The sequence below is a fragment of the Ambystoma mexicanum genome, chromosome 11 (genome assembly GCF_040938575.1).
Source record: "Ambystoma mexicanum isolate Mex_15411 chromosome 11, UKY_AmexF1_1, whole genome shotgun sequence".
In the NCBI taxonomy this organism is placed as follows: domain Eukaryota; kingdom Metazoa; phylum Chordata; class Amphibia; order Caudata; family Ambystomatidae; genus Ambystoma; species Ambystoma mexicanum.
In genome coordinates this window covers 1,402,038,289-1,402,326,646 of record NC_090934.1, presented here as the reverse complement: position 1 = coordinate 1,402,326,646, position 288,358 = coordinate 1,402,038,289, and the positions used below count along the sequence as shown (strand labels likewise).

The 288,358-nt window shown below is 46.5% G+C and overlaps 1 protein-coding gene across 2 annotated transcripts; it reads left to right on the top strand.

The window, feature by feature from the left end:
• The first annotated feature begins 76,921 nt into the window (after positions 1–76,921).
• ALDH1A3 (aldehyde dehydrogenase 1 family member A3) lies at positions 76,922–282,041 on the top strand. 2 transcript variants are annotated; one of them, XM_069625027.1, is made up of 13 exons: positions 76,923–77,918; positions 143,044–143,148; positions 146,310–146,450; positions 150,572–150,701; positions 153,754–153,815; positions 179,322–179,450; positions 194,949–195,062; positions 205,087–205,189; positions 207,531–207,715; positions 210,136–210,300; positions 221,167–221,324; positions 261,689–261,763; positions 280,401–282,041. In XM_069625027.1, exons 1-13 carry the CDS (start codon positions 77,820–77,822, stop codon positions 280,459–280,461), a joined length of 1,527 nt encoding a protein of 508 aa, XP_069481128.1. In that variant the 5' UTR covers positions 76,923–77,819; the 3' UTR covers positions 280,462–282,041. The 2 variants fall into 2 exon arrangements, with proteins under 2 accessions (XP_069481129.1, XP_069481128.1); XM_069625028.1 differs by lacking the exon at positions 146,310–146,450 and having other exon boundaries at positions 76,922–77,918.
• Positions 282,042–288,358: the final 6,317 nt, after the last annotated feature.

Here is a 288,358-nt window from a genome sequence, read left to right as displayed (position 1 = left end):
TGCATTATCCGAGGTGCGTGCAGGATGCAGGGAATCTAGCGCGAAACATTGGGGGCACACAAAGGTAAAAGCAATGGTGTGCACGTTGCATAGCAAAGGGCTGAGAGGCAGCAGTGCTACAAGCCTTCCAACGCAGGAGACGAGAGTGGCCCGACACACCAGTGAGTGCGTAGTACGGCTCCCGAGACTCACCAAGGCCAGAACGCTAGAGATCAGCAGCGACCCCGAGGAGCGAACAGAAGGCTGGTAGGAGCCCCAGAGACGGTGCAGGTATGCCGGAGAGCGGGATATTACACGCTGCACGAAAGTCAACTAGGGCGCAGATAGGAGGCCAGGCAATGGGAGAGTATTAAAAGGCACCAGTCAGTGACACTAACTGAAGTGGAGGGAAGATACTGTTGTTATGACTGGAGGGAGCAATTGCAGCGGCCCAAAGACATGGACAGGTGCGCTCTACCATACTCACACTTAACACCACAAGCTTGCCAAATACCTCTGTACTGTATGCTGGAATTACTAGAGGCTTCCTCGCCCTCCATGTGTAATACCACCTGGGACAACACGTGAAGACTAGGCCACCAAACAGCGCAGAGCCTATGACTGAGAGGAGGAGGTGAAACCTGAGGACACAAAGAGCTAAAGGGGCAGCGTTAATACCACTTTCCGGGGATGTCTCAAAGCAAGCTCATCAACGAGTGACTTAAGCTACCTGGCATCGGTCAGGAACCAAAAAGTGCTCTTTGGACTGATGTCGGAGCGGGGGTGGGGGGGAGAGAAGGGCTCAGCACATCCAAGACAGACTAAGATGGAGGCGTATGCCATAAAGGGGGAGCTTAAGCAGATGCCCAAAGACACAGATGAGCAGCTGGCAGAAGGTACCCAGGGGACGCAGGGTCCTCCATCTGATTGCACCAATGACAAAATACTTGAGGCAATAGCAGCCCTGAGAACGTCCATGGAGACTCGCAAAGGTGAAATAAAAAGTGATGTTGGACTCTTGCAGCAAGATTTGCGTAACCTAGCCCGCAGAGGGAGTGAAAACGAAAGAAAGGTGGATGACACTGCAGAAGACAGTCCAGGAGCTGGAAGTAAAGGTGAGGTTGCTGCAGGACCGCGCAGAAGATGCAGAAGGTAGGGCAAGAAGAAGTAACATCCGAATTCTGTGGCTGCCGGAGGGAGAGGAAGGGAGTGACCCCACCATGTACATAGAAAATCTGCTCCTTCAGAAGACTGACCCAGCGCATTGTCGCAGGCGTTTACAGTGGAAAGGGCTCACAGGGCACTGATGAGAACCCCCCTGCCCCCCAGGAGCCCCACCTCGACCTTTCATCGCAAACATTCTGAACTTCCAAGACAAAGAAAAGATTTTGGCATTTTGCAGAACAGATGGGGAAATTCGCAGAGGATCGGCCCTATTGGCGATTTACTGGGACTATACTATCCTGGTTCAAAGCCGGAGAGGTCTGTTCATCCCCATGAAAGAAAGACTACGACGACAGGGTATAAAATACATGCTCCTGTACCCTGCGAAACTGAAAGTGATCTATAAAGGCAAGAGTCTCTTCTTTGATACCCCTATAGAGGTGAATACATGGCTGGACGCCAATCAGATGGTGCAGATTCCGGAAACGAATGAAGATACCTGAAGAGCCAACAGTCGGAGATCCGGCGGGAAGTATGAGTGAGGCTTTGGATGCACGGACCTTTCATAGATACAATGGTTTAGGTGCGGCCGGGGGAATGATTAACCGACTGGAATTTCCCTACCTATCACGACCCGCAGGCTGAACCCCCTTGTTGGTTATCTGTTTTATCATTTCCTTTTTCCAGGAAAGATTAGGGTACCAAGGGGTACCTGACCACCAGGACCCGCAAAAGTAGGGGGAACAAATGGTGGTTGCGCCTCTACAGGACCTTTCTGATTGTGCAGTTCGTTTTTGTTTATGTTAGAGGTGATTGGATTCAGTTACAACATGGCTTTGATCAAGGGAGGTCAGAACAATGGGTACTGGCCCAGAAGTATACAAAGATAGCAAAGGTGCCATTTGAGCATAACAATGCAGCGAATAAAGAGGGGAGAGGCGGAAACAGAACGAATGGCTGAAGTGTTGAGAATTTCCTCCTGGAATGTGAGAGGCTTAAACGACTATGTACAAAGGATATGAGTGGCTATGTATTGACTCCGTAAAGGGGTTAAAATAGCATTGCTCCAGTAAACACACTTTACAGCTGAAAAACAAGCGCAGGTGATACAGAAGTGGGGAGGGAAGGGATTTGGATCAGTGTATTCTAATTATGCAAGTGGAGTGCTTATTTGGATGGCCACAGCAGTGTCCTTTCGAAAGGTGGGAGCTTACATGGATAGTGAGGGGAGGAAGGTGTTAGTACATGGGTACTTAGATAAAAAAGGAGGTCTGTTTAATAAATACACATGCACCCAATCACAATGTTGCTACCTTTTTTCGCTACCTATACACGAAACTTGCCGCTTTCAGGGGAATGACCTGGATTTGGGTTGGGGACCTTCACAGTACGATTGGCCGGAGGGTAGACAGTTCGGACGGCAAAAATATGTCGCTGTCCCCCACCCCATCCCAGAAAACGTCCTGTTGGAGCTTATGAGTGATCTAGAACTACAAGAGATCTGGATATGGCTGGACAAAATTTTGATTTTATTCGGGGGTACATAAAGTCCATACGCGAATAGATTACTTCTTCATGGGAGTCAACCAGCTGAGGGAATTAGTGGAGGCTTCGTATGATTGGAGGACCCTTTCTGATGACTCACCTCGCCCGATATCCCCATGGAAACTTTGAGACGAGACCCTGTGAGATGGACCAGTTAGGGGTGAAATGGAACAGCAAATAAGGGAATACTTTGAATTCAGTGAGGGCGGTGTAGAAGGGGGACAAACCCTTTGGGACGCCTTCAAGCTGGTGATACGGGGAGTGGCCATAGCCAAAGCAGGGGGGATTTGGAAGTAATAGGAGCGGAAGCTAACATGTATAGAAGTGAACATTAAGCAGTTAGAGGGTACGGAAGGAGGAAGCAAGCTACTCGGATTCACATATTGGGATAGATTGGGAAAGCACAGTTTTGCACAATACACTGAAAAGGTACACAAGCAAGGGGACAATATAGGGAAATGACTGGCATGGTTGTGTAGAGAAACGGATAACCAGGAGGGTATTTTAGGAATAGAGGGCGAATGTGGGGAAGTATGGAGGTCACAGAAAGAAATCAATGAGATCTTTCGGACATTCTATCGACACCTGTAAGAGGATGCAGGAGACACCAAGATGCAGGGGATTGAGGAGGCACTGACCGGGGTAGGCCTACCCACCCTAAGTGAGGAACAGAATCAAATGGAAGCAACGCTTTCGCTAGAAGAGGTGCAGGCTGTTATAGCCATGTTGCAGACGGGCTAAACTCCGGGAGGCGATGGCCTTCTGGCAGTTTTACAAGGGATTTATAGAAAGCGTGACACCAGAACTACTATGAACCTCTGAAGAGGCATATGAGACAGGGAGACTGCCCCCAAAATATGGGGCATTATAATTCTGATTCTGAAGCCTGGGAAGGGAGGGAAGCACTTGGAATCTTACCGTCCGACATCGTTAAAGAACCGAGATACCAAGATCCTCACAGCAGTCCTAGCAGAGAGGTTGAAAAGGGTAATTGTGTCATTAATACACCCAGGCCAGATGGGATATGTCCCGGGAGGGCAACATCATCAACAGGACAAGAGACGCCAGAGGGACAAGGTGCAGATTCATGGGGTGGAGGGGGGGGCTGGACCCAGGCATCCACCATGACAGGGCTTAAGCTGGTTGAGTGTTCAGTTTAAAAATGGGCCTTGATGGGTGGCATTGCTGATGGTAATCGGCGCATCTCAGGCGGGGGGCTGTGAAGCTCTGTCGTGCTTTGAAACATCTGTGTAGGAGCGTGATAGACATAACATATCAAAATCAATCTTGCCAGAATGAGGGAAGGGACAGGGGGTGTGCAGGTTGTGGGGTGAGCCGGTCGGGATATTATACTCTGGTGAGGGAGGTGGAATGCCTGCGGATGAATTCTTTATTTATTTATTTATGAGGATAAACTCACCGTGAAGGGTTTGAGGGTATGTACATTTTAATTGCACTCGGGTGGACTGGCCTATAGGTTATGCTCTTGCATCCTGCTATTGGGGCAGGGAAGTGGAGAGGACACGGCAGTTACCCCCAGCCCTACTGGCATTGCCAGCTTTAGTGCCACCCCATTGGACCCTCCCCCGAACCTCCTTGACACGCCAGCTCTGGGATACTTTCAAGGGCTCCTCCGAGCTGGCGCGGTGGGTGAAGGTGGGGCGGACGCAGTATTGTATGGCAATGCCCCCGCTCTCCGGCTTGCGCTGGGCAGGCCAGCAGGAGAGCGGGGTGCTCTCCTGCGCCTTCACCCACCGCGCCATCTCGGGGGTGCCCTTACATTGTGTTGACTCGCCCCAGACGCTGCCAAAGCTAAAGCTGGCCCTGCCTGCTGGCCAGGCACCACCCTGCAAGGCATCGCCTGATTTCCCCCTAAGCCCAGTCCACCAAAACCCCACGTACAATGTGCAATAACATGACAATCACACTTGTAAGACGAGCATAGTGTGTTCTCAGCAGAATTTCCTCCGAACAGGCCACAGAGGAATTAAGGGGCGGAAGATAAAGCTGCTGACGTGTACAATTTCGGCCAGCGAATAACAAACAAAAAAAACACTCATCTTCCAGGAATGTAAAGTTCTACCTATCGGTGAGCAGCAGAGATTTCTCCCAGGCTGAGTCAGACATGGCACTGTCGCCCAGCTTTCATGTGCACTCGCTGCTTCAAGTGCTCTTTTAGAGCAATGCTCGGCGAGGTGCTGCTGTGCTGTTTCCTACCAGATGGCTTGAGGTGCTGCTGTGCTGTTTCCTATCAGATGGCTTCAGGTGCTGCTGTGCTGTTTCCTATCAGATGGCATGGGGGTGCTGCTGTGCTATTTCCTATCAGATGGCTTGAGGTGCTGCTGTGCTGTTTCCTACCAGATGGCTTGAGGTGCTGCTGTGCTGTTTCCTATCAGATGGCATGGGGTGCTGCTGCGCTGTTTCCTACAAGGTGGCATGGGGTGCTGCTGTGCTGTTTCCTATGAGATGGCTTCAGGTGCTGCTGTGCTGTTTACTACACGATGGCTTGAGGTGCTGCTGTGCTGTTTCCTATCAGATGGCTTGAGATGCTGCGTGCTGTTTCCTATCAGATGGCTTCAGGTGCTGCTGTGCTTTTTCCTACCAGATGGCTTGTATTGTCAAAGCATGCCCATCTGAAAAAGCCGTGCCTGGGAATTCCCAAGGGGTTGGACCTGCGTCTCAGGGATTTGCTCCACATCTCACCGTCTCAGAGGCTCCCGAGGGCCACCCACGAGTTCTCCAAAAACATCAGAACCGCGCAGGCATCAGAGTTGGGAAATCTGTAGGCAGAAACCAAACCTGCTATACCTTCTTTGTATAGCAACTGCATGTATGAATCGTTCATAAAGACTGTAATTAGCTGTGTATTCTGTGCTGTAAATTACTCATATTTAAGAGTGATATATTCCCTTGATAAAGCTGTCCATTGCCGAGGATCTGACTCATTGCGGTTAACACGCCGTTTCTTGAGAAAAATACACTATTAGTACCCCGGTGAAACATGCCCGGGGCCATAATAGCAATACTACCCTTCCAGGGGGCATAAACGGCCAGGTAATGCCCCAGGGCTCACGTTAAAGCATGTGCGATGTTCTGGGGCATTACATGACAGTATTGGCCCTCTGCTCGAGTTATATTGCTTAAGTAGCGGAGAATACAACATACCTTGTGGTGCGCCGCAGCCAGTGCTTTGAAGTGCCGACTTCAATATTACTAAGATTCACTTTCGTTGACAATTTGAGAAGGACTCCATCCAGTGCAGTTCATTAATGCTTACGCAAGTCTCGTACAAGCGGCAGACTAAGGGCCTCGAATGTGGTACTGTTATATCACCACTCCGAACCCACCGTCATGAATCGTCCATTTGTAACCGTCCAACATAAATCTGATCATAGAGTCAGTGCTGTGCATCGGGCTTGGGCAAAATCTTCCCTGAACAAGATCCAGTTGGTTGGTTACCACAATGGCCTTCTCTTGTATCGAAGACATTGTGGAGTGACCCACGTGTCTCCTTGAGTGGCGCTCGCTCATTAAGCATGACACCAGCAACATTTTAACTTCAACTCAATGTTTATTTGCTATTTTTTATTTCCATAGTCGTCATGCTTCGTTGTGACTTATAAATGTCATTATTTACATCTAGCTTTCTATGTTCATGCAATCTTTAAAGACAAACAGTGTCTTACTGAGTCTCACGACATTGGTGTGCAGGGCAAGCCTGTATCCACTTTGCCACTCCACGTTCGCTGCACGTACCCTAGTCTTTGCAGCTCTTTGCCTTCCTCTGTGGACCCGTTGAATGCCCCGAACAGGGATCAGTTCAATGCAGTGGGTGGATGAAATGTGTCCCTTTTCACTTTCTAACTTCCTTTTGAGTCTGTCCTCAAAAGGAGATCATGGATTTTATGTGAGTCTTTCTTCTAGCTCTTAATTTCAAACACAAGGGTGTTACTGTTAACTTGTCTAGCTCTTTTATTCTTCAGAAATAGCGTGATAAATCATGAATATCATTTAAACCCGACAGGATTGAAGAATACCCAGAAACCTTGGTGTATTACAACATGTGTTTATTATGGTATCCAGTCATTGCATCGAATAGAAAGCATTGAATGCCAAAAGCATCGAAGAAAATGCATCGCAAAATAAACATTGGATGCATTTTTTCAAAGGTAAAGGTTTTATTTCAATTATAATGGGTTTTAAGGGGTAAAAAAATGGGGGTGGGGGACCCCCCCATTAATAAAAAAACCCACCCCATTAATAAAAAATGGGAATGAAATGCATTTGATGCTTTTTTTCGTTGTTTTTCTTTAGATGCTAAGGCATTCAATGCTTTGGCATTCAATGCAATCACTATAAACCGTTTATTATGCTTTCTGTGAAGATACAACAAGTGGATAGGCTAGCAGGGTATACTGTTTCATCGATTTTACGACTGCCTTTTTTATGTGGACACTATTACGAAAAAGTAATCGAAATTTTGGGGGGGTGGGAAAGGACCGATTATGGATTGGGGGGTCGGGAATAGCTAAAAATAGGTGGGGGGGGGGTTTCAGGGATTCCCCCACAAAAAACGAGGAGATTTTTCATACAAATGTCCACGTAAAAAAGGCAGTTGTAAAGATGCCTGTTGGTGAAATGACATAGAACCGCTAGAAGTGGGCAATCGTGAGCAGGAGATGCTGAAGTTTACTGCTTATGACCACAGTAGACTGTTGGGGTGTCATCATGCTTGTCTTACCCACTACAGTACTGCAGTGCTTCATGTTGGAAAACATGTCCAAAAATGGACAGGTCCTGAGGACTATGGGATCGGAACACGGGTTGAGAATTAGGCAGATTTAGCCGGGGATGGGGGCGTTCTAGATTTGGTGAATTATGACCCTGAATGGGTACATTTAATGATGCCAGTTGACTGAGAGGTAGAGGTGGGATGGCAGAAGAGGTAGGATGGCAGAAGAGGTAGGATGGCAGAAGAGGTTGCTTGATTTTTGTCTATCAGAGCGAGAAACAAGAAATTGACCAGTTATGGTTATGCTGCTGCTTTAAATTAGTAAGATGCAAATTGTTTGGTGGACGGGTGTGATTGTGAAATGAAAAACAAACGCCGTCCAAATGTCACTGGTTGGAGCTGGCAAGGACTCAGGCAACATCATCACGAAAAAATCGTTGGCCGACCTGTGTGACTGGCAGCTTGGAAGCACCCATGACCACACAGCTACATTTGTCATCAACACAGACGCGTCCACTCCCACATTCCACCCTGTTGTTTTTCGACAAACACCATCAATTCCCAACAATAATCCTAAAAAGGGAAAACCACAAAAATGTCTAGAGTCAGAGAAGTATAGGTTCTTTGCGATTACTCAGTCCTCAGCACGGGGAAGATGAAGATCATCGACTACCGGTAAATGCAACTTGAAATTAGCGGATTAGCGGAACTCAGACACGGCGTATGAAGAACAGCGTCCAACCCTACCTAGACATGCTGTCAGTGAAGGCGACTGGCAAAAGTAGGCCATCTTTCCAACAAAGCAGATCCAAAGACCACCTACAATGAGAGAGGGACACAGTGTGCAGCACGGCACAGACTTCCGCAACACTACACAGCCACAGGCAACCACACCACTATCCAACACAATGTAAAAGAAAATGAACGTACACATCTGCCACAACACCACAGCAGGGGAAAATACCTGGGCATCATGGACAAGTAGTGTCACCCCAGAGAATGGGAGGCAGAATTCATAGACCCCCACCTATCCCACACCAACAAAAGATGAAAACATAACACACATTGTACAGGACAGGAAAAGCAGCAACAGTCCTCCGGGGGGGTTCCACACACACAGTACCTGCCTGGAGATAGTGTCACTTGGTTAAAGGTTTACCCGCATAAGCAGAGGCATGGAAGTGAATTCCAACCTGCCTTGGTGGCTTTATAACATATCAGGAAAAATGGAGGGAGACATGTGTACCTAGACCAGGTGTTGGGGCAATTGAAGTTGGCACTGTTTTCTGGGTTGTTTGTTTCCTGAGTGTGCCTGTACCTCAATTGGTAAATACTGGGACTAGGAAGAGTAGGACTACATTTAATGAAGATTACCGGTCTGTAATCCTGGGCTTTTCATGAGGATGAAGATGGTGACTTTCATCAGACGTATTTTTGCTTTATTGCGGTTGCCAATTGTGTTACTCCATGTTCTTGTCTCTTTGTGGCATTCTGCGTTTGTGTTGGGACGGCAGCCCCCCCCTGGGTGTCCCTTCACGCCGCAGTCAAGGCACTCTGTGCTGCAGCCTCAACAATGTAACTTCCAAGGAGTCATGTCTGTTGTGTAAATCTTTGCTTTGAGTGTTTGTCAGCTTTTTTATTATGCATAACTTTACATTTTGCTTCCAATGCCAGAAACCTTTAGAAGATGCAATGGAAGTGCGCAGGTGCATTCCTGGGACTATCTGTAGACCATGCATCAGTGTTTTTAGGTGAGATGACTCATTTCTTATTTCGTGCTGGAACGTGGTGTGTTTGGAAGGATTTGTTATTAATAGTTTACTTCTCTTGACTGTAACTATTATTTTCCCTAGTGTGGTTTAATTGGCCAATCAGACTCTTCCCTCCTCCATACGGGATGTCTCCCCCTTTCAGATATGATATGATGGGTTATTTATAACGCACTTAATACCCAGAGGTTTCTAAGCGCTGACCCGGGAATCGAACCTGTGGTGCTGCGTGTCGTCTTGCTTCCAAGGCGAGCACGTTGCCATTGAGCTATCCTTCCAAGACCCCTTTCAGATATGCCTGTGTATTTCCTTGTTCTCCCTTTTGTTCAAACCCACTATGGGGGACACTCATGTCCACTCTAACGTCCCTACTTACTTGACCAGAATATTTTCATCAGCTCCACCGTTTGCTTCAAACATCTACACTTTTATGATCTTTGATTTCTTGACCTTATGCTCAGACATTCTCTGGAACTGGTCCTCGAGCAGGTTCTTTCATTTTTGGAGAGGAGCGCCTGCTACCTTTTTTTAAAAATATTTTCAAGGAACTTGGGGTTGGTCACTCTAAGTTACCTGGGGGCAACCAGACGTGGACTCCCTGCTCACTGTGCTCAGAGAGGCACAACTTCACCTCACTGATGAGGCCCAACAAGGCTGAAACACGTGTATGGGGTTGCTCGTGGTACTCTTGTTCGGAGAGGAATTGCCATAGCATTTCGGTGCTGGACTGCCCATGTGGGCAGGACAAAGACTGATATGCAAATGGATATTTCCCATCTGTGAAAGGTACAGTGAGCAAAAAGCATGTCCTGCAAACTCTCACCTCAGAACAGGTTATCATGCCTTGTTCTTTCTGGAGAGGAGCGCCTGCTACCTTTTTTTGAATTCTTTCATTTACTGCCTGCCCTTTGGGTAGCTCCATTTTTAATCCATGACTTTCTTTTCACCTTTTTTGAGTTACACGCTCTTACACCATTACCACTCAGTCTGTCTTCTTTTTTTGGCAAGTGTAACCTGTTTTATTACAGTTCAGGATGAGTATTTCATTTACTCCTATGGCTCTAAATTCTGGGATCTCAGTGATTATTTAATGTGTGCCCACTACTGACCCTGGCAAAGCATTTGTGCATTTAACACATTAATATAGCTTTCACGCACAGCTGGGTCCGGACATTGGGTTTAACTGCCGCCAGCCCGAGCTTTCATAGGACTAAGCGAAGCCTGGGCGTGAAAGCTATTTGCACCCTGGAATTTACTGGGGTGAAGATAGTTTTCTTTTTTTTTCTCCATCCAATGGAAGATGAGCTCAGCGTGAGCCCATTTCCCGTCAGAGGAAAAGTAGAAGAATGGTCACAGCCATTAAAATGGAAAAGGGATTAGGTCCCTTTTCGGATGACGGCGGCCATGGAAAATATGTTCCAAAATGGCCGCTGTCATCCGAAAAGGGTCCGAGTCCCTTTTCTATTTGAATGGAGGCGGGCATTTTTTTCCCTGCGATGGGAAGATGGGCTCGCGCTGAGCTCATCTCCCGTCAGACGAAAAAAAAAAAGAAAACTAGCTGCACCCCGGTAAATGGGTGGTGAACGCACAATCGCACCCAGGAAAGGCAGATTGTGATTGGTCAATCTGTCTTTCCCGGGCGCGCATTTAATGATAAATCCCCACTTCTGAACCTGTGGCTAATGCTTCCAACCTTCTTTCATTTAAATCAGAAATGACACAACACTGCGACATTTACTCAGACCATCAAGACAGGCACTCCACTCACTGTGAAAGGCACTCATATAATTAGGGCAGTGGCTCAGATAATCAAAATGAACACATCAAACACACATATAGGGCCATGCCTCATTCCACACAATTAAGCTACGTGACCTTCTAGCCAGGGTCCTAGCCCTGAAGACGGACTCGATCCGAAATGCATTGGCATACAATAACAGTGACACTCGATGTCTGGATGCACTTTTGCCTTTTCATGCAATAAAAAAACTGATAATATCTAAACATTCTTGATTCAATAATTGAAGTTCTAGAGTCGAACTAATGTGAACTTCAATAGCAGCATTCTATGAAAGCACGGCGTGAGCATACCTCGGACTAGATTATCTTCTAGTTTCATTTCTTCTATGATAGGAAGGGAGTTCCAGAGTTTACCGGCAATGATGGAAAAGGTACGACCTCCAATGCGCGCATACTTGGAGCGAGGAATTACAACTAGGCAAGCCTGGGCTGAGCGGCAAGGCTCGGGAAGGGATGTAGTGACAGAACGTCTGTTGCAGGTATTCTGCACCCCTGCAATAGTCGGTCCGGTGAACCTGGCAGATAATGTGGTCTGCTGCCAAAGGTACCAAATTTGGGTCCAGAAAACCAGGGATTGAATCCCAGCTACCCCCAGGTGACCATATTATGTGATACTGGCAAATTACTTTACCTTGCTGTGTCTTATTTTCCTTAATTGGGATTACTTAGCAACACATGTGTGTGAAAGGATTTGACTCATGTATGGTTTAACATGATATAGCGTGGCCCAAGATATAGCTCCAAGAATCCACTTGTGATATGTGCTGCACTTCACAAATGAGTCAAGCTGTTCATAAAAATAATAGCGTGCATTTATAAAGTGCACACAGCAAGCTGAATTGTCTTTGGGCTCACTTGTGAGCCAAGGGTCCATTCTCACAGTACATGATTGCCCCCTTTTTAGAGCTTGTAGGTGTTGTTTGGTTATTTACCCACCCATTGAGTGCCCACAGCCATGTTAATCCCTATGACCATTGCCACCCTCTTCCTGACCAGAACTATCCCCCTGGGACCTCTTTGAGCTACTATTATCTAGACTTGCCATTAACCTTTGTGCTTGAAGTGCCTGCCAGTGTTTTTTTCAAAGCCGTCTTCTGAGAGTTAAATACTTAATTGTATCTGCAAACCCGGTACTGGTGTAATAACACCCAATCTCTAACACTCCCTTCCTGGGCAAGCTCCTGGAGAAACTGGCCATCTCCCAGCTGAATCTCCATACTGAATCTGTTCGTTGTATTCATCACCATCAGTCTGGCTTCAGAGCTGCCAGAAGCACGGAACCTGCTCTCCAACCTTGATTCTAACACCCCTTGCGTCCTCATCCTGCTTGATCTCTCTTCTGCCTTTGATACTGTCAACCATGCCATCCTGCTCAACCATCTCCATGATAACCTGGGTATCACTGGTCAGGCTCTGGCATGGCTGACCTCTTTCCTATCTGACCGACCCTCCCAGGTCCAACTTGGGTCCTTCCTCTCCTCTGTCTTCTACTCTACCTGTGGTGTCCCCCAGGGGTCTAACCTATCTCCCTGGCTTTTCAACCAATACCTGGCACTCCTTGCCCACCGCATCGCCACTCTCTGCAACGAACCTCCAGTGCTATGCGGATGACACACAGCTCATTTTCAGGCTACCCTTTACCTCCTCCTCCCCCCTCATCTCTGACTGTCTGTCTGCTATCAAGGAGTGGTGTGCCACCAATGACCTCTGCCTTAACGCCAGCAAGACTGAGATTCTCCTTATCGGCACACCGGCTCCCTCCTTCCCTGTAGCTCTCTGGCCAGCCTCTCTTGGCCCTCCTCCTGCTCCCACCTTTGAGGCTAAAAACCTCAGGGTCATCTTCAACTCCACACTCTCCTTCTCTCCTCACATCTCTGACGTCTCTAAGAAGTCACACTACCAGCTGCACCTCCTCAGAGGTATTCTTCCTTTCCTCTCCTTCCCCCAGAAGCTCACTGTCTCCAGAGCCCTGGTTCTCTCTAGGATGGACTATTGTAACAGCCTCTATCTAAATCTGCCTGGCTCTACTCTCCTCCCTCTGCAACTTATCCAGAACAGGACTGAGAAACTTGTCCTTGGCCTCAAGCCCAGGGATCGTATCTCTCCAGGACTGAAATCTCTGCACTGGCTCCCAGTGGCTGCGAGGATTAAATTCAAAACCCTCTGCATTGTCCACAAGGCCTTCAGGGGCCTGGGGCCGCAACACCTTCAACTCTCTCTTCCTAAATACCTTCCTTCCCGAGCCCTTCGCTCATCTGCCTTCAACTCCCCCAGGGTCAGTCGCTTCTCCAAGCAACGAGTTGGTGGTAGATCTCTCTCTTCAGCAGGGACCTCCCTCTGGAACAGCCTTCCTACCTCCCTGAAACTTGAGGAGAACCATCTCCGGTTCCGGAAGCACCTCAAAACCTTCCTCTTTGCTACAGCTTTCTCTGCCCCTCTCCCCTGCTGAATTCCTGGCCGAAACTGCACTGGTTACCTGGCCACCCTGCCTGATCTCGGGCCCAGGCACCGACAGCTGCATATCTGCACTGCCTTCCTGGCAACCCCTGCACCTGGGGACTGTTTTCTGCATCCCTTCAGTCCCCGTATCAGCACTTATGTCTGCACTTACCTTGCACTTGCCACCTCCGCTGTTATTATCTTATTTTTTCTACTACCCCTTGTACTGCACTTTCCCCTCTCCCTTCCCCCTCGCACTTTACCCTCTCCCCTTCCCATGCACTTGCGTGATCTGAATGACACCTGGCCTAGTAAGATCACTGCCTGTCTTCCCGTTGTTCCCCCTCCATTGCCTTGTCGCGCCTCGTAACACTTGTGTATAGGCGCGTTATAAATGCCATATCATATCATAATCTAAATCTAGTCTGCAGTAAAACCAAAAGTTGATGGCTGGAAGGTTTTGAATAAATCATAACCACGGCACAGCTCTGAGCAACCCACCATACCATCATTTTTCAGGGGGCCAAGCCATTACAGAAAGGGAAAGACCATAAGCAAATCAGGCTTGGTCCTACCCCAAAATGGGCAATAAAGCCCAAATTAATAGGTCACATCCCTTCTACAGAAGAACACAAGCCTAGAGATGTTTCAGCCTTGTTGGGCGTCATCAATGAGGAGTAGCTTGGATCCCTAGGCCCAGCAGGCTTGCGACCCACATCTGGGCCTACCTGTCTTACTCAAGGGAAGTAAAGCAAAACAAAAAGTTGATGGCTGGAAGTCTTAATATGGGAGGGAACCACGGGATGTTATGCATATGCTAAAATAAACCTAGGAAGAGAGAGAGGAGGCCATTTTAACAATTTCCAAAACAGCCCAAAAAAGTGTAAAACTATGTGACAGTGGTAAGAGAAATTGTAAAAATAATCTAAGCCAAGCCCAAGAACCTCAAAAAGCAGTCTGTAAAAAACATGCTGTGGCTTGCTCCTTTTCTGTTGGTCAATTAGTCTTAGTTCTCCTCCCAACATCTCTGAATAAGGGGATTTCCAAGTAGTACAGACCTTATGAAGTCCTGGAAAAGAAAGTTCCATTGAACTATTGGTTATCCCATCTTCATAGATGTCAGATAACCCACGTCTCTCATGTAATCTTGCTGAAAGAGTGGAAAGTAGACCCCAGCGAGACAACCACAGTCACTGGGGCTGCTCTCCTTATGGACTCGGAAATAGATAATCAATTGATTTCCCCTGACTTGCCACTTCTCCGCCAAGAAGATCTTAGCGACTTACTATCTCAGTTTCCTGAAGTGTTTTCAGAACAATCAGGTATAGTTGCTCATTTCTTCCATTACATCCGAACACCAGCCGGCAAAATCATCAACTTAAAACCTTATAGGATTCCTGAAGCCAGAAGAAAAATCATTGAACAGGAAATAGAGGAGATGATGAAGGCTGATATTATCGAGTCCTCGCTCCTCCCGTATTGTCCTGGTGGCCAGACCTGATCAGTCCTGGCATTTCTGTATAGATTTTGGAAAACTAAATTCGATTTCCCTCTTCGATAATTACCCATACCACGGATTGATAGTTTAATTGAAAAATTAGGTACGGCCAAATACATTTCAACACTCGACTTGACAAGGGGTATTGGCATGTTCCATTAAATCCAGCGTATATGGAAAAGACTTCCTTTTCAACACCAGAAGGCCCCTTTCAATTCAAGGACTACCCTTTGGGTTACATGGGGCTCTCTTGCCACTTTTCAATGGCTAATGGACCAAGTGTTAAAACCGTATACTGCTTTCTGTGGGGCTCTCCGGACGACATATTGATCCACAGTGACAACTGGAAAGAGCACATACACAATCTCTATTCGACCTCTCATGCTCTTAGAAAAGCAGGCTTAGGAGTGAATCCACGAAAGTGCCACTTAGCCCAATCTGCTGTAAGATATCTCAGATACTTTATTGGGCATGGCCTAATTCCAACCCCAGGCTGCGAAAGTTAAGGCAGTGCAGAAAACACCAAGACGTAAGACCAAGCATGATCTTCAAGCCTTCCTGGGTGTAACCAGGTATTATAGAAGGTTTATCCCAAATTACTCTACGTGGCAGCAAATATCGCTGATAAGCTAAAGAATGTGCAACCCCAAAAATTAGCTTGGCATGAGAAAGATCAACAAGCTTCGAGAGTCTGAAAACCATCCTCTGGCAGGAAATTGTTTTTGGGATGCCAGACTTGAATAAAGAGTTCCTTCTACAGATGGGCACCCCTAAAGTTGGCTTGGGGACAGTGCTCTCTCAAGGACATGACGGATTCAGCATCCAGTACTCTATACCATTAGGCAGCTCTTTCCCCCAGAGCAGTCCTATGCAATGGTAGAACTAGAAGCCTTGGCAATTAAGTGGGCCATCATACATCTGGGGTATTCCTTAACAGGCAGGAAATTCAGGTTGATTTCCGACCACTCACCATTAACCTGGATGGGCCTGAGAAAAGACACTAACCCGAGAGTGTTGAGAAGGTTCTTGGACCTACAACCTTTTTGATTCACTATGGAACACAAAAAAGGAAAGGGTCAAGGAAATGTGGACTTTCTGAGCTGATTCCCGATCATCCTAGATGGGGAAGCCACCAACATAAGGGCAAGGGTATGTGATGAATCAAGAGTATTCATCCCTTCTGCACAGGGGGGAGGCTCTCCCTTTGAGTCTAGGGAGGTGAGCCTGCTCCACAAGACCATTCCTAGGGGTCTGGGCAAGTGGGACCTCACTGGGAGAGATTCCCTTTAGGGGACACGGACCCCCGTTCCTCTAAGCCACATACCATAGAGAATCTATGGGACTATCTGCTACGAAAAATGATGTGGCTTCTACATATTTGGCTGAAAGCAATGCTGAAACAAACCAGCCTGAAAAAGGAAAATAAGAACTCTCTTAACTGAGATGAGTGGAGTACCAAGGAGAAGCAGAGAGAATTCTATGCAGTGGAAGCCGCCTGACATGATTATGCCTTGGGGAGGGGACCTGATATGAGCCGAGGAGCTTGTAACTTTCGATGAGGCAAAGAACCCTACGAGTTCAAAGGTGAAGAGTGGAGAAAGCATGACATACATTCCTCTAATAACGAGTAGGAGATAAGTCTATCAAATGAAAAAGAAACTAACAGAGAGAGAGAGAGAGAGAACCCAGGAAAGGGGAGATATCTAATTGTATTGAAGAGGGAAGGCTGAAATCAGGACTTGTTTGCCACCCACCAAATGCCCGAACCGGAAGAAGAACCAAAGACAGTATGGCCACCAATTGCACAATCTCGCCCAAACCCTAACTGCACCTCTGATGAACAAGTACAATGAAAGATACCCTCTCAGACAACCTGGCAATTTAGGAGCAGTGTGAACATTATGCACAATGGAGGAAGACCTGCCAGACGAAACCAAAGACAACTCCATTGATAGTCTTGACTAGTCATTAGAGACAACACCTAGTAGCATTAGACACGAAGCACACGTGCCATCCGCACACCGGACATAATCACGCACCGAAATGCACAAAGAACACAAGCGTACAGTGCACGTTTATTATTTTGTCATTAGTTACCGCAACAATGCAGAAACCGCAAGAAGCAACGAAGAGATTGGGCGAATGCTTGCAGATGCTTACATGCAAATAACGATACTGAGTGCAGAAATGCTCGAGGGACACAGTAACACTGAGACTAACTAACCTATAGATGCTACGGAAAAGCACATATAGTAGGAGCCAGACTATGGCTCAGGGAGTCACAGTAGGCCACAGCAAGCCCACAACAAAACCCTAACTTGAATACAGCGCGAGCCAGAAAACCGCTATTTGTGGAACAGGACCCTCACCAAAGTCGTATTGCCGCAGATAAGATTCTTCCCCTTGAATTGAAGTAACACCAATGCGGCAGACCCGAATAATCCTCATAATCCTCCTAAATTCAACTAATTCAGAGCTCTAAATGCCCACAAATGTCATCTCTGGACACGTGGTCTGGCAAAGCTGACGACGACTAAGAACTGACAGCTGAGAAGAGCAGAGATCTCAAGAGCTAGATAGTGGCTGGCAACAAAGTTGTTACAACCCGAGCAGAAGTTACACGATGGGGAAAGGAGCACTCTCATAGTCAATAATGATTTACACACGGGTATAACGCAGACACATAGTTGCACATGTTACCTTGAACAGGTACACTCAGATATGAGAACCATTTTGGATACCAGGCCTCGGGGCGAGCGGCTCGACCAATCACAATTCATGGCTCTAGGGGTGGATAACGGGGGCCACCAACCAATCATTGGGTCCACATACTGAAACAATGTAAAAGTAGCACTGTTAGGGGCTGAGGGGCTGATCCAGGCCAGACACCTGACATGGAAGGACCAGCAAGCTAATCTCTATAGGGGCTGCTATAAGGGGACTACCACTCGAGGACCAATTCCGAGTGGCGATAGGTTTGCTGGAGAAGGGCCCAGGTCATGACATCATTGTGATGTAGATTTGCCTAAAAACTGGCCTGCAAGCCAGTGTTCACTGAGAGAGTGCCTGGACTTCTATCCGCGTCCTAATCCCTGACAGTTTATTGGCTATAATAAACCTCAGTTGAACTTGCCACATGTCTGGACCATCGTTCCTTTTGGGGAAAGGGAAGGAGTTAGGCCTTCCATGAGTTCAGAGTCCACAAACTCCTAGCAACCCACCCTGCTTGCCTGGGGTTCACCCTAACAAGTTGGTAGCAGAGGATGGTTTGGGGTGTCAGCCCGGCCAGAAACTGCCTCCTTCTCCGCCGGACCTGAAAGTTTGTGGGACCCTAACGGTATTGTGAGATACCGGGAAAGCGCTAACTGGAGAAAGGTCGTCGGGAGCCGTTGTGGAAATGATCCCGCCCGCGATCGGTGCAAGGTCCGAGGCAGACCAGAAGGGCAAGGCGAGCAGTTGACGGGGAGCCAGCGGCCAAGCAGCATCCCTGAGCACGGAACATTGTATTGGTCCAGCCAATTAGCAATGTGGGTGTGAGGGAGGGTGCTGAACTATTATTGTGAGGAGGGAGGTATTATTACCATTATTAATAGTGTGTTTTAGAATGGTTAGTGGTGTTATTGAGCAGGGATCGGAGCGGAGGTAGTAGTCCCTCTTTTAAGTTTAGTGAACATTTGGTCTTCGAGGTAAAAGGTTCTAGTAGACCACTAGGACTATAAACTTGAACGGCTTGGATTATAGAAGTATGTAAATAAAGAATACCTGTGAATTGGGTGTTGTAGCCAGGAACATAGATGACAGTATTCCCGTAGGGCTTAGCTGGAGCTATCGTAGGTTGCGTAAGTGTATTAACTGGTTAAGTCTCCTGGAGAGAGTTGTTTCACACGTTAGGCGATGCAGCGGGTGCAGTTAATTACAAGTGAATAGAAGTATACTCTACCCTGGAGAGGTAGGAAGACAGCTATGGGTTTCTTTGGGAATTGTTGGGGAAATTTTGCATGGGAACAGGAGAAATGGGTCATTGTCTTGTATTATGTTTCTTCACTAGGTCCGAGGTTTAGCTTGGTGACGTCACCCTTTGATTATTGCATAGGACGCAGTATTGACAGTGAGGAGCTAGTGTTGTGAATGTGGGATTAGTAGAGAGGTGAACGAGCGGCGGTGCGTGGAATGCGCATGTGCAGGATTGTGGTGTTGCCGGAGACGGCAGTAGTTGTGAAGGCAGGGCTGTACGCGGAGTATGCAGTGTAAGGTGCAGAGCCATTGCAATGTAACCCTTCTTTCCAGCAGCGGATTATCGAAACCCTCGGTTTGAGGTCAGGTAAACAAATAATGTACCCCACCTACCAGGGAGTGATTGGAGGTCTGACCCCTATCCAACAACTTTGCAAAGCCCTGCCACCATACAAAGACAAAATCATTAAGTACAATGTACAGTGGGCAAAGAGCACTGAAGAGAAAATCTCCTGACCATGGCCGCCTGGCGGCAGCTTCTCCAGGTGCCTGCATCAATCGCTACTGACACACTTGCAGGACACCTATTAAGAGAAGAAGTTGGCAAAATGCATGGCCATATTCAAACTATGCGTGTATTTCAAGAAGGGGCGGCAGAGAGGGTTTGGATGATGAGCCAGCAGGAGGTGAAGGAAGAGGAGCATGACCCTTCCGCACCTCCTCCTGCCCCTCCTAGTGTAGTATCTGATACAGAGGGAGACCAGGTAATATATCCACTGAAGGAACTACGGACAGCAAAGGGATATTCATATCTAATGTATAATAAACCACCATACACTCGAGAGGCGAACGCACGAGTTACAGGCCGATCCGTCAACTGCAACGAGGCTGACGGAGAGGGGCTACAGAGAGCAAAGGCAGAATTTGAGGGCATAGGTACAGAGGAGTGGATAGCAGCACAAATACTTCTGTAATTTAAGGGGAAGGCCACAGGGATAGCGAAAGGGGCAACAAAGGCCATGGAGGGCTTGGAAAAGGAAAAGGGAAAACCTGACTGGGCAGTTCAAGTAGAGGAAGAGGAACAGCAAAACTGCGACAAAGAGGCTAGAATAGAACTATAGGAGAGGAAACGGAAGGACAAACGGGAGCGGGCAGAAAGTGAATGGAGAGGAGAGAAGGAGCGTATGGATCAGGAACGGACAAAGATAACAGAGACGGAACGGAGAGAGAAAGAAAGGGAAGAATGGGAGAGGAAGGGAAAGGAGGAGAAAGAGGCAGAATTGACGGGATAGGGAAGACAGATAATAGATCAAGAAACATGTAAGTATGAAGAGAGAAAGCAGAGGAAATTACAAATAGATAGACTGGCAGGAGAACGAGCGCAGAAGGAGGAGGATTAGCGAGCGATAACAGCAGCAGAGGAGCAGGCTGCATCAGAATGGGAAAGGAAAAAGTGGGAGGGAGAGAAATGGACAGAACTAGATAGTTCAGAGGTACATGCAGATAGCTCAGTAGGGCATAGAGCATAACTAGGATTATGGAAAGGGGCGAACAAATATAATTTTGTGGATATTGATCTAGATGTACGACATAACCCTGACACTACATCATTTAAATTAAATTTTTTAGATGATTTCTGTAGCAATTTGGACGTGGAATCTGATCATGATGACAGGTACAATGAAGAGGGAGTGGGGGGTATAATAAACTCTATCTTACAAGAACAGGTGAAGGGACATCGTGGGAGTGCAGGTGGCAGGGGCAAAGGAGAGGTGGACTGGATCTAGACGAACAACAGCGACAAACCCCTGACAGATGCGCCACACCAAACACATACATCAGTAGACTGAGGGACCTTCCAGGGAATAGGAGAGAGGATGCTGCTTCAGCAAATTCAAGGGGATGACTGTCAAGAGCGCATGAAGGGACAAAACGGATAGCAATACTAGAACCCATAGACATATGCACAGATATTGAAGACAAGATAGGGCCTATCCAGATTAGACAGTATCGAAGGACCAGAAGAAAGGGCAGAATAATCACAGGTGGCCCTACTAGAAAGGGGAGGTACAAGACCTCAGTATGTACCTTGGCAACACACAGACAAAGAAAACGTCAAATGCACATTGCCCTCATTAAGTGCGGGAGCTAGGAAAGGGATATATGAAATGGAGAAGTTGACAGCAGGCCACAGACTGGCAGTGGGCGATATTAAGGGGCTATTGGTCTCAATACTGGGTGATGCGGTTGATGATATATGGAAGAGGGAGGGGTTCACAGGGGTAACCATACATAATACAGCACATGACGGGTCACCATTCACAAATTGTAGAGTAGCGGTATGGCAAGCATTACGGACATAGTACCCGTACATGTCAGACATAGGGGCAATGACGTCTGCGTGACAATGAGGATCCTGCTGAGTACATTCAAGCGATTCAAGAGCTTTTGGTGCCTCAAAACTCAAGAGCCGCGAGACAAAACGATAGCAATCTTTTACCACATCTTGGAGCAGGGACTGTCAGAATCTGTGCAAAAAAAAGCCTGAAGAAACTTGTGGGGATGGAAGCAAAGGGATGTCCAGAAATACAGCTCGCAATAATGCACCACTGTAGGCTGTGGCAGGAGAAGCTCAAACAAAAGGCAGAAGAAAGGAAGGCCGACAAGGCCAGGTTAGTTCAAAATAAGTTATCAAAATATGCCATGGAAGGGGCAGTAATAACTAGCCCCGCACTGCAGACGTAGGCACCGGTGCCACATCAACAAAATCAACAGCAGCAACAACCACAGTATGCACTGCCCATGGGGGGACGATACATGGGGAGGGGAGGGTTCCAGCAGGGGTTTAGAGAAAGGGAATATTCCTAAGGGGACGTGGTTTCGGACCACATATGCACCATAATCAGGGAGGGTTTCGGGGATATGGACAGCAGGGACCTAAGAGCTCAGGGGATTGGTCAGACGGTTTCCAACATCAGGGGCGGGAGCCACCACAATGTTGGACCTGTGGGCAGCAAGGACATATTTCAAGAGCTTGTTGATTTGGGGGGTTCCAACAGAACTGGGGGGAACAAGGACAACAGCAGTACACAGTGGGCCAGGGAGAGTACACGGTACAGAACCAGCAGCAGCAGGAAAAAATACAGGGCTCATTCGAACAGACCCTACAGACTGGAGCACCACCACCTCAGTTACAAACGCATATACCACAGATGACAGAACCCTTACCACAGTATCTACAATCATCACAGCCCGAGGGACGGTACAGCAATTAGCACAAATGCAGAACGCTGACACTACAGAACCCATGGACACCTTGACCACAATTCTGGTCAGGCAAGTGGGATGGGTCACCATGGTGGGGAACAACCCCTTCACAGGGAACAGACTATCCAAGTACCCACAATAGGACAGCCCACAGATAGACTTGATGTGTCCCATCTTGTCGGCCACCCCCAATCCTGTGTAGGAACCTCGCATAAGGGTGATGATAGGTGACAAAACATTTTCCTTTCTTGTTGACATTGGGGCGACTAGGTCATGCATTCGGGAGGGGACATTTGTGTTGTCCGGCGATTCCATGAACACTCAGGGAATCTCTGGGGCTTGGGAAGTGGTTCCTTTTACTGATAACATCTCCCTATCTATTGGAGATCACAATTTATCTTTACCCTTGCTCTACTCCAGACAAGCACCAGTAAACGTATTGGGACATGACATCATGAGCAGACTAAACATGACCATCTCATCCACAGACATAGGAATAATATGCTCCACACCAGGCATACACATGTTGAATGTAAGACATATTGTTCAGGCATGTTGTGGGAACACAGTACAGAAGGGGGCGCCACTGGACCCAGAATTGTTCCATTACGGAACAAACATGGCGATTACATGGATGCGAGGCATTGCAGCGAAGGTATAGAGGGTGCCAGACAAGTACCTCTTCAGGCCAGAAACACCACTGGATGAGCCAGAGGGAACAATAGTGCCAGTGGACATCGAGGCAGTTTTGGCAGGGGAAGAGTGGATTGCAGTACATGCAACAGATACAAGGGGAGGGCATGGAGAGCAATTATTGGGGTGACAGAAGATTGCAGGCTCACAACAGTAACGGGTGATGAGCTCTTTGGTGAGGAGAGACTGGAGATGGACATGGTGGTGATGTTTTGGTTACAGATCAATTACAGAGAGGTTGCGCAAAAAAAGGCAATGGCACTAGAGACACCGCCGACATTCTGGGAGAAGGATATGGCAAATGTACCCAACAGCTTATGGACCATGAGTCCCTATGATGTAGGGTGCATAAAAAGCATAAGGGTAATGATAAAGTTAAATCGATCCAGCCTATGCGACATTTAATATCAAAAGCTCAACAGTGAAGGTTTCAGACAAATTTAAGAGCCTTGGTGTCTACCTAGAGGCCACTCTGGGAGCAGACGCGAGAACGTTGCATATCTCAAACAAACCTTTCAATACCATCAAAAACTGCTTAGAAAAATCAGACCTCACCTAAGCCAGCAAAACAGCTCCATTATTGCTAGAGCCATAATCTCCAGGCTAGATTATGGGAATTCTCTAATGCTAGGGGCCAGCAATAAATGCATAAACAGTGCCAAATCGTCCAAAACAATGCCATAAGGACAATCACTGGCAAATCAAAAAGAGAACATATCACCAAGGAGAGAAAAGCCCACCACTTGTTATCCATTGAAGATCGAATTATATTCAAGTCAATATGGCTCATTACAGGTTTGCCGGTCCGGAATTAATGGTGCTGGTAGACCCGTACCGGCAATGTTTTCCAGACCGGCAAATTACGAGTTCTGCGGGCGTGTACCATTCCACCCACAGAGATGCACGCAGAGATGCCTATGGAGGGAATGGGGATTAACAGAATTGCCAGTGCCGGATTTACCGGACCACCAGGGCTGTAATGCCCCGGTAATTCTAGCAAGTCCGGCACCGGTACTTCACTACGGGTCCAGCGGCAGCCTGCCAGTTTTACCGGCACGGCTACCGCCGGACTCGTAATGAGCCCCAATGTCTTTGGTCCAATCGCCAGAATATCTCAAAAAGCAAATCAGCCCATATGTACATGGTTAGACGTTAAGGTCCGAAAACAAAGGGCTAGTCAAAGCTGGGCACACCAAAAAAGCCAACGGATTGGGACGGGCATTCCCTAGTAGAGCCACTGCCAAATGGAACAAACTCCCACCTCACCTCAGACTTGAACCCAACTTACTTAAATTCAGAAAAAAACTGAAAACTGTATTGTTCAAATAAGCTAGCAATGACAAGACTCTCCCTCATTGTTTGACCCCCAATACTTGAATGTCCTGTTTCTCCTTGCTGTTGTCCGTGTTTCTTTGTCAGTGCCCTGATGCGTGAGGGCTGCAGTGCTCTACAAATATATAAATAAAATAAATAAAACCTGGAGCAATTTTGCCACAAGTGAAACAATATCCCCAACAAAGGAAGTAGATGAAGGCATTTTTGAAACTATCAGCGCCCTAATTGAGAGCAGAGGCGTAGCCAGGATTGTCTAGCAAATGAGGGCCTGAAGCTAATGTAGTTGGGCCCACTGCGCTGACAGAAATATCTGTAAATGCCCACACAGCGCTGCTGAGTGGGCATTTAAAGATTCTGTTTGGGACTTGCCCCTCAGGTCCTACCCTGTCTACGCCTCTGATTGAGAGAGGCATCTTGGTACCATCAGTATCTCCATGCAACACAGCAGTGTACCCCATACGCAATGCGAAACAGGGGTCTTGGCGTTTTATCCAGGATTTACGACTCTCTCAACCACATTGTAGAAGCAAAATATCCAGTAGCAGCAAACCCGGCAATGATCCTGTGTGGCATCCCAGCAGACTCCACCCACTTCACCGTCATTGATTTGAAAAATGTCTTTTTCTCAGTACCATTACACCCAGACTCCCAAGACTTGACCAGTTATATGTACCGCAACCAGAAGTGGAAACACCCTCGGTTGTCAGAAGGGTACTGCGAATCACCCTCTATCTTAAACAGAGTAATTCGGATGGACCTGAGCAATATTGAGACAGAGAGCACAGTTCTGCAATACGAGGATGACATCCTGATTTGCAGTAAGACAGAGGATCAGTGCAGGACAGACTGAGTACACATGTTAACAGTGTTAGCTGACAAGGGATACAAGGTGGGCAAGGCACAACTCTAGTACTGTCAAAAAGAGGTACTGTACATTGGTCAGCTGATATCTACAGACGGAAGACACATAGCCCCAAAGAGAGCACAGACAATACACAACACACCACAGCCTACCACAGTGAGAGAAATGCAGCAATTCCTAGGGTTGTGTAACTACTGCAGATTGTGGGTCTTCGATTACAGCACATACACAAGACCATTCCTAACAGCATTGAAGGAAGCGCAAAAAGGAGCAAAGTAACTAACCTCGACACAAGACATGACTGCTGCATTCAATTAGCTAAAATAAGTGACATGCACAGCACCAGTGTTAGGGACCCCTGACTATAACAAAGAATACTTCCTGTTCTCTCACACTGATGGTGTCATAATGAAGGCAGTCCTGGCACAGAAGACAAGTATGGGCCATAAGCCACGTGCTCACTACAGCGGGCAACTGGACCCAGTAATGAGAGCACACAATGCATGTGAGCAATCTCTGGCAGCTGCAGCCTTCATAGTGGAGAGAGCATCAGCAATATCTATGAGGTGCACCACTACCCTTTACATGGAACACACCCTGTTTGCCATATTGCACAAACCCAGGATCACACGGACCACACAGAGAGCATCAGGATATGAGATTATACTATCCAAGGCAGAACTAAAGGTAGTAAGGTGCAAAACTGTAAACTCAGCACTATTCATGGCAGATGTCTATCAACCAGGCGATTGATCCCATGATTCTACTAAGTACATAGAACAATTCAGTGAGACACTCAAGGTGGAGGAAGATGCCCTTGAGGGGGAGAAGTACTCTATATTTATGGTTCTTCCACAATTGACAAAACTGATCGGGTCTGGAGGACAGGGGCTGCTGTAGTAAGATCAAAGGAAGATGGGGCAAGTGAGGCAGTTGCGAGTGTCCAGTTGCCATCTCATTATTCAGCGCAGGCAGGTCCTACAACACAGCATAGATAAGAGTGTGACAATGTACTCAAGTAGTGCCTATATTACATCAATGGAACATTCAGGATTGGCACGGTGGCTCAGGAGAGGGTAAAGGAGAGCAGATGAAACTCAAATTCAGCATGCACCCCTGCTAGGCGATCTGATCAAAGTGATAACATACCCACAGGAATTGGCTTTGGTAAAGTGCCAAGCACACACCAATGGGGAGGATGCCATCCCAAGGGGAAATGAGGCAGCTGATTATGAAGCAAAATGTGCATCCTATTTTGGGGAACTGTGGGAACTGAAGGAAGGGCCCAAGGTCATTGGGGTGGAGGGGATGAGAAACATAATAGGGATATGATATGGCATTTATAACACGCCTACACACAAGAGTTTCAAGGCGTGATGAGGCAAGGAAGGGGGGAACACAGGGATGACAGACAACGATCCTATTAGGCCAGGTGTCATTCAGATCACGCAAGTGCATGGGAAGGGGAAAGTGTAGGTGGAAGGGGGAGGTGACTGTGCAGTACATAGGATAATATAATAAATAACAATAAATAACGTACATCCAGCAGGTGGCAAGTGCAAGGGTAAAGGGTACGTGCCGGCGTACGGTGTCTAGTGCTGGTAGTGGTACTGTAGGGATACAGAAAAAAGTCCTCAAGTGCGTGGGTTGCCAGGAAGGTAGTGCAGGAGTGCGACTGGCGGGGGAGGAGACCTGGGCCCGAGATCAGAGGGTGTCCAGGTAACCAGTGCAGTTTCAGTTTCAGCCAGAGAGTCAGCAGGGGAGAGGAGGAGAAAAAGCAGAAGCAAAGAGAAAGGTTTTGAGGTGCTTCTGGAACCAGAGATGATTCTCCTCAAGTTTCAGGGGGCAGGGAGGCTATTCCAGAGGGAGGCCCCAGCTAAAGAAAGAGATCTTCCACCAACGTGTTGCTTGGAGAAGTGACTGACCCCGAGGGATTTGGAGGTGGATCAGCGAAGATATTTAGGAAGAGAGAGTTAAAGTTATTGAGGCCCCAGGAGAGAAGGGTACAATTACCTACCAGAAACTCAGATTATGGACGTGCAGGGATCTGCACCCCAAGAGGAAAAGGAACTCTGGATAAGGAGAGGCTGTTCTATGTCCCCTACAGACGTCCTATGATGACAGAACAAAACAGGGAAAGTGGTCATTCCACTTGCATTACTGAAAACAGCGTTAGCGCAGTTGCATAATCCAACACACACAGGGAAAGGGGCCAATGCTGCACATATTGGAGAATCATGGTTTTGCCCCAATATGAATGAACATGTGGCAGAATTCATTAGCACGTGTTTGACCTGTCAGTAATTCATGGCTAGACACACCCTGAGAGTTGTGAGAGGAGCCATACCCAGGCCCATTTCTGCATCTCCACGTTGACTATGTGGATATGATCCAAGTATGCCAAAGATACCACTATATGATAGTGGTTGTCTGTCCATTCTCAAGGTAGATTGAAGCTGGACCCTGTGCACGTGCTGATGCATTGAGGGCAGCCAAATTCCTTGTCCGGGAAGTAGTCCCAAGATGGGGTGTGTGTGAGGTCCTATGGTCTGACAACGGCCCTCACTTTACCAATAAAATGTTCCAACACATCACTACCCTGTTAGCAATAAAACACACATTTGCATGTGCAAACCATCCACAAGCAAATGGGATGTGTGAATGCTTCAATGGCCTCCTGAAGGAGAGCATTGCCAAAACTCAGCAGAGCACCAAGAAAAACTGGCTTCACTGTCTGCCATTGGCACTTTTCCAACTGTGCAACAAGCCAGGGTCTGACCACCATTTAATGCCCCATGAGGTGGTGACAGCTCCCACTGGCTCCTCGCAGTAGAGCATTAAAGGATTGTACAAGTACTGCTGACATTTTGGGTCAGGAAATGCAGGATTATGTTACTTTGCTCGTTTCTAGCGCTTCTTTTATCTCTCACAAGACACAACTGACCTAGGGCAGGCCTGAAGGCGACGAACAAGGAAACGTCAATGACGTAACACAAGAACAGCTCAAGGAACACTTAGTGCAAATAGCAGATCTTGTATTATTAAAGAATTTTGCACAATGCTGGAATGTGCTTAGGTTCACAGGACCTCATAAAGTGGAGGCTGTGACTAATCGAGCTGTTAGGTTGGAAGGAAAGACCGCCTGGAATCATATGCAAGATGCCGAGACCTACCAAGCATCGGCCTTGCCCAGAAGGACAACTGCAGAGATCAGCAAGGCCAACGCTGCAGCGACCAATGATCCACAAGAGAATATAAATGCCCCTGAACCAGAGACTAACGGTCACCCCATGATTAGACACTCCCAAGTAGCTGAAACAGCCACAGCAACACTGGTTGGTACAACTTGACCAGGGAAACTATTGTCCCTTGCTATTTACAAGTACTTGCCAGTTACAAGCTGCCAGCTGAACAAATATCACACACCTGACAACTGAAACACGTTACGTCACCTGACACCTTTTCCTGCACGTGCACGTTGTGGAGTAGTAATTAATCCCTGCGCACATTACAGCTGTGACTCTATTTTCTCTTTCTCTTTTCCTTGCACATGCAGGTTGTTGTGTATGTTGTTAGAATTGTGTAGAGAGTTCCCCTGATGTTGCCTCCCCCTGACCACCCTGAAGCACAATCCAATCAATTTGTCCACTATATAAGAGGACTCAGACATCTTGGAGCACAATCTCCCAAAGTATATTTCTGGGTATTTGTGGAATACCTAGTCCAAACCTACCCCCAACTTGAACACAGTGCATACCCCGGCCTACCCACAATCAGAGACCCATCCATAAGGAAAATCTGTGAAGAAGTGTTCACGTTTGCCCTCAATTACTATTTAGTTTGCAGACCTTGAGTGTACTGATAAGTACTAACATATTAACACATTTTTGACGATTTTCATGTGGGCAACTTTATTGTCTCATCAGCTGCAAGGACATAGCAGTGTAAGTGGTTATGGGAAAGGTAATAAAAACTGTTATTATTGGAGAGGAAGTGTTAATGCTTACTTGAATATTAGGGGTGGTCCTGTGGAAATTGAATATAATGCTGAGCACTGCTGCTGCACTCCCTACTACCGTTCCCCCAACTCAAGCAACAGGAACTACCATGTCAGGTGGAGGAGAAGACACTGCTTATAAGGTAAGGAGAGGTAAGCGTGGTGTTGATGCAGACATGAAGGGAGTTGACACGTATCTCACAGACACAGCACAGGTAACAAACACATGTGCTACAAACATATGTTCAAGGTCGGTAGGGACACTACAGGGTAGATTTGTTATGTCTGCTCTTTAATTCACTATGCCTTGAGTGCCTCCCGAACCTTCATTGCAACAGAAATACCCAGTGCAAGAGCCCAATGTCGGATGTACCTCCCAATGTTCCAGACGCGAGGAAGGTTCCAAGGGAAGACAGCAGCATTGAGATGGATGTCCAAGGGGACGTTCCCTTATGAAGATATTTATAGAAAGACACTACCAGTGATGAACAATTACTGGCAGCTCCATGAAGGACTCCAGTACATAACTGACAGACCAGAGAAAGGGGACACCAATACGAACACCTGGAAGGACTTGCCATGTCCTTGGATAAGAGTAAGGGAAATAGGAGGAGAAGCAGGATGCTGGGAAAGACCACACATATCGGTCTATGGACCAGTAGATACCAACTATGGTTGGGAAGATGGAGCGGTGGGAAGCAAAGCATAGACCCTAACAAAGTCAGTGTTGAACAAGGTGCAAGAAGAAAACAACAAGTGCCTGAAGGAATGGGACAGGAGTGCAAAGCTGGTGACATGGGTGGGTAATGTAGCTGGGCCAATGCCAATAATTCCCCTGAAGACACCAGCTTTATGTTAGCAACACAATGGTGGTGAAGAGGTCGGTGAAAATGAAGGGTGGAAACGGATCGAAACTATTCCAGAGATGGGGGCAGGAACAGCAGTACTGATGGACCACTATTGGGCCTGTGGGTCTAAAGCATATGAGAAATTGCCACCTAACTGGGAAGGAATATGCTCCCTGGTGCACATCAACATGCCCTCACTTGTAGTACCCAGGAAAGACGTGAAGCTCGATGATTTCCCGAAGCTGGAAAGCAGCAAAAGGAAGAAGAGGTCAGTGGATGCATTACCATTTGCGGAAACAAACAGCGCGAATGCACAGAAGCTACTTACGAGAGTAAAAAGATGGGTGAACTACTTCTCAGCCATGTCAGAAGCAGTATTGGACGAGGTACCAGCATCACACAGACTGTTCAGCAGAACACAAATGTTCTTTGTGTCTCTCATTCCGGGAGTCCAAACGTACACTAATGTCAAATGGCTGCAAATCCCTCACTGGGAGTTGATGGTAACCATAAACTCAACCGTAAATGGGTTCAACGCCATAAAAGCAGAACTCAGAGCAATAAGACTGGTAGAGCTCCAAAAGAAGTATGTTCTGGATCTCCTCACAGCCATTGAAGGATGAGTTTGCGCAAAGATCAGGAGTTCATGTTGCACATTTATATCTGCCAACAACGAAGACAACAGAACTCTCTCAGATGCAGTTGCACAATTAGCCCAGATGCATGCGAAAATGGAGGACGAAGTACGTGGAGTAGGGAAAGACAAGAGCTGGGATACAAATATGAATTGCAAGGTGTAAGAAAACAGCCGAAGAAGCAATAGGAATGCAAATTCTTATGGAGATGAACATTGAGGGGACAATAGATGATATGTTAAAGGAAAGAGACAGACTAAGAGACAGGATGCTGACATGTGACCTATTTCCGGCTGGAATAGAACTAGATAACCCACACAACCCCAGGAACTACGAAGGCAAGTGGGTTTGGTGTAAACCTGAAGGAGGATGCGCCTACATGTACTGGTCATTTGACGATCATGTGAATTACTATGGACACCTGGTAGGTATCACAGAGATATGGCGGCTGATAGATGATCCACGGTTTTATTGTGATGTCGTCGACAAGTTGGGGGACTGAAGAGGGAAGGCCGAAATCAGGCCTTGTTCCCCCACCCACCAAACGCCAGAACCGGAAGAAGAACCAAAGACAGTATGGCCACCGATCACACGTGCTTGCCCAAACCCCCACTGCACCTCTGATGGACAAGTACAATCAAAGATACCCTCTCAGAGAACCTCACAATTTAGGAGCAGTGTGAACATTACGCACAGTGGACGAAACCAAAGACAACTACATTGATAGTCTCGACTAAAGCACCAAGAAGCCATGCATCTAGTAGTTAGAGACAACACGACCTAGTAGCATTAGACACGAAGTAGCATTAGATACGAAGCACAGGTGCCATCCACACACTGGGACATAATCACGCACCCAAATGCATGAACAACACGAGCGTACAGTTCTATGAGTTAGAGGACAGTCACATGTACATGCCGCCTGCATGTTTATTATTTTGTCATTAGTTGCCGCAACAATGCAGAAACTGCAAGAAGCAAAGAGATTGTGTGAACGCTTGTAGATGCTTACATGCAAATAACCATACCGAGTGCAGCAACGCTTGAGGGACACAGTAACACTGAGACTAACTAACCTATAGATACTCCAAAGGTGCACTCATATTTGCCTCTATTGGCAACGTGTGCAGCATTGTAGCAGGTCTCAGCTGGGTTATATGGATTCCTGACAAGTGTAAGGAGGAAACAGTGGATATGTACTGTCCCCTGCAAATAGATAAATGGTAAATATTGGTTAGCTTGGTTCCTGTGGTAGGTGGATGTTTTGCATGTGCTTGTATATGCGTCGTGAACATAAGGTCTTTAATTCAGCAAAAAGTCATGCAATGGATGGGATGCAGAATACCTCTTACACCAAATAATAAGTCTGACTCAGGAAGTTGGCAAAGTCTCATCCGACTGTTTTATTATCAATTGTCTAAAACAGGGAGTTACAATGGACATCAGCGGATGTTTGCTCGAGTCTCTCAAGCATTTCACGTAAAAAACATATCTTTATACTAAGAATTCATCATACTACGAAAAACCTACGGGGAATCGGGATTGGATTGAAGGGAACATCTAAGTGTGCTTCCTATATAGGAACAGGTTGTGATTGGGTCGCTACAGTCAGGTGGACAACTCATGCCCACCCTGGTGCAAGTCATCGTTGACAGTTACTAGCTACACAGTATACTATTGGCTCTCCAATCAATAAGGCCCTTCATTATATGGCCTTCTACAATTGGTTGGCACGTTTTTACCGATCTGGAACATTTGATTCACTAGCAGCACATAAGCCCAGACCGCAGGTGCTAGAAGGTAGACTTGACCATGTCTCCCCACCCAATTAGCCCCATATCTCTCAATGCTCATGCTTTCCGCCAGAGAATGTCTTTGAACTTGGCCTTGTAGTAGCTTCTCTTCTCTGGCAATATAAGGGAGTGTGGGTACACTCTTATCAGGACTCCAGTCTGCACGCCCACCTTCTATTTTCACCCTTGGCTCACATGACAGAACACCACAATTCGGCCTGATTTTCAGTATTTAATAGTATTAAATGAATAAACTTGGCAACCACAGTGTTCTTCCTTTGCAGCTTAACAAGGGCTGATTCAGTGTCTCACGCTCACTGTTCTTCAAGGACTGATAAGCAGTTCTTGGCTGTTCCAGCATTTGACACAGGCCAAACAGCCCTCCCCAGTCCTTCCATGTTTCTGAGCGACTTTTCTTACTGCGACAAAGCTTCATCTTCAATCCTTCTTTCTTCGTGGACTTGAGTTTACTAAAGTTTGTTACATCGATGTCCAGATTATAATGGTGGCACCACCTGCAGTCTATTCACTACGTACAGCCAGCCTTTATAATTGCTTAGTCTACTTGCGCTGCTGCATTTGTACAGTTATTAAACGACTTGCATTTTCTGCAGTGCTTTTCACACGTGCAATCTACATTTTGCACATGAAGGTTTACTCGACTCCTTATTTCGTGATCAGATTCCATAGGGTCTATACATCCTCTTCTTCAGCCAATTTTCTCTTTGCGTCATGCTCAGCTTCTATGACGTCACTGGCTTCTCCTTTTCGCATTCGCCTATTCCTTTGGGAACTTCTTCCAAGAGATGATCATCTCTTCGGGGACACATCAGATAGGGTTTTGTCAGAGGATACCTTTGCTCGAAGGCTCTCTGAGGAAGAGGCACAATCAGTGGTGGCATGCATTGGGCGACTTCTGGTTTCCAGCACATGGGCATCAGGGAGGCGGGACTTCCTGTAGATGCATTCGATTGCTCCTCTACAGTGTGGTTGGATGTGTGTAATCAGTCATACTTACCAAGGAACTACATGTTGACAAAGGTTACAGATATCATCATATTATGGATAGGTGAATGGCAGAGGATGTAGCTATCGCGGGTGCATTCAGAAAATGTGGCATTCTCATGTATTTGCATCCCACATGAATGGAACATTGATGGAATGACGATTTCTGTGATTCCTATAAATGTGCTCTGTTTCTTTGGGGGGTTTATTTATTTATTTATGCATTTGTATGGCACACTAAAATCTGCGGCATCAAGACGCTGGTTACAGGTTTCATATACAGATGGAGCAGATTATGGCACACAGAAGGCAGTCTCACTTAAGTGGTAAATAACAAAGTCTTGAGGGGTTTCCTGAAAGCCCAGTAGGAGGGTTCAGATCGGAGGTGAGGAGGGAGAGCGCTCCAGTTCTTGACAGCAGAAACCGGGGAGCTGGAGCCTGTGGCTCAAATTCTCCAGAATCTCGGGATGGTCAGCAGGTTGGTATATGCTGAGTGAGTGGGTCTGGACACTAGTGATTTTGAGAATTTGGCTTAAGGGTACTTGGGAGCTGAGTTGGAAAGACACTTATGTATGGTGCCAGTCGCGGTGTTGAGGGCAGGACTCGGTCCAGCGCTCATAACCAGTAACGTCCATTATCCACACACGCATACTAGCACCTCCTAACTGTGCCATACTTTGGACTTCAGTCGCTCCGAGTGCTTTCAACCTACAGCGCGTTGGGACCATACCCGTGGTGAAAGGCGCTTTTCAAATGACGAAATGAAATGGCATGCGCAGGGGCGATCATGTTCTCGGGTTAATCTCCTTCTTTCTGGGCACGCCAGCACAGAACACGATCCCATATTTGAGAGGGCAGAGACACTAAACGGGTGCAACTCAGGTAAGATGTATTTCCTTGAATCTAAATAATCTTATATTCAGGCAGCATGTACACATCTTCCTAACTTACACGTCTTCTTTTTTTTTTTTAACTTGTTTATTTTTCGGTAGGCATACAGGAGAATGCATTAAAATATCAGTTTAACACTTTATCTCGGCATTATAATACACTTATTTATATCCCCACACCCAACCCCACCTCTTAGTCTTGGGCGTCTACCGTGGACTGTCTTTTTTCCCCCCTATAAGGTCCGATTCCTGACTCATTCGCTCCTGTCTCTTCCTACCTCGGTTCGCCTTCCTCCTTCCTCTCCCGGCTTACGCCCCCAAATCCTGGGTTTGGCTATCCTCTAGGGCCTGCTCCTCCATCAGCTGGGACCGTTCCCTGTCCGCCGCCTGCTGGGCCAGTTGCACCAGGCGCGGTTTGTATGTCATGGCCGGGAAGCGTAAGTCATAGTCTATCATAGGCGACCAAATGTTTGTGAAATGATGAAGGCGGCCTCTGTTTGCTGCCATCACTTTCTCAGCGATGAAGATGTCCCAGATTTTCAGCCACCATAGCACCGTTAGGGGGCCCTCCGGAGTCTTCCATGTCCGGGCTTTTGTGATTTTAGCGGCTAGGAGTAATTGCGTAATGAGGGCCGCGGGTGCGCCCGTTTTCGGGTAGGTGTCTGGGATCGGGGTCCCCAGCAGTAGCGGCTCCGGTTCCAGTGGCAGTGGAATTTGGGTTATGTCTGTGATGGTCGCTATACATTGGGACCAGAAGACCTTCACCACCGGGCATGACCACCACATGTGTAGGTAGGAGCCTGGCGAGCCGCACCGACGCCAGCACTGTGGGTCCAGCGACTGGTTGAAGTGGTGTAGTTGTAGCGGTGGGAAATACCATCTCATGAGCAGTTTATATGCACATTCCCGGTTGGTGATGCAGAAGGACGATGAGTGTGTGCGGGCCCAGATATCGGTCCAGTCTTGATCCTGGATTGAGTGCCCTAGGTCCTTTTCCCACTGCGCCATATATGTCGCTCTCTTGGACAGGAGGTTCTCCTGGAATAGTCGGTGCAGCGTCGAGATCCGCCCTCGGGAGGGGGGGTCCGCTACTGTTAATTCCAAGGCATCCAGGGTCCGGGTGGCCGCCTCTCGCGTCTGGGGGTGTGTGCACCAGTGTCTGATTTGGCAGTATGTGAACCTGTCTGACTCTGCTAGGTTAAACGTACTTTTGCATTGGGCGAATGCCAGCGGCTGAGTTCCCTCAAATAGTTGGCTTAGGGAGGAGAGGCCTCCGGCGATCCAGTTCTTGAAGTTAGTGGGGTGAGCTCCCGGAGAGAACGCCGGATTGTGGAAGACTGGGGCTGAGGGGCCCAGAGCTCTCGGGATACCTCTGGATTTGCGGGCCCAATCCCACGCCTTCAACGCTTGCTTGGTTGAGGATAGTATAGCTGGCCATGTCCGGCGCAGCGCGGTTGGCAAGTGTAGAAGAAAGCGCAATGGGAGGGGTAATCTGGACTGCTCTATGTCCATCCATTTGGGGTGCCCTGACGTTATAGTCCAAGCCCTTGTATGCGCTATCTGCGCCGCCATTTGGTATTTTTGGAGGTCAGGGACCCCTAGGCCTCCCTGGTCCGGAGCACATAGCATTGTCTTCCGAGGAATGCGGGCCTTCTTCCTCCTCCATATGAATCCAAATATCTTCCTTTGAAGTCTCTGTAGGTGGGGGCGAGGGACTATGATGGGGAGGGCCGAGCAGGCGTATAGGAATCGTGGCAACAGATTCATCTTACAGGCTGTGATACGACCTATTAGGGATATTTCCTGCTTGTGCCAGGAGTCTAGGTCTTTTTCCAGAGTTTTCATCAGGGGCGGGAAGTTTATCCGATAGATGTCTCCCGGGTTAGCGGGGATCTGCACCCCGAGGTAGGGGATGGATGTGTCATTTAACGGGACCGCGCACTGGGCACTGAAGGATGCCTTCTCTCTCTGATTCAACCCTATCCCCAGAGCTGTCGATTTCATCAAGTTAATGGCAAATCCGGACACCTTCCCGAATCTGTGGATTTCCGCTAGGGCGACTTTTAAGGATTGCGAGGTGTCTGTGATGGTTAGCATCACGTTGTCAGCGTAGAACGCTATCTTGTGCTGGGTAGAGCCCACTTGGAGGCCTTTGATTCTAGGGTTAAGTCGAATCCGCTGGGCCAATGATTCCATTACCATAGCGAACAGTAAGGGGGAGAGGGGGCAGCCCTGTCTGGTGCCGCATTTTAGGGAGATCGGGTTAGTCAGGAGGCCGTTCACTCGGAGCAGGGTGGTCGGGGATTGGTAGTTCGCTAGGGTGAGCTTTAGGAAGGAGGGCCCAACGCCGAATGACTCCAGAGTGAGGCGGAGGAACGACCAGTCCACTTTGTCGAAAGCCTTGGTCGCGTCCAAGGCTAGCAGGGCGAGTTTCTTAGAGTCTTGTCTGGCTATCTCGATCAGGTTGAGGACTCTGCGCGTATTATCTGTGGTGGCTCTGTTTAAGATAAATCCCGTCTGGTCTGGGTCTATGATGTCCGGAAGAAGCCTCGCTAATCGGTTTGCCAAGACCTTAGAGTAGATATTCGCATCCAGGTTTAGTAGGGAGATGGGTCGATAAGCTGCTATATCGCTGGGGTCTTTTCCTGGTTTCAGCGCTAATACTGTTATTGACTCTTTCATTGACGGGGTTGTTGATCCAGAAGTGGCGAAGGAGTTGAAGAGGGTCGTCATTGGGGCTAGTAGCTGAGGCCGGAAGAGTTTGTAGAATCGGGACGAGAAACCATCTGGGCCCGGGGCTCTCGTTCTTAAGCTTTTAACGGCTTCGTCGATCTCCTCGCTGGTAATCGGGGCCTCCAACTCTTCCCTACTCGTAGCTGAGAGCTTAGGCAAGGCGGCTTCCCGCAGGTAGGACTGCTGCTCTTCCTGGGGCTTTTGGGTAGCTGACATAGTTTCGGTTACGTGAGCTTCTGCAATTCTCAGCTTATCCTGATCCACGAATTGGGCTGCACCCTGAGGGTCTCGGAGGCTTAGTATAGTGTTCCTTTTCTTGATTCTTGCGAGTTTTTCCACCAGGAATTTATTAGCTTTGTGTCCCCTGGCGTAGTAGCTCTGCTTCGTCTTGGTTAGTAGCTGGGCTGTGTCCTCCGCGTAATGAGCCTCTAGTTTCCTCCGTGCCGTCTGCAGGATTCAGTCGGTTCTCGGGGACCAGTTTTTAGCTTTACATGCCGTTTCCGCCTCCAGAACCTTGTCTTCTAGGATGTGGCGGGTCTGTTGCTTTTGCCTATGGTAGGCCGCTCCTCGAGAGATCAGCACCCCTCATACTACGGCCTTCATTGCATCCCATGTCGTCGCTGGGGAGGTATCTTCGTTTTTATTGTCTTCGAAGTACTGTTTGATGGTTTTAGCTACTACGTCTCTCGTCGCCATGTTATTTAGGATTGGGTCATAAAGAGACCATCTGCGTCTTGGGGGCGGGTCCGGGTTATAGGCTCTTAGCGTTAGAATTATGGGTGCATGATCTGAATGGATTCTGGGGCCTATGAGGACATTGTCCGTGTACGACAGGATCTGCGGGGATGCGAGCAAGAGGTCGATACGTGAATAAGTCCTATGCACATAAGAGTAGCATGAGTAGTCTCGCTCCTCTGGATGGAGGATCCTCCAGGTATCCACCACTTCGAAGGTTCGGAACAATTTAAGCAGGGCGATCGCCAAGCCAAAGTCTCCGCGGGCAGGGGGGTGTGATCTATCTACTAGTGGGTTGGGGACTCCGTTGAAATCTCCCCCGATGATGGTCTGACCCTCAGCAAACAGAAGCAGGGAGTTTTACAGGGTCGAGTAGAATGCCTCTTGTTCTTGATTTGGTGCATATACTGAGATCAACGTGTATAGTTGGCCGAGAATTCGGCATTTCACCGCCACGAAGCGGCCGTTTGGGTCCCGTTTAGAGTCCAGGATTTGAGGCTTCAAATCTTTGGTGATTAAAATAGCTGTGCCACCCTTCTTCACTCGGTTCGAAGCTAGGAACTGCGTTGGGAATTGCCGATTTCTGAGCCTTGCGAAGTCCGCTGGGATCAAGTGTGTCTCCTGCAGGAAGACAACGGAGGCTTTATCATTCTGGATGCGTTGTAGGATTGTTTTTCTCTTCTGTGGGGCGTTGAGGCCTCTAACGTTCAGCGTTAGGAACCTTAGTTTCTGGATCGGCGGGGGGGCCTCTTGGGTGCCTTCTGGGGTGGGATACTGTTCCTCGTGGGTGGGCTGGGGGTATTCAGTCTTCATTTCGAGATTCCGAGTTAGCTAGGTCCTCCTGCAGCCGGGTTTTCTGTATCCTCCAACGGGAGGGCAACATTTTATCTGAGTGGGTCCACCAACGGGTGGGCAAACTTAAACGGGTGGGAGAACTCCCAACTGTATGGGGGGCCGGAATTTTCTGCGCAGCCACCTTTACGGCCAACGTGGCCCAAACAGTTCTCCTCGCCAACGGGGCGAGGGTCGAACCATTGAGATCAGCTCGGCTCCAAGGGTGGGTAGGTGACATACTCCTTGGAGAGGGGGGACTGGGCCGTTTGGGGCCCGCGGCATTGCCATGCTTCGTTTTGGCTTCAGCGTCGGTCTTAGTATCATGGCCGCCAACCTCTAAATCATTTCATCTTTCGGCGTCTTTGCGCTTTAGACCAGGGTTGTTGCTGTCTTTGAGGTGATTGATCTGGTTCCTCTGGCGGGAGGAGTGGACTAGGGGTGGTTGAGGTCTCCAGAGAGAGTTTGGGTGCAGGATCGATTTCGCGTCCTCTAGGTGGCTAATTTTGCGTAGAGTTCCCTGGTACGAGAATTGTAATGTAGCGGGGAAGAGCCAACGGTAGCGGATCTGCTGGCTCTGGAGGAACAGGGTCAAGGGCTTGAGAGCTCTCCTTTTCTGTATGGTGATCGGGGAGAGATCTTGGTATATCTGCAGGGGGGTGCTCATGAACGACAGTTCATCTTTGGAGCGTTTTATTGCCAAGATGGCTTCTTTGGTAGCGTAGAAGTGTACTCTCGTGATCACATCCGGAGGGCCGTCTGAATCTACTCCTCGTCTCGGGCGTAGCCTGTGGGTTCGGTCCAGGACGAATTGGGCTTTGTCCGTTAGCGGAAGGAGAGCCTGGAAGAAGTTGCCTATATAATCCGGGAGCTCTTTATCTTGGATCGTTGCTGGGACCCCACGGATGCGCAGGTTATTCCGCCGGGCCCTGTTTTCTAAGTCCTCTTGCTTGAATGCGAGAATCTCATTACTGGACTGAAGCGCTCGGATCTCACGCCGCATTTCTATTATTGCTGCATCGTGGTTCTGGGTCAAGTCTTCGACTTCTCCTATTCTCTGTTCCGCTTCCGAGAGTCGTTGGTCTGTCTGTTCTAGTCGTGTTGTGAGCTCGGTCATGCAGGACCGAATTTCGGCTTTCATGTCCCTCATGAAGGCCATTAAGTCATCTCTGGTGGCGAGGTTACCTTGTTCTTCTGGGGGCTTTTGCGGGGTAAGCTTAAGTGAGGGGTCCGGTTTTCTTGTCTTGTCTGTTACTAGGAGCATGGTGGAAATGTCTGCGGTTTTGGCTGGTTTGGTGAGTCTCGACATTTTGCCGGGGCTGGGACTCTGGGGATCCTCTTCTGGCTGGAAGCCCCTGGGGGGGGGCGCTTTGGGGAGGATGATTGGTTTCAGACGAATCTGCTGTGTAGGGCGAGTGATCCGTCCGCCGTATTAGTTGTCAGAGTTGCAGTGGTTATGTCTGGGTCTTGCCACTCTTGGATGTAGTGGAGGGGGTCGGCTCCGCTTGAGGTAGATGTTCACCCTGCCAGGGGGCTGCAGCTCTCCAGGATGATAGGCCTGGTGGATGAAGTGGGCAGGAGCGCCCCAGGATGTTTTGGCAGTCGGAGACGTGGGGGTGCCTTCAGAAGGAGGTCGGGGAAAGCTGAGTGGTCAGGGGGGGACAACCAGACCACTCTCCCCAGCCGGCAAGGTATCTGGTGGGCAGGGGCGCCCCAGGAAGCTGGAAGGGGGGGCTCCGGATTCAGCGCTGGGGGGATTGTTGGGGACGGCGGACACTCACCCAGTCAGGCCTCCGATACCGCCTCCAGGGTGCTGGGCTGCAGGGAGGAGCCGCAGCCTCCTCCGTTCTCCGGGTCGATCGTTGCCAGTGTAGAAGGTGGGGGGGGCGGTAGAAGGGCCCCTGCCCCCACAGCTGGTCCCGAAGCTAGAGGGCCTCGGGGGCTTGGTCGCCCCCCCGCGAGCTGGTCGGCCGTACGGGCGAGGGTCGGGGAGCCCCGGGGTCCCTCCTCCAGGAGGGCCTCCCTTTGAGGTCTGGCCGTCAGGTCCGGAGGGCCGGAGAGTCAACCGGACTGGGGGGTCGAGATGGTGGTGGGGGCTGACGCCGATCCCGTACTCCGCTCCAATGGAGGGGGGAAGGCGGATGGAAGGAGCACTCGAGCCCGCGCCGAGGCCCCAGGTGGAAGGGCCCCGGGGACCGGAGCGGCCGCCCCTCCAGCGAGGCTCAGGATCGGAGCAGAGGGCGAGAGCAGGAGGTCCTATGGGCGTCTCGTCACTGGGCGCCGGCGGGGGAAAGGGGCCCGGGTCGTGGCCGCCATCTTGGCTCGGCGCGGAGAGGCACCCGCGTCGAGTTCCTTCGCCGCGTTTTCAGGGTTCCCACCGCGTTCGCTTTACCAGATTGGAGCGGTGGATGCGCAGGAGGTTCCGCCAGCTTCTCCCGCCAGAGGGACAGCAGCGGCGGCGCTGGCGCCGGCTAAATTTCAGCTGTGGCCGCGGGTCCCTACGGAGGCCATTAACGGAGCAGTCTCATCAGTGGCGCTCCAGGCCACGCCCCCAACTTACACGTCTTCTCTTTGGCCCTGCACATCCCTCAACACCTTGAATGTAATTCTGGGACTATACCCTGGTATAGTTTTCACTTTATTTTTGCCTTTTTGATTTGTGTTATTCTAACAATCATCATGGTCAGAAATATGACAATATTTTGAACAGGAACTCATGTTTTTGTTTGTTGTCTAAATTAGGGGCATTGTCCTAGACGGTGCTTCTGCAAAAGCGTCTTTCGCGGCTGCGGTAATATTTTTTTCCAGCAATTTTACTCTCAATTGTAAGTGTAACAAGAGACAATTTCTCTAAAATAAAGGAAAGAGCAGGCAGTGACGAAACAATAAGGCAGCTCCCAGCTATAGGTTAGGTTATAAGGAATGTATTTATATATATTTATTTATGTATCTTTCTATTTATTTATTTCGCACCGAAAGCCTGAATGCCTGGAAACTACTTGAAAGCTCTACAGGGGAAGACCAGAGAAGTTGAAAGGTTATGACATGAAGCAGTCACGTTGCCATATGATCATGCATACCTAGAAAAAATATAACAATACTTGCCAAGAGTGCAATGCCCACATATCGAAATGCCTAGTGAATTGTGCTAGTTGCTATTGTCCGATGGCAAACCTTGGCCATTTGTCTGGATACCTGGCAATGATATGAGTCTCGTACTATATGAAGACAGTACCAGCAATAGGTTTTACATGACTTGAGTCTGGCAAAGCCTATGACATTATGGTAACTTGGACATGCGATTGTAACTCCAGGCATCCCAATACCTACAGTAGCAAGAAAGAAAAAAAATCATTACACTAGACAAGTGCCAAAACTGTTGGCTTTATCACTCATTGTTGTTTCAGTTATTGTTTTCTACATTTTTGTTCACAGTAAATAAAGCACACGCATCGCCAAATCAAGGAAGTAATCACCAATCCTAACCCCTTTGCTAAAACTTGAAGTGCAGACAAACACAGTGTACAAACATTGCTTTTTTCCCTACTTACTCAAAATGTTTTTGCCTCGCAGAAAAGAGCATCGTTTTGGGATGTGGCCCCATTTTACCTCAGCATGTGTTGCCAGTCCTGGGCTTTTGTTTAACAGATCAATGCAACATGTAGTCACTCATTTGATTATAATGAAACATCCTACAAACAAGAAAAGGAGCCTAGCCACCTGCTAAAATACCATAAATGAATGCCAATTCCTCCGCTTCTCATGCCTTCTTTTGGTCATTTACTTTTGTCCCCCACTCCTGCCCCCACAACCGCCTAATCCTGCAGGCTATCATTGGCCCTTTTGATTAAGACAGTAAAAACACAACCAAAAAAGCAGCCCTTTCAATTCACAACATTGATGCATGTTTTGTTTCACAGAGAGATGCACATTTAGGAGATGGCCCGGAAGCCTTCTTAAAACCCTCTGAGCAGAGTATTGGCTGCATCAAGGGAGGTGGACAGGTCTGGGCAGGTGAGGCTTTTGTCCACTTCCTCTGGCTTTGTCCCGGGTTCATGCAGTGCTGTTCAAACGTGAAGGCTCCCTGCTCTCCCAGAGGCATCTAGTCGCTAGTTACAGAAAGTGCATATCAGCATAGAGAAGTGCAAAAAAGCTCATAATGTACGCAAAGAATCAGAGAGTGTGTAATAACTAGTGAGCCACGCTCATGAAGCGGGGGGTTATGTTGAAAGTACGGGTACAAGTAGATAAGATGCGACACAATAAGGATGCACAAACTGGGAAAGCTTCATCTCATGGTACGGGGGCTACATAAATGTACAGGTACAAGTTGGTAAGATGCAACATAATAAGGATGCACAGAAAGGGTAAGCCCCACTTCATGGTGAGGGGGGCTACATCAAATGCACAGGTACAAGTAGGTAAGATGCAACACAATGAGGATGCACAGAATGGGCAAGCCTAACCTCATGGTACGGGGGCTACATCAAATGCACAGGTACAAGTAGGTGAGATGCGACACAATAAGAATGCACAAACTGGGAAAGCCTCACCTCATGGTACGGGGGCTACATCAAATGCACAGGTACAAGTAGGTAAGATGCAACATATTAAGGATGCACAGAATGTGTAAGCCCCACTTGTTGGCTTGGGGGGCTACATAAATGTACAGGTACAAGTAGGTAAGATGCGACACAATAAGAATGCACAAAATGGGAAAGTCTCACCTCATGGTACGGGGGCTACATCAAATGCACAGGTATAAGTAGGTAAAATGCGAAACAATGAGGATGCACAAACTGGGAAAGCCTCACCTCATGGTACGGGGGCTACATCAAATGCACAGGTAGAAGTAGGTAAAATGCAACACAATGAGGATGCATAGAATAGGCAAGCCTCACCTCATGGTGAGGGGGTTACATCAAATGCACAGTTACAAGTAGGTAAGATGCAACATATTAAGGATGCACAGAATGGGTAAGCCCCACTTGTTGGCTTGGGGGGCTACATCAAATGCACAGGTACACGTAGGTAAGATGCAACATAATAAGGATGCTTGGAATGGGAAAGCCTCACCTAATGTTATGGGGGCTACATAAAATGCACAGGTACAAGTAGGTAAGATGCAACATAACAAGGATGCACAGAATGGGAAGGCCTCACTTCATGGTATGGGGGCTACATCAAATGCACAGGTACAAGTATGTAAGATGCAACATGATAAGGATGCACAGAATGGGAAAGCCTGACCTCATGGTGAGGGGGCTACATCCAGTGTACAGGTACCAGAAGGTAAAATGCGACATAATAAGGATGCACAGAATGGGCAAGCCTCACCTCATGGCCTCAGGGGCTACATCAAATGCACAGGTAAAAGTAGGTAAGATGCGACATAATAAGAATGCACAGAATGGGAATACCTCACCTCATGGTACAGGGGCTGCTTCAAATGCACAGGTACAAGTGGGTAAGAAAGGATATAATAAGGATGTACAGAATGGGCAAGCCTCACCTCATGGTGAGGGGGCTAGGCTACATCAAATGCACAGGTATAAGTAGGTAAGATGCGACATAATAAGAATGCACGGAATGGGAAAGCTTCACCTCATGGTACGGGGGCTAGATCAAATTCACACGGACAAGTAGGTAAGATGCAACATAATAAGGATGCATGGAATGGGAGGGCCTCACCTCATAGTGAGGGGGCTACATCAAAGACACAGGTACAAGTAGGTAAAATGTGACATAATAAGGATGAACAGAATGGGAGAGCCTCACCTCATGATGTGGGGGGGTTACATCAAAGACACAGGTACAAGTAGGTAATATGCAACATAATAAGGATGAACAGAATGGGCAAGCCTCACCTCATGGCCTCAGGGGCTACATCAAATGCACAGGTAAAAGTAGGTAAGATGCGACATAATAAGGATGCACAGAATGGGAATACCTCACCTCATGGTACAGGGGCTGCTTCAAATGCACAGGTACAAGTGGGTAAGAAAGGATATAATAAGGATGTACAGAATGGTAAAGCCTCACCTCATGGTGAGGGGGCTACATAAAATGCACAGGTACAAGTGGGTAGGATGCAACATAGTAAGGATGCACAGAATGGGAAAGCCTCACCTCATGGTGAGGGGGCTACTTCAAATGCACAGGTACAAGTGGGTAAGAAAGGGCACACGGATGCAAAGAATGGGAGAGCCTCACCTCATGGTTAGGGGGCTACATCCAGTGTAAAGGTACAAGTAGGTAAGATGTGACATAATAAGGATGCACGGAATGGGAGAGCCTCACATCATGGTGTGGGGGGGTTACATTAAAGACACAGGTACAAGTAGGTAATATGCAACATAATAAGGATGCACAGAATGGAAAAGCCTCACCTCATGGTGCGGGGGCTACATCAAATTCACAAGTACAAGTGGGTAAGATGCGACATAATAAGATGCACAGAATGGGAAAACCTCACCTCATTTTGAGGGGGCTACATCAAATGCACAGGTACAAGTAGGTAATACGCGACACAATGAGGATGCACAGAATGGTAAAGCCTCACCTCATGGTGAGGGGGCTACATAAAATGCACAAGTACAAGTGGGTAAGATGCGACATAATAAGGATGCAGAGAATGGGAAAACCTCACCTCATTTTGAGGGGGCTACATCAAATGCACAGGTACAAGTAGGTAAGATGCGAGATAATAAAGATGCACAGAATGGGCAAGCCTCACCTCATGGCCTAGGGGGGCTACATCAAATGCACAGGTACAAGTTAGTAAGATGTGACATAATAAGGATGCACAGAATGGGAGAGCCTCACCTCATGGTGATGGGGCTACATCAAAGACACAGTTAGAAGTAGGTAATATGCGACAGAATAAGGATGCACGGAATGGGAAAGCCTCACCTCATGGTATGGTGGCTACATCAAATGCGCAGGTACAACTAGGTAAGATGCAACTTAATAAAGATGCAAAAAATGTGCAAGCCACACCTCATGGTGGGGGAGCTACATCAATTGCACAGGTACAAATAGGTAAAATGCAACATAATAAGGATGAGCAGAATGGGAAACCCTCACCTCATGGCCTGGGGTGCTATATCAAATGTACAGCTACAAGTAGGTAAGATGCGACATAATAAGGATGCACGGAATGGGAAAGCTTCACCTCATGGTACGGGGGCTACATCAATTGCACAGGAACAAGTAGGTAAGATGCAACATAAGGATGCACAGAATGGGAGAGCCTCACCTCATGGCCTCAGGGGCTACATCAAATGCACAGGTACAAGTAGGTAAAATGCAACATAATAAGGATGCACAGAATGGGAAAACCTCACCTCATGGTACAGGGGCTACATCAAATGCACAGGTATAAGTGGGTAAGATGGGATATAATAAGGATGTACAGAATGGTAAAACCTCACCTCATGGTGAGGGTGCTACATAAAATGCACATGTACAAGTGGGTAAAAAGGGGCATACAGATGCACAGAATGGGATTGCCTCACCTCATGGTTAGGGGGCTACATCCAGTGTACAGGTACAAGTAGGTAAAATGTGACATAATAAGGATGTACGGAATGGGAGAGCCTCACCTCATGGTGCGGGGGCTACATCAAATGCACAAGTACAAGTGGGTAGGATGCGACATAATAAGGATGCACAGAATGGGAAAACCTCACCTCATTTTGAGGGGGCTACATCAAATGCACAGGTACAAGTAGGTAAGATGCGAGATAATAAAGATGCACAGAATGGGCAAGCCTCACCTCATGGCCTAGGGGGGCTAAATCAAATGCACAGGTACAAGTTAGTAAGATGTGACATAATCAGGATGCACAGAATGGGATGCCTGACCTCACGGTGATGGGGCTACATCAAAGACACAGCTTCAAGTAGGTAAGATGCGACATAATAAGGATGCACAGAATGGGAAAGCCTCACATCATGGTATGATGGCTACATCAAATGCGCAGGTACAAGAAGGTAAGATGCAACATAATAAAGATGCAAAGAATGGGCAAGCCTCACCTCATGGTGGGAGGGGGCTACATCAATTGCACAGGTACAAGTAGGTAAGATGCAACATAATAAGGATGAGCATAATGGGAAACCCTCACCTCATGGCCTGGGGGGCTACATCAAATGTACAGCTACAAGTAGGTAAGATGCGACATAATAAGGATGCACGGAATGGGAAAGCTTCTCCTCATGGTACGGGGGCTACATCAATTGCACATGTACAAGTAGGTAAGATGCGACATAATGAGGATGCACGGAATGGGAAAGCTTCACCTCATGGCATGGGGGCTACATCAAATGCACAGGTACAAGTAGGTAAAATGCGACATAATAAGGATGCACAGAATGGGAAAGCTTCACCTCATGGTACGGGGGCTACATCAAATGCACAGGTACAAGTATGTAAGATGCGACATAATAAGGATGCACGGAATGGGAGAGCCTCACCTCATGGTATGGGGGCTACATCAAATGCATAGGTACAAGTAGGTAATATTGTGAAAGCAAAAGAAAATATCGAGGCTGAGTACCTTCAAAAGAAATACTCCAAACGCAGGTTATAAAGATACAAATATCTTTATTCACAGTAACTGAACAGTTTTCAAAGAAACAGAGTATCGGATAGCTATCAGGCCCTCAGTTCACCACAGCGAATACCAGCACGTTCGGTGTGGGAAGTGAGTGGGGCTGTACATCAGAATAGTCGTGCCTTTTATTCAGTATGTTATCTGATGTTCAACCCACTTGCAGGATAACCATTTCCATGGGCTAGAGGTTCATGCCGAGTCTGTGCCCTAATTAATGCAGCTATACATTTAGGGGTTATCCTTCACATATTCACAAACAAGTTACAATAGCAACAGTGTGTCTTCGGATTTCACATTGATCTTTCACATATATCTTAAACAATATAGTCAAACAAGTGTTCACATCGGATGCTCGAACAGTATTGTGCACAATATACCTTCATGGATTAATCTCATTGGTACAGGTAATCCTTTATACACAGGTCAACGAAGGAAAAGGTCTCAGTCCATGACCCTAACATTTGGCCTGCAGGCAGTTTACATATTAACTTGTACACAGAGGTCACGACGGCCATGTTACATTCAAAACGACACTTTCCACCATCTTAGAACACAGGGTGACTTCAGAGAGAGAATCTAAAATGGTGGATGCACCTAAAATGGTGGCTTACTCAGATATAAGTTCGGGACCTTGCAATGCGGATTTCCTCGCAGAGCGACTTGGCCTAGGCCAATATATATACGTACGATCTAGAGGGTATAATACAATTTCCCGTTCGACAAATCCTCCTTTTGGCCTATGTCAAACACTAAACTACCTGTAATCACTTTACAAATAATTCTACGTCTCAATGTCCATAGACCCTGAATCACCATTGGAGATATCAATCACCATTAGATCGGTACCAGAATTTCTTTCAGAACATATTCATTGGAGTTTTTGTCTGTGGCATATACCTCGTTTCCTAACATACCCATCGCCTGTGTGCAACATCCCCATATCATAGAACATATACCAGGAAGACACTGTATACAGCAATAAAGGAACAACAGAATTCCCAAAATGATCAGCAAGACCGAAAGTACCTTCCAACCCCAAGATCGCAAGAAGTCCCAGAACCAAGTGCTAAGATCCCAGATTCCCTCGGGAACATGCACTTCTGAACTTAGGAAATGCAGATTCTGTATTGCCTTGAAGACAGTTGGGGAGGAATCTGGCACGAAAACACAGCAGGCGGACCCCACTAATTTACATACCCCTCCATGTTCAGCCAGGATGACATCTAATGCCATCCGGTTCTGAAGTGCTACTAACCTTATTGATTTCTGTTCTAGAGTCATATTATAGAGTATGTCAGTGGTCCGGTTGATGGTTCCCTCCAGTACTCTCGCTAGTCTCCTGATATCCTCTGAGTTCATTATTTGTCCACAAAATGGGACAAAAGATTTTGCTACGTCTCCCAGAACTTGTGCTGGTGTGTCACCATTCTCGTCCCGCCGCGGACGAGACTTTGAAACCTCTACAGTACTGGCTATGAATACCCCGGGTAACAGATCCCTAAATAACAAGTTCCCTTCCATTCCCTGGGTAACCATGGAAATGCTACATTACCGCAAACGAAGTAGACAGGTTCGCCTACATACAAAGGTTTGTCTTCCCCAGTCAAATTCGCAACATTGGCGCAACCTTTGAAATCACCCATTGACTGAGTACCATTCCTCTCTCTGCAGAAAGAAACTGAATCGGGGCTATGGTTAACAGTGTAAGAAGGAGGCTTGGCATTCTTATTGCCTATATGAGCCATTTTAAAAGAAATCAAAGATTGGAAAGGATGAGAAAATCTATCAGAAGGCCTAATAGAAGAAACGTTGAGCTTACTCCTATTTGCAAAAAGCGAGCATCCCAAGGGAGTCAAACACGTTTTTCAAACTGATTCAAATTAATCCCATCGAAGTTCCCTGAGATACTATTGTTCCAGCGACCAAAGAATAGTGCTCTAAGAGAAGCATAGCATGCAGTTGTCAAAGGTAAAGGATGAATATACCAACCCAGCCCCTTATCCCCATGTTGCAGTAAATGCGAGCAAACAGTTGGACCTATTAAAGATGGCATGTCTAGCATTCATGATGAGTAATAATGTGTTGTTGTGATATCTCTGTCTATGCTCAGAATCCCTAGGAGATAGAGTGTGCAGATGCATGAAAGGAGTAGAAACAGTAGGTACATTTTGAGTCGGTAACAGATTCTCGAGCGGATGTACTTCCTATAGATACCAGAAGCCTAAAACAATGACTATTATAAAACCAATTAACATTATCAACAAACAGAAATACGTTTTTGGGGCCCATGTTGCAGACTGTCCCTTTTTGCAGCTGGTCACACGTTCACTTATCAGTCCTGAACGAGCGGTAGCAGTGGCAGGCATTGTAATCTTCAAAATAACACGCCAATGTTTTTAGCTGATGACCTCCAGGCCAAGCATCTTCTTAGTCCTTCCACAAACCCTAGCCAACAGAATCCCCGTATAAACAATAGATCGGGCCAAAAAGGCAAGCCCTTGATGATTTTCCTTGATCGCACAGCCGAACCGTGCAGTAGGTCTATTTCCTAGGTCGCAGATCGTACCTTGTGCTTCCTGGTACTGAGTTATCTGAGAACAACTTCCCGTTGGAAGCAACGTATCAAGAACAAGAGAGGATGCAAGATCCGGAACAACAGTTTCCGGAAAAAAGACTGTTGGAGAGTGTGGAGACAAAATAGCTGTTTCCCCAGGCCCCACGGGCTCAGGGAGAGTCTCCGACGCACTCTTGATGCTGTTTACTGCTTCGGGATCATTGATTGCAGTACTGATGAGGGGTTCTGTTTCTTCTTTCTTCTTTATCGTATGGCACTGGGTGTGGAATCTTCTTGGTGTGCGTTGCATGGATCCAATTTTTCCGGCCAGCCACCCGCACCGCCGTCTGCGTGACCAGCAGGACTTGGAAGGGGCCCCGCCACCGAGGTGCAAGGCAAGAGGATTGCTCAAATGCTTTTGTGAGAACCCAGTCACTGGTCCGTATGCTGTGACGGGGGCCCTCGTATCGTACAGGTAAAGCCTCTCGCACCTGGTGATAAATCAAATACAAGTTTTTAGTCAACTGGCTACAGTAATCTAAAAGAAGTACATTTTCCACATTTCGCAGTGAACGACTTTTCGGAAGGTTCCAGATATTAGCAGGCCTCCCCATAACCACCTCAAAGGGAGAGAGCCCAGTCTTAGTTTGAGGGGTCGTACGCATGGATAACAACACGATCGGTAAGGCGTCCGGCCATTTTGGTTTGGTGTCGGCACACGTTTTAGCAAGCTTGTTTTTGATGATGTTGTTGTGTCTTTCTACTAGTCCGGCACTCTGAGCGTGTCTGGCCAAATGGAACCGTTTACCGATCTGTAATCCCGAGCATATCTGCAGAATTACAGCAGCGATAAAATGTGGACCATTGTCCGACCAGATGACTCTTGGTAGCCCGAACCTAGGGAAATAATCTTTTAACATAGTCTTTGCAGTAGTCATGGGTGTAGCGTCTTTAACAGGAAAAGCCTCAACCCATTTGCTAAAAGCACAAAAGACAACTAACACATATTTGAAGTTATTACATCGTTCCATTTCAATAAAATCAAAGTGTATAACCTCAAAGGGGACATAAGGTGGACCAAAACATCCCCTAGGAGTTGGTGTTCCCTTTCCCACATTATGCTGTAAACAGATCATGCAGTTTTGGACAAAACGTTCAGCTACCTTAGAGATTTTATCATTTACCCATACATTTTCCAACATTTTTGTAATCTTGTGGGCACATATGTGTAGGGCCATGAACCACGACAACCATCATCATAATGTATGCGTCAGGGAGTAGCCATTTCCCTTCAACTCTGTCCACCCAACACCCATCATCATCAACTTTCCCCAAGCCCTCAGCCCACTTTTTAGACTCTTCCAATGTGGCATCGGCTTGGATATCCCTCACAGAATCGATACTCTCATCCATAGTACTGGCATTTGTGGCTTCCCTTGAAGTATATATGTCTAAAGAGAGATCAGTGGCAGTCTGTTTAGCTATATGGTCAGCAAAATCATTCCCTTTCCCTACATCATCTACAATCTTTTGATGCACTGCGCATTTTACAATAGCTAACTGAGTAGGGAGTGCAAGCGCTGAGAGTAGCCGTACTATCAGGGAGCCATGCTGGATCTTTGTACCATGTGAACTTAAGAACCCTCTTTGGGACCAAAGTCTTCCAAAGTTGTGAACCACCTCAAAGGCATACTGACTGTCAGTGTATATATTCACAGTAAGCCCTTCGGAAAGTTTGCAAGCTCGGGTCAATGCTATAATATCTGCTGCCTGCGCAGAGTTATGCGTGATTCTCTTGGTTTCCACGACCGTGCTCAACATAGTGATTGCATAAGCAGCTGTGGATGTACCATCTGGAGGTTTGAAGCAGGAGCCATCGCAAAACAGCTCCCCTTGCAGATTGTTCAAAGGAGTATCTTTTAGATCAATTCTACCCTTTGTCTCTTGTTCGGTAGTGTAAAGACAGTCATGTGACTCTTCGTAACTGCAAGCAGTAGCTTGCGGAAAAGGTAAGAGTTCAACCGGATTAAGAACACAACACCTCTTAATTTGTATGTGTGGTGCAAACAAGATCAATTCATATCTTGTCAACCGTGTGGAAGTGAGGTGTTGCATTTGAGTTCTGTTCAGTAGAACATCTACATAGTGAGGTACCATCAGGGTTAAAGCATGGCCTAGGACCATTCCTTCACTCTGTTTTACAGACGCAGCAGCAGCAACGACAGCTCGCAAACATCTTGGCAAAGCGCATGCTACAGGATCAAGGGCGGAAGAAAAGTAACCGCATGGCCAATTCTTCCCTCCATGTTCCTGCGTTAACAGAGCCAAAACAAAACACGCCAACCAATGGGAAGGGGGGTTCATGTGAATGAAGCCATAGAATGGATCAATGGGATAGAATGCACACTGTGAAGGAGCTAAATGTGGGGATAGACCAGGTCAAGGAACATGAGAAGATATTCAATCAATCTTTAACAAGCACATATTCAATTACCATACACATGATAAAAACAGCATAAAAACACATAATCAATGCTGAACGTATCCAGTTAAAGTGCATATTAATTTAGTAGCCATCCTAAGATGTAAGCATAAGTGCATTGTGCATAACATAGTTCAAAAGTACATAACATCCGAGGACAGCAAAAATCCCCAGTTGGTGCCCAATCTGTATTCAAAAAAAGGGATTTTTATATCCAAAATTAGGGCAGGAAAGGGGAAAGAAAAGAAAATATATACAAAAATTGAAAAGGCTTGAAGAGTTATAAAGGGCAACACGTCCACACAGATCAGGATAATCAATATTTTCTGCGGGATAAAGGAGGTTGTACCCTAATCAAACCAACCAATTCATTATTGAAAATAGACAAGCGGGATAGCATCAATATATACTGCAACAAAACCAATACTTGTCTCCAATCTGACCGAAATAGTCAACAACCAGTACCTGGTACAGCTCCCAACCATATCGTGGGCTGTACTGGTATCTAACGCAGGTAGTTTCGACGATTGAATAACAGTGTCTAAGCTGTCTGTCTCTCACCCTAGCAAGAGAGAGAAAGCTTGACAATCGTCTTCCTCAGGACAGGACAGATTAGGTAATTAATTCTAAAATCTAAACATACAATTTCTCTACATTTAAATATTCAAGAGCCACTTATGGCCAAGCAATACAAAAGTGTCCTGAAATTATTCCATGTGTCCAATCTTCTTCAAATGGTTCTTCCTTAATTCACCAGGATGATCAATGTGTTCCATCTTAATAATGTTCAGAAATTAGGGATACATCGGAGAAGAATATAAAAAAAACCAAAAAAGAAGAGAAAAAGAAGAGAACAGATATAAGGCAACACATAAAAGGCATTCATAAAAACGACATAATTAAAAACATTCCTTGAACCGATCTAGCAACCCCGCATTTAACACCCTCCACGCAGTTAGAAATCATGGTACCCTTAGTAATAATCCAGGGTTAGCCCCATAATCTACTCGTAAGTCGGAGAAGGGGAGTCCCAAATAAATTAGAGGGAAAATGACAAAAGGACATATTATCCCTGTATCTGTGCGGTGAATATACTAACAAAATTATGTAATATAACCTGGCAGCATAGGGAGAGGGAAGCCAGAGTCAATCTGAAAATCCACTGCCATCCCGGTGGCAACTAAACTAGAGTGCAGAGTGAGAGGTATCCTGACAGTTCAAAACATCAACAAGTTGCATTTCCATACCTTCAAAAGGGAGAAGAAGTTCCTCTTGAATCCCAAAGCACTCAGAGAAAGTATCCCTTATGGGCAATTTTTGAGAGCAAGACGGAACTGCACTAGAGTTAGTGATTATTCTATTCAGGCTGATATCATCACAACCAGATTAAAAGTCAGAGGATATCTGCATCATCTACTTAGTATTGGTTTTGTTGCAGTATATATTGATGCTATCCCGCTTGTCTATTTTCAATAATGAATTGGTTGGTTTGATTAGGGTACAACCTCCTTTATCCCGCAGAAAATATTCATTATCCTGATCTGCGTGGACGTGTGAAAGCTAAGAAAGGAAAACTTCCGTACGGAGATGCATAGTCACCTTCTTACGGAATATTTGAAAAAGAACATCATTCCACAGGGTTTAGTAGTCCGGTTAGAACCTTCTCTTTTTGTTGACGATATAGATTATAAACAGGCATTCTCTGGTGTGGCAATCAAGTGTAGTCAAGATTTAATACTCCTTACCATCAATACAGCACTCAAGAAGAGTGCATTAATTGAGGAGGAGATTGATAAAGCTGAATCGGCATTTGCCCTAGATACCTCTATTACCAATATAAAAGATAAATTGGAACCCATTGAAAAACAAACTAAGGAGTTTATCAAGATAACTACTATTAAAAAAATGGATAAACTTAAAAAAGACATTTTGGCCTTCACTAAGGAAGGCACATTTCCTTATCTCAATGCTGATTACAAAGGACCAGGATATTGGTCCAATTCCGATCCTCGAATGGGCCCTATATCCCACAATAAAAGGGTCACTTTCTCTGACACGTCATCTGATGGTAGCCAGTCCCACCCCAATCGGGGGAGACATAATAGAGGCAACAGAAGGAACAGAGGGCAACATAGCGGTAGAGGAGGCAGACAGTACTGGCAATTTCCCCAATACGGTCCTCCGCCTCCCTTTGCCCTATATGGTCAGAATGCTCCCTTTCCCACCCCCAATCTTCCTTTTCCACCTTCCGATCTAGGACCACCACCGTTAGACAACCAATTTCAAACCAGGAGGCGGACCTACAGGAGGTAATACCTAAGTCATCGGTTTACAATATCTCTCATAGGACTCTGAGTCCTCTTGAAATTTTTACACTAGAGAGAGGGTTCTCTTTCGTACCTATGCAAAATCCATCCAAAATGAATACGGAAATTGAACTACGTAGCTTGTTCCGTAAAATCAGACTGAGAGATTTCTTTGGTAAGAACGCCAAAGAACACATTGATGAAGGCTCTACCACTCCAATTAGGAATAAGTCTACCTTTACGCCTAGTCGGAATATGGTTTCAGATGAAACAGTGATTTTTGAAAAAGCTGTCCTCAGGGACTTCAATTTATTACATAAACGAATTGCTGAGCATCCACGCATACCCAGCTTTAATTTCTCTCATAATGAATGGGAGTGTCTGAGGAAATTAAAAGAAGACTCGTCCATTGTGATCAAGCAAGCAGATAAGGGGGTGGCATCGTTGTTCTAGATGCCACCCAGTATGATCTAGAAGTGATACGCCAACTTAATAACCCTATGGTGTACCATAAATTGAGTGGGGATCCCACTGAAGGAATTATTAAAGAAATCAATGCTATTTGCACCACAGCACGCGAGGCCAACATTATCAGTGAAAAGGAATTTTTATTCCTTACGGACAAGGGAACTAGAGTCCCCCTATTTTACATATTACCTAAAATACACAAAGATCTTTTTAATCCTCCGGGTCGCCCCATAGTTTCACTTTGCAGTTCCATATTAGAACCACTGGGACAATTTCTCGATTATTTTTTTAAACCTTTGGCATCCAATACTGCGACTTATGTATCAGATACTACAGACGCCATTAAACCTCTTGAGAATTTGCCCTTTAATCCAGAACATGAGATGCTAATTACTCTGGATGTAGAGTCTCTGCACTCCAACATACCACAAGAGGAATCTCTGACAGTTATTAAACAATTTTTGGACACCCGTACTGAGATTCAACGCATACCGAGTGAATTCCTGATTCAGCTTCTAGAACTAGCACTTACTAAAAATTACTTTAGATTCAAGAATTCCTACTATGTACAGGTGAAGGGAACGGCAATGGGGGCATCTTTTGCCCCTAATTATGCTATCCTTTATATGTGGCAATTCGAGAAATCGCTCATATTACACAAGTCCAATCCATTTTTTGTGGCCATACGTCTATATAAAAGATATATAGACGATATTATCATGGTTTGGGATACTACCAAAGGGGACCATACTATCTTTCTCCCCTGGATTAATTCTCGTAATCCACATCTTAAATTTACCATGACTTCTAGTAACATCTCGCTTCCCTTTCTGGACTTAACAGTCAATACTTTGTGGACTTATTCCGCAAAATTACAGACCGCAATTCTATTTTACGGTTTGATAGATTTCATCCCAAAGCACTCAGAGAAAGTATCCCTTATGGGCAATTTTCGAGAGCAAGACGGAACTGCACTAGAGTTAGTGATTATTCAATTCTGGCTGATATCATCACAACCAATTTAAAAGCCAGAGGATATCCGCATCATCTACTTAGACAGGCTCGGAAGAGAGCTAGATATCAGCATCGAGATATATTGCTTACCAAACAGAATAGACCGGATATCACTAGTCAACGCATTGTATGCGTAACCACCTTCAATTCTTATCACAAGGAGATCAAAAAAAGGATTTATAAACACTGGCATCTTCTTCAACTTAATAATCCAGAACTGCAACGACCTCTGTTCGCCTTCAAAAAAGGAAAAAACCTTAAAAATTGGTTGTCACAGGCAGATCTCGTGACAACCCACATTACCTGCACAGTGGTTTTCAACCCATTATGGGACACTTTCCATGTGGGTTCTATAATTCTTGCAAATCTACTACAGCATGCTCTACAATATTTATCAATGGTAAAGTCTGGTCCCTTAAGCAACATACGATGTGCAACTCTTCCAATGTGATCTATGTTATAGTCTGCCCTTGTAATAAATCTTACATAGGCAAGACAGCAAGACCTATTAAAACTAGAATTTCGGAGCACAAATCAAGAATTCAGACGAATACCCACAATGCTCCACTAGTGGACCATTTTTTAGAATTGGGCCACAATTTTGATGACTTTAAGTGGTGGGCATTGGAACGAGTCGTAGGAACTGATCGTCTCAACACTGCAACCAAATTGGCACAGAGGGAACAATGGTGGATGTACCAGACCGACAGCTATCACACTGGACTAAACCATCAAGAAGAATGGCTCCAATGTGTGACCTGAGAGCTGTGTTACATCCGGTCACCACCACCACCCCCTATATACTGGCTTTACCTATACCCAGAGGATGGCTACTCATCGGGCAACATCGGGTAATGCACTGATGTTTATATTCTTATATTATATGCATCAGAAAGTGATGCTGTATCAGTTAGAGACCTTTATTTTTATTATTTCTTTTCCTTCTCTTTTTTCTGTTTTGCGGCACTATTGTCATTAACTTGGTGGCTTCTCTTCAACAATGGCACGATATTTTAGGTCCCTGCTTTAAGCTATTATCTCTATGCGTACTGCCCCAATAAAGAAAGCAGACTAATGAATCGCTGTCACGTGACTACTTCCGGTAGTCACGATGCTGCATTAGTGAGAGATCTTTAATCTTATTATTACTTTCTCTTTTTTCTGCTTTACGGCACTGTTGTCAATAACTTGGGGGCTTCTCTGCAACAATGGCACGACATTTGAGGTCCCTGCTTCACGCTATTATCTCTATGCGTAGTGCCCCTTTAAGGAAGCAGACTAATGAATCGCGGTCACGTGACTACGTGGCAATATTTAGGCAGTCAAGATACCTCCTCGGACTCGAGAGCAGTTTGTTTGAACTGCGCTTCTAAATGGCTGCTGCTCCACGTACGGACCCGGCAACAGCTTGAGGAACCTGGCCGCATTACGGTGGCAGCTTTACGACCGCCGGGGATCACGCCGCATGTGCTGACGCGGTAAGAGTGGATGCCCTTTTGTTTTTGTTTTGTATTTTCTTTCCCTGTCTCTGCTCCACTTGCCGATTCATTCAGACTTTCAGGGGTGTTCCCTTGCGGATACAGTGGGGGGAAGGGGCTGTGACTGCCTCCATTGTGGGCACCTAGCTTCTAAGAGTATCTCTTAGAGCAGATTTGTACAATCCGAGGGAAATGATATTTAACGTTCTTTTTGCACTTCACCAATTACGTGATGTCCATCATTAATGCCCTCGAGACTGAGGGTCTGACTCTGTTAAGGGAGGATACGTTTCAGTCCATGTGATTTTATCATGGCTCTCCTTTGTAACCCTTTCCTACCTTCTTTCCTGTTCATCTTTTTCTTTTCTTCTCTCTCCTATGCAGGATCTGGTCTGCACAAGATTACCAGGTGATGGGATTTTTTCCCCATCCAGCCTGAATATTTTGCACCCTGATAAGACCCAAAGGGTGTACTATCAAGAGAATTTTTCTCTACTTTGATTGCTACTTTTGGATATATTCAAGAGGAACTTCTTCCCCCTTTGAAGGTATGGAAATGCAACTTGTTGATGTATTGAACTGTCGGGATGCCTCTCAGTCTGCACTCTAGTTTAGTTGCCACCGGGATGGCAGTGGATTTTCAGATTGACTCAGGCTTCCCTCTGCCTATGCTGCCAGGTTGGATTACATAATTTTGTTAGTATATTCACGGCACAGATACAGGGATAATATGTCCTTTTGTCATTTTCCCTCTAATTTATTTGGGACTCCCCTGCTCTGACTTACGAATAGATTAAGGGGCTAACCATGGATTATTACTAAGGGTACCATGATTTCTAACTGCGTGGAGGGTGTTACATGCGGGGTTGCTAGATCGGTTCAAGGAATGTTTTTAATTATGTCGTTTTTATGAATGCTTTTTATGTGTTGCCTTATATCTGTTCTCTTCTTTTTCTCTTCTTTTTTGGTTTTTGGTATATTCTTCTCCGATGTATCCCTAATTTCTGAACATTATTAAGATGGAACACATTGATCATCCTGGTGAATTAAGGAAGAACCATTTGAAGAAGATTGGACGGATGGAATAATTTCAAGACACTTTTGTAGTGCTTGGCCATAAGTGGCTCTTGAATATTTAAATGTAGAGAAATTGTATGTTTAGATTTTAGAATTAATTACCTAATCTGTCCTGTCCTGAGGAAGACGATTGTCAAGCTTTCTCTCTCTTGCTAGGGTGAGAGACAGACAGCTTAGACACTGTTATTCAATCATCGAAACTACCTGCGTTAGATACCCGTACAGCCCACAATACGGTTGGGAGCTGTACCAAGTACTGGTTGTTGACTATTTCGGTCAGATTAGAGACAAGTATTGGTTTTGTTGCAGTATATATTGATGCTATCCCGCTTGTCTATTTTCAATAATGAATTGGTTGGTTTGATTAGGGTACAACCTCCTTTATCCCGCAGAAAATATTGATTATCCTGATCTGCGTGGACGTGTTGCCCTTTATAACTCTTCAAGCCTTTTCAATTTTTGTATATATTTTTTTCTTTCCCCTTTCCTGCCCTAATTTGGTTATAAAAATCCCTTTTTTTTAATACATATTGGGCACCAACTGGGGATTTTTGCTGTCCTCGGATGTTATGTACTTTTGAACTATGTTATGCACAATGCACTTATGCTTACATTTTAGGATGGCTACTAAATTAATATGCACTTTAACTGGATACGTTCAGCATTGATTATGTGTTTTTATGCTGTTTTTATCATGTGTATGGTAATTGAATATGTGCTTATTAAAGATTGATTGAATATCTTCTCATGTTCCTTGACCTGGTCTATCCCCACATTTAGCTCCTTCACAGTGTGCAGTCTATCCTATTGATCCATTCTATGGCTTCATTCACATGAACCCCCCTCCCCCTTGGTTGGCGTGTTTTGCTTTGGTTTTCCCCTGGGTTCATGTTGTTGGGGACGCCTATTCTGGATTACACATTAACACAGCCAAAACACATCTGTCACATTCATGCACAAACAACACAAAGGCCTTTTCATAATTTGGTGTGCCCAAAGCCGGTGCCGAGCACAAGGCAGTCTTGAGCAAATCAAATGCACGCCGGTGCTCCATGTTCCACGGCAATGGCGAAGAAATGTCCTTCTTCGTCAGAGCCAACATTGGCTTAATCGTTAACGAGAAATTGGGGATCCACTGCCTACAGTAAGAAGCCATTCCAATGAAGGCTCTAACTTCTTTCTGCGTATTTGGGACAGACATGCTAGAAATTTGTTTTATCCGTTCAGGTGTCAATCTTCTTCCCTCCTTTGACAGGAGATAGCCTAGATAGGTGACCTCCTGGCAACAATATTGACATTTCTTAAGCAAAGCTTTATGTCCATGTTTAGCCAGGTGAATAAGCAACAACACAGTGCCCTCCTTACAAGCGCTTTCGGAGTCAGCAGCTAAAAGCAAGTCATCAACATATTGAAGCAGTGTACAAGTAGAGGGCAACTCAAGGGTATTGAGTTGTTCTTTCAGAGCCCTACTGTAGATGCTAGGACTTTCCATGTAACCCTGTGGTGCACGGGTAAATGTGAAGGAGCGTCTCCCTAAGGTGAACGCGAACAAATGTCTACTGTCTTTGTGTATGGAATACTAAAGAAAGTATACTTTAGATCCACAACATTAAAATGAGTAGCTGAAGCCGGGATCATAGTCAGTATCGTCGTCACATCAGGCACAATTGGAAATTGTGGAGCAACGATCTTATTGATGGCACGTAAATCAATTATGAAATGAAAAGGAATTGCATTATCGCCTTTTTTATATACGGGTAAGATCGGACTATTGCACAAACTACCTGCAATTTACTCAATCACCCCTCGATGTACAAAATCAGAGATGATGCATTTCAAAGTTTGCTCACCATCAACTGAAATCTTGTACTGTGGAATGCACGGCAGCTTCACTCCATGTTTCAAAACAATCTTAACAGGCTCAATTTGCAAAACACCAACTTCATTGTCATCAACTGCCCAAAAACACTCCGGAACATCACTAAATTCTGGCAGCAAAGGTCTAGTCAAGAATTGAGGGACAGAAAGTTGCTATGGCGAAATCGTCAAACACACTCCATCAGAGGAACAATGAATTACCGCATTTAATTCCTTCAACAGATTCAACCCCAGCAAATTGTCTCCACAATTTGAAGTCAAAAGGAATGGACAATAGTCCATAAACGGACCCAAAGAAATAGGTACCGGTGAAGAAACCGGACAGACAACTGGTGTGCCAGAAAACCCTACAGAAACATTGATTTGCCCTGACAGTGGAATGTTTGGAACCCGAGAATGATCGATGAAACACTTTTGTGCCCCTGTATCTATCAAGAATAGAGGTTTCCTATTTACTACTTACATTTCAACGTAGGGACCTTTCTGATTAACAGGAATAGGTGTAGGTTCCAACCCCTGTTTCGGGCAATCCTAACGAAACAGGATATCGTCGAAAGGAAGTTCTTTAGAGAGGTAAGTGGCAGAAGGATGGTCAAATATGTTTCTAGTATCCACACTTGGTGCCTGATTATCCTGTGAAAAAGGTTGCTGTAAATCTTGTGGAAACTGACCTCTACTAGGGCCCCCTACACCCAGGCGACCCCTGGGTCATCTACCCATATTCCCAAATGTGTTATTTGACCTCTGTCAGAGGATCGGGCATTGTGCACGCCAATGACCCCTTGCCTACAATAGGCACACTGGTTAATGTTTACAGGACCCAAGGGCACATTTCCTTGTGGAACATACTGACCTCTAGTTTGTGCATTACCCCCTCTAGGGCCTCTAACAATTTGCTGTAATAATACTTTTGTTTTCAAATTGCCTTTTTTCTTTTCGACTCTTTCTTTTTCATTATTGACATGATTCTCATAGTACTGAGCCGTGTGCAGTACTTCTGATTGAGACTTTGCTTGCCAAGCGCTCTCAGAAGACATAATTTGCAACTTGATGTCTGGCAACAATCCACGCACAAATTTGTCTACAAATAATCTTTTCCCAGACTATGTGCCTAAAGCTTGTCCACTGAAATCTGAGAATACCTGTTCGAACCGATTAAAGAACTCGGTAGCACCCTCAGACTTCCTTTGGACACAGGCGGTAAGCTTGTCCCAAATAATTCTCTTTTCGGGAATTATAGTTTTCAATTTCGCAACTATTCTGTCAGGCAAAGTTAGTATCACCTGAGGCGGTCTTTCGCCAGCTGGCCTTTTTCCATCGAGTCTAATTATGTTAGCCCATGTATCTCCTAACCCTGGTACGTCATCTATAGTCCTAACCTGTTTCCACAAATCTACAGGCAGGAGTACGGGAAATAACAAATCAATACCACTTAAAGTGAATACTGAGGATTGCAAAACAGACTATATCTTTATAGAACCCTGTCAGATTTTTCCTAATGTCGGGAATAGATTGTCTAATGGTGTTCACTTCCTGTCTTGAGAACGGGACGTGAACGAACTGAGACACATAATGTGCAGGTATTTCCACAGCAGCTGTACCCGCTACAACATTAGCAGGGATCTCAACCTTTGGGACAAGTGTCAGAGGAACCTCTCTCATAGGCAATTGAGAAGTAGGCAACTCCGAACGCTTACTAAGCAACAGAACCAAATCGAGTGCTAATGCAGCCGAAGAAGTGTCAAATGAAAAAGCTCTCTTGTAAATACTTAATAACTCTGTGGGACAACTAATCTTTCTTTTTACACACTCATCCTGTAGGTATTCTACCATTATCTGTATAACTTTCCGCTGCATTTCTGGCGTATACTGACTAAACGTATCATATACTTCAACTGGAGTTATCAAACAGTCTGAGATCCATCTAATCGCGTCCTTCATGCAAATTCGCATTTCCTCAGATATCAATTTATGACAAGGAAGGAACCGTTTCTGCACATACATACTATCTTCATATTCATCCTCATTCTGTAACCTTTCCAACTCCTTTCTATACTCAAATACCCTCTCAACATGCTCTTGTACTTTCTCCATAGTGTCTCTAGAGAACGCCAAGGTGTTCAGATCCCTCAACCCTTTTGGGAGATCTGTATTGTTTAATCTGTCCCACATTACGCACAAATGGATCCCTAATCCCTCAATAAAAACATTTTTCTCAGTAAAATTGTCCATATTAGAAAGTGTGGCAAAAACATTAGCTTGATCAGCCCTCTCCATACAATGCTTAGCCCATGCAATCAATTCACATTTCTTCTCTGGAGGTACAGTATTGCGAGTGACAACCCTCGATCCCGCTCCCTGATCTACTACAAGCGGTGCAGGACCACTTGGGAGAGAGAGAGAGCAGGCATGTCCAATGGAGGTGTTATCACTGGTACAACAGGAAAGAGCGGAGGAGCAGGTGGAGGAGCAGCAACAAAAGGAGGACCACCGACTGGAGGAAGAGGAACGACAGGAGCAGGAGGAGGAATAACAGCCGGAAGAGGCAAAGTAGCAGGAAGAGGAACAAACAGAGGTGGCACAGTGGCACCAGGCCTTCGTTCATTTAACAATTTATCGATAAGTTTGTCGGAAACATGAAAGTTTTTAGAAGGATAGATTTTCTGGATACTAAGTGAGAAAGCCCTATCCTTATACCTAGTCGTCTCAGACTGTATCTTGATCATATAACAATGCTTTTTTGGTGTTCGTCTTATGACAACGCGTGTGTTTTTCTCTATTCTTAACCTGCTGTAAAGCTTCTTTTGTCCAATTCTGTAATATGTCGAATGCTGCAGGTCTAGCCTTTTTCTTTAATAATATAGATTCTAAGTATTCAATACGAGGAATTTCAAAACTACCATTGATTGGCCACTGAAGTTCGGAAGCATGTCTACTTTGTCTGTGCCAAATATCATTAAACACTATACTACCAATGCTATGCTTACAGTACATAGTACAAGCCAGCGACCCCTCCTTTGGTGCCGGACGGCTAAATTCCAAAGATTGACTGTCACTGCAGAATAATGCCCTAAAGCTGGCAGATAATTTCCCAGGCATGTCAGAATACTGGTGTTACCTGGTCAATAATTGTACTCGTGAGTGCAATACTCCAAAACAAATTATCAGGATATTTAAGAATCGGGTCACAACTCACCTGATCAAGCCTAAGGAGGTCCGATCAGATTTCAAAGTTTTTCTAACAAATTTTACCTCGTGTTTGGTGATTTGGGAAAATCTGCCCACCTCGATATGTGGACCCTCGTCAAGATGCCGACTCGGACAGCGTGCTCACCGTCCAGGGATCGGGCCGTGCAGCGCTGCTGAGGTGTCGCTTCTCATTCAGAAAGGGGCCCCTTTTTGTCATCGTCCGATCCCGGTCCGATAGCCGTGTCAACCTTCAACGAGCCACCATCAATCTTGAGGGTCCCTATTCGGGCGCCATCTGTGAAAGCAAAAGAAAATATCGAGGCTGAGTACCTTCAAAAGAAATACACCAAACGCAGGTTATACAGATGCACAGATCTTTATTCAAAGTAACTGAACAGTTTTCAAAGAAACAGAGTATCGGATAGCTATCAGGCCCTCAGTTCACTACAGCGAATACCAGCACGTTCGGTGTGGGAAGTGAGTGGGGCTGTACATCAGAATAGTCATGCCTTTTATTCAGTATGTTATCTGATGTTCAACCCACTTGCAGGTTAACCATGTCCATGGGCTCGAGGTTCATGCTGAGTTTGTGCTCTAATTTATGCAGTTATACATTTAGGGGTTATCCTTAACATATTTGCAAACAAGTTACAATAGCAACAGTGTGTCTTCCGATTTCACATTGATATTTCACAAATAGTCAAACAAGTGTTCACATTGGATGCTCGAACAGTATTGTGCACAATATACGTTCATGGATTAATCTCGTTGGTACAGGTAATCCTTTATACAAAGGTCAACGAAGGACAAGGTCTCAGTACATGACCATAACATTTGGCCTGCAGGCAGTTTACATATTAACTTGTACAGAGTTCAAGACGGCCATGTTACATTCAAAACGACACAGTCACCATCTTAGAACACAGGGTGACTGTAGAGAGAGAATCTAAAATGGCGGATGAACCTAAAATGGTGGCTTACACAGATCTAAGGTTGGGACCTTGCAACACAGATTTCCCTGCAGAGCGACTTGGCCTAGGCCAATATATATACATACGATCTAGAGGGTATAATACGATTTGCCGTTTGACAATATGTCACATAATAAGGATGCACAAAAAGGGAAAGCTTCACCTCATGGTACGGGGGCTACATCAAATGCACAGGTACAAGTATGTAAGATGCAACATAATAAGGATGCACGGAATGGGAGAGCCTCACCTCATGGTGCGGGGGCTACATCAAAGACACAGGTACAAGTAGGTAATATGCGACATAATAAGGATGCACAGAATGGGAAAGTGTCACCTCATGGTACGGGGGCTACATCAAATGCACAGGTACAAGTAGGTAAGATGCGACATAATAAGGATGCACAGAATGGGAAAGCCTCACCTCATGATATGGAGGCTACGTCAAATGCACAGGTACAAGTAGGTAAGATGCGACATAATAAGGATGCATGGAATGGGAGAGCCTCACCTCATGGTGAGGGGGCTACATCAAATGCACAGGTACAAGTAGCTAAGGTGCAACATGATAAGGATGAACAGAATGGAAGAGCCTCACCTCATGGCCTCAGGGGCTACATCAAATCCACAGGTACAAGTAGGTAAGATGCGACATAATAAGGATGAACAGAATGGAAGAGCCTCACCTCATGGCCTCAGGGGCTACATCAAATGCACAGGTACAAGTAGGTAACATGCGACATAATAAGGATGCACAGAATGGGAAAGCTTCACCTTATGACACGGGGGCTACATCAAATGCACAGGGACAAGTCGATAAGATGCGACATAATAAGGATGCACGGAATGGGAAAGCCTCACCTCATGGTGTGGGGGCTACATCAAAGACACAGGTACAAGTAGGTAAAATGCGACATAATGAGGATGAACAGAATGGGAGAGCCTCACCTCATGGTGAGGGGGCTACATCCAGTGTACAGGTACAAGTAGGTAAGATGTGACATAATAAAGATGCACGGAATGGGAGAGCCTCACCTCATGGTGTGGGGGCTACATCAAAGACACAGGTACAAGTAGGTAAAATGCGACATAATGAGGATGAACAGAATGGGAGAGCCTCACCTCATGGTGAGGGGGCTACATCCAGTGTACAGGTACAAGTAGGTAAGATGCAACATAATAAGGATGCACAGAATGGGCAAGCCTCACCTCAAGGCCTAGGGGGGCCTACATCAAATGCACAGGTACAAATTAGAATGATGTGACATAATAAGGATGCAAAGAATGGGAGAGCGTCACCTCATGGTGTGGGGGGTTACATTAAAGACACAGGTACAAGTAGGTAATATGCAACATAATAAGGATGCACAGAATGGAAAAGCCTCACCTCATGGTATGGGGGCTACATCAAATGCTCAAGTACAACTGGATAAGATGTGACATAATAAGGATGCACAGAATGGGAAAACCTCACCTCATTGTGAGGGGGCTACATCAAATGCACAGGTACGAGTACGTAATATGCGACACAATGAGGATTCACAGAATGGGTAAGCCTCACCTCATGGTACGGGGCTACATCAAATGCACAGGTACAAGTGGGTAAGATGCGACATAATAAGGATGCACAGAATGGGCAAGCCTCACCTCAAGGCCTAGGGGGCCTACATCAAATGCACAGGTACAAATTAGAACAATGTGACATAATAAGGATGCAAAGAATGGGGGAGCGTCACCTCATGGTGATGGGGCTACATCAAAGACACAGATACAAGTAGGTAAGATGCAACATAATAAGGATGCACGAAATGGGAAAGCCTCATCTCATGGTATGGTGGCTACATCAAATGCGCAGGTACAAGTAGGTAAGGTGCAACATAATAAGGAGGTACAGAATGGGAAAGCCTCACCTTATGGTGAGGGGGCTACATCAAATGCACAGGTACAAGTAGGAAAGGTACAACATATTAAAGATGCACAGAATGGGCAAGCCTCACCTAATGTAAGTGGGCTACATCAATTGCACAGGTACAAGTAGGTAAAATGCAACATAGTAAGGATGAGCAGAATGAGAAACCCTCACCTCATGGCCTCGGCGGCTACATCAAATGCACAGGTATAAGTAAGTAAGATGCGACATAATAAGGATGCATGCAATGGGAAAGCTTCACCTCATGGTACAGGGGCTACATCAATTGCACAGGTACAAGTAGGTAAGATGCAACATAATAAGGATGCACAGAATGGGAAAGCTTCACCTCATGGTATGGAGGCAACGTGAAATGCACAGGTACAAGTATGTAAGATGCGACATAATAAGGAAGCATGGAATGGGAAAGCCTAACCTCATGGTGAGGAGGCTACATCAAATGCGCAGGTACAAGTAGCTAAGGTGCGACAAAATAAGGATGAACAGACTGGAAAAGCCTCACCTCATGGTGAGGGGTTTAAATCCAGTGTACAGGTACAAGTAGGTAAGATGCGACATAATAAGGATGCACAGAATGGGAAAGTGTCACCGCATAGTACTGGGGCTACATCAAATGCACATGTACAAGTAGGTAAGATGCGACATAATAAGGATACACAGAAAGGGAGAGCCTCACATCATGGTGCGGGGGCTACATCAAAGACACAGGTACAAGTAGGTAAGATACGACATAATAAGGATGCACGGAAAGGGAGAGCCTCACCTCATGGTGCGGGGGCTTGTCACGATCCTCGCCTAAAACCCCTCTGGCAAACCCATTGGCCAGGTGCAGTCAGGACTCGGGCCTCTAGAGCCTGGTATCCTCTTCAAAAGCCCTCATGGGGCCAGTCCTGGCACCTATGGCGCCAGGCTCATACAGCATGAGCAACAATGTGCTTGGAAACTACTTTATTGTATTGTCAGCCAACATGGAGGCATCCACATAGCTTCATTCCCTAAGAATCAAGCTATGCGGTCTGGTGTTTTGGGTGTGGCAGGCCTGGAACTACTTTCCCTGGTACTACTTTACCTGGGCTATATAAACAACACCCTGACTGCAGAACATGCTTCGTGTTACTTTGCAGCTTGCAACGTAACGCTCACCGTGTCCAGCTATTCCCTCGAACCTCGGAGAAGCGGAACCTGCAAGGAGACAAAAGGAACCTCATTAGCAGCAGCATCTTACCTGCAGTTTTCATCTTTAAACACTCGCAGCTACTGAGAACAGCTTCCTCAAATCTGCACGCCTCCCGGACAGAACGACCTGAAAGAGGAAGATACAGGCAACATTAAAGAAAGCTGTAGAGACATTTACAAATAACAAACTGCTCAAAAGGCTTACCTGGCTGGTCGCCTCTCGGCTGGCACCACTCTGGACATTCCACTCGCGCTGAAGAACACCGCGACCTACAAGGAAGGAAAACACAGGTTAGCAAAGGTAAGACTTTGCAGCGCTGCACATAGCGCTTACTTGTTGCATCATAGCGCTCTTAATGCGCCATCATTTACCAGCGGGGCACAACCAAGCCAGTTCGCCGCGCTGAAGCTCTGCATACCTAAGGGAGAAAAAGAGACATTTTAAACAAAGAAAGGAATGCAGGATAGCAACAAAACTAAGTAACAGCAATAAGACCTACCTGAACAATATCAAACGGGCCGGTGTCAGTGAAATAACTGGACTGAACTCGCCCATGAAAGACAAAGTGTCCCTGCAAAGAAGGCAGGACGGAGAGCACGCCTAATTCTACCACAAGGCAGAACCTTCCCCGCAGACCACATCAGGGCAAAGCTGAGAAGCATACCAGCGAGTAACCCAGCTGGGTGGCGTCCCTGTGGATACCAGGTGAGCGTAACAGGGCTACATCAAAGACACAGGTAATATGCAACATAATAAGGATGAACAGAATGGGAAACCCTCACCTCATGGCCTGGGGGCTACATCAAATGCACAGGTACAAGTAGGTAAGATGCGACATAATAAGGATGCACGGAATGGGAAAGCTTCACCTCATGTTACGGGGGCTACATCAAATGCACAGATACAAGTGGGTAAGATGGGATATAATAAGGATATACAGAATGGGAAATCCTCACCTCATAGTGAGGGGGCTACATAAAATGCAGATGTACAAGTGGGTAAGATGCAACATAATAGGGATGCACAGAATGGAAGAGCCTCACCTCATGGTGAGGGGGCTACATCCATTGTACAGGTACAAGTAGGTAAGATGCGACATAATAGGGATGCACAGAATGAGAAAGCCTCACCTCATGCTACTCAGGCTACATCAAATGCACAGGTACAAGTAGGTAAGATGCAACATAATAAGGATGCACAGAATGGGAGAGCCTCACCTCATGTTGCAGGGGCAACATCAAAGACACAGGTACAAGTAGGTAATATGCCACATAATAAGGATGAATAGAATGGGAAATCCTCACCTCATGGCCTGGGGGGCTACATCAAATGCAGAGGTACAAGTAGGTAAGATCCGACATAATAAGGATGCGCGGAATGGGAAAGCTTCACCTCATGTTACAGGGGCTACATCAAATGCACAGGTACAAGTGGGTAAGATGGGATATAATAAGGATATACAGAATGGGAAATCCTCACCTCATAGTGAGGGGGCTACATAAAATGCAGATGTACAAGTGAGTAAGATGCAACATAATAGGGATGCACAGAATGGAAGAGCCTCACCTCATGGTGAGGGGGCTACATCCATTGTACAGGTACAAGTAGGTAAGATGCGACATAATAGGGATGCACAGAATGGGAAAGCCTCACCTCATGCTACTCGGGCTACATCAAATGCACAGGTACAAGTAGGTAAGATGCGACATAATAAGGATGCACAGAATGGGAGAGCCTCACCTCATGTTGCAGGGGCAACATCAAAGACACAGGTACAAGTAGGTAATATGCCACATAATAAGGATGAATAGAATGGGAAATCCTCACCTCATGGCCTGGGGGGCTACATCAAATGCACAGGTACAAGTAGGTAAGATGCAATACAATAAGGATGCACAGAATGGGAAAGCTTCACCTCATGGTACGGGGCTACATCAAATGCACAGGTACAAGTGGGTAAGATGTGATATAATAAGGATGTACAGAATGGGAAAGCCTCACCTCATGGTGAGGGGGCTACATGCAGTGTACAGGTACAAGTAGGTCAAATGTGACATAATAAGGATGCAAGGAATGGAGAGCCTCACCTCATGATGTGGGGGGTTACATCAAAGACACAGGTACAAGTTGGTAATATGCAACATAATAAGGATGCACAGAATGGAAAGGCCTCACTTCATGGTGTGGGGGCTACATCAAATGGACAAGTACAAGTAGGTAAGATGCGACATAATAAGGATGCACGGAATGGGAGAGCCTCACCCTACGGTGCGGGGCTACATCAAAGACACAGGTACAAGTAAGTAAGATGCAACATATTAAAGATGCACAGATTGGGAAAGCCTCACCTCATGGTGAGGGGGCTACATCAAGTAGGCAGGTACTATTGGTCGAGCTAGGTATAGTGAGTAGCAACAGGTCGCAGAGTCAAATTTTGTTAGCAGCTATCCCCTCAGATAACAAAGCCATTAAATACACACCATCCTCGTGGTGGGGCGAGAGGTCACCTGCCGGCTATGGTCTTGGAGAGGAGGAAGTCAATGCTGCAGAAGTGAAGATGATTCTCTATGGCCTGAATGAGGGGGGCAAGGAGTTCGAGAGCATTGCTGACGCAATGGAGAAGAATCGGCCCCTATCCTGTTCAAATGGAAACGGGTAACCAGGAGAAGGTGGGCATCTTGAGAGCGCAATGAGCATGTCGGGACATATGGGCCGAATTTTTCCTGTTGGTATTCTGTCCCCATGCCATAAAAGGCCCGGTGGACAATGCAGAGGGATTTAAAAGAAACCCGCTTTTGGACCAGCAGCCAATGAACCGAGCAGAGTACAGGCAAGATATGGGAGCCATATGGAGTGTCAGTGGCAATACGGGCTGCCAGGTTTTGGAGTAGTTGCAACCGGTGGAATAGATATAAAGGCATGGGCAAGATATAAGGAGTTGCAATTATCAAGCCAGCTGAGAGTAAGAGAGGCCACCACCAAAGGACGCAGCTGAGAAGGAAGGAAAGGCAGGACCTTTTGGAGGACTCTCAGCTGATAGTAGCCGGCCTTGCATATAGCCCCGACATGGGCTGCAGTGGACAAAGATGACAAAAATTTGAAACCAAGATTTTTGTCCTCAGATACCGGTGATGGGCAAGGGCCAGGTTCAGAGGGCCAGTAAGCTGAAGACCAAGCTGGGAAAGAGAAGGGAAAGCCAGAGCGAGGGCCATGAGGAGGTTCACCACCAGTACCTCCGCCTTGTCTCCATTCAGCTTCAGCCAGTTGCTGGTCATCCACCTCCCCATAGCAGCCAAGCAACCCCTAAGCTGATTTGCTGTGTCCGGCTGTGCCAAATCCAGCCGGACAATGATCTGAGTGTCATCAGCACAGGAGTAGCAGCGGAAGCTGTGGGAGTGGATGAGCGAAACAAGAGGCTGAATATAGGTGTTGCATAGAGAAGGAGACAAGGTGGATCCCTGGGAAACCCCACAGGGGAGAAGACTAGGGGAGGAAGAGAAAGGAGATAGGACTAGTATCTGGCTTTTGTCCGTCCAGAAGGATACAAACCAGGGGAGGACATTCCCTTAGAGATCGGCCAGGGTGAGAGGATTAAGCCGAAAATGGCCGTGCCACAAAGTCTTTTGTTCTGTCATTTGACCATTCTGTCCCTTTGCCTTGCCCCAGGTCGAGAGACCTGGGTATTCCTTATTTGGGCATGCAGACTCCCGGCGAAAACCGCATCTTTTGCAGGCTCCTGCATGTCACGTGTGCTAGGGACCAGGAATAGAGTTGGTACTCTCTAGTGCCAATCCACACTACTGGTGCCAGTATGTCTGGTATGACTGAATGCCTGGAACCACTGTGGGCCACAATTGGCCCACGCCTGGAGGGCATGCAAGAAAACAGATCTTCTATTGGCTATCTGAGACTGGAGCATGAAACAAATCTTGGATAAGAGAAGGGACTCTGCATCCATTCCAAGTCGATCAATTGAAGTTCACACTGAACACAGAAGGAGCTAATAGCCTTAATGAAAGATCAGAATCGAGGAACCGCTGGTAACGTGCTAGGAATGTTTAGCACCCTGACACCGCTGTTGTTCCTTTGGAACCCTGATTTTGTATTGTACCAAGAAAGCCTGCAAGGGCGCTTCGGCCCTTTGGTGTAGCGGGAACAACTGCTGTCTGCACCTTCTGCTTACCCTCACAAAGAGCCCCTTCATAAGTGTTCCTGGGCCATCCAGTGAACTGTCCAGCTCAAACACAGGGTATTGCACAGGAATGCCACCGTCCCGAGTTGAAACTCTATGAACTGCCCAGCTCAAACCCAGGGTACTGCACAGGAATGCCACCGTCCCGAGTTGAAACTCTAGACTTTGTGAATTGCTTACTTGTGGTCATTGTCCTAGCTCCTCTGAGTTGCAATGTATGAGAGTGCGGCATGCCGAGAGCATTTGCGATCCCTGCATCGCCCCGCTGTGGTGACTGTCGCTGTAAGTGCCTGCACCCCTGCCCCACCATGATCTGAGATGTGCTGCACTGGAACTATCCTTCGCCTTTCTTCAAGAGCTGAGAAAAGGCTTATGTCCCACCAGGGAGGATCGTCCCGTCCCGCAGCCGCTGAGAGCTGGAGCATCCTGTAACGGCAGGGTTGAGACCTACGAGCAAAGTGGACTAGACTGCCAAAGTTTGGTCTGAACTGTGTTGAGAGTCGGTGAGTACTTTCATCACTTACCGGTGGTCCCTTGGCATAGGCATCTGTTTTTACGCACGAGAATCCCTTAAAAGATACTCACCTTGGCTGGGCCAGCCTGCGCTCCCCAGCTATCCCCAGACTCCAAAAGTCGCTCTATCTGAAAGGTTAAACCTTCCTCTCGGAATAGGACTGTATTCTTCATCACCTCAAGCCCCTTCCTGAGCAGCTACAGTCCCCAGAAGAGAACCCGCTTTTTCACTTTATGCACGACCGCGCGTTGTTGGTGCACAGCTGTACTTTGAGCACAAGGCTCTACACTTCTTAGGGCGGACCACTTAAGTTAGGGTTTGACTATGAAGAACAGCCTAATGCGATATCTGTGTTGAGCTTAACCCTCTCCGTTGCAGGTTGTGGTTATTTTCTCCCCTTTCATCAGCATTAGATTAAACACATTTTTGTACATATGTTACATAGTGAATAAGCGTACGTGGTTATTGTTTTCTTAATACTATGGTTTAATCGTGTTTTGTTATAAAGACCTTTAATGAATGTTTTTTTGATATACATCTGTATACTCTGTGGAGTTTTACTGCATGCGCTCATTGTGGGCTTCCGATCACTCTCACCCCTCCTGAGACTTAGTCCTGGCCGCCTGCCAAGCTACTGTAGATTGGCCTGGTTTGTCCACAAGGTTCCCCCTGTTGCAATAAACTAGGTTGGCGTCCTAAACTTCTGCCCACCAGGTCAGAGTTTAGAGATCAGTCTTAAAATACAGTCCCATTGTGGGCTCTACGGAGCGGGTATTGCATAGTCAAAGTCTGTGCTCTATGGAGCGAGTACTGCATAGTCACAGTTAGGGCTTGGTCGAGTACTGTACAGCCACAGTGTGGGCACTACGGAGCGGGTACTGTACAGTCACAGTGTGGGCTATGTGGATTGTGCATTGTAGCATCACAGTCTGGGCTCTACGGAGCGGGTACTGCATAGTAACAGTTAGAGCTTGGTTGAGTACTTTACAGCCACAGTGTGGGCACTACAGAACGGGTACTGCATAGTCACAGTTAGTGCTCAGTTAAGTACTGTACAGTCACAGTGTGGGCTCTGTGGACTGTGCATTGTAGCATCACAGTGTGGGCTCTATGAAGTGGGTACTGCATAGTCACAGTTAGGGCTCGGTTTGGTACTGTGCAGTCACAGAGTTGGCACTGTGGACTCTAGCATTACAGCCTGGGCTCTACAGAGCGGGTACTGCATGGTCACAGTTAGTGCTCGGTTGGGTACTGTGCAGTCACAGAGTTGGCTCTGTGGACTGTGGAGTTTAGCATCACAGTCTGGGCTCTACAGAGCGGTTACTGCACGGTTATAGTCGGGACACAGTTGGATGCTGCATAGTCACAGCTCTGCAGTCTGGAATCAGTGGACTGGATACTGCACTGTAACAGTCTGTTCCAGATGTATTGGGTACTGCATAGACACAGTCTGGGCTCTACAGAGCGGGTACTACATGGCCACAGTGTGGGCACTACGAAGAGGGTACTGCATAGTCACAGTTAGGGCTCAGTTGGGTACTGTAGAGTCACAGTGTGGGCTCTGTGGACTATGCATTGTAGCGTCACATTCTGGGCTCTACAGAGCGGGTACTGCATAGTCAGTTAGGGCTCAGTTGGGCACTGTACAGGCACAGTGTGGTCTCTGTGGATTGTGCATTGCAGCGTCACAGTCTGGGCTCTACAGAGCGGGTACTGCATAGTCAAAGTTAGGGCTTGGTTGAGTACCGTACAGCAACAGTGTGGGCACTACGGAACGGGTACTGTACAGTCACAGTCTGGGCTCTACAGAGCGGGTACGGCATAGTCACAGTTAGGGCTTGGTTGGGTACTGTACAGCCACGGTGTGGGCACTACAGAGCGTTTACTGCATAGTCACAGTTAGGGCTCCGTTGGGTTCTGTACAGTCACAGTGTGGGCTCTGTGGACTGTGCATTGTAGCGCCACAGTTTGGGCTCTACGGAGCGGGTACTGCATATTCACAGTTAGGGCTCAGTTGGGTACTGTGCAGTCACAGAGTTTGCACTGTGTACTCTAGCTTCACAGTCTGGGCTCTACAGAGTGGGTACTTCATAGTCACAGTTAGGGCTCGGTTGGGTACTGTGCAGTCACAGAGTTGGCTCTGTGGACTGTGGACTCTAGCGTCACAGTCCGGGCTCTACAGAGTGGTTACTGCACGATCATAGTCTGGACTCGGTTGGATGCTGCATAGTCACAGTATGTGCGAGATGTATTGGGCACTGCATAGTCACAGTTAAGGCACGTTTGAGTACTGTGTAGTCACAGAGTTGGCTCTGTGGACTGTGTATTGTAGAGTCACAGTCTAGGCTCTACGGAGTGGGAACTGCATAGTCACAGTTAGGGCTCTGTTGGGTACTGTACAGTCACAGTGTGGGCTCTGTGCACTGTGCATTGTAGCGGCACAGTCTGGGCTATTTGAAGCAGGTACTGCATAGTCACAGTAAGGGCTTGGTTGAATAATGTGCATTCACCGAGTTGGCTCTGTCGACTATGGACTCTAATGTCACAGTCTGGGCTCTACGGAGCAGGTATTACATAGTCACAGAATTGACTCTTCGGAGCGGGTACTGCCTAGTCACAGTCTGGGCTCTTCGGAGCGGGTACTGTATAGTCACAGTTATGGCTTGGTTGGGTACTGTGCAGTCACAGAGTTGGCTCTGTGGCTGTGTACTCCAGCATCACAGTCTGGGCTCTACAGAGCAGGTACTACATAGTCACAATTAGGGCTCAGTTGGGTCCTGTACAGTCACAGTGTGGTCTCTGTGGACTGTGCATTGTAGCGCCACAGTCTGGACTCTACGGAGCGGGTACTGCATACTCACTGTTAGGGCTTGGTTGAGTACTGTACAGCCACAGTGTGGGCACTACGGAGCAGGTACTGCATAGACACAGTTAGGGCTCAGTTGGGTACTGTACAGTCACATTGTTGGCTCTGTGGACTGTGCATTGTAGCGCCAGTCTGGGCTCTACGGAGCAGGTACTGCATAGTCACAGTTAGGGCTCAGTTGGTACTGTGCAGTCACAGAGTTGGCTCTGTGGACTGTGTACTCGAGCGTCACAGTCTGGGCTCTACAGAGCGGGTACTGCATGGTCACAGTTAGGGCTTGTTTGGGTACTATACAGTCACAGTGTGGGCTCGGTGGATTGTGCATTGTAGCGTCAGTCTGGGCTTTATGGAGCGGGTACTGCATAGTCATAGTTAGGGCTTGTTTGGGTACAATACAGTCACAGTGTGGGCTCTGTGGACTGTCCATTGTAGCGTCACAGTCTGGGCTCTATGGAGCGGGTACTGCATAGTCACAGTTAAGGCCTGGTTGGGTACTGTGCAGTCACAGAGTTGGCTCTGTGGACTGTGTACTCGAGCGTCACAGTCTGGGCTCTACGGAGCAGGTACGGCATGGTCAAAGTTAGGGCTCGTTTGTGTACTGTACAGTGACAGTGTGGGCTCTGTGGATTGTGCATTGTAGTGTCAGTCTTGGCTTTATGGAGCGGGCACTGCATAGTCAAAGTTAGGGCTTGTTTGGGTACTATACAGTCACAGTGTGGGCTCTGTGGACTGTCCATTGTAGCATCACAGTCTGGGCTCCACAAAGCGAGTACTGCATAGTCACAGTTAGGGTTTGGTTGGGGGCTGTGCAGTCACAGAATTGGCTCTGTGAACTCTAGAGTCACAGTCTTGGCTCTACAGAGCGTGTACTGCATAGACTCAGTTAGGGCTTAGTTGGGTACTGTACAGTCACAGTGTGGGCTCTGTTGACTGTGACCTCTAGCGTCACAGTGCGGGATCTATGGAGCGGGTACTGCACGGTCATAGTCTGGACTCGGTTGGGTGATGCATAGTCACAGTTAGGGCTCGGTTGGGTACTGCATAGTCACAGTCTGGCCTCTACAGAGCGGTTACTGCACCTGGACTCGGTTGGATGCTGCATAGTCACAGCTCTGCAGTCTGGGATCAGTGGATTGGATACTGCACAGTAACAGTCTGTGCTAGTTGTATTTGGTACTGCATAGTCACAGTCTGGGCTCTACAGAGCGAGTACTGCATAGTCACAGTCTGGCCTCTACAGAGCAGGTACTGCACCTGGACTCGGTTGGATGCTGCATAGTCACAGCTCTGCAGTCTGGGATCAGTGGGTGGATTGGATACTGCAAGGCAAGTCTGTGCTAGATCTATTGGGCACTGTACAGTCACAGTCTGGGCTCTACAGAGTGGGTACTGCATGGTCACAGTTAGGGCTTGGTTGGGTACTGCACAGTCACAGTCTGGGCTCTACGGAGCGGGAACTACATAGTCACAGTCTGTGCTAGATCTATTGGACACTGCACAGTCACAGTCTGGGCTCTACGGGGCGGGTACTGCGCGGCCACAGTGTGTCTCGCTCAAGTCGTGATGTTTTAAGTAGTGTGCAATCCGCAGGCGGAAAGGTTCGCAGTGGGCGTGTCTGCCGTCAGTGGGAGTGGCTTTCTTTGGCCAATGAGCACCTGCTGCCGGCCAGGCCCTGAGAGCACAGAGTAAAAAAGTTTCATCCTGTGGCTGAAAGCTGCCAAAACACAGCAGCCCGCCCTGGAGCAGCAGCAGTGCCCGGAGCGCGGCCGCATCTGGAACAGCGAAGCCCTCCAGCCCCGCGGCAGCGTCCGCCCCCCGGACAGCTCCTGTAGTGAGCCTCTGCATCCGGAACCTCTGCACACATTAACCTCTGCATCCCGAACCCCTGCACACGTTTCTGCACCCCGACCCTCTGCACACTTCTAACCTCTGCACACATTAACCCCTGCACACATTAACCCCTGCATCCCGAGCCCCTGCACACGTTTCTGCACCCCGAGCCTCTGCACGCGTCTAACCTCTGCACCCGGCACCTCTGCACACATTAACCTCAGCACCCCGAGCCTCTGCACACTTCTAACCTCTACACCAGGAACATCTGCACACATTAACCTCTGCACCCTGAGCCCCTGCACACGTTTCTGCATCGTTAACATCTGCACACTTCTAACCTCTGCATGCAGAACATCTGCACACATTAACCTGTGCATCCTGAGCCCCTGCACACATTTCTGCATCCTTAACCTCTGCACACTTCTAATCTCTGCACCCGGAACCTCTGCACACGTTAACCTCTACATCCTGAGCCCCTGCACACATGTCTGCACACTGAACCTCTGCACGCATTTAATGTCTGCATGCATCGTGAACATCTGAACACCTCTGCCCCCCAAACCTCCGCACACTTCTAAACTCATTAGCCGTGCTTATCTGCGTCCAGATAGTGGCGAATTGACCCAGGGACCTTTGCACCCCCCAGAAGTTGCCCTGTTGCTTGTGGCCCCTATCTCCGTGTAACTCTCCGATTGCACCCACCCTTCGAGCCCAGGCATATTCACTAACAGAACACCGGTGCCCCTCCATCACCCGCCAGCGGTTGCCATGACCACCACAAATGGCACGTGTGAGAATGGGCAGCCCGAGGCGAAGATGCCCCCGCTGCCCCATCCCATCAGAAACCTGCCCGTCAAATACAGCAAGGTGAGTGGCCCTGCGGGGCAGTGCCCTCCGGCACCGAGGCCCCTGCCCAGGGGAGAGGCGTTGAATTATTAGAACCCCATTTCGAAATGGTTTGTGAAGTGTCTCGTGTGGAGGGGGGTGAGGGGGGTTTGTGGCGAGAGGAAGTAACCGGGTGCTCTACCGAAATATCTCAGTCGGCTGAGCACCTGCGGCTGAGACTTGTGCATACCCTGTAACTCACAGGAGTCAAAGCCGACGGAGTCGACTCCGCCCTTTATCTGCACGTAGTCCATACAATTCATTTGAAGTCTAACAACTAATGGCAAGTGCCAACAATCACATCCGTTTTCAGCAGAGGCACTAGAAGCGCCCAGGTTCAGAAGATTCTATGACAGTAATCCCAGACACTTAATTATATCAATGGAATCCTATTTTAAAATTACCGGTTTTTTTGTTGTTGCTTGAAATGTTAATTTAAGGTTACCGCCGGATACTGGCATGTTCTGTTGTGATGCACATTGGAAACTTCAATAAAACATGTAGTATTAAAAATAAAAAATAAATGACCGGATTCCCCCATCTCCAGCATATGTGCCCGACGACCTCTTATAGCGCCTACAGAAGCGCTGCTTCCTCGGCGCCGCAGTCAGCTTTCCCAGGCCCGCAGTCAGCTGTTCGCAAAAAGAGCTATACAGAACTTGTGGGTGAAACAGCATGTCCGCCCCCCAAAAAGCAAGAGTCTTCAAATACACACAGAGCCGTCCTGCATGGAGGCGCTAGGCGGTGTACATTTAGGATATATTAAGTTCGCGGAGCCCCCTTCCACCCGCCCCGCCCTGCTTGCTTTGGTGCTTGTCATTTCACCAAGACCGGTTGTCGTATGCCCGGACCGCCCACCTCCAGCTTCGTTTTCAATTAATGGGATATATTTCTGTATTTCGGAAGCCAGGACTGTTTGGGGTGCACCCCGGAGAGCAGTGCCTCCTATTTCTTTGGAAGACCAGTGCAGGAGGACGAGCCTTTTCTATGGTAGTTTATACTCCACTTGCTTTCGGACATTTCTATAGCGCTCAGGTATACCAAAGGCTTTCTTTGCGCTATGTGCCGAGCTGCCAATTGGAACAGAAAGCTCTTAAGTTAGAAGTTATTTGTTTATGTTGCAATTTATATAGCGCACCGAACCCGGAGGCATCTGGGCGCTGGAAGTTTGCTTCCGAGTTTCCTGATTTTAGGACCCCCTCTGTAGTCCGGACTAAGGAGAGCCCCTCTCGGTTTACAGAGAAGATGGAAGGCCAGGAACCCGAAATGCTGTAGTGTCAGAGGCCAGATTGTCCAACAAAGTTCCACCCAGTCCTCCTGTGTAGCCTTATGGTAACAGAGCACTTCAGCAAATATCGCGACGTAGCGGTAATGCAGCGTAATATACGGGCTAAAATACCCCCATCCCGGAAATAAGTAAATTAGAAGTCACGGAGGAGTTCTGTAATCTTTAAGTGTCACGAGGTCAAAGGCCAGCTGCGTCTTTAAGGCCCCTGAACCCCGCGAGGCCTTGCAATGCCCCCCTCTATGCACAGCATGGGGCATGGGTGCTGACTTTTGATTTTCAGTACCGGGGGCGAGATTACGTTTTTATTTAGCATTTGCCGAATCCCACGCCCACACATCTGAGGTAGTTAACACGGAGGTTCCAGTCGGCATCAATGCGCTATGATACGAAATGAAGCCCCACCGGCCCCAATGCGCGATGATACGAAATAAAGCCCCGCCGCTGAGCCTGGAACCGACCCTGAATGAATGAGAGTAGAACCAGCGATCCTCGGGTGTACGGGCCCCAGGGCCCCAGGGTTTGCAAGAAGTGGATACGAAACAGTATTAAACTGCAGGGTTGTCTGAAAAGGTGTCGGGGCATTTCGAAATTATGTTTTGCGGGGGGGGGGGGGGGACCTTGCCCACTGCTGGAAAAAACAGGCCAAAGTACTTGTGGGGTGCTTAAATTATAACGGAGTCAAAAAGAATGCAGAGAGGGTGTTAATAGCTGCAGATTCTCGTGGACAAGCAGCCAGCAGTGAGCTGAAACACTAAATGTCCACTGAAAAGCTATGAGTGTCTCTTTCACAGTAGAGTGTTAATGTTTAGGAAACCAAAGTAAAAATGCTACAAGGAGATAAGAAGTTTGCTGTGCACTACCAGAGGCAAAAGGTAGATGATGGTCTGAAGGCACCAGCAAAGGCAGCCACGCACACATTTCATTTCACCAATTATAGGAGCATGTTGCTGTGCCATAAGACTGCCAACGTGGAGCAGCTTCTCGGGAGAGCCTTCCGAGGCTCAGGGCCCATTTCAACTGAAAAGATTGAAAGGCACTGACGCCGTCCCTAGAAGGGGGGCAGGAATCTCTGGCCACAGAGCTGGGATGAACATCACAATGCCTGTGTGGTGTTTTCCCAGCCCCATTAGAAGGAGGGCTGCATAGGCCTTGCGCTTCCGGAAGCCGGTGGCTCTCCTGCACAGTTTGGAGGGTGGGAAATCCCTTCCTGGGTGCCTGTTTTGCGTGTATAATGCCTCTGGGGCAGAGGTTATATAACGTGCTTAATACCAAAGAGGTTTCTAAGCGCGGACCCGGGATTCAAACCTTTGTTGCTCTGCGTCGTCTTGCTCCCAAGACAAGCGCGTTGCCGCTGAGCTATACCACCCGGTTTTACACCATGAGGGGCCACTTCGAGCATCCGCCCCTCTGCACTTGCATTCCCCTCCCATCTCACTCCTCTTGTCAATGTCCCTCGATCATTTCACCACCCACCCTCTACCATCTCTCCCTCTACCTTTCCCCCATTGGTCTCTCCCTCTGCTCATCCCTCAAAGGCTTCATTTAGTTTCCCTTTGCACCATACACCTCTCTAATGTATAGTCCCTTAGCCTTCCTCCATCCCATCCCTCCTTCTCTCTCGCCACACATATGTCCTGATGCCCCATCATTCTCTCTTCCTTGCTTCTCCCTTCCCAATCCCAGTTACCACACACTCTAACTCTTTCTGCCGCTCTGATCCTATACGCCCCATGTTTCTCTTTCTAGCACACTCCTTGTCATTTCTCTCTCTAGCACACGCCTTGTCATTTCTCTCTCTAGCACACTCCTTGTCATTTCTCTCTCTAGCACACGCCTTGTCATTTCTCTCTCTAGCACACGCCTTGTCATTTCTCTCTCTAGCACACTCCTTGTCATTTCTCTCTCTAGCACACTCCTTGTCATTTCTCTCTCTAGCACACGCTTTGTCATTTCTCTCTCTCTAGCACACACCTTGTCATTTCTCTCTCTAGCACACGCTTTGTCATTTCTCTCTCTCTAGCTCACGCCTTGTCATTTCTCTCTACCACACGCCTTGTCATTTCTCTCTCTCTAGCACACTCCTTGTCATTTCTCTCTCTAGCACACTCCTTGTCATTTCTCTCTCTAGCACATGCCTTGTCATTTCTCTCTCTAGCACACGACTTGTCATGTCTATCTCTAGCACACTCCTTGTCATGTCTATCTCCAGCACACTCCTTGTCTTTCTCTCCCTTCCTCTTTATCTCCAGGTCTTTCCCTGCCTTTCTCTCTTTCCTTTCTACCCATCCTTCTCTCCATGTTTCCCTCTCTTCCATTCTGCACTGCCAGTTTTCTAAGCAGCTGGATCTTCTGGATGCACACAGTGTTCCACAGAAGGTGCATTAACATACAGAGCTATCTTAATGGCGTTTGAATCAGAGGCTTCTAGTGTAAAATAGCCAGGGACATGTGACCTGGGACAGTGTGAGTGCTTAAGGGAGGGAGAAAGAGAGACAGAAGTAAAATCTTGGGTTTGAGGTGTGGAGAGGCAAAGAAAGAGGGATGGCTGACAGGTGTTATGGCTCATAAAAAAGATTGATAAAGAAAAAGTCAGAAAAAAGAATGGAAGTAAAATCAGATGCAAAATGTCAAAGCTAGAAAAGTCAAACAAATGAAAGAGTAGAAAGTAAGAAACAGCAAACAAGAGAGCAGTGAGCAGGGCGAGCCCACTGTCCCCACAGTCATGGCTGAGGTGATATGCAGGCGGCCTTCCTACTTTGAAGTGAAGTGAGCAGCACTTGCTCATTTTGAAAGAGGCATCACCCACACCTGTGCGCAGCAGGTGCGGAGCCAGAAGCCATGCCATGCCCAGTGAGGGTATAAACAGTCACAGCTGGCCTGCCTTTTAAGAATGCCATTTTTGTTAGTTTCGTTTTTTCATCGCACTTGCAAAGATCCCCCTTGCAAATAATCTGCATAGGGGCAAAATGATCAGTGATCGAAGTGAGCGGGAACAGTCGGGAGCGGTGTTCCACTACTTTTATTTTTTTCTGTTTACCATGCCTCTACTTTTTACGACCATATTCCCCATTCTATGTAGAGGATTTCTGCATTCATGTCCTGTCCAAGTGTAAAGTTGTAATGGGAGCCTTAGTTACTAGTCACTTAGACTATTGCAATGCCCCGGCCGCAACACCTTGCCACATGTTGCACTACGCTTCCACCTGCCCTCTCTGGTGCCGAGACCAAAGTTCCACTGCTTTTTTCGGTACACTTCTACCACTGAAAATGATACTCCTGCCCCTGTTGTTCAAGGCTCCGCCTTCGCCCCTATGTACTCGGCGCCTACGACTTGGGTCGTGATGCTTTTCCTTTCAATTTGTTTTGCAGTGTTATTTGCTTGTGCTCTTTTTCGGGGTTCCTTGTGCCATTTTTATTTAATAATATATGGCATGCCAGACTCGCGTAGGACATCAAACCTGCGCTGCTCGGTACTGTCTTGTTTCCAAGCCAAACCCGCGCTGCACCCGAGCTACCCTCCCAGCCCCTTTCCACAGCCTCTTGGCACTTTGGCACCTGCAAGTGAAGGGGTTTGGCTGGAATCAGTGCTTAATTTGTGGGGGTGTTTGCCAGGGCTCAGCCCTGGCACTTATTTCTGCGCCTCGACACTTATTGTCTCGGACTCTGTTTGATTATGAAGGGGTGTTTTGGCAACTTTATTATTGGAACTGCCAGTCACCTAATCAATACCTGTAGAATCAGAGCAGCTTGTAAATGATTGTGTTTAGAGACACACTTAAACGTGGCTCATGTCAACACACAACGAGTATGTTATTTTATGTGCATGTTGATTGGCGTTTGAAAATCACACATCTGCCAGCAGTGAGTACATTTGTCAACCACAATAAGCCAGTGGGTGTTGCAGCTTTTTACCCCATATATGTTGACAGCATAGGGAGCAGCCGTGGGTGGTGGCAACAGTGGGCCGTAGCTGTCCATCCTGACGTGTCATGTGCACGGTAGAAAATATTTGAGCCCCGGCGCTTATTTTTTTTAAACAAATTTGGCACTGGTTGGAATGGGTGGGAGTGGGGAGGTAACAGGAGCACACCGTTGGCTGTTGCTGCAGTGTTGATGGTTGCGATCAGAAGGAAGAGTGCCCATGTATTGGTGCACATTAAGGGTCTTTCATGAGGGGGGGGTGTTCTGGTGAGGCCTCGCCTGGGCATACCTTGAGGTGTGTATGTTTAGAATCAAGTGTGAGTGTGTGCGCGGCCACAGTTGTGTTTATGTTTGTGGTACGTAAATTCACGTATCTCTCTTAACGTGGTAAATATATGAAACGTACTCATGCAAATATTTATTGAAATCATTAAGCTATGTTAATGCTAAAAATACTATATAGCAATTTTGTTTTAACACAGTCGAAATATATGCTACACTGTTGTTTACTATCCTGTGAAAAAGGGATTTGAAACCAGTTAATCCAGTGAAGTGCCAACCTTAAACAACACAGAACCACCCAAAAGAAATGTGAGTAAAGTGAGGTACGCCAAGGGCATTTAGCGTGGAGTGTTTCAGTGCCATAGAGACGTGGAGCAATGCAGGGCCATTCAGGGGGTGAGGCTGGGAAGTTATTGGGCAGTTAGTATTATTGCCTTTGCGCACGGTGGTGCCACTGGCCTTTTCCACCTGTCTGGCCCACCAATGCACAATGCATGGCAACAAGATGAATGCCACATTGAAAGCCTTTGGCACATGTAAATGTTGCAGGTGGACATTAAAGAAACATATATCAGACCTTCCCTTCCAAATGTCCAGACCTTCACCTTTCTCTCCATGTCTGCCACTGTTTCCTTACACTCAGTTCTCTGGCAGTTTCACATTTTTCACAATCTTCCCTTCTGACCCTGCATGCTTCTATCTCGATAGTTTTCTTTTTATTTTTAACAGTTCTCATTTTCTCTATCTCTCTGCCCAGTCCTCTTTTCTGCAGAGTGCCTCTTATTACCTCCATCTCGCCCACGTGTCTTTTCCCACAATTCAATTCCTGTTTGGTATTTTTTATATTTTTCGAATGTCTTCTCTGTCATGACTCTCGTTGGATCTTTTCTTTCATCTAACTTCTCTCTCTGCATATGCATACAAGCACCGCCGCCATGCAGGCACCCGGGCCTATTCTGTGCTGGGCACTTGCTGGGGCATTGAGGCAAGGTTTCTTAAAAGAGATGACTGCAAAGTCCCATCCCTGTCGCCCTGTGGGTGTTTTGAAACAGTTTTTGCTTCCTGTATAAGCGCCTAACAAGTGAACAATAAATAAATAAATAAATAAAATGTTGTAACCCCAGAAGCTTCACACAGCAGAAGTGTTTAAGGAGCTCATTTCAAGGAAGACGCCCTACCCTGGAGGCCCAGGTCCAGACTCCACCTAGCCCAGGGAGTGTGAGAGGGACTTGTCAATATATGAGAGAGAACTTTCAAAGTTGCAGACAGGAGAAGAGAGAGCATAACGTCTCCCTCCGATGCGATCACTAGAACGAGGCAGCTAAGCCATAGCAGGGTTGTCCAACTCCGGGCCTCAAGGACCAGAACCCCGACAGGTTTTCAGGATGGCCCTCATTAATATGCATGTATTTAGAATCAGTGTATGCATATGCACATTTATCTCATGAATATTAATGAGGGGTATCCTGAAAACCTGGCATGGACCTGGCCCTCGAGTTGGACAACCCTGTGGCAGCGGGCAAGACCTAAAGAAATAACAAGAAAGGAGTTTACCAACACTTGGCATAATGAATATAGCGAAGTGTGTCCGAGGAGGGAAAGGTGCGCATGGGACAGAACCGGAGCATGTAACGTACCAAAGGTGCTACCTTACAGAACGTGTGAGCCACTCTGGCTTATTTGTTTCATTGCCATCTCTTCAACGCCCCTTCTTCACTCATCACCCGCGCCCTCCTTCCTTGAGTTTGTAATTGAACACTGTCACTCTGGTTCTGAACCTTTAGCTTATCTCACCCCAGTGCTATCCTCATAATAACAATCATTTGTTTTTTATATAGCGCTTTAATATAAAGCACTTTCCATAGGGTGATATTTACGTGCATTACTATTGTTACCCAATCGAAATTGGTACTCATTTATCAACCTCGGAAGGATGAAAGGCAGAGTTGACCTTGCTGGGATTTGAACCTGCGACCTGCAGATCAAAGACAGATCACAGCAACGAGGGCTTAACCCGCAGAGCTATGTTACCAGTTGTCCTGTTACATTCACATTCACACTCCCCCAGCGCAGTTGCTCTTGCCACTATCACCAGAGTCATGCACTGTGGCAAATCCTTGGCGACCGAGCTAGGGTTCTTGGCTTTCACGACATCTGCGTGAAATTCAATTGTTTTGGTGGCGTGAAGCTTCCTGCACTTAACCTGAATTTGTTGATCGGAATTGAAATCGGAAGCACTGGGACAGATTGCCTGTCCACCTTTCAAGCGATCAAATGGACCAGGCATATCGTTCCCAGGTAGAGCTGCCCAAATATGGAAATTACTGAGGCAAGAGAAAAACCACTCAGCTCTCAGGAAAGCACTGAAGACGGGTACCTTTAAATAGTCGAATGAGTACTTAAGAAAAAGAAGCGGTACCCACCTGTCCCGTTCACAGTATGTATGCCCGGGTCTAAATGTATGTGCCCTGATGCCTGCGGGCTTCCACACAATATAAATAAATAAATAAATAAATAAATAAATGTCCTTTGCTCATCACCACCTTCACGTTCACAGTGACTTCTCCATGAACCCCAGCCACTCTTTAACAACTCCTATGGACCTTTTTGCTACTGGCCCTGATTTGATAAAGGCTTGTGGGAGCCGAAACGCGTAATCGAGTAGAGGGCTCGCACATTAGATTGTGCAAACAGATTGTGCCATTAAACAATCCAACTCTACACTGGCGCTGAGTCCTGGAGTTTTTTCATCTTTTCTGTTATTTGTGTGGACGGTATGGGCTCAGTATCCGTCCAAATCCAGTGACCTGCGACTATTTGGATGACAACAATATCCTAACTAATGCTTTTTCAATAATTAATTTACATAAGGGATTGGAAGGAGTCGCCTGCTGGAGCAACTTCAAACCAAATAAGCCCCCTTTTTAATGTTATTTTATTATTTAAAGTGTGGACCTAGCTTAAGGGCAGCAGAGCACAGGCGTGGGTAGCCAGTGGATGATGGGATGCCATCCATTAAGAGTAGTACACTACGGTGAGTTACCGTCTGTGCATTGGCCTGTCCATCCATTGGTATTAGTCCTTGGACCAGTTACGTAAAGAGGTGGCGACGTGTAAGCCACCACAGCTTCATTCAAAAGTTGGCACCATGCCAAATTAGTAAAGAGTGCCGACTGCACTCCAGCTGGCATGAGGGAAGAAGAACTCTTAACAACCCGCGCTTGAAGAAATCCTTGCATCTGCTCGGATTAAAGTTCTACTGCCTTGTCCACGACTGTTCCATGGGTATCTCTCCAAGGGAGAAACCTCTGAAAAACGTTATAACTTTGAGCAGAGCAACTGTTAAGAGGGGTACCTACGGATTCCCTGTGAGAATCAGCGAAGTAGGTCCGCTCCCTAAAGACTTGAAGGAACCGTCAATGTCTGTGGGTAGTTTGGGTTGTGCGTGATCTGGCACGATGACAAGTCTGAGGGGGTGGGTGACTCGTTTCAATAGGAGAGGAGCTTGTGTCGGCCTCTTCCCACAGGTGGACTGGCCTATGGGGATCTCTGGAGATTTCCCGGCAGGCCTCAGCAACCCGACCATCGGTGGACTGGCCTATGGGGATCGCTGGAGATTTCCCGGCAGGCCTCGGCACCCGGGCCAGGGGTGGACTGGCCTATGGGGATCGCTGGAGATTTCCCGGCAGGCCTCGGCACCCGGGCCAGGGGTGGACTGGCCTATGGGGATCGCTGGAGATTTCCCGGCAGGCCTCGGCACCCGGGCCAGGGGTGGACTGGCCTATGGGGATCGCTGGAGATTTCCCGGCAGGCCTCGGACACCCGGGCCAGGGGTGGACTGGCCTATGGGGATCTCTGGAGATTTCCCGGCCGGCCTCGGAACCCTGGGCCTCTTCTGTGGGGTAACCTATTTTATTTCCACATTTTCTCATAGGAAAAGGGTTGGGCTTGCTGAAAATGTGTAATATGGGGCCACTTTGAACATTGTTTCCAGGGCCCCTGTTAGTTGCCAGTCCACCTCTGCCTTTTCCGCTTCATTATTCAAGTGTGGCCCCTGATACTACACTGGAACGCTGCTATCGGGAACCCATGCTCTAAAGGACCTTTATTGATCAGGTCTTTTTCTCAGCACCTGTTGGTGGCACGGCGCGATTGCTCCTTAGAGTTGCCCACTCTGTAACAGCCAATTTCCTCATCACATTCTGAAAACTGGGGAACTGTTTAGTTACCACTTTCCAACCTTCCTCCCTCGATCATTACTGCGACTCTCTTTCCATTCCATTGACTCCTGCTGATTAGAAGGTGGGCCCCCAGCCTACTGTCTTCAGTTACATAAGAGTCCAGAATACAGAGCATTCAATAGATGCAAGTGTGGAAAATGGTGAATAACAGGCAACGTGGAATTGCGTAACATAACGATAACATATGCCGAAAGGCACCTAGACACGCACTCAGTCTCTCTCTCTCTCTCTCTCTCTCTCTCTCTCTCTCTCTCTCTGTGTCTCTCTCTCTTCTCCCTCTCTTTCTCTCCCTTTCTCTTTCTCTCTTATTTTAGAACACAGAGCATTCAAGCGATGCAGGTGGGAGAGAGGAGGACACTAAAAGACGCCGCGTAGAATTGCGTAACCTAAGATAAACATAAGGGACCTAGACACACACTCTGCCTCTCTCCTCTTTCTCTCTCCGTCTCAGTTTCCTTAAAACACAAAGCATTCAAAGATTCAGGCGGCAGAAAGGAGAGCGCCATAACACGCAGCCTAGTGTTGTGTACCAGAGGAATTGGGGATTTGCAATAACAATGTCCCACGTTAGCAGAGAATCTCGGGCCCATCAAAGACTCCCCAATGCAAAAACGGAAGGCTCCCCCATGTGGCAAAGTATACAGTCTTTTATTATCCAATACAGGCAGGGAGCATACAGGAAAACAGATCCCCAGCAATCTCAGCTCCTGAACCTGTGTCACACGTTTTTATTCACGAGTAACGTCACAAAAATAAGGTCCACCTCAAAACCTCCTGGTTGGTCAGCTTAGACTGGCTACATATAGGAACTATAGGGGTTACTGATTCTACTGGCTTCTGATATCAGGTGGCTCCGCCTAAGACTTCCCCCAACTGTGGCAAACAACACTGTTGCAGGGTCGCAGGAAGTCCATTGGCACATGCAACATTTTACACCCCCTCACAAATCGAGCTTCTGGATTGGCTAGGGAGGGTCCTCCCAGTCTGGGACCCCTTCTGGTCACAGAGCTCAGTGCACCTTTTCAAGGTGATGGGAAGGGACACGGAGGGCCGCGTGTTCCCTATGGTTGCTACTTGTCTCGTCACCTAGCCTGGGAGAGGGCCTGCAGGTTGTAGTTTCGGTGAGCAACACTTGTTCCATGGGCCCCACTGGCAGACACAAAGTGAGCCGGTCCAGAAAAGGTGGCAGTAACCTTTTACTGGCACCTTTATTTCTGGACCGGCTCACTTGTAATGAGGGCCTATAAAATACCCTGCAGTGCCTGGTGCTCCTGCTGCAGCAGAGGGAGCAAACTTGGTGAAATGCCAAGTACTGCGAGGCACCCCTGATGCAGCAGAGGGAGCAGACTTGGTGAAATGCCAAGTACTGCGAGGCACCCCTGATGCAGCAGAGGAAGCAGACTTGGTGAAATGCCAAGTACTGCGTGGCACCCCTGATGCAGCAGAGGGAGCAGACTTGGTGAAATGCCAAGTACTGCATGGCACCCCTGATGCAGCAGAGGGAACAGACTTGGTGAAATGCCAAGTACTGCATGCTGCCCCTGATGCAGCAGAGGAAGCAGACTTGGTGAAATGCCAAGTACTGCGTGGCACCGCTGATGCAGCAGAGGGAGCAAACCTGGTGAAATGCCAAGTACTGCGTGGCACCGCTGATGCAGCAGAGGGAGCAAACTTGGTGAAATGCCAAGTACTGCGAGGCACCCCTGATGCAGCAGAGGAAGCAGACTTGGTGAAATGCCAAGTACTCCGTGGCACCCCTGATGCAGCAGAGGGAGCAGACTTGGTGAAATGCCAAGTACTGCATGCTGCCCCTGATGCAGCAGAGGAAGCAGACTTGGTGAAATGCCAAGTACTGCGTGGCACCGCTGATGCAGCAGAGGGAACAGACTTGGTGAAATGCCAAGTACTGCATGCTGCCCCTGATGCAGCAGAGGGAACAGACTTGGTGAAATGCAAAGTACAGCGTGGCACCGTTGATGCAGCAGAGGGAACAGACTTGGTGAAATGCCAAGTACTGTGCGACACCGCTGATGCAGCAGAGGAAGCAGACTTGGTGAAATGCCAAGTACTGCATGGCACTGCTGATGCAGCAGAGGGAACAGACTTGGTGAAATGCCAAGTACTGCGTGGCACCGCTGATGCAGCAGAGGGAACAGACTTGCTGAAATGCCAAGTACTGCGTGTCACCGCTGATGCAGCAGAGGGAACAGACTTGGTGAAATGCCAAGTACTGCATGCTGCCCCTGATGCAGCAGAGGAAGCAGACTTGGTGAAATGCCAAGTACTGCGTGGCACCGCTGATGCAGCAGAGGGAGCAAACTTGGTGAAATGCAAAGTACACCGTGGCACCGCTGATGCAGCAGAGGGAACAGACTTGGTGAAATGCCAAGTAGTGTGAGGCACCTCTGATGCAGCAGAGGGAACAGACTTGGTGAAATGCCAAGTACTGTGTGGCACTGCTGATGCAGCAGAGGAAACAGACTTGGTGAAATGCCAAGTACTGTGTGGCACCGCTGATGCAGCAGAGGGAACAGACTTGGTGAAATGCCAAGTACTGCATGGGGCCCCTGATGCAGCAGAGGAAGCAGACTTGGTGAAATGCCAAGTACTGTGTGGCACCGCTGATGCAGCAGAGGAAGCAGACTTGGTGAAATGCCAAGTACTGCGTGGCACTGCTGATGCAGCAGAGGGAACAGACTTGGTGAAATGCCAAGTACTGCATGCTGCCCCTGATGCAGCAGAGGGAACAGACTTGGTGAAATGCAAAGTACAGCGTGGCACCGCTGATGCAGCAGAGGGAACAGACTTGGTGAAATGCCAAGTACTGCATGCTGCCCCTGATGCAGCAGAGGAAGCAGACTTGGTGAAATGCCAAGTACTGCGTGGCACCGCTGATGCAGCAGAGGGAGCAAACTTGGTGAAATGCCAAGTACTGCGTGGCACCCCTGATGCAGCAGAGGTAGCAAACTTGGTGAAATGCCAAGTACTGCGAGGCACCCCTGATGCAGCAGAGGAAGCAGACTTGGTCAAATGCCAAGTACTGCGAGGCACCCCTGATGCAGCAGAGGGAGCAGACTTGGTGAAATGCCAAGTACTGCGTGGCACCCCTGATGCAGCAGAGGGAGCAGACTTGGTGAAATGCCAAGTACTGCATGGCACCCCTGATGCAGCAGAGGGAACAGACTTGGTGAAATGCCAAGTACTGCATGCTGCCCCTGATGCAGCAGAGGAAGCAGACTTGGTGAAATGCCAAGTACTGCGTGGCACCGCTGATGCAGCAGAGGGAACAGACTTGGTGAAATGCCAAGTACTGCATGCTGCCCCTGATGTAGCAGAGGGAACAGACTTGGTGAAATGCAAAGTACAGCGTGGCACCGCTGATGCAGCAGAGGGAACAGACTTGGTGAAATGCCAAGTACTGTGCGACACCGCTGATGCAGCAGAGGAAGCAGACTTGGTGAAATGCCAAGTACTGCGTGGCACTGCTGATGCAGCAGAAGGAACAGACTTGGTGAAATGCCAAGTACTGCATGCTGCCCCTGATGTAGCAGAGGGAACAGACTTGGTGAAATGCAAAGTACAGCGTGGCACCGCTGATGCAGCAGAGGGAACAGACTTGGTGAAATGCCAAGTACTGTGCGACACCGCTGATGCAGCAGAGGAAGCAGACTTGGTGAAATGCCAAGTACTGCATGGCACCGCTGATGCAGCAGAGGGAACCGACTTGGTGAAATGCCAAGTACTGCGTGGCACCGCTGATGCAGCAGAGGGAACAGACTTGCTGAAATGCCAAGTACTGCGTGGCACCGCTGATTCAGCAGAGGGAACAGACTTGGTGAAATACCAAGTACTGCATGCTGCCCCTGATGCAGCAGAGGAAGCAGACTTGGTGAAATGCCAAGTACTGCGTGGCACCGCTGATGCAGCAGAGGGAGCAAACTTGGTGAAATGCAAAGTACACAGTGGCACCGCTGATGCAGCAGAGGGAACAGACTTGGTGAAATGCCAAGAACTGCGAGGCACCCCTGATGCAGCAGAGGGAGCAGACTTGGTGAAATGCCAAGTACTGCATGGGGCCCCTGATGCAGCAGAGGAAGCAGACTTGGTGAAATGCAAAGTACAGCGTGGCACCGCTGATGCAGCAGAGGGAGCAGACTTGGTGAAATGCCAAGTACTGTGTGGCACGGCTGATGCAGCAGAGGAAGCAGACTTGGTGAAATGCCAAGTACTGCGTGGCACCCCTGATGCAGCAGAGGGAGCAGACTTGGTGAAATGCCAAGTACTGCATGGGGCCCCTGATGCAGCAGAGGAAGCAGACTTGGTGAAATGCAAAGTACAGCGTGGCACCGCTGATGCAGCAGAGGGAACAGACTTGGTGAAATGCCAAGTACTGTGCGACACCGCTGATGCAGCAGAGGAAGCAGACTTGGTGAAATGCCAAGTACTGCATGGCACCGCTGATGCAGCAGAGGGAACAGACTTGGTGAAATGCCAAGTACTGCGTGGCACCGCTGATGCAGCAGAGGGAACAGACTTGGTGAAATGCCAAGTACTGCGTGGCACCGCTGATGCAGCAGAGGGAACAGACTTGGTGAAATGCCAAGTACTGCATGCTGCCCCTGATGCAGCAGAGGAAGCAGACTTGGTGAAATGCCAAGTACTGCGTGGCACCGCTGATGCAGCAGAGGGAGCAAACTTGGTGAAATGCAAAGTACACCGTGGCACCGCTGATGCAGCAGAGGGAACAGACTTGGTGAAATGCCAAGAACTGCGAGGCACCTCTGATGCAGCAGAGGGAACAGACTTGGTGAAATGCCAAGTACTGCGTGGCACTGCTGATGCAGCAGAGGAAACAGACTTGGTGAAATGCCAAGTACTGCGTGGCACCGCTGATGCAGCAGAGGGAACAGACTTGGTGAAATGCCAAGTACTGCATGGGGCCCCTGATGCAGCAGAGGAAGCAGACTTGGTGAAATGCCAAGTACTGTGTGGCACCGCTGATGCAGCAGAGGAAGCAGACTTGGTGAAATGCCAAGTACTGCATGCTGCCCCTGATGCAGCAGAGGGAACAGACTTGGTGAAATGCAAAGTACAGTGTGGCACCGCTGAGGCAGCAGAGGGAACAGACTTGGTGAAATGGCAAGTACTGCATGCTGCCCCTGATGCAGCAGAGGGAACAGACTTGGTGAAATGCCAAGTACTGTGTGGCACCGCTGATGCAGCAGATGAAGCAGACTTGTTGAAATGCCAAGTACTGTATGGCACCGCTGATGCAGCAGAGGGAACAGACTTGGTGAAATGCCAAGTACTGCGTGGCACTGCTGATGCAGCAGATGAAGCAGACTTGTTGAAATGCCAAGTACTGCATGGCACCGCTGATGCAGCAGAGGGAACAGACTTGGTGAAATGCCAAGTACTGCGTGGCACTGCTGATGCAGCAGAGGGAGCAGACTTGGTGAAATGCCAAGTACTGCGTGGCACTGCTGATGCAGCAGAGGGAACAGACTTGGTGAAATGCCAAGTAGTGCATGCTGCCCCTGATGCAGCAGAGGAAGCAGACTTTTTGAAATGCCAAGTACTGCGTGGCACTGCTGATGCAGCAGAGGGAGCAAACTTGGTGAAATGCCAAGTACTGCGTGGCACCGCTGATGCAACAGAGGGAACAGACTTGGTGAAATGCCAAGTACTGCATGGCACCGCTGATGCAGACGATGGAGAAGACTTGGTGAAATGCCAAGTACTGCATGGCACCCCTGGTGCAGCAGAGGAAGCAGACTTGGTGAAATGCCAAGTACTGCATGATGACCCTGATGCAGCAGAGGGAGCCGACTTGGTGAAATGCCAAGTACTGCGTGGCACCCCTGATGCAGCAGAGGAAGCAGACTTGGTGAAATGCCAAGTACTGCATGGGGCCCCTGATGCAGCAGAGGAAGCAGACTTGGTGAAATGCCAAGTAATGCATGCTGCCCCTGATGCAGCAGACTTGGTGAAATGCCAAGTACTGTGTGGCACCGCTGATGCAGCAGAGGAAGCAGACTTGGTGAAATGCCAAGTACTGTGTGGCACCGCTGATGCAGCAGAGGGAACAGACTTGGTGAAATGCCAAGTACTGCATGCTGCCCCTGATGCATCAGACTTGGTGAAATGCCAAGTACTGCGTGGCACCGCTGATGCAGCAGAGGAAGCAGACTTGGTGAAATGCCCTGCAGTGCATGGCACCCCTGATGCCGGAGAAGATCACATTCGGTGAAATGTCTGGTACTGCATGGGGCCCCTGATGCAGCAGACGGAGCAGACTTGGTGAAGTGCTGAGTGCTGCATGGCACCCCTGATGCAGCAGACGGAGCAGACTTGGTGAAGTGCTGAGTGCTGCATGGCACCCCTGATGCCGGAGAAGATCACATTCGGTGAAATGCCAGGCACTGCATGGGGCCCCTGATGCAGCAGAGGAAGCAGACTTGGTGAAATGCCCAGTTCTGCACTGCACCGTGTCCTTGGTATTGGCAGCGCCCCACCCTAAGGGTGGTAAAGACCCGCGGAAGTGTCTGCACTGCTCTCTGGGGAAACGAGTTGACCAGAGCGCAGATCCCGGCTCCCCGTGCATCTTAGAGAAGCCGTGTGATGCTGGGGAAATAATCGAAGCTGCTTTCCCGTGCGTCCATTACTGTATGCAGCACACGTGGAAGCACTTACCATGAAAACATCATTTCAAATCTCAGCTCTTGTTTTTTTGTGAAAGGGGTGGGTCGTACATTTACAAAAAGAATCGACTTTTAGCAGGAGAGCTGCGCACGGATACACCGCGAGAAGGGGGATTATGCGAGTGCTTTTTGGGCTAGTAAACACCTTGTCCCCCAAACGAACACCTTCTCCACAATCCCCAGGACGGCAGTCCCTCTGGCGTGCCACACTGACCCGCATGGGCAGGGCTACACCCAGGCTGGCAGCTGTGCGCTCAGTGCGTGTGTGATTAAAGTCAGACTGCTCTGTGCCCTGTGCCAAGGGCTGAAACACTGCCAACACTCCCAAACATTCTCATGTGCTCGCTTCGACATGAGCTGTCCGCCTTCCCTTCGGGGTCTGAGCGCTCACCAGGAACCACCAGCAGACGTACCCCCTGCCCCCACCGCTCTGCCAGGGATTGCAGAAGAACTCATCCTTGGGCCCTGGCTGAAGCTATAGTCTGCCTTCCCCCTCCCCCCACTGAAGAAAGGCCAGGTCCTCCAAGGAGGGGAGCAAGGTCCCTCCCCTAAACATCTCCCAGGGAACATACCCCAATTTAAAGGGGCATAGAAAATATAACTGTGTGAAAGGCGACTCCAGCGGGTGCTGGGGGCACTGATTGCTGCTGGTGAGGGCACACATGGTAGCATCTTCACCTGCCAAAGTGCCCACAGCAGATGCCCGGAATCACACAACAGGTGAAGGGTACTTTTGATGATATACCTCTGCCCACGGATCTGGGCATTCCCTGCAGCGCCCGCTTGGCACATGAAAGTGCCCACCGAGCGCATGTAGACCAGGATTGGTGCATGGCCCGGCCAGAACTGCTCGACAACCTTTTATGAGTACACCCTCGGCTTATCACACCCCTTGCACCTTTGTTGCTACCCTGCACCGTCACAATAAACACTTGTATGAAAATACGGAATGTCCTGTCAGTGCTTTAGGTGAAAATGTGTTTATCTGAAATGTGACAGCACACATGCCCTACACCACAACAGATTCCCCATTCAACTACCATCCACCCTACACCCGCCCCGCCAGGGTTCAGAGTGACTTGTGTCGCATCACATGCGTGGGGCTCTTTGACAGCTCCTTCGCAAACAGGAGTTGCTGAGAGCAGCGCCGTGGGGTTCCAGGCTGGGAGCCCTCTGTGGTGCTGACGGAGGTTGAGGGGTCAGACCCCTGGCCCGCGTGTGTTGCACGGCCAACTGAATTGTGTGGTTGATAGCCTCAGCAGTGGCAGATGAGGTGTCACTGTTCTCCGGCACTCTTTGTGTGAGTGTAGCAAGGGCGGCGGTGGCATGGCCGGTTAACCTGTCCATCCTTCGGCTGAACCCCTGCATGCACTCACGCATCAGGCGCCTTTCATGAAGCTGCTGGCGTGCAATAACGGACAGTTCAGACTTCTGCTTTTCAATGGCACGCAGCCATGCGTCCATTGTCCTCAGACTAGGCAGAGGCGGAGGGCTCTGTGGTTGTCCAGGACTATAGCATGCCGATGGGTAGGGCGTGTCATCTTCCTCCTCCTCATCGGTGGTGGCCACATGGGCCCTGCCTTGATAGCCTTGTGGCTGCAGTGCCTGCGGTGGTGTTGTGGGCACAGGAGGGACAGCAGCACCAAATCCCCACACTGGGGACTGGTCAGGCCTAGCAGAGGTAGCTCTTGGGGCTGGGTGTCTCTCCACTGACCGGTGGTGGGGGCGCTGACCACTAGTGTGGGGACGGCACCAGCCACAGGCACAGATGGTGTGCCACTTGCAGCAGTGGGTGGTGATGTTGGTGAGTGTGGTGATGGCAGAGGTCGTGATGGTGGTGGGACTGACACAGCTGATGGTGGTGGGGCTGACGCAGCTGATGGTGGTGGGGCTGATGCAGCGGATGGTGGTGGGGCTGATGCAGCTGATGGTGGTAGGGCTGATGCAGCTGATGGTGGTGGGGCTGATTAAGCTGATGGTGGTGGGGGTGATGCAGCAGATAGTGGTGGGGCTGAAGCAGCTGATGGTGGTGGGGCTGATGCAGCAGATAGTGGTGGGGCTGATGCAGCTGATGATGTTGGGGCTGATGCAGCTGATGGTGGTGGGGGTGATGCAGCGGATTGTGGTGGGGCTGATGCAGCGGATGGTGGTAGGGCTGATGCAGCTGATGGTGGTAGGGCTGATGCAGCTGATGGTGGTAGGGCTGATGCAGCTGATGGTGGTAGGGCTGATGCAGCAGATAGTGGTGGGGCTGATGCAGCTGATGGTGGTAGGGCTGATGCAGCTGATAGTGGTGGGGCTGATGCAGCTGATGGTGGTGGGGGTGATGCAGCAGATAGTGGTGGGGCTGAAGCAGCTGATGGTGGTGGGGCTGATGCAGCAGATAGTGGTGGGGCTGATGCAGCTGATGGTGTTCGGGCTGATGCAGCTGATGGTGGTGGGGGTGATGCAGCGGATTGTGGTGGGGCTGATGCAGCGGATGGTGGTAGGGCTGATGCAGCTGATGGTGGTAGGGCTGATGCAGCTGATGGTGGTAGGGCTGATGCAGCTGATGGTGGTAGGGCTGATGCAGCAGATAGTGGTGGGGCTGATGCAGCTGATGGTGTTGGGGCTGATGCAGCAGATTGTGGTGGCGCTGATGCAGCAGATTGTGGTGGCGCTGATGCAGCTGATGGTGGTGGGGCTGCTGCAGCTGATGGTGGTGTGGCTGATGCAGTGGATTGTGGTTGGGTTGATGGTGGGTGTGATGACCAGTAGCCCTTCCCTGCTGCCCGGGACTGCTGGCAAGGGGATGTGGCCTTAGCAGGTCTGGCTGCAGCTGCTGTCCCAGGTGTAGAGGTTCCAGCCCCATTGCTGCCTGTGGATTGTGTGCCTGTTGGGAAGAGATGTGCGTGCTGTTAGTCATCTGGGACTCATGTCTGTGGGCTTGCATTACACTCATGCAACATTATGTGTGTCCTGCTCTTTTCATGTGGCTTCTTTGGTGTGTTGGCTCCGATGTGTGCTCCTACATGTGTGTGGTGGGAGTGCACATTGCCTGTTGGTATGCCAAGGTGCCTTGTTGTTGTGTGTGCGGGGGGCCAACAATACATGTAATGGACTCCCTTGGCACACATGGGCGCTTATGTATCCATGTGTGGGGCTGTACATTTTAGCTATGGTGCTTGTGCATGGCTGCAGCTACCTGCATCCCCTGGAATGTGTTTGTGATATGGCCATTTGCTGTGACTGACATGTGCTGGACCAGTTCCCTTTCACATTAGGTGGTTATCTGCTTGGGGATGCATGTATTAGGACACAACATTTGCATTTATATGGGGTTTGTTGTACTTACCACCATTGCCTTGCGTCCCAGCTCCTGCCTCCGCTGCCCTGACTCCCCAATGCCTTTCATGTGTTGGATGGGGCTACACGTCTCCTCCCAGGGCACGAGGTGGAGGGCTGCCACCATCCCTCCTCTTTTGGTGCAAGATAAGGCTCTGTACCTACAGCCCCAGATCGTCCCACCCTTTCTGGCAGTCCCTGATTGTGAAGGGGACAGTCCCCACCGCTGTGACCCTTGTCACTACCTCCCGCCAAAAGGCAGACTTCTTCTGCTGATTGGTCTTCCTAAGGCTGGCCCCAAACAGTGCCTCTGAGAGCCGCACCACTGCATCCGCTAGTGCAGTCAACTCTGCTTCCGTAAATGTATGTTTTCTTAGGCAGAGGTCGGGCACCCGGGTCTTCTTGCTCTGAGACATGATGTTGGCAGTGGATGGCAGTAGAAAATGGGAGATTCGGGGTGGATTGAGTATTAAAGATGGCCGCTGGCGAACTTCCCGTTCCGGCGCTGCTGTTATTTCCAGTGGTGGTATTTCCAGCACCGGTAATTCCGTCAGTTTGGGTGCGGGTATCACCGGCGGATGTCTGCTGATGCCGGTAATACTGTCATGCCAGTATTACCATTTCTGCGGGGGGGGGTGCACACCTGAGGTCTCGTGATACGCTGTTATTTCCAGCAGTTGCCCTGCTGGTAATGGTATACCAGCATGACGGTTTAACAGCGTTTTACCAGCAATCTCGTAATGAGCAAGTTCATATACCAAACAAGAAACTAGAATGGGATTTACGGCCTATTTGAATGCAACATTTTGATTTTACTAAACAAGCTATCCAGAGAAAGGACATTATTGCTGTTATCTTTGCCTATTCTTGCATCAGCAACTATCACCAACAATAAGAATTCTGGAATATCCCTTTATACAATCAGTGGTAATGGAACACCATTCGCTAGAGAGACGATTTGAAAGGGTCCACCCAATGAAAAGAACAAGTTCCTCTTCTCCATCCCTGCATCATCAGCAGGCACCGGGAATAAGGTTTCCGGCCTGGAACCCTTTAGTTGATGATCTTTGGTGGTGTGACATCATAGTGACATTAATCCCTTGAGATACCTTTTAAGGGGGCTACCGAGTGAAAAGAAACAGTTCCTCTTCTCCTTTCTGATCCCTGAATCATTAACAGTCACTGAAATAAGGTTTCCTGCCTGGAACCAAGGAGCCATCAAGTAAAAAGAAAGAGTTCCTTTACACAATACTCAAGTCGTTATTGTGGCATCATACACTCAACAGAAGTAAGCTATGCTCTTGTTTTCCATTTGTAGTTCTGTTATAATGATTGTTTGCGCTGACGCTGTTGAGGGTGGCAGAGTTAGCGACAGAGTTACCGACAGAGTTAGTGACAGAGTTAGCGACAGAGTTAGCGGCAGAGTTAGTGATATATGATGACAACGGCTTTGCCACAATATTTAAATGTTGAGAACCAAGTTTTAAATGTTTATGTATCGACAAAACCTTTGCATATCGGAAGTTAGTGAGTAACTACTGATGATAACAAATTTGAGGCAATTATCAGGGAAGAACCACTTGCGCACGTCCAAAACAAAACCAAAACTACTGTTAACCTAATTATGCTACAACCAACAAAGCAGAGGATGATGCTGTAAGGCCCACTTGCCTCAAGAGTCCTACTTAAGTGGACAAGCAAACGCAACAAAGAGTTGTGGAGAAATTCTAAGTTCGCTTGTTTTGTCGAGGTAAAACTTCAGAGCACGTCTGACGTCTAGATTGTGTAAAACCCTCCCGGCATCGTTGGTGTAGAGGAGCATGTCAAACTGGCCGCTTCAGATGTCGGTTGAAATTCCATTTTCTACCTGCCTGAAGAGCTTTTGGATTGCTTTTAGCCCTTTGAAAAGGAACCTCGGCAGTGCCGATACTAGCAGACCTGGATCATCTTTCAGCCCTTTTGGTTTCTGCAGAAGTATTAGCCCTCAGTGAGGGAACCTCGGCAAGGCTGGTGTTTGAAAACTTGGGACCTTTGCACCCTTTCTTTGCCCACTCAGAAGGACCGGTACGATTGCAAGATTCTGTGTGGTAAAGCTTAGGGGCACGCCCGGTAGCCAGAGCTCCTAAATGGAGCTCCTCGATCCCGCTGGTCTTCGAAAGAGCCCCTGATTGGGTATCCCCAGGGTTTCCCCCCAGTACCTTTAGTCACTTGACAGGAAAACTCAAGATTAGGCTCAGTACGTTTAGTCCCAGATTGAGAAACCTTGGGAATCACCCAGGTCGAAGCAGCCCCAGAAGCTTTGGGCTGTGCAACGGTGCCCTACTGAAGTGATTAACTCCCTGCTTCAGCACGGAAGCAGGGAGTTAATCACCTCAATAGGGCGCCGATGATAAAGCAGCATGCGTCAGCCTTTGACAGGCTGTCTCATGCTGCGCAACGGCGCCCTATTCGAGTGATTTACTCCACGCTCCATCACGGAAGCAGGGAGTTAATCACCTCAATAGGGCGCCGATGATAAAGCAGCATGCGTCAGCCTTTGACAGGCTGTCTCATGCTGCGCATCGGCGCCCTATTCGAGTGATTTACTCCACGCTCCATCACGGGAGCAGGAAGTTAATCACTGAAATAGAGCGCAGCTGCTAGGCACCGCCCACACCTTGACCGGTGGGTGGAGGGGGGCCAGATTTGCTTTGCTCACCCCGTGCCATACAGGAGCTAAGGCACTAGGTTTATGACAAGGGGTGAACAGGATAATCACAGCAAATACATTAAACTACCCCAGGTCAGACTATAGTCCAAAAATAAGAATGGGGGCGTCATGCAGTGCCTTCTGGGCCAGACAGACTCCCACCTGTAGTCAGACTCACCTTCTGCACGCCTAGGCCAGCGATTGTAAGGCACAGCAACTAATTGCACTGCATTCCATGCTAGAAACGGGGTGCAAGGAATTCGCTTACGGGGACATAGGCTGCCTAAGGGGGAGGCCATTGTATTTGCTTCATGCTTGACATCATACACCCATGTAGTACATGCTTCCCACACTGAACTCAAATAGTACAACAGTCATTTACAAAGGCTGCATAATTTAAAACCCAACCGTGGAATTTTCCTGTGGCAGGGCGTTGAGCGAAAGCCAACATTTCAGGCCAAGCAGAGGCTCTTTCTGAGAAATGAGAAACAGCAACTCTAACAGATGTGTCTCCCTACCTTTCTGTGTATGTATTCATTGTGGCGCTTTAGAAAAATTCAAATAAATAAATAAACATTGCTAGGGCTATTTGTCGAGCTGGTGTCCAATGCATGTAGTCTATCTATCTATCTGTCTGTCTGTCTGTCTGTCTGTCTGTCTATCGCTCTACCTATTTATCTATCTGTCTGTCTATCTATTGTTCTATCTATGTTGGGGACTATCTATCTATCTATCTATCTATCTATCTATCTATCTATGTATCTATCTATTTTGGGGACTTCTATCTATCTATCTAAATATCTATTTATCTATATTTCTATCTATCCATCCATCTCTCTATCCATCTATTTATCTATCTGTCTGCCTATTTAAACCTCTATCTATTCTGGGGACTTTCGATCTATTTAAATATCTATCTATCTATCTATCTATCTATCTATCTATCTATCTCTCTACCTATTTATCTATCTGTCTGTCTATCTATTGTTCTATCTATGTTGGGGACTATCTATCTATCTATCTATCTATCTATCTATCTATCTATCCTTCCATCTCTCTATCTATCTATTCATCTGTCTATCTTTGAAGCTATCTATCTATCAATATATCTTTCTTTCTACCTTTGGGTCTTTCTATCTCTTTATCTTTGGGTCCATCTACCTATCTTTGAATCTATTGTTCTATTTATTTACAGCAAATGCAGGCTGCTAGCCTTGCCAATGCCAGCGAAGCTTAGTCCAAGGCAGGCTGCTGCGCTGACAGGGACTCAGTCAGGCACTCAGTCAGGAAGCAGCAGCACCAGTCGCAGGCACGGCGTAGGTCAGCTCCGCTGCGCAGCCCGCGGCAGGTGAATGGATCGCGGGAGCCAGGGGCTGGTAGGCACACTGGCAGCCGCAACGAGGTACGCTGGAGTCTCTGAGCGGCGCAGAGCAGCGGTTGGTAGGGAGGGCAGATCGGCACAGGCCGCCACAACACGTTCACAGACTGAGAGATGCTGGCGATACGCGTCACTGCAACGTGTCTGTAGCTACTCAGCTGTTCGGCCCGTTGCAGGACGCCACTGCGCCAGCTATCTCGCCATTATTCACGCCACTGCGTCTCCGCACACGCCTCCACTCGATTGGCTGGCGACTAGCGGTCTTTGGTGGCCAATCAGATGGAGGCATGGGCGGAGGAGCCGCAGCAACTCGCTGGGCATCTCCGGGCTAAACCCACTCAGGTCTGGTCCTGAGAAGGAGACTAATCTAAGAGAGAAAGCTAAGAGACAGTGGTCAGAGCTCACAAAGGAACGCTGGAAACCAGAGAAATCAAGAGCTGCTCAGGAAGTGTGTGCAGAGTGCCAGGAGAAAAGCTTCAGGCTGGAGGACATTGGAGTCACAGTTTCTAAAGCAAGCACCACGTGATAATGATTAAAGCAAATCATTGACAAAGTCAATCTCTCAAACGGGTGCATGCTGGAACGTGTAGTCTATATTTCCAAAGACACACAAAGAAAGAGAACTGTTGCATGCTAGCCTTGGAGTCACAGTTGCACAGACCACGTTGACAGATCCTACTCAAATTGAACCTGTGCACGCTGTTGCGAGCACTCCATTGAGAAAATGCACTCACCGAGAACTGTTTCCAGGTGCTGCTCGGAGTCAAAGTTCCTGTTGAGATTGAGAACGGATGCATTTTTGAACTTGAAATAAAAGTTCCCCAAACCACCATGAGAAATGATGGTCACCCGTGAGCTGTTGCACGCTGAAGCTTGGAGTAGTAACAACCACCAGACCAGATTTATAAAGTGCACTCACAGAGAACTGTTGCAATTCGAAACAGCTCGTCGCAGTCCGCAAACCACCTGGAGAAAGTGCACTGTTCCATGCTAGAACTTTGAGTTCAGAACAAGCCAAAAACAAATATAATTCTTCTGGCAACTAAGGACAGAAAGAGTAGAGTTCTTGACATCAATGAAAAAAACAAATCCCCTTAATAAAACGGTTGAATTGTTTTGTTGGTACAACGTTGCTACATCGCCAGGGATTTTGTAGCAGAGTTTTTTTGCCGAATGTTTCAGCCGAAAAACTCATTGAAAAATATGGGGGTGTAGGAAAGGGGATATAAGGTGTAGGGGTATGGGGATTAGGGACTAGATAATAGGGAAGGAGGGCTTGGGGGGACACTCCCGATGAAAAAAATATAATTACATGAATATTTTCGGCTGAAAATATTCTGTAAAAACACCTGCTAATCTAAGAACATACAACCCTCATGTTTGTCTCTACCCATTGTTATTTCGACTCACAACAAGAATACTACTCACATTTGTTATTTTATGTCATATTATCAGGTTTTAAACTATTTTGCATTGTTTCTTGTGCTCGGATGGATCTGAAAAAGTGTGGGGGGAGAGTAAAAATGCAAGGTAACTTTGGTGGTGTGTTTCTTTGTGCAGTTCAGAAATACACATGTACGGTGTGAGGGTCGGTTCTAGGCGGCTCTTGCCAACAGCACTTGAGGTGTGCGTTTCTAGAGAGAAGCCTTGCATGTAGTGCACGCAAGCATTGGTCAGGCATGTCATATATACGTTGGTTGGAGAGGTGTAGTAGTCTGATATTTGGTGTCTGTTGGGGGGCACCATTTATGCATTTTACCTCTGCTCCGACATGTGAGTTGAAAATCCTTTGAATTTTGGGACTCTGCTTCAAACTTTCTGTAGCAGGGGTCTGCAACCTTTGGCTCTCTAGATGTTTCAAACTACAATTCCAATGATATCTGGCTATTGACTATGCCAGTTAGGGATGATGGGAGATGTAGTCCGAAACATCTGCAAAGCCAAAGGTTGGTATAACCCTGCTCTATAGGAATATTGTTCATATGACCCATTTAGAGGAGGCTGATATTTTTTTTTACCTTTTAATCAGATTCTTAAGATGTCAGTACATTTGAAAATCTATTTTTTTATTTTGAGTAGTATATGGGGCCCCTTTCCCCATCAAGTACATTTTCATAGGTGGGAACGCCCCCTTGGTGTCCGTAGTCCCGCCCCTTTGATGTGATTTGTTATATCAATTTATCAAATTTATATCAGATTTATATAAACGGCTATAAAGTGTGTTTTGATATTTTTTGATATAAAGTGAATCTAAAAAGTTTATATTTAAATTATTTTAATATGGGAGAGGGCATGTGCGCTGTTGTTTGCTCGAGGCCATAGTGAGTTGTGAGGAGTTAGCCGGCGAGCGTTAGGTGGTGGTGACGCGTTGATGACACAGTAATGGGTTGGGGCCTTTATGGTATGACGTCATCATTTTAAAACCACTTTTTATACAAGGTTGTTGTATATTTGATAAGCCTTTGAATAATGTTATTTAAACTTTATATTATTTTTATATAAAGATGGTGAACATTTGAAGGCTTGATTGTAGATTTAATAGAGCTCTAATATAAAGCTGGGTGATGTCATTATTTTATAACAGCTTTTATATAAAGTTGTATATTTGATAAGCCTTTGAATAATGTTATATTAAGTTGGCGGAAATTTGATAAGAACTTTAATTATTTTATATAAACGTTCTATATATTTTATATTATTTTTATATAAAGTTTGCGGACATTTGATAAGAACTTTAATTATTTTATATACATTTTATATTATTTGTATCTAAAGTTGGCAGACATTTGATAAGAACTTTAATTATTTTATATAAACGTTCTATATATTTTATATTATTTTTATATAACGTTGACAGACATTTGAAGGCTTGATAGTAGATTAAATAGAGCTGTAATATAAACCTGGGTGACATCATCATTTTATAACAGCTTTTGCATAAATTTGGAGTACATTTGATAAGAACTTTAATTATTTTATATAAACGTTCTATATATTTTATATTATGTTCATATAAAACTGGTGGACATTTGATAAGACTTTTGAATAATGTTTCAATAAAGTTTATATTATTTTTATATAAAGGAGACAGGCCTTTTTAATAAGACCTTGAATACATTTTATATAAACCTTATATAATTTTGACATAAAATTTGATTGAAAGGTCCGGCTTACGGTTGTGACAGTGTCGGGGGTGGGCTTTACAACCGAGAAATATAGCTTTTTGCAGTGAGCTGGAAAACACAGCACTTTTTGAGCTTTACAGGGGCTATTCAGGAAATGTGGTTCTACACGCGGATGGAGCGATGATGACAGAGATGGATCCCGCCCCCGGAGCACTGATGAAAAACAAGATCATGTGTGCGGGGGTGAGGAGAACCAGACTGCGGAAGAGACTATTCATCTTTACTGCGCTTGCTGTTCCAACCAACTTGAAACCCAGGGTATTTTGAAAGTAACCCATGGAAGGCCTGTCTTTCGCTGATGGCGACCAATAGCCTTGAAAGCCCGGGGGATAACAGTCTCTGTCAGGAATGTGTTATGCTAATGGAGATTGATACAGACACAACAGCTCCTCTTTGCGCCGATATTCGGCGAATAAAAAAAACGAACGCACAAAAAAACGAATTCTGGCTGGACGAACAATCCGAAATCCCATAATGTTGAACGAGGAAAGTAGGGGTTTCGGAGGTGCCTGCCGTTTTCCTTGCTCGACATTATGGGTTTGGGGATTATGGGGATGTCCCCTGCTATGGAAAGCAGGGGATAATCAAGAAGAAAAAGAAGAAAAGAAAGGGACCCTGCAGCGTCAGTTGCCACCCATAATTGGGAGATGGAACTGACGTTGCAGTGAGAAGTCTAACGCGGGGAGGCGAAGGCAGGTAAGGGGGAGTCTTTTGAGTTTGTTTTAAGTGTAAAGCGGTGGTCGTAGAGGGGATAAGTTATTCGAAATACAAAAATGTTGTCTTTGCTTTCTTTCCGCCGTGGTAAAATTCACTGTGATTTTATAATGTATATCCATTACACAGGTCAAAAACATATCTAAGTGATTCAGTTGTCTCCAAATCATGACACACAACAGCTACACTGCGCATCATGTAATTGCAACCACAAACCCTTTACATCCATGGCTGGTAGTTTGTTTAACCGCATTAGCATAAATATGCGTGTGAATTTAGGGCTAGTTAACTGATATATATATATATATATATATATATATATATATATATATATATATATATAGGGAAAGTACAACTTCGAGAATGTACACAAAGATGGTAGCCTCCCTCTATGGTCATGGTTCATTGACCAGTCCCTCTCTGGGGCCTTCCTTTTGAATGAGCTCAACAGTGCATCCAAACCATCAGAACAATCAGGGAGCCATGATACCTCCTGAAAGAAATTCTCATTTCTAATTTTCAATTCCTCCAAAATTCTACAGGATCCCTTTAACAGTTCACCAATAAGCAATAGAAAAATCGATAGCTTTTCAGCACTCATAACTTTGATGTACATTTTACCTCTAATTATGCTTATATGGGTGAACAACAAAGTCATACCAAGCTCAGCTCTTATGGCCTGAATGGGGGTTGCTTTTGAAAGGCCTAAAATACGTCGCCAAATACAGCCTTCCAGAACATTCCGAGTACGAGCACGCCAGGACATAAGCAATACTGCTCACTAATTTCTCTCGATAGAGGGTAAAGATGCCAGATAAATGATATCCCACATCAGTGCCAAAAACATTTCTTATCGACAACATAGTAGCGATAGCCCTCGGGTGGCGTTTCTCTAGATTTGGACTCTACCTCCTAACCAAGGTACCTTTACCTCTGTACTCTATACACTATCCCGCAATGCGGCACGACTCTCACTTTATCTTTCAGAACTTTGCCCACACGCATACTTTTGCTTTTCTCCATATTGATGGACACATTATTCTCCTTTACATATTCAGTACTCCCTCAAATACCAGCATATGTGGTATCAAATATAGCTAGGTCATCTGCATAAGTCAGATATAGGATCTTGGATGTTCCCTGCTTCCGTGGAAAATGGTGCACTTCAGAAAGACGATCACCAACCCGCCATAAACAAATGAAATAAACCAGGGGGCAAAACACACCCCTGCTTTACTCCTTTGCCTATCTTTATGGGGGCTGATAAACACCCATGTTATTTAACTTGACCCGAGCTACATTATGTCCGTGCAACAGTTGGCAAGCATAGAGTAAATCTGATGGCATTCTTAACTTTATGAATTTCCCCCATAGCTTACCACGGTTGATGGTATCAAAGGCGGATGCGAAATCGACACATAATACGTATGATGGCACTGGCTATTTATACTTTGCCTGGTGGATAAGGGAGTTAACAACGAATATGTTAAAATTGCAGGATAAGCCTTTTCCAAATCCTGCCTGGAACTGGCTAAGTATATGTTTATCAGACATTCAGCTCTCGATATTCCGTAGAATACATTTGGAGAAAGTTTTGCTGGGACCATCCAGTATAGAAAGAATTGTATAATTCGCAGGATCTTCTTTTTTTTCCCGCGCTTAAACCGAGGGATAAAGTGAGAGGACCTCCATAAGTCGGGGATAGCACAGACTTCCTTATCTGTTTGAAGAGGATTAGAAGGATATCAACCCAGAGTTCAGTGTTGGCCAACATCACCACATTAGAGACCCCGTCTGGACCGGGGGCTCTTGATTTCTTTAAGTTTTTAATGTCTTCGAGTTAGCTTCTCCCTCTTGAAACCCAGGCTGTTCATAGAGTGGGGATACAGGCTAGATGTAATAGGAGCATCACACTTGTCCCCCAGACATACTCCCCAAACTCTAGTGGCAAACGGGTTTGCCCTAGGCTTCCCTGGATCTTTACCTCTGGATTTGAAAATATGGCACCTTTTCTTAGTGTCACCCTTTCCTACAGTCTCATCCCGGGTTCTCCACGTGGCATTACTAGAGGACAGTTTATACCACTTCAACCAGTTGTGGTATCAATTTTACATTCTTCTGGCTCGAGCATGCACTCTATTTATATTGGTGGCCTTCAAACGCTCTTTCCTGATATCCTGTCTCATGGATCCCATTCTCTGAATTATAATTTTGTCGTAAGGATGAGGATGTTGACAACGCAGTTTTATCCACAAATGATGTGGTCTAGACAAGAAACGAGCCATGATTGCGCTGATTCTGATGATTATTTGGTTGGGGGGCAGGTAAAGTTTTCATACACCTTATCCAGCTGGTCCATATAAATGGTAATGGCCTCTATGTTTTTATCTGACCACCCGATTCTGTTTTGGTCATTATTCAATTTGATTTCCCCCAACCTATCATAGTCAATCTTCCCACCATTTTCCAGAGCAACCCTGATTTTTAAAATCACGAGGTCGCTGAAACAAGTGAGTGCCAGTGGTTATTTATAACGCGCTTAATACCCAGAGGTTTTGAAGCGCAGACCCAGGGATCGAACCTGTGTTGCTTTGCATCGTCTTGCTTCTAAGGCGAGCGCGTTGCCCCTGAGCTATCCTTCCGAGACCTTTCAATCATCAGCAATATGATGCAGGCCTTTCTGGTGTTTATGCAGTGGTGTGTCGTGGAGCCCGTGGCATCCGGTGAAAAGCAAAACAGATGCCCAAATGTTATGTTGGCATTGTGAGAAGGTCCATATTGGGACTAAAATTGAAGACGCACTGGCAAAGCCAACACTGTTGCCTTTTGTGTAGGCATGGAATCTGCATTTCCCAGGCACTACCATAATGCTAATAGCTGACCACCAGATGGCGACACCTGGAAAATGGTGCTACTGCTTGAGTAAAGTATGCCAGTGCCTGGACTGGAAAATTACTGTCTAATACCTACACAAAAGCCAACATGTTTTGCTTTGCCAATGCTTGCTTTATCAGGATTCCAGTGCAACAACAGGCATATTGTTTATAACTGAAGTGGTTGAAGGCAGACTTAAGGCCAAGGCCGTTTGTTTTTTTACACCTGGAGTTGGTTTAGCTGGTTCATAGCTCTGATTAAGCCCTTGCCTTTGAGAAGGCTGCCAAGAAAGCACAGAGCTAGACTCAAAGAAAGGTAATGGGATTGGCTAGGAGGAGGCTGGTAGTGGGTGGACAGGCAATAGGGACTACCATGGCCATGGGCTTTCAATAGGTGGGTAAATAGCCAAATAGCACCCACAGGCTGTATTCCCCTCCTCGTATCTCATGTCTCCCCCATCCTCACTTCAGCGCCATCCAAAAGCTAAAGGTTTAATGCACGTGTGTGGGCACCAACAGCAAAGGTTTACTCAAATTATGGACCTGTAGGTACTTCTTTTGCTGGGTAGTGGGTAAACCAGTTGATGGGCTCCAGGTCTAAATCCCACTCCTGGGCGTTATGTTCCATGGAGCAAAGGGATATATATGGGTTGTGTCTTCTCCCTTTGAGCTGCATATGTAGGGGTTCTCCACCAGAAGCTCGCGAACCTGTCATCTGGGGCTCATTTGGGATTTAACTGTGCAGAATGCTGAAGTTGAACCCTGCATTCTTGAATTGTGCAAACACAGAGGGAACTTGAATTGTGAAAACTGGGACTATGCCGGGCTTGCAAATCTGAGAGTTTAGTGGGCGAGTCAAACGAGGGTGTTAGAGTTAGACAAACTGGGTTAAAACTGAGATTAACAAACTGGGATTGCATAAGTAGGTTGTATACTGGGTTTGTCAAAGTTGAAGTATGCTGGAATTGTCAAACTGTGAATTTACTGAGATTATATCGTATTAGCACGTAGAAATCATTGATGCGTTCCTATCAGCCAATCAGAATACTTTGAAGGCAGTCAATTACAACACATATTGACTGACGTCCAAACATTCTGCCTTCAGAAGTAGGCGAGGAATCCGCAGAAAGCCATACTACATCTTTCCTACCTTTTTTATGTCGACCCTCCAAGAAGGGCCCACAGGTGCAAAAAGTCATTAAGTAGCGTTTCCCACGCTTTCCACCTTCTGGAATATAACAATACACACAAAAAACACATCAAACTTAGTAACACGTTTTGTCTTTTTATTTCACTCATTTTTGAACAATTATTATTATCATTATATTTATTGAGCGATGACCTAGCTATGAGAAGCAACGGAGCTCTTTACAGAAGTATACAAAAGTACATAACGAAGCACTTTACATAGGTGTACAACATTACAGATGCATAACAGAGCACTTTGCAGACGTAACAGTAGAAATGCATAACGGAACACTTTACAGAGGTAACAACAGTACAGATGCATAACGGAGCGCTTTACATAGGTGTACAACATTACAGATGCATAACAGAGCACTTTACAGAGGTGTACAACATTACAGATGCATAATGGAGTGTTTTACAGAGGTATACAAAAGTACAGATACATAACGAAGCACTTTACAAAGGTCTCAACAGTACAAATGCATAATGGAGCGCTTTACAGAGGTAACAACGGTACAGATGCATTACGGAGCACTTTACAGAGGTGTACAACAGTACAGATGCATAACGGAGCGCTTTACATAGGTGTACAACATTGCAGATGCATAACACAGCACTTTACAGAGGTGTACAACATTACAGATGCATAACGAAGCACTTTAAAAAGGTGTACAACAATACAGACGCATAACACAGCACTTTACAGAGGTGTACAACATTACAGATGCATAACGGAGCACTTTGCAGAGGTAACAACAGTACAGATGCTTAACGGAGCACTTTACAAAGGTCACAACAGTACAGATGCATAACGGAGCACTTTACAGAGGTAACACCAGTACAGATGCATAACGGAGCACTTTACAGAGGTGTACAACGGAACAGATGCATAACGGAACGCTTTACATAGGTGTACAACATTGCAGATGCATAACGGAGCGCTTTACAGAGGTGTACAACATTACAGATGCATAATGGAGAGCTTTTTAGAGTTAACAACGGAACAGACATGCACCAGGGTGTAAGATACAGAGGGGCACAGAGGAGGGGTACAGCTGTACTGGGTTGCGGGAGTAGAGAGGTGGGTGGTATCAAGTGAGTCAGGCGGCGCGAGGGGCGGCACGTTGGCCTCGGTGGCGACATGTTGGCCTCGGTGTTGAGGAGGAGAGACTCCTTGAAGAGGTGGGACTTGAGTTGTTTTCTGAATTGTAGCAGCGTGGGGGCGAGTCTGATGCTAACGGTTTTTACTTTACCGCCACAATTTCAAAACCTATATCTCTATTACCACTCTAAGTGATTAGCCTTGTAGACCTACCTCTGAAAGGGCATTGTTTCTTGGAATAATGACTCTTACATAACTTATGGCAGAGGCAACTCAAGGTCTATGAGGCTATATTATGTAAAGTCATGTTATGCAGGTTTGATTTCATGGCACCATGTCTTGTTGCCATGTCATCCCTCAATATCATGTTGTGATGCCATGATATGTCACATTACGTCACTACATATCGTGACAAGACATATCATCTTATGTCATGTTTGCACACCCCAGGCGTGAGACCAATACACAGTCCTGAGAAGCCCCTAGGAGACCACTATGGTGGCAGCTGGGCAGTCCAAATCGCTATTTACTTAAATATCATGACAAGACATAATATCATGATATTTCATGTCATGTTCAAACTCAGAGTAGTCAACGCTGTGCAACTGAGAGAGAATACCAGCAGTGTCAGTGGCATGTGTCTGGGTTCACTTTTATGGCAGGAATTAATTAATGGCTGGTTATAAAGCATGCACAACAACCAGATTTAGGCTGGTCTTAATGCTTGGTCATGAAAGGATTTGGATAAGTGTTAGAGCTGGCATTGCACTTTTGTTAGTAAGTGTTAGAGCTGGCGCAAACATCAAGCTTGCACTTTTGTTAGTAAGTGTTAGAGCTGGTGCAAACATCAAGCTCGCACTGTTGTTGGCAAGTATCAGAGCTGGCGCAAACATCAAGCTTGCACTGTTGTTAGCAAGTATCAGAGCTGGCACAAACATCAAGCTCGCACTGTTGTTAGTAAGTGTTAGAGCTGGTGCAAACATCAAGCTCGCACTGTTGTTAGCAAGTATCAGAGCTGGCGCAAACATCAAGCTTGCACTGTTGTTAGTAAGTGTTAGAGCTGCAGCAAACTTGAAGCTTGGACTGTTGTTAGTAAATGTTAGATCTGGCGCAAACATCAAGCTTGCACTGCTGTTAGTAAATGATAAAGCTGGCGCAAACATCAAGCATGCACTGTTGTTAGCAAGTATCAGAGCTGGTGCAAACATCAAGCATGCACTGTTGTTAGCAAGTATCAGAGCTGGCGCAAACATCAAGCATGCACTGTTGTTAGCAAGTATCAGAGCTGGCGCAAACATCAAGCATGCACTGTTGTTAGTAAGTGTTAGAGCTGGAGCAAACATCAAGCATGCACTGTTGTTAGCAAGTATCAGAGCTGGCGCAAACATCAAGCTTGCACTTTTGTTAGTAAGTGTTAGAGCTGGTGCAAACATCAAGCTCGCACTGTTGTTGGCAAGTATCAGAGCTGGCGCAAACATCAAGCTTGCACTGTTGTTAGCAAGTATCAGAGCTGGCACAAACATCAAGCTCGCACTGTTGTTAGTAAGTGTTAGAGCTGCAGCAAACTTGAAGCTTGGACTGTTGTTAGTAAATGTTAGATCTGGCGCAAACATCAAGCTTGCACTGCTGTTAGTAAATGATAAAGCTGGCGCAAACATCAAGCATGCACTGTTGTTAGCAAGTATCAGAGCTGGCGCAAACATCAAGCATGCACTGTTGTTAGCAAGTATCAGAGCTGGCGCAAACATCAAGCATGCACTGTTGTTAGCAAGTATCAGAGCTGGCGCAAACATCAAGCATGCACTGTTGTTAGTAAGTGTTAGAGCTGGAGCAAACATCAAGCTTGCACTGTTGTTAGTAAGTGTTAGAGCTGGAGCAAACATCAAGCATGCACTGTTGTTAGCAAGTATCAGAGCTGGCGCAAACATCAAGCATGCACTGTTGTTAGTAAGTGTTAGAGCTGGAGCAAATATCAAGCTTGCACTGTTGTTAGTTCCAATGGCAATGCTGGCCATGATGTACCAGGAAGGCACAATAGAAACGGCAATGATCTTCTAAGTGTGCATACGGTAAACCAGTAATGATTACCTAATTGGTTTCAATATAGATACCTAAAAACGGAGAGAATACTATCTACTAGAACCCGGGAAGAAGGCGTCAGCCAATCACGTCCTGTTGAACACAGGCTACATTTTATGTTCCAAACCAAGTGTTCTAGTTTATGGCCAGCACCTTTCTCCCGAGTCCCTGCTGCTCTGCCATGCCGTGGTGCCCTTGTGGCCTACCCCACCATGAGCTCCTTCTTAAATCTCCCCACCACCAGCCCATTATTTCCTAAATCTTCCCTCCTGGCTCCCTTCCCCATCCTGCACTTAGTTTCACTGCCGGCCTCTGCAGGTCTGATTCAATTGGGCTCCAGCCAGTCAGACAGGCTACACGTGGAGCCAGTTTCTTTGACTGGTCCCACTGCAGTCCACACACACACACACGCTGCCTGGTCCCTCACGGCAATAGCACTTGCTGTGGAGAGGTGGAAGGGCCTGGTAACGGCACCAGGGCCCAGCGTTAAGGTCTGAGTGATCATTTGGGCCCCCAAGTGATTAATGGTCAACCGAACCTGCCGCGCGGGTGTTATTGATATACTCAGCAAAATATCAGGCACTTTTGGGTGCCATTAATACATTGATGTTTTTAGAAGTTACTAAAATGTAATATGGACCGATTTATCGGCAAAGGGAATTTCTGAGTCTACGATCCATGTCAGAAATGCCCGGCTCTCATCGCCAGGAAGTAGTCGAGCATAACAAGAACATTGTGTTCCTAGAGCTGGAGAATTGACATTAGCATTACCTGTGTAGGCCATCAGAAGGTCAGATGTGGAAGCAGAAGCTTGTCCAGGCTGGCATGAGCAGGCCTCGATGGGGGAGCATGCACTGACTACACTCAACCCCAAAGCCACTCGAGTCAAGTGCCGCTTTATACAAACCACCATCTTCGAAGCAGCCAAGGGTGTAGAGCTTGCATCAACTCACCAAGAGCTGGTGCCAGTGGTCATGGTTCCTTGGGCTGATGCTTGATTTAGCTTTGTTCTGAGAACTCTCTGAGAGATGAGTGTTCTCTTTAACAAGAGTGTTTATTTATGGCATCAAGGCCCCTCCATGTTCCCAGGGATTACCGTGAAATGACGGGGACAAAATGACCTACTGAAAAATGACCGAATTTCTTTTTAATCTATTTTTTTTTAAATAATGCAGGGGGAGACCCACCCACGCCACCGTCCACTTCCGCATACCTTAACCTATCCCCTTACCCCACTCCCCATCTATTTTTAATAAAAAATGTATTCGATCATTTCTGCAGATTTCCTTTCCCAGGGGTCATTTGGGTCATTTGGGTAAAACAAGAGAATGCTAACTTCTCCAACTAGGAGCATGGATCTGAAATCAGCAGCATACCTGGCAGAGTCAGATTCTTTTCATGCAGCGGATGAACGGTACCCTGGGTAGGCACTGGAAAGAGGGCTTGATGATGTCGCGTTGATGTTTCCGTAGTTATGGGGCGGGTCCAGGGAAGGGAAGTGACGTTGGGGAAAGGGGATATGACGGGTGGTGGGGGGAGGGGCAGGGCAGTGTTACATTGGAAGTGAATAAATGAAGACGTGTGTTACAGGTCTCTTTGACTGTGATTCTTTTCATGTGCCCCGCGCGCAGAGAGTGAGGCCCAATCACACCACGACACTGGCAACGAGGCGGCTGGCCCCCCCTGCAAGGTGCACGTGCGGCGGAAAACGAGCGAGGGTGAATGCGTGGAGGCATTTTGGCCCATCGCTCACACTGCAAGGCCCTGCTACATACGCCGGAGCGTGCACAAAACATCGGAGGCCCGCCGAGAGGGGCCACTCCAGGCTGCTGTCAAAGGTGATCAATCAGCCCAATCCGGACCACGGTGGTGAAAACAGGCCGTGGAGACTCCAGCCTGCAGGCACAGGCCCCAGAAGAGGGGAGAATAGCCTGTCATAAGGTAGGCCAAGGGAACAGGGCCACCTAAGCAAGGCGCAGAGCAACGACCACCCCACAAGGACACAGCCACACTGATGGTGCTCGTGCCCTGAGAGGTGGCCATCTTGGAGAGGTGAGAGGACAGAGGCACATCCCTCAGTCAGTATGGCATGTGGGGAGCTGGAAGTCCAGCAGGAAGTGGTGCTTGTGCCCAAGAGGCGCCACACCTTGATTAACAAGGACCTAAGTAAGAAACAACCAGTAGGTCAAGATGTCCGGTCAGGACAATGATCAAGGGGCACAAGCCCAGGGCCCCCAGGTGTCAGACCAAGTCCCATATAGACTGCCTGATACGCTGGCGGCTCAGATGCCAGGGGCATTCGACGTCCCCGACACCAGCAACATGGGTCCCAGATGGAGCAAGTGGATCAGGGACTTTGACCTAAACATGGGTGCCGCAGGGCCCATAGAAGATGATCGGCAACAATGCCTACTAAAGCTAGCAGTGGGATCTGCTACCATGGACTTCATAGATGAGATGCCCCCCGACTCCATTGGCTCTATCCAAGAGCTCAAGGACGCGCTGGGAGTGTATTTCACACCCCACAACAATGTGGATTATGAAAGACACTTGTTCGATAGCACTAAACAACAGAAATGGGAGACTGTGGATGCCTATGTCATGAGGCTGCTCACCAAGCCGGGTGTGAGACATTCAGACGGAAGTTACTTCAAAAACAACGCACCCTGGATGAGATACGCGTGCAGGCCCATGCTGAGCGAGCCATAGACTCACAGGTGGAAAGCTTCAATACTCCTGCAACGGGAGAAAGCATTCACAAACTACAACCCGAAAGAAGGTCAGAGGAATTGTTTTGCTATAAGTGTGGGTTTGAATACCCCCATGAAGGGACTTGCCGTGCCATAGATCAACGGTGTGCCACGTGTAGCGAAGGTGGCCACTTCAAGTTGGTATGCAGACTCTTCAGAGATAGAGGAAGAGATCGGTTGAGAGAAATATCACCCAAATACATCACAAGACCCCAACCCTCCTCAGGGAGTCACTCGGGAACCTCGTCACAAGGACCATCCACTCAGGCCATCCCGGACTCCCATGAATGAGATTCAGGAGATGACTATCAGAGAAGGGAGAAGAGAGACAGAGGAAGATATGTAATGAGAGTGAGACTGATTAACACCCAAAGGAAAGTGGAGGACGAACTACACAAGCTGCTCAAGCAAGACCTCATCGAGCCAGCCACTGGCCCCACCACCTGGGTATCACCGATAGTGCCAGTCCCGAAGAAAGGTTCCAAAGCAATCAGGCTCTGTGTGGACACGAGACGCCCGAACCAAGCAATCCAGAGGGAGAGACATCTGGCACCACGCATCACTGATATAATACACCTCTTAATCGGGGCCAAAGTATTCTCGAAACTGGACTCACAGAAAGGGTATCACCAACTGGTGTTGAGTCCCGAAAGACGTAACATAGCTACGTTCATGACGCACCTGGGACTTTTCTGCTGCAAAAGGCTGAGCTTTGGGGTATCCTCAGCTGCGGAAATATTTCAGGCCGAGGTACACAATGTCATCAAGCATATACCCAACTGCCTTAATTATAGCGACAACATCCTGGTCTTCGGCACTGATGTCAGCAAACACGATGAGTCCCACATGAAAGTGTGCAAAGCCCTAGAAGCAGCCAACTTTACACTGAATCAGGACAAATGTGAATTCCGCAAGAGTACGCTGAAATTCTTCAGACACATCTTTTCACAAACAGGCATGTTCCCGGACCCTGATAAAGTGGCAGTGCTAAATGACACGGCACCCCGGCAAATGTCTCGGAGCTGCGATCATTCCTAGGGCTCGCGAGCTACTGCACCCAGTACATTAAAGACTTTGCGACAGTAAGTGAGCCCCTGAGGCTGTTAACCAGATAAGACACCACCTTTCAATGGACAGACGATTGCCAAAGGGCGTTCAAAGCCATCAGGGAAAGGGTCGCCAAGGCCGAGAACATGTCGTACTATGACCCGGATTCTCAGACAAAGCTGACGGTGGACTAGGGGCCATACTGGCACAGGTGGCCCCAAGTGATCCCTTGCGAACACACATCGTTGCATATGCCAGCCAAAGCCTATCGACTACAGAGCAAGCATATTCCCAGCCCGAGAAGGAGGGCCTCGCCACAGTCAGTGCTTGCGACCATTTCCATCTCTTCTTGTACAGCAAACCATTCCGGGTGGTCACAGATCACCAAGCGCTGCTGTTTCTGTATGGGAATCCTGAGGCCAAAATACCTCCTCGAATAGCACGCTGGGGATTACGGCTACAAGACTACGCCTTTGAAATTGTGCACCGACTGGGAAAAGGAGACAATCCAGCAGACTTCTTATCTAGAAGACCCCAGGAGGGGTGCGCACCACAACCCTCAGTGGCGGACTGGTATCTCATGTATCTGATACACCAATCCACCCCAGCTGGGATAGACATTGGGATGGTGGCCCGTGAAACCGAAAGCGACCTGGTGTGCCTGATAATCTGCGAGGGTCTTTAGTTGGGCATATGGAGAAGAGCCTGAGAGAAAGGAAGAGCAGCAGGGGACGTGGTACATGCTGACGTGGAATGCTTGGTGCAGGTACGAGATGAACTGGCCCTATCCGACGACCACCTTCTGATCAAAGACCGCAAACTCGTAATCCCACTCACCCTGCGAGCCAAGATCATCGAGATGGCTCATGAGAATCACAGGGGGATGGCATCAACCAAACGAATGCTGCGCCAGAAAGTCTGGTTTCCCAATCTAGACTCCATGGTAGACGCGGCCCTGAAGGCCTGTCCCACCTGTAGCCTCATAACACCAAACTGGCACCCCGAACCATTGAGGATGTCAGAACTCCCTCAAGGGGTATGGGAATCAGTGGCAGCCGACTTCTTCGGGCCCATGGAAGGAGGGAAATACATGCTGGCGGTCATGGATGATACTTGCAATATCCCGAGACCCAACTTATTTCCTCGACCGCCGCCCACCACGCCATACCAGCCCTGGACCGCATCTTCTCTGCCTATGGTGTCCCGAGGGTACTCAAGACTGATAATGGGCCCCCATTCAACGGGCACCAGTTCACCCAGTTCGCGACCTACCTAGGTTTCCATCATCGCAAGATAACTCCACTGTGGCCCCAAGCCAACGGGATGATAGAGCAATTTATGGCCATCCTGAAACGGGTGCTCCAGATAGCCAAACTTACAGGGCAGCCCTACAAACAAGTACTGAACCAACTCATGAGAGACTATTGCAACATGCCTCACAGCACCACAGGACAAACACCCTCAGAAGTCATGTTCGGTTGGAACGTTCAAGCCCGAATTCCCCAAGATCTGCCACAGGAACCGACAGCCGGCCTTGAACGGGAACTACGAGAGCGAGATGAGGTCGCCAAGGAACGGATGAAGGACTATGCCGACCGAAGGCGAAGGGCCCAGTCACCACAGATAGAGGTAGGAGATATTGTGGCCGTACAACAGACACAAACCCACAAAAACACCCCCTTTCTTTCAGGCAGAACCACTGCTGGTCACCCAAAAGAAGGGGTCCATGATTACGGCTGAAGGCTCCGGAGGCCCTATCACAAGGAACTCCTCACATTTCAAGAACATTCGTTCAATGGGAACACATCGGCTCAGTGGGCACGTAGTTATCTCCATTGATTATGCCTCAGATGACCCCTATCAAGGGGATCATGGAGACACAGATAACTCTGATCTTGAGGGTCCCACGGAAGGTGAAGTCAGTGGAAAAACCACAGAACAGGCAAGCTCATGCCCGCAGCGAGCTCGGAACAAGCCGTGCCGCTGGATTGAAGAAATGGGCTAGGGAGCCCGCCACGGATGTTTCCGTAGTTATGGGGGGTGGGTCCAGGGAAGGGAACTGATGTTGGGGAAAGGGGATATGATGGGTGTTGGGAGGAGGGGCAGGGCAGCGTTACGTTGGAAGTGAATAAATGAAGACATGTGTTACAGCTCTCCTTGCCTGTGATTCTTTTCACGTGCGCCGCACTCAGAGAGTGAGGCCTACTCACCACGACAGATATAAAGCACCAAATTCTTCTCTATAACTATTGGCCACTCAACACTGATACAAGGGTGCAACTGTCAACAGGTGACCGATTTTCAAACAATAAAACCGGGACAGGCCACTAACATAGAAGTAGGACTACAGTTTCAGCAACAATAAACACCAAAGAAGGACTACAATACAAACCGGACGTGAATGAAACTGTAGTCCTACTTATTTTTCGGTGGCCTGTCCTGGCATGTGTTAGAGTCGCAGAACGCTGATTGGGGGAGAGAGGGCCTGGAGAAAAGGTGAAGGTATGGGGAGGGGGTGAAATGTGAGTGTTCAGTGCGGCCTCCAGCCTGATTTTGGTCTTTTTTTCATTGGTCCAACAGAAATTGGGTCTGTATGCACCCGACCTCCAAATCCCACAACATAATTTTTAAACTAAAAAAAGTGTTGTGACACACCGGGACGGAGGGGTAAATACCAGGACAGTCCCGGCAAAACTGGGATGCCTGGTCATGCTACTCATATACCATGATCCACGCATATCAGGGGCCAGTGCAAGCACTAGGCAAACTAGGTGGCTGCCTAGGGTGCTGGTCAGCAGGGGCGGTAAACTGCAGGCTTTCCCCTCGTTTATCATGAATTAAAAAGAGATAAAGCGAGATGAGCTAAATTGGCTGCATGATGTCCTATTGCAATTAGGGGGCGCTCTTCTGCAATCCACAGTACTCACATTGGTCACAGTCCGTTTTATGTAGATTCATCAACCACACTTAACTTTTAGTTTGACTCCTCTTGGTGATATGACTTTTAATGTGGGATCCCCATGCCCTACCTCCCCCCTGGCCCACTCCTTCGCACATACCCTCCCTAACACACACACACACATAAACAAATACATCGATTTCGGTTGTTCGACGAACAGAAGTCGAAAATAAAAGTCAACGAGGTAAGTGTCAGTGACGAAACCACAGATAACTGCAGGAGTCACTAACTTGACCCAGTTTTGAGGCCGAGAAGCATATGCTGTGGCTTAAGTAACATCATCATGGCAATGCTGAACCGCGTGCCCGTGTAAGCCAGTGTATGTTTAACAAGTGCATGTTAGAAAACCAATATATACATGCTAGCTGAGAATATGTGCATGTTGAGGGCACATGCTAGAACTCAACCTGTCAAAGTGTTATGTGAGTTGTCTGATGTTAAAATGCTGGACCAACATTAAACTTACAATGAAAGACATTCCAATAGTTCAATATTTTGGAAGGACATTACGAAATACTGGTAATTTGATGGTGGGAAAAAAAGGCCTGAAGATCACACGTAGGTCACTTTAAAGCAGGGCCAAAGCAATGTATAGGCCAATGGCGGGGTGACACTGAACATAGTGGATATCGATGGCTTATATATAAAGGCCATATATGTTCCAGCCAAGCTGCACTGCCCTGCAGTGTTAGGACATCTTCCTTACTTGACTCTCCTCCTAGGACATTCGGATATTGGCTGGAAGCATACGGGGAGTGAGCATGTTGGCAATATTGTGTGTGTGTGTGTGGTGTGTGTGCGTGTGCGTGTGTGGTGTGCGCGTGTGTGTGTGCGTGTGCGTGTGTGTGTGGTGTATGGTGTGTGTGGTGTGTGGTGTGCATGTGTGTGGTGTACGTGTGTGTGTGTGCAGACCAACAACAGCTGCACTTATTACGTCATCTTCTTCACCTGGCCCTTCCACACCCAACCAAGGAGTAAGACTGGGAGTAAGATATTGATGGGACAGAGTGCAGCGAGCAGGCAAGTTGGCCCACTCCACCCCGAATGCGTGTCCCACTCTCCTGCCACCGCGCGATTCCTGGGAAGAGCTGCTGACTGGCGGAAGCTTCCATGTGAAAGCAGAGCTCTCCATATGCCTCGGGGTTTGTAGACTGCATATAGCCAGCGTCCATGCTGTACCTTAAGCTCTTCGCAAATAAAAGATGCACTGGCAATGTCCATGCTGTGCCATTTCCGTCTGTCTAGGCAGCTTGCCCCAGCTCTGACCAAGCTGTACCTCTACCAGTTCAGGAGGAAAGCCTTGAACTTGCTGTGCCTGTACCACTATGTGAGGGGAGCTTCCACTGGTCCGGCTTGCGATATACCTGTCCCCGTGTATTTGCAGCGTTTGCACAGACCCTTGTAAACATTTGCTCTGCCAAATTCTATACTTGTGCACATTGGCAAAGGAAACGTACACTGGCCCGGCATGTTGTTTGCACAGGACTTGCATTAGCTGTGCCCATGTTGTTACAACAATGGCCCATTGTTGTCAATGGGGAAACTTTCTTGCACTCCTAAAAGGGCTAGGCCCTCTATATAGTGATGGTACGTCAAATTACAATCTTCAACAAAGCATGTTCAGCTTCTCTAATTTTAATAGTTACATTCACAATTTCTGCAAGAGCCAAGGTCCATGTAATCACAGAAAGAATTCAAATTTCAGAGAGAGTCATTAATGCATCGGGTTTAATTACAATCAGTCGGGGCAAAGAGATTGTGTCCCGAGTATTTTCTTTCACAATTACATAAGAAGATCATTTCAAAAACCATCAAATCTTTTTTGCGAAAAACGAAGACATTTCAGAATCAATGGGAGGAAGTGTCCACATTTCAGCTGGGGGTCACGTACCTAGTTAGCATGGAGGAGTCTCGTTCGTTATCAGAATTAACCAGACAAATTGCTCCACCAACTAAGAACGGCCATGCACCACTCACAACGATACAGTTAGTGCCCCTCTACACCCTCTCTTCCACTGTGCCCATGTTGTACCTGTTTGTTAGGGAAGCCTGGGTGATCTTGCACATGTTGTATCTGTGAGCAGAGTTTGCACTGACCCTACACGTAACATCCATGTTCCCATCTACGGAAAGTCTAGAAATAAGTCAAACCTGCGTCCAAGTTGCAAATACTTGCTACGCCATCCTCTGTTTGTCCAGTAACATGCATAGGCATCCTCCACATGCCCAGTAACAGTTAATGTCAGTCCACCAGGTAAGTCGAACCACCACTGTGGTCAGACTTTGTATGCCCGGTAATAGCAACAGTCGTCCTCTGGTACAGCCAGCCTCTGCATACCCAACACCAGGAAGAGCCAGCCTCTGCATGCCCAACACCAGGTAAAGCCAGCCTCTGCATACCCAAAACCAGGTACAGTCAGCCTCTGCATACCCAACACCAGGTACAGCTAGCCTCTGCATACCCAACACCAGGTACAGCCAGCCTACCCAACACAAGGTAGAGCTGGCCTCTGCATGCCCAACACAAGGTACAACCAGCTTTTGCATACCCAACACCAGGTATAGCTAGCTTTTGCATACCCAACAGCAGGTAGAGCCAGCCTCTGCATGCCGAACACCAGGTACAGCCAGCCAAGTTTGGTAAGATAAATACGTTATGAAAAATATATAAATTATAAAATTTAGATGGAGAAAGGCAATTTGCTAACTATAGATTGTTTTCTCTTTCGCTAGTCACATTCATTAAGCTTGACGTAGCAAGATCTGTGCGAAAACTTACATTGTGGCCAATTTAATCATGATAAGGATGGAAAAGCTTGATCCTTAGTGTAGTATGATATAAGGATATAACAGGTCATGTGTGGGTGTATAGGTTCTAGAGCTATCTTTTTCTCCTATGTTTTAATGAAATTAGTGTAGTTAAACAATATATATTTATATTAACAGTCTCATTTTTGTGTACTTCACAATGGTATAACTCTAATTGCACTTGGATGCCAATATATTGACTCGTGATGATAATTTCCTAGCTAACAGTTCCTAACTTCAACATCTTAATTTTATTACTTGTTTAAAAAAAAGGTTTTTAACCACATAATGTACTATATGCCTCCCATATAATTTTGTTACAAATTACGATTTACAACCAGTTAAACATCTCTGTGTCACAATTTAGACCTGACACGCATGTGTCTATGATGCAGATCCATTTACTTTCCTGTTTCTGTAGTAATTCTTCCTTGTTCCCTCCTCGTGGTGGTAGCACAACTTTCTCCAAGCCAAAGATTCTTAGTTTCGTCAAATCAAAAGTTGGGTGTTTTGTGATCATGTGAATAAAAATGTGGGATCGGAGGTCTTTGTTTTCGGATGGCTCGTATGTGTTCAAAGATTCTCACCTTCAATTTTCTGATTGTACTTCCAATATAGAGTTTTCCACACAAACATTCAATTCCATATATCACAAATGTTGAATTACAGTTAATCACTTGATCAATTTGTTTTGTCTTTCCATTTGGAAGAAGAATGTCCTTTTTTCCTTGGTATATAAATGGGCATAGTTTGCAATGTCCGCATTTGTAGGTGCCTTTAATGTTGGTTTGAAAAAACATTTTTCTTTCATTCGATATTGGACTCAAAATCCTTGGACTAACTAGATTTCTAATGCTTGGTGCTCTCCGAAAACAGATGCTTGGGAAGGTGTCCAAATGTTGTTGCAGACTTGAGTCTGTGAGGAGTATGTTCCAGTGGTTTGTCAATATGCGTTTGATTTTTTTAGCTTCTGTGCTATAGGTCGTGATGAATTGAGTTTTCGGTTTTGAGGTACCAGTTTTTGGTTTATCGATAAGTAAAGAGTCTCTGCTTTGTTAATAGCGGTTTTGATGATTTTTGATCCATAGCCTCTCTGTTTAAATTTCTGATAAGTGTGCTTGAGGTTATCTTGAAAGGTGAGAGATGTACTGCAATTCCTTTTGATTCTGAGGATCTCCCCATATGGGATATTGTTGATGGTATGTTTGGGGGGGGGGGGGGTGAGATGTGGCAAAAAGGAGACTATTGCCCACCAATGGTTTAGTAAATAATTTAGTTTGAATTTGAGCATTTTCCACAAATTATTCCAAATCCAGAAATTCAATGTTGGTTGCACTGACTGTTTTGGTGAAAGACAGGTTATATGAATTGTTGTTAAGATAAGTAAAACAAGTATCCAAATCAAGAGTATTGCCTTCCCAAATAATCAAAATGCCATCTATGAATAGACCCCAAAATGTTATGTTACTATGAAAAAGAGGATGTTTCCAAGCATGTTTTATTTAAAAAAAAAACATAAATAAATTAGCATATGACGGGGCGAATTCAGACCCCATAGCGGTACCTTGGAGTTGTTTGTAGGTATTATTGTCAAAAATAAAAATGTTGTTATAAAGACAGAAATGTAGCATTTCAATAATCATTTTCTTTTGCTCAAGAAATGAAACTGATCTTGTTTTCAGGAAGAACATTGTGCTTTCCAGACCTTTATCATGCTGTGCACTAGTATAGAGCTGAACAACGTCTAAAGTGACAAAAAAGTAGTTATGTTCCGATGGAATAAGATTAATCTGCTGAATAATATGCTTGGAGTCCTTAACAAAAGAGGCTAAACTTGCTTCCAATGGTTGTACATGTGAGTCGATATATTGGGAAGTTTTTTCTGTAAGAGAACCTATGCCATTTATGATTAGTCGAAGTGGTGGAAAATCCTGGTATGTTTTATGGACCTTAGGTAAAAAATATATTGTTACCATGATATCCAGTCTCTGCATTGCCATCGCCAGGTACAGCCAGCCTCTGCATACCTGACACCAGGCTACCTGATGCCAGGTACAGCCGCCTCTGCATACCCGATGCAATGTACAGCCAGCCTCTGCATGCCCAACGCCAGGTACAGCCAGCCTCTGCATGCCCCATGCCAGATACAGCCAGCCTCTGCATGCCCGATGCCAAGTACAGCCAGCCTCTGCATGCCCAATGCCAGGTACAGCCAGCTTCTGTATGCCCAATGCCAGGTACAGCCAGCCTCTGCATGCCCAACACCAGATACAGCCAGCCTCTGCATGCCCAACACCAGGTAAAGCCAGCCCCTGAATGCCCAACACCAGTTACAGCCAGCCTCTGCATACCCAACACCAGTTACAGCCAGCCTCTGCATACCCAACACCAGGTACAGCCAGCCTCTGCATACCCGACGCCAGGTACAGCCATCCTTTGACAACAGGTACAGCCAGCCTCCGCATACCCGATGCCAGGTACAGCCAGCCTCTGCATACCCAATGCCTTGCACAGCCAGCCTCTGCATGCCAAACACCAGGTACAGCCAGCCATTGCATACCCAACACCAGGTACAGCCAGCCTCTGCATACCCAACAGCAGGTAGAGCCAGCCATTGTATACCCAACACAAGGTACAGCCAGCCTCTGCATGCCCAACACCAGGTACAGCCAGCCTCTGCATACCCAGCACCAGATACAGCCAGCCTCTGCATACGCAACGCCAGTTACAGCCAGCCTCTGCATGCCCGACGCCAGGTACATCAAGCCTCTGCATTGCCAACGCCAGGTACAGCCAGCCTCTGCATACCCAACGCCAGGCTACCCGACGCCAGGTACAGCCAGCCTCTGCATACACGACGCAATGTACAGCCAGCCTCTGCATGCCCAATGCCAGGTACAGCCAGCCTCTGCATGCCCCATGCCAGATACAGCCAGCCTCTGCATGCCCGATGCCAAGTACAGCCAGCCTCTGCATGCCCAACGCCAGGTACAGCCAGCTTCTGCATGCCCAACGCCAGGTACAGCCAGCCTCTGCATGCCCAACATCAGGTAAGCCAGCATCTGCATGCCCAACACCAGGTACAGCCAGCCCCTGAATGCCAGACGCCAGGTACAACCAGCCTCTGCAGGCCCAAAACCAGTTACAGCCAGCCTCTGCATACCCAACACCAGGTACAGCCAGCCTCTGCATACCCAACACCAGGTACAGCCAGCCTCTGCATACCCAACACCAGGTACAGCCAGCCTCTGCATACCGAACACCAGTTATAGCCAGCCTCTGCATACCCAACACCAGGTACATCCAGCCTCTGCATACCCAACAGCAGGCACAGCCAGCCACTGCATACCCAACAGCAGGTACAGCCAGCCTCTGTGCGGCCTGAAACAGGTTAGACCAGCTTCTGTGTGACCAGGAAGAGGCATGGCCATCCTCCACATGCCTTCCCCAATAAGATTCATGCCTCATCTCTGCATGCCTGAAATCAGCAATGGCAGACTCCACGTGCAAAGCAGTGTCTATGGCCAATCTCCACAAGTCAGCAAAAGGTATGTAAAGCCGCAAATGCTCTGCAAAAGGTATACCCACCCTCCACCTGCCTATCAACAAACACGACTAGCCTCCATATACCAAGACAGAGACATGGCCTCCCCACACCTGCCCATCACCAAATACGACTAGCCTACAGATACCGACCAACAGACAAGGCCTGCCTCCACGTGCACAGCCACAAACATGACTAGCCTGCATATGCCAAGCAACAGATATGCCCCCCGCAACTGCCTATCACCAAATACGATTAGCCTCCATATGGCAAGCAACAGACATAGCAGGCCTCCACATGCACAGCAACACATACGACTAGCCTCCATATGCCTAGTAACAGACATGGCCTCCCTCCACCTGCGCATCAACAAATATGACTAGCCTCCATATGCCAAGCAACAGACATGGCCTGCCTCCACATGCACAAACACAAATACGACAAGCCTCCATATGCCAAGCAACAGACATGGCCTGCCTCCACATGCACAGCCACAAATACGACTAGCCTCCATATGCCAAGCAACAGACATGGCCTGCCTCCACATGCACAGCCACAAATACGACTAGCCTCCATATTCCAAGCAACAGACATGGCCTCCCTTCACATGCACAGCAACAAAAACGACTTGCCTTCATATGCCAAGCAACAGACATGGCCTCCGTCCACATGCACAGCCACAAACACGACTAGCCTCCATATGCCAAGCAACAGACATGGCTTTGCCCCACCTGCCCATCAACAAATACGACTAGCCTCCATATGCCAAGTAACAGATATGGCCTGCCTCCACATGCACAGCCACAAATATGACAAGCCTCCACATTCCAAGCAACAGATATGGCCTCCGTCCACATGCACAGCCAAAAATACGACTAGCCTCCATATGCCAAGCAACACACATAGCCTGCCTCCACATGCACAGCCACAAATACGACAAGCCTCCACATTCCAAGCAACGGGTATGGCCTCCATCCACATGCACAGCCACAAATATGACTAGCCTCCATATGCCAAGCAACAGATATGGCTTGCCTCCACCTGCCCATCAACAAATACGACTAGCCTCCATATGCCAAGCAACAGATATGACCACCCTCTACATGCATAGCCACGAATGCGACCAGCCTCCATGTGCCAAGCAACAGACATGGCATCCCTCTACATGCACAGCAACAAACACGACTAGCCTCCATATTCCAAGCAACAGACATGGCCTCACCCCACCTGCCCATCAACAAATATGACTAGCCTCCATATGCCTAGTAACAGACATGGCCTCCCCCCACCTGCCCATCAACAAATACGACTAGCCTTCAGATGCCAAGCAACAGACATGGCATGCCTCTACATGCACAGCAAAAAATACGATTAGCTTCCATATGCCAAGCAACAGACATGGCGTGCCTTCACGTGCACAGCCACAAATACGACTAGCCTCCATATGCCAAGCAACACACATGGCTTGCCTCCACAGGCACAGGCACATGCACAAATACGATTAGCCTCCATATGCCAAGCAACAGATATGGCCTCCGTCCACATGCAAAGCCACAAATACGACTAGCCTCCATATGCTAAGCAACAGACATGGGATGCCTCCACATGCACAAACACAAATACGACTAGCCTCCATATGCCAAGCAACAGACATGGCCTCCCTCCACATGCACAGCACTGTGGTGGCCAGCTGTCACATACCCAGCAAAAACACTGTCCTGCTTATAGATGCCCAGTAGCAGGCATGTCCAGGATACACATGTTCAGTGGCAGGAATTATTATTATAATTATTATTATTGTATTTATTGAGCACAGACCAAGCTCCCAGAAGCAGTGGAGCACTTTGCAGAGGTGGACAGCAATACAGATGCATAACCGAGCGGTTTTTGGAGGTAACAACAGAACATCTATACAGCGGGAGTGTGGTTCAGAGGGGCACAGAGGAGGGGTACACCTGTACCGGGTGACATAGAGGAGAGTGACCGGTAGCTTCTAGCGCGTCAGGTGGCGCGACAGGTGGCTTGATGGCCTAGGTGTTGAGGCGGGGAGATTTCTTGAAGAGGTGGGTCTTGAGTTCTTTTCTGAATTGTAGGAGTGTGGGGGCGAGTCTGATGCTGACGGGGAGGAGGTTCCATAGTCTTGGGGCATAGGCAGAGAAGGCTTTTTTTCTGGAATGTCCAGCCTTCAGATACCAGCAACAGGCATGGCAGACATTCACAAGCCTCCTAGCGTTTCTGACCAGCTTTCACATGTGTAGCAAGAAATAGGAACGACATTGCACATGCTCAACAACACATATGGCCAGCCTTGACATGAGCCGGAACTTTGAAGTGAGCCTCCGAATGCCGAGAACCAGATCTGGGCAGGTGATCGTTTCAGCTTTGGTTGGTTACCATTTTGGGGTGCTTTTACTGGCCTTCTCTTCCCCCTCTGCTGCCCCCCCATGAATGATCCCATTCGGCCACACTTCTCCCTTCATAGTTTTCCTGTCTGTCCCGGCGTTGTGCCTCTGTATTGTTTTCCCTTGCTTTCTTGTTTCTGCCCTCCTCCCTCCCCCCATCACAGCTGGTCAGATAGACCAGTGGGTTAAGCGCTTGGTGTTGGGATCTGTGTTCACGCTGCACATACACTGTGTAAATCCCAACAGGGAAGGCGCAGTTTTTCTGTCTTCCTAAGCGAAGGTACAACGTTTCATCGCTGGATGTTTTTTCGCAGGGCTTTTTACCGTGATTTATTTAATGAAAAAACTCATCTAATTTTTAGGGGCAGTTAGACAAATAAATATATATATGTATATGGGGTGTGGGAGTTCGAGAATAGCAAAAAAAATAAAGGGGGTGGGGCTTGGTGGGGGAACCCTGCCAAAAATCCCAAAAATAAAGTTTTTGAGTTTTTTTGTTTAAAAATCTGTGATAAAAACCCCTGCGAAAAACATCCTGTGATGAAATGACATGGAACCTAACTAGCAAGGGCTCTGCAGGGAAAAAAAGAATCAACAACTTTATGCCATCCTCATTGCTTTCTTTCTTACGCACGTGTTCCTATTCATTATTTTATATATTTCTTAACACACTCATTATTTGCTTCTCGCATTTGTCTAATTCGATTTTCCACCCATTATTCTTTCCAGCTTAAAATGTTCTCCTATTTTTTGTCAGTTCTCTCTTATTGTCTTTCCTGCACTCTCCTTTCATATTATTTATTAAACTTTTTTTTACGCTCTCACTTTATTTTTCCTGTTTCTTCCCTTTATCCACGAGACCATCCACCAAAAAAAACTGATTTCCCCCGCCTTGGGGGCTCCAGTGGAGGAGAAGTATGTTTTCAGTCTTCACCCGAGAGGCGTTTCTGGTGGGGGTGGTATTGGTCTGGCTACAGCCAAAAGGCCTGCTAGCCCCTTGTCCGACAGTCCCCCCATTAGAGTAGCCCTGATCTTTTCCAGACCTAGCAACACCCCTGGCAGAGAAGACCCAGAACCTATTTTCCTTAATTATTGTCAGAGCTTTCCTGCAGCATGCGCTCCTAGCCACAAGGTGGCAGACGTCCCACACGTTGGGAAAAGAGAGCGCCCTGCGATGAAGTAAGAGTGGGAAAGAACCAGTGAAGTGATCACAAGACAATGAAAGAAAGGGGATCTAACTCAACGTTCGGGTGAGTTCGCGAACCTCCCCTCCTTCTAAGTCGCCAAACCTGTAATCAGGTCGCAGCATTCTCTGTCCCAGAATGGCCTTCACTTGGTGCTTTTTGCTATTATTCTAGCCTGGGAAATGCTCTATCATTACTTGCACCACATTGATCAAGAGCTCACCGTTTGGGGATAAAAAGGCACATTTAATTCCATCTATCCATATCAAAGAGAATATGTTCATCGTACTCAGTGGAGAAAGAGTGCCAGAACAGCGTTTTTGGGAAAGTTGTGTCCTAGAACACTGTTCCAAGGCAAGCTCTCTATATCTGCTAGGGCTACGTTAATTGACGCCAGGGCTTTAAGTGGACTGGGGCTAGCCGGGGCTGAGAAGCTCAGAAATATCATTCTGAGGCAGGGCCCTTTTCAGGTTCACTAATGTCCCCTAGCAGCTCCAGCCGCTAGAGCACATGACTTTTTTCCTAAAGCCTGAGGCACTCATGTGCGAGAGCTTCAGGCTTCAGAAAAAAATGCCTATAATCCATAATAGTGACGCTGCCCAAGAGATGCCCATGGGCCGGTGCCACCATTATCTTAGAAAAGGTGTGGCCGTTGGAAGCAGAGGCCTTTTATTTCTGAAGCCTGAAGTTCCCACTCATTCACGGGAGCGTCAAGCTTTATTTATTTATTTGGATTTATAAAGCGCCAACTGCCCAGGGGGCATCGTGGCGCTGTGACATGGATACTTTAGGAAAATAAGGCATCTGCTTCCAGTGGCCTCACCTTCTTAGCATTAATGGTGCTGCTGTCCATCTTCAGGCATGATGCCTGGCGAAGGGCAGCGCCATCCAAGTCATCCAAGCAACTTAAAATAGCTTGGCAGTTCAACTTTTTCCTCTCCTTCCACATACCCATTCCTTACCAATGGTTAGTGAACCGGGCCCGTAGATTTTCATAGGTAGATGAATGTCTTTTGCAATGTCTACTTAGTCGGGTGCACTGTAAACTAATGTATAGGGGGGTTGCCATGCCAATGATATTTGGATTCTCCTGTTACTCTCGTTCTACCATCCATTAGTATCCGGCGAGGGTCAATGCGCTTGTTAAAAGCAAGCTCACTGGCCCTCGCCAGGACCTAACCTACCTGACAAGGCTCTGACGCTGCAGCGTCCCGGAGTATTTTCCCGCGAGTGGCCACCGTGGAATGGGAGAAGGGACTACGTGTAGTCACTTCGCCTCTTCCATGGTGGCCATTTTGTTTGTTTACTTTTTTCTCCATTCATTTTAATGGGCTCCACGGAAAGGGAGAAGGGACTACGTGTAGTCCCTTCTCCCGATCCCTCACAGCCATCTTTTTTTGCTTTTTTTTTTGCTCGAGTCGCAGTGCTGTTTCTCAACTCGAGACAAATTGCTCTTAGTACCCTGGTACGATGTGCCGGGGTACTAATGGCAATATAAGCCTTCGAGGGGGGCATTTCTGGTACGGTAATGCCCCCGGGGCTTACTTAAAGCACTTTCTTCGCTCGGGCTTCCAACTATGACCCCAGGGGCATTACCCTACCAGTAATGCCCGCCCTCCTCTGGTGATATTACCTAATTGATAGAAGCACACCATAAAGGGACTATGGCCACTAGGAAGACTATGAGATAGTCTCTTCCTCGGACAGAGGACTTAATCAGCTGTACTCTTTGTGACTGCCAGTCCCTGCTGCACCAGTGTCTCATTTAAGCGCCCTAGCTCCCTCAGTCCTTAGGGCTGGTGGAAGCTGATACAGAGAAGTCTTTATGGATGGGTAAAAGGGGCATGTGCCCCGGTGCCCAACCCTGCAGGGGGCCCACCTGGCTGCCTGATTGAAAGCAGTCAGTGCCCTTTTCTTTTGCAAAACTAGAATAACACATACCAGGATCTTTTATGCTGCGATACTCAAGCGCCACACCTGCTGCCAGGCTGTTGCTGACAACTGCATCTGCTCGGATCAATTAATGCTATAATGTTTTTTTGTGTTCGCTGTATTACACAGTTTGTTCATTCAAGACAGCACGAATCCTGCAATATTTTCACCCTTTTGTGGGGAATATATAGATCATGTGCCATACTGAAAGTTGAACTGGATATTGATACATTTGAGTTCGATGATTCCTCCAAAAATAGCTCAGTTTGTTAAGCACTTGTTACAGATTTGTGATCATATGCCAGATCACAGTACCAAATTGCAGCAAGGCTCAGTCAGCCTTTCCTATGTCTGAGTTTGATAAACTTGCATGTAGAAATAGTTTTCTGATAGTAACAGTGTGTGCTACACAGCAATGTAACTGAACCAGTTAGCGCTAGTTAGAAAAAGTAACATAGCATCAATCTGGCGCAGGTCTAGAGCTTTGTTCCGCCAAATGAGGGTTGTTATAACTGGCAGCCACCCTCCAATGAGTAGCATACAGTCATAGTAGGGAGAGGTGATTAGGTAGTCACATTCGAGACAATGGAACTAAAGTGTTGAGGCTCATATCTCGACTTTGCCTGCGGACGATACAGTGATCCTGGACAAATCCTCTTGTGTCACTGTATAGTATTAGGCTGTCTTCCGTGAACAGGTTTGCCTTCTCACTTACTGGTGGTGTTGTTTAGCCTATTGCCTGATCTTGCTTTGATTGGGAGATATCCCAGACCGAAGAGAGCTGACCAAATATCACAGGCCTCTAGTGAGCATATTTTCAGGCCTGCACATTTGGCAAACAACAGTCTGCTTTCTTATACAATTTTGAAGGTACATCTGCAGATCATAAATAACAGTCCTCCATTCTGTGTTTGGGTGATTGTATAGCTATAAAATAGAATTGAAAATCCCAGATGAAACCTTTTAAGCGCACATCAATTAATATTGTGGTGCTGGTATGCTTGCCTTTGTAATAGTGAAAATGAAGCACTTGTGTATGCTCTGAAACACTTGTCTATGAGCGCAATCTAAAATATTTCATTTCATTAAAATCATTTCCCTTTTGCATAAAATGCTTCTATAAAGTTTTAGTTTTAAATGTTGTGATGGTGGGCTATTATGTGATTTGTGTATTTCCAAGTCTGTTATTAAAACAATAGGGTATTATTTTAGTTCATGAAAGTGAAACATTCACAAATAATTGCACCTTGCTCTATGATAAGAACTGGGAAACAATGCGGCCTTATGAAGAGATTGAGCTCAAATCTCAGCTTCACCTCTTAACTAACATATGTGATGCTGGGCAAATCATTTCATCTTGTTTTTTCTAACCTGCCAAAATTGCCTGTCTGTAAACATTTGAAAAATGTCAGCCCTTAAGAGTAATTTAGTTCTGAGGGTATGCTGTTCAAAAAAGTCTCACTCATGGTTTAGCTGGCTACAGCGATGCATTTTACATAATAATAGTGACCATCGATATATAGTGGACCATACAAGGTCATTTGTTTCTTTGCTGACTAATAGCAATACCCCTTGCAAACCATAGCTTCTAATTTCCATCCACCATCTGTGAACATTCTTGAGCACTTTCACATTTAGTGAGACTTTAAACCCGAGTCTTCTCTCTATGCTGGGGCAGGTGTGCCTTTTTCATGCGGCAGCGTGTCGGTGCACTGCATCTGTTACACCTTTCTCGTGGCTGCTACTATTAAAATGTGTAAATTGCCTTCGCTTGAACACGAGTACCGTCCTTGTGGGCTGAACATGTCTGGAGAGGGTAAGGGGACTGGAGGCATCCATGCTTACTATCATTGCTGCAGGACAGAATGTCAAGATGTGGGTTGTGATCGCGATGAGAGGGGGCGCAACCAGATATTCCGGATCCCATAATTCCTCTGGTTCACAGGGGTCTGTGCCCCGGGCCCCAAAATTCATTAAGGTAGCCCTGGGCTGATGCAACATATCCTTGGCTCGTCTTCTCAGATCCAACATTCGTGTTTTTGGGAATCCTAGCCAAGTACTAAGATAACTCAGCGGACTAGCGCACCTCCTGTAGACATCTGGAAGCATTGGGGTACAGGTCTGCATGCAACCAGCGCCAATTCATCCTTTCACTCTTCGTAGGTCAACAATAGCATCTATTAAATTTAAGCTCCCAGGTGCATAGCACACATTCAGCTGTGCTTTGAAAAAGGCACACATTTTACTGCATACCTTTTTAAGAATTATGATATGGTATGATATTTTATTTATAGCGCGCCTATACACAAGTGTTTCAAGTGCTGTGTGGCTCCATGTGCTGTAAACCTAAAACTACAATTATCATTCTTTTTAACTTCATAATCCCAATCTCGTAACAAGATTATAATAGAAAATGTATTTGTGTCTTTGTCATTCTACACAACTCTACTAAACCAAGATGGACCCATCCTAGTCTCAGCCCCAGAGGCAGGAAGCTGCATCTATTTCTATTGACATGAGGAAGCAAATCAGACCCAGAAACCTGTTGCTGATTATATGACAAATATTGACATTTTCAACCAATGAAGGGGATATTACGTCAATGTGCTGAGTGTCCAATCGCATCCCAGAGTTGTGGATGCATATCGGAGTACCCTCCCAAGCTAGACTAGACATCAAACCAACATTGTTTCTACATTTCAATAGACATTGACAAAGTCAACCGTTTGGTTTTTTGTTTAGGCATCTGATAGGAATTGTGTCAGGTATTGCCATAGTGATGCTACCTGGCCATAATTTGGCAAAAGCTGAAAATGGTGTGTATGGCATATGACATCAGTTCCTGGCAAATTACTAATACCCAAGAGCCAAAGAGGTTGCATTTCGCCAATTCGGGTTTAAACGGGAATTCGGTGTAAGGAACAGATGCAAGGGCACACATACTTCCTATGGATCGGGTGGCTGGAGGCACAAGTGGTTAAGACATTTGCATTACACAGAAGCTCTTTAACAGCTGCAATTAATCCATTAACTCTCAGGAGACTGCTCAGAAATAACACTAACAGGCCCTATAAAACACAGAGAACATGCTCAAAGAGATACCAGGGCAGTGTGTTTTGGGTGGGCAGGGGGAAGTAGTGGTTGGGAATTCCATCCTAGAATTTGGATCCCCACGGAGAACCACTCCTGTGGGGCCTGTGCATGCCAGTGAAGCAGACCAAGTCTCCACTCCACCAACTCTAGTTATGAATAAAGGGGGAAGGGTCCCTATTCCCCCAAAGGATGGTGGTGGCAGAAAAGGCAAACAGAAAGACTTTACTTGTATCTACTCTCTAAAAAGCTTATTTGCAGACCCCAAGGCCGCATGTTCATCTGACATATTAGCCGGTCCGACCGCTGGTCCTACGTTTGTTTGTTTGTTTGTTTATTTATTTGGTAATGCCCACCGGACCCTTAGGTAACTGGGCGCAACAGATACAAGGATACTTGAAACTTAGTTACAACATGGCATAAGTCCAGTGCAACAGAAAAGATGCAGGTGTTTACCTTTGGAGCCTGTGGGGTCTTCTGCTGTTTCTCCACTACAGAAGATCGATATGAGCTTTCCCAAAGGACCCTCTGAAAGGGCAATGTTTATTCTTAGCCTCTTTCGGGGAGACCAATCTGACTATCTAAACCGAGCCCAAGTCTTGGATAGGTTTCATTCCATTCTACCGCTCCGCGCAATTGGCAGTAATGACATCACGGCTGTGTTGCAGTGTGAAGGGGCGGAACATGTTTCTTCCTTTGTATATCTCTCATCAGATTCCATGGTGGACTATGTTGCGGATCACTCACAGCTGCTGTTTAAGGCTGGCTATGAATGTACATCTTGGAAATGTAATTCCCTCCCTCTTCCGATGCCTGGGCGTGGGCTGGCAGCTGGGTCTAAATCAACAACTCAAATTCACATTAATGTACCCATGCCCTTCCTACCCCTAGGCGTTGTTGTTGAATTATCAAACTCTGCTCAAGATGTAATGTCATCCACAACCTGGGGGTGGGAGGGCTGTCCCTGGTCTCTCAGATTAAGATAGCCACTGGGAGTGGCTTGCCGGAATGGTGAGGCAAAGAAATCAGAGGCGTCCCTAACCATCCTTGGTATCTCATCCGTTGGAATACTAAAGGGAATAGAGGTTATCAACATCTTTGATCCCCCATATGTTTTCCCTCATTGTGCCCAGTTGGAAGAATTGGGGAGGTGGCTTGATTCACAGGTTAACACTCCAACAACTAGTTTGGTTTAGGATTTTTATTCAAGGCATCCCTAGCAGTGCTTAATTTGTGGGGGTGGTTGCCGGTGGCCAACACCGGCACTCTCTTTTGGGCACCGGAACTCATGCTGGGCCAGTGCATGTGCAATTGCTTTGTTTGTTCTTCCACTTCGCTTTGCTTCATTTATAAATCATTGGGATTTGTCATTCTGATCCCGATCTCTCTCGTGCTTGCAGGTTGCAGGCCATGGCTGGCTGGGCCTGCGAGGGGCCAGCAATAGCAATGAACAACAAACTGTTACAAACAACAGCCAATGAAAACTACCATTCTTTTGTTACTATGCAGTATTTGATACATTCTGTATAGTAACACAGAATGTGCAGTTTTCATTTGTTGTTCTTATGAGCCAGTGAAATTACATGGTGACGTGTTGTTGTTGCCACAGGAGGCAGCGCGGTGCCCCCTTCATTTCACAAGTGACTGTGGCGTCGTCGGTCCTGACTTGTGAGAGAGAGCCTGCCCTGCGTGGTGCGGCCTAGTTGCTTCCTGGGGCCCCGTCTGCCTGCTTTTTCATTTGTGTGGGTGCCAGTGTGCGCACCCGGCCCGCCCAACCCTGAGGCCCTGACAGGAGAGCAAGTGCCAGCCGGCACAGCAAGTCACTTGTTGCGTGCGGTGCAGCGTGAGCCTGTCACAGTCAAGTGATCAGGCAAGGCCCAGCTCTGGGCCCGGGTGGCGGCACGGTCCCCTGGTGGGGTCCTGACTGCCCAGGAGTCAGGACCCCACCAGGGGCCCATCCGCGCCCGGGCTTCTGTCTGTGTGACCTGTGTGCCATGTGCTGCTGACTGCAGTCAGTGCCAGGCCCAGGCCAATTTCTGTGACATGGGGCTGCCGGCTGCCGCAGACTGAGTCAGATGACTCTGCCACGGGCGGCCGGGCCCGTGGATTGTGCCCAAAAGTACGTGTTTTACTTTTTTCTTTCAAAACCTGACCTTCGTGGGGCCGGTGGCTGGGGCCCCACCCCACGGAAGATAGGTTCTAAAAGAAATAACTTATTTTTAGTGGCGGCTGTGCCCATCACTTTGAAAGTGATGGGCCCCACCCCCCGAAATATAAGTTTTTACTTTTAAAATCTTACCTCCGTGGGGCTGCTGCGCGTGCACCCATTTTTGTCATCATCAGAGCATGGCTGTGGCGGCCCCACGGAAGGTAGCCTACGTGATTGAGGCAAAGGCAAGGCCCAGGACTGGGCGGGGCACGGGTGGCACTGGCAGTGTGGTCCCTGGTGGAATCCTGGGTGACTGGGTCTGTGACCTGCCTTAACGGCTGGCTGATAAGTCACTTGTTGTTGCATGCAGTGCAGCCTCAGCATGTCACGCACCTATTTTTGTCATCATCAGGCTCAGCATGGCCGTGGTGGTGGTGGCCCCACGGAAGGTAGCCTACATGATTGAGACAAGGCAGGGCAAGGCCCAGGACCGGGCGGGGCACGGGCTGCAGCGTGGTCCCACTAGTCTGTCACAAAAGGAATGAAATGTCATTTGCAACTTTGGCCACTTTTAATTGGTGCCGAGCCCGACTCGAGACAATTGTATGCCCCAGTCGGACCCTGGATAGCATTCATCTAAGCGAAACATGAACTGTGAACTTTTGCCTGGGTGTTTCCGTTCTTCCTTTTAATGTTATCGGCCTCATTAGTTCACAAACGAGCTTCAGCAAGGGGACCCGGTCCGGACCGGTGCACATATTGGGTCGAAAATGAACCGGCTGCACTTCGCGGGAAAATCCCATGCAATGACGAACTTCTGAAATGCCATTTCAGGCAAAGATACACACATGGAAACTAGATGGGGATAAACATGGTGCACGTGCCCACTAATCTTTCATCATAAATAAAAGCAGTAGTTGAGTATTCGTGTATAATTCTCAACCGTCTTTTGCTGTCATTTTTTTTACATAATTCCAGCGCATGTTTTCTATCCTGATGTGTGGTTTATACACCAGATGTGGCCCCTTAACCTGGGTACAATATGCTCCGAGCATGTGCTCCGAATGAGAGCACATGCAATCCTCAGATAGGTATCCTCAGATAGCGGTGGGTGTCTGTTACGCCCCTCAGTTTAGTGAAGTATGCCAAGAACATGTCAGTGGGAAGGAGATATCCGAATATGCACTCTCCTCTGGCTCGCTGGAAAGAGTCCCTAAAGCAGAAGTAGCACAGGCTGTTGATTTCACAACAATGTCTTGCAGAAATGACTTTTTCCAAGTTATACAACACCATGCTCATGCTTGAAGGAAGGGTCTAGGGGGATGCATTTATGAGATGTGATGACTGATAAGGGCTTGAGAGTAAATTGATTACACAAGACACCTGGATGAGGTGACTGAGGAACGGGCTGAGGGGAAGGTGCTCTTCCTGAGGTAACTGATTAACAATACTTGGTGTACTTTAACAGACTGTCAGATGGGGCAGAAGGGGTAGAGACAAATACAGTGCAACAGTGACTGAAACAGAATGCTTTTTTATTTATTTGTATTTTTAAAGCGCTCACACAGCCCAGGGGCATCGAGGCGCAGTTACAGGAGGAGCATGTCTTCGTTGCGTATTTATAACGCGCTTAATAACCAGAGGTTTCTAAGAGAGGAGTCGGGGATCGAACCTGTGTTGCTTCGTGTCGTCTTGCTTCCAATCGAGCACATTGCTGCTGAGCTATCCTAAGTCCCGGGACAATGATTGCAATGCAACTCCACTCAGAGCCATTTGGGAAACAGGGCGGTGGGAGGGGGTCAGTGGGCGGTGGCGGGTCATTCTACAAAAGTGACAAATAAGATAACATCCACAGGTTTGCAAAAATGTTATCAAATGCATTATCACTTCGAGGACAGCAAGTATGGTCCAGACGTCTAACAAGTGTGGTCTAGTACTTAGAAGTGTGTTCAAATGCACTCTTTTGCCTCTGGGTTTGCCGGAGTGCTGGAACCACTACACCTACCATAACAAGTGTTTTCCAACTTTAAAGCATTATACTTTCTCAACCCATGTGTGCCCTTCCCCATCCATCCCACTACTAGCCTATACCAGCAGTTGCTGCAGCGCCAAACATGTGACATGGAGCAGCAGCAGTGTGATGGGCTGGTGGTGGGCTGATCTAAGTAGGTCTAGCACTGAACTGGCACGGCCGGCACACGCGCTGAGGGCGGCGCCGCGCCCAGCACTATGGGGCCAATATTTTTTATTTTTTGGGCACTGGCACTTATTTTTTTACAAATTAAGCACTGATCCCTACCTATCAGGAGTTTGAGTATGGGCAGTTGGCAACTATGGCCAGTGGCCCAACGAGTGAATCAAGATTAGCCTGTAGTTGCCCGAGGGTCAGTTCTGGGCAACCCTCCTCTATTCTAGGGGTTTTGCTATGGTGAGTGGGACGCACCCTTCCGATTCTCCCCCACAGTTTATGCAATGTGCACTTTCCAGCTCCAGTATCATCAAGTATGCGTTTGTAACCATCATTAGTACCCTGAACGTGCTGTGCACTGGGAATGCAACGTGTGGATTGGCTCTTTTCCGAGCCATACCACACGGTATTCCCGTGTACGCCGTGCGTGCCTGGTACTCTGTTCCCAGCGAGGGGCGTGGCAGCCCCTTAGCCAATGAGGAGGCTCGAAACTGGGCAATCCCCGCTCTGAGCCCCCTGCTGGGGAATCAGGTAAGTTTTTTTTTCCTCCACCCCCCCCGCAAACTATCCTCTCCTTACCCTCCCAACCCCACTCTCCCAACCCCTCTTACCTTCGTTTTTCTTCTTTTCTTGGAGCGAATGCGCTGGAAACAATTCTGTTCCCAGCGCGTCCGATCACGATGGCCGCCATGGAAAGGGAAAACGAACTACGTTTTCCCTTTCCCGGCGGCCATTTTTTTCAACTTTTTCAAAACAGAAAAAAATGCCATTAGTACCCCGGTCTAACGGGCCAGGGTACTAATGGCTATAAGACCCTCGGCCGCAGGCCAATACCGCCCACGGTAATGCCCCTGGGGCTTCATTAAGGCCCTCATTATGCTCGGGCCTGTAACTACGGCCCCAGGGGCATTACCTTAACTTATTAACACAATGACTCCGTAGTCATTGACATGGGTATACAATCTTGTGAGGAGAGTGATGACTTTCCCATTATTTTATCTTTAGATCTGGTGTCTTCTAACTATGATTTTGGCAACACTGGGTATCTTCGTGTCAATAGAGCTGGGACCAGGGTTAGCTGGAACTCCACATGCATTGAAGCCGCACTGGTCACCGCGTAGTGGGTTTTTCTGAACTTTCGGGGCGTCCATCAGGGGGTTGATGAGGCGCTGGGTCTGATAATCATCCAATTTGAGGGACTAATTGCTGAGGTTCCAGCGAGTGTCCAATGGGACATCTTTATCGCATAGGCATAATTTTGATGAATCTATCTGCGATAAAAAAGATCTTTGCGTAAAGAACTGCAGACTTTATTAAAAGATGTGGTCGACCCCGTGGCCCATGCTATCAGAAGAAGGACGATTAAGACCTCCTGTTAGAAGTGGCTCAGAACACACACGAATCTAAAAGAATGTCGAAAGTGGTGTGATTTAGTTCTGACTTCTATCTCTAATGAAACATTAACATTTTGGGAGATTGTAAATGGCCAAGGTACTTCTAAGTCAGACCTCAATGGAGTACAAGAACCTGAATGGATCATCTATATCTCATTGACACTAGGCCACACCAAGCAGAACTTGCCCATTGTTCCTCGGGTCCCAGGCTATTGGATCTTTGAGAAAAGTACACAGAAGGTTGCGGGGATCCTCGCCGCCAGTAAACCCTCTAGAGCCTTGGGCCGGGTGGGCTATGCAATCTTGTGATCAAGGCAGATGTTGCCTTGTGGGCTAAGGTCCTTCATCAGCTTTTCAGCTGTACCTCCATTACTCAGGCCGTTCCCTGCTCCTGGCAGGATAGCATCCTCGTTCTGGTATACAAGAAGGGCGGACAAACTGACCCTCGCTGTTGGACATCTCACCCCAAGGTATTTGTACAGAGTCTGTTGGATGAGCTAACTGCGCGGGCGGAAGATAATAACATCCTCCCCTGGAATCAGACTGGCTTCAGGAAGGGATGCTGAACTTCGGCAAATATACTTGCACTCTCCACCATTGTGGAACAGGCACGGCTGATCCGCAATTGGCCAATGTACGCAGCATTAGCGGACTACAGCTCTGCCTTTGACACGGTGGACCGAGCCAGGCTATGGGGGAAGCTGGTGGGTTGGGGGATCCCACCGGGCCTATTAAAGATGATTGTATTGCCCCACACTAACACTCATGCTAAAATAGGGCTGGAGGGACATGGTGGAACCTCTGCCTGGATCACAAAGGAAGTAGGCTTGAAGCAGGGTGCTCTCCTGGCCCCGATCCTCTTCAATCTCCACCTCTCTGACACGGGCATTGCATTGGTCGACCCTAAAGCTCTCCCACCCAAGCTAGGCGACACAGTGGTACTATGGATGGGCTGCGCGGACGACATTGTCGACGTGGACTTGACACCTGGTGGATCTTCACTGGATAACCTCAATTGCTACTCGGCCCTGAACTCTTTAAGGGTAAATATCAATAAAGCTAAGATCATGGTCTTCGAAACATATCACAGACAAGTGGCCAGAATGGGGTGGAAGATGAACGCTGTGGCAATTGAGGTTGTGTCCCTGTATGTCTACCTGGGTGTTGTCTTAGACGATAGCCCTAGAGGCATGTCCCATCTGTGTGGTCTTGAGGTGTGCATGGCGCTAATTGTGGGGGCTATATGCTCCGTCGCATCACGGGTGGTGGCTATTCGGTGGGGATATTTCTTACATTTGTCTCTGCACAGGTTGTGCCAATCCTTTGCTATGCAGCAGAGGTCTGGGCTATGGGTATTTTTGGATGTAATTGCCAGGATTGAGGTAAGGCTTCTAAAACGTCTGCTAAGACTACCATCTTACATTCCGGCTGAGATAATCACCCTGGGATTCGATCTTACTATGACCAATGAACGCACTTTACTAAGCAGCCTGATGCTATACTGGAAACTTGCACATGCTCAAGCAAACACCCTGATGGGTATTTTGTTTGATGCTCTGGCTACAAAGGTGGTTCACATGAAGAAATCAATGTTGGGTAGGATGTTGAGCGTGGTGGATCAGTGGGTTGGGAGCAACCGGGAGGGTATGATGATGCTAAGTCTAAACCAATTAAAAAATGTAATGAGAAGGAAATTGGTCTCTCTTAAACGTGAGCAAATGGTTATTACCCTAGCTGCTAAGTACAACGTAGCAAGTGTTTTCCTGTATATACTCGAAAGACAACTCCCACCTACTTATGTCAGTCATTTTGTGGGGTATTTCATCGTGTGGGACTATCTCCGTCTCAAATGTAATGCAGCTAAGCACCTTTGAAATTGTGGGTCGGTGGTCTAAAATTCCTAGGGGGGATTGATTTTGCCGGCTCTGTGGCAATGCTGAGGTGGAGACTGTGCAGCATCTCCTGGCGGTCTGTGATGCATTGACGGTGCTGCGTGGAAGGGCCCTTCGGGCATCGGGATTGGATCCCCAATACCCGCCAGCTGCTCTATGGGGCCACTTCATGCCTGGGGCTCATGAGGGACTGAATGTCTTTCTAGCTAAGATGTCGAGAGAGGTTCATGGTATATTTCGAATCCTACTGATTGAAGGTGCTTGTATTTTTATTCTTTTTTCCTGAGCTTGATTTATGAGAGCTGTATTTTTCTTTTCTTTTATTTAAGATGTTATGTGTCAAAAGATATTTGTTTAACTGTATGATACACAAATAAATCAAAAAATAAAAACATTTCCTAGTGATAAGCTTGGCCATTGGAGGTCATGGGTGCGTAAAGAACCAAGTAACACCCAGTAGGTGTGTGTCCCCCCTACACCCCATCTCAGTCTGTCTGTAATCCAAGGCAATAGTTTCAGTTCATAGGCGCTAAAGCGCCACCTAATAACCAAAACTAAACAGAGGCAATGATATTTCAACATCATGTCAGGAGTCAAGATTGTATTGTATTTGGTTTTTCATATAGCACTCTTTCCCCACTTGTGTGGCCTCAATGCGCTTTGCGTAATATGGCAAATGAGTGGGTATGTTGCTGCTTTCAAACATGCACAGACAAAACTTTGATTTAAAAAAAGAACAGCATTAGATTGACAGGAAAATAGAAGGCTAACATTGAGGAAAAATACCCTTTTCTCTCCATCAGATATTTATTAACAATGAATGGCACGAATCCAAGAGCGGGAAGAAATTTGCGACACACAATCCTTCCACCAATGAGAAAATCTGCGACGTGGAGGAAGGAGACAAGGTGAGATTGCAAAGCTGTGGAAAGACCTGTGACTCATTGGTCGAGTACATCTTGTGGGTGGGGGTGGGGGGAACTAGGGGCTACTGGATAAGGTAATGGCAGACCCACATGTGTGTCCCAGAGGGAGAGAATATGTAGGAAGAGGAATCTGGTCCGCAATCAGGGGCAAAGAGGTCCCATCGATCATTGTGGTCACCCCATCCCCTGAAGGTCACGTGCCCAGGCAAATCTGTCCGTATTCCAGGCTGTGGTACTGCATTGCCCAGATAGATTCACACGGGTATGCCAGTTTCTACAATGCCTCCTGCCTCTACTCTCCGACCTCTACAACCTATCCAGAACAGGACTGCGAGACTTGTCCTTGGCCTCAAGCCCAGGGATCGTATCTCTCCAGCTCTGAAATCTTTCCACTGGCTCCAGGTGGCGGCAAGGATCAAGTTCATGACCAGTTGCAACGTCCACAAGGCTTTCTGGGGCCTGGGACCACACTACCTCCAACTCTCTCTTCCTAAACATCTCCCTTCTCAAGCACTCCGCTCATCCACCTCCAACTCTCTGAGGGTCAGTCGCTTTTCCAAGCAGAGAGTTGGGGGCAGATCTCTCTCCTCGGCTGGGGCCTCCCTCTGGGACAGCCTCCCGCCGCCCTCAAACTTGAGCAGAACCAAGTCCAGTTGCGGAAGCAACTCTAGACCTTCCATTTCGCTTCTACTTTCTCTCTTCCACTCCCCTAATGATGCGCTTGACTGTGCTGCGAACTGGACACCTGACCACTCTCTGAACACGGGCGAAGGCTCCTGCATGTCCAGTTGCCCTTGCACTACCTCTTGGCTTCCCCAGCACTTGCGGCCTGTATCTGCAACCATACAGTCCCCTCGTTCTGCACTTATGAGCCACCCCCTGGCTGCACTTATTGAGTTACCTGCACTTAGACACTCGCTGGCTACACTTTGAGTTTTCTGCACTTCACCTCTCCCCCTCTCTCTTGGCACTTCTCCCCTTCCTCTTCCCTGCGCTTACACGATCTGAATGACACCTGGCCTTGAAAGATTGTTGTTTTGTCCTCCCTCTGTTTCCCCCGCTTGCCTCGTCGCGCCTAGAAATACTTGTGTACAGGCGCGTTATAAATGCCATTTTATATCATATCATAGTCCACATTGCTGTACTAAGTACAGGACAGGGTACTTAGCACCACAGCAGCAGTGCATTCTTTTTGTATTTTTTTTAATTTTTTAATTTTGTGTTTCGGTTACTAATAAAGCTTTCACAAAGATAGCACAAAACAGGTAAAATATCACATTATCTACATTACATAATTTGATGCATAAAACATACCGCATGCATAACTGACAACGAGCACGAAATATAAAAAAAGAGATTTAATTCATGTATCCTCATGTAAATATCTAGTTAACATTACATAAAAGGTCACCCGCGTACAGCAGACAAGCTCCCCTCATTCACAGAACAGGACAAGTACAGTTAGAAGCAGTGCACGCTTCCCTCCCACCTAAGGGTTCATTGAAAGCAGCGGCACACAACTCATTCGCGCAAAACAGGCACAGCACAGGCAGAAACAGTGCACGGTTTCCGATCACATTCCTTCTACAGCATAGGCAGTGTATTTTAAGATTCCCTCAAACAAGCAGGCGCAGCACATACGGTAGAGGTGCAAAACCTCCCAATTCATGCCCACCTAACAGGTACAGCGCGGGGCCTCATTACAAGTTGGGCAGTATTTCGGTGGTAAATCTGCTGAAATACCACCTGGATTACAAGTGTTGGTGGGGTGTTAGTCCCCATTCATTTGGAGCCCAGAAGGGTGGAGCGGCGAAGATAAAGTCCCGGGTTGGCCTCCTCAACCAACTTGGGTGAAGAGAAGGAGAGGAGGAAGTCCCGGGCTGCTCTGTTGAGCGACCTATGCGAAGGAAGCACGGGCTGGCCCAGTGGAACAAACCAGCTGAAGACCGTGACCTGCCCCCTGCATCTGCAAACGTGATCACGGCGGCATCCCCATGCCAACTGAAACACTGCCCAATTCCAAAATGGTGGCCCCGTGACGGGGATGGGTTGCCTGGAAGACCTTAGGGCGTGCTGCATGTGTGGCAGTGAATGTGGGTGGTCTCTCAGTCTACGGGCCCCATCCTGAAGATGCTAAAGGGCTTCAGAACATGTCCGTGGGCATGGGTGCCCCCCACCGAGCTAATGGGGCCCACCTTGAAGATTGCCCAAGGCCGCAGGGCGTGATGGTGATTATGAGCGGACCCTGCTCGTACAGGGGGCCGCCCAGGACACTCAGAAGAGCAATGGGTAAATTCACGTAGTAGGTCCCCATTTAGTTGGAGCTCACGCCAGGGGAATCTTAAGGAAACCAAAAGAGAATCATAGGGTAGAGTACAAGTGTTCACTATAAATAAAGAGGAGTCCCTGTTGATATGATATTTTATTTATAGCGCGCCCATGCACAAGTGTTTCTAGGCACGACGAGGCAGGGGAGGTGAAACAAGTGGGGGGGATAAGGCAACGATCTTACTAGGCCCAGTGGCATTGAGATCGCGCAAGTGCAGCGAATCCCTATAAAATTCACTCCGGTGTCTGTGTCCATAAGCGGTGTAAGAACTCAGCGTGAGCCCATCTCCTGTTAACAGCGATTTTATTTATCCGGTGCCACGGCCCTCACTACCAGCGGGTTGGGGGTGTGCGGGTGGCGGTTTCCTTGGGAACTGTCCCTGACCGAGGCTAGGAAAGGATGCTCCCTGGCTCGGGTTAGGGCCGGGAAACGGGCTACACTCTTCTGGCATTGAAATCCTGGCGCAAATTGAAACTCCCATTAGAATACATGGAGGGATGTTTTAAAGGGTCTTCTCTGTCAACCTCATTTGTTGGCTAATGTTGAAGGCACAATAAAAGTCTGACATTCCAAAAAAGGGGCCACTTGAGAGCTGTGGGCTATGTCCGTCAAACAGGGATCCGGTTTGCTTTTTCCACTGTCATTCTCTTGGGCAGTTTTGATGGCTCTGTGAATTGGGACAGGGGCAGAATGGAGGAAGAGAGAAGAGCTCTCGTCACCACGATTCGCACATTCGGGTGTTGTTTTGTGGGACTACTGCATGCAACGCTTTCTGTTTGACCACTTGTTTTTGCACGTCACTTTCTCGGTGCAGCCAGATGTGGATAGGGCAGTGGAAGCTGCACGAGCGGCCTTTGAGAAGGGCTCACCGTGGAGGCAGATGGATGCTCTGAGCCGAGGCCGAATGCTCCACAAGCTGGCTGACCTCATGGAGCGTGATCGAGTCATCCTGGCGGTAAGTGCACATCGAAACCCTAACATAACATGGGTACCTGCTCAAGTAATTTATCTGCTTAGTGCATTTCAATGTATATGTATACAAGTCTCAGACCCTACCAAACAAATCTGGCTTGAAAGTGCATTACTACTGGATTTTCCCAAACATTTAAATCCTCTTTAACTGCACCATTAGAAGAATAGAGGTGGCGCCCTAAAACCAAACGGTGATGGACGAAAGGCCATGAATCAGTCACAAATACTGCCATTGCTGTGGGAAATGGTACAGTGTGATATTTCCGCATTTTGTAGGCCGCTTTCAAATAAGATCGATTTGGTGCGACCTTCAAATGTGGAAATATCACACCGTTGGGGGCAGGGGTTCAACCCCACCCAACCCCAGGGTTTCTGAACCCCTCCTGCCCCCACCACACCCTCTCTTGTGCTCATGGTGTTACGGGCTGCGACAGGGCCGAGGCCCAGAGTTAAGCAGGAGGCACACACACAACACAGACTCCGTTACTGGGTGATTAACTGGCGCACTGGAAGCCTTGCACCCCTTTTATTGTGATATGTGCCACGTGTGCCTCACACTCTCTCTGTCTCTCTGCGCACACTCATGTGCGTCCAGGGGCGTGACAGTTCGATTAAGAAAGACTGCTCAGAACGGTGTCTGACCGTTTTTCTTATTAGATCTATTACTATTTCAGTCAAGTGAAAAAGATATTTCACTTGAGACCAGGGGCAACCCGTCACTGAATCGTTTTTTGTAGCCCCTGCGAGCTATCGCAGGGGGGGACCAGCCATATGCAAATGAGTATTGGTCCTACCAACAATGGGAGCAGTCATGCCCAAACTACTAGACCGCTTCCAGTCTGCACTGAAACGCAAGCACCCAAAGAGATGGGGCAGCCTTGTTTGGTGTCACTCACGAGGTACAGAATGGTCCCGTACTGCAGCGTGTGCATATGCCTGGGTAGCGTGGGTCTTATGCAGAAGCCATGTGATCTAGCAGTTTGGGGGTGCACAGACCATTCAAAGGTGGAGCCCAGCCTGGTTTACATTTTCCCCCATCTGCAATGGTACACAATGCAGAAAAATTATGGATTTGAAGTTTGCCTAGAGCAATTGCCAGTGGTTATGATTCATTAAAAACGTTCCCATTCATCACTCTCAGTATTGAACATTGAAGGCAGACAGACAGACAGTTGAAGGTTATTTGATCAAAGTGCATATTATAAATATCAGTCTGTGGAAATAATGGGGAGCAAGTCTTTGTATATCGGAACCATAGACCTTCCTGGCATAGTGCTTTTTATAAATAGTTTCATGAAATGGGGTGTTATCGCTACCAGTGCATATACTTACAGCATGTAAGGAGTTAATTTATAGCTGTGTTGTGTAGACACTGCACACCCAAACCACAGTGCTGCTATCCACTTTAAATATATCGTATTGGCGTAATGCTGTGACTCTATCACCTTACTTAGATCTAAGTGATATTATGATGTCATATGTGATGTCATCAGTGAGGCTACTTTTGCCCAGGACTACAATGTCATTTGTAGTCCTGGGCACGTGTCCACGTACACTCTCACCCACATTTCTGTCACTTATAAAGTTGTTAGATAACCACACTTTTTAAGTGGGAAAAGGTTTGCCCATGAGGGCCATGCATGGGAGGACGGATTTCCATCACCCTCAATGCACTCCATCACCCCCAAAGCGCCCATATTTGCTATGGCCTTGTAGATCAGTGAGCAATGTGGCATTGTTTTCTGTTTTTGGTGTAGGCAGCACTGAGATAGAAATAGTCCAATTGATATTTTTAGCGCCTGGAGGAATCACTTTAGAAATAGAAAATATACACATTGGTGTCGCGGGCAGGTTTCTTGGTAGAAATCATATATGCTACAATAAAATGTTTTACATTTCCAGGGCTAGTGGCAGAGGCGCCTCTAGGGGGAGCCTGGGGGAGCTACAGCCTTTTGGGTGTAGCCCCGGATAGAAGCTCAGTGGCTGCACCCAAAAGGCTAGCTAGCCCCGAGTCCCGACGACAATTCTGACATTAGCGTAGCCCCGGATCTTTTCCAGACCTAGCAACACCCCTGGCTAGTGGTGTTTGGACGTTTAAATAGAAAATATATTGTGGGACATTTCTACCTCACGAAACCGATTATGCTTATACTGCTAGAAATATCGTTCTTTAATTTCCAACACAGGTTGGCCTCTTCGACATGCAATAGAAATAGTAAAAATACCATTCCAGCTGTGCTACAAATAGTATTTTTACTATTTTTATTGCAGAGGTTCAACAGGCGTATTATGGGCAGGATGCAGGAGCTCAAAGCACCGTGAATTATTTCTGTCATACCAACATGTGATGAAATGTAAATATTCAATATTTGTGTTACTTTTTTAAATGTTCGATGACAACAAGTCACGTGTGAGCCCTTTGTTAGGCAGGAAGGCCCAAGAAGACTTTATGGTGGTAAACACTTTGATAAAAGACCAACAAGAGATAATATTTCCCTGCCACGTGGCCCTGCAATTTAGTAAAGACCAGGGATTCTGAGGCTAGGACATTAATACCGGGGTTGAATAGTAAGTACAAGCGCCACTAATATTGAGCATTCTTATATCCGATGCCACAAACAGGGCTGTCTCGTGGCTCCTGAGCAAGAGGTGCCGCTATTACCCAACTCTATGGAACCCATTTGTCGACCTGGAAATAATGCAAGATGGTGTCTCGCTTGACCACAAGTTGCCAGCTCTTCTTTCACATCAAGTATGCGCATAAATGGCCTTGGGTTGGTTTACGCCAGAGTCAGACTATTGTACAAAAAAATTGAATTTCATGGAAAGCCAATGGCGTGATATCAGGGTGAGGGCAATTTTAAATATTAAAGGTAGGACTGGTCTCCATATTTCCATTTCAATTGGTGAGGGCAGCTCTGCAGAGCCTTCGTAATAATGAACCTGTGGAAGTTGGGGTCTTGTACGATCACCCCTAACCCTTAGTAACTGAGCTCAAACACACTTCTTCCTGATAAATGCATACATCGATCATATGCAGTCTCGGATTACCAAAAAGCCAAAGTAGGCCCTGTTTTATGGGCCCCACTGCTTTTAAGGGCCCTGCGACAACTGATCAAAATAATATTGAATTGACCTTGAAAGAAAACTGCAATAAAGCTTTCTAAAATTGTTACCAAAAGAAAAATAATCAACTCAACGAAATCAAAACTTTACATTAAAGACTCTATAAAGAAAATACGGTATTAATGTAATGTACCCATTAACAACTTAAAGTACATAAATCAGGGCCATCAGATTTGCATAACAGTTTGTCTCTTAAAAGCTCATCTTCTGGCAGATGACAGTTTGTAAAAATAAATCCAGTGCAAACTACGTATGTGTGATATACAGTAGTGGTCATTTCCATCAGGCGGCCAAGGTGCACACAACTTAGTACAATGTTATACCACTAGAGCGCTAGGCGCGCACGAGTAACCTCCAGAAACAAAGCTTTCTGTGAGTTAGTATGTCGCGAGAGTTCCCGCCGCCTCCAGAACCTAGTAGAATATTTACAAGTAGAAGCTTCGAGAACACTGACGAGTATATATGTACCTGACGTCTGCATTACTGTAAGTTAGCTTTTAGAGTTACAATGAAGTTTGATGAACTTCACCTTCTAATTTAACAGAACAAATCTATCTTGTTCAGGCACATTTACTCATTTTTTGGCTGAAACTTAAGAATTCTTTCATTTTCTTGAACAAAGCATAAATATTGTTTGTCGTCGCTCTTTTGTAAACCTATAATGTCTGCACCTGAGTTAAAGTAATTTGCGAGGGTTACCCCGAAACATTGACTGCCTAGGGGCCTCCACAGTGTTTCATATGGCACTGATCATATGTGACCTATTAGACAAGGCTTGCTTGCTTCCCAGCCACCCTTGCACTTTGTAAAACCCAATACATACACACACATTGCAAAGTGTCCAAGAATGAACCATCGACCCCACCTGTGTTGGAGTTGAGGGGAAATGGGTGAGTGACGCAGTTGAACGGACGTGATGCAAAATGCCTGTACAATAAACTCTAGCCAACTAATATTGGGAATTCCCTCCTGTTTCAGACGCTGGAAACAATGGACACAGGAAAACCTTTCCTCCATGCCTTCCTGATTGACCTGGAGGGCTGCATAAAGACCCTGCGATATTACGCAGGCTGGGCCGATAAAATACAGGGCCGGACCATCCCCATTGGTAAGAAGACACACTATTCTCATCACGAAGATAACTTTGTATAAAACTTTGGCTAATTTCAGGGTTGTATTGGGGGGGTGTGGTGTGTGTGTCTGTGTGTGTGTGTTATGGAAAAAACTCATCGAAACATATAGGGGGATTGGGAAAGTGTATAGAAGGGGGGTGGGAGTCAGGAATAGTTAGAAAACAATAGGGGATGGGGTCTGGGGTGCACCCCCAAAAATAAACAATTTTGATGAGTTTTTTCGATAAACAATACTTATTAAAAAAAAACATTGAAATTCCGACCGTCGATTAAATGACATAGAATCCACTGCAGCCACTGCTACCTGCGGCACCTCATGGCGAAGACCCTGTGAAACCAGCCCCACTGTGACAAGTCCACACAGACCAAGAAGAAACTCAACCCATGACTATATACTCAACCCGAGAAGATGGAGTAAAGGGGCTCAATTCTCGGTATCCAAAAATCACTGCTGATGGATAAAATCTGTCAACAAGAAGAGGAAAGAAAGAGCCACTGTAGCCAGCTGAAAGGACACTTGATCTCCCCCAAGACTTCCAATGTCGAAGCTTCAACACATCTTCCCCTGGAAGCTTTCCTTCTCCCTTGCATTCCACACATCTTAGTTTAATCCAATGAAATACATTTTAATGTTCAAGGAAAAATTGCACCTTTGTTTTTGATGTTTCTATTGGAAGTGACTCTTGTTGCCAGAAAAGGTGGTTGCCCCCATTCATCCAAGCCAACCTGAGGGGATTGGGCTTTCGCTCATCAAGCAGGGTTGCTTCTCATCCCTTCAACACCCAGGTGTTTAAGGTGGTATTTGACTTGGGGCCAGAACAAGGAGTTATACAGTGTGATTGCTGATTAGTCTATTACTTTAGCCCAGTGTGTGTCATAATCCAAAATGGCGATCAATATTTCGGGACGTAAGTGAACCAGAAGCAAACACTCTACGATACAGTCACCATGGAACCTAAAAATAGAAAACAGACCTACAACCTATGAAACTATTAACCAAGAAATGAAACAAGCAATACTGATACAATGTTACTACAGTGCAGGTTAAGTACTTGAGGATAAACTAATAGATACTGCTAAAAGAAAAAGATGAGGCAAGGATTAGTTCAATTTTTTTTTGATTACACATCTGATAATAGCAAAAAAGTGTTTTTATTTGTATAGGTCATAGGTACAGTATTGGCAGATGGGCAATTTTAAATTCAAATTACAGTGAACATTAATATAGTGGTTGCTTCTGCAGCACTTATGCTACAGACTAGACTGGACTACTGCAACGGCCTCTTTCTAAATCTGCCTAGCTCTACCCTCTGTGTTCTACAACTCATCCAGAACAGGACTGGGAGACTTGTCCTTGGCCTCAAGCCCAGGGATTGCTTCTTTCCAGCCCTGACATCTCTCCATTGGCTCCCCGTGGCTGCAGGAATCAAGTTCAAGACCCTCTGCATTGTCCACAAGGCCTTCTGGGACCTGGGACCGAAATACCTCCAACTCTCTCTTCGGAAATATCTTCCTACTCAAGATCTTCACTCCTCCACCTCCAACTCCTTGAGGGTCAGTCGCTTCTACAAGCAGAGAGTTGGTGGTAGATCCCTTTCCTCGACTGGGGCCTCCCTCTGGAACAGCCTCCCTGATTCTCTGAAACTTGAGGAGACTCATCTCCGGTTCGGGAAGCACCTCAAGACCTTCTGCTTTTCTTCTGCCTTCTCTCTTCCTCTCCCCTGCTGATCTCCTGTCTGATACTGCACTGGTCACCTGGATACCCTCTGAACTCGTGTCCAAGTTCCTGCACGCCCAGTTGCACACCTGCTCTGCCTCCTGGCAACCCCTGCAGTTGTGGTCTGTATCTGCAATCCTATAGTCCCCTTACCTGCACTTATTAGACTCTTGTTGTCTGCACTACTTGTTTTTTGATCCCATGTCTGGCACTTGCCCTCCTCCCCTCCCCCCGGCACTTTTCCCATCTCCTTTCCCCTGCACTTGCATGATCTCAATGTCACTAGGCCAAATGAGATCGTTGTCTCTGTTGTCCCTCTGTTTCCCCTCCCTTGCCTCGTCACGCCTTGAAACACTTGTGTATAGGCACGTTATAAATGCCATATCATATCACAACAGTGCCGAAAGCAGCAGAGAGGTCCTCAGGGATAGGTAGACGAGAGAGTTTGGAGTGGTGAGCCTCAGGGAGAAAGTTGGAGACATGGATGAGTGCAGTCTGGGTGGGGAGTTTGCTACGGGAGCCAGACTGAAGTGTATCTCCCAGGCTATTATCCTCAAGGTACTAAGTGATCCAATTGGAGACCACTCGCTCAAGGACCTCTGAAAAATGGAGGAGGGAAATTGGGTGATAGCACATAATGAAAGAAGAGCATTTATTTGACAAGGTTGTCTCAGCAGTGGGCATCAGCCACATTTTTCCCAGGAGTCATTTTCAACCCAATGCTGGGTTGAGAGAACATTCCAGAGGCGGAGCCTTGGGCGTGAAGGTGTCCAGTACCTTGCCCTGTTTGTAATCAGCTATGTGGGTGGATAATAGTCTCATGAAGGCCAGACCAAGGCATCTGTTTGAGCTTAAGTTTTCAGAGTCAGGACATGAATGCAAAGAGCCCTTCACAATAGCAGAAGATTGTGTACCTTTCGTTGGCCTTGTGCAGCCCTCTGGCATGGCAACATTTGGCTTTTTCTCTGGATGCAGAGTCCCCAAGCAAGTCCTCCAATCCTGATTCGACTCTGCAAATATCTCAATTGACACTGAAATGATTCTTCATAATGTCTTCACAGCTTTAGAGCATCTTAGGCCCATCTTGTCTCGGGAGAATAGCTCAGGGGCAACATGCTCTTCTTGGAAGCAAGACGACGCAGAGCAACAAAAGTTCGATCCCTCAGTCCTTACATAGAAACCTGTGGGTACCGCGTTATAAATAACCAATTATATTTTTCTGTAATCAGAATATTTTCTTGTGCTTCATATGAATTAAGGGAACATTGCATTGCTAATCAGCATCGCTGTGTTTTGTTTTTTATTTACAGATGACAGCTTTGTCTGCTTCACTATGCATGAGCCGATCGGTGTCTGCGGGGCTATAACTCCTGTAAGTATGAACTTCACAATACCCTTGCGCTTGCTCTGCAGGCCTTGGTGACCTTCTGAGATGCCATGCCAGTGTGCAGTATGTATACCAGCGCCTTGATGCGGCCAGGTCTTGCCACGCTCTACAAATCCTCATACAATACAATACAATACTCCAAACAAGAGAAACGCCTCCTTGTGACCTGTTATGCAGAGCCGGGTCTACAACGAGGAGCTTTGCGGATGTTGCTTAGAGCGCGACCAGCAAGCGGGCAACAAGGGGAGACATAGTGGCCCCTAAGAGCCCACTAGGAAGGACGGGCCGCCAAAATGGCACTTCCTGGGCATCGGGTACAGGGTGCACCAGGAAGGACTGAGAATTTGAAAACCTTTTAGAAGCACCATGTGTTGGGCTTGAAGTAGGAAAGGCAGAGTGTTGGCTTCTCTTAACAGATGGCAGTTCTGACACTTCTCATGTGGTCGCAGTCACTCTGACGTAGTGAGTACCTGCACTTCTACCTTTCCAAATGCACTCGAAGGTCGCATTCGCTACTTCAGGCAAGTCTGTAAAATGAGATTCACTTGGTTCATTATCCCGAGTGATGATCGAATGGTGATTAGTTACGATTTGTTTTTAGATTTGAGAGAAATTGTAATTGCTGAGAACTAATTGGCCCTGTTCCTTGGCAGTCTCGTGCTCTCCGATAAGTGGGGACAAGGTATATCCGTGGTTGTGCCACATAGATCCTGTGTGCCCAAAACCCAATGCTTCTATCACTATAAAGAAAGGGCACTGGTGTAAGAGCTTCACGCCTATCACCTTAGAGTTTAATGATATTATGCCATGCGTGGCGTAACCCGTGCTGCCTGTAGTTCTGCTCTTAGATTGGCATGGTCTTTGCTATGGGTGGGTTTGTTGCACTGCCTCAAATGGGTTCTCTGCGCTCTCTATTTGACTGAGGAAAAATAAGAATTTGTGTATGGTCCCATTCTGTCAAGGAGATGAGCTAAAAATGACAAAATGCAGTGGTGGGGGTCCACCAGGCCTATGACTGGCTATTAGTGCTGCTTCTGCAAATGTGGAATAGCCAAACCAAGGCAAGTCTACCACAAAGATAAGTTAGGCCATCTGCCTATCCAAAGATGTTCATTACTAGATAAGGGGGTAGAATCTGGAGGAAGCATGCTTGCTGTAACAGACAGGTAACAGTCCTGGTCTTACCACTGACAGTGCATGTTCACTGAAACAGTGTGAACAGAATGCATGTTCTGTGCTACAGCACCTTTTCAGTCTACAAATTCATTTTGGATTTAGCTTGACATTTTATTGGTAACCAGCCATTTTACCGAAATTAATACAGAGTGGTAAGTTTCTCTGAAAGCCAAAATACCAAAACAATACAGAGCATTTAAATTAAATATATATATGATAGTGGTGTAAGGCGTTAACATGGGTGGGGATGGGGTTTGGGTGGAGTTAAAAGTATAGAAAAATGGGGGGTTTGGAGGGGAACCCCCAAATGAAAAGAAAAAAAAACAATTCAGTATTTCTTCAGTATTTTGACCACTCTGAAATGTACCACTCTGTTTTTACCTTCCGTAAAATCACATATAAACATTTCATTTTATCGCCGAAACATGGATAAATTACAATAATATGTATGCTGTAAATGATATGCTACCTTCTGGAGTTAACGCCAGAGGTCAAAATGAAGGATACAGAATCAGCGGTGGGGGAGCTATTGCACATAGGAGAATTTTGCAATGAGGAGGATAGACACACCCACTATATGGAGGCAGAGCTCCACTTCCAGTGCATTCCACATTCCCATTAAGCCCTCTTTGGATATCATGAGGCTTCATTGCCCACAGCCATCAGATTCTGGATTTCTGAAATGTTTATGAGGCTTTGCCGTCCTGTTACTGGAGCCACTTTCTTCTCCAAATCTCTACCACTAAGTGACATGTTGTCCCACCAGCGAGGCCACGCTCTACACGCTGTTTATCTCCCAATCAATCCATCTCTGTGGGCTCAGCTCAAAACCTTGATACGACAAACCAGGAGAATCCCATTAATTATCCTCCAATTTAAATATCTGACTTCCAGTTATACTAGCTCTGTATTCTCCACGGTGTATAAGTGGCCCGATGGAACCCTACAGAACATGCAAATACACTTAGCTAATCTTCTTCTGACTGCAATTGAAGGAAGATGATATGATTATCCAATTTAATATGGAATAAACAACTGCCATGGACACATTGGCGCCCAAGAAAACCTTTTGGAAAATAAATAATGCAGCTAAATGCTACAGTGTCTCCTCCTAGAATCTAGTCCATGAAAAACCGAGAGTTTGCTACACTAAGAGAAAAGGGATACTACCAAATCATCTGTGTATAAAACCCCACTTAGACAAACTGAGATGAATAACAATAACAACATCCGTAAAGTAAAAGGAGAATACTTCATGAACAGAATCCGCCCACCTTCAAACTTTTCCAAGAAACCTTTTAAGATACTGGAAGAGATGAGATCACCTTAAAACTTGTCCACTTCTATTTCTCCCTTCACTACTGTGATGATTCACAGGTCCTCGTCACTTCTTCCTAGGGGGAGCCCTTCCCTGCGAGGCTAGGGAGGTGACGCTGCTACCCAATAGTCCCCCTAGAGGTGGTCGAAAGCGGGACCTCACAGGAAGAGACTGCTCTCATGGGGATAAGGAATCCTTTTCCATCAAGGAACTCCCTAATCCTCTTGATCGTGCACCCATGAAAACCCTAAAGTCTGCAGAGAGTGCAACTAAATGTACTAATGTGTGTTACTGTAACATTCCCTCCCTTCCTTCCTTGAGACTTGACACCACTAAGACGAAGAAGAAGAAAAAGAATGATGACATACCCTTTTCTAAAAGTACTGGGAAGCGGCGGCCACGCGTAAGCATGAAGAGTACCTCATGGAAACAACCAAAAGACTACGACACTGCACAGCACAGTAGCCCAGCTAGGAGTGATAAAAACAGAAAAAGGACTGAGCGAAGACAGAAGACATGCAGTAACCAGCAAAGCCCGGAAGTTCAGCCCAAGAACCTGTCAGCTGTGCAGAGAATCTGGTCCTCGGAAGAGAGGACGCAGAAGAGTGGAAGCAGCAGAAGAATCCTGTCAGCGTGCACATAGCTGACTCACTTCAGGGCTGTGAAAGTCAAAGTGGTAGCGTGATCACTTGGAGGTGCACAGTTTGGTCTTACAACACCACCTACAACAACACCGGGACCATCAGCCCCGGGCTTCGTGGAGCCACGCAGGCGATCCAGAAGGAAGCGTCAAGCGAACAATAAACCGCCTGCAACCAACCCACCATGCGTTCCCAGCACAAACAAGGTAAAGGGAACTGTTGGAAAACCGGGTGGGGTCCGGTGAGACCAAAGGGTCAAGAAAGCCTCGGAAGTAATCTCACTCGTCACAGTAGTGATACCCAGAGAACCAAGGGTCAAGAAAGTCTAGTGAGTAATCTCCCTCATCATGGTAGTGATATTCAAAGAACCAACAGTCAAGAAAGCCTCAGGAGCAATCTCTCTCATCACAGTAGTGATATCCAAAGGTCTGAAAATCAAGAGGGCAAAGATGTGCATAGGGTGGAAGTTGCATCAGGAGTAATATCCCTCGTCACAGTAATTACCAAAGAAACACAGAGAGCCGAGGTTGCATCTGGAGTAATCTCCCTCTTAACAGTAATTACCAAAGAAACACAGAGAGCAGAAGTTGCATCTGGAGTAATCTCCCTCATAACAGTAATTACCAAAGAAACACAGAGAGCAGAAGTTGCATCTGGAGTAATCTCCCTCATAACAGTAATTACCAAAGAAACACAGAGAGCTGAAGTTTCATCAGGAGCAATCTCCCTCATCACCGTGGTGACATCCAGAGAACCAAGAGTCAAGAAAGCCTCGGGAGTAATCTCCTTCATCACAGTGGTGATGAAGTTTCATCAGGAGCAATCTCCCTCATCACCGTGGTGACATCCAGAGAACCAAGAGTCAAGAAAGCCTCAGGAGTAATCTCCTTCATCACAGTGGTGACATCCAGAGAACTAAGACTCAAAAAAGTCTCAGGAGTAATCTCCCTCATCACAGTAGTGATACCCAGAGAACCAACAGTCAAGAAAGCCTTGGGAGTAATCTCCCTTGTCACAGTCATGACATCCAGAGGACCAAGAGTCAAGAAAGCTTCGTGAGCAATCTCTCTCATCACAGTAGTCATATCCAAAGGTCTGAAAATCAAGAGGGCAAAGATGTGCATAGGGTGGAAGTTGCATCAGGAGTAATCTCCCTTGTCAGAGTAATTACCAAAGAAACACAGAGAGTGGAAGTTGCGTCAGAAGTAATCTCCCTCGACAGAGTAATTATCAAAGAAGTACATAGAGTGGAAGTTGCATCAGGAGTAATCTCCCTCGTAACAGTAATTACCAAACAAACACAGAGAGCTAAAGTTTCATCAGGAGGAATCTACTTTGTCACAGTAATTATCAAAGAGAAACAGAGTGGAAGTTGCATCGGGAGTAATCTCCCTTGTCACAGTGATTATAGGGAAGATACAGGGATTAAGAAATCCATCAAGAGTAATTTCCCTCATCACTGTACCAGTGTTGAAAAAAGTAAGAACCAAGAACATATCAGGAGTTGTCTCCCTTGTCAAAGTGACCACCAGAAAGTACTCAGAGATAAAGAGTGCCTTGGGAGGAATCTCCCTCGTCACAAGGATATACAGAGCAAAAGAACTTTCAAGACTAGATCTTCTAAAAATATTGTGAACAAAAAAAGAGGAAGAAGCCAAGACCCAATTGACAGGGATCTTCCCTGCTTTAGTAACAGATAAGAGGATGAAGAAAGTCCAGGTGTATATATATTTGTTTACAGAGAACACTTGTTGGACACTCACTCCACCTCGAGAAGGTCCCTGGGAGGAGTTAATGGAACTGTTAAAAATTGTTACCGAAGACTGAAGCCAGGAGAAGGGTGTCATTTAATTGGCCTCATCTTTTATTCGTTACAAAGACTGAACTCAAATACAAGGAGATGGGAGTCATTCTTCTGGCTTTATCTTTTGTTATTAAGATTGAACCCGTTACCAGGAGAAGGGAGTCATTCTCCTGGCCTTAACTTTCGGTACGAAGATTGAACTAAATTGAAAGGAGAAATGAGTTACTATCCTGCCCTTATCGTTTGACTTTTTCTTTTGTTGTCAAGATGGAAACCAGTTTGCCAGGAGTAGAGAGTAATTCTCCTGGTCCCTTCCTTTGTCTTCAAGACTGCCCCTGTTTACCAGGAGAAGGGAGTCATTCTCCTGGATTCTTCTTGTTTTTGAATCAGAAGCTATTGCAAAAGGTTTGCTGAACATGCCCTTAAAGCTAATCCAGTTTTACCAGGAGAAGCAAGTCATTCTCCTGGTACCGTTCCCTTTTATGTTGAATCCTTTTCTCATTAGTGGTAGGGTTTGAGCAGGATAGAATTGGCCAGAGGACGGACTATTTGTTCGGACAACCATCCTGACAACGAGCACCCGAGTTATCTTTCTTTTAGGTAGGGCCAAAGCTTTAGGGACATGGAAAGGTTGGCCTTTTTCTTATCTGTTGAATAAAGATTTCTCATTGGATATAGCACTCCTTTGTCCTACTCCTGCTTCTGACTCACCACACTACGTTAATACGCTTTCCTCTTTGGCTATAACATTAAAGCTGAGCTGTTGTCCATCAATTCCAATCATGGAACTCAGAATGAATAATCAGCATAGCACTTAAATGGATAAACTCTAATTGCACCGATTTTACCCAAATAAATCCACTAGAACCATTTCAATCTAAGACCAACAAGATCAAATGTGGTGTATTTCTTTGTTCGGTGTCATTTCCGATGCTCTTATTCTGCCTATGCCATGGGTGCACAACATACGGCCCGCGGGCCAGTTGCGGCCCGCCATGCTGTTTTTTCCGGCCCGTGAGGCCCAAAGACTTTCCTAATGGAGGACGGCCCGCAAGCAGCATCGGCCGCCCTCCATTAGGAAAGTCTTTGTTGTCTTCCGGGCCGGACAAAACACTGGCCCTCATTGGCTCAGCACACACGCACCACGTCGCTCCTACGAGCCACGTAGTGCCTGTGTGCTGCACCAATGGAGGGCCAGCACCACGGCTGGCATGGCCAGTAAGGCTTGATGCCGGAAGGCATTTCAGCCTTGCTTGCCACGCCAGCCGTAGTACCACTCACGTCGCCAGCGTTCCAGCTTACCTGCCTTCCAGCACGTCTCCGGTAAGTGGTCTGTGTGTTTTTGTTTGTGTGTCGGGTCTGTTCTGCTGTAGGTTTGTGTTGTGTTTGTTGAGATGGGAGGATGGGGGTGTGTCGGATGTGTATGAAAGTTTGTTTTTGAGTGTTTGTGTTGTGTATGTTGAGATGGGGAGTGGGGGGCGTGTCGGATGTGTATGAATGTTTGTTTTTGAATGTTTGTGTTGTGTATGTTGAGATGGGGGTTGGGGGGTGTCAGATGTGTATGAATGTTTGTTTTTGAGTGTTTGTGTTGTGTATGTTGAGATGGGGGGTGGGGGGTCGTGTCGGATGTGTATGAATGTTTGTTGTGTATGTTGAGATGGGGGTTGGGGGGGTGTCGAATGTGCATGAATGTTTGTTTTTGAATGTTTGTGTTGTGTATGTTGAGATGCATGTATGGGTGCATGCTTCAGAGTGTGTGTGCTGAGTTGGGGGGTGGGGGGTTCGGGTCTGTATGGGTTCATGGTGTATGCTTGAGAGTGTGAGCTGAGTTGGCGGGTGGGGGGTTCGGGACTGCATGGGTGCATGTATGAGAGTGTGTGTGCTGAGTTGGGGGGTGGGGGGTTCGGGTCTGTATGGGTGCATGTTTGAGAGTGTGCTGATTTGGGGGGTGGGGGTTTGGGTCTGTATGGGTGCATGTTTGAGAGTGTGTGTGCTGAGTTGGGGAGTTCTGGTCTGTATGGGTGCATGGTGTATGCTTGAGAGTGTGTGCTGAGTTGGGGGGTGGGGTGTTCGGGTCTGTATGGGTGCATGTTTGAGAGTGTGTGTGCTGAGTTGGGGGGTGGGGGGTTCAGGTCTGTATGGATGCATGTTTGAGAGTGTGTGTGCTGAGTTGGGGGGTTCGGGCCTGTATGGGTGCATGTTTGAGAGTGTGCTGATTTGGGGGGTGGGGGTTTGGGTCTGTATGGGTGCATGTTTGAGAGTGTGTGTGCTGAGTTGGGGAGTTCTGGTCTGTATGGGTGCATGGTGTATGCTTGAGAGTGTGTGCTGAGTTGGGGGGTGGGGGTTCGGGTCTGTATGGGTGCATGTTTGAGAGTGTGTGTGCTGAGTTGGGGGGTGGGGGGTTCGGGTCTGTATGGATGCATGTTTGAGAGTGTGTGTGCTGAGTTGGGGAGTGGGGGGTTCGGGCCTGTATGGGTGCATGTTTGAGAGTGTGCTGATTTGGGGGGTGGGGGGTTCGGGTCTGTATGGGTGCATGTTTGAGAGTGTGTGGCTGAGTTGGGGGGTGGGGGGTTCGGGTCTGTATGGGTGCATGTTTGAGAGTGTGCTGATTTGGGGGGTGGGGGTTTGGGTCTGTATGGGTGCATGTTTGAGAGTGTGTGTGCTGAGTTGGGGAGTTCTGGTCTGTATGGGTGCATGGTGTATGCTTGAGAGTGTGTGCTGAGTTGGGGGGTAGGGGGTTCGGGTCTGTATGGGTGCATGTTTGAGAGTGTGTGTGCTGAGTTGGGGGGTGGGGGGTTCGGGTCTGTATGGATGCATGTTTGAGAGTGGGTGTGCTGAGTTGGGGGGTGGGGGGTTCGGGCCTGTATGGGTGCATGTTTGAGAGTGTGCTGATTTGGGGGGTGGGGGGTTCGGGTCTGTATGGGTGCATGTTTGAGAGTGTGCTGATTTGGGGGTGCGGGGTTCGGGTCTGTATGGGTGCATGGTGTATGCGTGAGAGTGTGTGTGCTGAGTTGGGGGAGGTGGGGGGTTCGGGTGTGCATGAATGTTTGTTTTTGTATGTTTGTGTTGTGTATGTTGAGATGCATGTATGGGTGAATGCTTCAGAGTTTGTGTGCTGAGTTGGGGGGTTTAGGTCGGTATGGGTGCATGTTTGAGAGCGTGTGCGCTGAGTTGGGGGTGGGGGGGTTCAGGTCTGTATGGGTGCATGTTTGAGAGTGTGCTTATTTGGGGGGTTCGGGTCTGTATGGGTGCATGCTTGCGTGTGTTTGGGGCATAGTGTTTGGTTGGGGTAAGGGGGCCATGGGGCATGGCGTTTGGTTGGGGGTGAGGGGGCCATGGGGCATGGTGTTTGGTTGGGGGTGGGAGCCATGGGGCATAGTGTTTGGTTGGGGGAGAGGGGGCCATGGGGCATGGTGTTTGGTTGGGGGTGAGGGGGCCATGGGGCATAGTGTTTGGTTGGGGGTGAGGGGGCCATGGGGCATGGTGTTTGGTTGGGGGTGAGGGGGCCATGGGGCATGGTGTTTGGATGGGGGTGGGAGCCATGGGGCATAGTGTTTGGTTGGGGGTGAGGGGGCCATAGGGCATAGTGTTTGCTTGGGGGGTGAGGGACAGGGGGCATAGTGTTTGGTTGGGGGTGGGAGCCATGGGGCATAGTGTTTGGTTGGGGGTGAGGGGGCCATGGGGCATAGTGTTTGTTTGGGGGTGAGGGACAGGGGGCCTAGTGTTTGCTTGGGGGGTGAGGGACAGGGGGCATAATGTTTGGTTGGGGGTGGGAGCCATGGGGCATAGTGTTTGGTTGGGGGTGAGGGACAGGCGGCATAGTGTTTGGTTGGGGGTGGGAGCCATGGGGCATAGTGTTTGGTTGGGGGTGAGGGACAGGGGGCATAGTGTTTGCTTGAGGCGTGGGGGCCATGGGGCATAGTGTTTGGTTGGGGGTGAGGGGGCCATGGGGCATTGTGTTTGGTGGGGGGGTGGGGGACAGGGGGCATACTGTTTGCTTGGGGGGGGTGAGGGACAGGGGGCATAGTGTTTGGTTGGGGGTGGCAGCCATGGGGCATAGTGTTTGGTTGGGGGTGAGGGGGCCATGAGGCATAGTGTTTGGTTGGGGGTGGGAGCCATTGGGCATAGTGTTTGGTTGGGGGTGATGGGGCCATGGGGCATAGTGTTTGGTTGGGGGTTGAGGGAGCCATGGGGCATAGTGTTTGGTTGGGGGTGGTGAGGGGGTCATGGGGCATAGTGTTTGGTTGGGGGTGGGAGCCATGGGGCATAGTGTTTGGTTGGGGGTGAGGGGGCCATGGGGCATAGTGTTTGGTTGGGGGTGAGGGGGCCATGGGGCATAGTGTTTGCTTGGGGGGTGAGGGACAGGGGGCATAGTGTTTGGTTGGGGGTGGGAGCCATGGGGTATAGTGTTTGGTTGGGGGTGAGGGGGCCATGGGGCATAGTGTTTGGTTGGGGGTGGGAGCCATGGAGCATAGTGTTTGGTTGGGGGTGAGGGACAGGGGGCATAGTGTTTGGTTGGGGGTGGGAGCCATGGGGCATAGTGTTTGGTTGGGGGTGAGGGGGCCATGGGGCCTAGTGTTTGGTTGGGGGTGAGGGACAGGGGGCATAGTGTTTGCTTGGGGGGTGAGGGACAGGGGGCATAGTGTTTGGTTGGGGGTGGGAGCCATGGGGCATAGTGTTTGGTTGGGGGTGGGAGCCATGGGGCATAGTGTTTGGTTGGGGGTGAGGGGGCCATGGGGCATAGTGTTTGGTTGGGGGTGAGGGACAGGGGGCATAGTGTTTGCTTGGGGGGGTGAGGGACAGGGGGCATAGTGTTTTGGGGCATAGTGTTTGGTTGGGGGTGAGGGGGCCATGGGGCATAGTGTTTGGTTGGGGGTGGGAGCCATTGGGCATAGTGTTTGGTTGGGGGTGATGGGGCCATGGGGCATAGTGTTTGGTTGCGGATTGAGGGAGCCATGGGGCATAGTGTTTGGTAGGGGGTGAGGGGGCCATGGGGCATAGTGTTTGGTTGGGGGTGAGGGGGCCATGGGGCATAGTGTTTGGTTGGGGGTGAGGGACAGGGGGCATAGTGTTTGCTTGAGGCGTGGGGGCCTTGGGGCATAGTGTTTGGTTGGGGGTGAGGGGGCCATGGGGCAGAGTGTTTGGTGGGGGGTGAGGGACAGGGGGCATAGTGTTTGCTTGGGGGGTGAGGGACAGGGGGCATAGTGTTTGCTTGGGGGTGGCAGCCATGGGGCATAGTGTTTGGTTGGGGGTGATGGGGCCATGGGGCATAGTGTTTGGTTGGGGGTGGGAGCCATTGGGCATAGTGTTTGGTTGGGGGTGATGGGGCCATGGGGCATAGTGTTTGGTTGGGGGTGAGGGGGCCATGGGGCATAGTGTTTGGTTGCGGGTGAGGGGGCCATGGGGCATAGTGTTTGGTTGGGGGTGGGAGCCATAGGGCATAGAGTTGCACTCCAAGAGTGAACTCAATAATAAAGCTAAAACAGGCACAGTTAGGAGATGTACATCCTTTGCTTTTTTGAGGAAACCTGACTCAACGAAGGCCATACTCCTCTTGGGTAACCCAAACAGCAAACTATAGTTGTCAAAATAACGGAATGTCCAATCAAGGGTCAATATAATATATATAATTTAATTAAACAGACGATTTACAATAACTAAATCGAAATAAATGATAACAATGGAAAATGTGTAGTACAAAATGTAAGTTTGAAATGCAATAAAAATCGTTACCCCTCAAAAACATATTCTTTTTCCATGTGTTTAATACAAATTGGGGGTTGAAAAAGCCTCCTGACATGTCCCGCCTACTGCCCCGCCCACTTTTACTTTTCGGCCCACTATAGCCCTCATGTAAGGTACTTTCGGCCCTCTGTCAAAATCAGTTGTGCACCCCTGGTCTATGCATACTCTCGCCAAATGTCTTCACTCCTATGGATCTGGCCTCTGCGCTTATGTCAACGGTGGGTAAATCCTACTATGCCTGGTGCTAAGATGGATTTCCAAAATCAGCCTGGTGGGAGGGTTTTGGGAGGCTTCCCTGTTATGGTGAACCGGGAAGACCCTGAGAGTTTTGCCAAAACCCAATCAAGGTGAGGTAGCTGAGCATTCAAGGCTTAGCCTCAGTAAAGTGTGAGTAGTCTAGGGCTACATGGGTGCACACATAGCAACAGGGTAATTTCCAGTTAGACAGTAAGTATATCAAAATAGAATTATTTATTAGGCCTTTAGTTACACACAAAGCATATAGAAATCATAGGTGAGTACCATTATAAAAATCCTTATAAAGCATAGACACATATTTACCATTAGGCGAGCAGAAATGCATTTGGACCAACCAGTGCATGTGAGTAGTCAGATGCAAGGAAAATAGGAAGAACCTGTCAGAATCAACACAATAACAGTTTCCCTACATTTGGTGAAGTCCAACCCTAAGATGGTTTGGGGCCTTGTGCCCAAAAGCCACGCGTTCCAAAGTATAACTTCCTCAGGTTAGTTTATCTCAAAGTAATGCAGTGTGTTGTGGTGGTGATTATAGCAAAGTTAGATAGAAAGTTCAGTAAACGTCAGGTAAGTACTCAACTCAATCCAACTAGAATAAGCCTAGGGAAGAATACTTAACCAAAGTTCCATCATCAAAGGCCAAGTCAGAGTGAGTTTACAGTCACAACTTTAAGGCCTGGGCATCCCTATGGGAGACAGGGGGCAAAAGCAACAGATATGTAGACTTACCCCCTTCCATCATCTGGATACTGTGAGAAACCAGAGGGTGTCTCACCTGCTACTCCCCAGGGATCTCCCTCTCAGGTGGCCAGGTCACAGCCATCCCCTTTGGATGCAGAGTCTGGGAGTGGACCAGTGCTGGAGGATCACCTGGGTGAAGGGTCTTCAGGGAGTGGGGTTGAGGCAGCCAATGGTGAAACGCAGCATCCCCCCCTTTTTGTTCATCTAACCCATCCTATTGTTTAGGATTCACTGAGGTCTCAACCCCCACCCCCTTTTTACACAAACACTGGGCTGAGAAGAGGGTGACTGAGAGTAACAGGACTAACTCTCATACATCGATCTGGACATGTCCCGTTAATCGGGTCAGGCAAAGTCAGGCTCTTGACTTTAAGTGCATACAGCTGATACCAATTAGCTCTCCTCACACTCATAAAAGGCAGAACCTAGAGAAGCACTTGGAGCAAGGCGGAACATGAGTACGAGCAGCAATTCTGGGGTGAAGGCAAAGTTACTGGAGGAGAGCGACGTTCCAAGGACAAGAGCAACGGGTCGAAAACCCCATGAGTTCCTTCCTGGAGGTTGTTGACTCTGACATGGTGTGAAAAACACATGGAGAAGGCCAGATCCCAAATCAGATGGCTGCATTGTGTTTCAAGCACACCTGCAACCTTCCTGGGTGAACGGCAGAGTTGGGGAGGCGAGGCCAAGCCTATGGTACTAACATTGACTTGTGAATTGGAAATCGGAAAAACAACAAAGAAACATACACAGCCGGTTAGTTGGCAAGCGACCTGGAGAACGGTGTGTGTTAAATGAAGTTTGAAGTGGCAATATTATATTGCAAGTGAAGGCTGCACGCGTGTGGATGAGACGCGAAGAAAGGCAGACCTGTGAATGAACTTTGAAGCGAGGACAGCTGTGAAATCAACGATACTGAGTAACGAAGTGGTCCGGCAAAAGGAAATTGCCCACTCGAAAGTCTCTGTGAAAGGTACATTGTTTGTAATAATAAAGCGAACGAACTGCAAAAGTGAAATACGCAAAATTAATACAGACAGAGGGGAGAGCGACAGTTGAAACCTTGAACTTTTAGTCGAAGTGGTCCTGCGCAGGTCTGTAAAGAAAGCCATGCCCATTGGAAAGTCTTCTACATCCGAAAGTGGTCTGAGCCCGACTGAGGGAGACCCGAAGTGTAATAGGCTTTGGCAAGGGAGTCCCCTTGTAAGTCTTGTTGAACTTTGTTCTAGAAAGATCTGAGCCCGACAGAGGGGATCCAAGTGAACTGAGTTTTGAAGAGGTCTGAGCCCAACATAGGGGGGCCTACATTAACTTTTTGTTGAACCATTATTTGGAAGTCTGAAAAGAGAGACTTGAACGTGAAAGGCCCGGCGGGCCACGATCCACGTTTTGGAGCTGTTTCTTGTGTTGAATAGTCGAGCCAGAGTGTGTCATCCTGCCTCAGAGACCGCCTTACTCTGTGTGGTCTAACGTGAGGAAGAGAGCTGATTCATCCACATTTATTCTTTTGAACCCTGATTCTTTCTTTATATACATTTCACCTTTATACACTTTCTGTACAAGAGATAGGGCAGGCATTAGGTTTTTGTTAGCATAGGCCATTTTGATTTGTCAGACTCCACTTTGACTGTTTTATTTAACGCTTGATGGTCGAGACTACTCCCATCTTAGTTATTGGGCAAAGTATGAGTTTTTCCAACCCCAGAAACTTCAATAAAGTTTTTACAAATTGTACCTATTGTGTCAGTGTCATACTTCTGATACCATGGCTCCCCTACAATGCTCCGGATTCCACTTGTTGAAGGTTTACAGACTTTGTTCCAGGCCCTTTGTTCTGTTCTTGTTCCCACTGTGAGGGTCACGTAGACGTTCTCAGGATTTGTTTCTCTGGATTTTGTTTCAGTCAGTTTCGTTGCACAGGAATCGATTCCATGCAGGTTCTAGCTGAAGAACCTCATGCAGATAAGGGAAGACTTCTGGAGGAGAGACGGCCAACGGGCCCCTCTGGGACATGAAGAAGACAAGATCCAATGAAGGTCTCCATGATCAGGTGCTGACAGTTGATCGTACAGCGATGGACGCAGGAAGAGCTCCAGCACAGATTCCCTTGAAGTGAGAAGGCTGTAAATGTGTTGACAGGTGACATGTGGCACAATCTGAAGATCTGCAAAGTTCAAAGGTTTTACTCAGAATAATAACTGCTGCAGTGAGGTTTTCTTGGATAGAGCGGGTCAGTCCAACGGTTGGTCCAGGGACTCTTCCGAAGGCTCAGCAGGTACGGATCCTCGAGCAGGCATCAACACTGGTTATTTCCACTGGTCTAGGGGCCGATCATAAGCAAAGGCATTCTTGAGATCAGGACACAGAAGCAAGGCTTCACTGGGACAACACTGAAGCCGATGTTCGTCAGCTGCAGAGGTCATCTTCGGGTTATCAGTGGGCAGCTCTTCTTCGTAGACGTCTTGGCTCCAAGGGTGATCTGATGAACAGTAGCAGGAGCTCTCCTTTTATTCAAGAGTCAGGCTAGGAGCAAGCCCACCAATGCTAAGGATTTACACCATACAAACAACCTGAGGTTGTCCAAATCTGTTTGTTTTTGTATGTGCACACTGAGGCCTACGGGTAATGTAGCGTGTTATAAGTACAAATAAACATAAATATGGTCCTCACATGTCCATTTTTGGTTATCACATCTGGCCGCCGACATACTTTCAGTCAATAGAGTTTGTGGATTGGGACTAGAGAGTCTGAGCCACTTCCTTTGGCTCACACACACACAAAACCCCTTTCCTCACGAAAGCAGCAGCTTTCCCTGTATAAGGGATTTCCATATATGGCATCCCCTGGCCTCAGAAGGCAGGAAGAAGGATAAACAACAATATGGCCGAAGAACAAGTGAAAAATCTCAAGGCACATCCATTTTAGGGTGCAAGCCATCTTATAGTAGCCATTTGCATTATTTGCACCAATAAAATCTCACAAAAAAGGTACAAATATGACAGCTGCCACCAGCTCGTCTTAGGCACATATAAAAAGTATCTAAAAACCAATAATATTTCAAACGTTGTAAGGATGCAGAGTATGATAACTGCACGTCACTGTAAGGTATTGTGTGCAATACAAGAATTCATAAAGGGTGGCATAGGACCTCATTCTGAGTGTGATGGTCTGGAAACAAGGGTGCCGGTAATCTTACTGGCACCCTTGTTTCCAGACCGCCACACTACAAGTCTACCTGCAGGGGCCACTGCGCCTGGCAGGGTCAGACCTGCCGGGCACAACGGCCCCTGCAGGCAGACCTTTCACGGAAGCACTGGCACCTTCCGTCTCCCCACTCCCATGGAGTCTTATGGGACTCCACGGGAATGGGAAGTTATCAGATCTGCTGTCTGACTTCCTGCGCCACCGGGACTTGTAATGTCCCGGTGGCACCGGGAAGTCAGGTTGCGGATTCAGTGTTTCCGGGTCGGAGGCAACCCGCCGGTGTCCCCGGCGGGTTACAGCAGACCTCGGATTGATGCCCATAGTCTCTCAGTACTGACACTATTAGTGACTAGTCAGTTTCCCCACACCAATGAGCAAAACAGGCAAAGGAAGTAAAGCAAAAAGGCTTTATTGACCTCCAAAAGTCAGGACAGGTTCAAAACAAGCTAAATTATGCAGTCCCATAGAACTCTATGTGAAAGGTGCAAAAAGAAAATCACCTGGGTACAATTTCTAGCACTTTCCCAAATGCCTCTGCTGACTGTATTACTGCCATGCCTAAGTAGAAAGGATGTGGATGAATGTGAATAGGTGAACATGTAATGGCTCCAAAGCAGAGGTAATGATTTGCCGTCCATGCAACAACCTTTGGAATGCTATGGTCTTGCCAATAGCTCTTGGGCTGGTGCCTATGCCAGGGAAGGTAGTGCAGAACCTAAAAGTGTCCATACACATATATCCCTCACTAGATACACAAATAAATAAATAACGTGAGACATTGATGCTTTACTCAGATTAAAAACCTGAGGGGATGCCTTCCATTTTTCCTATTTTGGCTCGCAGGGTTTCAATTGCCAATGCATCCATAGCAGCCTGTTTGCACTATTGTAGTCTTTTAATATTGTCACATGAAATATATCATAGTTAAGCTGCAATGGGTGCACAATTCTGCAGCTAAACTGTTGTCAAACAACCCAGAAGGTTGCATGCCTCGTCTGCTTGGAAAGAACCACATTGGTTTTGACAGGCAAGCATGTGAAAATGAACTCTCTCTGCTTTGTATTTGAAGCTTACCATTTAAGAACACCTTACTTGAGCAGAAACACATTTCCAAAATTAAATCCGTCTTGTCAACTTTAGTCCCCTAACCATCCTTTGTGTATTGCATCCAAAATGAGGCTTCAGTGCCTTCTCTGTCCACACGGCCACTTTGTAAAATGCCCTTCTTTCACTCAGAAAAAATACAGAGTGCCATTTTGGTTCCAGGAAGACATTAAAAACGTGTCGCCTCTCTTACTAGGGGATGACAACATGTGCATTGGTCACGTCTTGCCCACGCATCTGTAGAGCCCTTTTGGAAATCCAAAATTCCACTGTGACGAATCTAGGGTATTAACCCCTTCTCCCTTAGGGGGAGCCATCCATTTTCAGGCTAGTGAGGGGAGCCCGCTTGGCCAAAACTTCCCTAGTGGTTTGCGTAAGTGGGACCTCACTGGGAGTGACTCCCCTCTCGGAGACAAGGACTCCCATTCCAATAAGGAACTCTCTGCCTGAAGCACGCTTTCTGTCTGCATAGGAATTGGAAAGACTGTTGTTTATTCCGGTTTGAATACTTCTGTTTGGAATTCACAGAATAGTGACATTCCTTCAATTCTTTGGTTTCAGGTAATGCTGGATCTCGCCTGAACTCCATAGTTAAGAACAGCAGCACACCCATTTTATTTGTGATACTATTTTTGATTCAGCGAATAGTGACATTCCTTCAATTCTTTGGTTTCAGGTAATGCTGGATCTCGCCTGAACTCCATAGTTAAGAACAGCAGCACACCCATTTTATTTGTGATACTATTTTTGATTCAGCGAATAGTGACATTCCTTCAATTCTTTGGTTTCAGGTAATGCTGGATCTCGCCTGAGCTCCATAGTTAAGAACAGCAGCACACCCATTTTATTTGTGATACTATTTTTGATTCAGCGAATAGTGACATTCCTTCAATTCTTTGGTTTCAGGTAATGCTGGATCTCGCCTGAACTCCATAGTTAAGAACAGCAGCACACCCATTTTATTTGTGATACTATTTTTGATTCAGCGAATAGTGACATTTCTTCCCACTCTTTGGCTTCATGTAACGCTAGATCTCGCCTCAACTCCACAGTTAAAGAACAGCAACACACTCCTTTTATTTCAGATGATGTACATAAAACCAAGAGGAACTTTGAATCAGAGAGGAGGATGAATCCTATGCAGAGGCTCTGAAGAATAGACGTCTTGGAGGATGGAGCCACGCTAGACCACAGAGCCAGCGTTAGCATGCAGAGTGACCGAGTCGCTCCGAAGACACCGGAAGGCTGGCATCATAACTGACTGAAAAGCCATGGTCGGGAAAGAGAAGGGGACGGAGAAGCAATTGTCTCATCTGGTGGCGCAACTACAAGGAAGTTGAGGTGGGCCTGTGGCCTGGTTACTGACGCTGAGACCAGACTGCCAAAGAGAGCCTGTATCCCTATGCTCTGCACAGGAAGTACATTTGCATCTGAGGCGAGAGACCGAACAGGAACGAACGCTCCAGATGAGAGAATGCAAATGAGCTGTACAAACATTGATAATCTACGCTGGGGAAGCTGACAAGGTTACGGGAGCCTGAGAAACCCAAGCAGAGAGAAGGCATGCCTCTCAGAGGGCCTGCGTAATTAAGAGACTGTCAAAGCTGGGGAAGTCGGCAAGATTACGGGAGCCCGATAAACCTGAGGAGAGAGAAAGCTAGCCAGGGATGGACTGGGAACCAAAAGAGGTCCTGGAAATAAAGTTCAAAGTGGCCCCATATGACACATTTTCAGCAAGCCCAATGCTTTTCCTATGAGAACATTTAGAAATACCACATAAAAGAGGCCCAGGGTGCAAAGGCCCACCGGGAAATCTCCAGAGTTCCCTATAGGCCAGTCCACCCCAGAAGCTAGCCTATCAGAGGGCCATAGGCTGCAGAGAGCCCAGATAAACAAAGAGACTATCAGGGTGGGCAAAGCTGGCAAGGTGTTGGTAGCCTGAACAACCAGAATGGGCTGACCCCCCTATTTAAAGCAAGTTGCAACAAAGTGAAAAGAAAACAGAAGGACTTTGGGGAGTCCTGAAAAACAAATAGACTCTAACATTCGGGTCTGGGGAGCCATGAGGGTTTCAGGAACTGAGAAAACCTGAATGAGCTAAGGCCCCATCGAGACCAAGAGGAAGTAAGCCTGTCAGAGGGCCAGAGGACTTTGGGGAGCTCGAGAATCATGCATTTTAATAAAGAGAACTGTAGAGAAAGAGAAACTGGAGGGTTTCAGGTATCTAGTCAAATTAGGAGAAATTGCATGAAAAAAACATTTTTTCTCAAGAAGAGAAAACCATATGGAAAATATTAATATTTAGCAAACAGCACCTGTAGAGGGGTTGTGAATTGTGTTTTGAGACAGTGATAAACTAAGTAAATCTATGGGAAGGAGATCCTTGTAAACCGTGTTTTGAGATATTGATGAACTTTAGGAACCTGCTGGAAAGAGAACCACTTGATTGGGTCAGGTAGAAGCCGAAGACAGCGGCTATCGCTCTGGCCTTCTTCCTTTTATTATATTGTTTCTAAAGTGGCAGGGACTAGTTAGCTATAATGCTATAGACAAAGGACTATTTCTTTTGGGCACCCTTAGTTTTTCTTTTCTTAGGTAGGTAACTTCCCTCATAGCAGTAGGATTAGATAGGCGTTTTCTTTTTTTTTCATTTAAATAAACCCTCTTCAAAAATGGCACACCTTAGTCTGAGTCCTTCTGGTTCCCCACATTTGGTGTCAGCGGTGGGATATGGACAACCTGACACAGAGTTGGTCCACAAGATAGAGTCCATTAACCTGATATGTAAGTTAATATCTGAGAGGGAGTCAGCCCACTTCCCCGTAGAGTTAGAACCCCAAAAACCCGCGTAGCCAGACTCCTGTAGTCACCCAAATAACTACGGAAGTAGGTTGGGCCTCACCTTCCAACACTTAACTTCCAAAGCCATCCTATATGTTAAGAAGAACATAGAGGGGAATAATGATCAGGTCTTTCATCCATGTGACCAGTGGATACCTGGGACAGACAAAATTATTCTTAGTCTAGGGCTTCACATAGACATTCCTCCAGGATTTTGGGTCTATGTAACCATGCTTGCAAAACTTTGGCAGAAAGCCTTGTTAGTAGTTTTTGCCCCTTTCCCCTTTGAAGGTGATTTCCAACTCATCCTCCTAAACTACTCTCCCAAACCCATCGAAATTCAGAGAGAGGAGTTGGTGGTGTATTTTCAGTATGAGGCCCTGATGCAAGATCCATCAAATCAGGAGACCGGGGAAAGTAGTGTAGGTAGTCCTGTGAGACAGGACCTTAGGGCAAAATCCCCCACATTCTTTTTACTCCCACTGAGTTGGAGAGTGACTTATAGCCTAACGGAATCCAGATAGAACTTACCACCTCTCTAGAGAACATGGAGGCCTCTGATCATCAAAGGCCCTGCGAACCCTCCTCCACTTTAGAGAGAAAAAACCCTGAGAGTCCTGCATCCATGTCCTCTCTCTCTTCCCACCAAAATAATTTTTCTGCTGAAAGTCAAGGAGATGAAGAACGACTTAACCCTGAGGATGTAACATACTAAACAGAGGGTCCTGATACATACATTGGGGAGATAATTCAGGAAGAGATTCCCAGAGACACTGAACCCTCTAGTGGTACTCCAGATGGAGAAATTATGGGAGATTATGAAATGCCACATCTGTCCCTACCTCCCTCCAAGGGACACCCATGTTATCTGCGGGAAATTCAGACATCTCAAAAGATGCTGTCACCTAAATTTGAGGTCTCCTCTCACATCGGCACCAACAAAAAGGCTCAGAGATGACTCAGTATAGCAGAACAGGAAATCCTGAGATATCTTTTGCCACTGTATTATACACATGTGATAAAACCTACACCTTTGAAAAAGAAAGGTACCTCTAAGTCTCTGCCTAAAAGTAGGAAGCCCTAAAAAAACCTAAAATAAATACCCATATGTGGGAAACAAACCACCTAGAGCATCACCGCTACCATACAACATCAGAAAGTTTGGGCTTATCTTGACAATGTGAGTAAGGGCTGTTCCATAGACCTGCGACTAATACCCTCAGGAGGGGAAGACTCACCGAAGAGGGCAGTACAATGTATTAATGGACATACAAGAAATTAAACCCTTAACTCAAGTATGTGTGACCAATTTAGGGTAAAATTTGCATGTAGAGGTGGCAGCCATCCCTAACCTACCCGAAGATTTGATCCTAATTAGTAAAATACCATAATTCCATCAGTGGATGGTTCAGATTACTCAGGGGATTTCTCAGAAAAACCGAGACCATGGTTCAATTTCACCAATAGAAGAAATCGGGGGAAACCTACTCCCTGTTGTCATCATGGGAGTAATTCCCAGAGGAACTCTTAAGTAGCCCTTATGACTGGCGGAGAAGTATCATAACTCGAGTGATAGCCACCCCAGGATGGGAGAGCCAGGACTTACGGGAAAGGGGTATGTGACGAATCTGGGGCATTTGTCCCTTCTCCCCTAGGGGGTAGCCCCCCTTTTTGGAAACTAGGGAGGGGAGCCCACTCAGCCAAACCCTCCCTGGAGGTTTGGGTAAGTGGGAACTCACTGGGAGTGACTTCACTCTCAGAGACAAGGACTCTCATTCCAATAAGGAACTCCCTTCCTGGAACACACTTTCTGCTTACATGGGAAGTGGAAAGACTTTTGTTACTTCTGTTTGGAATACTTCTATTTTGATTAAACCAAATAGTGACATTCCTTCAATCTCTCTGGTTTCAGGTAATGCTGGCTCTTGCCTGAACTACACAGTCAAAGAACAGCAACACACCCCTTTTATTTCAGATTATAATTTACTCCCTACCTTCCCCCACAGAACCATCACATCCTTGATACTCACAAGAATTGACTTTGCAAACAGCCTCTACATAGGAATGCCGGAAAGACTTACCAAGAAACTCCAAAGGGTGCAAAATACAGCAGCCAGGATCCTATTATGTCCTATTTAGTCCTCTTAAGACTAAAGAGAAGAGACCACATCACTCCAGCACTGAAAAACCTAAACTGTTTACCAGTACAAAAACTCATCAAATTCGAAGAACTCTGCATTGCCCACAAGGCCTTGCACAGTCAAGGAGCAGAATTCTTCCAAGACAAGATTAGACGGTACCGTCCAAGAAGGCAACTAAGATCCAGCTACGACCTACAAATAGCGGCAAAACATTGCAAAAAAAGGGAATTCTGCAGAACAGCGTTTTCACGTCTAATTGCCAACATCTGGAACAACATGCCCAAAGAAATTAAAATCACAGAAGACTACATCACCTTTAGGAAAACGCTAAAAACCTGCTATTCAGCAGACAATGACAACCTCGAAGGGACACCAACAACAACAACACCACAGACAAACAACCTGAGAGGAGACTAGATGGGCCAAATAACACAAACAGGAACCTGGCTAGATACTGTCAAGTGGCAACTAAAGAGCTACGCCGATGGCTCCAACAAACTGACCGACTTACTAAACCATTTTCCCCTTCCTGCTCCTCCAACATAACTGACGCCACTAAACCAGACCTTGGAGTAGCCACACTACTTATAAACAAAAAGAATCAATGCTATGTTCACACCCAGCATTTCTATATGCTGATGCGCACATATGGTGAACCACCCACATAGTCCACAAAAGCATCAACAACGCAACTGGACACCAGATTAACTTACTGCCATTGCCACCCGTGACACTGGATCCCTTATGGACACTATCTAACCAGCACAAACAACCTAACCCACCATAACCCACAGAAAACACTAACACCAACATAAAACACTATGTGAGAAAAGTGAGGGTATTCTCCCCAGCAGACCTCGAGAATCCCTTATTCATGTGTCCAGGGAAGGGCTGGCACTCTCAGATCCCAACCTTGGGGGTGGAAGAGCGAGGGAGGATCACCTGGGTAGGGGAGCCCGGGGTTATGTTCAGGGGAATGCCCCAGGTGAGATGCAGCACTATATCAGAGAAAGGGGCAAGGAAGATGAGGTCCTTGAGGCTTTAATGGACTGTATCAACTCGAACTCCCTTCCACCCAAAGAACCTCATTTTCGAGAATCCACCATCCCCTCCGCATCTGGTGAATCCATTAGACACCCTGTTGCACTTAGAAACCACATTCCCCAGAATACCTGCTTCCCTGTTTCCTACCTGAATACTCCCAGTCATTCTTCTTTATGTCCCTTTAATTATTCTTTCCTGAAAACCCAGTATACTGCATTGACAACACACTACCATTCCCACAACCCCCTCTGTTCAGGTCACAATAAGAACTCTGGTCATTTTCATTCAATCGACAACCCCTACCAATCTCACTCTTCCAAATTTACCCAAGTCCCTAGTACGAGGGCTATAATCCTGTATAACACCTTTTCTCCATCCTACCCTGTAGGATACTCAGGATCTCTACCGCCCTCTTTTTCCAACCTGAACACTTTCTTACATTGTGACAGACAATGGACAAATGCTAAAACTGTTAAGCTGACATTTCCCAACCCAAGAGTCAGGCAATTAACCAGAATCACACACACCTGGCCTCCCTTTCTCTTCCCCACAGGGACAAAAGGTAGAGCACAAGAGCGCAATACGAGCAAGGCAGAACGCACGTCAAGAGAGCTAACTCAACACGGCTGTTCAAGAGGAGGAGACGACGGTGCGAACTGAGAGGGTGACACGGGGAGAAGCGACCTTGCCCTTTCCAACTAAGGCCTGTGAAACATCCGCGGAAGGAATCGTAAAACCACGAACAATAGCCAGCGTGTGTTGCAGCAGATTTCAGCGGTACACAGGACCCTCCTCCATTGATAACCAAGCCGGGGAGAGATGCTTGTCTCTGTGGTACCAACCTTGACTCCAGAGAGAAGAAAGGCCAAACGGTTCATCACAGCAGTGAGTCGAGGAGGGAGCTGATAAGAAACTAAACTGTGTTGAATGAAAAGTAGCAAATGGCTAATTGAACTGTGAAAGTATACAGAACTATTGATACTAAAAGGGGGAAAATCAGCAATAGAGGAGTCAGGCACCACGTGGGTGCTCACTCAGGAAACTCTGGGCGAATATCCGATTGTTGAAACTACCATTACCAGAAGGCCTTGGGAAATGCGCAAAGGGGGATCAAAGTGGTCATACAGGGGTACAGTAAAATCCTCTGTTCCAATCTGCCCGCAAATCCCCATTAGTCAAATGCAGGTAGGATGGCATGCAAATCCCTGTTTTATATGCAAATAATTCCACGAATCAGGGCCTTAGTTGTCAAATGTGTCGGAATCTACATTAGTTGGTCTAATAGTCCAGACTCAAAACACAAAACACGTTCTTGACACGTTTTCCTGGAAATAAAAAATTACGTTAAGGCAGTGGGCCTCATCATGAGTTGGGCGGTAACGCCGGTGATATTACTGCCAGCGTTATTAGCCCTACCGCCAAACCCCCGGCGCTATTAACGATGGATCACGGGTTTGGCGGTAATGGAATTCCCCATTCCCCACTGAGCCCATTCGGGAATGCCCCATCCCCATTGGGCTCAATGGGGAATTTTCGTGCTCTTACCGCCGGCAGATTTCCCACCGGTGGTAATAGCGTGAATTTTCGGCGGATTTCCCCCCAGCTCAGAGCTGGGGAGAAATCCGCCGAAGCCCTGATTTGGCGGACCCTTAAATCCGGCAGTAATAGCGCGACCGCCGGATTTAAGGGTTACCGCCAAACTCGTGATGAGGCCAAATGTATTGGAGACACCTCAAAAACCACGTGGACAACCACGTCATATCAGATTGTTCGATTTGGATTCAGTATAAAGGCTTTGAACAGAATTTTTACTTTAAATATAAAGTTGCAAGTAAAACCATTGAATGTACCAGAGAGAGAATACAAATTCTGGCAAATCGTCGCTAATGCGCAGCATAGAATTTCATTGGTTCCTGTTGTAGCAATTAATAACATTTCAATGTGGCTTCTGATACATACTCTCCGATTGGTGATTTACGCATATTGTTGATTGACATCTGGAAATAGACATGAATTATCTATTTCGATAATGATATATTCACAAGACCGTTCCAATCATAACTCATCACTCATTAACATTTGGCCTTCACACCTCCCCACTCTGTGAACCATCACAGTGGATGATCATGGACACACAGTTCTATGATGAGCACACTCTGCCCAGTGAGATGGGTGTGATCCACCGTTCAAGGGACCAAGGAAACACCAGAAATCTGTGGGACACAATAGGACATGTATATATGGGGTGAAGGGGAAACAGAAAAAGGGTGGTGAGAATACATTTAATGTGAGTGTGTGCAATAGCGTAACACAAAACCAGGGACCATTGGACTGCACCAAGCCTGGAGCTGCCCGGAGCATCGCAGAGGTGCTCACAGGATTCACAAAGATTTGCTCAAGAGCAATGCTGAGATGTTCGATGCAACTCCACCTTTGCCCCTGTTTAAGGCTTTGAGTGTGGTATAAGGGTGCAGGCGCAAATCTGAGGCACTCCCTTCAGTGCATTTAATGTTTCCTGCCATGATGATGTTGAAGTACTATCAGGACTTTCAGCCTAATGCAGTGAGCTTCTCACAGGCAAGAAACAGGCTCGGGTGCAGATTGGGTTCTATCAAATCCCAGCTCCACCTCCACGAAACTGTAGGGGTGTTGAGTAGTGGAGAACATACAGTGTGGTAGGGATATGCAGCCCTGGTATTCATTACTAGAGGTACTGCCCCAATCAAAGAGGCAAAACTGCCCAGACTGCAGGAGAGTGACTCGTGCCACATCCTCCTCTGGTGTGGCTATGCTGGCACATCCAAGCATCAGGGAATATGCAAGTCCCCTTCATTGACAGGCAGCATTTTTGTTAGTTAAAGTGATCATTTGTTTATTGGCCTCATGGATTAAATCTTTCTTGCCTCCCAAGTCAGGTCTCTATGTTTTCCATGTACGTGAAAACATCTTGGCCCGGGAGGATAGCGCAGGGGCAAAGTGCTCGCCTTGTAAACAAGATAGAAACGAGCAACACAGGTTCGATCCCTGGGCACTTAGAAACCTCTGTGTATTAAGCGCCTTATAAATAACAATTCATATCATATCTTATAAGTTGGTGGGGAAGGAATGTATTATTGGCAGAGGATAATATAAGACCACATCAACTCTCCCTCCTGCCCTGAGAGTGGAGCCCTCCTACTGGGCTTTCTGGAAAATCCCTGAAAACCTCGTTGTTTGCCTAAACCACCCTCACACAATTACGCTGCGTAGCATGGCCTCTCTTACCACCTGCTCACTACCTACGGCCTTTTTTTTGTAATACCTGCAAGTAACTGTTTTTCTCTGTAACAGCGCCTCGACGCCTACGTGTTGCTGGGCGCCATGTAAATGAAATAAATAAATAGATAATGTGCTGAAAATGTGCGGGGGTGGGGGGCAGAAGTGAACAGGTAAACATGTCCGGACCCAGGTGACTGAATGCCTGTTTCGTTTCAGTGGAACTTCCCGTTACTGATGCTCGTCTGGAAAATGGCGCCCGCGCTGTGCTGTGGCAACACGCTGGTTATCAAACCCGCAGAGCAGACACCACTGACGTCACTCTACATTGGCTCATTAATCAAGGAGGTAAGGCTGCAAAGAGGACAAATATCATTTTATTTAACTTGTATAAAATAAGTTAATATCGCATTTCATGCCATTATCATGCGCTCCTGAAGCCTTTCTTTTTTTTGTAGGGAAACTGCGTATTTATTCTAAAAAGGAAAGACTGAATTTATGTCAAAACTATAGCTATAAGGCTTAGTTTTACGTAATTTGGAGGAAAAAAACAAAGAGGAAAAGTAAAGGGTCTTTTATTGCATGTTTACATATTGGACTTGAGGTCTTCTGTGTTTTGTGGCATTTGAGGTGGCCCGCATTTGTCCGCCATTAAGTGAGCCGCAGTCGTTATATCTGACGTGGTGACCTTGTAATGGGACACTGTAAATGAACCTGTGAATAAGTGGTAATAGCTGTCGCTCTGGGTGGCCATCTTGTAAGAGAGGTTTTGTTTCATTAGTTAACAGTATCCTGCATAGTACTTAGTTGACTTATTTGGATACTCTTAGGGCCTCACTACAACCCTGGGGGTTAGCCGTGCCCTTATTAAGGGCACGGCTGCCACCAGTAATGATTTTTTACCGGGTCCCAGAAAAGGGCAATAACCGGGTCATGCCGACCTTGTCGGACCCGGTAATTGCCCTTTTCTGGTACCTGGTACAAATTAATCCCCATTCCCATTTGAGCCCCATAGGGTTCAATGGGAATGGGGAGGATGCTAACAACGGGCCCATTAATGACGGGCCCGTTGTTAGCATCCTGGACTGCTAGCGAGACCCGCTAAGGACGCCTGGTCTGACCAGGCGTTCCTTAGCGGGTCCCGCAGCAGTCCTCGTAATAGGGCAGCCTGTAATGAACAGTGCCGGTCCCATACCGGCACCGTTCATTATGAGACCACCAGGGTCCTAATGAGGCCCGTAGTGTTTTAGAACCTTACTTGCTCCTTTTTCCCAGCCTTTAACTTTTATCCTGATGGTCTAGCGGCTATTTGTGCTTGCAACTTTAAACAACCTAGTTTTCCTTGTGTAGCTACCGCACTATGGCAGCCATTTTGTAATGAAATGTGTTGAAGCATGGGCATGGTAAACTGTACAGTAATTCTATTTTTAGTCTGTGATTATTTTTAATGGACGTTAATAAAATGATTATTATAGTTCTCTTGATTTTATTTTTAGGGTCAAGTGTGTGCTATGGCTCTATTTAGTATAATCGGAAAAGGCGGTTTGACTGTGTTTGTGAAACAAATGGCAGAGAGGAAAGCACACTGTCCTCATAGACAAGAGTCACAGAGCAGCAACCTCTACCTGATGCCCACAGTTTTTCAACACAATACAAGAAGACGTTGTTAGAGATTCTATTCGGCTCTTCTACATCTATAGCGGCCTACAGCTCACAAAATCTCCCTATCGGAAAGCAGGGGTGTTGCTAGGTCTGGAAAAGATCAGGGGCTAAGCTAATGTCTGGATTGGTGGGTCTTGGGGCTAGCTACAGCCTTTTGGTTGTAGCCACTGAGCTTCTATCCAGGACTACAATGAAAAGACCCGGGGCTATAGCCCCCTCAGCCCCCCCTAGCAACACCTCTGTCGAAAAGTCTAACTGCCCCTGAATGGTCATTTCTTTCCCTAGTTGGCGCAGGGCTGCCGCCTTTCTAGAGAACTAGGGGAAGAAATAACCATTCAGGGGCAGTTAGACTTTGCGATAGGGAGATTCAGTGAGACAGGAAAGCAAACAATCCCTAGTTCAGACATTTGTGATGGTGCTTGTGGTGCACTTTATTGTATAGTGTATGTGTGCATTATCATAATGTTGGTACTGGTTGTCGGTCTATCTGAATGTTATTTAGCTTGTTGGCGTTTAGTTATACTGAACTATTAAGATCTCAGTAACGTTTACTCTCTATTTGATCTTTCTTCTAGCTAGGACCAGTCCAACTCACAGTTGGCTTTGTGGGTCCAATATATCTGTAAATGAAGTATGTTATGCTAGGAATACAACTAATTCAGTAACGGTGCACAGAGTTGCTACAGGACCTACTTAGTGTGTGTTGGGTGCTTGCTGCATAGTTGAGTAGCTTATTGTGGGGAGTTAAACAGTACAGAGGAAAGCACATGAGTAGGCTGGACCAATAGTCAAATGTGCTGAGGACCGGAGGGAATATTAGAGTCTTGGCGCTGTTTGGGTGAGGTGCGGGTGGACCTTTCTGATATTAAGAAGCTGGCAGAGTGGCAGAGTGGCAGAGCAGCAGTAAAGTAGAAGGTTGTCTGATAGAACCTAATGAATAAGATGACTTGACACACAATGGAGATGAATAGAGTGAACACAGGTGGGCTCAGGTCTGAGTCTCGGGGACCCTCAGCGGAAGAGGAGTGAGGGAGGAAGTGGTGGAGTTCCAGGAGATGGAGAAGGAGTGGTCAGAAAGCTACAGGTTCACACATGTAAGAATGATCAGCTATAACTGTGCAAGATGTCATCCAAAGCAGAGAGGGCCTCATCACGGCCTTGGCGGCGTTCTGGCGATAATACCACTGGGATACCGCCAACACAAATAGCATTACAGCAACTCGATCTGGCGCTGTTAGCGCCAGTTCACGAGTAGCAGTATGGCTGTAAATCCCCATTCCCCAAATGGACCCAATAGTGCCACGCTAACAGCGCTGAACACGGGCTGGAAGTTGAGATTTTACCTCCTGCAAAAAGCTGGAGATAGAGCTCCAACTTTCCGCCTGACACATGATTGGGGCAACCCTTGAATGCAGTGGTAATCGCGTTACAGCCACATTTAAGGGCTACCACGGAACTCCTGATTTGGCCCCATTCCTTACGAATCTGTTAAAATAATACAGATTTGGATGCTCAATTTCACTATAGCCTTATAGACCGAGGGAGGGGTCATTATTTTGGGATAATGACCAACCATCAAATCACCTCGAACTATATGTTGGGGAAGGTCCATTATCCCAAGCGAAGATAACCTCTTCAGAGGTTTATAAGGCTATTAGCACATGGTGTAGTAGTAAAAGTATAATACATGTTTTGGAGTTTTGGTGGTGAAGAAAAAATGTTACTTTAATAGTGATCAAATTAAATAGACTAATCAAATGTGGTTTCATTTTGTAGTATTTAACTAAAAAGGTTGTCCTCATAAATTAAGTGTTTTAATTGTAAACTTAGTTAAACTGTGATGGGTTTGACATGAGCACGCATTAGGTGTCATATAAAAGTAAACCGTGTATCTATAAGAAAGTGAAAGCATATTCCAATGTTTTAGCTCTGGTGTGTTACAAAGGGATGTTGCAGTGAAAAAGTAGGTCATCCAAGAAAGGAAGTGTCTTGTTGAAACAAACCCTGCTTGGAAATTGTATTGTGGTTTCCCTGCCTTCTTTTGAAGTCCGACTCTTCAGAATGTAGTCAATACCTGTAGTTATTGACTGTGCTCTGAACCTTCTGATTGGCTGAGAGGTCAATAACATTCTCCATATAGCAATTCCAGATAAACCCACCATTCATGGAATTTCTACTTGGATCCTCACCCCCTGCACACCTCACAATTTAGGGTTTCTTTTCTCTTGCTTGAAATTAACTACCACCCATATCCTAAATGTCAAAATGTAATGAGAGGGGTAAAATGTTCACTGTAGATTGCAAGCAAGACATATAGAAAATGCAATTCTAGCATCTGACTTAACTGTTTTGTAGGCACTGGTTTAGTTTAGTTTATTTATTTATAGTGCGCACCCTGCCCCGGGGCATCTGGGCGCATGTTTAGAAGGCAGTTACAAGTTACAGTGTTAGGTAACACACATTATAAACATTATATACATATTTACATCGAAGATAAAACATTTGCAGCAGAAAGCAGAACAGACCACAGTATACAGTGTATGCTGTGAGCAGCCAAGAACATGCTACCAGTTGCCTAGATTACAGAGAGGTGGCCAAAGCATCCTGTTCATAGAGCCACAATTTGGTTTTATTTTTGAATGATTGGAAGGCAGAAACATTTCTGAGAGCATTAGGTAGAGAGATCCACAGCTTGGCCGCAAGGACTGGGAAGCTCGAGCCTTTGGCGGTCATCAGCTTGAAACTGGGAATAGCAAGAGTGTGCGCCTGAGCCGCGCACAGCGGTCTGGTAGCGGTGTGTTGTGTGAAGCGTGTGGACAAGTAGGCAGGTGCTGGGTATTCTGGGCTTTGTGAGTTAGGGTGAGTGCTTTAAGGGATATGCGATGATTAATGGGTAGCCAGTGCAGGTTGCGTCTGGTGTCTGAGGTGTGGTAGCGCCTCGGGACATTGAGAGCTGACCTAATGGCATGGTTCTGGGTGACCTGCAGTTTATCTCGATTTCTTTGACCCGTCCCTAGATATAGGGCATTGCAATAATCGATTTTTGACATAATGAGGGTTCTGGCAAGGATTAGGCAGTTGCCCGTTGTCAGGAAAGGACGGCACGCTGTGATCAGCTTACAGGTATAGGCCGACGCTGAAGTATCTGAATTGGTTTGTCTGTTGAGAGAGAGAGTGGAGTCTAGGTAAATACCAAGTGTTTTGGTGACATTAGTAACTTTGATAATGTTGCCATCGATAATGAAAGATTTGTATTGGGGTCAAGTTTAGCAAGTTTGGACTGAGAGCCTAGGATGAGTAACTCAGTTTTTTCATCATTAAGGCAGAGCCCATGATGAGCCATCCAAGCCTGGATGACAGTGTAGATTGCATTTAGTGCTTTAGCATCAGTTACATAGTCGCCTGTGATAGGGATGAGTATCTGCGTGTCATCCGCATAGTTAGTGTAGGAGACACCCAGATAGTCCAATATATCAAAGAGTGGTTTAGTAAATACATTATAAAGCGTAGGAGATACACAGGAGCCTTGGGGGACGCCACAAGGTACATGTGCCGGGTCAGCTGCCGCAAGGGGGGGAGAAGACCCTCATGGACCCGTTAGCCAGGAAAGAGCTTATCCAGGATATCGCTGCATCATAAAAGTGAGCAGCGATCTTGAGGTGGTGACATAGAATTTGATGATCGACCAAATCAAAGGCAGCTGAGAGATCTAGAAGGAGCAAAAGTGCTTGTTTGCCTTTGTCTTTCAGGTCCTCGATTTGGGTTTTCAGATCAATCAAGGCCGTCTCTGTGCCGTGTCTGGGGCAAAAACTGGATTGTCTGAGCCCTAAAAAGTTGGAATCAAGATAGTCCTGGATTTGGAGATAAACTGCTCGATCCCGAATTTTAAGAAGGTAAGGTACCGTGGTGATGGGCCTGTAGTTGGCCGGGTTGCTAGGATCTAGATTAGGTATTTTGATGAGCGGGATGACCCAAGCATCCTTCAGGTTGTCAGGTACGGTGCCGGATTTGAAAGAGGCATTAATAAAGGAGGTAATGAATGGGGCGAGATCATGTGCAGCTTCCTTTATGACCAGAGCGGGGCAAGCATCACCTTGGCAATTGGAAGGCTTGAGCTTTAATATGATATTTTTCCACTTCCTTAATGGACAGTTGGGTGAAGCTGAAAGGTTCGAAGGAGTGCTTAAGTGAGGGGTTTTGTAGGAGGAGGGGTAACCCGTTGAGTCTGAAAGGTGGCTTTTTTTGGTATTAATTTTTATCTTGAAGCAAGGCAATTTTATCTAATAGTGCCTTTTGAATGTTGGAGCACCACTCGTTGTCAGGGGTACATGTATCAAGTGGGGCAACTGGAGACTCAAGTTCCTTGAGGATCTTAAAGAGTTAAAGAGTTCCTTAGTGTTTGATTGGCTTGTATAATCCTATTGTTATACACTTCTTTTTAGCTGATAGGATAGATTCTTTATAAGTATGGGAAGCTGAGGTGAGGTTGATTTTATTGACTAGCGAGGGTGAGCTTTTCCAGTGGGCCTCAGCTTTTCTTTTTTCTTTGCGCAGTTCACGTAAATGAGGTGTGTACCAGGAGTTAAGGTGGTTCTGAGGTTTATGTTTGCGCAATTTGAGCGGGGCAATGGTATTGAGAGCTTTTAACATGACACGGTTGTGTGTGTCTACAAGTGCAGCAGGGTCTGAGCAGGTGGATATAGCCGAGTTCAGTAGGGGGAGGATGAGTGGGAATAGTTTCTCAGCCGAAATATCCTTCTTATTGCGTGTAGAGGTGGGTGGTGCAAGGTTCGGTTGGTAAATGGGTGGGCAGGAGCTGATGGAGAAAAGCATTGTGTGGTGGTCAGACCAGGCACAAGGGGAAATACAGGTAATGTTGAGCGCACAGTTCATGTCAGAGACCCAGTCAAGGGTGCGCCCCTTGATATGGGTGCGTTCTCTGATATGTTGGGTAAGGGCGAAGTCGGTCAGGGCGCTAGCAAGATCAATGGCTTTGGCATCCTTAGTGTCAAGGTAACCTAAGTTGAAGTCTCCCAGTAATATGATTTGAGAGTTAGGCTTGGTGCTGGAGGCTAGTATAGAGGAGATGTCCTCTACGAAGGAAGAAGTAGGTCCTGGTGGCCTATATATGAGATGCATTGTATCAGTGTGATTGGGTGAGATTGGCATTTTAACAGAGAGGAGTTCTGCTGATGGCAGCTGCAGGCTGTTGGCAACTCTGAGATTGAGCGAGCTCTTAAATATAACTGCTAGCCCCCCCCCTTAGTTTGATTAGTATCCCTGTCTCACCTGATGATGGAATAATTGTTAGGGATAGCCAGGGTCAGGGCAGGGCCTTTGGCCGCGTGCAACCATGTTTCAGTGATAGCAAGGAAGTCAAGATTTTCACGGGAGATGAGATCCGCGATATCTAACGCATGAGCTGGGACAGAGCGAGCATTAATGAGTGCACCTTTAAGTTTGGTAGCCGCGTTGGGCTTCTGAGCGGGCTGAGCCGTGTCAGCTAGTGGTGCAGCGGTGAGAGACAAGCTGGGGTTAGTAATTTTCTCAGTAGAGGTGTTATTCAGGTGATAGGACCAATGGTGACATCTGGATGCTAATCTAAGGTTTCTGACTGAGGTAGTACATGGATGACTAAGAGGGTTTGGAAGGGTCAGGTTGGGAGGTCGAGATGGAAGGGGTTTAGAGGCGATCGTGTAAGCCTGCAAAGAGAGGGAGTGAGAACCCACAGGGGGGTAAAAAGGGGCTGTGTCAGGTACAGTGATGTGACTGACAGGTGAGATTAAGTTATTGAAAATGGCTAGGCTGCCTGGTAAATGGTACAGGTGCAAACAGAGCATGGAATTCCTAACTGAAGTGGGACAAGGTTGGTTGGGGGTGGGTTTGGTGGTGAAGTGTTGTAGCCAGAGAGCCAGTGAGTTTATATAGGGATTGGGATCTGACATGTTGCGTGGCAGGGGTGGCTCGTGGGGTGCGGTTATGCAGGTTGTAATAGCGGACGGCGCGTGGTGCTGGGCGGTAATGGGGCTGAGCGGTGACCTGAATATGGCCAGTATGTGACCTGTGAGTAGTACGTAAGTGGCGAGGTGTAGGAAGGGCAATTGTGTAAGCTTTTGGATACTCTCAAAAGATGCAAAGTAGTAGAGGTGTGTGCCCAAGATGTGGAGCATTTTAGTGAGAGTGGTGCACTGGGCACTACAGTTGACTTGCTTGGGACAAATGCACAAGTAAGAAGTCAATCAGAGGCGACGCAGTAACTGAGTCATACGAGTAAATGGTACAATGTACCCCAGTAAGGGTGCTGAAGCGGCGTATTCTCTTAGCGCGAGCTATGAACAAGAGCAAGTGCATGTAATACTAGCAGGCAAAATGGCAGTATACTTTACATTACCATCAACACGTGCAGGCGCCCTAGTATGGCACAAGCAGGGGCAATGCCTTAACGGTTACTAACCGTGGCAATGTGCAGCAGTCCTAGGGTGGCTACGTGTAGAGACAAAGCAAGTAGGTTATGCAGGGTAAACAACATATGTGCAGCAGCACAAAATACTAATTGCACAATCTGGAAACAGCTACAAGTATACTAGCATGCAATAAATTCAAGCAGTGCTGAGCAACGGGACACTGAAGGAACACAGAAGAAGGGCAGTGGCTGTGTGCAGCAGGTCAGCAGTGACTATCTGTGGAAGCATAATAAATAGGCAATGCAAGCTACAGTACTATGCGGATATCAGATTTAACAAGAGATAAACGGAATAATGAGCAGACCGTAAAAGCACTACTAAATGGGCGGTTGATACATGAGTTATACGGTAACGAAGCAGGAAGGTGTAGAGTCACATGCGGTGCAAAACACGTGTTTAGCACGCCTCAGGGTTCCGGCAATTGTTGCGAGTATGGAAAGTGGTTAGACTTGGGGTCAACATAGTGCAGGGTAGCCACTTACCCAGATGGGTGCTTTGCAAGCAGTCTCATGCAGTTGGTGAAACGTTCGTGGCCCCTTGCCCCGACAGGCTCAGGACAGGGCTGCCTTGTTGGGCAGCCTTAGTGGGCGGGCCGGCGTTCGCCTGCCGGCGTCCGTGATTGGGCTAAATGGGATACACTAGCCAATCACGAAGCGAGCGGCCTGCAGAAGGGCTGCAGTATTTACAAACAAAATTCACAAAATTCGCGGGTGGCCATCTTGGAAGTTGTCTCAGCCTCGTGGACGCAAATGGTGGCAGGGAGACAAAATCAAATTTCGGGCATAAGAGGAGCCTTTTCAGTGAAGCACTACCTCAGTGCAGCTACCCCCAATTTACAAATGTGGGACAGCTTCTTGGATCCTCACGTCGTGGACAGGATTCCACGTCAGTGCAGCGGCATAGACGCATTGTGGGACCATCCCTGGCCTCAGCTGCAGTCGGTGGCCCTGCTCCAGCAGTGGCGAGGGGCACAGCAGCTCCGTGGTCGGGGTGGGAAAGAAGAGTCGAACTCTTATTGTCTTGTCCAGGCTGGATTACTTGATCAATTAACCACATGTTTGGGCACTGAGAAGGGAAGAAAAAGTCCACCATCCTGAGCCTAAAGCAGGCCCGAGCAAACTGAGGGCCTCTGTGGTGGCAACCGGATGTTGCCACCCCTCTCAGTCCTCTAATGTGGGGGTTATCAATATTAGCATCCCGGTGCTGCCTTCGGGGTGCTATTTGCATTTTGTGTACTTTTTCTTTGGGGTAATGAGCTCTGAGTGCATTGTGCATGCCCATTTTCCCAACAAAAATTGCAATAAATATGGTCGCCAGGGAAAATAGAAAAGGGAGTGAGTCACTTTTCTATTTCCATGGTTGCGACAGAGCATAGAGAGACAGCCGTGAGCGGGTGGCAGTAGAGGCAACTTTTGGTGGCGTAAGGCTATCTAGATTGGCGGAGGGGCTTAGAATGAGGGGAAAAGGATCTGGGTGAGCAGCGACTGGAAAGAATAAGGCAGATCATGGGGAGGGACGCAGATTAACCAAGTTAATCTCATTTTAACATGAACATTCTAAATAATTAATACAAATATTTTTGTGAAATAAAAATGTAACATTATCTTGCTGCAACAAGATATATTTGTCCGAGATCCCCTTGGTATTTGTATGTTTGGTATTTGGTTCTCCTTCTCGACCTCTCTGCGGTGTTTGACTTAGTCAATCACCAAATCCTCTGCCACCATCTCAAAACGACAGCCCACTTTTCGGACAAAGCCACTGCATGGATTAGATCATTTCAGGACAGCATGTCAATGAGGGTCTTCTCCCCTTCGGCATCTGCTGAACCTGCCCATTTCACATGCGGAGTACCCCGAGGATCGTGCATATCACCGACACTTTACAATGTGTTCACGAAGCCTCTCTTCGATATCCTTGATTCTCTGGGTGTCATCTACACTAATTACGTGGATGACACTCAGATACTCCTACCTATCACTGGTGATCACGCGATTGACTCCCTCGCAATCAACATTTAACAAGTCATCCAAGCCTGGATGGCGAAACACGAACTCTGTCTGAATGACGAAAAGACAGAGATTCTCATGCTAGGTACCCAGCAAAGACTTAGCAAACATCTTCAGCTGCCTACACATGTAAGCTTATTTCAGCCTGCCGCCCGTTCTTAACCCCAGCTAATTGCACTACTTTAGCCAGAACATTAGTAATGTCAAAAATTGACTATTGTAACGCCCTGTATCTAGGCACCAACCAAGGGAACCTTAACAAGTTACAGATTATACAGAACAATGTCATCAGAGCCACACTAAACATACCCAGAAATCATCACATCTCGGATACTAGAAAAAGCCTCTGCTGGTTGTCAGTTACACAATGAGTATCTTTAAAAACCCTGGCTATTGCGCACAAATGCATCTCCAACCAAGCACCTTCCTACCTAGCCAAGAGATTAAATACTCACACCATGACCGACCCATCAGAATTGCACAGGCCAACTGCCTCTCGATACTCCCCTTCAATCTACAGCGATCAGGAGGGTCTAGCTTCCCCGTTCTAGCAGCTAAACTGTGGAACTCACTGCACAATCCCCTTAGAGTGGAACCATCCTTCCATGTATTTAAAAAGCAAGCCAATGCCTGGCTGTCTGCCCAACCTCTGTTGACCTAGTCAGGGCGCTCTACCTCTGACCCATGGTCTTATTACCTGTAAATACCTTTAATAAGTTAAATGGTTCTATAACACAGAAGTGCTCTTTATGCTTGTATATATCATGTAAATGTCTATATTTTAATTTGTACATTTTTTATTCTGCCTGTACATATCTTGTAAATGCTTTAACTCTTGTAAAAATGCCTGTACATATCTTGTAAATGCTCTAACTCTTGTAAAACTCTTTATTGTAACTTTATCTTGTAACCCTTCAGTATTACAAACTATGCGCCCAGATGCCCTGGGGCCAGGTGCGATTTATAAATAAATGAAATACAAATACAAAATACAAATTAGCTATTTAGACAGAACACACTGCCCCTGCGTCCCAGGCTATTGAAAAACATCATTCCCTCAGAGTATCTGGGGGTAATTCTCACCTTTCAACATTCAAATTTACAATGCTCCGCCTCCAACATTTGTTTTGAAGCCTCCATACTCAAAACCTTTTTTCCTGAAAGGGCCTATAATATTCTATAACCACACACCTAAACCATTCATTTTTACTGTGATACACCTCTTAAACTTTTATATAAGAAAGAGTATATTTCTGAAATGCTTGTAAAATGGCCCTATGCTCCAGAAACTAAAGCCCAGCAAAAGGTTTGACGGGCCCCTTTGGATGCCATGTAGTGCGTCTTGTATTTGGCCTACCCAGCGCCTATATGCCCGCAATCTAATTGTGTGAATGCATTTCTTGTGCCATGCTTATTTTATGTTCAGCATTGTGCCACTGTTTGCTAATTTCAATATATACATGTATAAATATGAAAAAAAACTGTTGTCAGTTATTTTCCCACCACTTTTTTTTTCCTTTTCACATTTAAGAACAAATACAGTATGTACAGTAAAATTAACGTAATATCCTGTGATATACAACATAGCTGCAATCATCCCTCTGTGTGATCTTCCCCTCCCTTGAGAGCATCGAGCGCACCTTCAACCCGCGGTACCCCATTTGTTTCATAGTTTATGAAACTTATAAGGACATCCGCGTGTGGTATAATTTGTTTTTTTCCAGTAACATGCAACAGTCGACATTCAAGATCCATATTGCGGAGTTTAGTTTATCTCTGCTACCCCATAACATAGCAATATTGCATTTAATCATTTAATAAACATTGTGGTAGAGGCTAAAAAGAGTTTTCTATAGCGAGGAAAAGAGGAGTTAGGTCTACGCAGTAACAAAAGCTTTTGGTCGTGTGGTATTTCGCAACCCATGATTCTTGATAGTTTGTGTCGTGTTGAGTGCCAGAGTGTTTGTATTATGGGACATTTGCACAACGTATGATGAAAAGTGCCGTCAGCCATCCTGCAGCGTGGACATTGTAGGTGCTGTGCACGGCCGCTGCTAAAGAGCGGTGTTCATGAACTACTAAATTCTGTGTCGAATTTGTATTTGTATCAGCCGAATGTGGGATATATTGCAACTTCGCAGTGAAGCATTAATGCTCCCGACCATTTCTTGTGATCCAATGTGCATATATCAACTTCCATTTGGATTTTCGAACAGTCGGTGTGCGTGTGATGTGATCGATGAGATAACCTGATATAGAGTGAAGATAAGTTTGCTTTCAATTTTCTCCAATATCAAATTAATCTCTAGCGGTGATTGAGGTGGACCATCTCGAAAGTCTCTTACGTGACTTCTTAGCGCATGAAAGAGCTGATTATAGTGATAAAATTCGTTGGCCATTAATCTGTATTTTGTCATAAGATCAGGGAACGATAGGAGGGCGGCTCCTCCCACCACACCAAGTACCCTAGTGATTGCAAAGTCTGAATGTGCCTAGGTTTTTTTAATTTCAAGCAGTTCCGTATTATGCTTGTGAATAGGAGAGTGTGACTTTCCCTGGCCAGCCCATTTTTTTGTGACTTTCTTCCTAATGTTAACAACCTGCTGCGAAGGAGGTGTGATTTCCCCCCACCGCCATATAAGACTTGTAATGGCATGATATCGTTCATCCATGCACATTCAGTTCTTATGTGGAGCTTATGTCGGTCGCCATATAGCCAGGCGTTGGCTGATGTCAGTTGTGCTGCCCAATAATACTTCTTAATATCCGGTAGGCCAATACCGGAGTTATCGTGGTGACTTCCAGTGTTTGGCATCTCATAAAAAATAGATCGTTATAGGCTCTAAGTTGTATTTAAGAACAGTCCCTTAATCTTTGCAGATGTTACGACTTGTGCCAATTTACTTGGAGACCACTGACTTCCCCATATTCCTTGAGTATGTGTGTTACCCATGTGCTGGAATCAGTTAGGTACCCCAGAAAAATGAAGAGGTCACCAGCATAAAAAGCTATCCTATCTTCATAGCCTGTGGATCATCTGAATCCCATCCATGCTGTTTAGATCTTATCCAAATTGTCAAAGGTTCAATGACCATGGTGAATAGGAGTGGGGATAGAGGGCATCCCAGTCTCGTCCCCTTCTCCAGAGGGAATGCACGTGAGGACGCCCTGTTCACCTTAACTGTCTCTACCGACCGCACATATGATAACCCAACCAGAGCTAGGAATTCCTCTCCAAAAGCCCATTGCCATCATTGCATCCCATGGGAATCGCCAGAGTATCGAGTCGAAAGCCTTCTGAAAATCAATGGAAAAGGCTGATAGTGGGGTTTGGAGGAGAGGGGCACGATCACTCACAATGTGGAGTTGTCTAATGCTCATCCTAGTGGATCTAATAGGCAGGAAGCCACATTGGTCTGGTGAATAACGGAGGGCATGACCCATAGCAGTCGGATGGCCAAGATTTTAGCTAGAATTTTAGCTTCAAAGTTCATGAGAGAAATGGGTAGGAATGAGAAGCAAACAGTAGGGAGTTTTTCTTTCTTAAATATAACCACTATCCTCTCTTGTTGTGGATCTTGTGGTAATTCACCTATGACCTTAGATATTTTTACAAGATTGAGCATGGGTGTTGTCACTTTGACACTGAGTTTCTTTCCGATATATCTGAATCCGTTAGGGCCAGGTGTTTTCCCCACTTGAAGGTTCGAGATCACTGTGGTGATCTCCTCCTCTGTGATATCCAGGTCTAAGTCTGTTTTTTTGCTGTTCAGTTAATCGAGGTAATGTAATATCTCACCTGTTGTGTGTACGCTTGGTCGTGTGGATCCCAGTAGAGCGTCTACTAGTATTTAGTGAATTCCTCAGCAATTTTAAACAAGGATGTCAACAACTCTCCATTCCCGCTGCCTAATTCCCTAACAAAATGTGATTCTTCGTCCCTCTTTCGAGCCATGCCAGTAACTTCCCTGCTTTTTCTCCCATATCGTAAATTCTGCTCCTCATATCCCAATATGCCTGACGTTCAGTCTCTAGGGCATGGTTGCAATATTTTTCCCTAGATGGTAGCAGTAATAAACGGGTTTCGTTACAGCGATTCGAGAGAAAATGTTTCTTCGAGCCTCATTACTTGGGCTTCAACATATTTTTAATTCAGGTCTTGTTTCTCGTTGATAACCGAGCTACTATCTCCCCAAGCAGCACTGTTTTATAGCACTCCCATAGCGTGAGTGGATTATCTAACGATGGTGATTTTATCTTGAAATGTTCTTCAGTTTTGGCTGTTAAGTATTCAATTACTTCAGGACAGCTCTAGGTGTATGCGTTAAGTTGCTATTCCCCTTTTAATCTGGGCTTTGAACCCTGTATTTTCCCATGTGGAACAAAAAATAGTCTAGCCTTGACATGGAGGCATGTACCCTAGCGTGGTAGGAGAAGCCCTTTGTTTGGTGGTTTAGTGATCGCCAGGCATCCGACAAACTCAATACTGAACTGTTGGCAACTCTTGATGTGCTGTGTAATTGATGTTTATTTTATGTCAAATATTGCACCCCTAGTCGTAAACTCGACTGATCAGTTACAGCACTGCTGCACCCTTGGGGCATGAAATCAGAAAAACAAAGAAAACAAAAATAAACAAGGGACTTAAATAACTGTGGTCTGTGCTGAATGGAAACCAAATGCTACATGACAACACGGCAGGAACATATTTCATCAAAGCAATAAATGCCAAAACATGTGGATACACAAATGTTTGCGGTCCACTAGCTATGAAAGATGCGTGGACTTGCGTGCATTCAGTTCTTGGGTAAACCCCCTCTCCTGACAGATCAAATAAATCTTATCTAATGTCTTATTGAAACTCAGTAATCTACAACACATGGCAGACTGGGGTTTATCACAGCTTCACTGCACGGAGGGACGAGGCGGGGGCGGGAGGGTGAAACTAGTGGTGGCTGCATTGTGCTGTTGATTATTGTGATCCCTGCACTTGCATTGTGCTGTTGATTATTGTAATCCCAGCAGTTCACTTGCATTGTGCTGTTGATTATTGTGATTCCTGCACTTCCCTTGTGCTGTTGATTATTGTGATTCCTGCACTTCACTTGCATTATGCTGCTGATTATTGTGATTCCTGCACTTGCATTGTGCTGTTGATTGTGCTTTCTGCACTTGCATTGTGCTGTTGATTATTGTAATCCCAGCAGTTCACTTGCATTATGCTGTTGATTATTGTGATTACTGCACTTGCATTATGCAGTTGATTATTGTGATTCCCGCACTTACATTGTGTTGTTGATTATTGTGATTCCTGCAGTTGCATTGTGCTGTTGATTATTGTGATTCCTGCACTTCACTTGCATTATGCTGTTGATTATTGTGGTTCCTGCACTTGCATTGTGCTGTTGATTATTGTGATTCCTGCACTTCACTTGCATTATGCTGTTGATTATTATGATTCCTGCACTTGCATTGTGCTGTTGATTATTGTGATTCCTGCACTTGCATTGTGCTGTTGATTATTGTGATTCCTGCACTTCACTTGCATTATGCTGTTGATTATTGTGATTCCTGCACTTGCATTATGCTGTTGATTATTGTGATTCCTGCACTTGCATTGTGCTGTTGATTATTGTGATTCCTGCACTTGCATTGTGCTGTTGATTCTTGTGATTCCTGCGCTGATTTAAAGCCTCTTGTTTTGCATTAAGGTGGGATTTCCTCCTGGCGTAGTGAACATAGTCCCCGGCTACGGACCAAAGGCTGGGGCTGCCATCTCGAGCCATCCAGATATTGACAAAGTGGCCTTCACTGGATCCACAGAGGTATGTCACAGTATGCACTCATTGGAGTAATTGTCTTCCGGAAAGCCTACATTTATCCATGGCTTGCAGTAACCTGGAGCTGCAGAATAGGCTTCGCACTGTCCCTAATGTGTGAGACAGTGAAAGGCCCACGATAATGGCAGTTCAAAGCCACTGACAAAGAAGGCATTAAGTATCACTGATGAGTTAGAGCATTAACTTCTGAGCTATCAATATCCACCTCATCCACTCAATGTATCGGGTGAGCTTTCGATCTTCAATGGCTCCATCTATCTCAGCTTCTCATCCTTACTCATCCTCTTCCACAGACTAGTAATATACCTGCTCGACAGAACTGTATTGTATTATGTGTAATTGATTATGTACAATATTGCCTTTTTCCTATGTAACTAAGCACCTTACAAGCAACAGCGCCGCAATACCCAAGGGCTGCCTGTGCGCTATACAAATGTAACAAATAAATAAATAATAAATAATGTGAGAATGCTTTTGATATATTTACCGGGAGGATAGCTCAGGGCAACGTGCTCCCCTTGGAAGCAAGACGACACGGAGCACCACAGGTACGATCCCCGGGTCCGCGCTTAGAAACCTCTGGGTTTTAAGCACGTTACAAATAACCAATCATATCACATCTCTTAAGGAAGATGAACTGCTATGCAATCATGGACATGTACCTCTAACGGTGGTACCAACTCTTGTTAGCATTAAAGGGACTTGAGGAAAAGAGTGTGAAACATACTAGATACAAAGAGAAATCGTAGGATGATAGCAACTTTTGTATATATACTGTACTTCAGAGCAATATTTGGACATAAGGCTCTTTCTTTCTTACTGAAAATGATTGTATTTATCAAGATAAATCGGCACGAAAAATGCGAATCTTAACCGGGCAATAAATTGAAGATATGCAGCGCCCTTCATCAAGATTGCAGAGTGAATGCCACCCACAGTGCAATCAGAAGAAAAATTGCTCCCTCCATTTCTGAGTCACGATCCTGCATTTTTGTGTTCATTACCAAATGTAAAGGAACATTTTGTGACTGTGAAAAAAGTGCAGTCAAATAATAATTAACAGGACATGTACCACAGCACTATATCACATTTTGTTATGCACTTCAGATACTTAGAAAATTGAAGTTGGATTTTAAAATTAAAAGAATCCAACCCCACATAGACACAATATTAAAAAGTTATAAATGCACTGTGACAAGTCTGGACAATTCGTCCCTTCTCGCCAGAGGGGAGCCACCCCTTTGAGGGTAGGGAGGTGAGCCCGCTCAGCAAGACCCTCCCTAGGGTCTGGGTAAGTGAGCCCTCACTGGGAGTGAATGCCTTTTTGGGAACAATGACTCCCATTCCAGCATGGAACTCCCTGTTCAAACCACCCTTTCTTCATTTATGGATGTTGGAAAACCGGTTGCATTCCCTGCTACAACTATAATGCACAAAGATTGTTCTTTTACTCTATTGCCTTCAGGTAATTGTGAATCTCGCCTAAGTGCCATGATCAATGAAGACGAACATCCTTTAATTTCCTCTAATAACATATATACGAGGAAAACGGACCCTGAATGGAGACAGAACTTCCATGGAGGGAGGAGAGCAAATGCTACACAGAGGTGAGCCCCTGAAGCATCAACGTCCTGGAGGGGCAGTGCCACGTCGAGCCACAGAGCCAACGGCGATGTGCCGAGCGAGAAACCCGTTAGCTAGAAGCTGTAAGGCACGTATCTTGATCAAGCAATAGGCTCCGGTCAAGGGAAAGGTGAGAAAGGAAAGACAACCATCTTCTTGAGTGGCATGACCACTGAAGAGCAGTGGTGGTCCTGGCACCCACCAAAGAACGCTGAGACCCAAGAAACTTAAGGAGTATGATCCCAAGCTCCAACCAACAAGCGATTTTCCCACCACGAGATGAGGGGCTGGCGAAAGAGACGCTACGGACGTGTGGAGCAGAGCAAGATACGCGACTGCGGGTTTACAAAAGTACCAAAACCGACGCAGGTCTGAAACACTAAGTCACTATGTGAACGTAACAGTCACCCAAACCCAGATATAAAGCGATACAAACAATGTTATGCAAGCACGCACTACCAGTCAAAGTATGCAAAGCCAATAGTCCGTAACGGCACACGGTACCACTAGTCCAGAGAGAAAGAGATACAAAGAATGTAATGCAAGGCCGGAATAGCCACCAAAGTATGTAAAGTCAAGAAAACATGATGGCACACAGCCCCAATAACCCAGAGAGAAAGGGATATGAACAACATTGTGCAAGGCTGGAATAGCTGACAAAAATATAAAACGTTAAGAGAATGAGATGGGCACAGGGCCCCCACTATATGGGAGTGGAAAAGATATAGACACTGTATATCAAAGCGGAAAATACCACTAAGAGTATCAAGGGGCACGGACATAGGTCATATGTTGAAACAGATTGAAGAGAAGCTGAATAAAAAACAGACAGAAAAGTGCCTGAAATGGCAGGATGCTGTAGTCCCAGGCTGGGCAGAAACCATAAATTAAGTTTGTGCCGAGAAATAAAACATTTAACCACAGAGCTACCATACTTTAGGAGTCCCAATGCTACGAAAGTGGTAAAGGAAGAAGTATATTTTTCAAGTCATCCTGGAGGGATTGGAATGCTCAAAAATCAGAAACAGTTTCCTTATCAAAGGGAGAGGGAAACCCAGACTGATGACAAATGTTAATTTTTCCAAAAGGATTGAATTCTAAAGTTGTGAAGACAATCTCCAAGAACGGTAAGACTGAGAACAAGTCAAATTCAAGTGGGCCAAGCAGAAGTCCATCCCGAGGATTTTAAACAAGGATCCCTTTTCTTTGTAGTTAGGCATCTTTCTAAAGTGGTAGGGCCAGTTAGGTACTTCAGATTCGGAGAGAAGTCTTTTTGTTTGGACTTGACATTCACCCTTAGTTTTACTTTTGTTAGGTAGGGATCTTCCCTCTTAGCAAAAGGGCAAATTAGGAGTTTTCTTTCAATTTAAGTAAAACCCCTTTTGAACATGCCAGAGTTGTTGGACTCCTGGTTCAACACAGCACACAGAGTTAGATCATTAATTATTGGACATAGAAAATTCTTTGGCCTACACAACAAATAGTGACCGATATTGCCATGCCAAGTTGTTGTTGCTTCTTATGTGAAGCATAGCACAGAAGGCAACAAAGAATGTCAGTGTGTTTCCAGCCATATGCAGCCAGGGGTATTGCGGAAAAGGGCACATATATTGTTGGCCGAAATCACAAATATCATTGACCTGCATAGACGTTAATGACAACGGCCATCGCCCCCCTGTTGTTAGATCCCCACTCCCTTGCTTTTCTGCTCCCCAACCTGTTCTTCCCTCTATGATTGTAAAGCGCTCCGTTTCTTCCTGCAGCTAGGTCCAGGCTGAATGAATACCCTAATTATAACATTAATCCATAATAATAATGGTGTGTGTCACTGTGCAATTGTGAAACACCTGTTGTTGTGATTTTGGCATACTAATTGCAGGTGTGTACAGGCTACGGCTTCCAAGTTATTTCGGAGGTCTGAAATGGCATAGTATTTCTTTAATTTCTTTCGCTGCAATCACATTCTGTTGGTCACAGTGAAGGGTGATTTGATTCTCTGCATAGCTCGACAGACCATTGTGACGAATCTGAGAATGTTGTTCCTTCTCCCCTAAGGGAGACCTTTCCCATGGGGCCAGGATGGTGCGTCCACAGTACAGTATTCCCACCCAGGGGGTGCTGCACCGACGGAGGATCACATGGGGGAGGAAGCCCCTTATGGGATTGGGACCACCACTCTCAGAGAACACAGTAAACCCTGCGTCATTACATCTAAATGCGGCGGTAGCACTATTACCGCCACATTTAACGGTCCTCCAGATCATGGCTTTGACGGATTTCCTCCCCAGCTTCAGGCTGGGGGGAAATCCGCTGCAAGTTTGCTGATTTTCAGTGCATTTACCGCAGGCAGGAAATCCACCGGCGGTAATAGCGCGAAATTTCCCCATTGGGCCCAATGGGGATAGAGGAATTCCCGAATGGGCCCAATGGGGAATGGGCAATACCCATTCCGCCAAACCCGTGGCCTGGGGTTTGGTGGTAGGGCTATTAACGCCAGCGCTAACAGCGCCGGCGTTATCACCCAGCTCGTGATGAGGCCCTGAAACTCCAGAAAATGCAAATAATGCTACGTGTGGTTCTATATTTAGTTCTGTGAAGAAGAAGAGGACCAGGAGTCCAAAGATCACTCTGCGATCCACAACCCAAGTCTCTGAGAGGGTGATTGCTTGGCAGGAGAGTAAGCCAAGCCCTACTCAATACTGCAGGTCTGGGATCCGCCCCAAAAGTGAGAGAAGAAAAACGAATCAAAAAGGAATCCTACGCTTGGCAAAGGGAGAGTGCCAAGTTGTTGGAATAAAGCAGTGTGGATTCAAGAAACATGTTCTTGTGAATTATCCAGTGATATTTTCTTAGGAAAATACAGACCTGAGAGGCCCTAAAGGAAAGAAAGTAGAATAAGAAGAAAGCTAGGGGAAAAGGTCACGACCCTAGCCTGGGAATTCTAAGGGTCATGACCCTAGCCTGGGAATCCTAAGGGTCACGAACCCTAGCCTGGGAATTCTACATTGGGAACATTTCTTTTTTGCACCAGGTTTTTTTATTTCTCGAGAGACTAGGAACTTTTCTATTGGTTGGAAATATCATGAACACTTTACTTTGGGAAGAGCTCATCCTTGCACAGTTGATTTAAGTTATTAGTGTTAGGGATAGAAATAGGCTTTTGAGACACGGCAGCAACATACTTTTTTGGTTTTGGACATTCTGACAATTAACTTTGTTTTCTGTTAGGTGGGAAACCTCTCTTACTTTTAGGGACAGAGGGGCATTTTTCCAACCCTTTCATGAATAATAAAGGTTTCTGCCCAAAAACATGGCAGCATTGTGTCCAAGCTGTACCTCTGCATCCTTACACCGTACACCACACCAGTGAGCATACGTAGGAATGTGGGCCACAACGATTTGTGGGCCATCCATGCGGTGGAGGGAGCAGAAATGGTGGATTGTGATCACCGTTGGCAGGAGGTATCTGACTGTATGAATGTGTATGTTTTGTTCTCCGGTCCAGATACCATGATGACATTGATTGCATGCATGTAAACGCGTGAATTATGTAAAGAGAGAGGAAATGGTTTACCTGCCAGATACCCGCATTAAGAGGATGGTGGTTATCTGATAATAAGAGACAGGGGCTGTGATGTTGGTCAACCACAAAAAAGCAGCTTGAAGACAGAGCACAGAAATGAACAAGGATGTATTTGGCCATATGTTTTATCGCGTCACTGATCATGCAACTAAATCTCTTGGTAATATCCTTTGTGATTCAGAAATCCACTATATGTGCTGTGCAGTCTTTCCCCAAAGACAAAGTGGCCAGTGTTTATCAGTCAGGGAAAAATCCAGGACACCAGCATCAAGGAAAATAAGTGTCTATACCTAAGCTAGGGAAAACCCCATGTCTTTTTGGTGTGCTTTCAACTTTTGGCTATGGGCGTTACGCACGTAACGTATGCGAAATGTTGATCATGCAATAAATAAATAAATCGAATCCTGGCTGGAGAGAAGCAGTATGTCGGAAGAGTGGGGCTCTGAGAGTAGAGGGAAGTGGGAGGCAGATGGATGGGCAAAGGGGACAGTGGCAGAATATCCTGGGGAACGGAAGAGGGGAGGTGGGAGAGCTTGGGAGGTGGTGGGGGGGTTGGGTGGAGGATGGGGCATTCCAATGGTGTCCCCAGGACAGTGCGGGAGGGTTAAGGGAGCTTGGCAAGGGAACAGAGAGCAGGAGGGATCCATTTGGTAACTCCTGCTGAGAAAAGAATGGAGTGCAATGGGAGTTTCAAAATCAATACATTTCAGAGTAGGCGCGTACAATCTTTCATGAACTAACCCACCATTTACAGGATGGATTGTGAACAGCATCGAGGAAAAAAGGATGCTTGAGAAGATTATACAGTTAGACGTCTACACGAATGAAGCGCATCCGTGACCTTAGCAGGAGAATGCAGTCGCCGGCGTGGCAGAGAGCCAGACAAACGGACTGCCTGGCCACCTTATTGGACTTGCCTGACTCTAAGATGTTGTCTGGCATATTTGAACGCTGTACGTGTGAAGGCTGAGGCAACCACGCCTTTAGAGAACACAAGTCATCTGGAGACATGCCGCACAGGAGTTTGGTACAAAAAAAAAGAGAGGGAATACACAGGAAAAGCCATTAGCCAGTCCAACAATAGCAAATTAAGAAGAAAAGGCTGTACCGGTCCTTGATATTATTGAGTTATTCATACCTATTAAAATAGAATAAAAGAATAGAAATAGCCACCAGAGAAGGGGTAGGTGTTCCCAGGAGTAAGTGTGTTGAAAGAGGAAGAAGGTGGAGAGAAGTGCAGCCATCTTGGTCCCTGGGAGAGATTAGACATCAAGGGGAGATCGGTGCAAGTATTCGGCTAGGTACTAGCGACCTGAAAACACACTGGAACCTATGTTAGTCTCAAGCCTACGACGACATCCCTTGGCTGGTGGGTGAATGCCATGGAGAAGGTCTTATATAGCATCCTTCTGCCACTATTGGAGGCCTTGCAGCGATGGGCGAGAATAATGTCAGTCTGAAAAGCACCAAAGTGCAGGTGAGGAGGGTGAGGAGAGGCAGTTTCCTGCTGGCCATTGTTTTGGGTATCGCTTAAAGACAGGCTTGTTAAGCTGATAGGTGATCTGTGGCTACATCTACAGAAACAAGGAGGGCGATCAAAGGAGATCTACATGTGAGACAGGGATGTCAGTCAAGGTGGAAAAGGAATCTTGCAGGAAGGCCAGAGAGTGCAGATATCTCAGGAACTTGTGAATAGCGGGACATGATATTGTGGAGACCTGCCCTGAAGATTACAATAGGTACAGGAATCTAGGAGGCAATTTCCCAGACTACTGTTTGGCCAGTAGCCTCCCGGGCACTGTTCCTTTATCCCGGTCAAGTAGACACTCCTTTTCTGTTGAACAGCTTGTGTTTCCCACCTTGGCATTTCTCCTAAATTTCACCACTTAAAACGTAAGCCGTTGAACCCTGTTTCATCATTCTGTCAAGTGTTGTGCTGTGTTGTGTTGTTCCTCACGAGACACTATAAAAATAAGATAATTAATAAATGGTTTCTTTTGGGTCCAAGCAAGAATTCTGCATACTGTAGGTTCAACTTGTGACGCTTTTATGAACCCCAAAAGTAGAAAGCAATCATATCGGCGAGGTAATGTTTTGAACACCAAATGCCAGCAAAATAGGCGTTAGCACATGCAATGCTCCTGAAGGATAGTGACAGGCACCAAACTAAAGATTCTGAAAAAGACTTGTCTCTTCCCTTTCATCAATCAAATGCATGTTTATGGTGGTGAGTTCCTGGTTCTTGAACCACAGAAGCCAAAGTACCGCAGAATTCTCCAGTCCCCCTGTAGTTCCCAAGCATTGCCCAAGATGTGATTGTTACCATGGCAAAGATGTAGATCTGGCTTGTTTCCAACATTAACCATTTGTTTGCAAGGCTTTGGGCCTCTCTTGGTAAATGATCTTGAAAATAGTGATCAGGGTTCTTCTGTGCCTTATCATCGATTCTTCTCTGAGCTCCTAAAGCCACATTGCATGTGTAATGTAAGTATGTGATCTTGCATAGCACACTTTCTGCCATTTTGGCTGACTCTTGGTGCTAGATTCTGTAAATTCAGAGGGACACAAGAGAAATTGGTAGTAGCAGAAGAGGTACAATGCAAACTCTGAAGTGTTCTTTTCCATGTAGAACAAAAAATCCTGTTTTCTTGATATCCGTATGTTTCTAGATGAGTTGTGGCTAGGTCACTTGAGGGATGTTTATTGAGAGGGAAGCTCCAGGTGGAGGTACCCCATTCGCTACTCTACTAACGAAGGCTACTTGGAGAGCGAGGCAGGCTGGAGCAGTGTTTGGAAGACTGTAGCTGGTAGGTTGTTCAGGAAGGTGATCGATTAAACAGTGTTGGAATTAAAAGGAGGGCACGGTGAGATGGATGGCAAATGTATGTAATGTAATGTGCAAAGAGAAATGGTGAACAGATTAATTGGGGTGGGGTAGTGACAGGAAGAACTGAGAGGTTCTTGCAAGGATGAGGGACCTGGCTATCATTAAGGCAATTGACTGTTTGATTTCAGTTGGGGTTCACCTAAAACCAGGTGAAAGGTCATGATGGTAGGCCGTGACTGGCTAGTGATTGATAGTGGCGTGTGTGGTGATGTAAAGGACCCAGACTGATGCTGATTACTGAGCAGAAAAGGTACAGGATACCAATTGGGATCAGTCACGTAGCAGTTAAAGATGGTAAGATGTTGGCCTGGAGTTTGAGAAAGGTCTTTCTGTCCTAATGCCTTGTGAAGGGAAACTAGCTAGTTATTTCGGTATTACCCGAATTGACTGATCACAATTGACCAAATTTCAGTGGTCCTAATTGTCCTTCTGTACAATTGACCATTTTGTTACAATTATATATATAGTGGGTTGGTTTGGGTTTATAATAATTTGAGGGGATTGGGTGGGGGGTTGCGGTGGGCTTTGGATTGGGTGGAGGGTTGCGGGGGGTTTCCCCTGCATATATATCCTAATTGACCTTTTAAATTCAGTCAATTGTACAGAAGGTCAATTGTGAATTGGTCAATTGTAATATGATCAATTTGTATACAACCGTTACTTCTAAGCTCTGAATAGAACATATTAGTTCCATTTAACTTCTTGCGGCTTAGGGAGCAATCATGTTTTAGGAGAATTCAGAACATTGCGTAGAACATTGCGTAGTTGTCTAGTCTTCATGTGTTAAGCTGCAGGGTATATTACAGCAACAAATCAACCACCAGTTAACGCAGGGGTTCTCTCGTCCTCTAAACTCCAACCAACCTTATCCAGTCTGCAGAGTCACCTGAATATGGAGTTCCAAACGTTTGCAGCTAGTAGAGCGAAGGAGGCTCCTTCTTACTGTTTCCTGTTAAACATGGAACTTTTACTAAAGCCACCATGCTGGACCATAATGTCTCACTAGGCATGCAAGGCTTCCTGGTCCCTACCATACAAAGCCTGCTGGGTGATACAGGGGGTTTTGAATTGGTTGTTGTGATTGACTCAGAGCCAATGAAGTGCCTGGAGTGCTGGGGTGATGTGTTTTCATCTTCCCAGCCTCAGCAGGCATCTGGCTCATGAATGTGGTACTCTGTAGCCGGTTCAGTAGGTAATCCCTGAGGCCTAATTAAGGGCTCTTGGTGTAGTCCAGTCTTCAGGCCATAGGTGTGAGGACTGCCACGGTTCTGTGTGAGAATGACAGGTATGACATGATGTGTCAAATTAATCGCATATGGATGAAACTAGTTCCGGCTTTTGCTTTAACTTGAGGTTCCAGAGTGATGGAATTGTCCAATGCGAAATCCAAGGTTTTTGACTGTTGTAGTCAATTGCGGGCATACTCTCATAAATTCTGGCTAAGGGGTAGTTATGGTTGTGTTTGACAGATCATGAGTTCAGTTTTTATCAGGTTGGGTTTGAGTCAATTTGTGGTCATCACATAGATTATTAGTGAGGGACTTCTGGTGAGGTCTAGTTGGTGTTCTGCAGGGGTGTCTTTGGCAGACCCCTAGCAGGTAAGACCTGAGCTGCTAATTATTTTTATGAGTCGGATCAAGAAGATTGTGAAGAAAGTGGGCGACACACTAGAGGCTTAGGGAGCCCTGTAAGTGATAGTATGGTGGGGGGAATATTCAAATGGAGGCATCTATGTGGCCTCTGTCCTATGAGAAAGGAAAGATGTCAAACAACTCTGTCCTCAGCATCACACTCCTAAAATAAACCAGGCAGCATCAATTTGGCCACACAATGTCCAAGGTTGAGAGTTTTGCCATCATCAAACATGGCCAATTTGTTCAATAACTAAGCTTCTTATATATATATCTTTCCCTCAGGTTGGTAAACTCATCAAGGAAGCTGCCTCCAAAAGTAACCTTAAGCGTGTGACCCTGGAACTCGGGGGGAAAAATCCCTGCATTGTGTTTGCTGACTGTGATCGTAAGTATTTGCAAGTCTCTACCGGTAACTGAAATGATGGCTGCTAGAATGAGAAATTGAGCCACCTCTCAAGCTTTTTACTGAATGCCCAATACTGCGTGGATGATTTAGCTGGCATACACATGCCTTTCCTGAGCTAGGAAAAGAAGACACAGTATGTTCAGTGCCATTCAGGAGGTCACCTACCATAAATAGTGCAGGATGGTAGACCTTTATAAACTGACCCACTCCTTGTTTCCTGCATCAGAGAAGTCAGATTCTGATTCAGGCCCAGGCTGTCTGAAGAACCTGGAGCTATGGGTTGAAGATCTGGCTGGATGTACAAGGGAATGAACTGCTATAGGATCGGTATTGAGACTGCGGAGCAGGTGGCTTCGATAGGAGCAAGCAAAGCAGACTCTTATGAATGAGCAACCCTGTGGATGGATTCATGGATCATGGTTACAAATAAGAGTGCGGTAGTGGGCTTTCATGCGTGAAAACTCAGAAGCAGATCTTCTGAAGTTAAGTCAAGCATCGACGACCAATGGATGTATACAAATTACTCATATCAAATTGCCCGTGGCCAATTTGGCTGTATTTTTGTGGCTGTTTTGACCATATAAATATGCTGGGAAACCCCCCCGCAGCCCCTCACCAGATCCCCCTATATTATGTATTACCCCAAACCCACCCCGCACATGTATTTTCGGTCAAAATGGCTGTAAAAAAAAATCAGCCAATTTGGTTGCGGCCAATTTGGGCGTGGCCAATTCGGGTGATACCCGACCAACATTATTAATCAAAACACTTAATTTACCTCCTGAATACCTTGAGGGGGTATTGTCATGTCATGCTCTCCAAGAGACCCTGAAAGCATAGGAGAAAGACTTAATATTTGATACCACTCACTCTTGTTTGAGGGAACTACACTTACAGGTGCACATCCTAACCAACTGGTAGAAGACCTTTGAATTGGATGTTAGGCTCCTAAACCGGTATTAGGATACTGCACTTGATACCAACTTCTTACAACCATTGGTCTCGTGTGACCCTTATTCCAGAATTTCCTGTCATATTGCTCACTCCGTCTCCCAGTCACTATCTTGCATTTATTTAGGACATCTGTAGAAAGATCCTGGAGTCGGGAGTGGTGTTGATGCTAGTGGTTGGTTCCGGGTGGACCCTATGATGGACGGTCACAGAAAAGTGTTGTTGTTTCACAATAGGTGAAATAGTGGCATGCTGTGAAAATCAGATAAAAGCTATATTTTAAAAAATCAACTATCTTGCATGGATGATACCTTTGTTGTGCTAACATTTATAGGGGAACTGTTTGAGACAACATAGGTCGGGTGCTGTCTCTGGGCGCAAAACACAGGGTCTTTAAAGCTAGCAACCAAAACATATGTTATCCTAAGAAAGGCCCCACCCTTGCAAATGCACATGTTTATTCTGGTTTGCTTTTATTATTATTAGTGTTTTTTTATACTGTGCCAGTTCACTGCTATACTGGTCTGAAAGGGTTCTATGTGATTTCATCAAGGAGAATTGGTTGAATCCAATTCCATCTAATTAATTTTTTCTTTTAAGCAACTTGACTGCAAATATATGTGGGGGAGACCTCCAACAGCTTCCCCTGGAACCTCTCCACCTTAATTCTGACCCTTACCCACTACCCCACACACATTTCCGGCCACATTCGGCCAAAATAATTTGATGAATTTGGCTTCGGCCGAATCTCCTGAGATGAAACCTCCCTATCGCGTCTCACCATGTCCGAGTTAGGAGCGTTGATCCCTCACAGGGAATACACTTTGTTTAAAATGTTTTATATTGTACATTTGTTGTAGAGGCTTTTGAGTTACTGAACAAAGAGGAAATGTACACCCCTTTGTGTGGTTTATTAAAGCCCCACACAATAGGGGAAGGACAATGCAATGGGAAGGCCAACGGGCTGGATCCAAGGCATGAAAAAAGCAGTTAACGTGAGACCAATGGAGGTCCAGCTTAAACTGGTCCACAGGGAGCAGAGAACAAAGAGAATTGTATTGGTTATCTATAGGCGCACCTGGACGGTTTCATAGGCTATGTATGTGGGGTGCCCCATGCCCATGACCTGAGAAATTGATACAAATCACCAATCCTGTGCGTCCTTAGATACTTGGGAAAGGATTCTTCTCAATGTTGAAGTAGCTATGTCTACCGTGCAGCCTCGTGGAAGCTGGGATGTAGGCTTGGGGAGGGTTTATGAGAGGGTGTATGTTCAGTGGTGGAATTCTCCATTCATCACCATGTATGAGGGTTGCGATGCGTTCTGCCATGTATGTACAATAATCAATCCATCCTGTCCTACCTTCAGTGGAGCTGGCCGTGGAATGTGCTCACCAGGGCGCCTTCTTCAACCAAGGGCAGTGCTGCACCGCGGCCTCCAGAGTCTTTGTCGAGGAGAAGATCTACCAGGAATTTGTCCGACGGAGCGTCGACTCTGCCAAGAAGAGACTTCTCGGAGACCCGCTGGATGCCAAAACTGAACAAGGCCCACAGGTAACATACTGGCGGTTACAACAAAAGTATTGTAATTCTGAGCTTCGGGTGGGTTTGTGTTGTCCCTGGGTTGCTGATAGAAGACTCCATGTAAGAGCCCACTAAAGACACCTTTATGGTGGGCCTTCCAATATTGTTAAATCAATAAGCATTAAAAAATGAAGTAATACTGTCATCTGACAGCGCTTAGAATGTGGTGGTGTCTAGCATGAAGAGCTATATAAGAACATAATATTAGTATTATTGTTTACTTTATTATGTTATTTTTATGCTGCTAACAAATTGATGTTCTTACTGCTAATAATACCATGTGGGGCACAAGAAGTGTCTTCCAGAAAAGCAAGCAATCCCTGCCTGCTCCTTCAAATCAATTGAAACAGCTTTGAGGGTTAAGTAATGTATTTATTAGGTTTATGTTCGCTATGTTGTGACCTTAAATAAATATTATTAATTACATATTAGTATCCCACGGTGTGTAAAATGCTCCTGCAGCAGCCTTGTAACAGCAAGCGCTGCATAGAGACCAAGTTAGTCATTATGTCAGAACTGTGCTTCTGCGCCTACATTTTCTGAGAGCTTTGTCCGGTTAACAGACATTACGAGTTACGAGTTTGGGGGTATTTCAGAGGTAAATCCACAGAGAAACCACCAAAGGGATTTACTGTTACCACCACTTGGTCCCGTGTGTTTAAATGGGGTGTTAATCCCCATTTTCTGGAGTCCATAGGACTCCATTGGGGGCTTTTAGCAGAATTATCACGAGTGGAATTACGAGTAGTAATTCCGGTGATTTTTGCAGGAAAAGTGTGGTATTTTCTCCAGCATCATACTGGAGGTACATCCTCCACATTTCCTCCAAGAATCGTCAGAATTGCTACTCGTAATCCCACTGGTAATAACTCCACCAAAACCTGTAATTTGGTGGTGTGGTAAAAATGGAGGTAACTGGCTTGAAGCATGTTTTCAATGATGCAAAAAGATGTATCCTTTATTAATGTACATCTCAGCTTCACAACCACCATATAGAGTAAGGGGGCAGTGATGGGAAAGAAGCTGCAAGTGCTCAGTGTTTGCATTTGATTTGTGGTACAAACATTTAATAAAAACTAAACTACAAGTCCCAGAATGCAAACCGCTGATGAATGAACAGCCAGTGCTGGATGAGAGGTGTCAGCCATGTTATGAGACCACTTCTCATTGGTCCTTCCTGTCTGCCCAACTATGAAGCTAATCAATTTCAAGTGAGACTTGCACCATTAGTATTCACAGTTTATTAGTTGCAATTTAGGAAATTGGCAATTTATAGAGTGCTTTCATCAAAGCACTTAACACAAAGCATGTTTACATGCCACATCACCCAACTGAAGCTGGTACTCATTTATTGACCTTGGAAGGATGAAAGACTGAGTTGTCCTTGCCAGGATTTAAACCTGCAACCTGCCGATCACATGCAGATGTCAGCAGCGTGTACTCAACCCGCTGAGCCATCTTATCGGCATTCATAGCCTGTGTGCCTGCATCATATTTCACGCCTGCTATTTGTGGATCTGCATTTCATTGGGGAACTCAAACTTCACCATTGTGTAAGAGAGCAAGAGGTATATCATAGTGCTCTTTGATATGCCTAACAAGTACAGCACCAAAGCTAAAATGAGGATATTTAAATATAGGCCAGTTACTGCAAAAGGCTAGGAGGAAGGGGAAAAAAATCAGTCACAAGTCAATGTAATTGGCTATGCCTCTAAAAATTGCAAAAGACCATTATGTCATTGGTGCACACTTTGTAAAATGGTCAGATAATCACGCTTACCTTTTAGCCACATTACTTTATTTTGGAATGTTTGCTTGGTGGGTTAATGTACCAGCGGCAGTGATGTATGTAATTTCGGTGCTGCAGGTTCTTAACTCACTGAACTATTCCAATGATTCAGTAGGGTTCAAAGCTTACACAAAAAATTTATGTGAAGGAAGGTTTTTACAGCTGTTTTTAAAATGAATAACATTTTTGGAAATTAAATGAAATGACCAGTGTCATTTATTCATCTGGCAAGATGGATCAAGTTGGGCAAATGACATGTCGTTACAATATGAGCAGCTGGAGATCCACTGGATCCACTTATGTCAGAACCATGTTAGCTTTTCATTTCTCCATGCTCAATAAATGTATGTTATATAATTTAGTGAAATGTCATTTTCAGCCTTAATTATTTTTTATTTGAATAATGCAGACTGTTTTTACTACACCATAATAGTACGTTAAAAAAAAAACGACAAGCATGATTGTTTCTCTCCTCTGTTATTGTGCTACAGATTTTAAATCTATGAAAGGGGTGTGGTTTCTAAAATCTGGGCGGGGCTTCAAGGCCGGTTTCTGCTCTAAACAAAGGTGGCAACCCTAATCAGACATCTTTGCCTTTCAGATCGACAGAGCCCAATTTGATAAGGTTTTGGGGCTCATAGAAAGTGGGAAGAAAGAAGGGGCCAAGCTGGAATGTGGGGGTGCCGCCCTAACAGAAAAAGGACTGTTCATCAAACCCACCGTGTTTTCCGATGTGACGGACGGCATGAGGATCGCCAAGGAGGAGGTACCGTGATAGGGTGACCAGATTTCCGGGTTTTCCCGGGACAGTCTGGCAAAATCACCCTCCAACCCGGGATCCCGGGAGTTTTTTTATTTTTGAAACCCCGTCCGGGGTTTGCATGTTTGGGGGGCTACGGTAATTAAAACCATAATTATTTTTCACAACACTTTCAGAATTTTGAAGTTGGAGGTTTGTCTCGGACCCGCAACCTCTCAGGTACGACTCAGAACACTTACTGACTGTGCCACAGAGACTGGCTTGGAAATTGTTGTACGGCAAGCCATGTAATATCAATTAGAGCTCTTGCTCGTTTTGAGTTCACATGCCACGATTCACAGACAAAATTGCACAAATGAGATTATATACAGTTTATAAAAAGGAGACGTGCTGGATATATGGTTGAGGGGGTGGTTGCGGGGGCGTGTTGGGGGAGGGGCGGTAATTGGTGGGCTGCGATGTTGTAGTCTCTCTTTTATGTTGTTGGCCATCCTGGTTTTTTGTTTTGAAAATCTGGTCACCCTATACTGTGATGCAGTTATGTGCGCATGCGCACACGCGCTTGGTTTGATATCAGTACTTGCTGTTATCCTTGGCTCACTAGGGGTGAAGGGAAGGTATAGGGGCCCAGTGTAAGAACGGGCTACCCACGTGTTCCTTAAATGTCACATCGTAGAGTGTGCACTTCAGAAATGAACAAATATCTCAATTTCAAAATCCAAACCTCAAATTAAGTAACCTTGGGATGGTGGAGAATGTTGGGTGAGTGTTGTGTGTGAGTTTTCTATGAATGTCAGTTGGGGGCCTGAGCTGGGAGTGAGAGGATGGCCGGTGGGTCTGTTTCTATAATGTCTACCTGGGTCTACTTGATCCTGTGATGTACATACTGCAAGTAACTGGAACTTATACAAATGTACATATGTACAATAAAGATTCCTGGTATAACCTATGTGGCTCCACAGCTAGTCTGTGTACTTGAGGTCAGAGCCTACCTCTCATCTTAACACATGGCTTCGAACCAGCTGATGGCTGGGCAAATGATTGAGCCGGGGAGAGGGACACAAGGAGACACCAGCAGTTGAGGTGGAATGGCACCAAAGAGATCAGATCTCTCAGTTACACAGGAAGCAAGACCTGGGCTACCTCTAGGGTGCGCATATGCGGTCACGCACTATGAATGCTGTGGCACACTCAACGGCAGGGCCTTCTCCAGTCCATCCCAAAACCGGCGTTAGCCAGGGCTTATGCCATAGTCAACGCGAGTCCCTGACCAAGCTGCTGATGTCCTCGCTCACGATACTAAACCCTACATTAAGGTTTAAACCCCCCATTTAAAGCTTGTCCTGTGCCAATTTAGCTATCCTCAAACGGCCCAATGTATCCCGGACCTTGAGGAGGTCTTTCTACGAGTACTGTTTCTGGCTGTGAATCATCCTCAGGGTGCACGCAAGTGTAGTTGATCACACTCTCGTCTTAATTGAAGCCATGTTTTCAGGGTTCCATGTGTTAATATCCCCGGAAAAATATCGCCATACAAAAATATCGCCATATTCTTGTGGTGATATTAAGCCATGGAACCTGCGGGGGACACCCCTGCAACCCCCATAATTTTTTTATGTAGCGGGGTCCCCCCGGCAACCCCCGGTCCCAATAACTCCATAGGTTATCCGTACTAATAATATTACCTATGGTCTTACCCCATGACCATACATATGGCGATATTATTGGTGGGGATAAAATTACCTGATACCGTTCTCAGCCAGTTACAACAAACTGAGCAGCTTGGTACCTTCGAAACTATTGGGTTTGAGATCTAGATATTCAAATATTCGATTGGCACTCAGGTTCCCAAGTTCTTAGAAGTGCCCCCATCTTCATAAACACTTCCCACAGTTCAAAAGTGCCTGGTTCTTTTATAACATCGCCCTCTTAGTCATAGGATAGGGTTGGAGGCAGTTGGAGCCAACCCTCCTAAATTGGAGTAAGCTGGACAAGCAACAAAATAAAACATATTCTGAATAATTGGTGGTCAAGGTGGGGGCAAACCAGTATAGGTGTACTTCTTGGGTTTTCCTAACTTCCAGAATGAGGGTTATGCTCCAAAGCTCTCTAGGAGAGGGGTGCCAAGAGTATGGTTGCCATACTTGGGACTTAATGCCCCACATGTCCCTTGTGGTGTCCCCCTAGGGGCTGTCGTGAGCTGCGACTGAAAGCCCTCCTGGCCGAGGAGTGTGCTTGCCCTCCTTGGCATACTAAGCTATTCCCCTCTGGAAAAAGGTGAGTGTATAGCATTTTTCTCCGGTCCAGAAGCCTGAAACTGGATTCTGTTCACCTTTCATTCATGCTGTTTTTACGGTTCTTACCTTCTTAACACCTTCATTGAACTCAGTCTTATTCTTCCTGTTCTTCTTGCTAGGCCTCTGTCCTTCTGGCCCTTCACCTTCACAATGTTTCCCCTTCTTGCTTATCTTGCCTTCTTTCCATCTTCCCTTAAGTACATTCATTCCGTTTTTCTTCCCTCTTCTCCTTCCGCCCCCCCCTTGCACCACCTTGTCACCCCACCAGTTTTCCCTTTTTCTTCTCTTTCTTCTGCCCTTTTCCTTTCCTTCCTGTGAATTGCCAGCTCTCCCCATCTTTGTCACTTGCTATTTCTCCCTTCCTTTTCTCTTCCTCACTTCCTCTTTTCCCGGTCTCTTATTTTGTTTTATTTCTCCTTCCTCACTTTTGCCCCCATTCTCTTCTCTTGCCTCCAAACCTCTCACTCCCTGTGTTGTTTTCTCCCTCCTCTCATCAGAGCTCGGCTGTTCCTCTGGGTAACAAGTCTTGTCCGGACCACCGGGCTAGCTTCTCCATTTTCTCCCATTCCTAGCCGTCTCTGTGCCATTCAAACTTCTGCTCTTTTCTCCTTCCCGTCTTTCTCTAATTCTCCTCTTCTTTACTCTAGCGACTCTTCATTTTCTCCTTCGCCTTTTCTCTCTCTCTTTTGTCTTGTTTCCCTCACTGATTCAGGTCCCTGCACCCATTGCCTCAGCTCTGTACCCTTGTTCTTTCTCTCGCTTTCTGCACCCCATCTCAAGCTTCTCTTTTTCCTCTCCCCAAGCTTCCGAATCCCCTTTGTATTTCCGTCCTGTGTCACTGAGCCCAACATTTATTTCCTTCTTTAAACCTCACTCTACCTGTATGGCAGCCCGCCTTCTGTGACCTGCCTGTGCCTTACTGCCATTCCACTGCAATGAAGGAACAATCCTCATCTTCGACGCCACAAGGTCTTGCACTAGGGTGTCTTCCACTGCTCCACGTCACGATGCAGTCACATCCCGTGTGTGTTCATTTTAGTGTTAGGTGCCTTTTTTAAAGGATGCCACCTGTCTTCACTCTGGATTCACAACCTGGACCCAGCTTTGCTGTCCCCCAATCTGGTCAGGCCCTATCAGGTCGCCATTGCCCGCTGGACCCTCCAATCTAGGGACCAACTCATCCTTTCTCCCAACCTCTCCATGCTCATCATCGAGGCCCGCCCCAGGGCTCAAGACTGCTCTGGCTCTGGTCAAGGGAGCCATGAAAAGCCCACTGCTTGTGCCCAAGAACCTCTTCAGGTGACAGATAACCCTGTCCCTCTCTGGGCCTAAGGAAGTTGAGGTGCAAGATCCTTGATAGGAATGAAAATAAAAGCCACCGGCTCTTCTAATTCTAGTTCCACCAAGGCACCACCTTTCTTCATGTTGAAAAGTTAGGGTATACCACCTGTCTCAGGCTCTTGGTCATAACATGCTACTTCATCAAAGAAGGATACCAGAAACCGTGCCATATCCGATCACTGATGGAGCTCGGGAAACAATGCAGGTGATGGCTGCAACCTCCTGCTACAGGCTATCCTCTACAGCAGGGTTCTCCAACTCCAGACTTTGCAGGCAAGAATCCTGATGTGTTTTCAGGATATACATCATTAATATTCATAAGGAAAAATGCGCATACAGTTAGAATCATTGTATGCAAAGTTATCTCATGAATAATAATGAGGGTTATCCTGAAAACCTGGCCTGGATCCGGCTGTCGAGGCCGGGAGTTGGACAACCCTGCTCTACAGGGAGACCACCAAGAAACCTGAAGATTATAATTACTTCGACACAGATAGTTCTATGCTTTTAAATGTATCTATTTAGCAATGCTAACCAGAAATGCTTCATGAAATCAGAGCGTAAAGGTATAAGAGGGCAGTACACAAAAACTCAGTAGCAGCTTTTGCCGAACAGACCTTTGTCCGTGTCAGTGGTTGATGGCCCATTTTGTAAAACGACAAGTTCCTTCTGATGGAGGCGTTTCCAAGGAGCTATTTTTGATTCAATTGAACATACTATAAACAAATAAAAGGTACATCAACGGGGGCTTCAAATATTCCTAAATTTGGCCAATTTATATGTAAAGGTATACCCAAGTGTACTAACTCACACCTTTTAGTGCCCGTGCAAAGAAGGAATTACACAAATTGATCGTTTACAAACGATCGTATGGTAAATCTGGCCAAATTCGGCCAGTACCATTTGATCGTTTGTAAACTATCAAGTTTGGCTAATCACTACCAAACATGAGGAGCGGAGGTTGTGGGCGTGTCCCCCGTTCCCCATGTTTTGGTAGTGATGGCTTTTGGGGGGTAGTGGGAGTGTCCCCCGCTTTGAGAGGATTGGCGGCAGGGGACAAAAAAAAAGAAAATACTCAGACTCAGCGTCGTCGCATCCAACCCGCGGAAGAGGGACGGGTCCTATGCTGCAGGCTTACAAGAAGAGCGGACAACGGAGCGGTAAATAGGGGTTGGGTGGGGGAGTGTATGGGATGGGTGAGGGGTTTTAGTTTTTGCGGATTTGGCCGTGGCAAAATTGGCTTTGCGGCCAAATTGACCATGGTCAGTTTGGCTGCAATCAATTGTGCCATGCCCAAACCATATACAACCTGGAAGGAAGCTCATGGGAACCATACATTGGCTGGGATGGTCAGGGCACCCCAGAGGAGACAGGAGCAATGAAAGTAACCAACCCAGAGCCACTGACAACTGAAACAACAGGGAATTAAGGGATCTAGTACCAACAGGGAATCCCCAACAATACCTGGGCTGGCGGGATAGCTCAGGGACGATGCACTTGTTGTGGAACAAAATAGCATCATGGTTGAATACACAAAGGTCTAACTGGAGTACCCTGAACTGGAGAGAGCTCTGAGAAAACTTCTCCTCATTGAGAGATTGGAAACACTCATCTGACCCAAATAGTCTCCTCCACTTGCATATAGGTGGCTGACAATGCTTTCAGCTGCAATTCTGCAGATAGACCTAACTAATGAGCTAAGGCCAGAAGAGCCTTGCAAGGGTTGCCCCAGACTGTTTTCAAGTACTTTTGCCACCTAGTTGTTAGTCTTCATTAAGACCACATAAGGCCCCGGAAAACGATCAAATGTCTTGAGTGCTACGGAGGTACTCCCGCAGCTGATCACTGACCGCTCTCGATTAAATTAGAGTTAGAATCACACCTTACATGGGACATAACTGGAGTTTCAATCGACAACTATTTCAAGCAACAGAACTCCATGAATAACTGAGGGCAGTGCTTGGAGAAAAATGCACTAATCAACCAAAAGCCACTCCACATTCATCTTCTACAAGATGAGCTCATGATGCGTTTCAGGGGTTTAGGTGCATCTGTGCAGACAAATGAAATCCACGCAGGATGTCCATACTGAGCCAGTCTGACTCCCACTTCCTAACGTGGACTTACGGATGTGTCTGCTGGAAACGGTCCGAGTTGCAATCGGCCCTATATGTCCATGCCTATAATGTCCTAACGCAAGAACAGCTGAAGCGCAACAGATTTATTGACAAAACAGGTAGAGTGTTACCTACACAATGAAACAAAACAAAACAAAAGACGCAAATACTACTAATCTGATTCAGGACTAGGTCACTAAAGAAACTATATAAAAGTGATCCAAATTAAAAATAAATCCATGCAAACATGCTGAAAATGGGTTACAGAGACTGGATCAAGGATAACCGGGCTATTCTCTTTACAGCTGATGCTGAAGTTATGCTGGCAACCGTCGTTATGAAAGATGCAGAAACCTTTTTGCGTCTTTTGAAGGCTCCCAACACACAAAGCTCCCAAACAATTGCTGCAGTAGTTTGGGAAGCCCATTTGACTAACTTAAATGCAGCAACGGGGAAGGAGATCCTACTGCTTATTTTAAATACCAAATGGAAGGACTCTGTAGCAATGAACCATGATGGGATCAAATCACTAATTTTGAGGTCGAAAAAATCAAATGCACCAGGCCGGCTCACTAATGCTACACTGAAATCTAATGTTTTGTTATGGAGAGCAATTTTATGGGGTCTTTTTAAAAATATGGTATAGTTTAATAGAATCCTGTGTTCTTGTAAGGCAGCCCTTATAGTTTTGATATATAAGAGTGGTGATAGGATGTTGCCCAAATATTCTCGCCCAATATCTCTTTTGGACTCATCAAGTAAAAGGTTTTGTAGTCATATTCTTCAAGAACTACAGGTTTGAGCTTCTTCAATAAGTTGTCTTGATGCCAATCAGTCTGGGTTTAGGGTTGGTACAGGCACCTAATTACATTGTTTTTTAATTAATCTTGTTCAATTGCAGTCCAAATTGTGTAAACAACCTTGTTTTTGTACCTCTTTAGACATCAGAGAGGCATTTGATTGTTTAAATAGGGCCGTTTTATTGGGAAAACTGTAAATGTGTCGGTGTCTGTCCAAAGGGCATCCTTAGTATCCTAATAGCCTTACACTCAGAGAAAAAAATTAAAGATCTGATTGGATCAAATGGGACAGACTTCAAAGTGGATTCATTCTTACTGGAGCCTTCGCCAAAGCTGTGTACTTGCACCCTTTCTTTTTAACTTTTATATCTGCGACCATGGAGATATCTTCCAGAAGATTTGAAGCTATACTCAGAGGCCAGGTGCTAGTCTTTAAATTATTTGGTATATGCAGACGATATTGTCCTTCTTGATTTGACCCCGATAGGTCTTCAACGTTCATTGACAACGAAAACGTTTATTTTTCTAATTTGTACCTGAAGCTAAACATTAAGAAATCGCAGGCTTTTGAGATTAACTATACAAAGCGAGGTAAACCCCAGCCGAGTTGGTGGTTAAATCACTCTCGTCTGGAGATAGTTTCCTCATTCAAATATCTAGTTGTGGTCATATATGCAAAACAAATCAAAATTCGCCAGTTCGATAGAACATTTTGACGTTTTCGGCAGTTCCAATTCTTAAATATTACCACAGAAAAATGGTGCACACCTATTATGAGGAGTGGAATCAGGTTTATTGCTGGCAAATTGGCACAGGGTTGAAGTGCTCATATGGAGAAAGATTTTATATCTACCCCAGGGAACTCCTATTTCCATACTAAGGCATGAACTGGGCCTAATTTCTTTGTGTGCCTGTGCTACGTGGAGTTCTCTTCAATTATTTAGGAATGTGTTAGATCCTCCAAAAAATACCTTGTTCTGTGATTTGAACAAAGAAATGTTTAAGAACAGGTGTAACATATTAGCAATGTGGACAGAACAGATTATCTGTACATTATTTATTAAAAATGGCTCAATGGATGAGCTTATTGTCCATCCGAATAAGGTTAAGAAGAACGTGTTTGAGGATGACTGGATAGGGAATCGTAGTTTAGCTACAAATGATCTTTTCTACCACATCCAATATGAAGTTAAATCTTAAAACGTTCTTCCAGCTTATCTAAAAAACACTCTTAAAAATGTATATAGATATGTTGTTATGCTTTAAACTACATGTATTGCCAACCAGAGATGTTTTGGGTGCAAAAGAAGATTAGTCTAGGGCCCAAAGGATTTGTAGATATTGTGGGCAGACCATAGAAACACTGAATCATTTGATAATTGAATGTCATGTCTTACATGTACTTCATTTGTATTTCTTTGCTTTGTGTCGCACAAATTATTTTTGTGTGCTGAGTTGTTTTGGTCTAGGATCTTAAATAATCACGATTGTAATTTGGATTTAGCGATCATGAAATGTTTACAGAAAATATTAGGTTTACTCTAGATATATTGTTTTACTGATGTTTCAGGACTTTTTTTTCTGAAAAATAGTTTTTACTAATTATGACATTTTTACAGAAATTGTGAAATTATGTCATGCTCTTATTGTAATCTGTTATTCTACTTCTCTTTTTAATGTTTTTAGAGTGCAAAAGGTTTATACTTGTATACACTAATAATAATTTCTTTAAACAAAAGATTCAGGGTTAGGTCTTGGAAAACGTGTCTGAGGAGAACCCTAACTACCAGATTTTGAGACCACTGTGAGGGAGAGCACACGGTTGCCACCCCCACTGTTCCATATAACATGCCTCACTGACCTGCTGGGTTATAGTAGGACCCAGCTAGGCAGTGGGACATGTTCAAAGTTTGTCTGCTTCAATTACTCTGTGCTGGAGCTACAACACAAGATGTTCTGTTGTTTTTTTCATTTGTTGGGGTGTTGTGGGTGAGCTAAAGGTGTGTTGTGCGGGAAGAAGTGATAGGACGTTGTTTGAGGGTGGCTTGTCACCTTTGAAAACATGAGCTACAGATTTTCACTGGCCGCTGACTTTTCAAAGCACTGACCTGTAAACATTCACAGGCCACTTTTGTGGTGGTTTATACATTATTGTGATACATAAGGTTCCCGTGCCTGCTGGACCTAGAAATCCAAGGTACTCCTCTCTGAAGAGGCCCAACAAGGTCGAAACATGGCTGGCGATGATTATAGTATCGTGCAGAAGGGGTGGGACCAACCCTGATTTGCATATGGTCTTTCCCCTTCTAAAATTACTTGGCAGGCGAAGAACGATGGTCTCAAGGGGAGCCCAAAGTGAATCCCACTGTTTCAAAGTACAGCAGTAGGGCGGAGGGCTGCACAGAGTAATGGACATCGAATAAGGGAGAAGTGTAAAATCTTAGTTCACCCCACACAGATGCACACGCTGCGCCGTGATTAGGTAACAACAAGGGACGAAGGGCTACATATCAAGTTACCTACTCACAGTGCATGGGAGGCACACTCCTGGTTAACACTTATAGAAACAGAGAGCACAAAGGAAACAAGTGCTTTGCATCACAGAGTAAGTGCCGTCTGCCATTAGTAATGGTAGTAAGCTGGATCTTGGGTACAATACATTAAGATAACTTGAGCGCTCTACCTTGAAAATGTATGTCAATTTGTATTTCTTCTACCATTGCAACTATATATTCATTTAAAGGGATACAATAACAAAGGTTCTGTAGAAATCATCATTCTCAATATTCACCCAATCACAATAGCTGCAAATGAATACATCGATCCTGTGCTTCCTGGTGGCCCAGGCCCAAACCTCCCCCACTCTAAATGCTCACTGGCTTCCCTTAGCCTGACTTTGTGTACATATTTCATATCACAGAGAGATATATAGACACAGAGATGTTGTGTTTGGTGCTAGGAGGTACAGAGGTTGCAGGCCTAGAATGTAAAATCCACTACAGTGTTTCACTTGTATTAGTACCCGGCAAGGGACAATCAGCTTGTAACAAGCAAGCTCATTTGTCCTTGCCGAGTCGCCTTTCCCGAGGTGCATTGAATGTTCGAATGGCTGCCATGGAAAGGTAGAAGGGACTACGTGTAGTTCCTTCTTCCGGTTCCATGGGGGCCATCTTCTTTATTTACATTCCCCCCCCTCCTTTTTAATGGCCACCATGGTAAGGGAGAAGGGGACTATAGTCCCTTCTCCCGTTCCGTAGAGGCCATCTTCTATGTTTACTTTTTTAAAACTCTTATGAATGGCCAAAAGGGAAATGGAGAACAGACTACGTATCCCGTTCCATGGTGGCCGTCTTTTCTTTTCTTTTCTTTTTTTGGTTGCTAAACGCTGGAGTATCTGACAACTGAAAAAATAAATATTAGCAAAAAAAACTTCCTGTGGCGGTAATGGCCCCTCAGCTCAGGGCTTATTGCTTAATTAACTCTTACATGTTGGCCCCCCACTTTGCCCAGACTGGTGGGAAGGGTTCAGAACATCCCTAAAGCCAGAATGGGGGGACATGTAATCCAAAGGTAGTGCCTTCATGAAGCAACAGATATTGCTCTGGGCCTTTATACTTTCCCTCTCACAGGTACGTAACTCATCCGGGCGGACAATTTAAAAAAAACTAAATGCTGAAGCCCGCCCTTCCATCAGCATCAGCGTATTAAGTTCACCCCTTTAACACACAATCTACCACTACAGTTAGGGGCAACTCTGCATCCATAATTGGGTGAGACTAATGTGTGTGGCATTAGAATGGGAATGAAGTGTGAGAATGTTTGCTTGGTTAATACCCTGCATGCTAATTCTTCAATGTAAAAGCAGTGTTATAAGCCTGTGAATCCCTGACCTAAGGGGTTCCTGCACAGCATCCTGCAACGTTCTTTCCTTTTCCGGCAACTGGCATATCTTTTTCGGCTGCCATGCAAAGGGAGAAGGGACTAGATGTAGACCCTTCGCCGATTCCGTGGCGGCCATATTCACTCGGCCCTGTAAGTATGGGCATTACCTGATGCAGTAATGCCCCTTGTCTCAGGGCTTATTGCTTAAATAAGACCCAACCTGTTAATGATGACATTGTTTATCCTTCCTACGGGACTTCGGTGAGTTCTCACCGGGTGCCCCTCAGTGTGAAGGAGATATTAGAAGAAGATTCCCCTGTGTGCTCGTCAAATTTCTGTCCTCATCTGGCACTTTGCAAAGCCCCAAAGTAAATAAGCTAAGAAATAAATATTTCCTCCACCGTCTTCTAATCCTTCTGATGTCATTAACCGTAGATATTTGGACCAGTGCAGTCGATAATGAAGTTCAAGAGTATAGAAGACGTCATTAAGCGAGCCAACAACACGCAGTATGGACTCACTGCCGCAGTGTTCACCAAAAGTCTGGATAAAGCCATGACCATCGCCTCCTCCATGCAGTCTGGCACAGTCTGGTGAGTTCATTGGCCAAATGGCTGGACATACAGAAAGGAATCAACTGTTTTGATAAAAAGTTGTCAAGCTACCTTTAAACAAGCCATTTCAGTAAGAGCACATGAATGGGTCCGACAGAAGAGCGAAGCTTCCACGACAACTTAAGCTCCTTTTCCACAGGTGTGTCTTTCTTTCAGTTGTCTGGAGGGGTCGGAAGTACAGAAGGAAACTATGTTTATCTCACTATTAACATCTTTATGAAAAAGAGCTCCTACTGGGTTTCCTTACTCTTGCTTGTGTTTCGCTGTTACCTCCCCCCTATTCTTGTTGCACAGACACACAGGGCCTCATTCCGAGTGTGGCGGTAAGGGGTTTATGGCGCCGGTAAGGATGCCGGTAACCCCATACTGCTGCATTCCGAGGTCCTTTAGCGGGTCCCACTAAGGGCAGTTGGTAAACCAGCCGCCCCTAGCGGGAGCCGCTAAAGGACTAAATAACGGGCCCGTTATTAGCTCCCTTCCCATTCCCATTGAGCCCTATGGGGCTCGAATGGGAATGAGGATGGCTTTCCTGAATGGGGAAATACCGGGTCCTCCAAGGTTGGAATGACCCAGTAAGTCCCCCTTCAGGGAACCCGGACCCGGACCCGAGTTTGGAGGCAGCTACCTCCAAACTCGGAATGAGGCCCACAGTCTCTGTTTTGTATTCTCTCGTAGTCATTTACAGCTCACAAGTCATTTCAAAGAGCACCATAATAAAACAAACAATAATAATTAACAAGCATTGAAAATGCCAACAGTTTTGGCTTTTGTGTAGATATGGGAAAGTTATCAGGGACTTCATTTCACCAAAAGGCCAAGGGTAGCGGAAGTGACATCACACAACCCTTGACCCCCTGATGACATCACAGGAAGTGGCCATTTGACCCCGCCCCAAGCGACACCATGGGAAGTGATGGCAAACGACCTTCAGATTTTCCAGATGCATCTAGCAACCGTGATTCCAGGCTCTCTCATTTCAGCCAGATGTAAGAAAGGAGGTACAGAGGCAGGCGAGATTTGTCCATGATCACACATTTGGGGAATATCATTTTCCAGATTCGACAAATGGTCTAGATGTAAAACATCCATAATGCAGTACTTGTAACAGGGTAACTGAAATCTCTAACGTAGGCTACAGCTAGTGTGTGAAACATCTATAGATCAATGGACAAAGAAGTACCAGTTACGTGTGGTGTTGCTGTGTTAAACAAGCCAAAAAAGCACTGACCTGAGGAGGTGTGCACTGTCTGTTTACCCAGGAGTAAAAGGTTGCACGAGCAATGCCTGAAAATGAAACCATTGACCAGGATTTAGTGTCAGCAAAATGCCCTGGTTATAAATGTATCTATGAGTCAGCTATCGTTATGATAGAAGAAACCTATTTGACTGGTCAGCATGCACAGAGGGGAGTGCACCTGATAATGTTATCTTTGCTGGAGTATAATACCTGGGAAAGGTTCTTTCAATAAACCCAACACCCCCCATAGTTATTATTATCTAAGCGCAATACTGGGTGCCAGAGGACTTTAAAAAAACACAATTTAATGTAATATCATTGCTGCACACATAAATCTGTGGCACCACACAGTTATTTTAATTTGAAAACAGCTTCTCACCCGGGGACTCACTGGCAGACTTCAAGGCACGCACTGCATACTACCCCTTTGTCAGACCCAGTGGTGCCCAACAGCGTGGCACAGAATTTGGTGGCCCTGCTGCGAGCTATGGTGTGCCCCCTCCCCAAGTTCCTTAACAAAGCATAGGGCATGCCACAGCCTGGGCCGGCCCGGACCACCACGTTTGACCAATGTCCATGATGATAATGCCGCTGCAGGGGCATGCACTACTGCAAGTTAAAGAAGCAAATATGCTTTTTTTTCAAGCTTAAATGTTTCACATAACGTAGAATAAAGGGGGCGTTGCCTGGTCCACAAATATACAGGCCACCAGTAATGGCTGGTGAGTTGTTTTTTGGAGGGTGTACATATTTGCCACAAGTATGTGATTACAACTGAGCATGCCGAGGGAGCCCAAACTAACAAAAATGGGTTTAGGGATTCTTCTCCCTCCCCGGAGAAGATGTTTTGAATAATGGGTTAAAATGGTGCATTACATAGCACACTTTTATGTGAAAATATGGCTAAAAGGCCAACAATTGGTTGTTTAGGGCGTAGGGTAAATCATGAAAAAAGTACAATAGATACAAGTCACCAAAAGTGCTCAGAGCTCTTCCCAATGCATGATCATGCCGGTCCATGTAATATATGCAAGTATAAAAAAAAATGTCATGCTGGCTTTGCCCAGACATTTCCATGCTGGCTCCACCAATATATGTGAAACACACCATAAACGGTTCTTGAGGAGCAAAATACTGAGTTACATAGGTCAAACAAAATGACAGTCAGGACATTTTTGGAAAAACATGTGAGAAGAGCAGTGAGCTGCCTGGCCTTCAGGAAGAACACCCTGGCCCTAGCGGGGGTGCCTGCCACTAGATGCGGATGGTGCAGCGCCTATCTAAGAGGGATAGGTAGGAGAAACTGTCCCAAAACTTAATCAATTGTGTATTTGGAGACTAAGGCTGTTTATAATGCAACTGAAACAGCAAGAACCTGACAGCAAGCACCTTGGAGATTTTTGTGGCTACGAGTGTGGAAAAAATATATCTCGTAGAAAAAGCTGTATAGCTGACAAGTGGTGCGTAGTACACTGGGAATTTCAAAAGTATTTTTATTCACCCTAAAGTCTACTGGTTACCACATGTCGGTGGTTGCATGGTAAACATACAAAGAGTTAAAAACAAATAATGCCCATATATAAAGGACAAGATAAAAAGCTCACACTGGGTGAGTGAAAACAACTCTCCACCAATATATGCTAGAATTCCCACAGAAGACCATACTCATGTTCACTTTAAGATGTTTTGTATAGTATCTTTACTGGCAATGGGCAAAAAACTGGCTCTGATCCCCAGTCTCTCAGGGCCTTACACACACATGCACAAATGCATCCCCTTTAATCCACCGGTCACTCACCCATACATCCCCAGTCAAATTCATTCACACTGCATTCACCACACAGGCACGTCACCCATCCCCCACCCAGAACATTCAAACACACGCTACCACATTCATACTCATTCACCCACCAGTCACTCACTCATACCTCCTCTTACATGCACTCATTGCATCCTCTGCACAGGCACACACCCAACCACGCAGAACATTCAAAAACACACCACCACATTCATACTCATTCACTCAGCAGTCCCTCAGTCATACCTCCTCTTACATGCACTCATTGCATCCTCTGCACAGGCACACACCCAACCACGCAGAACATTCAAAAACACACCACCACATTCATACTCATTCATCCAGCAGTCCCTCACTCATACCTCCTCTTACATGCACTCATTGCATCCTCTGCACAGGCACACACCCAACCACGCAGAACATTCAAAAACACACCACCACATTCATACTCATTCACCCAGCAGTCCTTCAGCCATACAGCTTTTCTTACCTCCACCCATTGCGTTCTCTACACAGGCACACATCCACCCACAACATTCAAAAACACAACATCACATCACTTCTCATTCACCCACCAGTCACCCACACCTTTTCTTACATTCACTCATTGCATTCTCTACACAGGCACACACCCACCACCCAGAACTTTCAATAACAATCATCACATCACATTACTTCTCATTCGACCACCATCACATACATCCGACACACACTTCACACATGCAAAATACCACATCATATTTATTTTTAAAAGCCTTCATGCCTTTTTCTTGCAGCTTTGGTCCGTCCTTCCAGGTCACCTTTGGCTCCTCTGTGTTGCTCACAAACAGGAACCAGGAAGCTGTCAGAGCTTCCTGGTTCCTGTATGTGAGCAGTGAGGAAGCCGAAGGAGAAGGGGTTGGAGCTGAATGTGGCATGTGACATGTGCCACATGTCACGGTCAGCTCCAACGCCAACCCCTACTGAGCACCTCCCCGGCAAGGTCTTCATCCAGATGGGTGAGGAGTGGGCCAGGGATCCACCAGGCCTGATGTGGCGAGGCTCCCCCCAACACCCGAGGGGCCCCCACTACACCAGGAGCATCCTTTTTAAAAAATGTTTATTTAGGGCCTCAAGGGAGTCCCCAGGGGTTGCAACTGTGGTCCCAGGGGTCGCAGCTGTGACCCCTGGTGACCCCCAAATGATGTCCTGAAAGTTATTTTACAGGCATTGCTTTAAAGGTACTAACTAACCATAATGGTAGCAGCTGTTTTTGAAAAGACTTCAGTGAAGGACACACATACTGCGTATAAATCAAGTGGCTAAAGGCAGGCCTGGTTAAGAAATTCTTATTACAACAATTAAACCAATGGCTCTCAGAAGACTGCTTTGAAAAAACCCTGCCAGACAATTAGAGTGCAAAATATGATTTTAAGGCTTGGTAGAGTTAGCTCAAAAATATCCCAGGAGCGTATGCTTTGGGCAGGGATGAGCAAGAAAGGGGTTTAATAGCCAAAGAGATTAGCTTTGCCACGGGCGGGTACGGTTGCCAGTCATAGGGTCGAAAACAAAAGGATCGAATGCCTTTTGATCGACAGTCAAAGGACCGAAAAAAGGGTCGAATTTTTTGTTATTTTTTTTATGGGGGGGATCCACCCCAACCCCCCGTTTTCTTTATTAAAAACATTTTTTACTGACCCAAACTAAAAAAAAAATATATAAATAAATAAAAAAAAATCGACCCTTTTTTTGGATCCTTTTGCATTCGAGCAAAAGGTCATTCGATCCTTTATATTCGATCCTTTGACTGGACACCGGCGGGTACATATCCAAACAACACCTACAAGCATTCTGTCCCTCCTTATATGCCATCTCTCCCTAGCTGTACTCCAATGCATTTGTTTCGGCTTATAGGTGGTGCTAAAGCACCACTGTATAGCGAAAACTAAAAAGCAATGGTAACAAGGATAGTATGGAATCCATCAACACATATTCAAACGACTTCTCTATCTACTTATTGTACACAAATATTACTTTTGGATTGGAATAAGTTCTCCATGTAAATGCTTTTAAGGGATGAACCGCAGAATCAGCCAGGAAGGCGCTGATCAAAGTTTAGGGAACGAAACATGTAGGGCAGTGTGTAGTACGGATGAATTTCCATACAGTAATGGAGTCATTTTATTCAGTAGGACCAGTCGAGATATATGTAGAAGTTGGCACTGTTAAATGGGCATTTTAATGTTTCACTTTTGGGTTGAAGTGTAAATGAGTTTATGTTTACAAGCACAGGGGCACTTTATTGGCATTTTGCACTTTGTGGTTATTGTACTGAAGAGATGGTTTTAAATTGTGGTATTGTATCAAGTTGTAAATGTATTGTCTGTTTTTAATGAATGTCTGCGTCTGTGTTGATGTACCCTGGTCATTAGATTATGAGTGAACATTGTGAATAGGAATAAAGTTACTTTGGAAACTGAAATGTCTGACTCTGAAGTAAATATTGGACACGCACTGGCAGAGAGGTTTTGCCTGTTGGCATGTATATGTTATAATACAGGGACAACCCACCTGCTAACTTAACAAAAGCCCTGGTGTCTCCCATAGTTGTTGCTAGTTAACAAACATGCCAACACACAAGATCAATATCAAACCTTGAAGACTATGGCAAGGTTCCAGCGACCCTCAAGGGCAGGAAGGCAGAGAACGGGGTGGCGAAGGATAAAGGAGAAGGGGGTGTCAGACATAATCACGGTACATGACAGGAAGGTTTCTACCTCTAGAGATGCAGCGGGCGGTGGGGATCCTCCAGCATCTACCATGCCCACTGTTCTGAGACACCATCTCACACAGAGGCCTGATGGGCAGGGAACCAGGCATAGTAGCCAGAGGCTGTACCCTCACTACCTTGCTTTTGCTTCAGGTCCTACAATCTCCAAAGTTACAATTCCCTGGCCTATTACTGTTCCCCTAATACTTTACATGAAACAGGGAAATCCTTTTGGCATGTTTCAGGGAGCCTTAACCTGGACCATGTCACCCGCTGAAAGCAAACATGATTCTGTGCCAACAGTGTGATCATGGTGTGCCTTAACATATCTTGCCAATCTATCTTCAGGACTTTGCCCATGTCAAACCTTGCGCCTTAATGCCTCTGGGCTAAGCGTGCATTATAAATGCCAAATAAATAAATAAATAATCATCCCCCAATAGGTGCACTTGCCGGATCTACCTTACGCGTGGACTTGCAATCTTGTATAAGGACAAAAGGCTCTATGCCCATGAATGAGTGAGGTGTAAACTGGTAAGCAATGACTATTTCACCCATGACAAATCTCCACTCCAAATCATCGGCAACGGTACCGCAACCTCAACAAATTTGTTAGCCCTTTTCACAATCCCATTGCCCTCTTGGTGATACAGTGCAGCGGGGTGGTGGTGAATGGCCATGTTGTGTAGCAAGCTCTTCATTTGTTCTGAATAAAATGCAACTTCACTCTCTTTGAACAAAACCTGGTTAACACGTGGTCGCCTGAAAATCCTTTTTAGGAACAGAATGACCTTATCAGTGGTTACGGCCATAATTTCTTCTCACTCCAACTACATAGAGGTGCAATCTACCTATAAAATCATTACCTGGGGCATGGGCCTAATAGCTCATAAGGTCGCACAATGTCAAGGGCTAATTTTCCCATACCTTTGCTAGGATGTCCACCTTGGCTTGAGGCTATGCAGGAGTTTTTTGGTTTTGTCCGATGATTTGAAGGGCTGCTAGTCACGCATAGTTTCATTGGCCATGGCGTCCATCATTCGACACCAATACTGATCATGCAATCTGCACTTGGTGAGGCTCCGGTGTAAATGTCCCTCATGGGCCTCATCAATAAACATTGATTAGTATTATAGGAGGGACCAAGTTGTGAGAAGACCTGCTGATAATCCAGGATCTCCAATTGCATAGTTCAGCAGCCCTCCTGGAGCACTTTGGAAATTCACCTCGCCTCTTGATCCTGGGCAGCCTCTTCAAACCATGAATCGACGCTCTCTGTGCCGTGAATGGAGGTAACCGATGATATTCGTCGCCCTCGTTGACCTGAGGACCATCGTCCACCTACGTCAATCGCGAAGGGTGATCCACCTTGGCATTCCGATTGCCTGGAACATACTGAACCGTGATGTTAAACTGCAGTAGTTTTCCATTTGCTGATGCAAAGGGGACTAAGGACATGTCTCCTGTTGTAAATATATCCACAGGGGACCTTTGGCCCTTTTTAAGGATGATTGGGAGGCCTAAAAAGGGAGACCCGAAGAGCTTTGTACATCACGGTAATCAAGTACTGGTGAAAATGGGAGACAACAGTGGGGCAGCGTGGAAGGGTAAATCGAGTTATGGCTGCGGGCAAAGAGTTAGATTGGGGGAAGGTGAGGAAAGAATGTTTGTGGGGGTGTCACCCTGAAAAGCACAGGTGCCCCAAGGAAGGCGCCTGCTGCACACAAACCCGCCATTGTTGTGGTCAGGAAACAGTGATAACATAGAGACGCTGCCAGTGGGTTGGCACCGGCATAAAGGGCAACCAGTGTTAACCCACTGGCAGAAAGCCATAAGTACGGTAATGTCATTTCAGTACATTGTTTTCCCTACACAAAAATATTTAGCACCAGATTATCTCCTGCCAATTTCTCCTGCGTGATTTCTTTTGTTGGAATATTTAATTCAATTTGTTGTTGCTTTGTGAGGCTACGTAGGGTGAACATTGCAGGCACAATACTCCTTTGCTGTGTGGAGCAGTGGTCTGCAAACTGCGGCTATGCAGATGGTTTGGACTATCACTCCCATGATCCCTCACCATTGACTATGCTGGCTGGGGTTAGTGGCGTTGTAGTCCAAAATGTCTGGGGAGCCAAAGATTGCAGTAATCACAATAGTCCCAGGCAACGGATTTCTCCATCTTTTACATGATTTCATACATGTGGTCCCAACAGATTTCCAAATCTGACGGTTGTGGCCATGGTTTCTAGGCTGTGAAGGAAACTGCTATTGAAAAAAAGAAGGCGGTTTATGTTTAAATTATGAGCACCCTTGCCAATGACCAGCATAGGTGCAAAATTACAAAACTGTCAGACCTAGGGCCTCACTACGCGGTCAGCGAGAATGGTATAAAACAGGTGGTCTTAGCCCTGAAATACCACTGACTGCAAATAATGATGATTACAGCCTGAAAAAACACAGAACTGAGACTGCTCTCCTGGTCGTACAGGATGATTTGCTAAGGGCCACAGACGAAGGGGAACTTTCCCTTTTTTTGATGTTGGATTTTTCAGCGACCTTTGATACAGTGAATCATCACATCCTTTTGGAAAGATTGCAGCAAGTAGGAAGAGTCTCTGATCTGGCACTAGGCTGGTTTAGGTCTTTTCTAACTGACCGTCAACTAGGGGTGAGATTGGGGGAGTTCCTGTCAGACCCCATTAGGTTGAATTGTGGAGTCCCGCAGGGATCATCCTCTCTCCCCTGTTATTTAATCTGTATATTCGGCCTCTTCTGGAAATCCTGAGACGCTATTGGGTTGAACTTCCACTCTTATGCAGATGATACCCAGATCTTTATCAGAGTTGCCAACCTCGGGGAAGCATTCAGCAGACTGGGACAGTGCAATGATGAAGTAAGTGGATGGATGTCAAAAAACCATTTACAACTTAACGCAGCCAAGACCAAACCTATTCTGTTTGGATCTAAGCATTTGCTGACCGTAGCTAAGAAGATAGAAGATTTTCTGTTTTTGGCCCAAAGTTGTGGAACTCCTTGCCACTAGAAATAAGGACCCTTTGTTCACTTCTTCAGTTTTGTCAAGCATCGAAGACCTTGTTGTTCCGATAAAGTAGCCTACGTCTATGGGTTCCTGCATGGATTTAGAGGTGTTTTAAACCAATTGCTGTTTTTATCTGCGCCGCTATACGTTGTAGTCCGTTTTGTACATGTTATGAATACCAAAGTACAAATAGAAATATAATTTAGCCGAAAGACACCTAAAAAAATACCTCGTGCCCAAAGCAGGTAGTAATGGCAGGCAGGGCAAAACAAATGGAAAGGCTGTGCTGGACATTGGCAGTATAGTCGGCAGGAAGATGTGAAGAATCACGCTAAATGAGCACATTAATCCTGTGTTGCTCCCTCCCCCTGACTACTCATCATGTAAGGATCATTCCACATACATAAACAAACATTTTACTTTCACATACAAAATTACTTTTATGCCAATGAAGCCCAATTTTGCTGTGGTGTACTCTGACGAAGTTGCCAGAGTGTTGCGCCAAGGTTACTTTCTTCCACGAAGGATAGTGCTGGATACCCAGGTAATTTATGGTAAGTTTATTTCTATAAAGCTACATGGAAACAGACACAGTTGCATGCAAGAGGAGCAAATGCATAGGGGCATAGCCCACTGGCCACTGTAAGAAAGTCATGGTATCAAGGTAAGGCAGACACTAGTGACCGCAGTTCAAGAGTGTTTATTGAATCTTATCAAGTGTGTGATAAACACTTATCTAAACCTAAATCTATGATGGGAGCAAGCTACAACCATAAAATAATAATAATGTTGTCCTAATGGAATTGCGTCAAAATAAAAGGGCCTATACTAAAACACATATTGACAATCCTTACAGCAAAGTTACAAATAGCGTGGGGAAATGTTCAGGAAAAAGAAAGAAGTGTTCACAAAATGATAAGTCAGGATGTTCAGGCCGTTGGCCTCTCTTGCCCACATTTTCAGCACGTAACAAGGCGGTCCACTCGAGCATGGCACACTCTTAGGCTTTTTCGGCACAAGGATACAGTTCCATTACAAGCATCAGGGCCTTCTATGCTCAAATATCTTCAGTTCTCAAAAGTCTCTTGATTCAGAGGGCCTGATGTATCAAACAAGAAGTATTCAAGTTGGGTGATTCACTCTTCACCCTGGATCCCCCTCAGCCTGGCTCAGATCCCTTTTATGCAATTGTACCTTCAACACACAATGCACCTTTCTTCAGCTTCAGTTCCTGGTCTTATGTTTCTTATTCTCGAGATCCCATGAAAGTAGTGGTTTTCCACCGAAAAGGCCAAGGGCAATTTCCTCCTTGCAACTCTTTCTAGTCTTGCCATCTTTCTCCTCGTAGTAAACTGCCATCTTGGACTGCTGCTCCTCGTGTGTTTTGCCTTGCTCAGAGTGTGCTTTCTTGCTCTGCCTTTTATCCGTGTGGGGAAGTGTATTGGAAGTCAGGTGTGTGTAATTATCAGTAAGTGCCTGACTCTGCCTGACGCTTGTGTTGGGACATGTCAGGTATACAGCTCGGGTGTTAGTCTGCCTTCTCTCCCAGTCAGCTGTCCATGAGACTGTGTTCATGTTGGGAAAGGGGTCGGGGGGTTGATTTCCTAGGTATCCTACCTGGTCGGATGGGGAAAAGGTGTTATAAGGAAGCGGATACTGTCTCACCCTCCGGTGTCCCACTTCCACTCCCTGAGGACCCCTAATCCAGGTGATCTTCGTGCACTGGAAACTAGATCCAAAGGTGATGGCTGTGTCCTGGCCACCTGGATGACCGATCCCTGGGGCTGGCAGTTGAGACACCTTCAGGTATCTCAAACCACCTCCGCCAAGACAAACTGACACCTCACTCAAACCTGAGCGTTCCATTTTCATCACGTTGTGACACACACAGACAATTACACCCCATGCTCATATGAAGACAATGTGAGGAGCCAGGAATAACACGCAGATACAGAGAGCTAAGAGGTTTGGCTATAAACTTGTATTCAAAATAGAAGGAGGCTGGATAATGCCTAGCTGTCCCTACCCTAAGAGTATTTCCCTACCTCAACCAAAAACTAAGGGTCTATCCTGTGTCAAGATGTCCAAACCAAAATGTCCTATGTCCGAAATCCTATCCTACCCCTCATACTCTACAAGTAACTTTAACGTGATACGGATAATGTCTTTGGGCTTGAAAGTGCATACATGTTCAAGATCGAATGAAAAATGTAACTCCAACACAAAAGTTCACAGTTCCAGGGGATGGCTCCCTCCCCAGGTTTCTCTTCACCAACACAATGATTCAATTACACAACCAAAGTTCTTTAAAGCCCAAGGGGATAACTCCCTCCTCTTGGCATCACAGTTACCTCCCCTCTCTCCCTTCCCCAGGTCTCTTTAAAACACATAAACTCCAAAGGGTATGAGTCTTCCTTGCGGGGGGGGGGGTTCTCTGGTCAACCAAGTATCTTAGACTTTGTTTTGCCTGATATACTCCCTTGTCACACCTTTCTCATTTGGCTTCTTTACACACTTGCAAACTTGACTTTTCCTGGTATACTCTGCTGCCAGGGCTTTTCTCATGTGGTTCCTTTTACACACTTGCAAACTTTACTTTGCCTGATATACTCTGCGGCCAGGGCTTTGCTCATGCAATTCACTTAACACACTTGCAAACTTGACTTTGCCTTGCATTCACCTTGTTGTATATTTCTCGCATTCACTTTGTAATTATTCTGAAGCGATCAGGGCTCAAATTCCCTTCTTTCATTCACTTTTCTTGCTTTCATCTATCTTTGACAATGTTTCTGGCGCGCTCTGGTGTGCCAGTTTCCTTCTCAGGACTCATTGGCTTTTCTTGGCATTCTCCAGCTTCTGTCGTAAATGGGTTGCAGCACTCCAGGGTCCTGCTTTCCTTTCACAGGCTCATTGGTTTTGCTCAGCTGCTCCCACGTCCCTCACAGTTCCCACCTTGCTGTGGAGTCCTTCTCCATGTTTGGGCGGATTTGGTACTGCTGCTCAGATCCTGCGGCCGTTACGGAGACTTCTCTCTTCTTCCTGGCGCGGCTCTCACATGGCGAACCAGCATCTATAGTCTTCCTTCCTTCACAGTCACCCTGAGCCGGCTGGCTCCACGGTCTGCTTTGTGGCTCGGCTGTCCCTCAGGCCGCACAGAGAGGACAAAGCTTTCCTAGGCAGCGTTTCTGCTCTTTTTGCCGGTTGGGATTTTTAAATGTCCCTATCACAGGTTTGCAAACACTAGAGAGGCTTGTGATGTGTTTCTTTGACTCATTGATCTTCATTAATCCATTCAGTCTCCTCGACCCAGTATTTCTATGCTTATGGGTTTGATAGGCAGTTCTTGGTAGCTTGCACTGAAAATTGTCATTAGTAAATTTGGTGGAGGTTTAAAGAGAACAAACACAATAAGCCATAAGGGGCTTGAGATTTGGAGGAGACTTCCCTAAAAGGAAAAGGCGGTACATGCCATCACCTACGATGCCATGCCAATCCCACAGAGGGTTGCCTCCTCCATGTGATCCTCCCTCATATGTCCACATGGGCAGAGGCTACCTCTGGGAATGGAGTAATGACATTGACATATTCACCACAAGAAGCAGGATCGATTACTACACTTTCCCCTTCTCTAAGGAAGTGTGGCAGAAAGTATAAAAGCAAGATAACAAGCCAAAGCAATTTAGCACATACACTCCCACATACTCAACACATCAACACAAGCAAAAGCAACTTAGCACATACACACACTCCCACATACTCGCACTCAAGCGAAAGCAATTCAGCACATACACAGAATTTAGCACATACACACTCCCACATACTCCCACGCGTGCACACACAATTTAGCACATACACACACTCCCATATACTCGCACACAAGTGAAAAGAATTTAGCACATACACACACTCCCATATACTCGTGCACAAGAAAAAACTATTTAGCACATACACACAATTTAGCACATACACACTCCCACACGTGCAAACACAATTTAGCACATACACACACACTCCCATGTACTCACACACAAGTTAAAACAATTTAGCACATACACACACCCACATACTCGCACAAAAGCGAAAACAATGCAGCACCTAGATACACTCCACATACTCGCACGCAAACGATAACAATTTGGCACACACACACACTCCCACATATTTGCACACAAGCAAAAAGCTATTTAGCGCATACACACACTTCAACATACTCGCACACAAGTGAAAACAATTTAGCACAGACACACCCTCACACATACTCACACATGAGAAAAAAGCAATTTAACCCATACACAAACTCCCACAAACTCCCACTCAAGCAAAAACAATTTAGCACACAACGCAAGTGAAAAAGCGATTGAACAAATATGCACACATGACCACATATCCCCATAAAAGTGATATAATTTAGCCCATACATAAACACCTCCACATATGAGCACGCAGAGAATATTCCGAACCCGAGATTTTACCCGTTAATTACCTCAACACCAGCCACATTTGAAAATTAACTTGGCCTCACCAACGCAAATGGACTGTCAACGCCTTATAGCCAAACTGGTGAACCCCAAAGCTGGACACTCACCGCCCAACAGTAAGGCTAAAATACGCAGCCTCAGCACCAAGCTGGAAACTCACCACCTAACAGTAAGGCTAAACTTCGCAGCCTCAGCACCAAGCTGGAATCTCGCTGCCTATTAGTAAGGCTAAACTTCGCAGCCTCAGCACCAAGCTAGAAACTCACTGCCTAACAGTAAGGCTAAACTTTGCAGCACCAAGCTGGAAACTCAATGCCTAATAGTAAGGCTAAACTTCGCAGCCTCAGCACCAAGCTGGAAACTCACCACCTAACAGTAAGGCTAAACTTCGCAGCCTCAGCACCAAGCTGGAATCTCGCTGCCTTACAGTAAGGCTAAACTTCGCAGCCTCAGCACCAAGCTGGAAACTCACCGCCTAACAGTAAGGCTAAACTTCGCAGCCTCAGCACTAAGCTGGAAACTCACCACCTAACAGTAAGGCTAAACTTCGCAGCCTCAGCACCAATCTGGAATCTCGCTGCCTATTAGTAAGGCTAAACTTCGCAGCCGCAGCACCAAGCTGGAAACTCACTGCCTAACAGTAAGGCTAAACTTCGCAGCCTCAGCACCAAGCTGGAAACTCACCGCCTAACAATAAGGCTAAACTTCGCAGCCTCAGCACCAAGCTAGAAACTCACTGCCTAACAGTAAGGCTAAACTTTGCAGCACCAAGCTGGAAACTCAATGCCTAATAGTAAGGCTAAACTTCGCAGCCTCAGCACCAAGCTGGAAACTCACTGCCTAACAGTAAGGCTAAACTTTGCAGCCGCAGCACCAAGCTGGAAACTCAATGCTTAACAGTAAGGCTAAATTTCGCAGCCTCAGCACCAAGCTGGAAACTCACCCCCTAACAGTAAGGCTATACATCCCGGCCTCAGCACCAAGCTGGAAACTCACCCCCTAAGAGTAAGGCTATACTTAGCGGCCTCAGCACCAAGCCGGAAACTCGCCGCCTAACAGTAAGGCTATACTTTGCGGCCTCAGCACCAAGCTGGAAACTCACCACCTAACAGAAAGGTTGTACTTCTCGGCATCAGCACCGAGCTGTAAACTCACCGCTTTACCTTACGACTGGATACAGGTCACCACAGCTTAAGGATGGATATTTTCCACCCAACGATAAGACTAAGCCACTTTGCTCCATCAAATAACTGCCAACCCACTCACCTAGCATTATGATACAACTAAAGAAGAAATATCTTTACCCATCACGTCTTCCCTGTCTTGCCGTGCAGATGAACTGATCCGGCGCTCAGATCTAGGCTCAACCTCACTGCCAAAGCACGAATTGGAGATAGATCCCTCTCAACCCACATGCCCACTGCCATCCCTGGCATTCCTGAAGAGAAAGACGAAGGCGATAATATGTGCAAGAATTGTGGAGACAGAGATGAAACGCAACATATACCCCCACCCATGTGGACCTGCAGTTGGGCTGATCCAGTTCGAAAAAAACAGGCATCCCCATCACCATCCAAACACCAAGGCGGGCATCCGCGCCGGTCTGCCGATTAGAGATATAGGACCATTTGTCCACATGCACCCCAGCATCTCTTCGGAGTAAGAACGATGTGATGGGGGATACACATCCTCACAAGTTTTCGCCACCACGCAGGTTAACTCACATTAGGGAGCCCGCATTGTATGCCGGTTGTGGCACACTCGTGCAATATCGCAGTTGCCTCAACGGTGTATCTCACACTATCAGAACTTGGAACATTTACCAATGAATATGCAATAACTCTGAGGTTGCCATTCACTAGAGCTGCAACAATTATCACAGGTTGTCATTCAATGGACAGGACCCACTTCACCCTGAATATTGAACGCCCCCATAGTTATGGAAGCATACCATCGCAGGTTGCAACATCTCACACAAGGCCCATTGTACATATCCCCTCACTTAAGACTACGTAATGAACACAGAGCATAGTGAACAATATGGATTGTGTCTATTCCATCTCCATATCACCCTCCTACACTAATATGATCTGATATGATAGGTTATTTATAGCGCGCTTAATACCCAGAGGTTTCTAAGCGCGGACCTGAGGATCGAACCTGTGTTGCTCGGTGTCGTCTTGCGTCCAAGGTGAGCACGTTGCCGACGAGCTATCCTCCCGGTCATGCCCACAAGGACAGCGGCTTTCGAATGCCCTGACCCTAGGACTACATGATCATATATTCTAAGATCACAGAAGCCACTTCATGCAACCAAACCTACAAAAGGCCTCACATGACACAGCCCTTTATAATTCTGTAATAGTCTTCGCTGTCATCGTTATCATTGTTTAGCAGTTCTAGTAGGTCTGTAGCATATTCGTCAAGAGCACAATAAAACCTACAGACTGGTGGTCCTACACACACTGCAAGTCCCTATTAAACCAATGAACCCAATATCCTTAATATAAAAGGAGGCAGAAAGTTCCAAACTTTGTGGGTAGAGGATGAGCCCCAGAGTGAGGGTAGGAAGATCGTGACAGGAGTAGCAACAGGGAGCCAGTAGCTGTGTTGGTCATGGCAGAAAAGCCAGCTGGAAGCCAAGAGTTAGAAGGGAGTGACTGGATCACGCCTCCTGGTGTAGGAGGCTTGATGAGAAGCTGACGCAGAGGCTGGCACGGGCCAGACAGATAGACCAAGTGAGGAAGGTGAGTCAAGACGGAGCGTAGTTTACCCCAAAAAGTTGCCATGAGTTAGGACACTTTATTCCTAACGAACGTGAAGCAGGTCGGGGCTAATGTTCCCTAAAGGGGGGGTGGGGGTGTGTGAAGCGAGCGGGTGCTCTATTCTCAAGAACTTTAAGATTCAGGTTTGCTTGCAGAGGGCTTGAGCCAAGGCCTGTGTGTGCCAAAGTCAGGCTGAGAACTCAGGAAGGGGGGTGGGGGCGTCCTACTGTGAAATGCCTGGGTATGGGGGCGAATATTTACCCACATTACTGTGAGAGAGGAGGCAAGCCTTGGGAGACCCCTAGGCAAGGATTGGATCAACAGACCTTGCCAACCAACAGAACTGGGAGAACCGCTGGAGACCCGGAGTACAGTTACCACCAGAGGCCAATTCTCTGTACCAGAGGTCATTCGCGGTCAAGAAGGACGCAAATAGACAACACAAGGGGGCATCTGCTAGGAGAGCAAGACCCCGACCAAAAACAAATAACTGCAGGGGCATTACACACTTCTTGCAACTGGGAGTGACTTTGTTGGACAATCCCTGTGTGTGAATACCCAGAAGCCCTGAACTTTAGATGACACATGGTCCTTGTAGAATACCCCATGGTCCTGTAGGTGGTCACCTCAATGGACCCCTTCCTTGAAGCCTGTGGCTGGAGGGTCCTAGCCTATCATATTTGTGGCCCAGCTCACTACATAGGAAGCCACTACCTAGGAGACCATCAATGCCACTACGGCTGAATATGATCAGATTGCAGGATTCCCCAATGGCATTGGTGTGCCGGACTGTACACACATGTCATTGGTCCCTGCATGCCAGGGGTAAGGTCTACAGGAACCAAAAGCACCAGCTTGCCATCAACAAAAAGATGGTATGTGATGCCACTCTCATCATTATAAACTGGGGGAAAAACATGATGGGATGGTCTTGGGCAACAACACCCTTCCGAGGCTCATGGTGGCATGCATGGCCTGAATGACATGGCTCCTTGGTAATCCACTCTCCATCAAGTCATGGTCTTATCACCCATACACCCCGCAGACATCTGCATATACCACATGTGTCCCTGTCTTCATTAATTTCCCGTCACCAACTCAACTCCACGATGCATGACACCACCACTAGGGTTACCAGGTGAGTCTATGCCACGTGGCACATCATGTCCCAGTCATGCCCGTTCACATAAATTGTGACCCAACACTACAATTGATCACAATGGGCTGAAGTACATGTCAAGTTGAAGCAAAGCCCACTAGAGAAGTAGGGTGCCCCTGACTCATATGGTCAGACCAGCCTCCACCCCTCTCATTCCTCCAGTGTGTGCCCAGGGAAGGAGTGCATTTGGACGGTTCCATGTTAATTCAGTGAAAACAATTACTTTGTGATTATGTACTTCATGGTAGTCCTTCGAATTTCAACTAGAATCTTTTTTTTATTGGTGGTCCCCCATGCCTCCCCTTCCCTACCACTCCTACCCCATACCCCTCCCCAGCCCCTTTTATCCCTTAACCCAAAACTGCATACAATGCATTTGAAGTAATTCGAAGTAACTAACCGGAAGTATATTATTTTGAAGTAATTTGCTTTGTGGAAACAACGGGATACCCATTTGGACACTATTAGGGGCCGCAGCTCACACTCAACACACAGCAGGAGACGAGTACAAGTAGACCAACACATGCGTGCCCACCTCCAGACCAAATATTTACCATTTTACATACAGGTGACTGTAGTGTCCTGTCAGTGATGACACCGAGCCCAGGGGTTGTGTTAGTGTCCTTTATTTTACTTTAGCACATGACACTGTTAACACATAATACTGATCTTCCAGCATACAATACTATGGGCCTCATCACGAGTTGGGCGGTAACGCCGGCGCTATTAGCGCCGGATCACGGGTTTGGCGGAAGGGTTATTGCCCATTCCCCACTGGGCCCATTCGGGAATTCCTCATTCCCCATTGTGCCCAATGGGGAAAATTCACACTATTACCGCCGGTGGATTTCCCGCCGGTAGTAATCGTGCCGAAAATTGGCAATTTTGCCGCGGATTTCCCCCCAGCTCAGAGCTGGGGGTAAATCTGCCAAAGCTATGGTCTGGCGGACCCTTAAATGCAGCAGTAATAGCGCTACCGCCTTATTAAGGGTTACCACCAGACTCGTGATGAGGCCCTATATCTATAAATGTAAGTGATAATGTCCTCTTGTGGTTCCTATGCTCAGGAAGTATATAGTTTTAAGGCAGGAGGTTGTAGGAGAGAGCGTGTGGCAGGTCCCTGCTCACTCGCTGCTTGCCGGCTCAGAATGCCGTGGGCGGGAGCTGCCACTCGTTTCTTCGCAGCACTTCCCTGGGACTTCCGTCGAGACCTCTTAAGGTCCTTTACTCTACAGTGACACATGATACCCACTGCTGGCCTCGCAATGACCGCCAGTCCAGACCCCCAAAAGCAACAGGTCATCAATGCAAAGAGGCCGAAGCCAGGTTGCACGGCACATTGAGAGGGGCTGCCTCGCGAAGTCAGTGTTCTGGTGGCTTCACCGACTGGGGTGCAGGGGTTCATACACAGTCCTGAGAAGGTCGAGAACATGAGCAAGGTCTTCTGCAAGCTAGACAGCCTACGGCGCAGGCGTCATGTATTTATCCATGTATTTTCTAATTATTAGCGTTCCAGGGGCCAGAGAATTTATGGGTAGAAACAAAGCAGAGCCAAAGCTTGGAGGTATGGTTTCGCCCTGAGAGCCAAATGCGATCTAGGCCTGCATAGGATGCCTTCCTGGAACACTGCCACCCACCGTAGGTCCTGCCCTAAGTCTCGTTATTGGTACAAGGAGACATGTCATAAGCGTCATGGCCGCAGTACAAGGATGACACGCACATTTGTGAAGTATTGACAATAAAAATAAAAGAGGAACGATCTCGCTGTTCTAGATTATGCGTAGGTATGGATGGATGACTGACTACAGTTCCACTAGCTGTCAGAGGGTGGCAGTGTCGCTTTAATTCACTCTGGGGTGAATGAAGGTGATGCTTGAGTTGGGCTGGACATTTGCAAAGGCACTGGAGCTGAGCCAGAGCCAGGCACTTGGCTCGAGGCCAGGCTCGAACTGCACTGGCTCTGCCACCTCTACTTTATATCCACACACAGGGCTGTCAGAAGATGTGGTGAGGCCCGGGGCAAAACATTTGGTGAGGCCCCCTTACAGTTTTTTGCACTCGGCCAGCGGCGGCATATCCGCACACAGGAGACTTGAGAAATCTACCCTTGAGTTTGTGTGCAGGATCCCAAATATGGTTTATTACTACTTTCTCTACTGAAGAAAGGTTCATGCCAGACTAACTTTTTTATCATATGAATAAATATATATAAGATGGCATGAGCTCTCCACTGCGCCACCTCCAATTCTCTGAGGGTCAATCACTTTTCCAAGCAAAGAGTTGAGGGCAGATCTCTTTCTTCGGCTGGGGCCTCCCTCTGGAAACAGCCTCCCTGCCTCGCTAAAAACGAGGAGCACCATCTCCGGTTCCGTAAGCACCCCAAGACCTGTTTATTTGCTTCTGCCTTCTTTCTTCCTCTCCCTTGCTGATCACCTGCCTGATCCATGCACTGGTCACCTGGTCAAGCTCTGAATTCGGGCCCAGGTTCCTGCCTGTACGTCCTATTGCAATCCCGCACTGCCTCTTGGCTCCCCTGCACTTGTGGTCTGTATCTGTTGTATCTGTAACCCTACAGTCCCCGCTCTTGCTCGTATTGTCCACCCGTTGGCTACACTTATGAGTACTCACACTTGCCACCAGTTGGCTGCACTCTTGGTTCTACTTTGTTCCTGCACTTCTGCATCCTACCCCACCCTCGGCACTTCTCCCCTCCCCATTCCCTGCTCTTGTACGATCTGAATGACACAAGGCCTAGTAAGATCTGTGTTTTGTCCTACTCTTTTGTTTCTCCCTCCTTGCCTTGTCGCGCCTAGAAACACTTGCGTACAGGCACGTTATAAATGCCATATCATATAATTAAGGAGCACCCTGCCCCTGTTTGCGCATTAAAACACACATCATACACAGTGACAAATGATGTACAGTGGAGGCTGGTACATTTCTGAACTTAAGAGGCTTAAATGTTTGTTCCAATTAGTCAGGATCAACAGAGCACAGTGAGGGAGCCCAAACCAAAGGGTGGCTTGGGGGGGGGGGGTTCTCACTCCCAAGAAAATGTTTGAAACATTGGGTTAAAAGTATGCATTTTATAGCACTTTCTTTGCAAAATTGGGTAGAAATCCACACAGTTTGCAATTGGTTTTGTATGGAAGCACATGGAAATTCCCAATAGTTGCAAATCACAAATTGTGCATAGGAACATTTTCCAATACATTTCATGCCGCCTTTCCACACAGGATATGCTAGTATAAAAAGATATTCATGCTGGTTGTTCTAATTATGCTGAAGCAGGCTGCATCAATATTTGCCATTATTACCATGTACGGACTCCCAGCCAGTAAAAATGCCATGCCACAGAAAGTATATCCAGGCTGACTGTGTACCATAAGTGTTATTACTGGCTAGATTGGCCTACATTCAAAGTGGGCCAATTTAGCCAAGTAGTATGTTTGCTTTAACCTTGATGCATAGTCCTGTGCATCAAGGGTAAAGCAAAAAGAGCACTGGCAATGCTAACAGTGTGGGCATTTGTGTAGGCATGGCAAAGGCACTTCTGTATTGGTATTAGCTGGCCATTGATAGTGCCAGTGCAAAATGGTTTGAGTACCTGAGCAGCTAATAGCAGTGCCTCGTAAATGCCTAATACTTATACATAAGCCAAAACTGTTGGCTTTGCCAATGCTTATTTTTAAAAGAATTTCAGCGAAAGACATGCAGGGTGTTTTTAAATTGAGTGGCCAAAGGCAGACCTGATTAAGACATTTTTATTACACCAGTTACGTGTTTACAACTCCAATGAAGTCATGAACTCTTATAAGACTCCTTTGAGGAAACACTTGCAGGCACATTGAGGGCAAAGTTTGATGGCTAGCCATGTTTAAAGCTAGCACAAAGAGTTCCAGTGAGGAGTTGTTTTGGGTGGGGAGGACAGGGACTGGGTGAGAATGCCATAGGGATAAGCATGGCCATGAGAAGTCATTTCACTGTTAGCACCTGCATTCATATCCATACACTTTTAGGTAATTGAAATTGTGATGTGGGGTTAGCACTTGCATGCTAGGGGAGTGATTAGAAGGGAAGTGGTGACATGAGACATCTCATTCTCACAGCAGTCCTTAAGTGTGATGTTTCAGAAATGAAGGCAAGAGGTAGCTGCTTGTAACATTGAAGCTTCACCAGAATAGTCTCATTCGAAAAGTGGAAAGATTTTAGGTGCCCCCACACAAGGAAGTTTGCCCCTTCCTCACAGCTACTGACGTTAGCACCTCTCCCAACATTTGAAGTATTAGTCCCCTTTCCCCCCTGACATTTTAGCCTAGGTGCACCTCTAATGCCATGAGCCCACCCCTTAATGAAGTGGCCCCCAGGGTGGCTACATTTAGGGGTGGTGCTGAACACACACTCACAAAAAACACTTTCACCCATGCATTCAACCACCAGTTACACAACTCCATACATGCATGTATACATAAAACCAAACACAGCATTGACACAAACATCAACATGCACGCATGCATTCATACATACATACACATATACATACTAATTTAATTTAAATACACATACACACTTTTAATTTAAAATAAAAAACACTTACCTTACCTCCATGCACCCTTAAAAAGCATCCACGCAGCCGACACGTAGACATGCTGCCTGACAAGAGAGAACTCCTCTCCCATCAGTCAGCGGGGTCACGCTGAGCAATGTGAACACACTGACTGACAATAGAGAACTCCTCTCCCATCAGGCAGCGTGGTCACGCTGAGCAACGTGAACACACTGACTGACAAGAGAGAACTCCTCTCCCATCAGTCAGCGTGGTCACGCTGAGCAACGTGAACACACTGATTGACAAGCGAGGAGTCCTCTCTAATCAAGATGAACACACTGACTGACAGGAGAACTCTCCTGTCAGTCAGCGTGGTCATGCTGAGCAACGTGAACACACTGACTGACAAGAGAGAACTCCTCTCCCATCAGTCAGTGTGGTCACACTGACAACATAACACACTGACTGACAAGAGAGAACTCCTCTCCTGTCAGTCAGCATGGTCATGCTGAGCAACGTGAACACTGACTGACGAGAGAGAACTCCTCTCCCATCAGTCAGCGTGGTCACACTGACAACATGAACACACTGACTGACAAGAGAAAACTCCTCTCCTGTCAGTCAGCGTGGTCATGCTGAGCAACTTGAACACACTGACTGACAAGAGAGAACTCCTCTCCTGTCAGTCAGCATGATCACGCTGACATGAACATACTGACTGACAGGAGAGGAGTCCTCTCCCATCAGTCAGTGTGGTCACACTGACAACATGAACACACTGACTGACAAGAGAGAACTCCTCTCCCATCAGTCAGCGTGGTCACACTGACAACATGAACATACTGACTGACAAGAGAGAACTCCTCTCCTGTCAGTCAGCATGATCACGCTGACATGAACATACTGACTGACAGGAGAGGAGTCCTCTCCCATCAGTCAGTGTGGTCACACTGACAACATGAACACACTGACTGACAAGAGAGAACTCCTCTCCCATCAGTCAGCGTGGTCACACTGACAACATGAACATACTGACTGACAAGAGAGAACTCCTCTCCTGTCAGTCAGCATGATCACGCTGACATGAACATACTGACTGACAGGAGAGGAGTCCTCTCCCATCAGTCAGCGTGGTCACACTGACAACATGAACACACTGACTGACCAGAGAGAATTCCTCTCCTGTCAGTCAGTGTGGTCACGCTGAGCAACCTGAACACACTGACTGACGAGAGAGAACTCCTCTCCCATCAGTCAGCGTGGTCACACTGACAACATGAACACACCAATGGTCGAAGTGAGCGGGAACGGTCGGGAGCGGTGCTCCTATACTTTTTTAAATTATCTTGTACAGCTCCTATACTTTTATTTTAAAAAGAAACCGTTCCGAAATTGTTTTGTTTTAAAATAAAAGTGTAGGAAGAAGTTGAAACCTTCACTTTCAGTGCACTGCACTGACGTTCCCTTAAACAGCAGGTGCAAGTGTTTGGGGGTTGTATTGTGTGTGGGAGAGGTTGTGGCAATGAGGTTTGTGGGGAACAGGGGCAGGCCAGCAGGGAACATAGTTCCACTACTTCTTTTCGTACACTTCGACCACTGACTGACAAGAGAGAACTCCTCTCCTGTCAGTCAGTGTGGTCACGCTGAGCAACGTGAACACACTGACTGACAGGAGAGGAGTCCTCTCTTGTCAGTCAGCGTGTCCACGTTTTCAGCTGAATGACGGGAGGCAGCAGAGCTCACTTCTGAGCCCTGCTGTCTCCCATTATTTTGCTGTTTGTTGCGGAGCCAAACGGCTTCACAAGAAACAGCAAAATCATTGCAGGGGCAGCACAGTCCCCCGTGTGAATAAAGGACACGGGAGACTGTGCTGCCTTCCACTTAGGAGAGGGGGCCGCGAGGCCCCCAGCAAGCGCGAGGCCCGGGGCAGTTTGCCCCCCCTGCACCCCCCTCGTGACGGCCCTGTCCACACACAAACTGACCCTCAGCGACCCTCCACAGGCTCACTCTCACAAAGTCATTCTGCTGCCTTACTGGCTCAACCTACCCCCTCCTTAGTCCAACTCCCACTAAGTCCCCAGGCTCTTTGCCTTCTACGCTCCCCTTCTACGTTCCCTTTCGCCAAAGCTGTTAGAAGTTGGAGAGCTTTATTTGGAGCTCCACTGCTCCACTGTTGATGCCTACCACCCCTGCATCTAGGCCAATGCCCTCCGTTGCTCCATCCTCTCCAGGAACCTGGACGGTCTTCAGAGCCATGCAATTGGTTCTCAGAGGCCTCCCATGTGTCCTGGGCCTGCAGCCTCATGGAAGCTGCGCAATACACACTCAGCCGGCCAAGGCAGCCAAGACGACAGTCGATCTGCACAGACCACAGAGCCACCATCAGCTGTACAGCCAGCTGTTTTTTGGTGTTGATTTATTTATTTATGGACATATATAGCGCACCTCACCCAGCGGTATCTAGGCGCAAACACAATTTCATATCGCGGAAGCGCGACATCGCAAGCTGGCGGTCAGTACTTTGGTTCCGCTCATATTGATCATAATAAGGGTATGCTCATGTGTATCACTACTCTCAGGCCCAATACTGTGCACCACCCACGCACCACGGGGCAGCCTCACCAAGCGGCAAGAGGCACAGTGCTCTATGGCATCATATGGCGGACGGCCACAACATACGTTGGGCGGCTGGAGGAAGCAGGTGGAGTTTGAGATGGTCTGGCAGCCAATGTCCTTGCTGGCAGGCAGCTAAACGTCCTGGTGTGCCTGGATTTTTACCAAGCAGCAGGTGCAGGTGCACCACTTGCAGCTCTGGTGGTATTGTCAGCAGTAACAGTGTTGGCTATGGCAGCAGTGCTGGTGGCACCCCCAGGGACATGCTGCCTGCAACACTGTGGTGTCTGGAGCCACCTTCAGTAGTCCCTTCTTCCTCTGACTTGGTTAGTGGATCCCTTGGTGGACAAGCAGGCAGCACACAGTTACTGGCATTACAAAGTGATTCAAGACAGGGCCAGCGGGTCCTGCCATTCAGGGTCCATCGGTATGTCCTTTTACTGGGATGTAATTGTAATCGTCATTCATATAGCGCCCTTTCCCCATTTGTATGGCCTCAATGAGCTTTGTGGTTGGAACGCCTTCGGGGACCGAAAGTCCATGCATGGGAGATTCTAAGAGTTAGGTTTAAGATGGATGATGCCTTGCTAGTACTGTGAGCTATATCGTATGTCTTGGTGCTCCCCTGCCCTGGTGATGTGTGCATGCAAGCTATGTGGAAGCCCTGTGGAATGTTCATGAGTGACATGTTTGTGTGTGAAAGCCTCTGTGTGTTCCCTGGTTGTCAGTTGGTGAGCTGAGGGCCTGTGTGAGAGGGTGCCAGTGGATATCTCCTATGTCTTCCTTGGCACGGGTAAAACAACCCCCAGGTGCCGGGTGTCCAACACCCCGGACGGCGCGTAGTCAGGTCAGGAAGACACCAGCAGGCACTGCACCAGACTCACAGTCAGGTCAGAACCCACTGGCAGTCACTGCACTGCTCACACTCACACACATGTTGGGCCCCCACAAAACCCAACCAATGGTGCGCTAGGCCACAAGCTAAGTTTACAAGACAAGACTCACAACACTATCGCTCAACAAGCAAATGGGAGGGAGTTTCTGGACAGTATCATGTTGTACTGCGTCACGGGGCCCTATGGGGACTGCTGATTCTGCCCATGCATACTGATGTGCACTCTCGCCAGGGTGACTTGTCGCTGGTGTGGAGCCTTGCAGGTTGTGATAGCAATAGTCAGCATATGACATTTTCACCCTATCCCATTCAGTGTAGGGGGTTGTAGGTGCCACCTCTGTGTAGTGACCTGGCAGTACTAGCTTTTAGTCTGCTCAGCGTTTGGCTTTGTGGCCAGCAGGTCAGTATCCCCTGGTTTTCCCCACCACCACCACACTTGCATCAAGCCATGGGATTTGCTAGGTCTGGAAAAGACCCGGGGCTAAGCTGATGTCGGCTCTGTTGGGACTGGGGGCTAGCTAGTCTTTTGGGTGTAGCTCCTGAGATTCTATCCGGGGCTACAACCAAAAGATCAGGGGCTATAGCCCCTTTAGCCCCCCCCCCCCCTAGCAACGCCCCTGCATCAAGCTTGCAATCCCACTCCCAGACGATGATGGACCCACAATTAGCGAGTACGTCTTACCCGAAGAGACGACTAGAGAATAAACATACCATCTGACCCCTATGGAAGACGGCCCACATGTGGCACGGGGTGGCCTTCCACTATCGATGCAGGGCTGATCCAGGGTGCTCTATCACTCGCCCTCCCCTGTGCATTCTTATTACTCTTGAATGTCCACCCGCCTTTACACTAGACGTACAGTCCCACTGCCACACGCAAGCCAGAAAACACCTAGCCAAAGGCATTACAAAGGAGCTAAGGTGACACGGCACAGCTTACTACACCTCGCCCACAAGACTGGACATTTCCTCAAGTGTGGCTGGCACTGAGCACATACAGACACACGACAGTGGTCTTCAAATTGTGGGGCTGGCCTAGAGGGGCCTGAAGGATGGCTGGGGACTGCAGAGATTGCTAGCAATAGAAAACATACACAGATATGGCATCTGGGGGGCTCGGCAACACTATTTTTACTCAACAGAGGGGCTCAACAACTACATTTCTACTCAAGGGGGGCTCTGCATAAAAACGATTGACTAGATGCCTAGATGCCTTTGGGTTTCGTGCGCTTTAAAAATGTATAAATAAAAAAAATACCACTGCCATGCGGACACTTGCGACTATGTGTGTGGCACGTTCCATCTATGCTCACAAACACCACCAAGGTTGCCACTTGCTGCGTCCTCTCCAGCACTTGACAACACTCCCCCATCTACTGCACATGCAGAACCGTGCACCACGAGGGGGTTGAACGTAGGGCTGGGATGCCCTCCTCAAGAGCATGTGATATCTCAGTGCAAAACACTATGATCCTTTAGTTTGCGCTCCCTTCACTCCCTGTGCAACCTGAAAACAACAGTATGAGCTGCGTTGCCAGGGCAGACAGTTGGGTATTGCCAGTGTTGTAGGGGTCTGGCTGCATTGGGCATGAATGCTGGATGGCTCACCGCGTGACATGTTGCGACAGGCACGGTTAACACAGTGGAGTGTGCATTACTGTCTGGTTACGGAATGCATGTATAGCACAACGCGCCATCCCATTCTGGAGCCTCTACTCCAATCCTCCTTTCTGGTAACCGTTCTGGGATTTCCAGTCCTGGTTTGGATATGGTTGACTCCAGGTGTATAAATCCAGGAATTTGGACAAACAACATGGTTAGACGTGTTATTCACCATATGGTAAGGGGAAGCTTGGCATGCTGGTGCTTGAGTTTGTGTATATTCCCTGAGAGAGGCGAGGGATCCAGTGCCTTGCATGTCAGCCAGTTCTAGGTCCCAGCTGTCTCCTTCCAGGAGTCCAAGGGCGGTGGTGGCACAGTCCCTCAGCTGTCACCAGGGTCTCCCATGGTTAAGGCGCCTACTGAGCCCCACACAACTGCTCAGCTTGCTTTGATCCCAATCATAAAGGCGAAACAGGCACAGTCCAACATGTATACCTCCTTTCCAGTTCAGGGGCAGCGCAGGCAGAGGGCAGGCTGTGATCCTCAGCAGGGGTGTGACCTGGTGCGCACACAGTCCAGGTAACAACAGTACTCTGGTACTAAAATAAAGAATGCCCAACCAAGGTTCTAAAAAATAGGTTATTTAATTAAACTAACAATAAACGCACACAACTAATACAAATACTACCCGTCCGCCCCTGTAAGGGAAAACACAGAAATCGAGTTTAAAATAAAGGAGCATTCTGGGTTGGTAGAGAGGTGCTTAGGCAAGGGTGCGATAGAAAAAGGTCAAAGTTATTGGATATGTCTTTTAAAAGGGTAGAGAAGGGGGCTTACAAATCATTAGAGTGCTGTAAGGCGGACCAAGAGGACAGGGCCACTTCAAATACCTTTCTGTAGTGGGGGATGGAGTCTAGGGAGGGAAGTATAGGTGGGCAAGATGAGACACTCTACTATATATGTCTATGTAGCAAACCATTGACCCCCCTTTACCTGTCTCGAGTGACCCCTTCTCTCCCTGTAGCATGTTGGTCGCCAAGGCTTTGTTGCATTGAAAAGCGGTGGGAAGCTCAGGTAGAGGGAAGGCAGATAGCAAGGGATTGGCCCCGAGAGTTAAAACGCTAGGTTATGATTTACTTATATTTTAGCAATTCAAGAGATGACACTCAGATACACTGACAACAAGGGGACTCCTTTACGATGTGTTTAGTAGTTTGAAGATGCGCAGTCGGTCCCTAGGTATGGTAGTGTTTATTTATATAGAGCCTACACATAGGCAAGTGTTTCAAAGCGCTCAAAGAGAGTGGGAACATGGGTAAAAGATAAACAGTCGCTCAGAGCCCTTGAAATTCTAAGATGATAATAGTCTGCACAGGCAGAGTAAGTGCGTAAAAAATACATTTAACAGTTTGGGAGACAGCACATAGGCCTGGCGGCGATTCTGCAGTTTTAACAGTGCAATTTAGGGGTGAAGACAAGGGAGAACAGACATGCGATCTTCAGGCGCAGTGCGTACAGATCGTGCAAGTGCACAGAGGGTCACTGGGAGGGGAAGGATCAAGTGCACCCGGTCGGTTGAGACCAGGGGAAGTGCAGAAACAGGGAAACAGGTGTAACGGAAAAATCAGCTCCAGTAAAGCAACAGTTGTAAAGCTTTCTTTTTTATAGAAAACGGTTAAAATACACTTATTTAGATGAAAACCTAACTGTTCCTACGTTTAATACTACCCCTATCTAAGCAGCAGTATAAAAACATTAAAAATAGTCTTTAAATGTACAAAGTATTGATATTTTATTTCTATCCCGCTCGTACACGAGTGTTTCAGAGCGCGACAAGGCAAGGGAGGGGAACAGGGGAGACCAAAACAGCGATGTTACTAGGCCCAGTGACATTGAGAACGTGCAAGTGCATGGCAGAGAGGGAGGGGAAAAGTGCATGGAAGGGGGAGAGTGGAAAGTGCAGAGCAGAGGAGAAACAGAAAATAAATAAATAAATAAATAAATAAATAGATAAATAAATAATGGCAACAAACAGTGGTAGTGCAGCCAGCAGTGGCAAGTGCCGGGTTTAAGACAGCAGACAGGGTAGGTCTGATAAGTGCAGGAAGAAAAAGGGGAGGACTTTATGGGTACAGATACAGACACCAGTGCAAGGGGTGGCCCAGAGGCAGTGTGGGAGGGTGGCAGGGCGAGCAGGTACCTGGGCCCGGAGGACAGAGGTAATCGATACTCATTCCCCTTCCAAATTGCTTTTAGTTACTAAATTATTCACTTGAACATTCTTATGTTAGGCCTTTCTCATTGCCCCATTGGTTTATTGTGTAATTGTTTTCCTTTTTTTGGTTATTTGTGATCAAGGTGAGTTCTATTAATTGATACTATTTAATTAATCAAACAAAAACATATATATCCTTTCAACAGATATCAATAAACACATTTACAACTTTCAACAATTGCAACTCTTCTTCATAGGCGTGGACAGAATGTGTAATTACAATACATTTGTAGACATACGAAATGACAAAGTAAATGAAGAAACAAAAATAACACGTTCAGAAATTGCTAGTCTTTATATCTCTCATGGAAGCGCAAAGTCTGAATTTTCTTAGTGTGTCTGTGTGTTACTCCGTGGATGTTATTCTTCCCTGGTGTTAAAACAAGACCTATTGTGGTGTAGTATTTCCTACAAAGGTCCTTCACCCAAGGACAACATTATACAATAAAGCAATGGGGCAATGAGAAAGGGCCAACTTAAGAAAGTTCAAGTGAGTTATTGAATAACGCAGCCCAGCTCCACACGCTCAGGAGGCCCTGGGGGGCTGCTCGAGTCTGCGACACCCTGGCAGTGCTGTTTGCTTTCCCCCCCTTCTCTTTCTTTCTGTTCTCTGTGTCTCTGTCTGTCCTCTTCAGCTGCCTCTTCCAGCTGTCACTTTTCAGCTCTCCTCCTCTTCATGTCCCTGGCAGGGGACGCGTGCCCATTGTCCCTCAGTCCCAAGGTTCCATGTGCAGACATGCCAACATTCTGGAGCCCATGAGAGAAAGATTTCACCACAGAAATCGAGAGAATGCATTTTCCCCATAGGATTGCATATGGGATGATTTTTTTTAGGTGGGAGACAGTAAAAAATAGCACTGTTTTTAATGAAAAAATCGGGAGACTCCCTCCTAATCGGGAGGGTTGGCATGTATGCATGTGTCCCCCATGGTGGGAAACGTGGTACAGTCAGGTAAGTCAATAGGAAGCACACACATTAAATAGAAGCTTTTAAACCACTTCTTGTGTCTTGTCTTTCCTTATATATTTATTTATTTATTTAGATATTTCTCTATAACAATGGCCCTCATTACAACACCGGCGGTAACCAATGGCGCTATTAGCACCATGGTTGCTGCCGGTATTGTAATGAGTCAGCCATGGTGCAATAGGGAATTACCACCCCATTCCAAGGTTGGCGGGGCGGTAATTCCCCATGCACCATTGGCCCTTCCACATTCCCATTTTTGCCCCATAGGGCTCAATGGGAATGGGGAAGGTGGTAATTACGTTACGGCAAATTGCGGTACCGTAATTACCTTCAAGGTCCCTTTGCGGGTCCCTACTTTAACGGCTGGTCCATACCAGCAGTTAAGGTCGGGAGCCGCAAAGGGACCTTGTAATTAGGTGCTAAGGGGTTAACGGCGCTGCAGCCTTTTACGGCGCCGTTAACCATTTAGCGCCAGGGTCGTAATGAGGCCCCATGTGTCTGCCACAGGCTGGGATCATCAAGCAACATGCTAATCACTGTCAGATGATTCCCGCTGGGGATCAGTTGGAGATCCAAGTGCAAGAGGAGAGAGAGATCTTAACTCCTTAACTGCTGAGCTTTAATCAAGCCTATACAAAATGGATGAGCATACTCGTCCTTAGCACTAGCTCAGAAAGTGTCACGACCCTCGACCAAAACCCCCTCTGGCAAACCCATTGGCCAGGTGGAGTCAGGAATCGGGCCTCTAGAGCCTGGCATCCTCTTCAAAAGCCCTCATGGGGCCCGTCCTGGCACCTATGGCGCCAGGCTCATACACCATGAACAACAATGTACTTGGAAACTACTTTATTGTATTGTCAGCCAACATGGAGGCATCCACATAGCTTCGTTCCCTAAGAACCAAGCTATGCGGTCTAGTGTTTTGGGTGTGGCAGTCCTGGAACTACTTTCCCTGGTACTACTTTACCTGGGCTATATAAACCACACCCTGACTGCAGAACATGCTTCGTGTTACTTTGCAGCTTGCAACATGACGCTCACCGTGTCCAGCTATTCCCTTGAACCTCGGAGAAGCAGAAGCTGCAAGGAGACAAAAGGAACATCATTAGCAGCAGCATCTTACCTGCAGTCTTCATCTTTAAACACTCGTAGCTACTGAGAACAGCTTAATCGAATCTGCACGCCTCCCGGACAGAACGACCTGAAAGAGGAAGATAGAGGCAACATTAAAGAAAGCAGTAGAGACATTTACAAATTATGAATTGCTCAAAAGGCTTACCTGGCTGGTCACCTCTCGGCTGGCACCACTCTAGACATTCCACTCGCGCCGAAGAACACTGCGACCTACAAGGAAGGAAAACACAGGTTAGCAAAGGCAAGACTTTGCAGCGCAGCGCATAGCGCTTACTTACCGCATCATAGCGCTCTTAATGCGCCATCATTTACCAGCGGAGCTCAACCAAGCCAGTTCGCCGCGCTGAAGCTCCACATACTTAAGGGAGAAAGAAGAGACATTTTAAACAAAGAAAGGCATGCAGGATAGCAACAAAACTAAAGAACAGCAATAAGACCTACCTGAACAATATCAAACGGGCCGGAGTCAGTGAAGTAACTGGACTGCACTCGCCCATGAAAGACAACACGCCCCTGCAAAGAAGGCAGGACGGAGAGCACGCCTAATTCTACCACAAGGCAGAACCTTCCCTGCATACCACATCAGGGCAAAGCTGAGAAGCATACCAGCGAGTATCCCGGCTGGGTGGCGTCCCTGTGGATACCAGGTGAGCATAACAGAACACAAAGCCTATCATAACAAATCCTCCTGGGCGCCATGGAGTCATCAGAAATGGACCAATTGGCCCAAAATCCTAGGAGAGCTTCGTGCTGAGGTTCATTCTGCCCGACAAGAGACTAATGCCCTCCGGAGAGACCTAATAGTGACCAAAGAACGCACTGAAGAGATTAGCAGGCAATACTTGCAATCACAGGCAGGACAGACGCCTCTACCTGGAAGCAATCCAACGATGCAAAACCCCGCCATAGCACCCACTCCGGTACAGATAACGTTACCTGGAACAGTGCCCCTGGCACCACCAGAAAGGTTCTCAGGCGACCCACGGAAGTATGCGGCATTCATCAATCAGTGCCGCCTTCACTTTCTTTGTAGGCCTGGAGCATTTCCAAATGACCAAGCTCAGGTAGTTTTTGTCTTATCATGCCTGAGTGGTAGTGCAGCAGATTGGTCGTTGCCGTTGGTAACCCATGACGGTCCTCTATTACATGACTTTGGGGGGTTCCAGGGAGAAATGGAAAAAACGTATTGCTCGCCATACCCAGGAACAAGCAGTAGACAATGAACTCTTGTCTCTCCGACAGGGGAATCAGGACTTGTTAACGTACATTCCTACCTTCAACAGACTGGTTACCGAAGCTAGGTGGCCAGAAGACAAAAGAACCACGTTATTCCTTCGAGGCTTACAAGGCGAATTAAAGGACGTCTTACCCCAGGTGGTTGATCCACCCAGAGACTGTGCAGAATTCATAAATCTGGTCGTGCAGCTAGAACACCGGTTGCAGGACCGAAAGGCAGACCGGTCTAAGATGGACCCTTGGACCGCGTATGTTCGACCAAGGTAAAACACACCCCGTGTACCTGAAAATTCTGTAGAACCCATGCAGATTGGAGGGATACGGCATCCGTTAACAAAACAAGAGTGGGACAAAACAAGACAACAACAGCTTTGTTTGTATTGTGGGAAACCAGGACATTTCCTGAAGGACTGTCCAGTAAAACCCCCAAGAAGAACAGTCAGGGCACAGAGAAGGATGAAGCTAAGGAATCGGGAAACTACCAAGCTCGACAAACGTAGAGGTAAGTTTGTCGAGTGAGAAGAAAGAGTTGCTGACCTCGTACTTTGCAATACCAGTGATCTTAATTAACCACCAACAGTCGTCAAGAATGCATACCGCTGAAGTATACATCGATAGCGGAGCAGTTGGAAATTATATTGATCAAGAACTGGCAGCAGAGATTGGGCTTCCTTTGTGTACTAAGCCAACTATGGACAAGGTAACCACCGTGGATGGGACAGAAATCGCTTCCGGACCAGTAACCCAGTGCACAGACAGGGTAACCTTGCTGTGCCAGGACGGACATCGGGAGTCTATTTCATTCGATCTCATCAAGGCACCTAAGTTCAGGCTAATACTAGGGATGCCATGGTTGGTTGCTCACAACCCTTTGATAGACTGGCAGGCACGAAAATTAACCTTCCCCGGTGACTGCTCCCCTGCCTGCTATTACCAAGAGGAGAAACCTGACGTCTGTATCCTCATGACTCCCGGAGCGACAATATCAACCCTGGGAGCAACTAATACCTTGCCAAGTGAATACCATGATTTCCAGGATGTTTTTCCGAAAGGACCAAGCCAATACATTGCTGCCGCACAGGCCCTATGACTGTCAGATCGACCTTGTTCCTGGTGCACAAATCCCTTACGGCAGGATCTACGCTCTCACAGAACCAGAAAACCTTAATTTGAAATCCTATTTAGACCAGTACCTTGCAAACGGATTTATCTGTCCTTCGAAGTCCCCGCAGCCAGTACTTTGTTCTTCGTACCGAAAAAGGAAGGAGACTTGAGAACCTGTATTGACTACCGCGCATTGAACCAGTTCACTGTGAAGAACCGCTACCCCTTGCCACTAATTCCTGAGATGCTAGACCAAGTTAAAGATGCCCAGATTTATACCAAATTGGACCTTCGAGGAGCGTACCACCTGGTCCGAGTCAGAAAAGGAGATGAATGGAAAACCGCCTTCCGTATTAAGTACGGCTTGTTTGAATATCAAGTCATTCCCTTCGGGTTATGCAACGCTCCTTCGGCATTCCAATATTTTATGAATGACGTTTTAAGGGAGTTAATTGATGTGTGCGCCTTAGTGTACACAGACATCATCTTAGTATACTCAGCCTCGGAACAAGATCATGTCAGGAACGTTCGTTCAGTCCTCACCAAGCTCCGTCAACATTGCTTGTTTGCAAAGCTTGAAAAATGCTTTTTTCACGTCACTGAAGTAGAATTTCTTGGTTTTATCCTTACTCCAGGAGGCATCAGAATAGACGTGCACAAGGTAGATGCCATTCTGAAATGGCATTCACTGACGTCTTTGAAAGGGGTACAAAGCATGCTGGGCTTTGCAAACGTCTACCGCCAGTTCATCCCAGACTTCTCTCATGGTTGTGCACCCAATCACAGTACTATTACGAAAAAACAATAAAAAGTTTGATTGGACCGAAGAAGCAGAAGAAGCCTTTCAGGAACTTAAACAAAGGTTTACCTCTGCTCCAATACTGCAACATCCTCGTCCAGACCTCCCTTATGTCATTGAAACTGATGCGTCCAGTCTCGCATGGGGGCTGTCCTTTCACAGAGAGACCCGGAAACCGGCTAGCTACATCCTGTGGCCTTCTGGTCGAAAAAGTTCTCACCTCCAGAGATTAATTATGCCATCACGGACAAGGAATTCCTGGCTATCAAATCCACCATTAAAGCCTGGAGGCACTACCTTCTGGGGGCCAGACACACCATTACAGTCATCACAGACCACCCAAACCTGCAATATCTCAAAACAGCCAAGGCCCAGTCCTCGAGCCAATTACGGTGGGCCCTTTTCTTCCCCGAATATGATTATGTAATCACATTTCGACCAGGAGTCAGAAACGGAAAGGCGGATGCCTTATCTCACATGGGCATAGATGAAATAGTATATAGAACTCCAGACCCAGTACCTATTATATCTGAAGACAAACTCTTGGGTATCACGACAGCCTTAACACAAGCAGACCTACGAAAAGAAATCCAACGGACAATGAATCCTGATGCCTACCTCGCATGGCAAACTCAAGAAGAACAATTTACCATCAAGGACCACCTACCCTTTTTTAGGGATCACCTATATGTACCCAAGAAGGAATTACAATAGCATATTATTTCAAACTATCACGATTCACTGATCGAAGGGAATCCCGGGATCGCCAAAACCCTAGCTAAGGTGAAAGAGAACTTTTGGTGGCCTACCTGGCGTAAGAACATCCTTCAGTATATTCAGTCCTGTGGTGTCTGCGCACAAAATAAATCAAAGAAACAAAAACCATCTGGTCTCCTACAACCATTGGACATTCCTCCAGTTCCATGGCACACTCTTTCCCTTGACTTCATCACTGATCTACCTCCAAGCCAAGGTTTCAACACCATCCTTGTAGTTCTGGACTTATTCTCGAAGATGGCCTATTTTATTCCTCTCAAAGGCCTCCCAGACACAGCCACTTTAGCAAAAGTGTTCCTGGAGGGCGTGGTTAAGCTACATAGCCTCCCTTTCGTTCTGGTCTCTGATCGAGGCAGCTAGTTTGTTTCAAACTTCTGGGAAAAATGCTGTGCAATGACGCAGATCGAAGTTCGGCTATCTCCCAGTCACCATCCCCAAACGGACGGCCAAACCGAGAGAACTAATCAGACACTCGAGCAATATTTACAGTGCATGCTGCACCACGAACAAAGGAATTGGAAAGACCTACTATGGATAGCCGAATATGCATATAGCAATTATTTTCATTCAAGCACTGGACAAACGCCCTTCTATACCCTTCATGGCAGACATCCACATACCTCTGAACTAGACCTTCCAGCAAGCTTGGAAATGCCAGCGGTAAAGACTCTACACACAACCATTACTGAGGCTTTCAAAAGGGCAAACAAACACCTTATTCATGCCAAAGAAAAACAAAAGAGATTTGCCGACCAACACCGGAAAAAGGCCCCTGATTATCAAGTAGGAGACAAAGTTTGGTTAGCCGCTAAATTCGTACCCATCAAGGGAACTCGAACCTTTCAACCCAGGTTCTTAGGACCCTATACCATTAAGGCAATTATCAACCCAGCAGCCGTGAAACTAGATTTACCACCTAATCTACACATCCACCCGGTATTCCATGAGACCCTCCTGAAACCAATGCAACCCGGCACATGGATTGGGACTCCACCTAAGCCCATACTTGTTGACGGAGAACCAGAATTCGAAGTCAAAGATATCTTGGACTCTAAATACTCTAGGACCAAGCTATATTATCTTGTCGATTGGAAAGGATTTGGACCACAAGATAGATCCTGGGACCCCAGTGAGAATATCCACACACCACGTCTAATCAGGAAATTCCATCGGAACTTCCCAACCAAACCTGGGCCAGATAGAAGGAACCCATGGGAGGGACCTTAGGGGGGAGTGCTGTAACGTCCCTCTCCCAAAACCCCCTCTGGCAAACCCATTGGCCAGGTGGCGCCAGGCTCATACACCATGAACAACAATGTGCTTGGGAACTACTTTATTGTATTGTCAGCCAACTTGGAGGCATCCACATAGCTTCGTTCCCTAAGAATCAAGCTATGCGGTCTAGTGTTTTGGGTGTGGCAGTCCTGGAACTACTTTCCCTGGTACTACTTTACCTGGTCTATAGAAACCATACCCTGACTGCAGAACATGCTTCGTGTTACTTTGCAGCTTGCAACGTGACGCTCACCGTGTCCAGATATTCCCTTGAACCTCAGAGAAGCAGAACCTGCAAGGAGACAAAGGGAACATCATTAGTAGCAGCATCTTACCTGCAGTCTTCATCTTTAAACAATTGCAGCTACCGAGAACAGCTTCCTCGAATCTGCACGCCTCTCGGACAGAACGACCTGAAAGAGGAAGATAGAGGCAACATTAAAGAAAGCTGTAGAGACATTTACAAATTATGAACTGCTCAAAAGGCTTACCTGGCTAGTCGCCTCTCGGCTGGCACCACTCCGGACATTTCACTCGCGCTGAAGAACACCGCGACCTACAAGGAAGGAAAACACAGGTTAGCAAAGGCAAGACATTGCAGCGCTGCGCATAGCGCTTAGTTACCGCATCATAGCGCTCTTAATGCGCCATCATTTACCAGCAGGGCTCAACCAAGCCAGTTCGCCGCGCTGACGCTCCGCATACCTAAGGGAGAAAAAAGAGACATTTTAAACAAAGAAAGGCATGCAGGATAGCAACAAAACTAAAGAACAGCAATAAGACCTACCTGAACAATATCAAACGGGCCGGCATCAGTGAAGTAACTGGACCGCACTCGCCCATGAAAGACAATGCGCCCCTGCAAAGAAGGCAGGACGGCGAGCACGCCTAATTCTACCACAAGGCAGAACCTTCCCCCCAGACCGCATCAGGGGAAAGCTGTGAAGCACACCAGCGAGTAACCCTGCTGGGTGGCGTCCCTGTGGATACCAGGTGAGCGTAACAGAAAGCTGCCATTTTTCTTGAGTGTGACAAATGGCCAGGGGGCAGGTTGCTTAGGCTGAAACTATCATAGATAGAGATTTTAAAAGGTCTGGGTTTAATGGGCTCTTTTACAGATAAAGAAACCTGCTCTTTATGCAAAAGGGATTAGTCTATGTTAGGATATGATATTGTATTTGTATGTCGCTCGTACGCAGGTGTTTCAGAGAGTGACCAGGATAAGGGAGGGGATTAAGGAAGAAACAAAAACAACAATCTTACTAGGCCCAGTGACATTAAGAACTTGCAAGTGCATGGAAAAGGGAAGAAGGGGGAAAGTGCATAGAAGGGGGGAGGTGGAAAGTGCAGAAAAGACTAAATAATAGGTCAAATAAATAAATAAATAAAGGCGATGAACAGTGGAAGTGCAGCCAGCAAGTGGCAAGTGCTAGATTAGTCAGATAGGGTGGGCCTCATTCCGAGTATGGCGGTAAGGGATAGCGGCCACCGGTAACGAGACCGGTGGCGGTATTCCCTTACCGCCATACTCCGAGTTCCCTCTGCGCCTTCGCCCTTAACGCCTGCTTTGAGCAGGTGTTAAAGTCGAGGGTGCAAAGGGGCCTCCAAGCCAATAACGGTGACCGTAATGAACGCTCACCGTTATTTGCATCTTCCCCATTCCCAGTGAGCCCTATGGGGGCTCATTTGGGAATGGGGAAGAGCCTTGGTGAATGGGGAATTACCGCCCCGCCAACCTTGGAATGGGGCGGTGATTCCGCCATCCACCAAGGCGCTGCCGGTCCGGGTACGGCGTCAACCAAGGCGTTAATAGCACCATTGGTTAGCGCCGTACTCGGAATGAGGCCCGGTATATCTAATAAGTGCAGAAGAAAAGTGGGTGGGGAACTGTATGGGTACAGATACAGGCCCCAGTGCAGGGGTGGCCCGGAGGCAGTGCAGGAGGGTGACAAGCTGAGCAGGTAACCTGGACCCGAAGGACAAATGGTGGCCAGGTGCACGGTGCTGAGAGAGAGACCGATCAGCAGGGGAGAAGGGGGGTGACGGCAGAAGCAAAGAGGAAGGTCTTGAGGTGCTTCCGGAACCAAAGATGGTTCTCCTCAAGTTACACAAATCTCTTTGAATTTGAACAATACGATATATGCCCAATACAGTGTTTCTATGGAAGAACTGCAATTAGTAATCCAGCAGCTAGGAAAACAGTGGCTTTTAAAATAAATAATTTTCCCCATGAATAAGCTGCGCATTTAGCATATATTGTCAAGTGGCAAATTAGCAGTGTTTACATGGAAATATGTATGTAATTGTCCTGTCTGGGAATCGCTCATCCAGCTCCTTCGTTCCATTGGCTCTGGTCAGAAGAAAGCATGCACTGTGCATCACACAGTAGTGTCATGATGTGTGCGCCACAGAGCCTGGACAGGAATCTGAAAGTTGCAGATAAGACACAGAAAATGGACACACATACATTAGCAGCCTGCTGGAATTCACTCTGAAGTGAATCACAAAACGTGAACACAGTGACGTCCAGCTAAAGTTACATTGGAGTGACATTTGAACACACATTCTCAATGTGAATTGAATTGAATTGATATTTTATTTCTATTGCGCTCATACACAAGTGTTTCAGAGCGCGACAAGGCAAGGGAGGGAAACAGGGGAGAACAAAACAACAATCTTACTAGGCCCAGTGACATTGAGAACGTGCAAATGCATGGGAGAGGGGGAGGGGAAAAGTGCATGGAAGGGGGGAGAAGTGGAAAGTGCCGAGCAGAGGAGAAAAAGATAATAATTAATAAATAAATGAACAGAGGTTGTGCAGCCAGCAATTTGGAAGTGCTAGGTTTAAGGCAGCAGGCAGGGTTAGTCTGATAAGTGCAGGAAGAAAAAGGGGGGGCTGTATGGGTACAGATACAGACCCCAGTGCAAGGGGTGGCCCCGAGGGAGTGCAGGAAGGTGGCAGGGTGAGCAGGTACCTGGGCCCGGAGGACAGAGGGTGGCCAGGTGCACAGTGCCGAGAGAGAAACAAATCAGCAGGGGAGAAAAGGGCCAAAGGCAGAAGCAAAGAGGAAGCTCTTAAGATGCTTACAGAACCAGAGATGGTTCTCCTCAACTTTTAGAGTGGCAGGGAGGCTGTTCCAGAGGGAGGCCCCAGCCGAAGACAGATATCTACCCCCAGCTTGTTTCTTTGAAAAACGACTGACCCTGGGAGAGTTAGAGGTAGAGGAGAGGTGGGAGGAGAGGTATTTACAGAGGGATAGTTGAAGATATTTTGAACCCAGGACTCAGAAAGCCTTGTGGACAATGCAGAGGGTTTTGAATGTAATCCTTGCATCCACTGGGAGCCAATGAAGGGATTTCAGAGTTGGAGAAACACGATTCCAGGGCTTGAGGCCAAGGACAAGTGTTGCAGTCCTGTTCTGGATTAGTTGTAAAGGGCGGAGAGTAGAGACAGGTCGATTTAGAAAGAGGCTGCCTCCATTCTCTTAATGAGGCCCATTGTGTCCGGGCCCCCCAAAGGTTATAACTACTTAAAGACTCTATTAATAGCTGTCACTGGAATCCCTTTGTAAAGAGCCTCACGTCACCCCTGTACATCCTTCGGGCACCCCTACCGGGGCCAGACATGCAGCTTGAAGACCATTGTTCTAAGTGATATTGCAGACTTGTATTACAGAATGAGACACACTTAAATAAAGCCGGATCCATCCGCTGTGCTCGCTGTGCTTCAATATATCGTTGTTCTTGCTGTGCTTCAATGTATCACTGTACTTGCTGTGCTTCAATGTATTGCTGTACTCGCTGTGCTTCAATGTATCACTGTACTTGCTGTGCCTCAATGTATCGCTGTACTCGCTGTGCTTCAATCTATCACTCCTCTTTTTCCAGGATCAACTGTTACAATGCACTTCATGCCCAGGCTCCGTTTGGAGGGTTTAAAATGTCGGGAAACGGAAGAGAACTGTACGTATTGTGTATCATAAAATCACGTTGGCAATTAAAATGTTTATTTTTATCCCTCAATGCATGCAAAGCAAGATCAGGCACGTGCCATGTAAATTGGGCTCCGTATTTTTGGGAATCAAATTTTGCTGTCAAAATGTATGATTTTTGGCTTTGGGGGGCGCTCATACAGAATATGTAGCTCTTTCAAATCAACTTTTAAAAACTTCTATCTACTCACTAGCCTTTTTTGTACTATTTATTTATTTATTGCTTGTTTTTTTGCCACTTATTTAAGAAGTAAATACAGCTTCAAAGCGCCCACAGGGCAACAGGGAGGGTACAAGTGGATGTGAAACAATTATAATGCATAAGCAAATAATAAATACAGTGGGTGGGCGGAGGACGAACCTGCTATGCCTTGTGAGTGTTCAGAATATGCAAGTGTAGAAGGGAGGGGGAATGGGATAGGTGCTGGTGTGCTCATGGGGGAGCAGCAGGTGAAGTGCAATGTAAGGTAAGTGCAAGCCTTCCGGATGGAGGGTGTGCCAAGGCAAGTGCTGAGGATAGGCAGAAGCTGGGGGTGATTCGGTGTGGGAGGGCAGAGCCCTAAGGATGCATACGTGTCCTGAACACCAAACAAGCAACTGTGAGATTAGCAGAGGAGAGAGGGGGAAAGGAGGAGGTAATGAGGAAAGTCTTGAGGAGCTTCTGGAATTTAAGAAAGTCCTGCTCAAGACAAAGGGGGGGGGCTGTTACAAAGAAGGGAGCCAGCTGAGGAAAGCAATCAATCTCCTGCCCTATGTTAGCAAAACACTTTACACACAAAGAGTTGGTGCCAGAGGAGCACTGGGGTTTAGAGGGGGGGTATTTAGAAAGAGAAAGTTGCAGATAGAGTGGTCCCGCACTCAGGATGCCTTGTGAATGATACAGAGGAATTTGAATTTAATCTGTGAAGCAATTGGGAGCCAGTGAAGACTTTTTAGGGCAGGAGAGATGCGGTCTGGGGGCTTGAGGCCAAGGATAAGTCTCACTGCCCTATTCTGGATTAGCTGCCGGGGTCGCAAAGTGGAAGAAGATAGATTCAGGAGGAGGCTATTGCAATAGTCAACCCTAGAGAGAACCATTGGTCGGGTAACATTGAGCTTCTGGGGGAGGGTGAGAAAGGAAGAGCTAAAGGTAGGACTACTTGGCAATGTCCTAAGTGTGAGGGAGGAAGGAGAGAGAGGAGTCGAAGATGACTCCAAGGTTTCTGGCTTCAGAAGAAGGAGCAGGGGGAGAGCCCATGGAGGAAGGCCAGAATGAAGGGAAGAAGCCAGCAGCAGGGTTCCCAATGGGAAGGATCTCAGTCTTGCTGGCATTGAGGCAGAGATCATTAGAAGTGCACCAGGCCTGGATGGCAGAAAGGCAGTTAGGGATGATGGAAGGCGCAAGAGGTTAGCAGGAAGTTTGAAGAAAAACTCTGTGTCGTCAGCATAACACTGGAAGTTGGGGGAGAAGGAGGAGATGAGGCGTGCCAGCTGAGTAAGGTAGATGTTAAGGAGCCAAGGCGAGAGGATAGAGCCCTGGGGGACACCACAAGTGGAGAAGGAAGAAGGAGAGGAGAAAGTGCCCAGGATGACTTGAGAGGAGCGGTCAGTAAGGAAGGAGGTCACCCAGTCCAGTGCCCGCTCTGAGATACCAAGGGTGTCGTAGAGCCTTTGTATGAGGATGGAGTGGTTGACTGTGTCAAATGCGGAAGAGAGATCAAGAAGGATGAGGACAGCTGGGGAGTTGGAATCTAGGGATGCAAGCAGTTCTTCACGAGTGTTCACAAGAGCAGTTTCCGTGCCTCTGGATGCTCGCTATCCAGATTGATGGTCGTGGAGACCACCAACAAGTTCAGTGTGAGAGTTGAGTTGGGAAAGGGCCAACTTCTCCATCCGTTTCCCCAGGAAGGGGGTGATGGAGATAGGGTGGTAGTTGGCTGGACAGGTATGGTCTGCTGATAGTTTTTAAGGGAGACAGCGCACAAAGGAGTGCTTGAGGGAGGAGGGGAAAGAACCAGTAGCAAAGGAGTGGTTACAGAGATCAGGGAGTGCAGGGGCAAGAGAGCCAATGTGTCCTTGATTGTTCTGGATGAGAAAGGGGAAACCTGTTTGGAAGAGACCTTCATGGAGCTGATAACTCTGGTGACTTCATCAGGTGAGACAAGGGCGAAGGAGGAGAAGGAGGAAGGTGATTGGCCAAGGGAGGCAAGGGGTAAGGGATGGGTTGGGAGATTGCATAACAAGGCCGTTCAGGATGTCCAGAGTTTTGGTGGTGAAGTGAGTGGCAAGTGCATAGTAGAGGTCCTGAGAAGCAATAGGGGAGGAGGAGACTGCAGAAGGGTTGGCTAGTTCCCTGCAGAATTTGAAAAGATCAGCCATGTTGTTGGATGCGCCAGATTCCGTGTCTGATTGTGGGCCCTTTTCTTGGCATGGATAGAGTCTGTATTGCCTTTGGAGCAGGCGGCAAGCCAGTTTGTCAGAGGGTACGCCTAAGGTTTGCCTCTACCGTTTCGCAGCTCTCAACTTTTGTTTCATGGCTGCAAGTTCTGAGTCGTACCAGGTGTTGCACTTAGAGGCAAGTTTCAAGCAGATCCTTGTGACTGGGGAAAGAATGTCAAAGGTGTTGGAGATGGACAGCTGGAAGTTGTTGATAGCAGTGACGGCGGTAGAGACAGAGTTGGGCGGGCAAGGGGGGATAAAGGTGGAAGTGAAGGCAGCAGCTGACTCTCGTTTCATCAGGCATATGTTCATTAACAAGGTTGGCAGGGCCATAGGGACTCAGGTGGGTGGAGAGAAGGGAGTGGTCTGATCAAATGAGAGAGGGGTGTCCGGGGGAGAAGAGAGAAGGAGGTCGGAGTGGATGAGGGAGTCCAGATTGTGTCCAGCAGAGTGGGTTGGACCAGAAGGGAGAATGTAGAGGGATAAAGAGGTGCAGAGGTAATTGAAAAGAGTGAATGCTTATGCTGAGCCAGGGGAGTCCAGTTGGATGTTAGTTACCCAGGAGGAGCAGGTTGGAGAAGGTAGAAAGTAAGGAGGAACAGAAATCAGCCCATTCAGAGAGGAACAGGTAGGTAGCGCCAGGAGGCTGGTAAATGGTGGCAATGGTCAGGGTGGAGGAGGGAGAGATAACCAACTTGCATGCCAGGCTCTCAAAGGAAGAGTAGAGCTGAGTGGGTAAGATGGAAGAAGGAAACCACTCAGGGAAGATTAAGGCCACCCCAATGCCAGAACAGTGAGGTCGAGGCTCGGAAACTATCTTAAAGCTGTCAAGAAGGAGGGAGTCAAAGGCGGTGACTGAGCTGGCATTGAACCATGTCTCAGTAAGAGCAAGAATGTCAAGGTCAGTGTCTTCAAGAAGGAGGCAGATGTCAGCAGAGTGTTTGATGGCTGAGTGAGTGTTAAGAGTCGCCACATGGAGGCGGTCTCTGCCTTTGAAGGTTTTCTGAAGAGGAGTACAGGGGTGCAGTATTTCAGTCAGAGGGGTCCAGAGGGGGACGAAGGGGCAGGAGAAGGAAGGAAGTTAATGAGAGACGGCAGGATCCGGTCAAAGAGGAGGAGGTTGGCCTGAGGACCCTGAACCAGAATAGTGCCGGTGTGGTAGACATTAATGATGCAGCGTGAGGAGAAGAAGCCCAGCAAGAGGACTTTCCAATCGGTGCCACTAATAATGGGAGAAGATGCGAAAGGGGAGAGAGTAGAGATGAGACGAGAAGTCCATAGGTCTGGAGAAGGGACAGAGAAGAGGATATCAGTGAAAATCTCTCTCGAGGATGCACTAACATAGGTGTTTGCGATAGGAAGGCCAGGATTTGCACCCATGATATCCTTTTTGTGCTTTTATCATCCAGATTTCATGAGAGAGGGAAGATGGGTGATAGTGCAGCAGTGAGAAAAGATTAGAGAGATGGTGAGTGCCATCGCAGTGGTGGAGGATAGACAAGAGAAAGTAGAAGAAGGGGGGGGCTGCACTGCACAGACCTGCCCCTAGTCACAGGCGGCCTAGTGGTTAAGGAGGGCACAATACAATACAGAGCAAAAGGAGGGGTGCAGGATTTGATTATTTAAAAAAAGGGAATACAATGCAGTGCACAACAAACATGGAAGATGTCAAACCAAAACACAATGCAGTGCACAAAATGGATGCAAGAAGTCAAGAAAAAACACAATGCAGTGCACAAAATGGATGCAAGAAGTCAAGAAAAAACACAATGCAGTGCACATAATGGATGCGAGATGTAAAGCACACCCACCTAGATTCGATTTTCTAAAAAGGAATACAATGCAGTGCACAAAATGGATGCAGTATGTCAAGCAAAATCACAACGCAGTGCACAAAATGGAAGCAAGATGTCAAGTAAAAACACAATGCAGTAAACAAAATGGATGCAAGATGTAAAGCACACCCACCTAGATTTGATTTATTTTTAAAAAAGGAATACAATGCAGTGCAGAAAATGGATAGAAGATGTAAAGCAAAGTCACAATGTGTTGCACACAGGGATGCGAGAGGAAAGGATAGTGCTGTGACAAAAAGAGGAGGTCAAGGGAGAAAGGCAGAATAGGATTGGCACAGTTACCGTTCAAGGAGATGGCTGGAGGAGGTAATACAATAGTTCAGCCATCACTCATGTTTGCGCAGAAAGAGGGGCCTGGGGTGCTGAGGTCCAAGTTCAAGCAGCAATAAGACGTGCACAGGAGGCTGCAGCATTGTTTGTGGAGCGGCAATAGAGGGCCCAACCGAGCCCAATCAGGCCTGGACAGGCTCAGACAGGGACCTTAGGAGTGGGCTTTGGGTGAGGGTGGCGTTCGCCTGCCACCTGACCTGATTGGGCCTTATGGAGAAAGCAAGGCTCTATCAGTGAGGAGGAGGTAGGGGAGGTCGGGCACTCCAGTGCCTGAAATTAGAGGGCGGCCATGTTTAAAGGGAGGCTAACAACAAGATTTTGAAGGCAGAAGGCTGAGTTATCTGGAGCAGAGTGACATGAGTTCAATCGCTGGAACAGGAAGTGACAGAAAAGGACAGGAACTTCTCTTTGCAGATGCAGGACGCCAGCAAAGGTTGCATTTTGCGGTTAATACAAGCTACTATGCTCACATTATAGGTCATCCAGTTTCAGTGTTCTCTTCATTCGCACAATTGACTTGCAAACCTGGAGATCAAATCACTTGCATCTTATTGCAAAGGCTTAGAATCTTGGACTGTCAAGGTGGGACTGGGACAAAAGGGACCCATATCTTGAATCACAACATTTTGCAACACCTTTTTGGTTAGTACACTGTTAGGTATATTTGATTGAATTTTCAGTAAATGGTCCAATTCAAAGATTCCTGCACCATTAACATTGGTTAGGATTGGATTACATTTAAAGACAATGTTAAAGGTTCTCACACAGAGGCATTTTAGAAAGATTTGGGGCAAATGGTGTATTGAAGCACACTGCGGTAGTGCCACTCCTCAAATCTGGAAATATCTTTAAAACAATTTTACATGGAGGTGTGAGGGTGGTTTATTTGGTAATTTGACGTACAGCACCCAGGGCATGTGGATAGCGTTCTAAAGGTGCCACGAGCTTGCCAATCAAAAGTTTGCAATTGGTAACACATCAAATTCACCACCCATAAATGGTGCTAGTAACAGTACTCCTTACAGAACTGAGGGGTGGGGGGGTTGACCTTGCTGGCAACTAGGAGTGATTTAGCTCTTGCTTGTAGCCTAGAAGACACTGGTTAGCTGGACAGCAATGGGCCCCGGGAGCCAAATGACGTTTCCCAAGCCAACTGGTGCAAAAGACAGCATCATTCCCTCTGTGTTTGGCTGAGTGCATGAAGGACCACCGGGGCGCACCAGAAATGAATGCAAAGCATAATGGGGCATATATAATATGGACAGAAAGTTATAGTTTGCAAACCATGTGGAAGTAAGTTTTGCAGCACAGCATGCGCTGCTGTAGCGCCTCGTTTCACAGCCGCAGCTTCTGCTAACGGGGTGACACGGTATTTATTTATTTATTTGTGTTGCTTGTATAGCACACCAAGCCCTAGGGCATCTGTGTGCTTGCTTACATGGAGAAGGTTACAATTGTTACAACGATTACACAATATACACTCATCTTTCGATGATTACATATTTACAGTTATGTACAGTTATGTACAGTTACAGCAGTTATGCATTTCGGCCCTTTACAGTTATTTACGGTTATAGCAGTTTTACATTTCAGCCCTTACCACGTGTGCGGTTAGTGTGTAAAAAGGTGTGCTTTTTAGCTGTTTGCAGAAGATCCAAAAGGAGTCCTGGGCTCTGAGGTGAATGGGTAGGGCGTTCCACAGTGTGCTAGCCCTCGCGGGGAAGCTGCTGCCGCCCACTCTTTGGAGCTTGACCTTAGGGGTGACGAGGAGCTGCTTTTAGCTGCTGCTCATCAAATCTTTATTTTGATCTCTGAGAACCCCTTCCCATGATAAATAAGTGCTAAACCTATAGTGACCCCAAAAAACAGTGTACATGTTCCTTGTTGATGCATTTTCTTGCAACAGCATATAACAGCTATGAGTATGCAGCCCGTTGCTATTCACATAGTCACTCCAATGTTAGGCACATAAATGCCCCGTGCCATTATGCATTACTAACATACACTGTGCCACCGTAATGCACACATTGGGCCTCATTACAAATCAGGCGGCCCGGAAATAACGGTGGCGGTAAACCCGCCGTCACCGTTGTTTCCGGACCGCCTGATCCCGACTCCTGCAGGCGGCAGGTGATGTTCCCACCAGGTTTGACCTGGCGGGTTTAACACCGCCCACCTTCAGGCGGACGAGGAAACACTGGCAGCATTACGAGATGCTGCCGGTGTTTCCATGATCCCCATTCCCATTGAGTCCCGTAGGACTCAATGGGAATGGGGATTAACACCATTCCGCCTCCGTGATTCCCGGGAAACCGGGGTTGTAATGCCCCGGTAATTCCGGGAATCACAGAGGTGAAATGGTAATACGAGTCCGGCGGTAACCGAGGCGGTAACTTAGGATTCGGAATGTTGCAGAAATCTACACATTTGAGCAGTGAAAACAATGTGTGCATATTTTACCCAGTGACCACAATCCCACAGTAATTAACATATTTTGCCTAACGTTCCCCCTTTTCAGGTGTTGTGCCCCATTTCTTTAATATGTACATTTACTCGGTAAGTAACATTTTGCCTATTGTCCACAGAGCAGCAGTAATTAATATATTTGCTGCACTTTGAAATTGTGCAGCAAATTCAGTGTTCATTTCAGTGCAAGCTGCAGACAGGCATGTACCCATGCACGGAAAGGGTCTCTCAAACACCCATGCAACACCACCACACTTGCACAGTGCCCAAAGCACACAGACTTGCATCGCTGTCCTAACTGCACTCACTGTCAGTATTGCTTTTATGAAGATCGGTTCAGTACAGTATTGCTCTGCTGGCTGAGCTGGGATAGGCTGGCGTGGGCATGCCTGAAAGTTGGCGATGGTGACAGTGAGCAGAGAATTTCCCTCTGACCAGCTTCATGCGGATAACTATGGAGGTGACTGTGCCCACCAAAAACAGCTGAAACTTTGCACGACCTAATGTCAATGCAGCAAATATAGGGTCACCTAAGAGCCATGCAGGGGTGCATGTGCCCTGTTGCGAAGCCAAGTGGGCATCAAGGAGACGCAAGGACACAATGGGCCAGATTCTCACGAATAAAAAAGTGGGCAAGTCTCAGATGCGCCATAAATAGATGGGACACATTCCCACAAGCGGGCATCCCAGGGATGCATCACGTTTTGACCACAGAAAGTGTGCACGGGTGCACCAAAATTCTGATCCACAAAACTAAACCACAGAAGTTCCTCCCAAAACTGCCCCTCACAATTTGTTCCATTTAAACGTGGAGCAAGTGGCCCAGAAAAGAGTGCAAGTGGCCCAAAAAAGAGTGCAAGTGGCCTAGAAAAGAGTGCAAGTGGCCCAGAAAAGAGTGCAAGTGGCCTAGAAAAGAGTGCGAGTGGCCCAGAAAAGAGTGCAGGGGGCCTATCTAACCAAAGAAACACATGGTGCACCCCAATCACAGCCAACAACACAATATGAAACCGCAGCACAGAGAGACAGGTACACTTTCCCCCAAAAAAACAACCCAGAAGCGACCTGCTGCTGCACCAACCGATGAGGAGGGGAATGATATATCGGAGGATCAGCATATTTTAACTGGCTGATGAAGAGGTCACCCAGAGGTACCGCTTCCCAACCCATATCATACTGGAGATGGTGAGTCCGTGAGAGACAGCCCATGCAACACCCATGGCATTCCATGCCATGCCACCACTATTCAACGCACTGTTAGACCTTTATTTAATTCAAAGGGCTCCTTCCAGATCACCAGTGGCATCATGGTGGTGATGTCATAATCCTCACACGGTCACTGGTCCTAACCAAGGTGTTCAACATGATCCTTACATCTGACAGTATATATACAGGAATGCCTCATTATACATGTACCAGGACAGGATTACGAAGGGAAGTTTATGACATAGCTCGGTGCAGGGTGTTTGCATTACCATTGATTGCATCCATGTGTCCCTCACACACCTGCACCCATAGAACCCTTGTGCAGGAGTGAGAGGACATTAGGACCTAGAAAACATTCCATCTGGTTGTCTAGCAATCTCTCTGCCAGTGTTCACACAATTATATGAATTCAACGCAGACTTCTACTCTGCGTAAACACAATCATAGACATTGTTCAACATCAATCCTGAATGATATGGCCAAGCTACCACCTGAGACATTTAAATGCTATGCACTTACTCCCATGGGAAGTGATCCACTTTACAAAGTAAACTCACAACAAAGCTGAAGTAAAATGAATGGTCTTATTATCACACCTACTATGCACATAAGACAAAACAAGAGAATGAACATTGAACAAAATGTCAAAAATACTTTACTTGTGCTTTTTGGGAAGGGGCACTCTTTTTTTGGGGGGCTCTGATGAGATGCACACATTTTTTGGCACAAAGTGATACTTATGTCAGCATTTGCCTATAAACAAAGTGGGCATCTGTTAGATGCACCATTAAACGCCCACTTATTTGCACCTCATTTGCGCCATAATTTGCACACCTTTGCACATAGGGCACTTTTTGGTATTTTCTTTCTGAATTTGCCATCTCCAATGAGATGCCCCATGGTGCAGGCTGCTCTTTGTACCAGGGGGAATCTCTATGAACTGCCCACTTTCTTCAGAATATGGCCCAATGCTGCAGTTTAAGAAGGGGGATGTTATGAACAATACAAGAAAGGGTGGTAGCTCAAATCAGAACATGTCAGGTGGCTTCCCCTTGCGTTCAAGCAAGTAAAGCAAACAAAAGCAATACCTGGACTTACAGTTAGGGGGTCGATAGGTTCTACACTTCTTGTCACAAATTCCAATGCCTTCCTCAGTGTCTCTTTGTGGTCCCCTTCCCGGGTTACCTGCCGCCATTCCCCAAAACTTTGTTGACACAGAGATGAGTGTAGAGGCCACCCCACACAGTTTACAAGATCCCCAACTCATCGATGGTTGGTTGGCTGAGATTTCAACGGGAAGGGTTTCTATCGCTACACTTGGGCTGCGCCTGCTACTACCTAACTTTCCCTAATGGCAGCACTCCTTCGCCTGCATAATAGTCTCGTGTTGTTGAGCCTCTTTTCTTTCTGTTTGTCTTCTGTAGCGGCCCTCTTCTTACCCTGACTCCTAGCATCTCCAGGTGACCTTTCCAAGCGCTTGTACCTCCTCCCTTCCCCACCGGTTCCCCAGAGTTTGGCTCAATCTGGTATACATTCGAGAGGGTAGCAAGGATTATCTACCAAGTGGGGCATGAAGCTAATGTAGTTGGGCCCATCTCAGTGACATTAACATCTGTCAATGTCCACACAGCGCTGCAGAGTGGGCATTTACAGATTTTGGGTGGATCTTGCACGCTCAGGCCCTACCCTGTCTACGCCTCTGTTTACTTTCCCTCTCTGATTCCACCTGCACAGACAATTAGCCCAACCTGGAATCATAACCTCGGGGCATTCTCAGCCAGCGGGAACACCCTTTTCACTGAACAAACTATTCGTCATTACAGTAATTTGCAAAACCTATTTAATTTTTTTTCTTTCCACACTGCAGTCACTCGCGCAGCCCCGCACACAAAAAAACAGATTAACACAGTCCAACGCTCACTGCCAAATGAAAACAAACTTTTGCTTGCAATGAAAGCAAAGCCTATCTGCGTTCAAACAGATTCTTTAATATTTGGAAACAATTCATCACAAATACCCTGTTCACAGCGCCAAAATGCATTGCTCGCCAAGAGTGCACGGACAGTTATTTATCACCAGTACATTTGCAGAGCAGAGCAAATACTTTGAACGCAGGTAGATGGAGCAATGACTCACAACCAGATACGCAGTTAGCAAAATAATGAGCACTTATATGGCTATTTATTCATAGCTAAGAAGCAACAAGTGATAAAACAGAAATAAATCACAGAAAGGATAGAGAATTCAAGAGAAAATACATCACCATGGCCGTAACTGAATCCCTCATCTCGCCAGAAGCGGCTGGAAGACCCCGGTAACAGCCAGGCAGAGAGCACAACAGCCCACAGGCAGGTCGGAACAAGGCGTCGCCCCTCCAACTGAGGTCTTTGTGTTTTTTCCACCTGATCTTTCCAGAGCGCCGCATATATGCCCTCCTCAAAAAGTGGTGGCAATTTCTCAAACCTTCTGGCATTAGCGCTTGCGCATTGCTGAGTGACTGTTGGTTGCCGGCCGGGTCAACGACAGTAACCCCCAAGGAGCAAAGCTTCCCTCTTCTAACGCACCACGGAAAACAATTCCATAGCTCATCCTGAGCAGGACATAACAAAACCCTTTTTTAATATCTGGTGCCAGCCGGCAACTGTGGATCCCAGCAGCTTTCCCAGCACAGTGTCCTTGACTGAGGACTGCATACCAGGCTCAGCAACGAATAACATTGAAAGCATGTTTTTTAGCAAAGCAAGTGCAGTTTTCACTGAGGCATGGAATAAATATCCATTATAACTCTGAGTGCCCCCAGAATGCACGGCGCATTAGCGCCATGTTTTAGCTCAGGCATAACAACAGTGCAATTGGATGATAGTTTCCTAGATCCTGTCTAGCACACTTTTTATAGATGGGTAGTTGACAGGATGTGGAGCATGAACATGGCATACATTTATGCCAAATAACATTGTTAAACACTACATATATTTCTGCTCATATCGCCGGGTTAGCCTTTAATGTTACATTAGCCAGCCCATCAGGGACTGAGACGCTCAAGATTTTTTACCTCACAATAAATTGTTCTATGGCTGAGACTACAAACTTTCACTCCCACATGTTTCATTTCCTCCAGTCAATATCACATGGCTAAGTGCATTTGCAGATGTATAACCCCAAATAAAAGACATACCAAGTATCTTCTATAATGGGATTGGCAGATTCAGTTGAATAAGGTTTCACACTAGTGTTGACTAATTTCCAGAATTGAACAGATTACTTGGATGTCAAGGCTACTAACATTGCTTGACTACCATGTAATGCTATTGCACGTTTATGCAATGTCACCCAGTTTTTATATTGTTGCTTCAATTTATTTTACTTTATATCTTACAATTTAACACTGGTCTTAATCTTAATTCAGTATTTAGTGAACACCTCTCTGGCACAGGGCTATGTTCCAGTTGAACTAAAAAACACCTTTCTGACTCCTTTGATAAAGAAGTCGTCCCTTGACCTTAATGTGTTAGCCAACTATCAGCCTATTGCAGGCCTTTTGTGGGCTGCAAAATATTTGGAGAAGATAGTTACTTCTCAGTAGCAATCCTTTTTGGAGGAAAACCACATCTTGGACTGTTATCAATCTGGATTCAGGTCCGGCCATGGGACTGAGACTGCCTTACTGTTTGAGATGAAATTTAGAGACTGCCGACAAAGGTGACATCAGCATGCTGGTCATGCTTGATTTGTCGGCAGCCTTTGATACAGTGGATTTTGAGATTCTCTTAACCAGACTCTCTTCCATGGCACAGACGTCGGACCTAGCCAATCAATGTTTTAGATCTATTTTTGACCGGCCATGTGCAACAGGTTAAGGCAGGCTCGTATCTGTCGGAACCCCTGCCCGTTAGCTGTGGAGTGCCGCAGGACTCGTCCCTGACCCCAATACTGTTTCACTTATAGACATGTCCACTATTGAATATTTTTGCTCAGGTTAATTGGTACTATCATTCATATGCGGATGATACGCAAACATCTGTAAGACTCACCCGGCCAGTCGAGGCAATTGATCGCATAGTGAAATGTGCCGAGAAAATTCAGACCTGGATGAAGGACAACATGCTCCAACTAAATCCATCCAAAACGGAGATCATTGTTTTTGGCCCTAAGAAAAAACTGAGTAATGAGTTACACCAATTTCCCTGTCCCACCTTGTTTGGACAAATTGCCGATTACAGTCAGGTAGTAAAAAATCTTGGTGTTATCTGGCAATCGAACATGAATGGCAATTTACGGGTAAATCAGATTATAAAATCCTGTTACGATCAGATGAAGCTCCTAAAACCATTGCTTCCACTCATCTTGGAGAAGGACCGCCCTATGGTGGTGAGCTCTCTCATAAACACTAAATTGGACGACTGCAATGCCTTGTTGATTGGTCTACCTAAATACCAACTTCAACGGCTACAGGTGACACATAACTCTGCGGTATGACTGATTATTTCATTATCTTGGAAAAATGTAATATCAGGTTTTCGGAGGAGCCTTCATAGGCTCCCAATTCAGGAGAGAATACTGTTTAAATTATTGGGCTTAGTTTTTAAATGTATTCATGATCTCGCTCCTACCTACTTAGTATTGAAAATCATGAAATATAAACCCCCTCGATCGCTGCGTTCAATGGACAAATGCTTGTTGGTGGTTCTCCCCGTCCAGAATTACCACCTGGAGTGACGGACATTTTTCTGTCTAAGTTCCTCAATCCTGGAATTCTTTGCCAATACATCTTCGTCAACTAAATTCCTTAACCATATTTCGCAAGCATCTAAAAACTCATCTGGTTGTGTAGTATTCTGATTAATTGGCTCTTTTTTTTACCAACACTATACTTAAATCTGCGCCTAGCTGCAGTTTGCTGCCAGGTTCTTTTGAGATATGCGCATTATAAGTGTAAAAATCTAATCAAATCATCTTACATAGTAATCGAAAGCCCATCCTAAGCTTTCACTTCTCTTCGATAATTTGCTTGTCAGAAATATGTTTGTGTATGAGCTTGTGTAGGATACTACCGTTTCCTGCGCACTCTGCATGTAAGTGACTTATGGAAGAACTTTTATCAGATCAGGGTGCCTAGATAACCTATTTCGAAGTTTATTAAGTTCCACAGAAGAGATCTTTTCAATTTGTTTAAGTTCTCGCTATTACTAATCGGCAAGGTGATATGCTCTGCCAATGTAAGAAAGCATAAACATTTTCGAGAGGACTGTTTTTGTTCTTAGTTGCAGATTTAAACTTTTTGTTGTTGATCTTAACTTTGATTTTCTACTTCCAAACTATGGTATGATTCATTTGGTTGTTTGATGAAACAATTGATGCATTCGGTCTAGCTGGTGTTGCATTTAATCGGTTGTCGTCTCCGGGTTAGGATGGAATTAGCAGAGTTTAGAATGACCAAACATGGAAATGTGTCACCCTCTTCGCCAACCTAGGAACTCCTCCTCGATAGGCTTGTTTGTGGATACTCATTGAGATTTATTGAGTACCTTTACCCGGACAATCATATTCATATTTAACCACCTTAACATGTTTGAGTGGCATTTGACCTTGCCCTTTATTTTATCATGAAGCTTGGCCAGGAATTGCAGGACCAGGTTGAGAGCTGCCAATGAGAATGAGCCAAGAACGTACTCTGCTTGCGCCGAGGCAAGCATGTCCCCATAGGACGGTGTTGAATGTGCCAAATTTGTCTCTTAGGCATTGTGCTTACTCGCAGCAGATGCTGGAGTTGGTGTATATAGTCCTCCATCTTAACTTGCATCTGGCGGGAGAGGACCGAGATGATCTGGATTCAATCATTGTGAATAATTTCCTATGCACAAGCTTGTGCAGAACTGCATAAATGAAGAATCTAAAGATTTTTGCGAAGGAGCCGGAATTGTGCACTGTGTTTAGTTTAATGAGACAACATGTGCCAAATTTCCATTAGTGCACTTTTTAGAAGAATATGCAGTAATTCTATTCCGGCCACTCCCTTTGGAGGCCTTGTTAGATTTTGTGTGTGAAACATAATTAGCAGAGCACATTCCTTCATTTGGAGTTTTAGCATCAGGAGCTCGGGCAGGGCGTCGCTGATGGAAAGCCTGTCAAAATGTGAATCATCAGTCAGATTCACAGGCTTGTTTTCGGGGCTTATTTTCTTCGGCAATGAATTGTGGACCTTACTTCTCAGGTTGTATACAGGGGACACCAGTACTGACTTTTTCCAGCGAAACAGTAAAATACTGCTGGATTACTGAAAGCACACTCTTAGCACTGCTTACATTCAATCACCCACCCCCTCTTCGCTCCCCTGCACACAACTGCAGCCAACTGCACTTGCTGCACTTGTGAGCACCCCCCGCAGGCAGGTTATACTGCTGAGACTACATGTAAATGTTTCTGTGCATAATCGCTTTGACTGCTGGACATTTTATGTTTGCCAGGCAGAGATTTTCAACAGGTGACAGGAATTAGCTACAATGCTGAGAGGAGAACCCACTTTCAAAAACAGAGTCAAGATGTCACATTAATTAGCATAAATGAGAGAAGTCCACAAGAGGGCAAACATAATATATCCTTATGCAAATAGAAGAAGGTCCCCTGGAGATCGCAGTAAGAAATGAGAAATATTCTTTACTGAAACCAGTTACATTATCACCCAGAAATTCCAAATAATCAGATAATAAGAGCGTGTTGTCCATTTGATTTGGAATAAGAAGAACATTCACCTAAGAATCTAATTGATGACGCTAGAGAACACAAAAGAAGAGATTAAGTGATAAATTGGAGAAGTCTTAAAGATTTCAGTATTTCTGTTCAGACATAATAGTTTGGAGACCTCCGAGGTGAATATTTGTGAATACCCCTGAAGATTGTCCAGCATTCGAAGCGATTAGGGACAGAAACATGTACACGTTGGGTTAGCAGTAGACTACATAATCAGAAAGTAAAAAAAATAGAAGTTGGTAGTGTGTTAAATACTTGATTTGACTACATATAATTCAAATTGAGAGCTTAAGGTTCTTTTGTCTTTTCTGTATCTATAAACAGAAGAAGTTGGTACTTGTGTCCAAAACTTCAAACAACTCCATATAAGTTCAATTGGGGCCCTAATGTTTTTTTTTGTCACTACATAAACAAACTGAATCATACAATGAATGTGTAATTTTTATGAAAAGTATTTTTGTGATTGTACAATTGTGATCAATCTAGTCTTCTTAAATCTTAATTCAAAAAATGTTAATGAACATCTGTATTATGCATATTAATCATGACACACATGAAATTTAATGAAGTATGTAATACATATGTATTAATAACACATACTTTGAGTACATGGAAGCATAAATCTTGTGAATATAAGACAAGCAGTCTCTCCTTTTTCTGCAATAGTTATTTAGCACTACCCAGTTAGTGGGAGATACACTAATCTTTCCACACTCAGTTACCCGATTTGTAGTAAATGAGTTAGACAATGACAAATAAAATATATATATATGTGAGCTCCAGATTTTGTCAATTTCCAGCTGCTAGAAATGCCTTAACTGAACCATTACATTAAACCTCTAAGTACATTCCTAACTGAGAATCCACCTAGAGGGAATTGTCTTGGAGTGCAGTACATGAATGCACAGCTGCCACCTGAAATGTGGCGCATTTTGAGCATTTCTCACCCAGGTCTGTGCGAGTATTGCACAGTCAGCGTGGGCTATTCTTAGCAAGGTTTGGGCAAGTAACAGCAGAGGAATTCATCAGACGATTGCATGTGGATGTGGATTATGTGTGAGAGTACAAAATCTAGGATGGTTGCTTCTTACTGGAAGCAGCTCCAGCTTGGCAGTGCCTCAACCAAAAAGTCAGATAGCAGAAAAGGGGCCTCATTTTTATTTGCCAGCTTTGGGTACAAAGGATTTTCTTTTTCCTGATGGATAGGTTTCGGTCTGTGATAGATAAGTGGCTTTTCAAACCTTCCGCAGAGCCTCGCTGTGGGGCTGAAGGCACCCATATCATACACTGTCCCGAATTTGTACTCGAGCATCATTTGGTCTTCCACATTTTGTGAATTCAGACAGTAGTAAAGATGGATTCTCTTGGTGTTTGCAGAGGCAAAACCAGTTGCCTTGCCAGCAAGTGAAGTTGGTGGTCCCAATGAATGGCATTGGGCATACTGCAGGTGCTGTAAGTCATCCACAAGTACTTGCTATGATCACCAGGAATTTGAAGATAAAACATGACATGTTCATCATTCCGCTGCAGGCTTTAGCTCCTTCAGTGGATGTGCTTGATTGTGAGATCATTTTCACTTGAAAAGTGGATATTGGGAACCACCTTGATTATGTCAAATCTGTTCTATTTTATGATTAGCAAAATACTATTACTTTTCAACTGTTGTGATCTATATGATATTTATAGGAAGTTCTCAAGAATGGGGAACATTGCGGTAGGATGGAGATCCCCCGTCAAAACGACTCCATTCCACCAACACCCACACGAAATCCCATGGAGTCTACACCCTCTTGACTATCCCATGAAAACCACTTCCTCTAACCCACCCTATTCTTTGCCCAAACCACCTGAGTCAATGTGACTGTTGTAGAGATGTGAATGCTACTTCATGGTCACAGGTTAAGATCCTTGCAGGGCATAACCAGGTCTCCTTACTACAAGCCCACACAATTGAGCCTATTGAGTTATTTGCAGTGCTTTAAGATCTTAGTGGTATTTTAGCTCTTTATCAAGAATATGTTATTATTATATTATTATTGTTATTATTATTATTATTATTATTATTATTATTATTATTATTATTATTATTATTATTATCATTATTATTATTATTATTATTATTGTTGTTGTTGTTGTTAACTATCCCATTTACACCAAGCAACCCTGGAACATCATCCCAGTGGTAATAGTCTCCAATGACGGCAGATAAGTCAACCTTTCACCTCTTAGGCGACTTTATATGTTCACATCTTCTGATTCGTTGTGTCTTTGACTTATTATACTTCTTGGTGTAACTGGTATAGTATTTTTGTAATATTCATATTATGCTATGCTTAAATTTCGTTATATATATATTTTTTTTATTATTGAATATAGTTGTATTACAACAACTTTTTCAATTTTATACATATTACAAAAATCCATTCTTTCATAAGTAAAAGCAATAAATCAATAGAACAAGCATTTACAATTACAATTACAACCATCTTCCAAATCAAATTTCACAATTTAAGAGTGTTGGCTTAACATGATGTATATCAATCATTCCAGGTTTAGAGATTTTAAAAAATTGATGGTAGCAATCCTTATGCCCATACATTCAGTTGCAGCCAGAGCGACCCATCTGTTACTTGGGTCTATTTGTGCAAAATACACAAAATATTTAGCAAAGTGAATGTTTCTTAAACTCAAAAGTTTAGGGGCTGTGCACTCCAATAATAAATGTTGCAATTATATAAAAACCTTGACAGTGGTGACAAAAATACTTCAATAGAAACACGATTTTTACAAATAAAAGAATTAATAAATGTCTCAGCTGTTGGGATCAATTAGGTTGTTACTAAAACGAATCACAACACTATGGAAACTAACAGTGAAGATAATATCAGCCAGAAAAAAAGCATTTTCCAGTGGTATTTGAGACTTTTTTGCATGATAAAAGCATATTTGTTTTACTCCTGGAAATAATAGTAACTCTAGAGATGGTGTACGTTTGCGGGAGGTCATGAACCTATGCCTAATCTTATGCAGTCGCAAGGATGTCATAGACTAGCAAAAGTGGATTTTCCTGTGCCTTGTCTGGGAATTGTTGGTGTGTCAAGGGTGTGTGCATTAATGTGGGATAGTTACATGCAGACAAAATGGTAAGTAAAGGTGAATTCAGAGAAGTTACCCCAGAAAATATAGGCATTGTAACGGAAGTGTGACAGCAAATGGTTTTGTATGTAAATGTCGGGGATGTATCGAGAATGAAGGGATACGTAGTGGTAAAATGTTTTGTCATTGGAGTCGAGTTTGAAAACGTGTTTAGTAAAATGTAATACTAAGTCTAAAGATCAGACATACAATAACCTTACATCATAGTGAAGTTAAACCATGCTAAAGAAAAACAGAAGAATTGGGCATAAGTGGTCCAGTTTTGTGTCTCAGGTGATCTTACACACTTTTTCAGACAGACGTAACTTAGTGAATTGTCCCCCACAAGTCTATTTGCTAATATGAACTCATGGGATTTAAATTGAATATGTGATATTTCTTTAGTTGCTGACACCAAGGTAAAAATTGAAAATTGTTATTCTTCTGTTACAGAGGTGAATACAGTCTGGCGGAATACACTGAAGTAAAAACAGTCACAATTAAACTCTCCTAGAAGAATCAAAAAAGCCAACACAATACAAATAAATCATGACATTCTGAATGTGAAAGAGACACATGGAGCACATGGGTCAAACGTTGTGAAAAAAAGGACAATCAAAAACAGAACAGCACTTGTTATTTCTAAGAAACATTGGTTTGAAAAATGAAACCCAAAAATCCAACTGGACTCCGATAGCATTCCAGTATTTTTAAATATTGTAAATTATAACCTTCTGTGTTTATACCTGCAATGTGCTCAATGATTCTGGCATAGCTCTTCCTCATGTTGGTCTTCTATTCCACCATATTCTGCTGTGCAAAGCTGCGTGAGCTGCTATTGGTTGAAGGAATATGATTAGGGGGTTTTGATGCTGCACCTCAACAGGGATTTGTACCCACAATTTTTGTTTCGGAGAAGAGAAATCCCAAACTATGAAAACATGAAATGACGCATGAAGAAATAAATAATTAACTACATTTTGCTGTAGACAGGGATGTGTTACGTCAATGCACTGATCACCGTGTGGTGGCCAACTGGTGCTTAAGAACAGAGACAATAAAATAACTATGCAACAGGTTTACAAAAAAACAGGGGCATCTTCAGATTAATTCTGAAGGGAATGTGGTCTTCCATTGACCCGAGACCATGTGGAAGTTAGTTTTAAAGCTTTGCCACATAGCATGAGAAGGAGCGGCATCCTAGTGTCGGCAAGGCAGCTGTTTTATCTTTTGTTCTTATTTTGTTTCTGTTAGTGTGTATGCTTATAGAGCGCGGTGTTTGTCATTGAGCTCTCCCAGTTGGTACAAAGAAAATTAAGTTGATTGTCTTTCAGAGTCACACATCTTATACGTCTTGCATTGGAAAAGGTATTAGTGTGGTCCCTGAAAGATAATGTAGTACACCATCTTCGCATTTCTTTTGTGAGTCCAACAAAAAGGTCTACTCGACAACATAAAGAATTCTGGCACTAGCATGGTGACAAACAGTGATTTTGGCATTTGTTTTTATTCATGAATATAGCATCTGCAAAGGTGATCCAAAATTAAACCCCAATCCAAAAGCAACACATTAAGTTGTGACATATACACCAAACAATTTACACAATGATTTCCAGCAAATTGAGAAGACAGGCACGTGGTACAAAATGAATGCATCCTGTCATATCAGCAAAGCACACACGTATTGAAAAAATCAGACAATCTCACCTGTGGCAACTTAAAGTTACAATTATTAAAATGTTGTTTGCTGTACACTCTCCATTGAGCCTAAGTTACTTTCAACTGAATTATCCGGCTCTGACATTTTAAAATGCAGCTTTACAAAACATAGAATTATCCTACACACCGAATCTTAAATGCATCCTCCGATGGATGGATAGTCTCTTATTGCACAATTGTTCAATTTTTATATAAAATACATCTTAATTTGTTTCATATTTATTAACTAGAATACAGTTAATCTAATGTATTTTTATAGCAAAGGTAAACGAAAATGATATGTGTTTAATAATTGTGTATATATTTAGACTGAAAATCTTTTTTTATAGACTAGAAATTATTATTATGAATTCCTAATAAAAATTCTTAACATGACCACTTTTGTTTGTCATTTGTTGTAACTTGAAAACTGAGCCAATGAAATGACCTGAACTGGATGATTGGGGAATGAATGCAATGCATAATGAGTATCAATGAGTAATACTAATGTGTGAAGTAAATGGCAAGTGTCTTTGAAAGGGAAATGGCATCAATTGGTTTTCTGGGCAAATGGAAAGGCTCCCCAAGTGTACAAAGCAAGTAACTTCCCAAAATGGACTCTGCATCTGAGAAATCACACGCACACCATTTAATATAGGAAAATTGAGATATTCTAAGCTGCACAACATCCAATCAAAATGTGAATAAAGTCAGCGAGCTTCATATTCTTGGCATATACAATGTAATTGACCATTCTCACAGCACACTATGGAATCATAAGAACCCCAAAGAAAGAACTAGACTGGGAATTCCCATGTTCCATAACTGTGATGGGAATTCCATGTGAAACCTTTTCCACAACCATAATTCTAAAAATAAATGTTTGTACAGCATAGGAACAGCTAATAAATACAACAACCAGAAATGCAAACAATCAAAATTGAAAAAACCACCCATCAACATAGATGGATGAACAAAGATGGGCTTTAAATTGCAGATCAGAAAAAGAATAAAATCCTGCAGAAATAGCAGTCAGGCGAAACTCCATGTGCAATATTAAAACCACAAAAATAGAAAGTACTCTTCTTTACAAAAGTGAACTATCCTAGAAATCCGCTTCATTGTTTATAAATCACCCTATTAAAAAAAGAATCTGTATTTGAAACCATAACATCTTTCAATATTGAAAAAGAGATAAGCTTCCTGACACCCCCAACACTTGCTCAGAACAGAAAATGAACAGGTGGGAATAATGAAATCCTACATGTCCTTAATAAAATTGGGAAAGTTATAAGTAATGAATAATAATGTATCAATAAACTTCACTAAATGTTCCACATTTACTCAAATACAGAAGATCTCTGTGTGTGCAAAGATGTAGTCTATGCTGCTTGATTATTTTCTGGGACCGGTTCAGAATACCTTACTATTACTCATATCTACTTTTATATATTTTAACTGGAGCCCATGTCGTGCTTCAAAGTCCAGACCAGATCATATTTTCCCTCTGAGGGCACTGTGGATACCTCCGCAAGTGAGCCCGGCTATACACCGCACATGATCCTGAGAACAAACCTCTATCCTTCATAGGGAACTGGAGAGCAGTGATGAGACCAGCGGACTCTTTGCAGTTACACTTTGATGCTCGTTACAGCCATAGACAAGTAGTAATTTCCCAGACTTACTCAGGCAGCCGTGTACTGCAGGCATGCCCCCTTGCAGATACAGGAGTGGGTCATGAGGCAAGGTCCCTGTACTTACCGGATGCAGTCAATGTGAGCTATGGGCAGTGGGAACAGGCCATGCCTGTTTGTGCTTGTTGGGTTCCGCCTACCCGCCGTCACAATATGATAGGCCGGAATGGTTCCTTTATTCAGAGATCAGTTGACTGCATTAAGGTATCTGCATTCCTTTCTACCAGACAACACATTGCCAGGCTATGATTTTCTATGTAATGCCCACCGCCACTTCCTTCGTTTACTGTGACCTCATTAAATGCTGCTCCAAAGCTCATAATACCACCCACATATTTCACATTTTTAGCAGAGCTTGACTTGACTTGATATGATCTGATTTGATTGGTTATTTGTAACGTGCTTAATACCTAGAGGTTTCTAAGCACGGACCTGGGGATTGAACCTGTGTTGCTCCGTCGTCTTGCTTCAAGGCGAGCATGTTGCCCCTGAGCTATCCTCCCGAGACAACTTGCATGATTTAGCATGCACAGAAATATGGTTTCACAAGGCAACACTCCCAGTTCTCCACTCCTCGATCCCATGCAACTACTCCTTCGTCCCAGAAATCTAGTATAAAGGAAGAGGTTTTGATGTAGCTATAATCGTCTATATATCTCTAGACGTTTCAGAAGTCATCTTTCCCTGTGTCATCACCATTAGCGATTTCTTGATATTAAAAATATGACCAATGGCCAGGTGTGTATCACTTGCCTTATTGGATTTCTATGTCCCCCTGAAAGCCACAGTCACATCACTGCCTTAGAAGTATCCCGAACAAGCCAATAACTTGGCATATGATCCTTTCTGGAGCTCAGCATTTTCAATATTCACTTTCAGATTTCTACATGACCCACTCACACCTCCCCTGTCCAGCATCTGCCATTCTCCAGTGGTGACATTGCACGTTTGGAGGACCAGACACACAGGAATCACACAATAGACCATATGCTGGCCAGGGCATTGGGGATAACCACAATCTTGCTTCAGCAGATCTGTTAGAACTATGTATTTATATTTGTATTTATTGTGTTTATATAGCACTTTAATCCAAAGTGCTTTACATTATAACAAGTCACATCCTGCTGACCTTGTATATCCTATGTATACCATTTGACAACGTGCGTTTTCTCCTCTTTTCTTCTTGTAAAAGTCAATTCTTCTTTTTTGACTATACACAAGTAATAAAAATAAAAAAAATAAAAAAACAAGTCACATAGAAAAATATAACAATAGAAGCGATTTATAAGACATGAATCAAACCAATAAAACAGTAGGTAGAGCAATTAACATGTAAGGGCAAGTAAGGGAAGGAGGGGGATGAGAAAGGGAAGGAAGAGGGAGACAGAAAGGGCATTAGGGTGAGGATGTAAGGAGGGAGAGGTAAGGGTAAGGGAAAGGAGCGGGTAGGTAAGGTGAGTAGGGAAAGATGTGAGAGAGGAGAGAGAGAAGTGAGAGGGGGTAAAGGTATCAGGGCGGGGGATGTAGAAGGAGAGATTTCAAGGAAGTACGGAAGGAGAAAAAGGTGGTGATGGAACGGATAGAGAGAGGGAGGGAGTTCCTGTGCAGGAGGGCTAGGAGCTGAAAGGAGCGGAAACGGGAAGAGGCACATGGGGAAGGGGGGGCAGTGAGAAGGAAGAGATCAGCGGATCGAAGGGAGCGGGAAGGGATGTAGAGAGAAAGGAGAGAAGAGAGATAAGGGGGGGGCGAGGGCATGAAGGAATTTGAAGACGAGACAGAGGAAATGAAATTTAAGTTGGGTGTGAAAGGGAATCCAACCAAGGTAAGAAAGCGAGGAGGAAATGGAGTCATGAGTAGCAAGTAGACATAGAGTACAGATGGCTGAGTGTACTATGTACTTCTGTCATTCAAGCTTCCCATCAATTCCTACATTCCTTAGATCTGCAGGTTCTCTGGGGTGTGCTTCTTTGACTCCCTAAAAATATGGCAAAGCTAACTATTGAGCTACAATGATCTATGGCACGCTTGCCCTAGTAGGTTGTGTCCCCTTGGTCCTCAGACACCCTAAACAACAAATCTAAACCTGGAAATGGTGTAACACTGCCTTTCCACTGGAAGGTCCAGATACAAATCTGCTCCCAGGGAAGGCTATAAACTCATCATTTTGGCAACAAAATATTTGTACTCAAAAAGAATTCTTGCATACCCTGATAACTATAAATCATTTTTCAAAGTTCTCCAAGAGTTAAGATCCCCTAGACTTGGAACTAATAGCCGTCCCTCTCTACCGCTATTTGCAACCACATGGCCAAATTCTTCGAGAGAAAGATTTCTGACATAAAAGCCAGCATCTCTCCAATTGCGACACGGGGAGTACCGACTTTTCCCAAGCACAGTAAGCATCTTTAAAGCCTCATTCCCAGATGGTCCCTTCCTGCCTGTTTTAAACACACTGTAATTTGTCCCCTTATAAAAAAAACCTTTCTCTGGACTCGTTCTTGCTTACCAAATATAGACCTTTCGCCAGTCTCCCCAGGCCTCCAAATTGATTAAGATGCCTGCCATCCAAAGAATAAAACTTTCATGCTGAACTGCTCGCTGCATGGACACAGGACAAAGTTAGCTATTACATATGGAAATGCAGCCTTGGTTAGTGATAAATCACCTTTGTATTTAATACGAACAGCGGGGTCTCAAAATAACAGTGTTTTCCGCCTCAGCCTCTTGCTTCCATTGGTCTTCAATATTTCATCATTCCCTTTTCTACTCTCCTTCAAAGCCTCACCTTTATCATTGTACTTCTGGGCATTGCCCTTTCACTGGCACAATTCTTCCAATCATATCACTCTTTAGTCATCACCTGACTGTCCATTATTCTCTTCTTTAAGACTTCTTCAGCAACCACTGGCCTTTCAACACCATACTTTATCATCCATCCTGGATGAAATTTGTAATTGGGTAGCCTCCTCCTCAGAACTTCAAATGGCAACCACACCAGTCACTTGATGAGGTGCCACCCTGTACTGAACAACTCTCTCCATCGCTGCTTGAACCCAATCTCCACCAGTCACCAGAGCAATCCTTATAACCATCCAGAATAGTTCTGAGTTTACCTTTACACATGGACACGTTAACTACACGTATGTAACACTAGCCCTTCAGGCTTTCTGGGATTATGGGTGGATGGCACAGCTGAAAGGAAAGCAGCCACGATCTTTTCATGCAGATCTTGATATTGTGCACCACGTCGCACTGCTTGGCGTACTAGCCTTGTGGACTACCTAGCCCTAACCCATCAAAAGAGGTTTGCTGGGGCTCTACCATCTCCCCTTTATCTCACTTCATATGAGGTTTCTAGCAGGAATTCCCCTGCCTCTTCTCTTCTTTCCAGCATGTTTCTCCAGCCCTTTTTCTCGCTCCTGAGTACGTTTGATGTCTAATATCTTCCCTCCATGGATAGACCCTTTTGTTTGTACATCAACATCTCCACTTTCCCATCCAGGCCTCTATTCTAGTCTGGGTGCCATCCAAAGCTGAAAGAGCCAAACCTGGTTACAACCTAATCCACTAAATTATAGGCCAATCACAAATGTTCCTGTTTTGCTCAAGTACCTTGATCATGTTGCCTACCTTCAAGTCCAAGAATGTTTTATTGCAAGTAACATCCTAGGTCAGCACCCATCTGGGTATAGAGCCACACACGGCACGGAAAATGCAAAACTTGAAAGCTAACATCTTACAGACAATGGAGAATGGTGATACTGCATTACTTAAGCAATAGGCCCCGAGCCGGGGGGAGGGGGTATTACTGCTTCAGGTAATGCCCAAAGGCCCATAGTTACAGGCTCGAGCGAAGCGCAGGCCGTACCCTAGGGATAACGGCAGAGGAATGGAGCACTGGCTTTGTTTGCGAGGCAAAGGGGGGCCATGCGGAGGTAACGCGAAGGGTGGATGCCAGAATGTGCTGTGGCCGTGTACTGAGAATGGATAGTGATGGGCTGGGGACAGAGGAACAAGTAACTGCAATGCACAGTAAGTGTGAGATGCGCAGAAGTTGGAGGCCACTGAGGGAAGGCAGTGGGGACGTGGGGCGCACTGGCTGGGCACGTGAGGTCAGTTGGAGCTTAAAAAATGCACACAGGCTTTCCTTGAGGACCCCATCACATCACGCTGACTCCCCGCAAGAGGGGAGCTGTCTAACAGGGTAGCTAAAAGGTGGGGTTATGCCACTTATCTTGGCCTCAGTTGCAGGAGAGACAACTTTTGAATTTCCTGGGTGGGGGGAATTTTAGCACATATTCCTTTTCCTGGGGAGGTGTTTGGGTCGTGGAGCACCCATGTACTCGGCGCCCCTGCTCAGTTGGGTGCCCGACCAAGTGCATAGCCGGACGTCCATACTTGGCTGAGTGGGCTCTGGGATGCAGCCTCTTGGCCCTGTGGTTCATCCACATGCAGCCTAACGCCTTGTGTAGTTGAAGGCAGCACTGGAGAGGGCAGTGGTTGAGTCCTTGGTTGCCAACGGTTTAATAATAGTGTATGTCAATCATTTATCAGCACAGCGCAGTGCTTCCACCTCTTTCTTCAGCCACTGGCCAACCAACTGCCCTCACCTAAGCATTCTTCTCCTCAGTGTAGAGGAGTTCCACAGTGATGGCATAAGTGGCCCACACATGCATTATGTCAGAATACAACAGACCTTACTTAAGTCCTTGCATGTGTGTGGAGCAGTGTATATACACTTTAAATCTCTGTGCATTGCCCACAGTGCTGACTAGGTTAGTGGGTCCTACTTGTGTCCACTAGAAGATCACTATAGATTGCCATTCTAGGAAGCTCATGTCTGCCAATGCCTTCTCCAACTGTCCGGAACATGATAGATGATTGCTGAGCACTGCGGGATATCCCTTATAGCCCATTAGTACCCGGCGCGCCGATGCCACGGGTTACACTGAATGTGGACTGGCTCAATTCCGAGCCATACCACAGTGTAATACTGTGTACGTATTTGCGTGCATCGCG

Coding starts and splice junctions, on each gene's coding strand:
- ALDH1A3 (XM_069625027.1), top strand. CDS start 77,820: ATGACCACCACAAATGGCACGTGTGAGAATGGGCAGCCCGAGGCGAAG. Junction 207,716..210,135: donor AAACTGAACAAGGCCCACAG/GTAACATACTGG, acceptor TTTGCCTTTCAG/ATCGACAGAGCCCAATTTGA. Junction 261,764..280,400: donor TCGGGAAACGGAAGAGAACT/GTACGTATTGTG, acceptor CTTCTGTTACAG/AGGTGAATACAGTCTGGCGG.